Genomic DNA, 245,800 nt, shown 5'->3' on the forward strand with positions numbered 1-245,800 from the left:
TGCAATTCTGGGATGCATCAATAGGAGTATAGCATCTAGATCAAGGGAAGTAATAGTGCCACTGTATTCTGCTCTGGTCAGACCTCACCTGGAGTACTGTGTCCAGTTCTGGACACCACAGTTCAAGAAGGACACTGACAAACTGGAACGTGTCCAGAGGAGGGCAACCAAAATGGTCAAAGGCCTGGAAACGATGCCTTATGAGGAACGGCTAAGGGAGCTGGGCATGTTTAGCCTGAAGAAGAGGAGGTTAAGGGGTGATATGATAGCCATGTTCAAATATATAAAAGGATGTCACATAGAGGAGGGAGAAAGGTTGTTTTCTGCTGCTCCAGAGAAGCGGACACGGAGCAATGGATTCAAACTACAAGAAAGAAGATTCCACCTAAACATTAGGAAGACCTTCCTGACAGTAAGAGCTGTTTGACAGTGGAATTTGCTGCCAAGGAGTGTGGTGGAGTCTCCTTTTTTGGAGGTCTTTAAGCAGAGGCTTGACAACCATATGTCAGGAGTGCTCTGATGGTGTTTCCTGCTTGGCAGGGGGTTGGACTCGATGGCCCTTGTGGTCTCTTCCAACTCTATGATTCTATGATTCTATGATTCTTAGTTCACTCCTTCCATGGTGAAAGAAACAGGAGCATGTACAGGTGCAGGTGCTTCTAGATCATTGGGAGTTGAACTCTCCCAATTCATTTTTACAAAATGACAGTGAATATATAGTGAGTCGGGAAAATTATTACTAAGGCTTGACTTCCAGACCAGAAACCACAGGAAATATACCTGTTTCCAAGATTCACCACAAATCTGAAACAGTTTCATAAAGGAATGTGAACCACAAAATTTGGATGGTCTGCCAATTCCCATGGATTTGCAGTCCAAAAATCTAGGCTAAACTGCCTGTTAAGTTTCTTACAACCTTAAAAGGAATAGTGGGGTTGCGGGGGGGGGGGGGGCTGTGGCAATCCTAGTGATGTGGGGGTTCCTGTATTAATAGAAGTCAACATAGTGATGTTATATATTGCAACACTGCCAGCAAGCCTTGCAAATGTAGACTGGCATTTTTTATTTTTTATTTGTAATTTAAGTGGTAAAGAAGAGATTCCATCACTACAGAACTGTGACACAGACACTGGGGAGCAGGAATGGGTGAGAAATTCAATTTGGTTCACATTTAAAGTTGAACTTGCCTGAGTTGCACTTCCCAGAGCAATTGATTGACATCTGTCTGTCTTGGGAGAAAATAGAGAGCGAGCCTTTGGGGTGATGTCCAACTGATAGAAAGTTGCAACGCCTACTTGTGGCTGTAGAGACATGTTCTGTTGCAGGTGCGGCAGATGAAGGTGTCTGGTTCTGCTGCTGCAGATGTGCCATGGTGTGTATTTTCTCTTTGCTCCTCCCAGTGGTCATTCCTCATCTGGTCATCACTATGGATGCATGACCTTTCTGTCTCCAGGCACTCTGGTCATCTGCAAGGGATTCCCAGCCTTGTGCATTCCCTAAAGCAATACACAAACCAAAACACAGCCATTCTTCAAAAGGTGCACTTCTCCAAATGTTGCAGTGCCATTCTCCAGCCAAGTAAGGCATACAAAAATGTGCACACCAGAGTAGAGTGTGCATTAAAATGTATGCGTTTGTTAAAACAAAATACATTTTGTCAGAGGAAAGTACATGTAAAAATTGTGCACTCTGGGTAAAACGGCATGCCAAAATGTGTATATTTGCACTAAAATGCAGATGAATTTTCACGACCACTTCCTTTTTTAAAAAGTTGCAGACCGGTACTGGAAAAATGAGAAACTGAAATCAACTAATTTGCCCATCCCTAATAGGGAGTTTCCTCCCAGTAGAAATGACAGCAGGATTTGAACTGAAACAGGAGACTGCAATTCTGGGCAAGGTCTTGGTTTTGTCTTGGAAGGCATCTTTGTGAATCAGCAGAGCAGGCATTACTGAATATAAGCCAGCTGAATGTAGTTCCGGGAAGGCTGTAGAAATGCCAGTTTGAAGCCATCAAAGGAACTGCACTCGGCTAAATACAAGTGCAGCAGTTTAAGCAGCTCCTGGGTTGGCCTGCTTTGCACGTAAGTTCAGTATGTGGCAGCCACTTCACCACCACCGCACAGAGAACATCAGAAAGAATGCCAGCAAAGGATTAGCCTTTAACATCTTGATGATGGCAGAAGCTATGGGGGTGTGCACATGGGAGAGTGATCACCATGCAGAGGTGGAAATAAGCAGCAGCCACACTATGAGTGTGCCTGGAGAACTGCCTATGCAGCTTGCCAAATCCTGTGATTGATTTTGCAGAAACGCTGTCTGTAGACACTTTCAGCTGAAGCAGAGATCAGCAGAAAACACAGCCGCCCACCTCATCTTTGACAATTACCACTGAGCCATCCAGTCTACCTCTACTAAAAAAAAAAAAAAAAAGCCTTGTAGTATCTTTGTTGCTCTTATTCCATCTGTGAAACATTAGCATTTACCCACATCTCAAGTGTGATTTCAGGCTTCATTTGAAAAGAGAGTTTCGAAATTCTATATAATGGAAAAGAGTTTTTCTGTTATAATATCAAATAAAATATTTCTGCTTCTGTTCCATTTCCATAGATCAGGGGTGGAGAACCTGTGGCTCTCTAGACATTGTTGGATTCCCATTCGCATCAGACCCAGCCAACGTGGCCAATGGCCAGGGGTGATGGGAGCTGGAGTCCAAGAACATCACAGATTCTTCAACCCTGGCCTTCGGGTAACAACACTACTGCCATATATGCACTAACCTTATGCCAGCACTCTGTATCTGAGTACACCTGTTAACTTTGGCCACTGAACAATTATTACCCACTATAGGCATGTGCCATTTTCAATCATGAATATAGCAGTGGCCACATAAGCTTCTGCTGCTCTAGTCCCTTAGTAATTGTGTTAAATAACTACACATTAATTGTTGCTTCTAGAAAAAAAATAAAAGGAAAAGAATCTTAGATGCCAAGTTTGGGACAAGTACTCTTTGGTGAGAGAAGCCCAGCAGAGATGCATAAATATGCAGCAAAGTTAAGCATGAAAATATAGACTAAAACCTTCAAGATATGCCCTTTCAAGTGAGTTCCAAAACTGTCCCCTTTAAAAGTTCCTTCCAAAGTTTCCCCTACTCCGGCATAGGAAAATAACACAAGTCTGGTAAATTGAAAAATGATTTACTTACAAACTCTCCAAAGATCAGATTCATATGGTTTTCCGTACATCAGTCAGAAAAGTTGCACAGGCAGTAAAATATAGTTTAGCTACAAAGTGGTAAAAGTTCCTGAACTATTGGTATAGGAACACAAGAGAGGATTGTGAAAGCCATGTGGCTGAGCTGGAACAGTCAGCTCAGACCTCCTCACACACTGAATTCTCAGGTAGACAGGAGGCAACAAAGCCTTGATTACCTATTTCCTCCCAAGATAAGGGGAAGTGACATAGCTAAGTCTGGAAGGACAGCTTAGTCTGTGGTTTTAACCCCTTCATGCATTAATTAGACCTAAACATGTTGTTTCTAAAGGGACATGGGTGGCACTGTGGTCTAAACCACAGAGCCTAGGGCTTGCTGATCAGAAAGTTGGAGGTTCAAATCCCCACGACGGGGTGAACTCCCATTGTTCAGTCCCAGCTCCTGCCAACCTAGCAGTTCGAAAGCACATCAAAGTGCAAGTAGATAAATAGGTACCACTCTGGCGAGAAAGTAAACTGGTTCGCCAGAAGCTGCTTAGTCATGCTGGCCACATGACCCAGAAGCTGTCTGTGGACAAATGCCAGCTCCCTTGGCCAGTAAAGGGAGATGAGCACTGCAACCCCCGAGTCATCCGCAACTGGACTTAATGGTCAGGGGTCCCTTTACCTTTACCTTTTATGTTGGTTCTATAAGACTATGTATCCTACAGTAATTGGACCTGGTAACTATTTAAGTTCATAGGATCTATAGCATCCCATCTTGATGCCTGCTGTGATTCACTAAGATCCCGGTCAGCCTGGCAGAAGCTGCTTTGATTGCTGCCAGGGTTGGAAGCTCAAGGCAGCCTTAACCAAAGAGCCAGAGGTTATCAGAGATGCAATCCTACAACATCTCAAGGGCCACAGATTAGTCCACCTTACCACTTTAAAGTCACTTTACTGGGCACCTTACCACTTTAAAGTCACTTTACTGGGCAAGCCCATCCAAAGCATCTTAAAACATGTTTTTAATGTATATTGGCTGTCCATTTACAGCCCTTCAAGCAGAGAAGTCCTTTACAGAAGCACTCCTCTGTTTGAAGGGCTGTTGGGGCACCAATCTACTTGAAGGGCTATCCAGTATAGGCTGTCTTGTTTTAAAAGATGAAGGACCAGAAGGAGAGCAGGGAGTTTGAAGCTGCCCATCAACAGTTAGTAGCAGGAGACTAAGAAAGCACACTGGTCACCCAGCCACAGTCTTCCCAACCATCCATACCTATAAAGTTGCATATGTAAATGTTATGCAGATCTATGTTCTCCTTTGTCTTCTACTTTGGCAAATTGTAAGTGGTTATTCTGTTTGCACAGGATAGATAGAAATGCTCAAAAGGAAGAAATGCTTGTCCCCTAACAAATATAATGTTATATTCTGGAGCTATACTGCCATTTTTCCATACACAAATTAATCCATACAAACATTTTTAATGAAATGCTATGCTTTATCATGCAATATTCTAATAAAATGATGCATACGTCCTGGGGACCTTTATTTTGTACTGTGGGAAACACTGGCCTGCAAGCACTCCAGTTGGAGAACAGCCTTTACCAAAGATGTCATGGGCTTTGAAGACACTCGAACTCAGGACACAAGGGAGAAATGTGCTAAGAAGAAGGCACGCTTGGCAAATCCATACAGTAATCAGCTCCCACCTGGAAACCAATGTCCCCAATGTGGAAGGATGTGTGGATCCAGAATTGGCCTCCACAGTCACTTATGGACCGTTAAAACCGTGTTTATGGAAAACAATCTTACTCGGCTACAAGTGATCGCCAAAGAAGAATACATAAGCAGAAGCACAAAGTGACACCCCTTGGCAACTTTGGTGAAAGCATTCAAAATGCAAGACTAATAAGGGACTTGTTTCATATGAAATCCACAAACAGCTTCAGTTATCCTGACCATAATTATTATGTCAAAAAGGTACTCTGAGCAAGAAAGCAGACTAGTGGAGCAAACCATCTTAAACCCTCCTCCTCCATTCCTCTTTGAAATCAAAGCAAGTATTTGCTGCCCTCAAGTGGCCCCAAATTCATCCAGTGCCATAGAAACAGATGCACTGAATGATTGCTTCTTCCTTTCTACAAAGCATCAAATGCAAAATTTGAAGAAAACGCTCGTGGCACTGAATCATCGGGCTTCTGCGTGAGAAAAATACATTTGCCATGATCCTCAGGCCTGTACACACAATGAGTTGGTTTTCCTTTTCTTCCCAGAAAGTGCAAGCACTAGGCTGCCAAGATGCATTTTATTGTACAAAGAGACCTAATGGTGGTTTTCTGTTCTATTTGCTTGTTTATTTTATTTTTATTTATTCGATGGGATTTCTATAGCACTTAACTGTAAAAGCCTTTAAACAGTTTACTTGTACACACACACACACTGACGCCAGCAATTAACTGCTTTCATACATACTAAATAATTTTGGTTTTTAGAAGAGCTAACTCTGGGTCCTTTTTGTTGTGTTCCGAGTCATTCTGCATGGCTGTTTTCCTTTAGCTGCATTCCATTTCAGGACATGGCAGTCATAGAACAATCCTGGCCTTTGCCAAATAGCGTGTCAGCCCATGCTGAGGTGATTGGGTATGATATCCTTTGCACAGAGGATTCTGCTTTTGGCTTGCAGCACAAATCAAGGAACAGCCATACAACAAATAAAGGATCCAGTACATGCTCACAACCAGGCAAAGGCAAAAGCATGTTAACAAGGCTTTTCTTAATCTTCAGGCTTCTCAACACTTCCATTTGTCCTGTGATTCCTTCCATTTGTGCTGTGATTTCTAGCCACGGGTCTCCATCCGAGAGGTTCTTTTTTCGTCCCGCTGCTCTCCCTGGGAAAACCTGCTGTTTACTGCTGAATCAGAACAAAAATCAATCAGCAGAAAACCTGATTGGCATTTGTTCCAATTCAACAGAAAACAGTGGGTTTTCCTGGGGAGAGCAGGAATCTTTCTTTTTAAAATTTTTATAAATATTTTTTAATTGTGTTTTACAAAAACAAATTCAAAATCATAAAGCAAAAAAAACTTTTCCCATATCCACATATGAGATTCTCTGAATCTTGTGACTTCCCCCCATCCCCTGCATGGGTCCTTAACATAATTTTTCTAAAACAAGAGAAGAAGAAGTGGCAGAAGGAAAAGATGGTAATGCTAGCCACAGCAGTGAAGCAAGACTACCGCCCCTTAAATGGAGGAAGAGGGCGGGGAAGGAATCCACCACTGGGAAGGAATCAATGTGCAAATTGCAAGAAGGAGGGTCATTGGAAGCGGGAGTGTCCTGAACCCCTGAGGTTGGAAGAAGTACGCCCAGGCCCAGGCCCAGGCTCCGGCCCAAGAAACCAGGGACGGGGACGGGGAATGATCCGAGATGGAAGATATCAGAGACCTGGACAAGGACGGAGTAGGGACAATGTCATTGGACTGGCAGAGGAGGATTTTACCCAAGACTAGGAAAGACCGGACTCCATAAAGTTAGGCTTCCAGGAGCCCACGGTCACGATCCAATTAGGAAGCCATTTAATAGACTTTATGATTGATACTGGGGCTGAATACTCAGTACTCCCAGAACTATTGCAGAAAAAGGCATCCAAAAGTGTAGTCATTAAAAGTGCCACTGGTCAGTCAGCTAAGAGGTCTTTCCTCCAACCTTTGGAATGCCAGATTGGGGGACATCGTTTAACCCATCAGTTTTTGTATATACCTGAGTGTCCAATACCTCTCTTAGGTAGAGATATGCTGTCCAAATTGCAGGCCCAAATCACCTTCACTCCTCGAGGTCCAGAAATGAAACTGCCATCAAAGGCAGCAGGAATAATTTCCCTCTCAGTACCTAAGGAACAATCATGGCGCCTAATGTCAGCCCTGCAAGTCCAACCCACATTGGATACAGAGTTAAACAAGCTCCTCCGAACTCTACAGGTGCCACCAGGAGTATGGGCCGAAAATAGCCCACCAGGAATGGCCAAGAATATAGCTCCAATTGTAGTAACCTTAAAACCTATGGCTACCCCTGTATCTGTAAAGCAATATCCTTTACCCCGGCGAGCAGCAGAGGGCATCCAGAAACATTTGGACCGCCTATTAAAATATGGTCTGCTTAAGCCCTGCCAATCAGAATGGAACACACCCCTTTTGCCTGTTCGAAAACCTGGGACAGATGAATACAGGCCAGTGCAGGACTTGAGGCTCGTAAACCAGGCTATCGAGACCTTGCACCCAAATGTACCAAACCCATATACCCTGCTGAGTTTGATCCCACCAGAAGCAACATTTTTTACTGTATTGGACTTGAAAGATGCATTCTTCTGTTGCCGGCTGGCACCACAGAGCCAACCTATATTTGCCTTCCAGTGGGAAGACCCTTTGACAGGAACAAAAGGCCAGCTAACCTGGACGAGATTGCCCCAGGGATTCAAAAATTCCCCAACTTTATTTGGCACTGCCTTGGCGAAGGATCTAACAAGTTACCCCTCAATACCTGGAGAAAAGGTGGTTCTGCAATATGTAGATGACCTTATACTAGCAGCAAAGGATTTTGATACCTGTAAAGAAGGTACAGAGGAACTGCTCCACTTGCTCTGGGAAGCTGGCTACCGAGTTTCCCAGAAAAAGGCACAGTTATGTTTAGAAAAGGTCAAATATTTGGGCTTTGACATCTCATACCAACAACGAGCATTGAGGCCAGAGAGGAAAGAAGCTATTTGCCTTATCAAGGAACCTACCACAAGGAAACAACTCAGAGGATTCCTGGGAACAGCAGGGTTTTGTAGACTATGGATACCTGATTTCAGCAGTCTGGCCAAACCCTTACATGAAAGCACTCGAGGTGCAGAAAAGGACCCATTCGTATGGGGACCTGAGCAGCAACAAGCCTTTTTAGTTATCAAACAACGACTTATGGAGGCCCCAGCCCTTGGACTGCCTAATTCGGAAAAACCCTTTCAGCTGTATGTACATGAACAGAATGGGATTGCAGCGGCAGTCCTGACCCAGAGATTAGGAAGTTGGAACCGTCCAGTAGCTTATTTGTCAAAACAATTGGACTCAGTAGCAAAAGGATGGCCTCCATGCCTAAGGGCAGTAGCGGCCACTGCCAGCCTTGTCAAAGAAGCTGATAAATTTACCTTTGGCCAGACGATGTATGTGAATGTACCTCATGCTGTTCTGACACTCATGGAATATAAGGGTAGTTATTGGCTAACGAACCCAAGGATGGCTAGGTACCAAGGCCTATTGTGTGAAAATCCCAGGATTCATCTACGAGTAGTGAATATGCTCAATCCAGCGACTTTGCTGCCCCTACCAGAGGTAGATGATGAAGAATCACATGATTGTCTCCAAATAATGGATGAAGTTTATTCCAGTAGACCCGATCTGAAAGATGAACCATTGAAAAATCCAGATGTTGTATATTATACTGATGGTAGCAGTTACCTGCATGAAGGTGCCAGACGAGCAGGATATGCTGTGGTCACCAATGAGGAAGTTGTGGAAGCTGAAGCTTTGCCTGCTGGCACCTCGGCACAAAAAGCTGAACTTATAGGTTTAACTAGAGCTCTGCAATTGGCAGCCGGATGTAAGGCAAACATCTATACTGATTCTAAATATGCCTTCTTAACCCTGCATGCACATGGTGCTCTATGGAAAGAAAGAGGTCTAATAGGAGCCCACGGGAAAGCCTTGAAATATGGACCTGAAGTAGAAATCCTGTTAGAAGCAGTATGGGCTCCAGAACAGATTGCTGTAATGCACTGCAAAGGTCATGGACGAGGAAGGGATCCAATAACCAGAGGAAATCATGCTGCTGACAAAGCAGCTCGAGAGGCAGCCCAAAAGCCTGTGGGAGGATTTATAGCAGCCCTCATACCAGAGGTAGTTCCAGAAGAAGTTAAACCTCACTATACCCCAGAAGAGAGGAAGTGGGCTGAACAGGAAGGAGCAGTTGTGAAGGACGGTTGGATGATCCTGCCAGACAATAGGATTTATGTACCTCATCATCTAGCAGGCACAATTGTAAGAAATTATCATGAATCTACTCACCTTGGCGGTACTGCAACCAGAGAGAGTCTCAGTCGGAAGTTGTATATTATTAACCTATCACAATTAGCAACTTGCATTTCACAGAAATGTGTTCTTTGTGCTAAAAACAATCCCAGGCAGGGACCGGTACAACCTCCTGGAATCCAACATGTGGGATATGTCCCCATGGAAAGCCTAATTGTGGACTTCACAGAGCTGGTCCCTTCTAAGGGATTCAAGTATCTCCTTGTGTTTGTAGATACTCTTACCGGATGGGTTGAAGCTTTTCCCACCCGAACTGAAAAGGCACGAGAGGTAACTAAGAGACTCCTCACTGAATTGATCCCGAGGTTTGGATTACCTAGATGCATTGGAAGTGACAATGGGCCAGCGTTCATTGATCAAGTAGTACAAGAAGTATGTCGAGTCCTACAAGTGAAATGGAGACTGCATGCAGCCTATAGGCCTCAGAGTTCAGGGAAAACTGAAAGAATGAATCGGACTCTGAAAACCCAATTGGCAAAATTAACCCAGGAAACGGGATTGGGATGGGTAGATGTGTTACCCATAACACTGTTTCGTGTTCGGTGTGCACCCACAAAAAGACTTAAGTTGTCACCTTTTGAGCTCCTGTATGGGAGACCGCCCTCCTTTGTTCAGGATATTTCAGCTGATCTTAAACAAATAGGAGACCATGTGACACAGGGACAAGTGCAATCTCTCTCCCGTGTTTTTGTTTCTCTTAACAGGTGGGCCCTCGAGCGCACGCCGTGCAGCATTGCCGAGCCGATTCATCAGTTCCAGGCTGGCGATAACGTATGGGTGAAAGAGTGGAAACGTGATCCACTTGCACCTAAGTGGCGTGGACCTTACACCGTCTTGCTCTCTACTCCAACAGCGGTGAAGGTAGCTGAGGTGACCCCCTGGATTCATCACTCCCGTTTGAAGAAGTCCGAAGGCAGTTGGACGTGCAAAGGTGACCCCTCTAATCCTCTTAAACTGACTCTCTCCAAAAACCCCTGTATCTAGCCCTACCGGGAACGGGCTAGGTCACGGGCAACATTAGACGACCGGCCTGCTGCAGCCACAACCTGGAAGCTGGCTGACCTGCGCACGCCTGAAGCTTGAGGAGCATCTGAACCAGCGATTGTGAAAGGAAAGATTCTCTTATACAATTGATTGACTGCCCCACAATTAATTGACTGCCCACCCCCTTGTGGAACAATTATCAGAGATATTACTCATTGGGGATCCTCGGGATATATGTTTTGGTCTTGGTGGTTCCCCATTCCTGTCACTGGGGGAATTATATTGGGACTAATATTTATTTGCTATCACAATAAGGTAATCTTTTGTGGAAGGAATGCATATGCTAGACATCAACATGATTCTATTATTAATCCTGATCCCTTGGGAAGGGGAAGGGTCCTTGAATCTGGCCAAATTGACTAAATATGGATTCCACCATGACCACAATATGTGGGTAGGTTTAGCTGAAATGGTAGCCAATGTTGCAAATAGGACCAATTGCCTTGTTTGCTCTCTCGGGCCAGATGATTCAGAGGGAGGTATGCCCTTATTACCGATACCATTAGATGCCATTGGTATGGTAAGCGAAATACCACACCAAACAGAAGTACAGAATTTCCCCGGATGGAACTCAACTAAACCATTACGAGTTATACCTGTACAAGGGGAATTCTGTGTACATAGATCATCAGATGCAGCTGATTCTACCATGATAGGCTCTTCTCATTGTCACTATACTTGGGATAATATTAAGAATACCTGGGCACACGATACTACCTATCGAACTCGGGATGCCTTGCCCTGTGCACCTCCTTTTATTCATGCATGGAAAGTGGTATGGAACATAACTGTGACAGAAAAAGGCAATCTAACATACTGCACTGTGAACTCTCTACCTCTTTTGCTATTTCGCCTTCTGTACTCCACGTACCAAAGACCTCAGACACGATGGTTGTGGTGGATATGTGGAGAATGGGCATACAAGAAACTCCCCTCCAAATGGAGTGGGACTTGTTTCCTGGGATGGGTATTACCACCAATGTGGATTATGCCCACTAATTTGGCCAAGCGTACACGAAGAAACGCTGATATTTCTCATATAGCAGGAGGAAGTACCCAAAGTTGGAGCGGTACTGATGATTGGCCACCAGAGCGCATTATAGCCTATTATGATCCTGCCTCCTGGAATCCTGGTGAGCTCATACAAGGGGCCCGGGATCCTATTTATAATCTAAACAGAATAATTCGATTGCAAGCAGTAGTGGAACTTGTAACCAATGCAACGGCCAAGAGTTTGAGACTTATTGCACAACAGTTGGATGAAAGTAGAGCCGCCATTTTGCAGCTGAAAATGGGAATGGATTATGTACTTGCCAAGCAGGGAGGCCTATGTGGAGTCTTGAACTTGACAGGGAATGCCTGTTGCTTTAACATTTCAGATAATGGTGAGGCAATCCGTGTGTTGGCCACAAAGATGGAGAATATAGCACATGTCCCAGTACAAACATGGGAAGGATGGGATATGGGATGGCTCACCAATTGGTTACCTAATGTCACAGGACTCAAAGGGATACTATTGTCTTGCTTGTTTTTCTTGACAGTAGTGGTAATGGTTTTATGTATGATGCCATGTATCATTTCATGTTTTAGAAGTACAATTAGCAAGATGGTTTCAAATGAAACTCTACCTCATATCATGGCCCTATACAGAGCTTTACCTCAGGAATATGATGAAGGTCAAGCTATCAAGGACACTTGGGATGAAGGTCCTTGAGCTTGAAAGGGGGGAATGAGGCATCAGGCATAAGCCTGCATTTTATTAATGTTAGATCAGGACTTGTATATTAAAGAGGGCTTAGATTTTCAAAAGTAGATTTTCAAACGTTTCATGCCAGGCAAGAAGGCTAGCTGCTTAAGAAAACACTGGTAATGTTTTCTTAGACAAAGGGGCCTCTTTTGATTGATAGCAGAAAGCAATTCTCAAAGTCATAAAAGCTGAAATTACAGACTGAGTAATGACACTGACCCTACATGTTACAGAAGATAACAAAGGCAGAGATAAATATAATTAGGAATGGGCAAATAGTAAAATGATACCATGGGCCTCTCTTAAACCTTGAGCTGTATTTTCTAAGGCCAGAGGCAAATGGGGAGAAGCATCTAGCTGACACAGAAAGAGAGGCTTTTTTTGGGAAGTCTTTTTAAAGCTGTATCTTTCTTAAACTGAGAGAGTTTGAGGAAGAGCTAATGGGAAAAGCAGCTGGCTGGAGAAGGGGGGGATGTAAACTGAAGAGGTTTCTTCTGAAACTGTTTTAAACTGAGTTCTTTAAACTGAGTTCTTTTTTCTTTCTCTCTCTACTTTAAAAAGGCCTTATTCCTTTTAAGAGGCTATCTGTGTTGTGTATTAAATATATTGGCTTAAATGTAATTATGCAAAGGATTTAACAAATGCTAGAAGAGTTGTATTTATCCTGGAATTAAGTCAGCCAGCAGTTTAGCCCCCCTGCCAGACAGGAAGACGCCATCAAATGCTGTCCAGATATATTAGCTGTCAGACATTTGTTTAGAAACCTTCAAATGAAGGATATCTTTCAATGTTGATGTGAAACTCAAGATCCTTGAAGATAAAAATTTAAGATTAACCATTTGTTTTAGAAGGCAATAGGGCAGGGAGGGCAAGAGGTGAGCTGGTAATTAAGATTCCTTGTTGAGACACATGTAAGATATATTACTACTTATTTGTCATTTATAGATGTAACAATATATAGCTGTTTGTGTTCCATATAAGGACAGGAGGATGTGGGTGTATCTTTTAGGATTGGATATAGCAATCAGCCAATAGGAAATCCAACTAGGCTGATTGGACAGAGGCAGCCACAGGAGGAGCAAAGGGGGGCTGGATTAAGGGAATATAAGAGCTGGCCATAATGGCAGGAGCCAGGCCAGAGCTTGGTAACCATATACCACTGTGCCTCTCATTTATTTGTCTGACAAATAAATAATTATTTTAATTTCTCTATTGCTGCGTTGAATATTTCATTCCAGCTAAGCGTTAACCACAAGCAGGGTGCTACAGAATAACAGAAGGCTCGACCTTTGGTCTTCTGAAATTGTTGCAGAACTGTGATCAGAACGACTCTTTAATCATTCAGGAGAACAGTTTGCATAGAGAGATTGCCAGCCCCTCACCACATTCCTTTGGGCAGGTTGAAAGACATTTATTTTATTATACCAGCATGTGTTAATCTAACTCAGTTTTAAGATGCTGCTATTTATTATTTTATTGCCTTTATCATCAATAGATTTAGCTTGGTTTGTGAGCAGCTTTGAGTGCCCTGGTTGTAAAAGGATGGGGCACAATTTGTAGCAAGACAGGCAAACAAATAATTCACAAACCTTTCCATCAGTGTATACTGAGTCAAACCATTGGTCCAGCTAACCCAGGATGGCAATGGGTCTCCAGGTTTCAGGCAGAGGGCACTCCAGAGCCTACTCAGAGGTGTCAGAAATTGGGGAGGGGGGCTTTTGTGTGCCAATGAAATGCTCCTCCTCTTCGCTCTGTTTCTTGCCCAGAAGTTCCTTTCAGTGGTAACAATGTGAATGCAACTCCATGCAATGAGAGAGGTGATTCTCACCAAGAAGGAAAAACCAAACATTTATAATAGTGGATCCCAGTTATTATCCTTCATGCTGCTGACAAAATTGAGTGTTTTATCTCATAAAAACACCCACTGAAATGTGCTATTCTGTTTCTGAACATGTAGCAATTATCTGTTGCCAAAAGAACTGTTTTCTCTCCAATATACTTTGTTCTGTTTTCCAGTGCAGCAAGGAAAAAAACAGAGAGATGGAATTAAAAATGAAAAGACAGATTGTTCGACATAGTGTAAACTATAGTGTAAACTATAAGAGAAAATCCCAACTCCTTTTGTGAATCAGTAAAAGATCACTACTGTTCCTGATGTTGAATAATTAGGCTGCTTTCACCACTGAATAGTATCTTTTTAGAGTTGGGTGAGCAACATACTGTTTTTACTATTCCACCACATTGTAACATCCAAAATGTTTTGCATGTCCACACCAGGAGTGAGATGCTGCTCCTGACTCTTCTGCTAAGGACCAAACTATACCTAAGGACTGGTGAATCTGTCCGGATTGGTTCCTCTCACTTTCTCCTGCCCCACCCCAATCTTCAGTTCTCCTTATTTCTACATCTGTTCACATTTGTTTTTAAAATTTACCACTATTTCGGTGTGATGTTCTCCTAATACAGTGTTTCCCAACCACTGTTCCGTGGCACACTAGTGTGCCGCGAGATGTTGCCTGGTGTGCCGCGAGATGTTGCCTGGAGGGAGGCGGGCGAGTCAGGCGGCGAGAGGCGGGGCGGCGGCGGCGAGGAGAGGCCGCCCAGCGCGGGGCTCTCGCTGTCTGCCTGCCTGGCTGCCTGCGAGCTCGGCGGGCAGCGCCTCCGTCCGCAGCGCCCACCTCGCGGCTCTCATTCCCTGCCCCTGCCAAAGCTCACCCAGCCAAGCCGCGCTCTCCTTCCTGCCTCGCTTTGCTGCCTCCTCCCCCCCCACCCCCAAAGCTTCGAGGTTCCCCGGCAAGGGGGAGGGGGAAAAATTGAAACTTACACTTTCGTGCGTCCCTCCCGGCGTGACGCTGCGCGCTGACGTCACGGGGCTGTAATGGTGGTGTGCCTCGAGATTTTTTTCATCAAACAAGTGTGCCTTTGCCCAAAAAAGGTTGGGAAACACTGTCCTAATATACACAGGCCTGTGTGCAACTTGGGCCAACATACACATTTTGGAAAGGGGTTTTTCCTAATACAGTGGTACCTCGGGTTAAGAACTTAATTCGTTCCAGAGGTCCGTTCTAAACCTGAAACTGTTCTTAACCTGAAGCACCACTTTAGCTAATGGGGCCTCCTGCTACCGCTGTGCAGCCACAGCATGATTTCTGTTCTCATCCTGAAGCAAAGTTCTTAACCTGAGGTACTATTTCTGGGTTAGCGGAGTCTGTAACCTGAAGTGTCTGTAACCCGAGGTACCACTGTAGACATTTTTTGTGTGCTGTTTTCACTAATATATGCATTTTTATGCACACTTTAGTGTATAATTTCTGTATACATTATTTGGCTGGAGGACTGACTGCATTGCAAAAATGGGGAAAGTGCAAATTTTGAAAGATGGCTGAGAGTTGGTTTGTGTATTGTTTTGGAAAGTGAAAATTAGTTAACTTTGCCTTTAAATCCGAAGGGAATAAGCTTTCTCCCACATCCCAGAACTATACATGGTGAACGCTTTTTCTTTCACAGATTACCAGCACAAGGTCCACCTCCAGATCAGGACCCTGAAGATGGAATCCAACCTCTTCCTGCAGTTCCAGTCTAGATTATCCTCACTGAGCCTGAAATCACATTGTCTCAGGGCCAGAAGTCACAAGCATTGCACTATAGGAAAGACTAAAATTATGTATTTATTTTACATTTGCATCTATAGCTATAGAAGTATATGCAAACCTATGTGCTGTGTGTGTGTGTGTGTGTGTGTGTGTGTGTGTGTGTGTGTGTGTGTGTGATGCATTACTGGCTACCCCACCCGTGAGATGGGCTTTTCTCCCAAGCAAGATAAGAGAGAAGACATAATCCAGGCTAGTCTTTCAAACTGGTGCAACATCCATTGTGTGTCTTGAGAGCAACTCCAGTTTAATCTCAAAAAGCCAATAACATTGATGCAAGAAATCTTTATGGATTTAATAGTCTGGTCCAGCACCACTTTTAAATTTCCTTTCTCACGGTTGGTTTGACATACACTCCTCTCGCTGCAGCTCTTCCATGCTCTCCAAATTGATTACATCAGTATGAATAATGACAAAGGAACCAAGCACCAAGACATTGGCATGAGTTGTGTCGGGTAAAATACACGCAAGGAAGGGTTTGTGACAAGCGAAATGCTTCCAACATGCAACGCCTAGTAAATTGTTGTGTCAGTTAAAGTTTTAATGTTGTACTTCTCAACATTACATCCAGAATCCCCAATTCTCTGATTGCCTACAGAAGCTAGGTGCACCAGAAAGCCATTACGGGTACAATTAATGCTACAAAGGATACAGATTCCTCTGAAAGGAAAACATCTCCAGGGGCATTGCCATCTAAAATTCACACCAATTACAGCATATGTACAACCTGGGGGGCCGTGTACCAGGGAGTGATGGCGTTGAAGAAATGCTTTATTCTGAATTTGTTGCATCATTGGGGGGTTCAGTTAAGAGCCCTAGAGTAACAGCTGAGATTTTATTAGATCTCAACTCATATTCTCCATATTATAAAATTCTAACAACTAGTAAGCATCATTTTATTATTCCCTAATCAAAGCTGATAAGGAAAATAAAGTTGCAGCCATAGCCTCTTGAGGGTGCCATTCAGAATAGCAAAGATGGAGAGAGAAATGCTGCCCAAGGTGGGGTGCTGATCTCCCAAGAAAGCCACAGAGACCCCCTCCAGGGGTCAGCAAACCTTTTCAGCAGGGGGCCAGTCCACTGTCCCTCAGACCTTGTGGGGGGCCGGACTATATTTTTTGGGGGGAAATGAACGAATTCCTATGCCCCACAAATAACGCAGAGATGCGTTTTAAATAAAAAGACACATTCTACTCATGTAAAAACACGCTGATTCCTGGACCATCTGTGGGCCAGATTCAGAAGCTGATTGGGCCGGATCCGGCCTTAGTTTGCCTGTCCAGGCCCTAAACAGTACCCCAGTTCAGCAGCCTCAGCCTTTGTAGCTGGAGTCCGCAGTAGCAGAGGAAGGTGGGCAGAGGGGGTGGGGTGGGAAAAGACCTTCAAGGCAGGGGGTAGGTCTTCAAGGACTCACAGCCAATATATTCAACAGCAAGTATACATATGTCCAAATTAAGAAGGGACTGGCTTGGTCTTACCACAGCCTTATAATTACAGGCTTGTGGTGATGCAAAATCAGGCTTTTTCACTGGTAGCACCAGTGTTAGGTGTTGCACTCTCAGATGAAATATGAGAGGCAATCTGTATTGGTATTCCACTGGCTTTTGAAGATGTACCTGTTTATACAGTGGTACCTCAGCTTACAAATACCTCGGGTTACAAACACTTCAGGTTACAGACTCTGCTAACCCGGAAGTAGTGCATCGGGTTAAGAACTTTGCCCCAGGATGAGAACAGAAATTGTGCGCTGGTGGCACAGAGGCAGCAGGAGGCCCCATTAGCTAAAGTGGTACCTCGGGTTAAGAAGGGTTTCATGTTAAGAACGGACCTCCAGAATGAATTAAGTTCGTAACCAGAGGTACCACTGTATAGGAATTGCCTTGATCTATGGACTTGAGTCTGCTGTTTTAATCACTGTTATTTTAATTAGCTTTATAATGTTTTTTAATTGCAGGTGTTTCTACTTTAATGTATGTGTAATGGGTTTTATGTTTTGTAAGCTACTTGCAAGTCTAGTTTGGCATTAATATAATATAATATAATATAATATAATATAATATAATATAATATAATATAATATAATAATAATATTCTGGTGTTAGGTGGATAACAACAACAACAGTAGTGATCCTGATAAAGTTACCTGGGTGTGGAAAGAGTCAAGTGGAATATTGGGGCGTCTTAGGGTTCCATACAAAGAATCCAGCACAGAATGCCACTGAGCTGACCCATCAGCAGACAGGTCCATTTAGGCTCATCTTACAGAACCAGCGCTGCTGATCAAGACTCATACTCAGCAGTTGTGTAGGTAGACCCTTGGAAAGAATAGTAAGATGGATCTTATAAAGACATAAATCCCCACAGTTCTTTCTCATCCAGGAAACCAAACTCTGGAACTTCCCACCACTGAGTGGGTGGGGAGTGTGCTTAACACAATATGAAGGAACTGCGACAAAATGAAATGAGTCAGAGTCTGCAGGAGTTTGGCTGCCTTTTAATGGATTTTTAAAACCAGATTTAGGTAATTATGCCGATTCCGTTCTGGTAAGTTTGCTATTTGTGTTGACTTGTTCTTGGGGCTAGATGTTCCTGTTGCATGAGGGGGGTGGGAATTATAATTTTTTTTCAGAACCTGCCACTGTTGAAATTGCATATGTATCATTTTTCCTTTTTTATCTATATTGTTTCCCAAGCATGCTAGCTGGAGAGACTGTGGATATGTAGTTGCTTACTGCACTACTAAGGAAGTCCCAATAGGTCATGCACTTCAAACTCTGGTTTATGATTAACATAGATTGTTTAGATCAACCATAGTTAAAACTAACTGCAGTTCCTGGTATGAACAAAACAATAAACAGTGCTTAGTTTAGAAAGAGAAATGGATGCCTCCAATCTCCTCACTCATGTGCCAGAAGAGGGAAGGAAGAAGTACGCAAACTCAACGCTCTTGCATGTAACATTAAACTATGGTTTAGCCTGTTGCTCTGTGCCTCCCCAACCCCTTGTTAAGATTGCTCCAATATAATAGGACTTCCAACGAAGAGGAGAAAAGTATGGTCAAGATAGTGTGGGAATACGTCTTTCATTTTTACCTTTCAAATTCTAACAGTTCAAGATATTGGTGATACCTGAATGCAAGGAGGAAGAAATGGAATATCAGTGGATCACTGTCCCATTTGTTTTCAAAACTTGCAGGTGCCCTGTAAAAATATGTCTACATGTGGGTGAGTGCACACATGCATGTGAGTGGACATGCAAAAGAGAGATTGAGGATATACACAACAGGGATGAGGGACGTGTTGCTCTCCAGATATTGTCAGGCTGCAGTCCCCATCATTCTAGACCATTGATCATGTGGGTTGGGACTGATGAGAGTTGGAATCCAACAATATCTAGAGGGTCACCGGGTCCCACACCTAGTGTATAATGAACAAACTAATCATTCCCAGTTGCATTCATAAAATCATTACTTGGGAGAATACCTTCCTGGCCAAAACTCAAAAAAGAGCTCCATCAATCAATATAAAATTTCTACTCCTTAGAGAAAAGTAATTGGTGCATTGATCATTCAGTCATTCATTCATAACAAGCTTGGCTTGGCCAGAGCTTTGATTGTGGGACACCACGTTTGCAAAAGGCTCTGCTTGCTTTCTGTGGTTTCTGGGTTAAGAAAACATTGGCTGTCTAGACTGACACACTTTGCGTGAATAAGCCTGGTTTGCCCTTTCTGAACTACAATCAGCAGGAATACGCAGCTCTGCCCAGCATCCTAAGGGAGTACTTAATAAAGTCTGTAATAGGGTTTAACATTAAGTATTGTCATGTCTGGATCTGCATGAGATAATGTTTTGGCCATGGAGATGTCGTAATTTGCGCAAGCATATGATTCTTTTGTGGCTGTTGTTAAAACACTCAAGATTAGAGCTGTTAAACGTCTCAAGACGTTTGGTCATACAGTTGGAATTTGACAGGATACGAGAGAAGACATGCGTGAAACAACTGTGAAACATTGGGGGGTTTAAGAAAACAACAACATAGAACACAGTACTCAGTATACAACTGTTTAGGCACAAAAAACAAAGTGTAAAATGGAAAGACTGTTGTTGCAAATGGGAGAACTCCCACCCTGTAGGTGCAGCTTAACCAAAACTGTTATTCAACCCTCATAAACAAAACCATCTTCTTATGCTGTCCTGAAAGGGAAAGAATAACTACCGTATAGATTACTGGTGCTTTAGCACCATCTAGTGAAATGTTTATTCCTGTGCATGTGAAGCAGCACTGGCATTGAGAATGTTAGTGATGTGCACCAAGTGCACACTTCACTTCAAAGCCTTTTAAAGAGTTTTTTCTGGAAGGAACGGCCCATAAACCGGCCCAAATACCAGGAACAGGAGGTAGCAAAAGATGTGTCAAAGGAAGGAAGCCTTGCTCCAACAAACATTATTTTAAAAGGATGTGGGACCTTATTTCTCAGTAAAAAGTTGTGAACTTCAAATGCTCCTGCCACATATGAAGAAACTGAGAGGCTGTCAGGTGAAAAGTGACTGGGCTTTGCACCCAAACAAAGAAATGATTATGAGATCCTGGACTAGCTAGAGAGGGACTCACAATGAACACTTTCATTGATGAGGAACAGCAAGTGAACCACTTGTACCCAGAGTAAAATATTCCAAATTATTATTGTTTTCATTCTCCAAGATTTTCTTGAAAACAAAACTGAAGCAGACAGGAAAGAATGAAAATGTGTTTGTTTGTTTTCAAGAGAAGGTGGCTGAAAGAGATCCAGAATGAGGAGATATTTTTATTCCTCTCAACCATATAGCAATGCAATTGCAACCATGTCAGTTCGTAAGTAAGACCTACTGAGTAAGAACTTTATCACAGGTAAGTGTGTATAGGTTTGTAGCCTACAAAGCCGAGGGTTAGACCAACTAATCAAGGGGCAAAACCACACCTTCGTACTTCACTTCTGGGTGCCATTCTAGAAAATATCCTTCCCCTGAAGCAGAAGAATAATAATATTCCTCCTAAGTTATGAAACATTAAACAGGACATGGCTGTGGAAAAAAAAGTACAGCAGTGAAGTAGCAGTCCTTTAAATATTGTGGTTGCATCAAAGACTCACCAGGAAATATGGATTAGTATATTTCTAGAAATGACAAAAATAAAATCCTGTGACTCATTCACAACTTTTTTTTAATGGCTGATGAATCACTTTTACTGTGTATTTAGTGACTGCCTGGCTAGAAGCATATATGATGAAACATTCTCTTTCATTTAGGACATGGTCTGGCAACTGGAACCTGGCCCAGCTCTTCCGTCAAAGGTGGTCCTGAGCTCCCTCTTCTGTTGGAAAGCAAGCCAGCTTCCACTGGGCTGACTTGACCTGGATCTTGGTGAATCAGAGCAGGCATCAGACTGACCTGATGAGTCAGGACAGGGCCCCATGGAAACACTGAGCTGATGGCGTGACCAGGCCCAATTAATCAGCAGTTATGCAAGAGAGGCTTGTCCATTAAAGAAAATGGGCACTACCCCACCAACCTAAGTCTACCTCCACCAGCCCCCATCTGCCCTGCCCTTACCATCTGCCTTTGTGTGTTGTAACTTGTGTTGTGAACTGCTCTGAGACCTATGTGTACAGGGCAGTATACAAATTGCAATAACAACAACCAAGGGTCAAAATAATCAGGGGTGCTCATGTAGAGAGTGCTGGTCTAATGAAAGCAAAGGTTTGGCAGTATCATCAGTAGCTGCAGGGGGGAACCTCAGGCCTGGGGAACTGAATGTGGCCCCCCAGGCCTTTCTTTCCTTGGGACTCTCCCAAGGCCACAAGCACCATCAGGCCTGTTTCATACCCTCCTGACTGGAATGTGTCCTTGAACTCTAATGCGCCTTGCTTGCCTGGATGGGGGATAAAGAGGGATCTCTGAGGGCTCTTCCAGACTTGCTGTTGCCCTGCCGCTTCCTCTCAGAGCAAACGTCAATTGCTTTTTCTCTGGATTGACATTTGCTCTGATTTAGCGCTAAAGAGCAGGTTTGCCAGAGGAAAGTTATGGGGCAAAGACAAAACCACTCGGTCCTGTGACCTAGAAAGCATTAGAGAAGCGGAAAACCCCTTGGACCCATGCTTTCTCGGCACGGGACGAGTGCAAGTCTGGGTGAGTCCTGAGTGTGTACAGAAGACAGACGTCCTCAGAACCCCAAGTGGTGTCTTATTCTCAAGAGCCCTTTGTTTACTTAAAGAGTTTGGTTTCTCCCTTCTGTCACAGGGCACAGTTTGTTTGGTTTCACATACAGTGGTACCTCGGGTTAAGTACTTAATTCATTCTGGAGGTCCATTCTAAACCTGAAACTGTTCTTAACCTGAAGCACCACTTTAGCTAATGGGGCCTCCCGCTGCTGCCGCACCGCCAGAGCACGATTTCTGTTCTCATCCTGAAGCAAAGTTCTTAACCTGAAGCACTATTTCTGGGTTAGCAGAGTCTGTAACCTGAAGCGTATGTAACCTGAAGCATATGTAACCCAAGGTTCCACTGTACGTCTTATGCCCTATCTTTCTTCCTTTTTTTTTTTCTCCCCCTGCCCTTCCTGTTTCCCAGTCTACTGTCTATTGTTTACCTTTTCACCACTCTCTTCCTTTATACAGTTTCTTTTCCTGTCTCCCCTCATACGGTTTCCTCTCCTGCCTGCCTTTGCACCCCCTCCTTCTTACCAGCATGTCACATGGGTCAAGAGCCCCAAACTCTTCCGTCAGATTACTCTTCCCTTTTCCCCTCCTCGGCAGCACAAATCCTCTTTTTCCTCACTGCCGCCTCCTCCCTCTCATTCCCTCACATCTCGCCTCCTCTGGTTCCTTTACCTCTTCCGTGTTCCTCCTCTATCACTCCCATCCCCCTCCTCAGTCTTCCCCCTGCTGGCACCTGGTTCAGACAGGTCCTTGTGTGTCCTCCCAACGTGAGGCATTCCTGCCCACCACGCTACCCTATTGTACAAAGGTAAGAATTATATTTATTGCTCATGGTCCCAGAAGGGAATGCCGCCCTCAGGCTGAAGAAGGCTCCCCTCACCTGCCATAAGCAAAGGCCAAGGATGAGGAACCTAGATGTTCTCAGTCTACAACTCCCCCCCCCTCTCTCTCTCTCTCTCACACACACACACACTCTTCCCCATGCTAGCTAAGGCTCATGGGAGTCAGAGTCCAACAACATCTAGAGAGTCAGCAGGATCCTCATTCCTGAGGTAGGCTTTCCTGTTGCCTGCCATACTTGCCACTGTAGTCCTCTAATTAGCTGATTGTCTTTAAGAGCACTAACTATTGCTTTTTTAAAATAAAACAACAACAACATTGTTTTTCTATAGAATCCATCATGTGGTGACACAGACCAAACACAACATGTTTTAAGAAAATATGTGTAGAGTCCTCACAAAATCTACAAACTGCAATTATTTTATCTTAGTAGCTCAAGGAGCTCTTATAACAATCCGGAACTGTTGAACGTGTTTGAATTTAGGATGTATATGATTGACATACCTCAGAAATGGGTACCATCTTTCATAGAATATTCCAGGTTTCACATAACGTTTTACAACCAGGAGTGCCAGCTTGGCCCTGCAATCGTAGGTGCCCAGGGCCATGGGTGCCATGCAGTGTGGATGGCCCTGTCACCTAAATTTGTGTGTGCCCAGCCCCTTAATGGGAAATTTTGTGTGTGCTTGGGCACCCAGGGCCCCAGGGAGCTGGCACCTATGTTTGCAATCGTCATGTTACAAAACTTTGTCCATGAATAAATGGCCTCCCCAACTAACCCTTGATAGAAAAGTCTGCTATGCTTTTCCAGTGAGTTGTAACAGGTGGCACCAGAGTTTAAACTGCCCCTAGGCAGACTGTGGACTTACCACTTGCCCTTCTTTTCAAGCCTATCCCCTTTGTGCTGCTCCTCTCCCTCTAACCTCCCCCACCTACTTGCCATCATTTCATACAGGTGTCTTCCTCAGGTACACACAATTTGAGAGACACTCCACTACTTTGGAGCTAAAATGATATTCCCTGCTAAAAGGAGTGCAGGTGTTCAGTGGTGCAGCCAGCAAGGACATTCAAGGACATCCCAATGCACTCCCCTGTTCTTTACACTTCTGGGGGCACTCACCAGCTGAGTTCATTGTTAGAAGAAATACTCAAGAAGGGTGTCAAAAAAAGAGTAAAAACGAAGATTCATCAATTACCTGTAGAAATTTAAAAGCAGGCAATAAATACAAATACATCATATGAAACTGGGATTCAGATAATCCATGCATCAGCAGGGTTCCCCACCCCCATCCTGCACCCTGAGCAGAACATTCTACAAAAAAGAAGAAGCCAATTTCAAGGTGAAGGATGGATCAACCGAGTTCAGTCGTTCCAAACAACCTATACAATCTACTGTAAGTGCCATTTTTATAAGCACCTGCCCTATTGTGAGTGTTTCAAGGCTCCCTCCCTCCATTCCTTGGCTTAGAATTTGCCTTTATATGGCCTAGCAGTTGAATCACAAGCACGTCCCAGGTAAAATGCTTCTGCTCACTCCAAATGCCAATTGCTTCGATGGCTGCAGATTTCAAATAGGAGTGCCACACTGTTTCATCCATTCCCAATGAGTACTTTACATGTTGGCTAGGAAACCGCTTTGTAGCAAACATGGGACTGAACACAATTGCTTCGGATTACTCAGTCCCAAACTCCAGTGCCAGATAAAATACAGCATAATGATACAGCACTCCACTGGACTGATACATTACTCCACGCAGGTTGGCAGTAACTCAGATGAAGACTATAATCCGGCCACTGTAGTTTATTTCGGCCTGATTTACTTCTCCCGCTGAGTGGAAGTCCCACAAAATGCTGCAGAGAAACCTATCAAATCAAGGGCAGTGTTCTGTGCTCCCTGTACTTCATGGCTGGAAGAGAAGGGAGAGAAAAGGACAGTGAATATTAACAGAGAGTGCTGGATTCCAATTTCATTGATGCATTTGCAACCATGGCCAGAGAGATTCTCTGATCTGTGGCAATCTTGCCTTTATGGTGCAGTCCTATGCATGCTAACTCAGAAGTACATCTCACTGTCTTCACTGGGGCCAACTCCTTAGTAATTGTGTTAGGGACATCAGCCTTGGCGTCTAGTATTTGGTAGGCAGTTCTACTGTCAAAACTATAACATGTTCCGCTATTCTATGTGGCTAGCCAAAATGCACCTAAAACATACAAAGGAAGCTTCGGGTCTAAAAAACCATAAAATTAATTAATATTGTCATTTATGTTTATAAGAGATTATAAAAGTATATCCAGTGCTTTTTTTAAAAAAAAGTCCAGGAGTACTCTCATTTTCCTACGAATATTGAAATACTGCCCCTCAATGAGGCCAAACTTAGATTCACAAAATGTTTAGGGGTATGCGTACCCCTGCATCCCATCAGAAAAAAGCACTGAGTGTATCTATTAATCAATATGATAATTCTACACCCCATTGCCTACAGCCATTTCACAAAGAGCTTTTGGCAATCTTGACCAGTGGAGGTGAAGCTATTAACAGGCAAAGGAGTTGAGTGTCTTTGATGAGGAATTAAAGCTTCTTTCCCATCGACAGGTGAATATTGTCAGCTAGTTCATTCTTCATGCTAAGAAAAATTGAAAGCGAGCTTCACAGGCAGTGGGGCACCTAGTACATTTCAGCCTCTAGACTTGACGGTCTCACCTGCTCACACCTTTAGATAGCAATGGGTGTTTTACTTCGCTTACTTCAAAATGGTGCAATCCACCCCTGGTGCCTTTGGGAGGCTTGTGCTCATTCTTCTGAGTGGAGCCCCTAAGTCCTGTCAGCATCATTTTGTGCACGCAGGGCTGGAGAAACCTACAACTTCAGACACCCCGATATTATTATTATTATTATTAGTCACAAACGCCCTTACCTTTATTAGGGCGTGAGCTTCCGCACTGCGACACTAGGGGGCATGCGAACGTCACCCTTCCGCTTCTGTTTTTGCGGCCGTGGATTTCGATACAGAAAAGGGGTTGCCAAATACCTGCCTTGACTTGAGTGATCCTCTGGATTCTGGTGAAATGGAATGCACCGTCCCTTATGGACCTGATCTTATTTGTACAGGGTTCGCGGTACGTAATTGAAGCCGGGGAACGCCAACTGAAACAAGCTATATTCAGAGGCAGGTGAGGCGCCCGAAGAAGGTGCCATCTGATCTGCATACTTCTGAACGTACGGCGAGAGATTCGCCATCGACTTCACTGGGTACCAAGGGCATCCCAAGGGGGACTCACGGCAGGCTGTCCGGCCACTTGGGTGCAAATCGGCTGTGCCTTTCCCCTCGGGGAATCGGACAGCGCTACCGGGGGAGGTGCGAAAGAAGCTGTGCTATGACACGTGTGAAAGGCTCAAAACAGTGTGAATCAGTTGGAGGGGGCGACCCCGTGGCCTTCCAAGGTGCTGTCGAGGGCCAGCTCTCACCAGCCCCGGTGCGCGTGGCAAAAGGTAACGGTTGAGGGGAGGCGTGGCCCCGCAACAGCCACGAGGACCCCGCTCGTGAATGAGATCGGCAGTATTGAACCCAAAAGTTAGTTTGTCTCTAGAAACACGTGGTATAAAAGAGACGGTTGTTGTGCTAAGAACATGCAGGAGTTGTTGCACTGCAGCACCCCTGACCTGGCTGGCTAGGACTGAGTCCAACAGATGTTGCTCCCTGCTTTAAATGATGACCCTCCATTTATGTATTTATTTTGGAGGTCAACCGACAGCCCCGTCTTCAGCGTCTTCTCATCCAACATCAGTCCCACGGAGTTCTATGGGACTCAGAAGTCTATAGCCATGCACTGGATTGCCACATTGATCCGGAGTACGAAAGGGAGCGGAGCGTTGGCGCGAGCAAATTCTCTGGAAGGCGCGCGCGGCTCCTTCTCCATGTGGCTCCTGCGTTCTGGACAGGGGTGCCAACTTTAATAAAATGGGGGGAGGCAAGTAAGCCGCGCCCCACCTAATTGATCACATGACTTGGCACACGCACACTGTTTGAATGGCAATGCCCATCATGGGGGAGGGGGGACGGCCCCGTCAAATATTTTAGGGGGGGCGGGCAAGAGACCTAGGTGCTTTGGAGCTGGATCCTATGCCAGTTGATGAGAAATCCACGATTTCTTTTATACATATGTAACAACGATCAACATTATTGCTCCCGTAGTAAAACGCTGTTGGGTTTTCCTTTGCACCAGTTGATTCAGGGATCTCCTTGGGGAGCTCCTTGGGGAGCACAGCTTCCCTTCGGCTCTTCCATCCAGGGTCTTCATTCTCTGTCGGCCCGACGACCCGGACACGCCCTAAACGCTCCTGGCGAGGTCGGCGTCTGCTGCAGGGATGGCCGTGGTGCTGGACAGTGACTCCGGGGAAATGGGCAGCCTCTCGGAGGCAGGTGAGTGGAAGATCTCTTGGAGCAAACCCAGATCCACTCCTTTGCAGGAGCCCATAAAGCAGATGAGAGCGATGAAACCGACGGCCTGGTCACTATAAGGAAACCACGTGAACACATGGCGTTAAACCCAGACAAATGCTTCCTACACACCATGTGTTTACAAAACGTTTAGAGCACACACCACACCCAAATAAAAATAAGAATAATAAGGAGAACTGTAGTTTGTAAAGGGTGCTGGGAACTGTAGCACTGTAAGTATATATGTTCCCAGGATTATTATTGGGGAGGTGTGTGAATGTATGATGTCTACCTTAATTTGCACTTAGTTCCCACTGAAATCTGTGGGAATTGACCAGATGCCAGCCATGGGATATAAGATGGTACACCACCACTGCACCACCTACCAGCTGTGATGGTGCCCACTGAAACTAGGATTGGGCAGTGTGGCAGCAGGGACAAGGGATACACCAGTTTGGAAGCAGCTGCCACACACCTGTGCCTGGCACCAACAGCCACCCAGTTGGGAAGACGCATAACCTCCTTGCGTATGAATCAGAATGAATGCTCAATAAAGAGTGCACCTTGTATAACCTCCACATTTTAACCTACTATTTAAAACATAAATAAGATTATATATATATATATATAACTCCAGTCCTTCAAGTACATATGTCTGAAATGTTTCAAGCTGCACTGTTTCCCAGCCCTTTCAACTTTGCTGGAGCAGTCAGCATGAGCTGGGTAAGTCAGAAAGGTCACAGTTCCTATATTGCTCTGATGTCTGTCTGTCTGTCTGTCTGTTTGTCGGTCTCTCTCTCTCTCAGCTCCATCATCCAATGGAGGAAGTTTCCCTGATATCATTTCCATCAGTTCTGCGGAAGAAATGTCTCCTTCAAGAACCCTAAGGCCAAGCACAAGTAATGAAATTACAGTTCAATAAGAATTTAAAAGTTATGACCACGGAAACAGGTTATGGATCTGTAACAAAACTTGATGCTGCGAAGAACAACTCTAGAAAGAAGCTTTGCCTTTTGTCCCTCTGTTTTGGTACCTTAGTGCAGTGTTTCCCAAACGTTTTTGGGCAACGGCACACCTGCTTACCGGAAAAAAATCTCGCGGCACACCACCATTAAAGCCCCGCCCCGTGACGTCAGCGCGCAGCGTCACGCCGGGAGGGACGCACAAAAGTGAACGTTTTTTCCCTCCCCCTTGCCGGGGTGGGAGGAGGCAGCAGAGCGAGGGCAGCTGAGGCGGCGGCGGCAGCTGAGGCGGCGGCGGCTGCGATAGCGGGCGGAGGAGGAGCCGTCGCCGGGAGTTGCTGCTGCTGCTGTTGCTGCTGCTGCCTGGACATGCCGGCCTCCTCCTCCTCCGCTGTCTCGCGCTCCTCCCTTTTGCGCGCGCTGCCCCGCCGCTCGGCACCACCACCGCGGAGCCGCCCCGGCTCGACGCGGATCCTCGCCGCCGCCGCCTCTCGCCGCCGCCTCTCGCCCGCCTCCCTCCCACGGCACACCAGCCGGTGTCTCACGGCACACTAGTGTGCCGCGGAACACCGGTTGGGAAACACTGCCTTAGTGCAGCACTTCCAGAGTCCAAACTTGGCTGTGATTACTCATTTTCTTGTGGCATTCTGTGAACTTCATTTTTTTAAAAGATTATTTTAAAATCTTTTAGCTTCTTGTAAATTGTTATTTTCAAATGATAGCACCATGCTAGATCCTTTCAACAGTACAGAAGTGTTTCACTAGCAAAGTTGCCCCTTCCCCTTTCAACTAGTATCTCATAGACCTTATAATGTCTTTTTATGCATAATTTCCCCACCCACCTACTGCCACCACTTCTCCAGTGCAAGGAAGTCTTGCCAATATTCACTGCCCTGATTTTGACAGCTAAATTCAGTAGTCAGAGCTCTCCAGCAAGACATTCCCCATCTATACCCTGGGTACACTCTTATTTAGTGTGATGCATACACTGCTAAGAGTAGCCATGTCCAAAGTCCGGTCCAGAAAAGTTGTTTCCCTTCATTTGCAAGGAATCGTACAAAACAAAGTGGCAATAATAAAGAAAAGTTCCAGGGTGACAACAGAAAGCAAACTAAAAGTGTTTTTGCAGTTCATCAAAACTATCCAGCAATATCAAGTTATAGGAAAACTGGTGCTATTAACAGTAATCCTTCTAGTTGGTTAATTGGTTCGGCAACTTGACTGATGCTAATTATTTCTCCCAATGCACATGACATGTAATGCTAATTATTTCCCCCAAGAGTTAAATGATAACTAATCAGAGGCAGCTACAGTTGCAAATGGCAACAAAATATCTGTGAAAGGAAGAGGAGCAGGTTTGCTCAAGTGTGTTGCAGATAGAAATACTGTTTGTAATGAAGTGAGAGCAGTAGTTTACTTGCTCGAATTAACAAATAAGAAAGTTTTGAGAATTTAAATTCTAGATTAAAATTGATTACTTAATTGAGAAGGGGATTGTAACACAAACACTGGGGCCTAATTTGAATAGTAGAGTGCCTGGTATCTGGTGGGCAGACCAAAGCACTCGTCAGGAGAGCTATGAAATTCAGATGAGGGTCAGATGCCTTGTCAATCCCAGCAGGTATATAACAGGAAGACCCAGCCTGTGGCCTGCCCAGGCTGGCTGGGGCTGGTGGAAGTTGGAGTCCAACAACATCCAGAGGGCATCTGGGTCTCTGTCTCTAAATATAGTGTTTGTGTTTGCATGCAAACATATACATGCAGGTATTTATCATCATCATCATTATGTATTAAATTTATTAGTCACTGTTTTGCCAATGCAACCCAAAGCAATTTACAATAAATGCTTTTGCTGAAACATTTATTGCAGTTTTGCCACATTCAAAAATAGCCATCATGTACCTCATTCTGTCTCTCTGTCTTTCTCCCTACATATCCAGCTGTATCATTGGAGAACTATAGTTCTGGTGTAATTTCTATAAGTTCCATGGAGGAATCAAACACTCCCAAACCAAGGAGAGGTAATCTTGTTTTCAAGAGGCACTAAAAACAATGCTAGCTGAAGATTTGTGTGCCCCAGTATAGATTGTATCTGCTGCGGGAATGAACCCTTTACCTACCTGTTTGTTTCCAATTTGCAGTACAAAAACAAGTGAAACCATCTAATGTAGAGGAAGGGATTGTAGGGCGGGTTTATCTCATCTATCGCTGTTCTTCCTTTGAATGAAACTAAAAGCCTTTCTAATTAGCAAAAGATACGTAGAAGGAAAGTTTCAAAATACGGCAGAATAATAAAGAGAAAGGGGCAATGTACAGTGGTGCCTCGCAAGACGAAATTAATCCGTTCCGCGAGTCTCTTCGTCTAGCGGTTTTTTTGTCTTGCGAAGCAACCCTATTAGCGGATTAGCGCTATTAGCGGTTTAGCGGCTATTAAAGGCTTAGCGGCTATTAAAGGCTTAGCGGATTAGCGGCTAAAAGGCTATTAGCGGATTAGAAAAAGGGGGGGAGTGAAAAAAAATCGGAACACTCGCAAGACGTTTTCGTCTTGCAAAGCAAGCCCATAGGGAAAATCGTCTTGCGAAGCAGCTCAAAAACGGAAAACCCTTTCGTCTAGCGGGTTTTCCGTCTTGCAAGGCATTCGTCTTGCGGGGCACCACTGTATATAAAGAATTGTGTAGAAAAATAAGATACATTAGCTAATTTTTATTAAGTAGAATTGCTCTCTGAGTCTCAATGGAACCTTGTGCCCATTGATAATAACAGGACAGGAGGTAGGGAGACCAACAGAGGATGGAGCCATAGCCAATTGCAGGCAGAGTTTTGTCCCATCCTTCTTCCTGCTGAGGAGTTCAAGGTAGAGCAATACTAAGAAGGAGGAAGCTGGCAGCCAGTACCACCTCCTGGACAGGCAGAGCAGAGCCAGCTGGTGGCAGACAGAGGTTGGTGGGCCAGTGCTGCACCTGCCATAATGGACCAGCCTCCATTGGTGATCCTGAAACTTATACCCATTTACATGGGAGCAATGACATTGAATTTGCTGCTTACATCTTAATAAACTGTATAGGGTCACACTGTTTCAAAGCAAGTATAATTCACATCCCTGCCTGGTGCTGAGCTTATTTTTATTGTAATCTTAGAGACGACTTTCATGCCTGATACAAAAACAAAGTTTTGGCTCTTTCTGATGCTGTCTGTGCCACATGTGATGAATGTTGACTACAGCATGGAAGAGCAATCCAGTGCACGTTCTAGTCAGATTAGATTGTACATTTAACAATGCAAGCAAGCCTGAAAAGTACCCTGACTTTTTTCCTCCATAGAAAACATTGCATATGAAGTCAACTTCAAGGAGAGAAATATTGAAGGTACTTGTTGCAATTGTTACTGCTATAACTGTCTTTACTACAGATAGCTAATAGGAGGACTTCAGTGTTTAGTCAGCCAGTGAGATTAATTGGTATAAACCCCTTTGGTTGAGTGACAAGGTACTACCCAATTAATCAGGCTTACATGATAAAAACGCAGGATGTATGGATTGTTTAAATCCACATTTATTGGGATAGAAACTGTGTCTCTTTCATATACTTCTTCACAATTCATCCCAATCCCAGATTGTAGAACTGAGAAGAAATTCAGAATTCATAAACGATACTAGGCCTTTTTAGCCCTGTATCAATTGGGCGTATGGACACCTTGTATATAAATGCTTGATTATCCTTAAAAAAAACCCTGACGAACTGATTGAGAAAATGAGAAGAGAACAGGCATGGTCCTCCTAAGAAAAATATTCTTTCATAGGCAAAGAAAAGTAGCTTTCTTTGTGTGTAGGGATACCTTTCTTGAAATGTTTACTTATTGTTTGTTTGTTTATATGTCTTTTTTTCCAAGGGCAGCTTTTTTCCTCTTGCATTATCAGTGCAAATCAGCAATTATATTTCTAATTTTATTGGAATTTTAGTAGAAAATATAATTGTAATCATTCCTTATGTGTTTTATGTATTCATGTATTGTGTATTATTTGAATAGCAGAACTATTTTAAGAAATACAGGAAGCTCTGGGAATTGATGCCAAAAACACAGTGAAAGATGTTCATCTTTTGTGTTTGGTAGAAATCTGCATATGCTGTGGAAGCCTTGAGATTCGCACTCAGCACCCTTTGTTTCAAGGAGGAATGTGTGCTCCATGCACAGTGAGTAGCTGATTTGGGTCAGACATGCTACACTTCCTTTATCTAACAGGATAAAGGACAGGATCACACTTCAAAACGACCTTGACAGATTAGAGAACTGGGCAAAAACAAACAAGATGAATTTTAACAGGGAGAAATGTAAAGTATTGCACTTGGGCAAAAAAAATGAGAGGCACAAATACAAGATGGGGGACACCTGGCTTGAGAGCAGTACATGTGAAAAGGATCTAGGAGTCTTGGTTGACCACAAACTTGACATGAGCCAACAGTGTGACGCGGCAGCTAAAAAAGCCAATGCAATTCTGGGCTGCATCAATAGGAGTATAGCATCTAGATCAAGGGAAGTAATAGTGCCACTGTATTCTGCTCTGGTCAGACCTCACCTGGAGTACTGTGTCCAGTTCTGGGCACCACAGTTCAAGAAGGACACTGACAAACTGGAACGTGTCCAGAGGAGGGCAACCAAAATGGTCAAAGGCCTGGAAACGATGCCTTATGAGGAACGGCTAAGGGAGCTGGGCATGTTTAGCCTGGAGAAGAGGAGGTTAAGGGGTGATATGATAGCCATGTTCAAATATATAAAAGGATGTCACATAGAGGAGGGAGAAAGGTTGTTTTCTGCTGCTCCAGAGAAGCGGACACGGAGCAATGGAGCCAAACTACAAGAAAGAAGATTCCACCTAAACATTAGGAAGAACTTCCTGACAGTAAGAGCTGTTCGACAGTGGAATTTGCTGCCAAGGAGTGTGGTGGAGTCTCCTACTTTGGAGGTCTTTAAGCAGAGGCTTGACAACCATATGTCAGGAGTGCTCTGATGGTGTTTCCTGCTTGGCAGGGGGTTGGACTCGATGGCCCTTGTGGTCTCTTCCAACTCTAGGATTCTATGATTCTATGAACAGGCTGGGCAACTTTTCTTTAAAAAATAAAGGGGAAAAGAGGAATCAAGGAATTGCTGGAAAAGCCAGTGTTAGATTGTCCACCAAATTCTAAAGCAAAAATAAATGCATCTGTCCAAAAGATGCTGGCAGTCTCCAGTTCAACTCTCACTTTAGCCACAAACTCCCTTGGTGGCCTTAATTAAGATGTTTCCCCAACCTCAGATCCATCATCTGTTCTAGGGGAATAATGATGGCCGCCATCTTTAAAGGGTTGTTTTAAGAAGTACTGAGCTTGGAACAGTTGAAATGCTAAATCTCATTATTAACAACTAACTGCAGTTTTCTGCTGCTGCTGCTGTTTTAAAAGGAACATCTTTTGGAGAGATTCTTCCTGTGTGACAATGATGGGTACAAGACTGATTGTGCCATATGCTGCTGGAGCAAATCTCTCATAATGTGTGATGATCCAACCTGTAACAGGTAACTGACCTCCCAAACCACATTCAAGTTTACAGCAGCGCCTTTGGATATGGGAATTTGATCACACATACTTCCAGGGAAGTGAGGTTGGGGGCACAGCCTTACAAGCCAAAGTCAGTAGTTCAGTTGTGCCTCTCGCTTTCATATTTGTGGAGCCCCCTGCAACACCCCCAGGCTCTGTGTGCAGTGTGATCGAACCAGTTAAAGGTAAAGATAAAGCGACCCCTGACAATTAGGTCCAGTCGTGGCCAACTCTGGGGTTGTGGCGCTCATCTCGCTTTATTGGCTGAGGAAGCCACCGTATAGCTTCCAGATCATGTGGCCAGCATGACTAAGCCGCTTCTGGCGAACCAGAGCAGCACACAGAAACGCCTTTTACCTTCCTGCCAGAGCGGTACCTATTTATCTACTTGCACTTTGAGGTGCTTTCAAACTACTAGGTTGGCAGGAGCAGGGACCGAGCAATGGGAGCTCACCCCATCGCGGGGATTCGAACCGCCGACCTTCTGATCAGCAAGTCCTAGGCTCAGTGGTTTAACCCACAGCGCCATCCACGTCCCAGCATGATCGAACCAGTTACACTCCCCTAAATCCGCCTGGTGCTTGGGTTGGGTCCCTGTGGTGCTGTAAAGGAATGAGGTGTTCTGTGGGGCACAACTGCTCTATTCTAGGATGTGAATCATTGTGATGCAGGGATACAGAGTGGAGATAAGAGTATCATAGAGCAACTCATTTGAGTGTCCAGTTGCCCAGTTTCCTGTGCACCAACCCTCAGCTTCAAACTTCCATATCCTTTTAATCTAAGTCAGTTTTGTGTAAATCAGGTCCTTAGCCAGGGCTCACTCAGAAATTATGAGGAAAGGAAGTGCAAGTCACCCATACTTCTGCTTTTGCATTGCTGGTATAAAATCTAACATAGATGCTCACATGTTTTTCCTTGTAGTGAAATGTGTGAGCTCTCCCCACATCAAAAAACATGCAGCACTCCTATTTAGATGCCTCTCCCCCATCTGGATAATTTTCAGAACTCCAGCAAGAGCAAGTCCCTGTGTGAAACAGCAGCGAAATTTTTGGATGTATGACAAATATTTGAAATGTAAAATGTAAAAATGCCTTCAAATCATCTTTTGCTGTCTGTTTCAACAATGCAGGTGTTTTTGTGAAGAATGCATGGACAGCCTCGTGTGTTCAGGGTTCTCAGACGAGATAAAAAAGAAGTCTCCCTGGATATGTTTCCTGTGTGCACCACAGCGAGCATATGGTCTACTCAAGAGGAAGAGAAGATGGCGTGCAGAACTGAAGCGCTTCTACGATCAAGAGTCTGTAAGGGAAAGTTCTGTTGCCTTTTACAGATGTATACAGAAAAAGTCAAAGGGCTGCAGAACCTTGTATTAACTGGATCACTTTTCAGCAGCAGAGGTGGGCAACCTATGGACCGTCAGATGCTGTTGGACTACCAGTCTTATGGTCACTGACCATTGCCCATGCTGGCTGGGGGTCGGGGAAGCCACCTGAGGTGAAATGGGAAGTGCTGCCTCCTGCCGCCCCCGTCCCCCCCGTGCCCCACCTACCACCACTTCTGCCACCACTACACCCTGGGAAAATTGGCTGAAAAAGAACTAGCGTATTTTTCGCTCTACAAGACGCCCCAGACCACAAGACGCACCTAGTTTTTGGAGGAGGAAAACAAGAAAAAAAATATTCTGAATCTGAGAAGCCAGAACAGCAAGAGGGATCTCTGCGCAGTGAAAGCAGCAATCCCTCTTGCTGTTCTGGCTTCTGGGATAGCTGAGCAGCCTGCATTCGCTCCATAAGACGCACACACATTTCCCCTTACTTTTTAGGAGGGAAAAAGGGGGTCTTATAGAGCAAAAAATATGGTAACTTAAACTAGATGCTCCATTTCCAACAGGTGGCAGCAAAACTATTTCAGCTGACCTGAAACATTGCATGGTCATTTACTAAAATGACATTTTTAAAGGGGGTGGGGAGAGAGGACCCTGTTAATTGGAGGTTTATGCCAAGCAGCCTCAATCTCTGCTTTCCTTTTCACTAGTAGTGGTCATATGGAGAGGCAGAGCCACCCTCCCAACACCAGCATCACTGCGGCTTACCTGGAGAGGCCTGGGCTGGGGTGCCAGTGAGGCTGGAGCTGTGCAGTCGCACTAGAAGGAGTGCCAGATTGACTGGTGGGGTTCCTGCAAGTCCTACCACAAATCCCACCCCCACCCCCCTTGAGGCTTCAGCCTGTCCAAGTAAGAAGCAGCAGGGCAGCTCAGCTCTTCTGACTTGGTATTGCCAACACGGACTGGCAGCCATCAGGAGCCCTTCCCAGACCTATCTGAAGATGACGAGGTTTGAACATCAAACATTTGCCATATGATGCATGTGCTTTGGGGCCCTGACCTGTGGCCCTTCTCATAAGCCTTTAACGCCATCCTAGAGAAAAGAAAGTCAGAGGAAGGAATAAGAATCAGGAAAGCCACTGCCAGTGTGAGTAGCCAGTAGTGAATTGAACAGAGAGGCAGTTTGGCCTGCTGTAAGGCAGCTTTCTAGGGAAGTGTGTGGCAGAGGTTAGGGGTAGAGTCCTTGCTTAAGAAGAGAGCATTTATCCTTTGCCTGAAGGGAAAAGCAGTTGATACATGTTGTCCACTCATCAGCAATGTGGTCTCTCCCCAATGATAAATTTCTAATACCCTCCAAAGAGCTTCTCCCAAGGGATCTAGCAATGGGTAGTGGTGCCACATTTGCCTTTAGTTAGACACATTCTTGGAGAATATGGCTAAGTTCTTTCTCCACCGTATGCCTCCGAAGGCTAGTTGCTGGGAACTGCAAGTTGGGAGAGTGTGTTCTGTTCAGGTCCTGCTCAGGCTTCCCATAGGCACCTGCTTGGTCTCTCTGAGAACAGGAAGCTGGACTAGATGGGTCTTTGGCCTGATCCAGAAGGGTTCTTCTCATGTTCTTCTGTATCGCCAAGGAAGGCACGGTGGACATTTGCCCTGAGGATGGATCCATGAATCTCAAGGTCATATATGTTAGGAGAACCTCAATAGCTTATTATTTTGCAGGGATTTAACTGCTACGGGCCCCAAATGCAGGTACTGAGTAGTCAACATTATTTAAGCTGTGGAAATCGTATGGTGATTGTTTCTGCATTGCATGTTAACGTTGTTTTGCATTTCTTAGCCCTGGTGCTGCAGCTACCTGTGACTTAAATAGCACCTGCATCCCTGTTGCAACTTGATATAGATGTAGTAGAACCCTTGTATTTGTGAATGTGCTCACAGCAGCACATCATTCCATTATCGAAAGGCTCTGATATGATCAGAGTAGCATTTATATATTTCCCAGGCAGGTGGGATAGAAATAATTTATTACATTTTAAATATAATTAATAATTCATTGATTTATAGAGTGCTGTCAAAGCCTGTTGATACCCAGTTAATAAAAAGTCTTCATGTTAATACATGTAATAACTAAAATCACATACTATGTGTTCGACAAGTTTTGACAACAGCAACAACAACATCTTATGCAAACATGTATCTTTTTATCAATTGTGTTAGAGCCATCTGTGGATATATCAGCCTTTGCAGACATGGGATAAAAAACCAGTCCGTGTGCTCTCCCTTTTTGACAATATTACACAAGGTACGTAACTGAGAAATTAGGTTGTAACATGTTTATCCTTCCCCTGTATCAGAGGTGGGGAACCTTTCTAACCCAGAAGGCCAGATTATTATCTCCCCGAATTTCACGGGTAGGTGAAAGTTCCTATCTGTCAGTCATCTGATGTCACAGTGACCAGTCCCCCCCCCCCCAAGAGTCTGCAGAAGTCCCATTCAAAGCACTGCTAGCAGCACCTTGTTGGATCTCCAGAAGCTCAATTTAAGGAGCTGATTAAATGAAACTTCTGAAGATTTAACAAAGCATAGGACAAGGCAGAGCTTTGTCAGGGGCTGGTGAATATTTATTCAGAAGCATCTCTCAAAATGCTGTTTTGCCCAACCCTTTTAATGGGGCGACTGAAGAGCATCAGCTGATTGAGCAAGAGTTCTTTGAAAGGGGCTTCTGATATCTGTGGCTTGGCATAGTTGTTAGGGTAATTGGGAGCTTATCTAAAGATGGGGTGCTAAAAAAAAAAGTCATTGCTTTCTGAATGTTGCTTTTTAAAGTGGTCTTTGCTTATCTTCAAAATATTACATGGCAGTTTCTGTCCAAAAACAGCCTCAATCCAACTATACTTGGATAGCTTTAAAGTCTCTCCGTATCAGTGGGAGATAATGAAACATGTGCTTTAGCTCTTCCATTGAAACCAGTCCCATTTATTATAGAGGATTGTGAAAAACTTTTTAACATGTTTACCAACCTTCACTTATAAGTAAGGTTTACAAAACAAAAACCATGAAATTAAAGCACTGCTTACAAATTGGAGAAAAATGGGTGCCCCTTGCCAAGCGGAAGAGAAACAGCCAATTTGGGTGATCTTTATCTTAATCCTTCCTGACTAGCTCCTTGGGTGCCTTCCATACTAAGCAATTAATCAAGAATCTTTCATTTACTCACTAGCTGCTGCTGCGAAATCACTGCATTCCACTGTTTCCTGTCTTCCCACACCCACTCTTTTTGAGACCTAATTTGTAGCTGTTCTTTTTCCACTGAAAAGGCAATTTCATCACAAACTTTCTAGTATGGACTGGCAAAGCACTATTGAGAAACCTAATGGGGTTTAATCCTAATGTGGATTAAAAAGTTGGACCTGGTTTGAAAACCATCAGATATCCTGCAACTTCCCTTGCCCCACTACTTTTCAATAATGGTTTGCCAGTTCACATTTATTCCATTTATTTTAGCTTATTTATTTATTTGGAGCCAAAATAGAGATTCCTGCAACATTGTCCTAGGAAGGGGAACACATTGAGGAAGGGTGTCAAAGCCTCAGTGGTGGTAGAGCACGTGATGTACCTGCAGAAGATGCCAGGTTCAATCCCTAGGAGAGGCTCCTGTCTGAAACCTTGGAGAGCTACTGCTACTCAAATACTGAATTAGATGGACTAGTGGTCCACTGTGGTATAGGGCAGCTCCTTATGTTTCTAGCCACTATTGATTGCTTTTCTGCAATCTTCACACAATTAGCTGAGCAGCGAGCAAGTGCAACTGAGTTGAGTGAGGTTCTGTTTTGAGTAGACACCTGTTGAGCTGCACTGTCAGTCTGCACTATGTTGTTGTTTTTAGTCTCCCATCTTTTCTGTGCAAAATAAAATATAATACACCAAAGAAAGAAATGGTGGGATAGTGAAAGCACATTTGCAAGTGATCTCCCTCATTCCTAGAAACACTTGGGAATGTTGTGGCACTAAAGAAACATCCACATTTTAAAAAGAGTAGTGGGAACGGCAGTAATTTGAACCCCTTCCCAGAACAAGCCTGCTAGCAATCTGCTGTCTCTTAAAAATAGGAGAGGAATTTCTTTAATTCAGTACATCTCCCACTCTTCTCTAAATCCAGGGAAATGGCAGAGGGAATCTCCATAGTCTAGTCTAGGAGACACTGGGAAGAGAAGAGTGTGGAGAGAGGAGAAGGCAGCCACTGCAGGAAAGGTACAGAGAAGAAAGAAAGATGAGAAGGAAGCTCAAATCAGCACCCAGGAAAACCTATTCTCCCCGCCCCCACCCAAGGAGATTGAATGAAAAGCCTACATTAGGAATGAGAAGCCTGTAGCTCTCCAGATGTTGTGGCATAGCCAATGGTCAAGGGTGATGGGAATTCTAGCCCTGCAAAAGGCATGCCAGGGTCTACATTTAGGTTCCAAAGTCCAACACTGAGGGGCCAGAGCCATTTTGAATAACTTACATCCAGCACACAATAAAGCACTTATGAAGCATTGTCTGCAGACCTTCTGTGTCTCCTTTAGGGCACCTCATCAGTAAAACACAAATGTGTCGCGTTAATATTGGTATTCATCTAGGTCCTCATTTCTATTCTCCAGAGCTGAAAAGTTTGGGGTTTCTGGGGGAAAGCAAGGGCAATGGGACACTGAAGTATTTGGATGATGTCACCGACGTGACACGAATACATGTAAGTAAATGTCACTGAACTTTGTACTACTCATATTTCTAATTTTGTTAGATGGGTATATTATTTCTGCTCCTAATATATTTACTGGGATAAAATCAGATTTGCTTCCAGTCAAAGAATTACAAATTCTTTCAGTGTTTATTATGTTGAAGTCAAGGAAAGGACAGTCTTGCCCCTTTAACACTGGGCAATCTGAAAACTAGTCATAACTGGTTGATGCTGGTAATAACTGAAGAAAGAATAAGACAGGGCCAGCACAGGGAGGCAGTTACCCCAGGCAGCAGATCCACTTGTATGGAGTTCGCTATTCACTGCTGCGCCCCTTTGCCATGGCCATAGACCCCTCCATGTCTTCAGCCACACCCACAACCCTGTGGTTTTGCCCTCCCCACCACACCACACACCACACATGCTGCCATGCCACTACACTGCTGCTGCCTGCTCCTCTCTGGCCTCCTTTTTTGTGATAACAACATGTTATTACTTTAAAATGAAGTTGAAATTGGTAGTAAAAAAGATAGAAATAAGCAAAAAATCTGGAAAACTCTCTAATACAATAACTAAGATGCACAAATCTATAAACAGAACATATGCCACAGTAATATTTCCACAATGGATAAAGAACTATGCAATAATCTGGATCCAAAGAAATCCTCTTTACAGTGCATGAGTTATACTTATGTTTATTTAGAGCAGCACTTTAGATAGCTAAAATGCCAGTATATTATGTTCACCCTTCAGATTTTCTGGATAACTAGAATGCCAAACATGCTTCAGCTTGTTAGGCTTCTTCATTGGTCTATTCTTTTTAATATATACAGCATCCTTGATGCATGAATTCAGCTTATCACACGTAGTGTAGGTTAAATAAAATTAAACAGTCTGAGGAGCTGCCAAAGGGTTAAGCATCAAATAGCACTGTAAGGAATTTCTTCAAGAATAAGTTTATTACCATCAACTTCTTTGTTCAAACACTGCTGTTTAATCAGTGTGTAAAACTGATTCTTTTGTTTGTTTTGGATAAAAAACAGCCTACCAGAAATGCTGGAGAAGGAACAAGAAGCCATGGGTTTTGATTACATTGCGATGGTTAACCTGTGGCCCTCCATATGTTGTTATATTTCTGCTGTCACCATCCCTGACAATTGAGTATGCAGTTGGGGCTGATGGCAGTTGGACGGCAACAACATCTGGAGGGCTGTAGATTCACAACATCTGTTATAGATGGAGGGGAAACTGTCTATTTTTTATTTATTTCTTTGTCTACTTAACATTCTGTGAGTATTCTGCATGATAGGGTCATTTATCTTGTGAACTGCCCCGAGAGCTTTTGATGAAGGGCAGTATATAAAAATAATAGGTTCAGAAATTAAATTTAGTATTTCTAATACTTAGTGGAGCACGTCATAGTCAACCTGCATAACACCACTGTCGATTTAATAGTTTTGTCATTTGTCAGAATTTGGACTAATCAGAGTAGTTAGTAGCAATGTGGTTAAAGGTAAACTAGTTGGTAAGGTTAGGTTGGTTCTGTGGCTAGGAAGTGGTAGTAATCCTGATCCAAAACATGCCCATCAGAATGTCTATAAAGCAAACTGGTGCATTTCTGAAAGGAGGAGGAGGAGGAGGAGGAGAACAAGAACCCATGTGAAATTAAAAGATGAAAGATGGGATCCTGCATCCAAACTACTGTGATGGTTTTGTTTTGTTTATTAGATAGAAGAATGGGGTCCATTTGATTTTATATTTGGGTCTACGCCACCCATTGGAAACTCTTATCAACATCCCTCTGGTAAGAAAAGCAAACATGCATGAAACTGTAGCTCTTATTGTGTCTCTCTGACTCTGGTCAGTTCCAAGAGACGGACCATTTCTCTCTCCACTCTTCTCCAAAACAGGTTAAATACTGCAGCTTCAACATACAGTATTTACTTGGGAATAAGTTTCACTGATCTTGCTTCCTTATAAATATTTGTAGCTAAGCTGCACAATCTTAAGCATGATTACTCCAAAGTAGGCCACACTGTGATAATGGGACTCAGTCCCTGGTGATTGTGCACAGGATAGTGGTTGGGCAGCATGAGCCAGCCTAGGGTTCTGCAGTGTCAGCTAACAACATCCCAATGAGCTCCCAGTAACTCGTGGAAAGCAAAATGATGCAATATAGTAGGAACACTGATACAGGAAACGGGAGACACCAAGAGCCACGGCTAGAGCATGCTGTGACAGTGTTGCATCACACATCAGTCACGATCGCGGTCACGGACTACATTCCATATTAACATCAAATCAGACATGCATGGAAAGTACCTGCTATTTGGCGTGTGACGTAACCTCATCCTCTACTACCATCTTGCTCTCATCCACAGAGCACCACAAGGAAAAGCTGACAGTGACTTCTCCCTGGCCTTCCCCTCCAGCTGCAGTCTTGCCTCATGATTTTGTTCCACAGCTAGAGGCAGAACTTCCTATAGACAGATATTCAGATTCCCTAGCGGCCCAAATACAGACAGGTTATACAACAAAACTATTTCGCTGGAGTTTCCTCGGGCCAGTGGTTCAGAGGAAGTCTCTACTGACCTGCACTGAGCATAGGTTTCCCACTGACCTCTGCCCTAAAGGTAATGCTATACTGGGATATTAAAAAGGAGGTATAAGGGCTCAGACAGGGTCTTAGAGTCTTCCTGTCTGCTTCCCAAAGCTGGGCAAGCACTTGCCAAGCTTTGGGAAGGAGATAGGGCCCTGCCAAAGCCTCTTGCCTCCTCCTGAAAGCCAGCTTAAGCTGGTCTTGTGAAAACTAGACAGAGGGTGTAAAATGTTGGTCTCGTACCATATTACCTAGATACGCCCCTGGCTGGAGACCTTCTTTATACCTAAAGTGTCCAGTCCCTGTCAGCGGATGGATGGAGGGTGGATGCCTAAGAGAAAGGAAAGCACACCCCGCAGGCTTTTATATCTTGCTACCTACCCCACCTTGCAATCTATCTCTAAACATGAGACCTGTGCAGCCTCAGACTCCTGCTGTTATATTTGCATGTCTTTATAACATCTAATCTCTTCAGGAGTAGCCAGTTTGGCACCCACAAGCACCCATTTGCCTCCAGAGGCTTTCCCTGGTGCCCAGAGGTGGCTCTCTTCCCCCTTTCAGTCATTCTTTTCTTTAAAAAGGAAGCGGGTGGGCTGGAGCCCCTTAGAAAGGCGTTTTCAGAGACCATCTTTTTATAGCCTGTTTTCTCTTCTCCCTTCCCTTTAAAGCCTGGTATTTTTACCAATATTTTCGTATTCTTCAGTATGTGACACCCCCGGAAAGGATGTTTTTCTGGATGTTTGTGGATAACCTTGTGCTGGAGGAAGAAGACCGCGATACAGCTTCTCGATTCTTTCAGGTGAGTAGCAAAACAAAATGCCTTCAAGAGGTGAATGAAGAGATCACCACTCTCTTCACCACCCACTTGCAGACATTAATTTAATACAGATTTTCATTGGCTCAATTCGCAGTTTGAAACAACAGTTTTATTTTGTTTATGTAATTATTTGTTGCATTTCTATATCTCTTGGAGCATCTTACTTCAGTATTGTTCAATCTGTATTGGCTCCCAGATTTTGAATTCTGTATTATATTCTATTGGCATCAAATGCGAGATTTAGTTCTAGCTCTTGAGACATGTGTATGGTTTTGGTCCTTTTAAAGATGGAAGCTGTGATCAGATATAAGCAGCATGATGACACCATCCAGAATGCAGTACACATATGGAGTAATATCCCATCTGTTAACAGGTAACTGCTTTCTCAGATATCACAGAAGTTTCTGTGTGTGTTTGCTTGTGTTAAAGCCAAACCAGCTGCAGAGCATTTAAGATTTTGTTTTCTACATCTGGCGGGAAGGTAAACGGCGTTTCCGTGCGCTGCTCTGGTTCTCCAGAAGCAGCTTAGTCATGCTGGCCACATGACCTGGAAGCTGTACGCCGGCTCCCTCGGCCAATAAAGTGAGATGAGCACCGCAACCCCAGAGTTGGCCACAACTGGACCTAATGGTCAGGGGTCCCTTTACCTTTACCTTATGGCTTCCAACTCACTTTTACAATAGAATCATAGGACTGCAAAATTGGAAGGGGCCCTGAGGGTTATCTAGTCTAAACATTGAAGTACAGGAATCACAACTAGAGCATCTTTGACAGATGGCCATCCAAATTCTGCTTGAAAACCTCCAATGAAGGACATTCTACCACCTTCTGAGCGAGTCCATTCCACTGTTAAAAACTCTAACCATCAAGAGAGTTATTCCTAATGTTTAATTGAAATCTCCTTTTCTGTAACTTGAATCCATTGGTTTGGGTTCTACCCACTGGAGCAGCAGAAATCAACTTTGATCCATCTCCCATGTGACAGCTATTTAGATAACTTGTTAATATCACCAAGTTGTTATTGTTGATATAGTAATCAGAAACACAATATTCAAAAGCTGTAAATAAGCTTGGATGAAAGGAGACTGCAATGTGAAACCACTGAATTAAAATACATCAGGATTTCACTTGTGGATTGAACCCAAACCCAAATGAAGACAATTAATTTTTAGCACATTATATGTGTTAACTGGGTTACATAATTACATTTGCCACTTTTCTGCATTTCCCTCTGACCTCAAATTTTACAGCTTCTTCCCTCAAACCAGCCAAAAAACAACAACAACAACCCCATGTGATACTCAGGATAACACTTCATGCATCTGATGAGCCAGTAGACTGTAGTTCACAAAAAGTTATGGCATTATAAAGTTGCTAGCCTTTTAAGATGCCACAAGACTCAAAAGACTAATGCTGCTCGTCTGGAAATCGTTGTAACTTGTTCACCATCCTGTCTCAGTTTGTGTGGGTCTCAAGGCCTGTTGAAACTAGAAGGCAGCGAAAAAAGAGGAAGAAACTCAAGTTGCTTGAAGGAAAATACATTTGAGGCCTGACGTGTTTTGGAACAATACTTCCTTTGCGTCACTATAAATATATAAATAATACAAGCATTTATCTAGTAAAACCAAATAAAAATAGAACACCTAAAAACAAGGCAAGTCTTACATCTTCCGCATTACAGTATTGGTTCTCTAATTGTTCTCCATACTTAAGAGGTTATCTCATTTTTACCCCAAATCTGTACTGGTAGAATGGTTTAGGATGACACAGAAGTGTTCATCTGCTTGGTGCTATTTCTTCACTTCTCTCAGTTTAATATAGTTACACGCTCCCAAGCTAAGAGGAGTTGTCTCTCTTTTGGAGACTTCTTTCTTTTAACGCCCTCTTTCTTTTGGAGACTTCACAGACAGATGTACAACAGAACACAAACGGAGGCAAACATAGCAGCAGATCTGATACCCCGGATCAGATTGGGAATGTGATCCCAAACCCAACTGGGGCCTCATGCTGGTTTCTTGCCAAAAATGCCTCCCTCCCTCCGCTGCTATTTTCTCCGAAAGGGACTGTATGCAGTAAATAACACCTTCGGTGGCAAAGGACTGGTGGGGCATCATTATTTGCAAGAAATTGGTGCAGGGCTGCTCTCTACTTTGGATCTAGGCCCCAGAGCTACCTTTACTTCAAGAATAAAAGGTGCTAGTTTAAGGAAGCTTTTTTAAAACAAAACAAAACAACAACCAATATTATCATATTGCGTAGCTTGGGCCATGTGTTATAAAAAAAAGTGACATTTTTATTCCTTACAGGCCAGAAAGAGACTCAAATTGTACATGGGATGAACTAAATAAAATGCAATGGAGAAAAGGGATAATACTGGAATGGGGAAAAGGATGGGAAGTAATAATGGCACAGATTGAGTAAGGTGCTATTGAATAAAGGGGTACAAATTAATAAAATAGGTTTTTTTTGTTTTTGCCTTCCCCTTTGGCCCTTTCTCCTTTGCCTCTGGCCCTACCTCTTTGGTCCTCAGAATATTGGCCAGGTTACTATTTATTCCAGGTAAAGATTTGGCTGCTAAATTTCTCTATGCTGGGCTACTATTAAAGGCATCACAGTGACAGTAGCATTTGGTCCAGAGAGCTCGTCAATTTGAAGTGCACAGCTCCTTTTGAAGGAACCACATAGTGACATATATTTCAGGGGTATTGCAGAGATGAATCAGTTTGTGTCAATGACACTTCTAGAACATTTGAGCTACAAAAATGCTAACAAAGCATGAATAAGATTATTAAGCTGTTTGCAGACTGTGGCCAATGCGGGCATCTGAGAACAGGCTCTTGTGAAAGGAATCATTCACTGTTCCTCATTTCACAAGCTACTTATCTCTGCAATATTCTCCCCCATGGCTAGTTCAACAAGTCCATGGTTCATACATGCATGTACATCACTTGATATCTGAATACTCTTGATGAACTGATTCCATTGAAAAGTTGTGTTTTTAGATAGTGTGAAATATGCCATTTCACAGCTAACTTGTTTATACATGCAGCTGTCAAGTGGTGTGTTATTCATGCATGAACTAGACCTAAACTAAATCATGTCAAATCAAATGAACTGCATACTCTTTTATCTAGGTATCTAGGGATGGAAAGTTGTACCAGTTTCGGTTCTCACAATCTCCATGTCCCGTCCCCGTCCCCCCACCTTAAATTCAGTTCTCTACTTTTCTGCAGCAACATGCAGTTTACTCATTTTTAAAATCCTCATAAAAATTATTCCACATTTTAGTGTGAATTTCTCCAAATAAGCATGTTTGTAGTGCAGTTTTGGCTCATATACGTATTTTTGCAAGCAGTTTCTTCTAATATAGTGCATTTTACATGTTATTTTCACTAATATAATCATTTTTATACACACTTTTACCAATTCATTTTTGTAACCATTGGTTAGAGAACTGCATCACAAAATCTGAATATGTGCAAATGACAAAGGATGACTCTTTTTTGGTTCTAAACATTGTTTCAGAAAGTTCAACATTTGTTAGCTTCACCTTTAAATGTGAACTAAATCAAATTCTTTCCCCATCCCTAATTTGAAATTGAAGAATCATGTATTAGCTTTGGCTTCTGGCATGTGGGTTTAATTAGCTACTCATACAACTATTCTGGGGACGCAGGTGGTGCTGTGGTCTAAACCACTGAGCCTAGGGCTTGCCGATCAGAAGGTTGGCGGTTTGAATCCCAGTGACAGGGTGAGCTCTCGTTGCTCGGTCCCTGCTCCTGCCAACCTAGCAGTTTGAAAGCACGTCAAAGTACAAGTAGATAAATAGGTACCACTCCAGTGGGAAGCTAAACGGCATTTCCGTGCGCTGCTCTGGCTTTGCCAGAAGTGGCTTAGTCATGCTGGCCACATGACGCAGAAGCTGTATGCCGGCTCCCTTGGCCAGTAAAACGAAATGAGTGCTACAACCCCAGAGTCAGTCACGACTGGACCTAACGGTCAGGGGTACCTTTACCTTTACAACTATTCTATTCTGGTGAACATTATAATATATGAGAGAAGAATTGATACAATCCTGTAGATTAACTTCAGTGAGACCTGAAGATGATATCTGATGCAGCTGAAGGGATCCCCAAATGGGGGTGGGTTTTTTCTAATTTAATCCCAGAAGTATGATTCCTGGTCTGCTGCAGCAAAAATAAGAGTCGTAGGACACGTTAAAAGCAAACAAACACATTGTGTTATGTTACATTCTGTGTTATTTATATACTGCTTTGGAGCCCAAAGTGGTGAGCAGACCATCACGGCAAAAGAAAAATGCAACATTAAATAAATCAAAACAATAACAAAATCTACATTCATGAGCTGCATTCATGTTCTTACCACAGATGGAGCTACCTACCATGCCACCTTTCATGTAAAAGCTGGGTAAACTCTGGCCCAACATACCCTACCCACTCCAGTCTCTCACGTAGGAGCAAGCCCACCCACAAACAATTGCCTGATGGAAGTGGCCTTGCCCTCATCACAACCCATAGGAGAAAACCCAATGAGAACTTTCCCTTTTGGTCTCCTGCCTTTAGGAGCCACCCCACTGAGTGACCCACTGCCCCTAACAGCCTCCAAATAAATATGGTTCTCCCTGGAAACAGCTACAGCTCTAACTCTTGTTCTTAGGGTGGAGTAGCTGGCAAAAAACCAACAACCATCTGGCTCCTCAATAGATTGCTGTATTCCAGGTGCAGCAATAAGTAACCAAACAAACCCCTGTGTTGCAAAGAGAACATCAGCAATGTCTAGGCAACACGATGACTATGTACATACGCAATAGACAACCTTTATAGAATTCCTTCAAACCATAACAAGCACAAAATGAAATCTTCCGGATATTGACTACTGTTTCGTAAAATTCTTTGTCAGCGTGGTGGGAGGATATAGAATTGCTTTTACATTATTACATGAGCACTGTTCCACAGCATTTGATATTTTCATTTACATACATTCATTCGATATAAGATGGGTTTATGAAGCAATTCTATATCCTCCCACCATGCTGACAAAGAATTCTACGAAACAGTAGTCAATACCCAGAATCACTGTTCAGTGTTGGACATCATATTTGCTGAATATACAAAGCTTTACATCTTGTCTTTCATCGTACGAAGTCTGGTACCTCAATTCATTTAAAGATTTTTAGATACTTTGAGACTAAAGATTTCATCTTGCACTTGTTATGGTTTGAAGGATTTCTATAAAGATTGTCTATTGTGTATGTGCATGGTCATCGTGTTGCCCTAGACATTGCTGACATTCTCCAGCTGCAGCAGAAAAGAGCCAAGGAGGCTAAAGTTGATATCCACATCCCAGAGAGCAATAGTCCTGTTGCTGCTATTGCATTGTCTCTGAATGCATGGCAGTCCCCAAATAAAAGCAGACACTTTCACAGATTAGTCTCTAACTCACAAATCAGACTTTAATCTGTGAGAACGTTTCCCATAACTTTGAAAACCAAAGTTGTGCAAGAGGAAAGCAGCTCATGCAATTGAACTTCCTTGTCCCTTCCTTCCCCCTAAACCTCTCCTCAACAGCAGAGGCTCTGGTGCAGCTGCGGCTGTATTGGAGAAGTCACCTAAAATTAGATGAGGCATTGTCAGGAAACAATGTGGCAACCCTAATCAGTGCACAGCTAATAAGGGCACAGTGAGATGTTAGACCCTTTTATATAGGGAAAGGGAAAGGGATCAGGGTGTGGAAGCAGCATAATTTCCTGTATGGCCTGAAATGTAAATATAATGACAAGTTGTTTATTTCCTGTTAAGGGAACGAAAGAAGTCACGTCTTTTAACATTTTTACATGAATATTGTGGGGTGTTGTTTTTTATTCTCCAGCAAATATTCTGCATCTGCCTTGTACGTGGATTTGTCTCTGTTGGCAAAGAACATCCTTGAAACCAGAATCTTCTCTCAGCGTCCAGCCACTCTGATTAAGGACTTTTTTGTGCCCTTGAAGGAATATTTTAGGACATTTCCATAAGACATTCTTTGTACTGTAGGTCAGCCTATAAGCAGGGTTGCCATAATCATCTGTCCCTTTAATACTGCTTTGATATTAACAAGAAAGATTTTTATCTCAATGCAGAGAAATTTCATCTACTGATTTATTCATACCAAGCTGTTTTCAATGCAGAGGAGCCAGCCAAGCTGTTTTTCTTCTAATCAGTTGGCCATCATCCTGAAAAAATATTTTTGGATTGTTGATACAATTCCTATTCCAACTGCCTTCTGCAGGATTCTTTATTTTATTTTACCTGGGTTTGCATCATACATGTACACAAGCTCTAATTGTTATGCTATTTATTCATAATTTTAAAACTTTATAAACTGCCTTTTTGCCCTAACAAGGGCTCGCAAGGCAGGATACAAAAACAAAAACAAAAACAAAATGTAATACAATAATATAGTGTACATATTTATGCTGTACATATTTAAATAATATTTAAATGCTAGAAATTCATGAATGGTGAGGAATTATCACAATTAATGGCTGCAAAATGTTCCATCAGGAGAATGAAAAAATAAAATTTGCAGTGTTAAGAGAATCTTAAAAATTACTTGCTTTTGAGTATATTGTACTTGCTTATGCTTTCCGAAGGGTACTTTTAAAACAAATAAATGTTATTTTGTCATAAGAGAAATGCAATGTTAAATTTGATTTGTTCGCCCCCATTTAAGGAAACAATTTATAAAGTTCTTTATCTGAAATTCATATCACATGACAGTCTTGATCTTTTTTATGTCTGAACCCCAATGAACCCCTAGTGGCTTAAAATGCAGCAAAGCTAATAGGTTTTAAAAATAAAATTGGTCGGCTTACAAAGTAAAAATAGCTTGGAAGCTGGAGCTAACCCACCACCCATTGTCTATCTTGTTCACACATCACTAGCATTGCTTAAAAGAGTAAAATAAATTACACAGGAATCTCATTGGTACTGAAAAAACGGTTACTTCATATTCGCAAGGAGAGAGGAGGTTTCATGGCTGTCTCATGCAGGAGGAGAAAGGGAGGATGATGGAGGAAGGGGTGGAGGTTAGGTGTTAAGTGGAAAACCACAACAGTGTATTTTCCATGATGATCTGCTGGTCTCAAACTTGCCCTCTACTGACTGGAGTCCTACAAAGTTGTTTATACCCAACATTTCTGTCCACTGAGTTTTATGTTCCTGTACACAGCAGAGAGAAGGCAGGGATGTCTTCACCCAATGTGTATTGCCTGATTTGTTTCCCTGCGCATTCAGCTCCCCCCTTGCACTCCTATTCAATGCAGATGTCATCTGCACATGTGCAACAGCTGTCCCAAATGTACACACCTCAACTTACCAGTAACCACAGCTTATCTTTCCAAATCAGATGGAAGCTGATTTGAGGAGAAACACGGGAAATGGGGAAATTTCTCAAGGAGCTACAAGAGACCTGTGGATTGTGGTTAATGTAGTGTGTGTTCAGCTCAAACACCTGTGCTAGGGGCACACTGGAGCCACCATAAATGTTAATGTATACTACAGCTGTAGTGTCAGTTATTTGAATTAATAATTATATTCCAAAGCACAGTGCTGGGTTGAAAATGTGTATATCAAAACAGAGAGGTAATTAAAAAATGTATGTTTCTATAAAGGTTTCTGTTTACCAGAATTTTAATTTCCTGGAGGACCAAGCTGATCAACAACATCTTCATACCAGAATAATGTGTTCAGGGTTTTAATGTGCCACCACAGTAAGACACTGTGCATATTTTTGTAGCAGGGGGCAGGGGGCAGAAATCTGACCAGCACTGTCTGTCTATGTTTGGAGCAATTTCAAAACTTTTCAAAAAGTTATTTAAACTCTTTAATGTGTAAAATGATGGATACACATGCACTCATGCAGGTTGTTGGGTTTTTAAATTGTGAAATTTCCTTTGTAGGATAAAATTCAACTCAATTCTCCTACTGAAATCTGCCTAGATTCTAGATTATAAATCTATTCTGTACATTCCAGGGCTCTGAACAAAGGTTTCAGGGTTGGTGAGTCATTTTCACAGGTTTTTAAGTATTTTATTGAATGCTATCCCAGACAAAGGGAAGGCCTAAGGCAACTTTACCAGGAAACTGAGATATTAACAAGTTCAAGACTCTGACCAAGTATGTCTCAGGAGATCTACACTGTTCAAAAACTCATTCACAGATACCTTAGTCAAGTTAAAAGGAACTCAAGAGACATCATCCCACTCAAATCCAAATGCCAAAAATTTCTTCATGTTATCATTTAGTCATTCATATTGATATGTATAGAATTAGGGAATGCAACTGGAATGAAGACAATTATGGAATCTTGTTTTCCCCCTGCCTCAGTGATACCCCTCCCATCCTTTTGTACAATTATCCAGCTGCAAACCTTTAAATACCAGAACAAGAGCACAGCTATGGAAGCAGTAAGGGGGAAGAGTCTCCACAATAACTATTATATTACTCTTTTTGTTGCTGTTCCACCATAAATATAGTTGTGGTGAGATCAGAACTGAAGCCCCATTTGCTATCAGTGCATCATAAGAAAACGTCTAAAAAATAAAATAACATTCTTCACCCTGACATGGCCTGTTGGGAACAAATAAACATTGACACAAGCACTCTCTCTACTTCTGCCAATGTGGGAACAACTTACAAGAGCTAGGTAATTTGTTAACTCTGTATCTGTGTTTAGTGATGGATATGGGTCAATAAATTGAAGCTGAATCCTTTTTTTATATAAGATGTTTTAAAGCTTTTTCATAATAAGATAAAATAAACTAATCTAAATAAAAGCAAAAACAGAGAGAGATAAAACAGTGTCCTTTCTCAAAGGTAGTTCTTAACCCTTGTATAACTAACACAGCTTAAGCTTCAATCAATAAAATGAAGCTGAATCCTGATGAGACACAGGTATTGTTTTTCTCAAGTTCTCCAATCTGGGGATAGCTTGTTGTGGTATCATGATTAAAATGAATTGTGTTTCTCTTGTATGTAAGCATAATAATAATAATAATAATAATAATAATAATAATAATAATTTTGGCAATATGTAGCAAAAACCATTAAATAAACTGGCTTGCTTTGAGTACCTTCTTATCTGCAGTAATGGGGTACTTCTTAAAAAACTTTATATGATGAAACTTCTTTTGTTTATTTTAAGGGATCTAAGGTTCCTTATATATTTTTAGCAGGCCTTCTCACTCCAATGTTAATGGTTCTAATGCATTTAAAATTCAGGACTTCTTTACTTAAGATTCAATTTGGTTTCCCTCAAGGCTAGCCACTTGTTTATTAGGAAAGTCCCCATTTGATGTCTTTAGGGCTTAATTTTTGGGGGAAATCAAATCTAAGCAGCAGCTGCATAATCTGTGAACATGCCAAAAAGCCTGGCAGGGGTTGTTTTTGTTGCTTAGCCTGTTTATAAGTTAAAATGTGAAATTTAAACAACTGGTGAAAGCTGAGAACACTAAAGTAGGAATCTGCATTTCTTAAGGATGGCTCAGTTGGTTATACTGTGGTGCTGATAATGCCAAGGTTACAGGTTTGATCCCTATACGGGACAGCTGCATATTCAAGTTGGACTAGATGATCCTCAAGGTCCCTTCTAGGGACAACAGAAAGCCTAAACCTATTTTGTCATATGATGAGCCAATAGCAAAATAGCCACCTACATCCTCTGAATTCCATAGCTATGTTTCTGTTTTAACAAGGGCAACAGAAAGAAGAATAAGGACTTTTACTTATGTGTATTCTATATATTATGCTCAGGGTGTTTTAGAATGGAGGTTTTGAGATTTAGCAAACACAGTACAGCTGTGATATTAAGGGTACTAAACACAGACACTTCCTTTCCAGTTTCCTGTGTTTGTGCTATGACTGAAGTTTGAAGAAGTTGCTTTCGGGAAGTACCCTGTATATTGTAATAATGCCATTAAAAATATACAATTATATAAAATATACATAGTACAAGTGACATGTCTAATGGTGTGGGTTGTTAGTCCATATCTTATCTTCTAGAACCTAAATTCTCTTATAGCCTTTTGGGGAGAAATCCTGCTTATTTGAACTGTATTTTAATGAGTACTGCGAATGTATCCTGTCAGTTTGATAGGGGAAGTCTTCTGTCTTGTCAGGTGAAACTTTGTTTAACTGTCACAGGGGAATCTTAGCTGACAGCTGAGAAGCGGTAGGAGACAGAACTCTCAGTTTACAAAAGAAAGACTGTCTAGCTGGTAGTTGCAGGTGTAGAATTCCTAAGTTGATGAAATAGCTGAGTCTGGGCTAGAGAGGCCTGAAGAAGTGAATATACAGTACAGTGGTACCTCAGGTTACATACGCTTCAGGTTACATACGCTTCAGGTTACAGACTCCGCTAACCCAGAAATAGTACCTTGGGTTAAGAACTTTGCTTCAGGATGAGAACAGAAATCATGCTCCGGTGGCGCAGCAGCAGGAGGAGGCCCCATTAGCTAAAGTGGTGCTTCAGGTTAAGAACAGTTTCAGGTTAAGAACGGACCTCCGGAACAAATTAAGTACTTAACCTGAGGTACCACTGTATATGGCTAGTCTGTTGTGAGACAGTAACTGTTGGTTGGAGAGAGTCTGTGCTGGTTGGTGCTTTGTTTTCGTGGTGGACAGTGGGAAAAGGTTCAAAGAAGGAGGAAGAAGATCTGAGAGGAAGGCAGAGTGGCTTGCGGACCAAAGACTTTCTGGGGTTGCCAAATTACTTGGCTCAGGCTTAAGAAAGCCTAGAGAAGCAGTGGGAAGCAGTTTGGAACGGTAGGCAGGAAAGCCAGAGGAAGATTCCAGGACCAGCAGGACAGCAAAAACTGGCCTAACCTTCAGTAGGGATTGAAAAAGGCTTCAACAAGAGTCCTCAGTGAAATGTTGGCGAGGCTTAACTGGGGCAGAGTAAATACAACAGCAATCTAGAAAAATGCTTTTAATAAGGTTCCTCAAAGCTGCCTTGATTTTGTAAGAAGTGTAGTGTAACATAAGCTTTATTTCAGGAACAAGTTATAGTGTATATCTGTTTAAGGAGACAGTACTAAGCTATATTGCAATGGCTTTATACCACACCTACATCCCACAGTTTGCAGGGTTATTGTTAAGTTTAGGGTGTGAAGCATGTCAGTGATATTAAATGGTGGCAGTAGTAAGGACTGAGGAAAGCTGAAGTTGGGGTTTGTTAATAAAACAAGTAAGGAAATAACATCACCCCTTTCGCTTCACACTTTTAAGGTCATATTCTTTTAAATACTACAAAGTACATGTTTTAAAAAGAAGAAGAAAGGAACATACAGAATTACTGACTGAATTATCTGAGAGTGGGGGGAGATTCTGTTAAAACAATACACACCTCAACACCAAGTTTATTAGCTCTCTAATGTGAATTCCCCTTGTAACTGCACCATTCAGCTGTTGGTTTGAAATTCAGCTGTTGGTTTGAATTCCCCTTGTAACTGCACCATTCAGCTGTTGGTTTGAAAGCTTATTTGGGAGCATAATTTTCACCTACAGAAAGTAACTCACAATGTTCTTACTTTATTATGAGCTTTCTTTGTACAAAATGATCATGTACACACCCAGAGACACACTCCCAAAAGACCAATAAAGTTTTCTGTATTTTTTTATATGTTAGGGGTGAGTTGACGGAATCATTACAATGAGAAATCCAGGGATCAGTAGGTTCTATGGCTTATAGTTTAAAAATGATTTACTGGACTGATTTGAAACTTGATAGTGTAAGAGAGGCACATTTGTAGATGGCCTATGCTGAATTTGGGGCAGGAAAAAAAATAACTTATATGAATAAAACATTCTGCGAGTTACAGGTAGTATATATTTTTCTTTCATAGACCATGTCTGGATGATTTTTCTGGAAAGATTTATCTGATAGTACTGTTTTTTTGGGAAACAGGTTGTTGACATAGATTGAGGGAAATGTCTGGTGTGTGCTTGTGAAAAATGTTTGCAGTTTTGATTAAAAAGGCATTGTTGTGGCCAGTGTTAACCAATGGGAATTCATAAGGGTGTTGTGTACACATGCTCTATATGAACCTGCTGCAAGGGAAGGTTCAGTAGAGGTTTAACTGGACCCAGTGGCTGAGTTGTAGTCTTTCAGTTGGATGGAATGCCAACATCAGCAACTCCCTGCTCAGTGAGCAAAGGTGGCCAAGAGTTGGGGGAAGGCCAGAGAATGAAAATTAGAATCAGTCTCTTTGGCAACCACCATCTTCCCCACTGAAGGCATTTTTGCTAGTTTTTCAATATATCTATGATGTGTACTCAGCATGGTGTTGAGTGTTGGACTATGTCCTGAGAGGTCAGGGTTCAAATCTCCACAGCACCAGCCACTCCCTGCTAGTCTCAATCTTTAGCTCACAGCATTGCATATCCTTCAACATTTCTCCGATGAAAATAGGGACGTCCTAAGGAAAAGCAGGACATTCCAGGATCAAATCTGAAACCAGGGCAGCTTCTATAAATCTGGGACTGTCCCTGGAAAATAGGGACAATTAGAGGGTCTGGCATTGTTGTGATGATGGGGAAAGGGTCATATACAGTGGAACCTTGGTTCTTGAACAGCTTAGTTGACCAACAAATTGGTTCCCAAACACCGAAAACCTGGAAGTGTTCTGTTTTTGGAACGTTTTTGGAAGCTCCTGCAGCCACGCTTTGGTTTTTGAACAGTTTCAGGAGTCGAACGGATTAAGTTCGAGAACTAAGGTTCCACTGTACACCACCTTGAGCTCCTGGGAGGAAACGTGGGGTACAAATGTCATAATAAATAAAACAGTAATATGTTTCTACTCTCTCTTTTTTGAACGCATTTATTGAAAGGCTGGATAAAAATCCCTCACAATGCAACCCTGCATGTAAAGTAAAAGGTATGTCTGCTGATAACTGGGTCTGTAGATCCAGTTACAGATAGGTAGCCGTGTTGGTCTGCCATAGTCAAAATAAAAAAGTTCCTTCCAGTAGCACCTTAAAGACCAACTAAGTTAGTTCTTGGTATGAGCTTTCGTATCTGAAGAAGTGTGCATGCACACGAAAGCTCATACCAAGAACTAACTTAGTTGGTCTTTAAGGTGCTACTGAAAGGAACTTTTTTATTTTGGGTCTGTAGAGAATGAGATTCTTTAATATCAGCTTGACTGGGTTCAAGCCCCACGTTGGGCAAGAAGATTCCTCGTGCTCCCTTCCCAACCTTCAATTCTGCGGTCCCGGGTGTTCCTCTGAATACACGGAACTGACCCCTATCATGCAGATGGTAGCGAGCGCACCGAGGCCTCGAGGCAGAGCCAATGGCGCGCCCACAGTATAGGAAGGCGCGGCGTCACGGCACGTCACGCGCCGCCCGAGCGCCTATTTCAAGCGGGCGAGAGGGACGGAGGCGCCTCCGCCTGGGCGCCAGGCCTCGGGAATCCCCGCTTTCTTCCCTTCCTTTCCCTCCGCGGGAGGGAGAAGCCTCGGCGAGCTGCGGCGCGAGCTTTGCGGCCGGGAGTTTCCTCAAGGAAGTGGCTGCTCCGGAGAGCAGCGTGCCGCACCCCTCGGGAGGCGTGGGCGGCCAACCGCAGCGCGCCACCACCGGCTCTCCATTTGCGGCTGCAAGGTGTCTCCGCGGGGGAATTTCGGGGTCCGGAGATGGCGGCGCGAGGGGCGCCCCGCCGGCGGGTCTAGTTGCCCTCGCGCCCTTTGCAGCTGAGGCCGCCGCCGCCACTATGGTGCCGAAAAGGTGAGTGGAGTCTCCAAGCAAAGTCTCGCACTTCGCACGCTCCTTCTTGGAGCTTCTCTCTCAGCTAGTTGTTGCTTTGCTTGCAGGCCAGGTGGCATAAATTTGCTTGCATGCGATATTTAAAGAGAGGATAACGCTGAGGCGATTTCCTACACTTGGATGTTGCTCTATGCTGTATTCCGATCGCTGCTGCTGCTATTATTATTATTAAAATGTTGCTTGCATTGATATGCTTTTAACAGCAGTCAGGCACCTTTGCTGAAACTTAAGTATTACTAAATTGAATGGAAACAACCCTAGTGCAAGCTGGGGTGATCCAGGCTTTATTAATTAAATTGTTTTCGTCTCGAAGGGAGCCTAGGGTAGCAAACGCATCACGAGTAATGCAACCAAAAGTAAAGGCGTTTTAACATTGCTTTCTGGATATATGTATTGAATGGCTGCTAGTCAGGACAGGGAAATGAAGCTGATATGCTAGTAGACAGAACTCCTGATTTTTGACTACTTTGTAAGCCAGGCTTTTTTTGTGTGAGACTGGTCCCGCTCAATTCAGCTAAACAACTGAAAGACATAACACAAATGACTCATCTTTATTGATACTATGGCATTTTTGTAATATAGTTAGTTAGCTTGTGGGATTCTTCTTTGTAAGTTTTGAAAGGTGACAAATAGAAACGTCACAATTGAATTTGTGACTCAAAACACTCTGGCGGTGTTAGCCCAGTGTTGTGGAAGTGGTTAGTGAAACTAACCACAACATAAGCAAACCTGAATACCAAGAGAATGAGACAGGAATAAATAGAACATGAATTGAGTAAACAAACATTTTGAAACAAATTCTGATGGCTTTTATTTCTCATTGGTTGGAAACCAGCTGTTCCTGACCATTGTTTGTGAAAGAGCAGGTATACTTCCTGATTCAGAACCAGTGCTTCAAATAAATATAATGCAATCGTGTTAGAAACAATTGAATAATCTTGATTATCTTGGCAAAATAAGTGCTTAGGGTGGGGCTTTCTTGGCTAAATCTGCTTAACAGCACAACGTATGCTTCTGGACACATTAATTTTGCAACAGCATTGTCCCAGCATTACAATGCTGAAACAAATGCTTAGGATCACACACTAACAATAATCTATACTGCATTGTAGCTATGGCAGGGATGTTTATGATACTGACTGACTGATTAACTTGAGTTGGTGTGAACTGGTTGACTGTAGCTCCCAACACGACTAATTGTCTGTCAGGGATTGAGGTGTGTAACCACCAGGGAAAGGCACCCTGGATAGTTAGTTATTTTACTTATAAAAATATTTCTGTGCAACTATTTCATAAAATATATCAAAGTGGTAATTTTTAAAAAGAAAGATGAACATGAGACATCAATTAACCATTGTGGAATTAACCATTGCTTCCTGGGGGGGGGGGGAGCTGCACCGCTTTGCCAGCAGCCTTCCTCCCTTCCCTCTTCCTTTTGACAGCTCGGGGGAGGTTTCCCTCCCCCCAGGAAGCAGCCCGGGAGCGGGGGGGGCAACGGCGCACCGTCCGCCCATGACTCCCAAGCCTCCCCCAAGCTGTCAAAAACAAAGGTGTAAAAGGGGAAGGCCGTCGGCAAGGCGGTGCAGCTCCGCCCCTTCCCCCGACGGCTTGGGGTAGGCTTGGGGGTTGCGGGCAGGCGGCATGCCGAATGTCACCCCCCCAATAATTATACCCGGGGTGGACCACCCCCTTTCTCTGCCCCTGCTTCAAGAACAGCAAATTAATAAATATACCGTATTTTTCACTCTATAGGACACACTTTTCCCCCTTCAAAAATGAAGGGGAAATGTGTGTGCGTCCTATGGGGCGAAGACGCCATATCCCCGCGACCCTCTCCTGGCTGGAGAGGTGACGCGCGGCTATGGCAGGAACCTCCACAGCCCCGTGTCACCTCTCCAGCTGGGAGAGCGTGCGCGGGGGGCTAAAGCAGCCCCCCGCGACCCTCTCCCGGCTGGAGAGGTGACGCGCGGCTATGGCAGGAGCCTCTATAGCCGCGCGTCACCTCCAGCCGGGAGAGCACTCGTGGGGCTAAAGCAGCCCCCCACGACCCTCTCCCGGCTGGAGAGGTGACACGCGGCTATGGCAGGAGCCTCTATAGCCGCGCGTCACCTCTGCAGCCGGGAGAGTGCGCGCGGGGCTAAAGAAGCCATAGGCGGCATGCCAAATGTCACCCCCCTCTCCCCCCAATAATTATACCCGGGGTGGACCACCCCCTTTCTCTGCCCCTGCTTCAAGGACAGCAAATTAATAAATATACCATATTTTTCGCTCTATAGGACGCACTTTTTCCCCTTCAAAAATGAAGGGGAAATGTGTGTGCATCCTATGGAGCGAAGACGCCATAGCCCCGCGACCCTCTCCCGGCTGGAGAGGTGACGCGCGGCTATGGCAGGAACCTCTATAGCCGCGCGTCACCTCCAGCCAGGAGAGCACTCGCGCGGCTAAAGCAGCCCCCCGCGACCCTCTCCCGGCTGGAGAGGTGACGCGCGGCTATGGCAGGAGCCTCTATAGCCGCGCGTCACCTCTGCAGCCGGGAGAGCGCGCGCGGGGTAAAGAAGCCATAGCCCCACGACCCTCTCCTGGCTGGAGAGGTGACGCGTGGCTATGGCAGGAGCCTCTCCGCTGCGCCTTTCCGCTGCTCCCTGACCTGCTCTTTGGGGCTTCCCCCCGCCAGCCCCAAAGAGCAGGTCGAAAGGAACCTGAAGCCTGGAGTGCACACCGACCCCTCTCGCTCTCCAGGCTTCCAGGGTAGCCGCCTGAACGCACCTTAAACGGCACCTTGTTTTAGAGCGGCAAAGCAAGAGGGGGAAAGTTCTCCCCCTCTTTGTGCAGCGCCTCCTGCCGCTTCACTGAAGGGGCGCTGGGCAGAGAGGGGGAGAATTTTTTTTCTTGTTCTCCCCCCTCTAAAACAAAGTGCGTCCTATTGTCCGGTGCGTCCTATGGTGCGAAAAATACAGTAAATACAGTCACAAAAGCACAAACACACATGAGAGTTGGTGTAATGATTCAACTCATAGTCTGGACTGAAGTGAAAACATAGTCAGAACTGAAGAGAGCCACAATCTCCTGGCTTCAGGCCTTTCCCATAAGCAACACAGAGATAAAAATATTGACCTGCCTTCTTAGAATCATACAGTTGGAAGGGAAGTCAAAATGCTGCCTAGTTCAACCCCCAGGCACTAGCAAATGTGCCAAAAGAAAAAAAGCTTACAGAGGAGTCTTTCACCATCTAAGCAGCCTGTTCCACTGTCCCAACAGCTCATACCAACAGAGAATCCTTGTTGATGTTCATTTAGCATTCCCTTTCTTGTAACTTGAACCCTTTGGTTCTGGTCTTATCCTTTGAAGCAACATAAAACAAATTTCCAGCACAGTTATTGGGTTGTTGTGTACAAAAAGAAGAAATTCTGAAATATGGGAATACCTGTGAGGACTGCAGAGAAAAATTCTAAAGTTGCTACAGTCTTTGTATCAATATTTGTTGTTTAGTTGTGTCTTACAAATTCTGAATATGTATTTAGTAGTTTATAAAATTCTTGCCTCGTAATCTGTTTTTATTTTGTTTCAGCTTTGGATTTATGATGTTTCTTTGGGTTCAGACAGCTGGTAAGTTATGAATGCATTGTTTGCTATGCTCAAATATAAAGCAAACCTTTAAATATGCTGATAAGGTGGATGATCAATCCTGTCTTTACCCTAAAGTTCAGGGTGGACTGCAGAAATGCAAAGCCACTTTAAAATATACAGATGACTAAATTAACATTTCAGGTAATAATCATACTCTTAATACAATTCCCATAATGCTTTCTCTTACCTAGGAGAGCTGCCATGCTAGAATCTCCTGTTAATGTTTCCCCCTCAGATAGGTTCTGTGTCTTTAGTATGTGCACTGCTGGAAGATAATCAACATATGCATTGCCACATTTGCATGTTAGGAAGAGCTGTACCTGTTCAGTGCCTTGTGGCATGGAAGATGTGGCCATGGACTCTTGGAGAAGAGTCTGAGAAGACCCTGAGACTCAGTTAAGTTTCACTTGGACTCAGTTGCTGTGACATAGGTAGAAGGTAATCAACAAGAAATCAGTAATAATAAAGAGAGATGCCATGAGGGCTTTCCCTATTAGACCGAGGTCACCTTTCCATTAGAGTGTATAATATCAAGTGAACTCAAACTAGTGAATTAAATTACTCTCTTCAGTGGGAATGAAAAGAAATGTGGCCCCAGTAAAACTGGATTTTATGGAGACATTCGTAAAAAGCATATGTTTAATTTCCCATTTTGTCTTTATAGCTAACATATCAGTCACTGGCATAATAGGAAGTACTGTTGAACTGAGATGCGATGAGTTAAATGGCACGTTCATCTTAAATAACTTTCGAGTAACATGGCGAAAAGAAGGGGAAAGAGAGTGCTTTGTAGAAACCTATGATTCTGATGAAGATCTGACTTCATACCGTGAGGAAAACCAGTGTGCAGACTTCAGAGACAGGACTCGGTTTAATGAGGAACTGAAGGAGGGCAAGTTTACTCTGCAACTGTTAAGGATCAGTCCTAAAGATGAGTTCACATATACCTGTGTGGTACTGAAGAAGAATGAAGAAAGGCAATTTAAAGTACATAGAGAAGTAAAAACAAACCTCAAAGTGGCAGGTAAAGCAAATGTTTATAAACCATCAGTGATAAATTCCTGCTCTTTTGCCAAACTTTGTGTATGTCAGAGAATGGCATAGAAGAAAGGTGTGTTCAAGTGTGTTTCTGAGTTAACACAGGGCACGGAGGACCAATGGTGTTTTAAACAAGAAAATGTGCTTGGCACACCAGGGCCAATCCAGTCCATTGCCCTGTCCTTCTTTTTCTCCCACTGAGCAAGGGTCGTAGGAAACTGCCTTGGTCCATCCAGCTGAGTGTTGCCTACACTGACTGGCAGCAGCTCTCCAGGGTTTCAAATAGGAATCTCTCACAACCCTACCTTGGAGATGTCTAGGACCTTCTGCATGCTGCAAAGCAGATGCTCTACCGTGGAAGTAGGGCCTTTCCCCTGGCACTGCCGTGTCAGCACCCCTCCTGTTCATGGAGAGCTTTTTGCAGAGGAGAGCTGAAGGTGTGTAGACCGAAACCTCATTCACCCCAACAGCCCATGAGGTCACAGTCTACTACAATGCTGCTTCCAATAGTTCTGGTTCAACAGTAAGGCATCAACCTGGCAGTACAGTGGTACCTCGGGTTAAGTACTTAATTCGTTCCGGAGGTCCGTTCTTAACCTGAAACTGTTCTTAATCTGAAGCACCAATTTAGCTAATGGGGCATCCTGCTTCCGTTGCGCCGCCGGAGCACAATTTCTGTTCTCATCCCGAAGCAAAGATCTTAACCTGAAGCACTATATCTGGGTTAGCGGAGTCTGTAACCTGAAGCGTATGTAACCTGAGGTACCACTGTACAAGTTACTTATGTTTGCAAACAGGACCCTATTCCCACTGCATGTGTTAGTGTAATCCGAGGACTGAAAATCCTTCTCTCAACCTTTTATACTGACAACAGCTCCAGACTGTGTTAAGATATGTCTCCCTTACTTCCCCCCCCCAGCAAATTACAGCACACCAATTCTAACTCACACGCCATCTGGAGAAGAAACAACATTTAATTGCACTTCTAGACACGGATACCCACAACCAAAAGTTTATTGGGTAAATCATACTGACATCAGCCTCTTGAACTCAACTCAACAGTATACTAGAGAGCCTGACGGGACGATCAGTGTTTTCAGTACGTTAACAGTTAAAGCAGCTACTGCTATCAAGTTAGAGTGTACAATTGAGAATGAGCTACTGCACCAAAATCTAACTGCCACCAGTAAGTTGATGTTCTTCATTTTATCTCCTCTCAAATATTTTTCATGCACAGTGAAATATTTATAGCGAAGAACAAATTTGTCAAGTAAGCTAAAAAAACAACAACTACAGTGTAATTCATGTCCAGAACCCAAAAAACCTTGACTTTCTGATCATTTGTCAGCTAGAACAAAAGCCTTTGGCCTCTTAAATAGAGAGGAAAGCTTCAAATTTAAATTCAGATGCAATAAGAAATCATATAGGTTCCAGGGCAGGCTACTTAAAACCTTTAAATAAATTATTGGCAGGTTAGCTCATATCAGAAGGTGACATTTGGCCCACCTACTCCTGCTGCATCTTTGCTATTAAACAGACCTACCTTAAATCATAACTTTTGTTTCAATTCTGCTAGCTGGAATGCCGTTTTTAAAACTCAGCAGTTGTGAAGTCTGTTATCTGACTGACCTTTAGGGAAATGGGAGCTGGATGAAAGGCTATAACTCATCTGGGAGTGTATGTAACTTATTGACTTAGATATGCTTAAGGAAAGTCTCTGGGTTATGACCAAAGTTTTCCATCCTTTTACATGCAGTGTGCAAATTATTAGGATAAAAGTTCCTTTTGCTAAAAGGTGATTCTTAAGTTTCATTGTATTTTAGTAAAATCCAGTTTTTGTGCATGTGTTGTAAAGCATAAAAACACTTAAGATGTGCAGTTTATGTTGTTTGCAGACCTGTTCTGTCTGAGCCTTTTTAAAAAACCTCTCCTCCTTCTCCCCTTGGCGTTGTTTCTATTTAGTTGACACGAGCAGTCCTGAAAATAGCCCCTCGGTTGATAACAGCACAAGTAAGACAAAAGGTGTAGTTCTGGCTTCTGTTGCAGCTGTCTCAATAGTCATTCTACTTATTTTGTACATCGGGTGGAAGAAAAGGAGGACTTCTGTTCTAATGACTTACACTGGTAAGTGAACAGTACACCCAGTTTAACAAGCCCTAAGGAGTAGGAGTAGAGAAGCAGTGGTTCATCCCCAAGACTTCCAGAATGGTTAAACTAGCATTTCTGAGGCAGCAATACAGCTGATACTTTGTGTAGACAACCAGAGTAGCTTGTCATGTAGAGTATACATCTTCACCCAAGGGTGCTTCCTGGGGAAGCTCTTCCCATGATTACCAGTAAGGTTTGCCACACTCCACATTTCAAGTACACACCAGGTTTAGCAAGGCTGAAGTGGACCTGCTGTTGAGATCACTGGAAAGGTATGTAGCATTATCTCCTTGAGTGGAGGAAGACAGCTAGTTTCTAATGAAGCGGGACCTATTTTAAGATCTGTTAGCATGCACCCTAGGCCTCAAACCACTTTCCACTTTCACTCCCACCTACTCCATTTGCATGCCTGCTTGTGAAAACTGAAATGATGCTGTAGTGGCCCATCCTGCAGCCACAAACTTAGGAAAACAGGCATGTGAAAGGGGAAACTGAGGAGATTAAAAGAAAGACGTGTTGTGCTACACTTATTGTAGTCCATTCTTAAAATATGGGGATACTTCAGAGTCGGCCTTCTCAAAGGAAGCCTGCCACATCTTATTTGTTGTCTCCGTTCATCCTGGCTTGCTCTGGTTGCTAGAACATGTAGGTTTCCTTTTTACAAATAGCCCTTGCTACAATAGGAGCTGAAGAACAAAGTGCTAACTTTGGACAACCTGTGGACAACGTATGGCAAATCTCCCAAAAAAGAGGGCCAGTTGTGTAATATGCACTTATCATGAAAAGCTACTGGCTAGAAATGCCTTTAGGCTTCCTTCTGTAAACTTCGTTGCTGGTGTAGAGCAGAGGTTGGGGAAGCTAATGTCTTCCAGATGGTGATGGACTCCCATCAGCTCAAGCCAACGGGACCAGTGGTTAAGGATGTTGTAGTCCAACAGCCACTGGAGGGGCTCATGGCCCTCATCCCTGGGGTAGTCACTCTGCTTCTAACTCAGGATTCTACAAATGCATAATTCAGGATTCCCATTGGGTCAAAGACAATATGCTCCCCTCCCAAAAAGACTCTAGCCACACTTGCACTAAAGAGAACTAATAATGTCAATAAAGAGAGCCAATAATGTCACCATGGCCAAGTATTCTTGGCTCCCATGCCATTCTTATTGATGTTTATGGCTCAGCTGTATTTATTTGTTTCACTGGAAGAATGGCTTCTGCCTCCAAAACATCATCTGGGTCTACCATATGCTAATTGTTACTTAAAACAATGTTGTCATATCAAAGCAATCAGAACAACATTGGCCATAGCAGCTTACTCAAATAAGAAAACCACAAAATAAACGAAGTATAGAATCAGTCCCACATCTGCAGAGCATCTGATTAATCATAGATGCCTTCCAGGTCATATCCATCTGTAAATTCCTAAACTTGCTTGCCAACAAATGCTGGCAAGGGTAATGAGACACCCATTCATCATGTTGGGGTTTTTCATCTTGTGCACTTTCATGTAATCCTGGCTCAACAGACAGTTCCTTCTCTTGGTGTCAACTCAAATTAGACTAGCTGTCTCTCTGTAATTCCTATTTAAAATATGCCATTGAACTTCCTTCCCTTTGTGATGTCTTCAGTCCTTGTGTGCCATCTTGAAAGCAATTTCAATGGTCCTCATTCTATTTAGAATACACAACCACGTGTAATACAACTCAGTCCAAAAGTTCTACAGATCTTTTTTTTCCTATCAATTGGTGTTCATAAAAATAAAGAATCAAACAACACAGTAGTCAGTAGAAAATGGTTCACTTAGCCCAGTAGTGTTTTCCTGAAGAATGCATACGTATTTCGGACCCCTAAACTGAAATTTTGTACTGATAAGAACATAAATTTTAGCTTGATGCAGAGCTCTGAGCATCTTGTAGCTCCCTTTACAATATTTTTGACATAAGAACTGGGTTTGCTCATTTCTTTCTCTTGCAAATAAAAGTTGGTCAGTGCTGCAACTGGGCTATATCTAGCTAATGATTCCTCTTATAAGGATATTGTGGTCCCTTGGCTTCCCACATTTTGGGAGCTCCATTGCTCTGAACATTCAGAGTGCTTGGATGCTGTCATGTCCCAAAGGAAATAAATTTAGGCTGGGTCCTAACCAGAGCTATTTTCAGCCAGAACTCAGTTCCGGCACCTCTCAGGTGGACGCCCTTGCCATTATAAGAGAACAAGGGCATTCATGGTGCGTTCCGGCACCTTCTTTTCTTAAAAATAAAAAATAGTGCTGGTCCTAACAAACCAGACACCATTACTTTGATTTGTTAGCCCTTGTTGCTGTGACAGCTGTAGATGGGCAAGACAAGAGGCCTTGGGGGGGGGGGCGGAAATGGAAATTATCTGGCAGCACCAGGGTTTGATGTTTTAATCCTGTCCTGCTACATAACATTTCTGTAATCTGACCCATATAACATTTGTATATTCTGTTGTGTGTGTGTGTGTTTTTTTAAAGCTCCTGCTGAAATAGGAAACAGAAATTTTTGACTGCCAGAGTAATGTTGCCTGGAAACATTCCCACAGAGACTGATGGTTGTGAGTTATCTATCTGCAGCAGAGCATGGACTGGAGCAGAACACTTATGTACTGCCAGCAGCTTGCCATGTTTACCCTTCTACTGGTGAAAGGCAGAATGCTACCTGGCCCACGTCTGATAGATAAAGGCTATGCTATAAAGTTAGTCCACCAAAAGAAACCCAGAAGGGGCACACTTCTTGTGCACAGCTCAGAACTGATTCTGTGGGGGGAGTCAACATACACCTTTGAGCTTTCCAAGGACTGCTTCACTTGTTAATGACATTTTGGTACTGAAGAAATTCACGGAGGAGCATTTTGTCAATGGCCTAATGGAGCTTCTTTGTTCCACAGCAGCATATGCCAGTGACTAGAACTTTCATGCCTTGTTTTTCGGCTTCCTCGAAGCAAATGATTGGCCTCTTTTGGAAGTAGGCTGCCGGACTAGATGGTCCTGATCCAGCAAAGGTGGTCATCTTCTGAAGTGTGGCGGCACTTCTGAGCCCAGTCTTCCAGTGGTGGTATAGAACAGAAGATTGACATGGAATCAGTCCCCCAACATTAGACCAAGAGGTCTGGTTGTATAGAACAGACACACAAGGACAGCTGTCTTTTTGGGGGGTATATGCCATGGACACCACCTCCAGGTAGGTGGGCAGGTCTGTTAATCAGTTGGGAATATGATCCTCTACACCAGACATCACTTTGGGACCAAGTTAGGCCAGAGTTCTTATCTCAGTTTAATGGCTTCATCACAATCTGAACGTCAACATATGCGTCTTACCTACGTGGGAACCATATTAACTGCAAGCTCTGCCACTGTTGAAGGCGAAGCAATCTTGAGCAAAAAATGAAAAGGCCTTGGGCTAATTATGATTGCTTTTCCCTGTTAGATACTTCAGCCAGTTAACAGTCAGCCCAGTTGTGTAACAATAGCAAATGGAATGTTTCAAATGCTGGCATGTGAATGCATTACCATTTGCCAGAGCTTCTTCAAGAGCAGCTTTAGTGGATAGACATCTCATTTCAGTACAGCTGCAAAATCTAAACAAACCAAAAGCTGGGCTTCAGACATACAAGATTGCAAAGACAGGAACTTGTAAATTCTAGTTTTAATATTTCATCCCAAGTATTCTATGCATTTGCAGGGGAAGTGTCATGTGCATTTACAGGTTGAACATTGAAGGAGTACAGACAGCTCTGCTCTGTTCATGCTTCCTCGTGAACAGTGTATGCAGCAGAAGGAATGCAGGGCTCTGGATTTGTGCAAGTGTTCGTATGATTTACTGAGTTGTTGGCTTCATGTTGCCAGTGTGCTAAGTCTGAACTGGAAGATATGATGGCAAGGTAGGCATGTGGAGATAGCAGCACACAGCGAATGGTGATACATGCATTAATATGGGGTTTTGGCGTGCTAAATCAAAATCTGTTTAGCACCATGACATCTGTGTTGATTGGCATGATAAAGTAGACAAATCTTGGGGCACATACTTTAAACAATGTACTTTATCAATTCAGTCATCATAGACACTAGAAAAGCAGTGTAAATTACAGCCTTGATCAAACCAGAAGACTTGAATTGTTTATTAGAGAGCCAGTGGAATTCTATTGATGTTCTTGTTACAACTCAGTCCTAAATACTTGGGAAAGTATTCAATTATTTCCTAAGTAAGCATTGTTGAAAAACCTGCCTTAAAAGCACCATTCTGCATTTTTACTCTGCAAATATTGTGCAATAGATGAGCTGAAAATTCTTATGAAGCTAATACTTCACTTAGTTAATCTCACAGGGATATCATCTATTTGACTTTACAAAAATATATTTTTTTTCTTTGTTTATAAATTCTGCAATGTGAATGTGAAACTTTGGTCTGTTTCTTCCCAAACAAATCATGTCCTGGTTGTTTTGCTCTAGTGCACTGTGATAAAATGGGTTTTCACACTGTTCAACACATCGGTGGAAACTTCAAGTTTTACTTATCTCAATGCAGATAACTCATTTTCTCTCATCCCACCCATCACCTCCTATTCCCTCACTGACAAAAGTCGGATACTTCCACTGCTACCAGCAAAGGAAAAACAAATTGGAATTTTCCAGTTATAAACACTTGTGCCCTGCATGAAGCATTATCTTTCATTTCTTTAGAAGTTTACTGAAGACTGATCTTTTAGTGCAGGATCTACCTGATGTATATGAGTGGACCTTGTACACAGTATTTTTGCGTGGCATTTTAATTGTGTTTTTATCACATTGTTTCAGTGTTTGTATGTTTTATACTGTTGTACACTGCTTGGAGATCAAGCATGCACCTTCAATGTACTCTTTTTGGCGCCTACTCAAAACATTCTTCTTTAGACAATCCTACTCAGATCCTTAGAAAGTTGAGGTAACTTGAATCTGTTTTAGTATTTAAACTTTTGTATGTTTTGAAGTATGGCTGTGAATTTTTCTTGAACTTAATTGCTTTATCTCTTTGCAAGCTGCTTTGAGGCTTTTTACAATCGTCGTGTGTAAATTTTATTAAATAAATGAATACATATTTTTTGAAAATGTTTTTAAACCAATGTAAGCTCTGTTTTCCTTTGAACAAAGAGCCAGTTCCTAGATGATGATTAAATTTTATTATCCATCCTCCTACAGATGGTCTCAGGGTGGAATCCAACATTATACAGTGGTACCTCGGGTTAAGTACTTAATTCGTTCCGGAGGTCCGTTCTTAACCTGAAACTGTTCTTAACCTGAAGCACCACTTTAGCTAATAGGGCCTCCTCCTGCTGCTGCACCACCGGAGCATGATTTCTCTTCTCCTCCTGAAACAAAGTTCTTAACCTGAGGTAGTATTTCTGGGTTAGTGGAGTCTGTAATTTGAAGCGTATGTAACCTGAAGCGTATGTAACCCGAGGTACCACTGTATAGCAATATAAAATGCAGCATTAAAAACAGACTTAAAACACTACAATCACAACTAGCACAAGTTATGCAGGGTTTTGGATTTGCAGTTCCTCTGTGTTCAATTCTCCTACCCCCAGTTCATTAAAAACCCATCAAATGTTTAAATGAATTACACCTGGCAACCACCTCCACCCAATTGCAGCCTGTGCCATGGGTTACACCAGTGAAAACACAATATTTAAAAAGCAGTTTAGAACAACATAAAATTGCAGAAATAGGGTGGGTCCTAAAAAACAATAACTATAAAATGTCAAACTATAGAAGTCCTGCTTTTGCCCCCCAGGCAAACCAAGTGGCTATGTCAGGAGTGGGGAATTATTTTCCGCCTGAGGGCTTGTGGGAGTTGCATGCCTGTGGTGGGCTGTGCTAGAGGCCAGAGTAGATGGAGCAAATGGGTGTGACTTGATGCTCCATACAGCCAGCAAGCAGGAGGTTTCTACACACATATACCTTGACTCTATCCATATTTTTTCATTCAGCAAATGAAGGGGCCTGACCACAGTTCAAAGACACATTTCAAGAGAGCATGAGCAAGCCAGATAGAGGTTGCGGCCGTGGAAGAGAGTCCCCAGAGCTTGTCAGAGAGGACTAGAAGGTTCACGGGCAGAAAGTTTGATATTCCTGAGTTACTTGCATACCATGGTAAGTTGCATTTTAACCAATGATCATCTGTCTTCCCTTGATTTTATATTCTAATACAATCAGCCACTTCTTTTACTGTGTTCCACCCTTGGTGATCAGAGATTCACTGGACTTCAGGTATAGGAGGAGATTTTATAGCCACTTGCTCAGTTTATTTCCTAGTTAAATGACAAAGAACTATTCACATTTTGGATCTTTAAGTCAATGATCTCAGAACATCCACCCCCACCCCAATATCCCCTCAAATTGTAGGTTTATGGGCTTCCCATAAACATTTGGATCCCCACTTTGGGAATAGAATGAACCTTGGGCCTGATGTTGTGATCTTACCAGTATAGTTAAGGAAAGGTTTCTCAAAAGTGTTTATTTTAATATTATGTATCTCAAACTCTTTAAACACATTTCAGCTCCATTACTCTTAGGTGTCTGATGAATGCTAAACCTGGTACCAACCATTAGGTTTATAAACATTGGGGAACAAAGCAATATTAAGAAAGAGGAGGCTCTGTCCATATTTCCTTAACACATATATGGTACATTTGCATATGCTGTTGACTGGGCTGAAAAATTGTACTTAAAACTTTTTAGGCAGATCAGAAAGGGGCTGGTTTTATTTTCAAACAGTAGTCTCTTTTACAATCACCACTTGTCCTGTTTTCTTCATAGTTCATGTAAAGTTTAATGTTGAATTCAACTAAATTTGAAGGCAAGTTCACGCAATCCACTGAAGTTGCCGTACTTGAGGTTTTCTAAATGTCAATTCTTTCATCATGTGCTAATGAGTCTGCTCTCATTATTGCACATTTGTTTCACTCATGTCCAAGCCCACTTCTTCTTTTGTAGGTGACATGCTGACACAAGCAAAATAAGTACATTACATGATGGTTTCACACACAAATGCCAAGCTGTTGGTCCATTGCTTATCAGGTTTGCCCATTGATTCAGGCTATCACTTGCCTGAAACGTAATCCAGCATACACAGCAGATTCTTGAATCTAAAGTACACATCAATAACATGAGCAATGTGGATGTTGATTATAACAGAGTACAATTATGAGAGTCATTGTAGTCTTTGATAAACACCCTTGGAATGTTTTGTGAATAGTTGCCTCCCATTTTTCTTTCTTGATACTTCATCAAGCCTTAGCCAGTATGACTTTGCATATTATGCTTCACTTTGGAAATGTTTAGAGAAGAGAAGCTATAGTGAGGAATGAATGCTAGAAGTACTAGGTGGATTTTGCACTGGCAGTGCAATTGCCTGTCCTCATGCAGTGGATAAGGGGCATAGGTAAGCTTGCTGCAAGAAGGACAGGCTGTTAATGTTCTACCCCCTCTCTTTAAAAAACCGATCAGGATTGCACCTATGTGCAGGGATCACATAGCTCTGTTCCACTAGTCCTAGTTCTCATTTTCATAATATATATTTAAAGGTAGTGTGTTCTTGAATACATGCCTGTAACCACTGGATGAGGATGGATCAACCTGACTCAGTCCAGAGTTTAGAGGGGCCTGCTGAAAATTGGCAAACTCTTACAATGTGTTACTGTGTCAGACAGGCACTCGTAGTTTGGCCTGGCTTGGCTTGCACTGCATGTGAGTTCATAATTTCTTCAGATAGCAGTCTAAGAGGAGATAATTTGCCTCAATCTGGGAACTGTGTGAAACAAAGGTTCATACTTAAGAGCTAAAAAATTATCACATGGAGTGCAGTACTGAAAGATGTTCATCAAGTTTCCATTTACCCTCCTAGGAAAGTCCCACCATGTTTCCCTACTCCTACTCTTTTGGCCCTGGTCTAAGAAGATATGAAACTATATTGTGCTATGACTGATCCTCTTTTCTAAAACTGACAGTATGTTGAGAAAATTTGAAGTTGTTGCAAACTTTGGTTTCTGGAGGGTTAGCCATGTTAGTTTGTTATACTGAAAGCAACAGAGTCTCTTGGCACCTTAAAGACTAACAAATCTACTGTGGCCCAACCTTTCACGTGAAACATAATCAAATACAGTGGTACCTCGGGTTACAGATGCTTCAGGTTACAGACTCCGCTAACCCAGAAATAGTACCTTGGGTTAAGAACTTTGCTTCAGGATGAGAACAGAAATCACACTGTGGCTGCACAGCGGCAGCAGGAGGCCCCATTAGCCTAGCTAAAGTGGTGCTTCAGGTTAAGAACAGTTTCAGGTTAAGAACGGACCTCCGGAACGAATTAAGTTCTTAGCCCAAGGTACCACTATACACAAAAAAGTTAAATTAAATTCTGTCTTCTGCAGAATAATTTGCTATCAGATTTCTTAAATGCTAAAGTTAATAAATCAATGGGGCATTTCTTCCCTATTCTTTTAAAGAAAGATACCGTACCATTTGAGGTAGATGGTCTTATTTTTATGCAAAAGGGGAATCTTTGCAATAATGAGAAGGAAACTCCGAGGGGGAAGCCAAGGGAATTTGGAGTGGGGGGCCGAGAGAGGAACTGGTTTTACTCCTAAAAGCGTAAATGATACTAAGGAAGCGGAATTTGATTTCCCTTTGTAAAAGGGAACTATCATATTTCCTCAGCAGAGAGGATATCTGAGTTAAAAAAATTAGGTCATGAGATTCCAGGAGTAACCTATTATTAGCACATACATTTAACAAAAATGTTCTGAAAATTCCACTTGCAAGTTGCAACTTGGGGAGTCCTGGTGGTGCACCAGATGATATCCTTCATAGTTTAGAGTACCAGAAGCGTTTTCAATATAAAGACATTTTACAGCCCCCTCACCATCTTTTTTGCACAGACCCTAAATGGTTGATGGGTTGTAAAGTGTACAATTAAGCGTGCAGCTTCAGTTATTTGCAGGTACTAGTGGGCATCATTTTACCTGTCATATTTCTTAGGGGCCATAACTTTCCCACAGGTCCTAATGAGGAAACATCTTTAGTATTAGTATTTAACAGTACAACTTGCCCTTACAGCTATGCTCCCATGCACTGACTTTACAATATTTTAGCTGTTATGGGGAGATATTTGTGTTTAGTAGTGTAGTGTTCTGTGCACTTAACCTGAGGAAAAAAACATAACAGATTGAACATAGTGGGACTAATTTCCAAATAAGCATGCAGAGGAGTACACTGCTATTACCATAATGCAAGGATGGGGAGAACCTACTGTTTTTCAGATATTGTTAGACTCCCATCAGCCCCAGCCCCAAAAGGCCAATGATGGGAGTCCAACTTCATCTGGAAGGTCTCAACTCAGCCAACCCTGCAGTAACAGGGTTACATATTTAGCAATGATCTTTAAAGTTAGATCTAAAGTTGCCCAATTTATTCAATGGTGACTAGCTAGTCTTTTATGTATTGTATGTGTATGGATTAATGTATTTGGATGACTTTGTACGATTTTATTGTTTAAGCTTATGCCAATAAAGGCTAATAACAATAGCAACATAAAACTCTTGATTCGTTAAGAAGCTCTATAGTATTTTTGGCTTTTTGCCAATTCTAATCTACAGTGTTATTAGGTAGGAGTAGACTCTATTGTCATGTGGTTTGAGCTAATCAGTATGTGCTTTCAAAAATTAAGCAATTGTTGACAATGAATTACAGTAAGAAAAGGGCTTTGGCTTAGCCCACCACCACCATGTAGAACCTCGGTGACATAAGCTACTTACTTAACTATGTCCAGATAATATGGAATAAGATACATTTGACTACTTACTTGTGGTGACAGGTTGTCAAGACTCTTAAACAACATCTTCGCAGAGGCTACTTGACAGTGCATCCCAACAGGGCAGAGTAACCTAATTTCTGAGTAAGTAAGCACCAACCTTTGGTTTTGACTTTGTAGCTAAATATACTGTGAGTTTGGCGCAGTGGTGATTGCAGAAGAATTCTGAGTACATTTTGCTGCAGATAGTTTGGCTCATGAGAGGTTCAGTCACTGGTTTGCACACAGCCTTCAGACTCTCCAGGTACCTTCCCGATACCAAACTTTAATAATTTCAGGGCACTTACCACACACCCAATCATGTTATGTTACACTGAATGAGACCATGCCTATATCTGATTTCTCAAGGGATATACAGTGGAACCTTGGTTCCTGAACTTAATCCATTCCGAGAGTCTGTTCGATTCCCGAAACAGTTCGGGAACCAAGGAGTGGCTTCTGATTGGCTGCAGCAGCTTCCTGCAGCCAATCAGAAGCCGCGGAAGCAGTGCTGGGCGTTCAGCTTCCAAAGAACATTCAAAAACCGGAACAACTGCTTCTGGTTTTTGTTCATCCAGGAGCTGGAACATTCGGCTCCCAAGGCGTTTGGTTGCTGAGGTTCCACTGTAACTGGTTTGAGGAAAGAGAAATTGACCCCAGCAAGTTACATTTTTAAAAAATAAGAAAAGCTGTGTAAGCTGCTCAGCATCAGTGAGAATCATATATAACCAGAGTTGATTGCATTCATGTTCTTAAGATTCACAGAACCAGAGGAAGCTATTTATCCATGTAGCCCAGTATTGCCTGTTCTGACTGGCAACAGTTGCTCTGGGGTCTTAGGTTTTCCCCATCACCTGCTACCTGAGCCTTTTAAGTGGAAATGCCATGGGTGGAACTTTTCTGCCTAAGTAGCACATTGTACATGTATGTAATGGTGACTGAAAAGCCCGTTCTAACTAGGTCATGATGTAGCTGCTGCAGCCACCAACTATTTTCTAAGATGCATCACGTACGTGTATGTAAAAGGAGTTTAAACACGATATTCTACTTTGGAGATAGTGGTCTCCTTGATTTGGACTCTGTCCATATATACAGTGGCACAATGTGCAAGGTCTACCTGTTTACCAGCCAGTATCTGACTTTAAAGCATGGAAATCCCCAGAAAATTCCCTTAAGCCAGATTGCCAAAAGTTCCTCCATGCAATGCACATGGGCAAGTCCCATTCTGTAAAAATTTCCTTTCCAGACAAATTATAATCTCGTATATGGGAACAGTGCCAAGTTGTGGCATTGGCAGCTGAACTAGTGAAGAGTTTATCCACATAAAACCAATAAATTGGGCACTTTCACTTGATTGTGGATATTTAAGAAGTACAGGATCAGGTGCCACAGTGCAGGAAATTCCTCTATGCAGTGGGACTCTAGAAATCCATCCCTAGTCTAATAAGTATCATTTTCTTAGAATGGAGCTATTTGCACCATCTTGTGGATGTAATTGTCCACAACAAACCTGTTACGTGTGGACCTTCTTCATGTCTACCATATGCACATGACACACAACCTTGGTGGGCAACACTCCCTAGATACATGAAGGAACAGAGATGTTGCCCACACATATGTTTAATACGGAAGTGGGGGAATACAGTATACAAACGTAGAGCACATTTATGCAACAATGCGTGGAACTGCTTTGACGAGTGCTTGAACTGGATATTAACAAAGGAAAGTGAGCTCACTATTTCCTGTGACATGTTTAACTATTACCTAACAGACACAGCAACAAATATTGCTTGCTTCTTCTGTAGAGGAAAGATGCCGATTTGTTGAAAACACATAAAACCTGGGAGTCCTTTCCCAGCAGAGCTGCTGCTATCTTGAAATGACAGCTGGAACCTCTCCCAAATAGGAGGCTGGGACTTAACTTACTCATGAGTAAGGATAATGACCTGCCACAGAAAATAAGAGGGTGGAATGCTTATTTAATTGTGGTCAGGGCAGCATGTTTGAAATGGGAATATTAATCGTTAATGGAACTTTATGATCAGCAAACTGATCCCAGCGGTTGCTGAACTTGTGGGTGGAAATACAAGAAAGCTAAACAAATCAGAGAAATTTAAAACCATGATGTGACTGAAATCAGCTGGGAAAAGTTTCCTTCAAGGAGAAAAAAAAATTAAGGAAGTAGTACCACACCAGATACGATTGAGCGAGATGTTGGTTATGGCAGGGTAAAAACAAAATGTACAATAGGAGTCATCTTCTGTTTCCACAATAATCAGTCCAACTAATCATGAGACAAGATGATTTACAGCTAACGTACTTGTTAACTTCAGCTAGCCCTGATAAAATAAACCATGGATTCATTCCAACAAAATTGTGAGGACATTTATTTCCTTTATTTATTTTATATTATATAACTTAAAACAAATCCTTTTTATTTTGTGGTTTCTTCAGTAGTTTTCTCCCCCAGTTTCAGAATTCTTGATTACATGCTCTCAATGTTCAGGTATACATTTTCAGAAGGTAGGAATTTATTTGGAAACATATTTTATGCAATTAGAATAGTCTCTGAAAAGGCTTGATAAGCGATTGGAAAGATTTGGAGAGGTTATGATGTAATTGCTTTTATTATTCCATTATCAATTCAGATTTGTTAAACAGTGACCATCTCCAGAATTAGTTGTCAGATACACTGTATGACGATGTGAAGACTGTTGCTGAAATACGGAGGGGATGCATGATTCAACCGGCCTGAGCTGCTTCGTGCTGAAAATTACACACGCCATTCCAATACAATCGTAAGCATTCTTAGAGGCAACTCCTGTGCTAGGTCGGCGTTATAAGGACCATACTTCCTAAAGTTATTGTCACTGATATTATGGGTATCCACTTCATTTGCCTGTAAGCTTCAATACATTTTTTACCATGGCTCCAATGCCATCATAAATGTGATGCAATTCTGTTTCACACATAAAGGCTGGGGTAGTTACAACCTTGTGGTTTGTGTCCACATGGGCCTCATAGAAGACAGTTAAGGAAAACACAGGGACTAAGCCAAGTGACAGAATAAACAGGAATATGCCTTTCTGCCTCACAAACCTTTATATAATTATACATAATGACAGCCACCTAAATGTTAGGTGCCTGTCAAGAAACTAACCACACCGTTAGCAAACACCTAAAGTCAAGGAAGCAATCTCTCAACCTTGTGTGTCACTCTGACCCCACTTAATAACTTGGTAGCTAAGATGGGAGTCCTGCATGCCGTTTGGGAATCCCTGAGCTTATGATCAACTTCTGCATGGAATTCAACCACAAAGTGGCACTTTCTTATCACTTTTATGTGACTACTCATTTTGTTATTCATGTCTTGAAAAACATAGATGCAGCCATGCAAAATGTGATGACTAAAAAACAATGTTTTATCATAGTTAAAATTCAAATTTACTTCGTTAGCATTGCGTGACTTTGCATAACTTCAGGATGAATGACAGAATGATTAAAGGGACAGCAGACTCAGCTCTTTACTGTAAACTTGGTGGCTTCATTCAGGAACAAACCTGGGTGAGCCATGTGGTACAGTCACAAGGAGATCAGAAACTGCTTACTTTTTAACTAATCACATTATGTCTGACTAGTGTTAATATTAACTAGCCCCGTCCCCAAAGTCACATGGCTCTTCCTGCCTCCTTCACATTAGGTCATAACTTTCCAAGTGGGATGCGTGCTCCATGCATGGATAGCATAGTTATTTAGAACCCTGACAGCTTCCAAAATGTTCCTTGTAGCTGTGCCAGGGAACAGTGTATGAGCCTGAGGGTCACTTATTTAACACTAAACCATAATTTAGTATTACATTGGAATGAGGCCAGTTACATTGCTAGAAAGCTTTTCCTGGGTTTACAAATTTGTTTCGGGAAATAAATAAATAAAATCAAAAGGCTAACACTGTAACTGAGAATGTGATCTAACATATGTTCAGGAACTATATAGAACAGTGCTGGGCAACTTGTGGATCTCAAGATACTGTTGGGACTCCAAACAGCACCAGCTGGCACAGCCAGTAGTCTGGGATGATGGGAATTATAGACCAGGACATCTGGTATTCACATTTAAAACAGTCTCTTATGTTAGAATTTAGATAAAAAGTTTAATGGTTTTCCTAAAGCAAATGTTATCCTACTTCTGAATTGAACATACTAAGGCTGAAGTCCTAACCCTATTTCCTGGGATTAAGCCCCACTAAATTAATTAAGGCTTACTTCTGAGCAGACATGATTAGTATTGTGCTAGATCATAACTAATTATCAGGGTTTTAGAAAGCCAAGGAAGATGGACATGCAGTTTATCAGCTAATCCAAATATATCACAGAATGCTTTCCCGAAAGCTCTTCAATACTGTACAAAAATGTACATCTCTGATGTCTTATCACACTTAACCTCCTAAACCCATATACACTTAAGGAGAAAGAAAACCCTGTTATTGGTTTCAGTGCAACTTGCTTCCAAACATGTGGCTCTTTGGGAGTAGCAGGGTGTGTGGGGAGGGGAGAGGAAGAAACACTTAAATTCAGCCTTCATCCAGCAAAAAAGGATATTGTTACTTCTTTAATATGGTGTTTTCCACCCAGTGCTTTAATGGCCCCAGCAGTTCCAGCGTAAGGCCACTTACCACCTTCTTCTTCTTCATGTCCCACAGTGACTTCAGTACCAGGAAGAACCTTTGCAGCCAAAACGGGTGAAATGCAGCACAGACTGAAAAAAAAGGTGGACAGAAAACCTTCACTTAGGTTCCTCCATTGAGGATTTACTGTATTTACACCTCCCTGTTCCTTTGCTTATAAAGATTTGGCACACCCTCAAAAATAAAAAAGTTACTAAACTGAGTAAAAGCCTTATTAACCATTACACAGCAATGGAAATTTCAGTCCAACAGAACCAGGAAAAGAAGGCAAGGGTGGAAAGTAATCTCAACAAAATCCTAAAAGGAATAAGGTAACTTTAGACTTCTAAAATGCAGCTTTTTTTTTTTGCTTTTTTTTAAAAGTAACAGCCCTTGGGAGAGGCAAAATAGTCCAGGGACAGGATTGCTGAACATTTTCACCTCTCAAAATTATGCCTTCTCCCGCTGTTTCCTCACACACAGCTGATAATGGGGAGGACACTCTTGAGTGGAAAAACACCCAGAGGAGAAAGTGTTAGGCAGTTCCATCCCATGACGCTTTTCTGTTCCTTGTGGCAGCTGCCCAAAATGCTTCTCCATAAGAAAAGGAAAGAAAACACACACACACAGAAATCATTAGAAATTCTATGCTGGCTGTTCCTGTTCTGTAAGAGAGGTGGAAGATAAAATCTGGGTGCTGGGAAAGCTCATAGGGGGCCTTAAACAGGAAAAGTTGTGGGCTGTTAGCAGGACAAAAAACAGAAGCAAAAGTGACAAGGAGTGTGAAAGATCAGAAACACAGTTTGAAGAAGGTCTGGAGGCAGAAGGAAGGAGGACAGGGAGGCAGGAAGAAGGTGAGAACAGGGACCTCAAACAAAAGTGTGTTGCTACAATGTCTGAAGGAAAGAAGAGGTAGAGAGACACTGGACTGGGGAGCATTGGTGTGCTGTACAGGTACAGAAACTAGCACACCTTTTGAGCCGTGTCCTGCTTGTGAGATTTCCAAATGCTGCCACTGTAGGAAATGGGATGCCCGGCCCATCAGGGCTCCTCTTTCGGCTGATCAACTGAATAGGCCCTGCCCAACTTGTGATCCATTAGGCCGAAAGCAGCTAACCATCACCTACTGTGTGGACTGCCAATGCTTGACAACCTCGTTGTGCCAGGCAGCCAAAACATTTGTGGCTGGTGGGCTGAAGGCAGGTCGGTAGTGTTCCATACAATATGAACAAATGCTCCCATCTTATAACTTACACACCCAATGGGTTTCCCAGCTTTGTTGAAATCCTTTAGCACACGTTCAACTTCTCCATTCACTTTACAGTCTTTTCCATCCACTGCAAACGTAGACCTTAACACAAGAATGAAAGACCCATAAATTGTAATTTTACATTTCCAGAGGTACACCACGCTTAAAATAAGTAAAAGGCCCTTCCCTGTCTCTTGAAATACAATTTAAACTACTCAAAGAAAGAAAGCAATCCCCACTGCCTTTCAACTTCTGCCCTAGCTCACTGGTAGAACATCATAGTCACAAGCAGAAAGCCGCAGGTGCAATCCCCAGCATCTCTAGATAAGGCTAGGAATATCTCCATTCTTAAATTCTGGAGGTCTGCTACGAGTCAGTGTGGACAATGCTCTGACTCAATATAAGGCAGCCTCCAAGATTCTACCCTTAAACCCCACCTAAAAAATAGGGCTGTGAGGCAGGAATTATTTATTCATAAAAGCAATTAATATCCTCTGCCTTATTGCAATACAGAAGCCAAGACACTCCTCTGCTTCAATACTGAGGAAAGAGGGCAATAAATATGGCCACTCCCTCCTCAGGAACACTAGATACAAGCTATATTTTTTGGTAACTGTTTTAGTGTTGGTGTAAACCAGAGGTGGCTAACCTATGGCCCCTGGAGTGCTATTCAACTCCAGCTCCTATCAGCCCCAGCCAGCATGGTCAATAGTGAGGTATGATGGGAGCTGTAGTCCAGCAATATCGGGGGGGGGGGGGAGGAGACAAAGGTTTGCCACCTTGGTATACATGCACAGCCATCATATGAAGGTTGTTTAAATCACCTGTCCTGCCGATCCATTTGCGTGCCGTGACTCTCAGAGCTGACTGGGCAATTAAGTAAACACAAACTTCTTTCTATGGGTGTACATAATGGCCCACCACAGAGCAGTTTGAAATTTGGTTCTCAGATTTGTGCTGGTCAATTTCTTTGGCAGATGAGCAGCTGGATAACAGCCAAGAGAAGGAAGCACTCCTTCCTTCAGATTTTATGTAGTTCCCTCCCTGGTTGCTCCTCTGAGTCTTTTATAATCATTTTGCTCCAAGGTTCCAATCATAGTCACAGAGCAAGTGGCAAAGTTTTTGAATACAGCTATCCTTATTGGACCTCTTTAAGATTGCCTGATAGTTTAGTATTTTAAGTCTGCGTTTTTCATCTGTATCAACATGTATTTTTATTAATTTTATCAAGTGTAATTTTCAATTGTTAAAAAATATTTTAATAGTCTATTGACTGCTAGTAAAGAAAGCCACCCCCACTCAGTGGGTGAGTTTATATACGTGGGGGGGGGGGAGTTGAATTGCTTAAATGCAAAACAGATGCAAAGATAAAGCACTAACAAAAATTCCCAAGGCAAAAGTTATACAAGGCATCAGTACTGTTTCTGTAATACATGAGAACCATTCTAGCACCGATGCTGCCAAGCCAGCTTGAAAACATATTCCTCTCAAGCAGCAATAATGCAATAAAGCTTCCTTGTTTATTTTCTTATTCCATTAGTGATCCACAGACTCAGCCTTAAAAGACCTCTTTAAAATATTTCGACTCCCCCCAAGGGAAAACAGGCATGCAAATAAGTAACAGATTGCTTCAGTCTTCAACAACTGCCTGCAGCTGCAATCCTTCATGCAATTCCACTGATTTCAGTGGCCCTTAAACATAAATTGCAGCATGCCAAGAAAACACCACCAGGAAGAATAATTATTACTTCTTAATAATTATTGTACTTATACCATACTGTATACGTTGTACGTTTAACATAGTTATCTGAGTGGCTCACAAATATAAAATGGCACATTAAAATAGTTTATAATTTTATCTTTAATAGTTTCAGCATCAAGATTTCCATACAATGTGGCATAAAACGTAAGGCATTTTTAAAAATAAAACTTTTGATTCTGTTTTTCAACATTAGACTGGGGCTTGATTTGGCTGTAAAAATGGTATATGTATTTTTCTGGGGCATCAACAAACACACAACAATGAAAATATTTGTCCTTATGAAACAAGAAGCCTGAACGAACGCATCTGGAAAATTGTATTTCTTAATGAACTATAACTTTCCTACAGCATCTCTTAAGAGTGGCTAATTATCTGGAATTTAACAATTGCAATAGCGTATAAATTCAGAACTCACAGATTTTTGGCCGCGCCGAAGCCTCCAGGAAATATCACAGCATCATGATCCTTTGCAGTAAGTTTAGCCAAATCTGCAATTTTACCACGAGCGATCCTTGCCGATTCTGCTAAGACATTTCTTAAAGCAAAGTGGTATAAAGTGAAGAGCAGAAGTTGACTACATAGACATAAAAGGAGCACTGCTATTAAAGGACCCCAGGAAGTAACAGCCTGAGATTGATAATTTAAAGTTACTGGACTTATTGGTAAAGTATTTAATAAAGTACAGTTATACTCAAATGGTTTGAGGGCAATATACAGAACTGTGATCCGAATACTGGGAACACTATTTACATATAACTCTGGGTGGGAGAGACAATCTAGAAAACTGAGGTTTAGATGAGACCAATTCAAATAGTGAGGGTAGCCAGCTTCCCACAGAGTATCCATAGATGTATGTGTATATGTGTGCACTGGATAAATATAAATCTAGATATATTCATGTAGCTTGTCTTAAAATATGTTCTTACCTTGATTCACCCTCAGCTGGCTGTCCTTTGCTATGATCGATAACATGCATCTGAGAAATATCTGGGGCATACATCTGAACACTGGCTCCTTCACGGCTCAAATGGACCAATATCCTACAAAATACATAGATATAGAAGATGAAGTAGCAAAATAAGCACAACATTAAACTGAAATTTACTTCATATCTTGGTAGAAACTATGGGGGGGGGGATAGGGTATGACGCTCCAAAATACTCAAGGAGAAGCTATCTAACAAAGAAATACTGCCTACATAATTGGACTGTTTATCAATCAATTCAACTGTTGATCATTTGGAGACCCAATGATTACACAAATACACTTACGCTGAGGCTTCATGGATTTCAGTACCATCATAAACACCACATCCTGATAAGACCTGCAAAAAGAAAATCAGCCTAGTGATTTCAACATCACATTTATTTTCCCAGTTCACATACACAGAGGCAACAGTAGTTTCTTGTCCAACTCAGTTCATTATTTCCAGAGTGACTCTGTTCGTATGCTTTCCTTACTGCAGCATAAACTTTCATGGATGAAGCGTTACTCTTGAAGGTCCCACATAAGAACACTTTGTTTCTATAGACTGTCTAAACTCCCAGGGAACAATAGTAAATTGTATTAAGATTCCCTTCTCCAAACCTCTTTCCCCCCCTCAAAGTCAGTCACCGACTAGGGCACAGAGGTTTTGTTAACGCTCAACTGTCTGCAACGTTCTCCAAATTCCCCCATAGGTGCCAAATGCTTCACTCGGGACCCTTACATGAAACCATAACAGAAGTCTGAACTGTTACTCTCCACTCCACTTTTCACTGCAGCTGTAGTAAGTCTTTATGAGCCTGGATATGGTTTTTATGAGCCTGGATATTGTTATATATTTCAGCATGAACACGGAATGGAAGGGCGCGTGCGCTATAAAATATAACTACCGTATAAACAAGTGTATCTGAAGAAGTGTGCATGCACACGAAAGCTCATACCAAGAACTAACTTAGTTGGTCTTTAAGGTGCTACTGGAAGGAATTTTTTTATTTTGACTATGGCAGACCAACACGGCTACCTATCTACTACGTATAAACAAAGAAAGCCAATACTATACAGTACTGATCTGCGGCCGCAATTCTCGACACTACTGAACCCAGCGAAACTTGCTTCTGAGCTGTAATAATTTGACGTGTAGGGGATTGAGCAGATTTACGATAAGAGCCAAAGAAAGGCAGCAGAAAGGAAGAGAAACCAAACGAGGTATCTGTTTGGGGGCAATGCCAGCATTCCTGAAGGGCGCGAGTGAAGGGCTGCAGTTCTCGGAGCTGCAGCTCGACCCCGACCAACTGCCTCCCTTCCAAGGACGCCAACTTTCCACTCCGCCATCTCTTTTTTCCTTGGCGGCCTTTCCCCCGTGCAAGGCAGGAGGAGGCAGTGCAGCACGTGCAGCTTTGCCCAGGGCTGCAGCTGCCGCTCAACCTGCTGCATTTCTGCCTGTGTGCCGCACAGCCGCCGAGGGGGTGGCAGGGAAAGGTGGTAGTAATTTTCCACGAAGCTCTCTCGCCTGTGGAGGAGCAGAAGCAGCGGCCGCCGCCCCTTAGGGCGCAACGGGAAAGAAGGCGCTCATCCGCTCACGCTCGGCTGGCAGCCGGACTCACCACAGCGACTCTGGCCCCGCGGAGACGCTGCGCCGAGCAATGAAACCCCGCGGCCGGGAGCCCCCTCAGCACCCGGAGCCACGAGAGGGGCGGCCTACAACCCGCTAACCTGGCGGCCAACATCCCCGCACTACCTCGCTTCGAAGGGAACGAGCCGCGGAACGAATGGGGAGGGAGTTATATACACGGCCACACCGGAGCGCTTAGCCCGCTGCACGGGCGTCAATGCGAGCGCGGCATGGGCCCGGGAGGAGCGCAACAGCGCCACCCTCCGGCAAGGAGGCCTGTCGCGCCGCTGACGTTAGAGGGATGAGCTCGCAAGGAGGGTCTGACTGAGTAGGTCACTGGGCGAACCGGCTCGGGCTGGCAGGCGCGGCCGGCGCTCTGTGTCGGCCAACCAGGCTCAGGCAACGGAGGGGGCGGCACTTTTATACAGTTTAGTTTCCTCATAAATTCCTCATCGTATTTTGCTTTTCTATTTTGAACGCATTTCCCCAAAGCTCCAACTTATAAAAAGAACTTGCATACACTCAAACAACGTTGCAAAAGAGCGGGTGGCTTGACAACTCTATCAACTGGACATGCCCAAGCATCAACAAGGCCTGGAGGAATCTGGGCGACAAAATTTGCAAAGGAACCATGTTTGCAAAACTATTTTACAACAATGTAGTAAAATCAACCACTAAAATGCTGGGTTTTGATTCAGGCATTGAAAAACATTTCCCTTTAAACCAAATGGCCCCCTTCTGTTAAGGGAGAGGAGGAGTGTGGAAAGATCTGCCCCCCCCCAAAAAAAAAGGGGGGAAAGGTGGGTATCACATAGTAATCTAAGAAAAATACATTTCAGCAGTGTCTTTCTTGGGAGCAAACAGCCTCAATGGGTACAGGAAACTCAACACCTAATAACTCATTTGTTCTTTCATTCAACTGAAGTCCAATTCATATGACCCTTTTAAATGTTGAGATGTGAACAACCGCTCACTAAATCTACACCCATCAGTTGGCATTGTTGCTGCATCCTATAGTCAAGGTTAAAGATGTGGTATAAGACCTGTCATAGTGGAATAACTGCACCATCACTTCTCCCAGTTCACCAATCTCACCTGTTTTCAAGCACGATTCCAAGTGCTGGTGCTGACATTTAACGTGCTATATGGCTTAGGATCCAAGTAGCTAAAGAAACAACTTTGGCCACAATAACCTGCCCAGGAGAAAGGTCTGAAAAACCTACTGAAGTTAAAATATGCAGCTATTTCTATCTGCCGTTTGGTATGACTGTTCTTACTGTATTTTTTCTTTGGAAAAAAAATGGAATTGTTTCGTGAATGATGGCATAGAGATCAATAAAAATAAAATTCCACACTCCCTACACCTAGCTAAAATCCTAGCAATCAACTAATAACACCAAAATACCATTTGGAAATAACATTGTTCACTTTATCCTGTGATACACGATTCACATTCAGGCTACAACAGCTGAGCATTTGCTGTTGTTTAACGTAGGAGACCACATTATTACATACAACACTTTTCCACATTTGAGTCACAGTAATTTTCTAGTACTTCATAAAAGTAACTGCATGCCTTAATGCACTCCAGACAACCTGTAAAGCTATGAACATGCCTTTATTACTTGACCATATTCTCATATTGATATCTGTGAATACATCATGGATTATGAATAGTTGGAATCACTTGTGTATGGCCTGTTTCTAGAAATTGTCAACCAGAGTTATTTGGGACATACAATGAGCTACTTTGTAAGAAAGAATATTTGCCTAGATATTCATTCAGTTGATCTCAGATCCCACCAGTCCTAGTATTTGTCTTTCCCCCATAAACAACTAATAGTTGGATTTTATATCAATGAAATTGTGCTAAAGGTCATTGGACCCTTTGCAATATGACTGCAGCACTTTTACACGTTTACCCTAAAGCCAAGAAAAAAGCCAAGGCTGGGATCCACCCCCACTCACATTCCAATACTTCCATGAATGCCAGAAGTCTATTTTTTCTTTCAGTGGCACCCCATGTATTCTTGCAGGGTGCCACTCTGAATGACTTCCCAATCCAGAAAGGGCTGTCAATGGAAGGAGAGAGCTTCAAAGTTCCTGTGCAGAAACAGAAGTCAACTGGTGGCAGATGGATCCTGCCCCTCCTCCCAGGCATCTAAAATGTTTGATGACATTGTCTTGCTTAAAATTTAGAAGTATCAAGAATTTACATGCTAGTCTAGAAACAGAGGACAAAAAGGAATAGCCTGCTTACTCCCAATCATGTTGCTGCATCACCTGTACAAAATATGCCTCTATGAGGGCTGCTCAGTTCTCAGTGAATACCACTGTTTAAATTACATGTATGAAAAAGCATTCTCAAAAGTTCATGGAAGTGCAGGCAATTCTTCCATGACAGAGTCATTATTGGAGTCTTCCAAATCTTCATTTTCAGACACTTCTGCTGTACGTTTCACACCCCTCTGTTGTGAAATGGCCATAATATATTTCATGTTATAACAGTTCCAGTCACAACTGTAGAGACAAAGACCATTGGGGGGGATTAGGTAGATTCAAAGCAGTGCATGCAAGAGCTTTCCTATGTTTATAAAAAGTAGCCAATAATCAGACCACTATCAGCAACATACTACTTGCATTGGTTCAAACATGCCACACTCATAGCTTAATTTCTCAAGGCAAACCTGAGAATGGCTCCAATGAAAAGTATTATGTTTGAGGCAATATGAAAGTTATGTCTGTGGATTTTAACTGAGGATGCTTCATTGGCACACGCAACTAATTAACCACGATCTTTCTTACTAGCTGCTTCTGCAAGTAAACTCCATGTTGCAAGATGCTCTAAGGCTGAAATGACAAACAGATCTAACATACATGGTGACTCTCTAGCCTGCCAGACTTTCCCCAAGCCCTTTCCTCACCCCAGCTTTCTCCATGCTCTTCTGCTGATCAGTGCAGCCCAGTGAGGAAGGCCCATTTTTCATCCCCACAAAGACACACCAGAAGGGTGGAATTAAGACAATGGGAAAGAAGACCTCTTCCTGAACTAATTGGAGCAGGTTAGCTATTGGGGGCTGTTTGTATGTCTGGTATGTACTGTGTGTTTGTGCGTGTGTGAATGGGGAATGCATGTGTGCATTCAAGGATGGAGTACAGGACTGTCCCTACTAACCAGTAGTATGCAGCCCCCAACTACCTACCCCGCCCCTGAAGGAATTCGGTGTTGGGAATGGGAGGGGTCCTTAAGGCAACAGGAAGAGGTCAGTGAGTGAATGGCAAGGAACTTGACAGAACAAAATCACACAAAGCTAGAAGATCCCAGGTAAAATTATCCCCAATACAATGTGGGATGTTAGGTGGAAGGAAGGGGAAAGGGAATTTTCATTAAGAAATTCTCAATAGTCTAGTCAGAGTCATCTCTTTCTACTGGGAAGAGAAATTATTTGAAAGAGAATGCAACTGAACAAAATACGTACAGTTTGGAAACGTCTTCAAAGTGACGCTGAATGCTCTTCTGAAGGAACTGAATGGTGGGTAGCAGTTTCTCTGACCTGCAAAAGCACACAAAAAACTTAACTCTTGGTTTGTAAAAATCATTCTGTACATTTTAAGAATAAAAAGGGCTAAATTCAAAGAACTGAGACAGCTGTGAATGGTGACTTGCAATGAAACAACTACTACTTGCAGAAGTGGTAAATTATCTCTCTCTCTCACACATACACAATATTGCTACAATTTAAGGTTCTGTCCACTGTGGCAGCTACCTGGCAATTAGGAATGAAATTTTCAGTCCAATCACCTTAAAGGGAAAAAATTGGTACAAATACCAATTTTGCTAATTCAAATTCACATTCGAAAGAATGATATTTAATTTTCTAAAGCTAAGCAGATCTGGGCCCAACCAGTTCTGACGGGAAACCATTCCAAATTTCTTGGATATGGGCAGGATACCAGTATGTCTTATTCTCTCTCTTCCCACACCCTTATCCCCAAGGCCACTAACCTTGTTTTTAACTTGCATCCATGTAACATAAGCAACTTCTGAGTCCAGATTAGATAGAATTCCAAATGACGAGATGTCTCAAAGGAAGAGGCTAAAAATTCTAGCATTTTTTCTATATACACTTCTGGAAGCACTGAGGAGATTACTTCAACTGCGGTTTAAAAAATAGTAAGTTATTAGTTTAAATCACATGTGCAAAATCTTAAGCTAAAAAACCCCAGTATATTCTATATGATTCATCACTAAGTTTTCCAGTTCCAAGTTGTTGTTTTTTTAATTAAAAAAAAGATATCTCCAGGCAAAGGAAATCCAAATCAATAAGCTGCCATATTGCACGATGCTATTCTTTCCCTATTTCCCCCTCTTCTAGATTCAGGTAGGTAGCCGTGTTGGTCTGACGCAGTCAAAATATATATATATATATATAAATTTAAAAATTGTCCAGTAGCACCCTACGAGACTAAGAACAAACTTAGTTGGTCTCTAAGGTGCTACTGCACGCACACACACACACACACACACACACACACACACTATATATATATATATATATGTAGGTTTTGGTGTCTTCGGGTGTCTTCCCGTGTAAGAGTTGGGGTGTCTAGGCGACGTTTCGACGAGGTCTCACTCGTCATCTTCAGGCTGGTGCTTTCGGCTTCTTGTTACTAGAACAGAGCAGGATCTCAGTGTTTGAGTTCCTATAAATACTGTTGAGGGGGTGTGGTGTATAGCCTCCAACGTTCTGGGCAGAGAGGAAGTTCCTAGGAACTTCCTCTCTGCCCAGAACGTTGGAGGCTATACACCACACCCCCTCAACAGTATTTATAGGAACTCAAACACTGAGATCCTGCTCTGTTCTAGTAACAAGAAGCCGAAAGCACCAGCCTGAAGATGACGAGTGAGACCTCGTCGAAACGTCGCCTAGACACCCCAACTCTTACACGGGAAGACACCCGAAGACACCAAAACCTACATTCCTGTACCCGTGAAAATCTACGAAAGCAAATATATATATATATATATATATATATATATATATATATATATATATATATATATTCTCTCCCCCTCTTTCTGTTCCTCTAATGGTCACTACTTGCATTCTTGCACATATGTCAAGCACCTGAGATCATTTGGGACTTCATATACTTTCCCTTCTCCCTAGTATATAGGCAAACCAAGTATTGGAGACGTCTTAGAACCTCAGGAAATTTAGCTTTCTGCAACCACCACATTAGACTGGCAACAGAATTCCAGCTTACTTTCATTGTATGGAACAGTTTCTAGGACCTCCTGAATCAGTTTCTTCTCATTCAGTCGAAAAGACATGACAATCGCCTTGGTGTACTCCTTCTGAACCAGTACTTTACGAATACTGCTAGGGGTGATGTCAATTTCTAGGTCGTATGGATCAAAGACCAGACTAGAGTCCAAAGAATAGATAAGAAGACCTTCTGTGGTTGTTGCTGCCCAGCTTCGTCCTACAAGAGAAATATTGCTTGTGCTAGTTAAAATTGTTCGTGTCTGAAAGGAGGAATATTGGAAAATTATATTACAGACAGCTTTTATAAACCATGATCTTGAAGAATAAATCTACATGTACAAACAACTTTGTTCTTAAACTGTACTGGCTGGCATAAAACATGTACTTTCCACTAGTCAAATCCAAGTGCAAATAAGTGACAAATATCTAGTAATTATGATTAGTTATGCTGTTCTAGGGGTGAACTAAGACAGCCATCTCATTCCAAAGCAAGTAATGGTGGGAACTGTAGTTTAATTCAATTCCCAGTTCCTTTAACAAACTACAGCTTCCATGACACTTTGGGGGAAGCCCTGTGCTTTAAATGTGTGGTGGGACTCTACCCTGCCCCTGTCACTGCAGATCCTTGTTTCTTCAAGTTTCCTTCACTACTCCTTCCTGCTGCAAATGAAAGGCAGAGGTCTGATTGGTTGCCTCTCAATGCTGATGGCAAGAGATGGATGCACAAAACAGCATATGAGGAGTGTTAGGGAAAACACTCAAGGCAGAGGCATAGCATGGGGAGGGCCAGGGGGGCATGATTTTGAGGGAGCACAAGCACACAGGGATCCCCACATGTTTCATATGGGCATCAGTTTTGTGTGGATACCTATTTAGACATTTGGAAGGCTTCTTAATGTATGTTTAATTTAAAATTTACTTACTAATGGTGGTCTATCTTTAGTATTATTTGTATATGCCAGTTATCATTATCCCTCTTTCTCTTCTTTTATTTCCTCTTTTTCCTTGTTCTTCTCATTAAATTCGCAAACAAAAAAAATATTAATAGCAATTTTTAAAAAGACAGCCCCTTCCATTTCTTTTAAACCACCACAACCTGATCCTAAAAGCAGCAGCACACCATTGCCAGCTCCCTTCTAAAAGCACCCACCGGTAGGAGAGAAGCGGAGGCTCGTCACTCTTATTTCTGGTTTAAAGGATCGAGAACTCATGTCACCTGAAACAAAGTAAAAGACAAATTCAATTAACTTCTTGAGTTAAATATTAACTTTGCATGTATCAACCATGAGAATCCATGTTCATTCCATTTAGTTAGCCATCAGTACAATATTCCTAAAAAAGGTTTAAAACTGTTTGCCAGAGTAAAATGTTTAAACAGCATAGTAAAAACTACATTTTCAGCTCTATCCAACACTGAAAGCTTCAGACAACATGTGAAGCTGCATGCAATGGAACTTCCTCTCCCGTACCCCACCAGTCCCGCCGACACACTCAAAATAAGTTTTTGGAGGGTAGCTTTTGCTGATGTACCAGAAAAAGAGAGGCAATGAAAGTCCTGTTGCACAAGTGGAACTCTGCTTGGGCAGTGTTGGATACAACCCATTTCCTTCCCTATCATCACTGTCACTGAACAGTACAGATTGTTGCAGTAGTATCTAGGAATCTGCCTAGCCTTCTGATTGCAACGTTGGATGGGGCTGATGGGAGCGAAAGCAGATTAAGACAGGTAAACTGCAAGAGAACACAGGAGAGAGGCAACAGGGACAACTTCACAAAACAGGGATGGATGTGAAAATGCTGGTGGCGACCACAGTGCTGGAGGAACTGAATCACTGCCCTAGAACCATCACAGAATGTAAAACTGATGGCTGCATTGACCTCAGCATTTTGAAATCTTAAATTCCAAGTGCCCATTCTCACACAATGGGTTTCACTCTTCAGGAGATGTCAAAAGAAGACAAAGTGCTATTAGCTGGACTCCCAGCTTAAAAAAAAAGGTTTGACCACCGCTTTAGGAAGTAAAAGTGAGAAAGCATAAACAAAAGGCTTGCTTTGCATGTTCTCACCCTTTCCATTCCTCCCCGACTCAGCAAGGGAGCTTCCTAGCTCACAGAGTACCTGGCACACATGAAACAGCAGATAAGCTGAAAATTGTGAAATGGAAACAGATACCTCTTTTAACTCCCGGAAGAGGGATTGCAACATTATCATCATCCCCAGTTCCTTCATCTATTAATGCCATGCTACCAAATTCAGTCATTTTCCTGCGATCCAAGTACTCCTGTAAAATTGAAAAACAGCAACAACACTGAAAAGCTTATATTCTTCAGGTAGAAGGCATGTGAATTCAGGTAAACTATTTGGAATTTCTATAATGTTTCAGAATATTTAAAGGGCTACAGCATTTGCTCAATCTCTATCCCTCCAAATCTAAGATGTGCCCATGCTTTCTGGATAAAAGTCAAGCACTAGAAAGACAACATTGATTCATACCAGAAATAGATTGGAATGTCATAACAAAATACTTTGGAGCACAGATTTGCATCACTTGGTCCAAAGACTGAATTCATTGACGGATTACAACTCAGGTTGCCACAGGGAAGCAGAAGCACAAACATACTTCTGTTTAATAGTGTCATATACATCATACCCAAACATACACAACAAATGGGGGGGGGGGGGAATCAATCACTAACCTCCATTGCATCCAAAGACAAGTTGCAAGATATTTCAAATTTCTTAATGAGCATCTGTTCCTTGACATGATAAATGCAAACAAACTTTGACTGCCCTCCTGCTAGAATACACTGCCCATCAGCTGAGTAACATAGAGTAGTAAAAGATCTGGGGAGGAAAACAAAGACATGTTAGATTTATGTTATAAGTCAATCCCTTCCACCAAGAGAGATATTCTGGTTATGCTGCAGATAGATGTCTGTTGTGCTAAGAAATGAGGTCCTCATTTCTCTGTTAGGATATTTCCGTTCCACCTTAAAAGGGAGCAGGCTTTGTGAGTCTCAGAGTCTGTGCATTTCCTGTTCACAGGATGTTTATGTTTTTCTGTTGCTTTCGTTTCTCTCGGTGCCTGAAACACTGAAGCAGGCAGTCATGTTTTTCTCTGTTCTGACTAACGCAGAATAAACTTATAAATAATGCTCTCCTGCGTGCATCTTTGCTGTGCGTTATCTGCTGATAAGAGCGTGCATCAGCCCTGGAATGTGGCAAGCTATTTCTGGAGCTCGTGTCGCTAATTGCTGATACTGCGTGTCTACGGGAGATCGATGGACGTCCAGAGGCGACGTGGGGCCAAGATGGACTTTGTCTCCCTGGCAGTATCCCAACATTCTCTACCCAACCATTCCAACCATAGACATCTTAAAATCATTTCTTCATGAACTAAAGAGACTCAACACATAATAGAAAAGGTCAGGATTGAAATAAACAATGTTGTGACAGCCTGAATACCATGGGGTTATTAATTATAGTAGAGCCTTCTATTTTATTAGTGGGAGATTAAAAAAGAGAAAATACTCATATCGCCTGACATGTTCATCACTGTTTAAAAACCTACCTGCAATAAGTTCTTTCTTTGCAAAAATTATCTGAATAAGTTATCTGAATACAGTCCTTCAAAACATATGCCTGCCATTCTCTTACTGCCTTTGCCTGCTAACATGGTAAGAGGGGTGCTGAATGAGCTCTAACAAACTGCAAGGATACCTTTCACACAGCAACAAGTAAAACCTAAGACTCTGACTACAAGTCTGACTACAAGCTCATAGTTGATGGGAGCATTAAGTCAGATGACCACATCTTAAGAAGTTATCAAAACCAGATACTAATACAATCACATATGCACACTTTTATCTGCAGTAAGGAGACACCTTTAATTTACAAAACGTCAATAGGACGCACAAGAGAGCTTTCAAAGGCAGCCAGCAATGCACAAGCTTCCTACTTCTCTATTAAAACTAGTCTAATAAAACTCAAGTTCACCAGATACACAGGTAGTTAATTCCAACAACTATATTAAGTATCCCTAATTCAAAGGAAGAGAGCTAGTCCTTCTTAGAATAGGGTCACAAATGGGTTAGATGACACCAGAGATCCCTCCCAACCCTGTGATCAAATAGTCAACCTACTTATGTAACAAGCAAATAGAAAGAGAACCTATCCAGTTGGCGCTGACACAAAACCCCACACATACATGATAAAAAACAATATAAGTTTCACCACTACCCCTGCTCTCCCCTTCTCTCCATCCCTGACCTTATACTGTACTCAACACTAATGCCCCATAACAAATGTAACTGATCTGTAGAAAAGGCTTTACAACCTGAAAAAAGAGACAAGGCATGTACTTCTGTAAACCAAGAAAAAAAATTTTTTTTTTTTTAAAAAAGGCTACCTACTTCCCCTTAGCAGATTGTTTGGCAGTTATTTTGTCCAGCTCTTTTCTGCCCATCTGAAGGTCATGTCGTCCTACAATTGATCCAGTCTGCACAGCATTTTCATGGTCCCAGAAAGTGATCTGTCCATCCAAGGAAGCAACTGCAAGTTCATTGCCATCCGGACGAAAAGCAACAGCGAGCACTGAAAAAGGTAAGGGAGCAAAACCAAAAGCCACGCCTTCCTGTATGTACATTTCGGCCACATTGCCCTCAGTTGTTAAAAAACACACACAGATAAACTCAATGAAACCAGATTCAGAACTTCCAAAAATCACACATGAACACACACACTCAACACATAACATATCCATCGTCACAAAGACTATATATAATGCTGTGCTGTATAAAGTCGTGCTGAAACATAACCATTTATCCTGGCATTTTTTTCATTTCTGAACCTTTTGCAGTTTACATTTAAAAGCAGGTACTGCTAACACCTGCTGTACTGGGTTGGTTGGTTTTTAATGCAAATGTATTTGTATTGCCAAGCTTTTATGCAATGACTGCATTTACTCATTTTAATATGAATCTTATAATGCTTGCTCATTGACTGTTTCTCATCTGATCCTTCAGCTTGTTATTATAGTATTTATTGCAGTTTATGGTGCACTGCATGTTTTGCAACCTGCCCTGGGACTGGGCAACAAAGAAGGGAGAGACAGAAATGCTTCAAGTAAATACAAGTAAACACAGATGTACTTCCTGACAAATTAAGTTCCAGTTGTGAGGAAAAAGCTGCATTATATGCAAGCTTTCTTCCCAGAACCTAGGACCAACTGAAGCTTTAACCAGCCACCCAACATCACATGGAGAACATAGCTGCCTGCAGTCGCACAAGAGGTTTCCATGGGACTCACCATCCGAGTTCAGTGCCAGTGTTTCCTTGGTCCTCCAGCTATCCAGCATATCCCACAACCTGACTGTCTTATCCCAAGAGGCACTTGCTAGGACACACTTGACGGGATTAAAACACAGGCTACTGATGGGGCCTTCATGACCAGCTAAGACCTAATGGAGAAAAGCCATGTATATGTTGGTTTACACAGGATCTTACACAGGGAAAACAATAATCCACAGATGGAACTCTATGCATACAAAATGCAAAAGTTGCACATTAGAGATTTCATTACTGGGTTGCAATTCTCAACATTTAAAGTTACTATAGTATATGACTTTTGGGCCACATTTAAAATCAGCAAAGCACATGACCAGATCCTTCTAATGCACCATCAAATCAGTGCAAGGATCCAGGATCACAAGCGCTAGGACTTTCAATACAGCAACACTAGAACAATCACTGTATCGCCATCACAGCTGTGGATCAGCAATGCAAGACACGACTATTTGGCAACAGATATCATTGCCAGATTCAGCACGGCAGCACACACGGAACAGCTAACATACAGGGGATACATCCTTATATTGAATTATCATAATGGGAGTGAAAATGATAGGCAGACCTCTCCACTTGCTCTACAAAGGATTCTGTTGAAACTATGAAGACACAGGGAACACCAAGTGGGCAGAGCTGTGCCGATCAATAGGGTTTGATGTTAGAAGCTGAATTTATATGCAAAAACTGAACATTAGCTAGTAAGATAAATTAAAGATGTGCCTATTTTTAATCATGCTCAACTCACTCAAGTTCAATGATTGTTTTCAATCCTGCAAATATATACGGTCTCTGCTCTAAGGATGGAGTCAGCCTCAATTAAAAGCAGTTTCAAAAGGAATTGAGATAACCAGAACAAAATGTCTCTTACATCTAAGAGTCGCCCACTCTGCACTGACCACACAAATACTTCAAAGGAGTCCTGAGAACCAGCTGAAACAATCTCGCCACTGGAGTCCACAGCCAAGCAAGAGAACTGAGTTGGTCGTGGGGAAGTGAAGGTGCGGAAATTGCGGTACCTGTTTAAAACATGCAGGAATGTGATTTAAGGAAGAGCTTTGGTGCCTGTATACTATTCTAGGTAAAAGTTCCTCAGTGATATCACAAAAAGTGATGGAATATCCCAAGTGATGGAATATTTATACAACCAAAGCCTAGGCTTCTCCCCAATGGAGAAGGCTAGGCTTTGGTTGTTTCTGAAACTGGGTGCAATTTTTCTATTGGATACTTTCAAATTATGAAATGCTCACATGACACAATGGCACAAGAGGAGTGTACCACATCTAACCAAACAACATTCTAGATATTAATTAGAAATATTCCCTCTAAATTCTCTGGTTTTCCACTCCAAGCTCAGGGAAGAGAGAATTTTGCTAGGGGGGTAAAAGAATAATTTACCTGTGCAAATCAAAAGCTCGAACTGTCCCATCTAGGGAAGCACTCAGAATGACATATCCTGAAGCACTAAATGTTACGGCAGATATACTGCTTGTATGTTCTGTAAAGGTTACAAAACAGAAACCACTGCTGGTGTTCCACACCTTCACCTGAAAATAAAACAGAAAATGCTCCAGTAAGATTCAGAAATATTCCTTTTCTGGGACTGACACAGTATTGAGATTCAAGTCTCTGAAAGAACATTCCAGTACACCACACTTAGCAGAGCTAAACTTCCAGGGAAGTTAAGCAAGTCATTCAAAATCACACATGCAGAAGCCCAAGGACATGAATTTATCATTTTGTCATCAGCCGGAAACATCACTGACAACATGATCTGGCTAGACATTACGAGTCGCTACAGCCAACCAAGAACGTGGTCAACTTCCATGTTACACAGCTTTGCTTCTGCTCCAAATATACACTAATGTCTTTTTTCTAAAAAATAATGCAAGCATCAGCCATAGCAAACAAGAGTGACAACATATCCAAAATAAATTAAGGTTCCTAGCTCCTAGGAACTTTAAGAGCTCCTTTCTTAGTATCTTTATTGCATATGTCCAGAAATTGCAGATTTTAGAGAGTTACAAACTCCATGTTCAATAACATGCGGCAGACTTACTTTCCCATCATCTCCGCCAGTGACTAAGTACTGTCCATCTGGAGAATATGCAAGAGAAACCATGCTGTTGAAATGGCCTTGCTGCTTCAGCACATAGGACTCGCTCTGCCATTCCCAAACCAGAAGCTGCCCCAGACCTATAAGGATAATGACAAGTAGTTCAGACTCAAATACAACTATTCAATCTATACATTTTCCTGCAGCACCAATACATAGAATACACCAACAAACACAAAGCTAAGTCTGTAAATTGCAGTTAATGAGATCAGAAATCTGGTGGGTGAAAGAACTGCACCAATCAAGACTGACCAAACTGGATTAGCATTTCACCGCTCTCAGGGTTCTACTGGATTCTTATTTTTTACACAAACTTGTGCTTGTCCATATTCACAAGGACAATGTGATGCATGAACTGGCAATGCAACACACATTGCCATGACCAAGCCTTATGAGGAATGGTTGAGGGAGCTGGGTATGTTTAGCCTGGAAAAGAGGAGATATGATAGCCACCTGCAAATATCTAAAAGGCTGCCACATGGAAGATGGAGGAAGCTTGTTTTCTCCTGCTCTAGAGGCTAGGGCCCAAACCAATGTATTCAAGTAACAAGGAGATTCTGACTCAACCTGCTATTGTTCGTGATTTCATAACCCAGCTTGATAAAGAAATGGGTCCAACCTCCCTAATTTTGCCTGGATGTGATAACTTTCCAAAGTCTCTAAAGGAGCAATCATATGCACAAGAAGCTGACGCAAAGCAAGCTGGTGTAGGTTAAGAGAGCATGAAGTGAAACCTGATCCAAACACTGTCCAGCAGTGGGGCTGCTGCTCTGCCTGAGCATAGCAAGCCTTTCAAGGTGTATTCTACGGCAGGTCATGCAACCAAACTGAATGGGCTCAGGATCCAGCCTAAGTCGGAGAGAGGGCGCTGGTCCTGCCCCAGCCATGACCTTTCCTGGGAGCTTACACCAGCTTGGCTTACCAGCTTCACCTCACCTGGCTGAACCTTGACTAAGCAAAGATAAGCAAGTTATGCTACGGCGTCTTCAACAGTGTCAGCATTGGGGACTTCTTAACACCAGCAGAGCTGAAAATTTAAGCTTCTCATCCCAGCAGCCCCCAATTTATATCTAAAGGAATTTCCACAGATGAAGTGTGTCAAAGGGTTCTCTCAACATAACTGATTGTATAAACAGGCCCTCATTCAACTCTGTGTCTTATAGTTACGCACCTGCACACCCAAAAGCAATCCAGTCACCAGTACTGTTGACAGAAATAGATGCGATCCTTTGGTCCGAAATGCTAAGTAGCAAAAAGAAAGAAAGAAACTGCTTAGAGCGAAGCATTTGGGTGCCCATGCTAAAATTTCAGACCCATATAAAATAATGCATTATTAAGTCACAAGAACCTGTAGATGAAGAAAGGACACTAATACCAGTATCACTCTGTCCAAGCTTATAAAGCAGAAATTGCTTTTAAAGAAAAAAAAAGATTTGTTCTTTCTCTAGAATTACATTTCTGTACAATAAGCAATATCCATACTTACCTTAAAGAATGGATGAGATTGAATTCTGGAAGTTCATGGAGGTGAAAAATTCCAGACGCAAAGCCAGTGACTAGTAGGTGAATTTTCTTGTGGTAAGCTGCAGCTGTCAAGGTGTTAAAATCACCTTCTTTGTTGAAAAAGTATCTGAGAAAACAATTGAAATATACTACTGACATGCGTTTAATGCAGGGCATATTTACCACTCAATTAATTTCATAATACACCAGCAAAAGACCAACGGTACTCTGACATTTTGGAAATGAAGTAAAAACAAGTAAAGAAGGGTAGCAATCTCTTAAAAATCCAAGCAATGTCCAACCCGCCACTTAAAAAAAAATGCTATAAAAAAAGTCAAAGGAAGAAACAATGTTGTGGTTAACACTGGATACCACCAGCAGTAGCTTCCACCTGCCCATGCACTGTCAGGCACAGTGGGGACTCGGCAGCAGAGCAATGCCTGCCCCCACCCCCTGGTTAACCAATGAATCAGGGGATAGAATTGCTCGGTATGGCATTTTTCTGTTCCACCTCTAACATGTCCACTTCAGATCCTGCCACATTGACAGGGGAAGTCTGAGCCTGTTTCTTATTAACTGGATGCTTGTTAAGACAGTGTTGTCCACCGCAAGGGAAAGTCTAAGTGCTTTCAGTTGAACATGCTTGGAGATTGTGGTGTGGGAGATCTTCACACTTTAGAAGGTTAGAATGCCATAATCCTAATCAAGAGTCATGCCTGCAGCACATTCATAGTGTGACAATGAGACAGTCTAATGGAACTGTTTTGTTTTCATATACACTGGCTTTGACTACATGACCAAGCTCCTGGTTGCAACATATTCCTCCTTTTCTCTCTGGAAGATCACTTACTTGGCAGCACATGAGTATTTTACTCTCTTTCCCTTCTCTTTTTTCTTATGTGTGCTGGCTTTCCCATGGACCTCTTTGCCCTTCTGTTCTTCCACCAACTCTTCATCTAGGCCTTCTGCCAATTCTGCCTCGTCTTCAGTTTGATCTTTTGGGGGTCGAACTTTCAAACCATCTAGTTCTGTATCACACTGCCAGACACACAAAGCCCCATCTCTGCTGACAGTGTACAACTGGAACACCAAAACATAACGGTTAACATCATTGCACAACTGAAATGAGCCTTAAGCAGATGAGCTAAACAAACATGTGATGTCACTATGCTCAACTGAGAGTCGAAAGGATACTTAGCTCAAAAGACTGCAATTCTCTAAGAATAAAATGTTCTCTCATGAAACTGTAAAACAGAATCTTGTAAACTACTTGACTTACAAGGGAAAAAATGACCACAGTTCAGCGAAAAAGCATCTCCCTTGCAACATAGTCATGCAGATCCCCAATTTAATCCCTCATGTCTCCAGATAAGAGCTGTGAAAATCTCCTGCCTAAAAGCCTGGAAACTCACTACCAGTCAGTATAGACAAGACTGAGCCTGATAGATTAATAGCTAGATTCAGTATGAGCCAGCTTCCTGTGTACCTAATTACAAAGACATTATCTTTCAATTTGAACTTATTTGAGAGAAAGCAAGCTTGGATGTGAGATGTCTAATAAACTGAATTTTTAGACCAAATATAAAGCCTTGTTGAGATCCTACTTTATTGTTATCTTACGTTTATTGTACACTTTTGAGCTCCGCTGTATACATACATTCTAAATATATACATTAATTAACTGCCAATGTCCAAAATCCGTAACAGGCCCCTTCTGGACTTAGATATATGGGAACATAATATATCTGAGGTGCTGATTGCTGGCTTATTTCTGGGCACCCAGGACATCAGTTCTGGGCACTTTTTTTAAAGAACTGCCACTGCCCCCCAGATAAGCAATCTGTAGAAGACCCCTACAGTATGTAAACACCTTGAGGAAAGTAGACTATATACAGCCTTTCATTGACTTGTGCCATATAATTATCCAAAAGCAAAGTACACTAACCATAAAAACCAATGCAATATATATAGAAGAGGTACATACATCTAGACTGTTTCCTTCAAAAAAACAGGCAACAATTGCATCCTTATGACCTCCCAATGCATAATAAATCAGATTGGCCCAGCGCTCTGCTCCAAACACCCACGTTGACATATCTTTGCTTCCTACTGCAAAACATCTAGAATAAAAGAATCGTGGTTAGAACATCTCAAAAACTACATCATAGTGGATATGTCAACAAGCAGTTTATACTGCTCAACTCTCTATTGAGAGTGAGAGGCTTTGCAAAGATAGCAAGGAATGAAGAGACAGATTTGGATCCAAAGGTTCACTGCCACTGGAAGGAAATCATGGGATTCCAAACCACAGTTCCCAGTTCCCGCCATCTGAGTGGATAGTCTCTCCAGTTTAAACTGGGAAAAGGCATTCGGTCAATCCCTTACTGCTATTGGCCAAAGTGTGTACATGTGGATGTACAAAACAGAGGTAATTGAAATAGATCAGTGGATGCTTAATGATATTAGAAACCGATTTAAGTAAACTTTTATAGACAGTGAATTCGGAGAAATACATTATATTTATTTGAAAGAGGAGAAAATTAAGGAATCGTTTTTTATATATTTCAAAAATCATTTTTTAAGGAATGGAATTATTGTATGGAACGATGGAAATGATTGCATTACAAATCTTAAGTTGGATTCAGAGATCCATGAGAGGATTTCTGTTCAATAAATGGGATGTTTCCAGGTCTAATTCACAGAAGAGTGGGGAAGGCAATTTTCACTGGTCCTTCTCTTCTACAATACTCTGCACATATACACCCCATCTACTCTGGAGGGTTGGGGAACCTCTGGAACAGTGCAAGAAGTGACAGCAGAGAGCTGTAGGAGGAACAGATTTAAAAAAGTGTGTCCCTCTTTCTATTCAGGGAAACTTGGGCTTGACTGCAGCACCTTCTGTGTAGAGAAAGAATCGTTCCATTTGCAGACAGGTTCTGCTGGACCCAACCCTCTATGTTTACTTTAATAAAAATTGTTTATTAACTCAGGAGGTAACAAAATCTCTATTAACGAATGAAAAATGTGGACAATGGAGAATCCTGAAACAATAACCTGAACTTTTAGCATTACTGTTACGGGAATTTATGAGGTGAGGCACTGCCTAAATACACTCTCCTAAAAAAGAGCAATGCAAGATTTTCTTTTCTTTTCTTTTCTTTTTGCAATGCAAGATTTTCAAAATTATCAGCAGATACAATCAACCCAAGTCGCATTGGCTTTCAATGTATTTGCTCATTTTCTATGTTGCCTTGGTAAACTGCATATATTAAAACTTACTTAGAATCATCTGTCCAATCAATGCATGTTGTTTCGTCATATGCACCATAGTAAGTTGTGTCAAGGACAAACGCATTAAATTCTCGCTTTTTTCCTGGGGCATGGTACATCAGAGCAACGTTCTCCTTTGTGACCACAAATTTCCTGTTTAACATAATATGAAAAATGAACTTAACATACATAATTATTCAGCAGAGAAATAAAAATGAACAAGATAACACCAAGCGCATGTATTCAGATAATGCAGTAGAACTGTGCAAGTTCCCAAGGTTTATACATCTACACACATACATAAACATAAGTGAAAGTCTGTATTTACAGCTAGATAGTTATTTGTAATTATTTTGTCACCAGACACTTTTGTACAAGAAGCATATTGATTTTGGGTGTATAAAGGTAATCCAGTAAAAAGGGTCACGTTTCCTACTGTGTCTATTACTTCCCAACTCCTATGATAAGCAAAATTCATTTCAACAACTGGTACTACTATCACTTATACATACAAAAAAAAGAAATAAGCACAAAACCAGGAAGTTTCTCTTACTTTCCATTTGGGGAAAAACAGACACTGTGTACAGGTTTCTGAAAATGGAACTGATGGATCACAGATTTACTGATCAAGCTGACAAGTAAGGCAGCTCCCTCTGTTGGAAAAAGAACAAATAGATTGAGCATCATTTATATTCAGCCCGATTTCAAACTCAAATTTCTAAATGAAATAAAAGAGTCATGTTATTCAAGGGACTATAATAAAAGCAACATTTTTTGCCTTGATTGTAGAACAAAATATATAAAAGATAGTTATACTTAAAATGAATCTAACCGTAACTTATATTTCTGTTAAAAATTTGTGATTCTGATTGAATTCTTTTTTATTATGTTAAAAATCTAAAATACCTTCATCAACTAATATAGCAAGATTTCCATCTGGAGAGAGTCCCACACATGTGACATTGTACTGGGTTGCCAGTGGTAATGTTTCAGACTTGTTACTGGAAGAGAAGAGGGTGAAAGAATCAATAAAACGTCCAAACAGTGACAGAACAGTATGCAAAATGCTAATCTGTTATACACCTCTGCCAGATTTCCTTTATGTCATCCCACATGTATGAAGGAGAGTGGGAAATAGCTACATCCTTCCCAGTGTGAATGCAGTGTACTATTCATTAGCGCATTTTATAACTTTGATAATGGAGCACATTCTTTCACTATAGTGGAACAACAGAAGAGCCCCAGAAACAGACCCAAGTAGCCCTTTTTAACAGTCTGTGTTGTATGCAGAGGCTCAGTACCTCTAGTGATCATCTACTCTTTGAGAAACTCATTTATAAAGACAATGAAAGAAGATGCATACTTTTTCAAATCAAAGACGGTAATTCTGTTTCCCACAGGACTAATCAGAGAGTTCCCATCTGGAGTGAAATTCAGGTTTCCATGTCGGTAGACTGTACCCAGCAAGTTGGAGAACTGAAAAGAGAGAGAAGTGAAGTGAATGCAGACTTAACTAGTAGTTGGTCTCTAAGGTGCTACTGGACAATTTTTTTTATATAAATACCTATGAAGTTTCAACTAGACAGCATCTTAAAAAGCAGAGACATCACCTTGCCAACAAAGGTCCATATAGTTAAAGCCATGGTTTTCCCAGTAGTGATGTATGGAAGTGAGAGCTGGACCATAAAGAAGGCTGATCGCTGAAGAATTGATGCTTTTGAATTATGGTGCTGGAGGAGACTCTTGAAAGTCCCATGGACTGCAAGAAGAATCAAACCTCTCCATTCTTCAGGAAATCAGCCCTGAGTGCTCACTGAAAGGACAGATCCTGAAGCTGAGGCTGCAATACTTTGGCTACCTCATGAGAAGAGAAGACTCCCTGGAAAAGACCCTGATGCTGGGAAAGATCGAGGGCACAAGGAGAAGGGGACGATGAGCACAGGGAGGATGAGCACAGATGCGTCTATCTGTCAAGTGGGAGGAAAAAACGGGAGTTTGCAAGGAAAACAGGCAGCTAGGGGATAGAAAAGGTGGTGCAAATGGAAGTCAACATTAATGTTCAATTTCAACGATTTGTGGCATGCTAAGTACCAGAGTCAGCTAGTTAAGCAACACATAAAGATAGCAAATTTTGTGTGCATTTGCCAGATTATGAGCAAATGCGGATAGTCGGCAGTGGCGGAGGTCGGCAGGACAGTTCCTGGTTTCCCAGAGGATTACAGCTCGTGTGGAGGGGCTGGACACGCTACTCGAGCAATGTGGCAAAATAACGATTAAAAGGAGTAACAGGAAGGAAAAAGGAGGACAGGATCACATACCCTCCAACAATTCTCCAGTGAAAACAGGGACATCCTAAGGGAAAGTGGGCCATTCCGAGGTCAAATCAGAAACCTCATCTAAATCAGGGACGATGGAAGGTCTGGGATCAAGCGGCCGCCCAGAGGCTGGGCCCTCAAGAAACGGGCAGCGACGGGCTCCTCTTGCCAGACCAGGGGCTGCCCAAGCTCCGAGACCCCCGGCCAGAAAGGACGAAGCCCCCCGCCCTGCAAGCGAACCTTGTAAGCGAACTTCATCCCCGCGCAGATTCCGGCACTCGGTCGGCGAACACATGGGCAGCACGAGTCGGGCGGAAGAGCCTCTTCGTTTTGCTTCCGGGTTCAGAACATTTCCAGGGCGACCGATCTGCTCTTTCTTTCTCTCTCTTTCTGCCGGCTCCTGTTGCGTCACTCTGACAGGGAACCGGAAGCTCCCGGGGACTCGCACTCCGCGTTCCGAGCAACATTCCTCCCCTCCGCTGCCGCCCCAACCCGCGTATAATTTGGGCCCGTGGGGAGCAGCGAGGTGCAGCTCATTTAAAGGCTGCTTTCTTGAGCACTCTTTCTCGAGAGCATGCCTCGAGTCGTTATTTATTATGATTATTTTTATAAAAAAATACGTTCTTTCCATACAAGCAGAAGGGTGCTTGTTTCCTTACGCTTTTATAGCAGCAGGGCAGCGGAAGCAAAACCTTCGTTATGGCTGCAAGCTGTAAAAAGTGAGCTTAAAATGCAAAAGCGCACACGTGGCCAGGTTTACTGTTTTCCATCAGGATTGGCACGCGGTCTTTTGCTTTTATTTCAACGTGTCAGGAATGTAGCAGCTGTGCGGTGTCATTTTGTGGCTCACAACTTAATGCACGTGGTCATCCGAAGGGCATAAACTACTAAATCCGATGTCTAAAATTATCCAGCTGCCCCACTGGCGAGAGAGCCCAGATTTTGACTGCGGTTGTTTGAGCCAGACTAAGACATCTTGCTGGCTGAGGCCGAGCAGCAAATAGCACTTTCTCACCCGCAAGCACGACATCTACTACTGGCGAAGTTATTTTGGCATCTGAAACCTTGCCCTTTCCGAAACCTCACGGAGAACCTCAGCTTCCCTGTCAGTAAAAATACAAGTTTTTAAAAACAATAATAAAAAACCTATCAAATTTCTACCTTTCCGTGACATTCAAAATAAGCTGCTTTACTCTTGCCTATTAGTAAAGCCCGGAGAGGATAGCATCGCACAGTCATTGCATGGGCACCACAGCCTAATACACCCTCTTCCATAAAGAGATGATGTGCTCACATTTTAGCCCTTTTCAATAATACCAATATAGAAGTTGGTCCTGTGCAGAGTGTTGAAATGACTGATACCTACATACATGTTATTTGTATGCCGCCTTTCCATAGCTAAAACCATGCTCAAGGTGGCTTAACATTTTAAAAATGTACACAGTATAACAAAAATAGTAATAAAGAATAAATAAGACACATCAAAAAGTACACAACTAAAGAGAACAGTTTACACATTAAATCATAAATCTAAAAATATACAAAAAAATTGTAACACAAACAACCCCCCGCCCCTGCCTAAATAATACCCCAACCCAATAATGATGAGCTGTGTATCAGATGGAAAACTTTTGTGGATTTCTTGAGAATGGAATCTCAATCCTGGATCAAGTACTGTTTTTAAAAGGGTGCTCTTGGCACAGGTCAGAGGTAGCTAGCAAGATTTAGTTTATGAATTCCAGATTCCTACCACAGTCTGCTTTTCAATATGAACTAGATCAACCACCTTTATACTGTCACTTTTATTTGTAGTGTACAACTAATTTTATCCAAAGTTAAAATGTAAAACTGGAAGAAAAATTATCTTTAAAGTAAATTAGTCCCCAAATGCTTATTTGGGTTAAAAGTGAATCCCAGGTAAGAAAAGGTTGAAGACTTCTATTTTAAAGAAACTTTCACACCAGTGTGAACTCTACTCCCCTCCCTGCACATTCCACTCTGCAGTTTTTCCAACAGTAACCATTCACAGTAGGTGGTGCTTCTGGAGAAAATCATTCCTAGATCTGGGAGCTGAAGATCCATGTCCAGAGAAACCATTCTGATGTACAATACTTCAACAAGCAGGCATTTAGCAGGTGGCTTTCTCCAAAAAGCATTGCCTTTTGAACCAGGATGTGGTAGTGCTGCTTTGGTTTGTCACCCAGTTCACAAAAGAGACTCATCATACTGCAAGAGTCAACATCATTTAAAGTAGTTGCCAGAATAAGCTGGTGCCAAGTTTCATCTGTAGTGACTCCTTAAACTAGGAACGACAATGTTTGCTTCCCAAAGCTCTGATACATACATAAATGCTACCCCAAATATACCAAGAAACATCAGGAGAACGTGAGAAGATAAAACTTCCTGGTAGGATTAAAAAAACACAGTGAAGCTAAAGTAGCTGCATGTGATAAGCCTTGTGCACCACCATATAATTATCTTAAGGTATATTAGTACTCTTGTGGCTCAGCCTGGTCCTGCAAAATCAATTAACTGAGAGCCAACAGATGCTACTAATAGAAAAGCTGCCTGAAAATAACTGATCAGCTCAGCTTAGAGCCACTTAATACCTAGAAATCTCAAACCAAGGAACATATAAAGGAAAGCTGAATGTCAGAACTGTAAGCAACTTTTGTTTAAAATATTCAAGATTTTTATTCATTTTCCTACTGGTTGGCTTTTCTCGGGGATTTTATTGACAGTTTATTCCCTAAGTTTCATGGCACCATTAAAATAAGAAACAAGACTGGGTAATTGTGTTTCTGAATATCCTTTCCCTACAGTTTGCTTTTCTATGTTTAAATCCTCTGTGGAGTATAACAGTCTTACAGAACTACAAGTAGGAAGTGTCACAAATGTCATTGTTGAACTTTAATTTCCATAGTAGGAGTTAATTTTTCCAGTCACAAATAAACCTGTGAAATTCACAAAAATTATACTCCTTTAACCCATTTGATAGTATTTACAAGCTTGACAGATATCTATAAATAGCATAATCCTTAATTTTTCAGATACACATATTGCAAATTGATTATTTACATCTTTACCCAGAAACCAAGCCCCTCTCCATATACACATGTAGTCTCCTGAAGTAGTGATTAGACTATGGTTCTGCTGCATTTTAGTGAAGTCCACCATTTCAACGTAAGCATAAAAATGTTACAGTGCTCTAAATCCAAACCAGAGAAAACACATCAACACTAACTGCTAATAAAATCATTTCTTGTGAAAGACCCAAAATCAAGGTATCAAGTTGTTCACCACATTCGAAATGTACTTTTAACATTCAAGCTGTTGTTCACAAGTATTCAATGTAGAAGGGCCATAACAAGTTTAAATACATTTTATCATTTAGATGTGAACATATTAATATTGTGTAGTCTCATTAATTCTTATAACTGAAAGAAGGTACAGAGGCAATTCTGTTGAAAAACGTTTAAGGGGTTGCATACATTTTTCCCTAACTTAATTAAAGTAAATTAAACACAAAGAGACAGTCAGCCAACCTCCCACTGTAACTTCAAGAAAAGAAGTGTGCAAATACAAGTGTATGTTTCTATTTCCAAAAAGAAAACTCAACTTACTTTAACTTTCAAAGCCAAGTGACTGGCAAATTCATGAGAAACACAGGGCTTGCTTTTTGCTCCCTCTAAAAATAAAACCTCATTTGCTCTTAAGACATGAGAAAAGTAAATCAAGAATTAATAGATACATACAGTGTTGGAACACACATACCACACTTTTTCAGAATTCAAATTTGGTTTGCTACTGCCTCCTGCCTCAAAGATATTAAAAACCTATAGAAAGAACCAAGAATTATCAGTGTTCCTACAAAGCTTGTTCATACAATGAAGGCTGTTCCCCAAGAGGCTGCATATGTTGCAAGAAGAGAATTATTGTGTAAGCCAGTAACAGGAGTGAACAGCAGCTAGGATTGTAGCCACAAGTTTTAAGGAAATGTGGTATGTACAAAAATACACAGTTTGAGAGCTGGAAAAAGTTATATGCACTAGACTTATTTACAAGCTTTGATTTTCACACCAATAAAAACACATTTATTTCGTCCTTGATTCCGGGAGCAAATTATACACAGACATTATATCAGTTAAGTTTAGTTTAGATTTTTTTTTAAATAATCATTTGTACAATAAATTTACAACTGAAAGTAATCAGTTGGAATGGTGTAACTGCAGTTTGCTGGACCAGAAGAGGTTCAATAGTAGGACCTTAAATTTCCTCATAAGCAGACTGGAAAAGCAGTCAAGTAATCCTTGGTTTTATTTGCTTCTTCTCAGATTACTTTAGAATAAGGTGCAAATATATATATATATAGTTATATGGTTCTGTAGTCAATAATAAGTTAACAGTAGTTGGGACAGGAGAAACAAATAAACTTTGGTTTTAAAAATATCAAGTGAAATATTGAATAAAAGCTATATAGTGAGACTCAATATAGTAACCTTAAATAATTTAAATATCAAACTTGGGGGAAAGCTTGTTCAGTGAAACTTTACTTCCAACTTAACCACTTATGTGCCACTTCATTACTTGCTTCCTGGTGTGTGTGTGTTTCCCCAGTGAGCGTAAGTAATGGCTCTCTATATGGTACTCATTCAAGAGTTTGAGTGGGCTAATAAGTTTCATATGTATCCTAAGGCACAAAAGAAGTTAAGTCCTCAAGAAAATATATACACATATTTAAAATCCTGTTCATAGCTGTAGGATTAAGAATTACTATACAGAAATTTGGATAGCTATCCTGGTCCAGGAAACCAAACAGTTGTGTGACTAGAAAGGCACACACGTCAGTCATTAACAGCTACACTGCAAGGCTTATTGTATGTCAACCTGAAATTTTCTTTGAACAGAAATTTAATTACTCCCCCCGGAAAAAATAGCAGTTCTGGAAGCTGCCGAAAATAAAGAGAAAACTGCAGTAAGTATCCTTTATTTCACCAGGAGAGAGAGAGAGAGAGAGAGAGAGAGAGAGAGAGAGAGAGAGAAACCCCAAAATTCATTTTACACAAACACCCTAAAATAGCAATATAAACTAGCTGACACAAGCATCACTGTACATTTAAATTGATACAATTGTCTGATGCTTCCAGGGCCAGTAAGTGTTGAGTTGCCATAGGCCTCGTTAGCGTTAGAATGTTTCAAATGAAGAACAATCAGGTTATGATCCCTTAAAGTGCATTCATTTTCAAGTCTCATGTGCATGTCCATGCACATGTACAGAGAGCTGTCATGTGACATTGACCTCCAGAATGTGATCATCCTTGCTGGGAATGACAAGGATTTGCATGCCAGAGCTGGAGTTGAAGACCTGTCCGGGTGAAAACGATTGCAGCCGAGGCATTGGTAAACCTTTGTGTTCTGCACTGGCTGCTGAATGTATGCTGCCTCTGCTCTTTATGCTGCTGCTGTCAGCTTGATCATCCATATTCTTGTCCACAGAGAGATTATCGTTTTCAATCCAACTATCTGTTTAAAAAACAGAAATGCAAAACTTTATTCCATGTGCATCTACAGTATGAACTAGAATCAATTTAGGATTCATCACCTAGAAGGAATCAGAAGTCACTGCATGACTTGTTATTTACAGAAACACTTTTAGAAATCTGTGCTAAAAAGACTGAAGAGAGCCCAAGGCTCATGCCATCAGCTCCTGAAAAAACTGCCATTGGCCTGAGAGTGCTCACTCGGGGCACTCCCTTTTCCACCTCTCCACAGGCTACAGACTTGGGTGCCCAGAAGGGGAAGCAAAAAAGGCCAGGCCAGGGAGTCCATTCCATCAACTCCTGGAAGGACAAAAGGTCTGAAACAATTCTGCTGTTATATCTTCTGTACCTCGTTTTTGTTTTAGTGATTTACTGAGTGCCCTGGCATAAGGGCGGCATATAAATGCAGCAAATAAAGCATTGCAGCAAATGGGGAAGCCCTAGCACATATAGATTTCTGTGCACTTACTGGAACTCCCACAAGAGCAAGAAACTGTTAAATCATACTTCAAGTATCTGCCAGTCCCGCACATAAGAGCGCTGAAGGCATTCCAAGGCAATGATTGTGTGTCATGCCATGCCATCAAGCTACAGGAGAAATGGGACTGCAAACGTTCTCTATCAGCAGCCGTCCCATCAGACGATGGGGGCAGACAGAAAAAAAAGGGGTGGAAGTCCACAGCCTTTCCACTGACTGCTGAAAAACCAGCAATATGTGACTCCTGTTTCCCATTCCAGCTGGTCATGAGAACTATCATTAAGTGTTAGTGCCTGTTTTCCTCATCTCTCCCAATACCTTTTCTTTTTGAATTGTGTCTTTTCAAATATAAGCCTGATACTATCTCATTACTGATATTCTGCAAGCCACCCTGGGAGACCCTTCTTGCTGAAAATCAGGATGAACGTGTCTTTCCAACTTTTTCAGCTGAAAAATTCTAGCGCATTTTAAAGATTCACGCAAGCACCTAAGCAAACTGTTCAAGATTATCCATGTTTCAGGCCTTGAAATGAAGTGTTGAAAAGAATGCATCCTTACCTGCATCGAGCTGCATAGAGTGAGCAGAGTAGTGCGGGAGGTATTTAAATAGCCTAACATCAGGAAAAGGGAGGTATCCTGCAAAGAGTGGCATGACTTCCATGTGCACTTTGTGGGTTGCCCGAACTGCAATTGGCATAGATATTACCCCTGAGCTCTTCCCACAGACTGCCCAGTTACTACTATTGTCTACAACTGAAACAAAAGAGAAAACACTATCAAAAGGAAATAGTTACTGAGACCCATTTTTCATTTTGAATACTGTATAAGCCACACTTATGAGGGAACTATAAAAAATGTCTTATGCAGTCCTTTTACAAGCGTCATGAGATAGGGATGCCATACGAACAAAATGATTTGAAGAAGATACATACACATATTTAAAATCCTGTTGATAGCTGTAAGATTAAGAATTACTATAGATTTAATTCAAGATAACTGGAGGGGTGTAAATTCTTTGGATATCAGAGCTACATACACTTTTGGGTGACCTGAGTGACTAAACCACACAAAATGCAGTCCAATTAGTATGCCTACCTTCATACATTAGCTTTGTTGTGCAGTAACCATCAGATTCTGTCAATGCTTCGTCTTTGTCCACATCCAGGAGGTCTGAAAGGCGGGTGATCGACACCTCCAGTGAGCACAACGAGCCTGTTTTACAATATTCTGCCCCCAATGGGGGGGAAATCTCAGCTTTCACATTATATAATGTCTGGCAGGAGCACAATGATATTCATGGTCATTATATACACAAGGTTAAACATTTCCACAATTAAACTGATTAGGAAAGATAATCTATCAGTAAAAGGAGATTGGCAGAGGAGGAGAAAGTCTGTCTTCTACTTTTCCATAAAAAATAGGACCAAGCCACAAAAGCTAGGGCAAAAGCCTGAAAATCAACTCTGTATCGTAAACACAAACAAGCCCAAAACGTATTGATGCTAAACAAGTACCAAACATTACATTCGACATGTGGTGGCTTCCTAAAACATCATAAGGTGGCAACTCCGCCACACGGAGGTTGTAACATCTAGAATGGCTTGTCCCATGGGGCACTGCTGTCATGCGGAAATCTCTATGACACCACTAGCCACTATCAGAAATTCCAGCAAGGGCCCAGAAATGCCACAGGGTTGTGACAATCCACAGATAATCCGCTCTAGGCACTGCAGGAGCAGTAAGAGCTACTTGCCAAGCAATGATCGAGTGGTCTCAATGTGGCAAGTGCCTGGCACAAACCAACCCTTCGAGTCTTCCAGAATTACAACATGGAATTTTAAATTTTTACTCCTGTAAACCATTTTGAGATTGTGTGATAATGGCAAGCAGTAAATGAATACTGTTAAATAAATAAACATTTGAAAGCCCCACCCCCACCCCCCAATCTTTTAATGTGGATTCCTTGAATCTGCCTGCTTCCACTCTGGAAAATCTCAAACCTATCTGATCTAGCTACCAGCGTGGCAAAAACTTACAAAAAAGTTTTCCAGCTGGAATTCGTAAGTGTACGGCTTCAGAGACAGTGAGTGCTCTTCAGAAGGTGCTGAACAAAAGTTCACTGAAAACTGGCATTGCAAAGATGAGGGAAGTTCTTTTGTCCACTTCAGTTCCCATACAAAGAATACTGCTTGCTTAGTGTAGATATGCTGAAAGAGAGAGTTATGAATTTGTCAATAGTCACTCTGGTGTTAGCTAACAAAGAACAGAATATACATACTTTAAAAAAATAAAAACATTTCAACAGGGGTGGACAGTGTATTCGTCAACAGCACTGCATGCAGCATCCCCTTCCCTCAAGGCTGAATAGTTTGCTCAGAACCCTGGATCCCTCACATTGGTTTTACTTAAAATAAATGTCTAGCTCTTGTGGTTAGCTATGACAGCTAACTACACACAAAGCAAAACTGTGTCTGTTTCAGCCCTCTTGGCTGATGCTGGGAGAAAGCAAACCACGAGGCTTGGCTTAGTGTTACATCCAAACCCGAGACTGTGCTTTGCTTTGCTCCCAAATCATTATGTGTGGCCAACATTTGTTCTTGGATTATTGATTGCGGATTGCTGGAACCAAACAAACCACGATCCATGGTTCTGACATATTGCTAAGTCACAGGCTGTGATTTGCTTTCTCCCAGCATGAGCTGGAAGGAGCAAAGAGGAGGGAAGCAGACATAATTTGGGTTGTGAACAGCAAAACTGGGGTTTATGCTGTGAGAATTCTGTGCATGAGTCTCCCTCCACCAATATGGCTGCAACCAACTGCTATTTCGTTTTCCTCTTGCAGAACTATCTCCAGCAATTGCTATTCCACAATTTTTTTTGTGTGTAGGACTTGAAACCTGACTCCATTTTCTTTTCTCCTTTTTCTTTGGAATGGTGTTGAATATGACAAACCCCAGCTAACCAATAATGGAAGAGAAAGTTTCTAACTCCTTCTCCTGGCCGTGCAAGAGCAAAATATGGGAGCAAAGTAGCATGCCAGCTAGGGAGGAAGCTAGGTTCATTTATGGTTTCCTAACAGTTTAGTGTGGCATTCAAACACAGTCAATGAGTTCCAATTAGCTGAGGTTCATAATGCTTTTTCTATACACTTCTGGGGTCGGGGGGGGGGACAGATGTGAGAAACAGATGTGATGTTTGTATATTCATAACGTGTATGTATTATTGTTGAATTATCTTAATAATAAAAATTTATGTATAAAAAAAGCAAGAAAGAAAGCCTACCTGTTCCGCTTTGGAGTTTAGCGGATCAAGACTTAAATCTGTGCAGATGCCAGAACTTTTAAGACTACTGTCAGATAACTTAAAAGAGATATCTGACATGTTCTGCACGCAAACCTGTATGTATTTCCTAAAAAAAAGGAAAACATATTTTTTAACATTGCAAAGAGCCTACTTTGTTATGTATTGTATTGTTAGATCTATCTATCTATCTATCTATCTATCTATCTATCTATCTATCTATCTGCTAAAGGCTGAAATAATAGAGAAAAAGAGCTCTACATATTCATAGCACTGTTTAATCATGCTAAAATTACATTTAAATTAAACAAACCACTATATTCAAAGTCTAGATTATGTTTTTATGTTAGTTTCCCATTGGAAAAAGTGAAATTAAAAAATACTCTACCATATCACTATGTATTTGTACTCTCAAGTAAGCAGGTATGGCATTGATTTATGAAGCACAAAAGGAGGGAGAAAACAGGCCAGGTGTTCAAAAATCCTTGCCCATTCTTATTGTTATAAACTGTAGCTGTAATAAGACATATCTTTATGATGAATTAAGAGAGAGACCTTGAGAAAGTTACCTTTTGCCTGCTGATAACAAGGAATGTTTGGCTGTAAAGGGTATACTGAATGTAAGTGCAATAATGGTGGAGTAAATTGACCATGGACAATCAATGGTTACCTGCAGGCAAGACAGAATAAAGTTATTCAGGTTATTATTGAAATTTTAATTTTTCTAATTTCAAATAGTTGCAATATTTCTTAAGAAGTGTACCCTTTATTGGGAGGGGAAATAAGAACATAAAGCAAAATCAAAGTATTTTTATACATTATTATTTTCTTGTATTTCTACAGTCACTGCACACCAGGCACATTTAATTTGCTTTAGAGCAAGGTAGCAAAAACAGGAATGAAGTTACAAAGAATCACCTTCTTTTCAGGAGGTGCTGTTTTGTGTATTTCAAGAACAAAAACTGTGGTTAAAATGTTGTGTTTTGTGGTGTAGCTTTTGTTCAGAGAGGAAAATATCTTTACATTTTACAATATTTTACTGCACAGCTTTCTTTTGTGGTCCCAAAGAACACAGCATTCCTCTAATATTCTGGGAGTAATAAATCAATTTACCGTCTCAAAGGAAGTAACTACTTTAACAGGGCTATAAAGTATTACATTATTCACGCCAACTTACTTTTTGGTCAATTGTAGCCATACGATTGCAAGACATCTCCTCTTTGCTTTTTTTCTGAAGCTCTTTGCTAACCAGGTTCTCATTCTCCAGCACACTTACTGAGGTTGATGGTAAATACAAGACTTCGAGTTCAAAGGCGATCACGTGATAAGCAGGAGCCACTGGTAAGCTGATGCTTGTGATTTTCTCAGACGACTGGATCATTAGAGATGCTTCCGATGCCTTTTCTACAATTGCATAAAATATCAATTAAACTATAATTAAGAATAATCCCTTCGCTCCAAACACATGGCATTCCTCAAAATAAAGTGTGGCATTGCTTCTAAACCAACAAACCACACTGGGTTTTACAGTGTAACTTTTGGGGACTCTCAGTAGGGATGAAGAAAAAAAGGAAACTGCACAAGTCATGGTTTATCTTATACAGTTAACACAAATCATGGCTTGATATTTGTCTGAATTAACCCACTAGGTAACTTTTTGCAGGTGTTATAACATATTCATCTAATGCTCTTTCTTTGAGACAAGCATGATCTCAAGACTTTGGCCACTGTACCAAAGTCATTATGAACCCAGAGACTTACATGGACAGCACACAACAGTTTGTTTAATGGCTTTTCTTAAGCAGTTCTCTATAGCAGCATCCGCAACATGGTGCTCTTCAGATGTTTTGGACTACAAGTCCTATCATATGTAGCCATTAGGCCATGCTGGCTGAAGATGATAGGAGCTGCAGTTCAGGAACATTCAGAAGACCAAAGGTTTCCCAGTCCTGCACCACAAGAACTCCACTTGAGTTGGATATATGCCAGAATATTTGAAGTACTTTACCTATTTGGAAGCTCTCATAACAAATTCCCTTTCTTAAACACTGATGTTTACGCCATGGAACAGAAAGCTACTAATAAAGAAGTGCTTAGAATGGTTTTGATGCACACTTCTGAATCATGGCTATGACTGTGAACAAAAAATTAGTTAGCAGGGAGGGTGCTGAGATAGAGAAAGTTAATTTATATGGTAACCCTTGGGATAACAACTCTGCTCGGAATTGATAAAAAATTAAACTGCTTCCAAATATATTTTTCCTGCCATATGTTTTTAGACTGTTGTGCAGAGAATCAGAGATCTAAAACATCAGAAGCAGCTACTCTACATGCTACATTGTACCAGGTTTCTTGAGGCTGTGATCAACAAAAGCTTAAACCTATTATAGTAAAACAGATTTAAGAAGTAAATATAAAACTGGAGGCTAAGCTCTTACACCTACAATTACCACGCAGCTCCTATGGCATTTCTATATCCTGGCTGCAGGAAGCCCTCTTTCATCAAAACACTAATATTAGTATAATAATACTGAAACGACATACCCTTTGTGTTTGAGTAAATCACAGCTTTACTCTCTGGATGGTACAAAATTGGCATGGCATCAGCATTACTGAGCTGGAGTGCATCTCCATTCTTTATGGTATAATGGCCAGTAGTCACTGTAAATTTTACCTTCTGAGGAATCCCAGCCAAAAGGCTGTCTGGAAAAAAAATGAAGTAGTGGTGAAGAGAAACAATTAATTCTGCTGTCTCAGAACAACCACAATGGCTACATATGGATGATTAAATCTTGGTTTATACACCGATTGCTCCTGCTTTGCCCTTCCCTTTGTGCAAGCAAAGGAAATGTGTGCTAGCCATTATGTCCAAACTGAGAATCTGTGGTTGGTAGCTAGCCAGAAAGCCAAAATATGAAACTATGGTTGAAACTTGGCTTCCAGATCTTGGCTTGGGTCCATGTGTCCTGTTTACATGCATAGATAGATAGATAGATAGATAGATAGATAGACAGAGAAAATCTGCAGTGTTATAATGAAAGAAAAATAATAATGTCCTTGCAACAAGGCCTGGGAGCCACCTTCTCTCTCTAACATTCTACAGCTGCTTGGAGCAGCTAGTAACTAAACCACAGTATGCTCAGTTGTGCTGTTGGACCCATGCATATGTTGGTTTGTAAATTGTGGACCAACCCACAAATCGGTATGCTGAACTGTGTATGGCTCTGAGGGGCAGGGGGAAAGGGTAACTTCACTCCCAGAGGAAACAGGAATCCTCCAGCATCCCTCCTTTTTTGCATATTAATGATCAAAATAATTATGTGAAATGCAAACTTCACTTCCTCTAAGTAGGGAAAACCCTACACAGAATTTTCAAGTTGGTGGATTCAGCTGTGGAACAAGTTCCGCAACAAGAGCCTTCACAGCTAAGGCAGTATTTCAGCATCTTCCTTGACTGAGAAGCTCTTCTAAGTAAATGAGAAGTTCAATAGTTTCCTGCATTGGAAACAGCCAAAACAAACTCCCCAAAACTGACTGAGGAAAGTCAGGCAAGACAAGGCACGCGTTCCACAATTTTTCACAACCTAGAATGTACTCAGATATTGCAACAGATATTGTAGGAAGTTACTAGGCAAGAACAGTGGCTCCAGCAGCAAAATCAATTAAAAGTTTCCCTTGGCCTCATTAAGTTAAACTATGTAATGTACATTTATTTCCAAAGCACCAGGTGCATGAATGTCTAATTACTCAAGATTTATCTAGCTGTTCTGCAAGGTTACGAGCAAACCGTTTCCAATGGCAGCTAGCTGACAAACTTTATCAAAAAGCTATCTAGGACTGCCCTTCAATAAAACTATCAAGGCAGTGCAAAAACACATTACACTGAAATTAGATAGTGTATTTCAAAATGTTAAGCATTTGTATATTTGACACTTGTTGCAAGCTAGTTACTGAGAATTTAGTCCTCCAAATTAGTTCATAAGTTGCAGAACATATTTCAAACTGGAAAGTAGCTAATTTAGACACGTAGCAAGAGAAATTAACATGCATAGTTTCAAGCAAATTTTACCTACCAGTACATGGCTCGACTTTTAGCTGTGGCTCCTGAGAGTAAACATCATACTGCACTATTGGGTAAATATGAGGAAGGGCAAACTGCATTTTGCCCACTGAAATGCATAACTGCCTGAGCGTGTATGTTCCAGGATCCTTGCCCTATGAGAAAATAAAAAACAATATTCTTTGGGGATCTCAAAGAACAGGTGATCTGACAGAACATTTCAAATTTCTGTAAATCACCTGGAGACATATGCAGAAGCCAGAATAACAACAACAACAATAATAATTTGTATACAGGAAAAAATATCATTAACATCTTTTCAACACCAGGTAAAGACTTTACTTTTGCTGGGCCTTAAACAGGTCTGCTTTGAGTTAGTTATGATACATGGATTTTCTTGGGCATATGTGTGTTGCTTTTCAAATTGTATCAAAATTCTCATTGGTTACTATTACCTCTGTACTTAATTCTTTTATTTATTTATTTTTTTTTTTAAAAAAAAATTTATACTGTGAGTACCTTGAGTCCCCCGGAGACAATTTTCACTAGGAAATATTGAATAAATGGTAATTACTATATTCTTAATATAAACACATACTCATGCAAAACAGGCTACATTGCAATAATAAAAGTTTAGGGCTGCATAGTTGTATGAGCATGTGGCTGTTGGTATATCCAGATTTTGTATGTATAGAACGGCAAGTGTCCGAATAGCTTGAGGTGTGTTGTTATTAAGTTAATGTCTCCCTTACACTTATAATTGACTGCACCACACATGGACTCTTGCATAATAAACACACAGTCTTAAAATAGCAGGCTGAAAATCAAACTGGGGTATGTGTGAGAGAAAGAAACCATGTAACTTCAAGGTTATTCAACTGTAGTTTTATTTTTCTACTAGCACCCATTTATACAAAATGGGAGAGGGTTGATTATTTAATAACTTCAAAAATATTGAAGTGTGGTTTATTTAAGGATTCTGGGTAAGCAGTCTGCTTTGTGGCACAAATTCATATATGTATTTTATTTTATTTTACATCAAAGGTGACATAACTTCTAAAGCAACAATTGTTCTCAGCTATGCTGTTAAGTGATGTTTGCTTGTGGTATTTTCAGAACATCAGCCAACATTTGTGTTTACGGTTGCTGTAGAGCACTCTGCAGAAATACCACTTAAAATGTGTTCATGAACTTTGTGGTAATATATTAATACAGAACTCATTTATTTGCAATTCCTGTCTGCAGCCAGAAGGTGGCTAGCCTGTAATTGAATGGTACTACTGTTCAAATTACTGAAAGGTGTACCACTTGACCTACTACTGCCAAAGGCTATATACATTTTGTCCCTTGGCCAAAAACTTTGGCTTGCTAGCACTGGCCTCTGATACGCGCAGTACATTTAGTCAATCTCGCTTGCAGAGAAGTTCTGAAACAGAAGAAGGGAACAACAAAGGCCTGCACTTTGCGCTCCACAATGCTTGAAGAAAGGTTTCTGATACATCGTGGACATTGCTTGAGGATAGCGGAGCAGAGATTTCAGCTAATGGCACTCTTTCAAAATGAAGTTGCGTGAGCTCACAATAAAGCTAAAGAAGCACAATGCTTAAGCATTTCAAACCAGTCTAGTCTATTATGGGAGGCATCTACCCACTTTTAATCCAACTCCAATTGCTTTGCCATTGTTGCCTACTCTGCTTTGAGCATGAACGGCAGTGGCTTCAGGGCAACCAAGTATACTCCACTACACTGGCTGGGGAAAGCACATGTAGGCCATACATAGCCTAGTCTTTTTTTTTTTTATTTTATTTTTGACGTTAAATATTTTTTATTATGATCCAACATCTAAAAAACACATATACCTTATTAATAAAAACAAAACAAAGAAAAATAAACAGATACAAAACAGATACAAAAATCAATATACATTCATTTATATTGTTTGACTTCACCACCACCACAACGTGACCTCTATCTGAACCATATGTATCGCAGTGTCTTTATTAACCCGCTTATTCTACTTCACGATTTTTATATTATACCTATTGTGATTTTGATGTTTCCTGACATTGTCTCTATGTATGAAAAAAAAATTTTCCAGTCATCAATAAATTTAATATTTTTCTGTTGCCTTATCTTCTGAGTCATTATTGCCAAATCAATGTATTCAATTAACTTAGTTTGCCAGTCCTTGATTGTAGGTATGCTGGGTTTTTTCCAATTCTGCGCTAGCAGTATCCTAGCGGCTACTGTCGCGTATTGAAATAGGGTTTGATCATTTTTATTAATCTCATTTCCCACCATTCCCAGGAGGAACGCCTCAGGTTTTTTTGGAAAGGTGTACTTTAGGATCTTTTTTAGTTCATCATAGACAGCTCCCCAGAATTTCTTTACTTCCTCACAGGACCACCACATGTGAAGGAAGTCTCCCTCTTTCTTTTTACATTTCCAACAGGTCTTGTCTCCGGTTTTATACATTTTAGCTAATTTTGTTGGGGTGATGTACCATCGGTACATCATCTTTTCCATGTTTTCTCGGAGACCGACACATGCTGAAAACTTCATATCCCTATTCCATAATTTTTTCCATTTTTCATAATCTAGGGGGTGTCCTAGGTCAATGGCCCACTTAATCATGACCTCCTTGATTTCCTCATCCTTTGTGTCCCAATCTAATAGTTGGTTATACATTTTGGTTAGGATTTTGGACTTCCCTTCTATTATTTCTAATTGGAATTTGGACTTGTTCTTACTCATTCCGGCTTTTTTATGCTCGTTCCATAAAGAGTTAATTTGATGGAAATGTATCCACCCCAATAGTTTGTCTTTTAACTCCTCATAAGGTCTAATCTCCCATCCTTTCTCAGATCTTTTCAAGAGCTCGGCATATGTCCACCTTTTACCTTCCATATTTAATTTTTTAATTGCTAGGATATCAATGGGTGACAGCCACAATGGGGTGTCTCTTTCTATCAAGTTCTTACATCTGTTCCATACCTCTAGCAACGCCCCTCTTATAATGTGATTAGAAAAACTTTTATGCACTCTCCCCTTATCATGCCAAAGGTACGCGTGCCACCCAAACCTAGCATTAAAACCTTCCAAATCCAACAAGTCGGTGTTTTCCAAAACTATCCACTCCTTAACCCAGCAAAGACACGAAGCCTCATAATATAGTTGTAAATTGGGAACCCCAAAACCGCCTCTATCTCTTCTGTCAGTGAGCAACTTATATTTAATTCTGGCCCTTTTACCCTGCCAGATGAATCTGGAAAGGGTCCTCTGCCAGTCTTTAAACATTGTTGTGCCCCTGATTACTGGGATATTTTGGAATAGGAATATCATTTTTGGGAGAATGTTCATCTTAATGGCGGCCATTCTCCCCTCCCACGAGAGGTGTAATCTGCTCCAGCTATCTAGGTCTCTTTTACATTCTTTCCAAATTCTATTGTAATTATCCTCCACTAGGTTTATGTTTTTAGTTGAGACCCAGATACCCAAATATTTAACCTTTTTTGATGTCTTTATTCCTGATTCCAACTCAATTTTGCTTTTCGATTGTTCGTCTAAGTTCTTTACCAACATTTTTGTTTTTGTTTTGTTTAGTCTAAACCCAGATAGTCTCCCAAATTCCTCCATTAAGCCCATAACTATGTTTATCCTTTCTAGGGGTTCTTCTATTGATATTACTAAGTCATCAGCGTAAGCCTTTACTTTGTATTCTTTTTTACCTATTTTGATCCCTCTTACTTCCGGTGTTCCTCTGATCTTATTTAGTATAACCTCCAAAACCAAGATGAATAGCAGGGGTGATAATGGGCATCCTTGCCTTGTACCTTTTGTAATCGTGAATGAGTCTGTTAGGTTACTATTGATGATAAGTTTCGCTCTCTGGTTAGAATATATCGCTCTAATACCTTCTAGGAATGGCCCTCTTATTCCTGCCCTCTATTTTAGACAAATTGGCTAATATACAGCAAGTGACCGACAAAAAGTGAGCGATCCACTACTCTTTCCTACTAAAAAGCATGTACCTATGAAATTCAAGACACTGCAGTAATGAAACATTTGAACAGGCCCCTGATATTATTAATTTATTAAAATATTTGCACGCCACTATGTCATTTAAAAATATATATCAAAGTGGTTTACAGCACTGAAACAAAACTGTGTAATAAAAACCACACAAAACAGTTAAAAACAGACATCAATTAACCATTGTGGAAGGATGTATTCATAACCGCCTGCATAGTCCTGGTGGGACAGAAAAAATTTCAGCAGGTCTTTCAAAGATGGCACAGAAGGTGCCTGCTGAATCTCTATCAGCAGAATATTCCACAGGACTAGGCTCATGACACTAAAGACTTGAATTCTTGTTGCAGTCTAATGAGCCTCACCAACTTGAGGAATGGCCAACATTCCTACAGATGATCTCAGTGATGGAGCTGGGATATAAAGGTTCAGGTGATCCCTGGACCTAACTTGTTCAGGGCTTTGTAGATTATGATGACAACTTTGAACCAGGCTCAGTAGCAGATGGGCAGCCAGTGGAATGGTTTTAACAACCATATAACATGTTCTCCACCAGAAGCTCCCATCAGAAGTTGGGCTACTGCATTCTGCACCAACTGGAACTTCTGAACCAGACCCAAGGCCAGTCATCACATGGTACCCATTACAGTAATCCAGCCTTGAGGTCAGCAATGCATGGATTACAATGGTCAGGCTATCTCTGTACAGTACAGTGGTACCTCGGGTTACATATGCTTCAGGTTACACACGCTTCAGGTTACAGACTCCGCTAACCCAGAAATATTACCTCAGGTTAAGAACTTTGCTTCAGGATGAGAACAGAAATCGTGTGGCAGTAGCGCAGCAGCAGCAGGAGGCCCCATTAGCTAAAGTGGTGCTTTAGGTTAAGAACAATTTCAGGTTAAGAACAGATCTCCAGAAAGAATTAAGTTCTTAACCCGAGGCACCACTGTATTGACCGTAGCTGGCAAACCGGACAAAGCTAAAGCGCAGGGTTTTTTGTGCTATTAAAAGTTTTAAAGGTACAAACTATTGTATGATCAAGAGACCGCTTATCACTTTAAACATCTTGCAAATTAATTCTCAGCAAGCTTGACTAAAACCATTTTCTGCACACTGTTTTGACAATGAGCACGGTAGATTGAATGTTAATTCCAGCTAAGCAGCTCAAAGTTTTTAAACTTTAGAGAAGTGACAAGAACTGAAAATAATGTGTTAAAAGATATTTGGCTCAGAGTAATCCTGATTTTCTACAGATACATGTCACAGAACCAGCCAGACATCCTGGCACAGCTAGAAGCCTTTCTTCTAAATAAGTCAAGACCAGCCAGGCGTGAGAGGGGCTAAAAGCAAGAAGGAGCAGAGTGGCAAATTTCAGGCAAGGGAGCAATACCAGGTTACCGCTTGCCTTCCGTAAGAACATACCTGGGTTCTGAAAGTTATGTTATTGACCCCTGGTTCCAGTATTAAGTTGCTACATTTTAAAACGTGGGCACCATCCTCCAGAGTTAGCCCCGTGGGTATTTCCAGAGAAGAGCTGCTCTCCTGCCTTCGCAACAGCATGTGCACATTTTTGCAGATGATGCCTGTTGTGTTCAAGGAATTATCCGAAGGGCTCCTTTCATACATCTCATACAACTCCAACATCGGCAAGCTACTTCTTGACAGAGAGAGACCCACAACCTCATTTGGAAAGCTGATAATACCATTGGAAGTCTTGTGTTTTGTGAGCCACTCAGCTGTCTTCCGGTAGCTATTTTTTTCAATGCTGAAATGGATATTAATAGCGATCTGATCCACTTTCACCGCGATGGGCATCTGATTTGCCAACGTCAGTTCAATAGAGAGTGTTCCACCCACATGGACCACCGCATTAGGAGGGTCAAAATGCAGATTCTTCAGCTGTGCAAAGGAATGCATGGACAGTATAACTTTCTGATCTGCAAACAAATATAAAATAAGATACATGTGAAACTCTATTGACCGTATGAGTGTAATCAAAGCAAAGATACCATTCAGCTAATACCTAGTAACTCTAAGGAAGAGAAAAAATCTTGGTTTGTGAATCTCAGCACAACCTTAGGGGCACAGATTCATAAGCCTCAATGTATCTCCAGACTCAGAGTGGAACGTTCTGCAATCATGGAATAATAGCATTGCAGACTTGGAAGGGAACCCCAAGAGTCACCTAGTCCAACCCCCTGCAATGCAGGGATAATACAAGTCTTTGGGCTCATCAAAAGTACTCTTTGAATTCCAGCTGTACTATATATATTGTGTTGTAACACACTAAGTTATACTCGGAATAAATACACTGAAATTAATAGACTTAAGTTGGCCATGTCCATGAACTTCAATGGATCTACTCTGACTATCACTAATGCTGGATACAGCCAATCACTCTTGCTTAATTGTGTCAAAAAGACCAAATTCTGCAACCTAAACCCATTTAGACAATATATTCTGCATAATATGCTATCTATATGCTTTGCATAATTTATTCTAATTGGCCTAATCCTGGGGAGAGACAAATAACTATGTAGAGTACTATGTAAACCCCATCTCCGAACTACTAGAAATCTAATTCAGCCACCCTCTCAGCTTCATTTTTAACACACTTTCAAGTACATCTTCCCTACCATATGGGTTAGAAACTTGTGCAATAAAAATGAAAGCTGAGATTTTCAGGAAACTAAACTCTGCAACCTAATTCTGCAACTGTTACGAGCTCTGTATAATCACACAATACCTAAAGCCACAGCATCCTTTTAGTAAATTTCTGAAGCTATTAACTGAATAAAATAGTAGGCAGAAGAGGGCAGAAGCATGTAATAAAATGAAGGAACTAAAAAAAAATTAAAAATGGAATCACATATACAGTGGTACCCCGCAAGACGAATGGGTTTTCTGTTTTGGAGGCGCTTCGCAAGACGAATTTCCCTATGGGCTTGCATCGCAAGACGAAAGCCCATAGAGAAATGCTGGCGGTCGGGAGCAAAGACTTTCGCCCACAGCCGGCCTTCAGAAGAGGACCTCTTCTGAAGGCCAGCGGGGGGCAAAAGTCTTTGCTCCCCCCCCCCGCCTGCCTTCCCCCCGCCTGCCCCGGCGATCTTAAAATGCTGGCGGGCGGGAGCGAAGCGTTCGCTGCCGACCCCCAGCATTTTAAAATCTCCCCGTGTCCCGGGGAGATCTTAAAATGCTGGGGGTCGGGAGCGAAGCGTTCGCTGCCGACCCCCAGCATTTTAAAATCTCCCCGTGTCCCGGGGAGATCTTAAAATGCTGGGGGTCGGGAGCGAAGCGCTGCCGACCCCCAGCATTTTAAAATCTCCCCCTGTCCCGGGGAGATTTTAAAATGCTGGGGGTCGGGAGCGTTCGCTGCCGACCCCCAGCATTTTAAAACGCTGTTCCGAAGCGGGGGGCGGGAACATCTGCCCCAGCCGCCCCACTTCGGAACGCTGTTCCGAAGTGGGGAGGGGGGGCGGGAACAGCTGCCCCAGCCGCCCCACTTCGGAACGCTGTTCCGAAGTGGGGAGGGGGGGCGGGAACAGCTGCCCCAGCCGCCCCAATTCGGAACGCTGTTCCGAAGTGGGGAGGGGGAGCGGGAACAGCTGCCCCATCCGCCCCACTTCGGAACGCTGTTCCGAAGTGGGGAGGGGGGCGGGAACAGCTGCCCCATCCGCCCCACTTCGGAACGCTGTTCCGAAGTGGGGAGGGGGGGCGGGAACAGCTGCCCCAGCCGCCCCACTCGGAACGCTGTTCCGAAGTGGGGAGGGGGGGAGGGAACAGCTGCCCCAGCCGCCCCACTTCGGAACGCTGTTCCGAAGGGGGGAGGGGGGGAGGGAACAGCTGCCCCATCCGCCCCACTTCGGAACGCTGTTCCGAAGGGGGGAGGGGGGGCGGGAACAGCTGCCCCATCCGCCCCACTTCGGAACGCTGTTCCGAAGGGGGGAGGGGGGGCGGGAACAGCTGCCCCATCCGCCCCACTTCGGAACGCTGTTCCGAAGGGGGGAGGGGGGGCGGGAACAGCTGCCCCATCCGCCCCACTTCGGAACGCTGTTCCGAAGTGGGGAGGGGGGCGGGAACAGCTGCCCCATCCGCCCCACTTCGGAACGCTGTTCCGAAGGGGGGAGGGGGGGAGGGAACAGCTGCCCCATCCGCCCCACTTCGGAACGCTGTTCCGAAGGGGGGAGGGGGGGCGGGAACAGCTGCCCCATCCGCCCCACTTCGGAACGCTGTTCCGAAGGGGGGCGGGGGGGCGGGAACAGCTGCCCCATCCGCCCCACTTCGGAAAGCTGTTCCGAAGTGGGGAGGGGGGGCGGGGACACCTGGCCCAGCCGCCCCACTTCGGAAAGCTGTTCCGAAGTGGGGAGGGGGGGCGGGGACACCTGGCCCAGCCACCCCACTTCGGAAAGCTGTTCCGAAGTGGGGCGGGGGGCGGGAACACCTTCTGAAGGCGGGCAGCGGGCGAAAGTCTTTGTCCCCCCTGCCTGCCTTCCCAGGGGCTTTTAAATCGCCCCGGACAGCGGAGAAGTCCTCCGCTGTCCGGGGCGATTTTAAAATGCCGCCCGCCAGCATTTTAAGATCGCCCCGGACAGCGGAGAAGTCCTCCGCTGTCCCAGGGTTTTTTAAAATGCTGGGGGTGGGAAGAAAAGCCCTTGTCCCCCCCCCCCAGCCTTCAGAAGAGGTCCGGGGACAGACTGTCCCTGGACCTGGTCTGAAGGCGGTTTCCCTAGGAACGCATTAATTGATTTTCAATGCATTCCTATGGGAAACCGTGCATCGCAAGACGAAAAAACCGCAAGACGAAGAGACTTGCGGAACGAATTAATTTCGTCTTGCGAGGCACCACTGTACAAAATTATTCCTTCAAAAAGGAGAAAGTTGAAATCTTACAAGATGATGAAACTAATCTTGCTTTAAAAGCCATTCAAAACCAAAAGCCACTGGCTCAGGTGTGGTGAATCTTTCTCAGACTGAGGGCCACATTCCCTTCAGGGCAATACTCTGGGTAGTGCCCATGGTGGGTAAAGACAGAGGCAAAAGAGCACAGAGCAACAAATATAATTTGTACAATAGGCTAGTTTTATACTTTCACACACCATGCTAGCCTCCGGCAAGGCAAGGCAAGGGGCACCATCACAGATCGAATACATATTCCAGCCAGGGAAAAACAAAACCTCAAGGAGGATCCAAGTTAGGTCTGGTGATCTGGGCAGAGTCCTGACAGCCAGATAAAGAGGCCTAAGGTTCCCCACTCTGCCCTAACTTCTTAAGAAAGATAGCCTAGCTGAAGTTTCACAATAAGTGTCTCTTGAAAGTCTTACCTTCACCTTCTGAGGGCTGTTTGGCAAAATTTAGTATTTCTTGGCAATAGTGTTTGCGCTCTTCTTCTGTTAAGTGATCATCAGCAGCTAAAAGACTGCTTGTTTGAAGATAGCTGGCATGAAGTTAAGGAAGTGTGGAGAAAGGAGTATACATACACACACAAATAATATGCCACCTTGATGCAACGACAAATACTTCATTCATGTTAAAGTTTGTTTTTTTTAAAAAAAATCACAATCTCCGTACCTAATTCTACATTTAAAAACAAACCTGCTTAGTAATTATTTAATAGTAGTAATTATATCAACGATGAAATCACATCCCCTCTGCCAACTGGAACTTATGAGTGTTTACTTAAAACTGGGAGGCTCATAAGGATTCCTCAAACTGTGAGGGAACTGTGACCAGTTTGGCTGCCCTTTCCTGAACTCTACAATATCCTTCTTGACTTGAGGTGAAGCAACCAGAATTATTCCTAACATGGAATTTGTATTTTTAGCCACTGGTACACACTGGGTCAACACTTTCTCCAAGCTACCAACCACGATCCCAAGTTCTCTTCCCTGGTGAGTCACTGCCAGTTCTGATCCTATTAGCATATATGTGACATTAGCGGTGTAATTTAACATAGCGCTAAGTGGGTTATGTGCAAGCAGAACAAAGATTGCTCACGCAATAGGATTTCCTCCCCTCTAAACCTTATGGAAGTTCACCTAACTCTCCAGAGCAGATTTAGGGAGTGGAGGGAGAGAAAACTGGCTGCGTCAGTGGACCACTTCCAAGGTAGTTACTATCAAGTAGTATATAAGTATTAAGAAATAAATAATAAATAAAAGCGATGCCAGGACCTTTATGGCGGTTATGTGCAAAGCCCAGCAGCTCCAACAGCTAACCTCTGATGAAAAATTGAAACATTGATTATTGGTGCAATCCTTGGGTGACAGTACTGTGCACCTTCTGCTGTACTACCCACCCTCCCCAACAACATAGGTACCTAAGACATACCCTTTGCTTTGAAGGATACTTTTCCACTTGTCCCAGGTGTTTCTGGCATTCTGCTAGCTGCTTCCGTGTATGCGTAATAAGCAATGCCCATCCCTCCGCAAGGTAGGTTTTCAATGCTCCTTGAAGGTAGACTTCAGCCTTTTGAGGACTCTTCTTCTTCCTTGGGAAATGTCACAGACAGGGAGAGGGATAGTAGTTTACAATTTTTTTTTAATGGAAACCTTTCATCCGCTACAAACATGAACTATAGATTAGGTAACTAATCACTGTACTCTTTTCGGCACCTGCTGAAAACATTCTTGCTTAGACAAGCCTACCCAGATGCTTAGAAAGCCAAGGTGATTTTAATCAATTTTAGTATTTAAACTTTTATATGTTTTAAAGTATGGCTGTGAATTTTTCTCGATTTTATTTTATCTTTTTGCAAACAGCATTGATTTTATTTTTTTTACAATCAAAAGGCATGTAAATTTTATGCTGTAATAATGATAAATATATAGTAATAAAATAACTAATACCCTATTCAATATGCTTAGCATTCATTGTACTGGAATGGATTGTTAGAATACCTTGAAAGCTTTTAAGCTCATAGAGTCCTTGATAATATTAAGCTGTGTGCATATCTTGATAGAACTACAGAGCATTTACCCTTTCCTTGTCTTAGATTCCATATCACTGTACACACACATAAAGGAATGGTGGTTAGGGATCTAATTATTAGGATAGCTAATACAATTTTGAGCACATATTTTTGATGTTGCAGCATAGAGAAGCTAACTGGTAAACCTAGCCATTTATTTATTTTTTGTTTCCAATTATTTTTCAGAACATGTGCCTAAAACGTCTCTTAATTTCTAAGTGCATAATTTATTATTTATTTTATTAAATATATTTTCAGCCTGCTCTTTATCCGAAGATCTCAGAGTGATTTATATCTCCATTAAAACCACAGTCAATAAAGCAAGCAGATAAAAGTCCATAAAATCAACATCAAACCCCAGAGATGGTTCTCATTGTAGAGAATGACTAAAATCACTGAAAGGCTCAGGCAAACAGGAAATGTTTTCACTTGGCACAAAAATGTTAACAAGGTCAGTGCCAATCACACTTTGAGGGAGAAGGCATTCCACCATCCAGGAACCACCAATGATGAGGCCGAATCACCTATCACCACATAATGCATCCCTCCTAATAGAGATGGGCCTCCCCTCCAGATCAAAGAGCCTGGGCAAGCTGGTAACAGGAGAAGCAATCCTTCACATACTTGGATCCCAAGTCATTTATGACTTTAAATTCAGCCTGGAAAAATATAGCCAGCCACTGAAGATCTTTTTGGGTTGGTTTTAATGCAATTCCCCAAGGCTATCCCAGGCAATACTCTGGCAGCTGCATTCTGGCACTAATTGGAGTTTCTGGATCATCTGCATAGGCAGCCCCATGTAAACTGTGTTACAGTAGTTCAGATAGTAGGTTAGCTGAGCAGGAGTCACTGCAGTTGAGTTACCTCTATGTGGAAACAGATGTAGCTGGCAAGATACATGGAGTGGGAAAGGGTACTTCAAAACACATAATCCATCTCTGTTTCCTGTGACAGTGTTGAATCAAAGAATACTTCCAACTATATACCTGCTCCTTCAAAGGGAATGCAACCCTATCCAAATCAGGGAACCTATCTAGTGCCTGCCCACACAGCTTCTGTCTTCAAGATGGAGTCTTACTATAGTGGCCCGCATCCAGCCTGCTGCTGCTGCTGCTGTTTATTGCCCACCCTTCCCCCTACAGTCTCCAGACACCAGCCCAATACCTTCCAGTCTCACCTTATTCCAGCAAGAAGTACTGCTGGATTTGTCAACAGCCTACACTGCTGACACCTTGCTTCCCTGATGTCCTCACCCAGCAGCTTCATATAGATACAGAAGAGCATGAGGGCAAAATGGAACCCTACAGGACCCCACAGCAGGCATGCCAAGTGGGACCTGTACATAGGAGTGTAATAACTGTAACAACGTTTCAGAGACAATCCAGGAGGACACCACGATTAAGGGTATGAAAAGCTGAGAAATCAAGGAGAATCAACAAGGATGCACTGCCACAGTCCCTCTCCCTTTCAGATTAAAAGTTTTGTTCCTTAAAAGGAAACCATTGAAAGTTTTCCTTACATATAAAATTCTGCCAGATCCTTTCCAACAAGCTTTGCTGAGCGAGATCTTCCAATGTTTTTGTACATTTCAATAGTGGCATGGGAAAGATCCTACATAAAAGAAAAGAAAAGACAAGGGGCTTTAGGACAAGCTATCTTACAAAAGTTCTTTGTTCCAAAACCTTATGTTTAATATATTCAGAAGCATATATCCTATGGATTGAGCACAAAGATCTTTTCCAAAGTTCCTTTGGTTTGTTTTTGTTTTTGCACTGTTGTAAGTTGTTGATTACTTATTGAAACTTTAGAAGAAATCTGGCAAATATTTTAAAAAGCTAATTACACATACAAGAATTCCACCATTGTATTTATATACTGACTTTATAGTCACTCAGCATCAAAATATGCAGGGCAAGAGACTATGTAAAAAGCTATATAAACAAACATTTAACCAACCTCCATATATTCAAATATGTTATGCTCGTTATCTTCATCAGCTATGTATTTTTGAAAGTCTATCTGTTTGTTCTCTATAGGTTTGGACACCTATTGAGATATCACCATTAAACTCGCCACAAGGGTTCCCAAGGTGGGATGGTGGTTTTGGGTACTGGCTGCCATTTTGAATCAAGACTTCAAATATTCCTCCCGACACTGATTATGATTCTATACTATTTCTTACAACTAGTACACCCCTAGGAATAGTATTCTGCTGCAAATATTGACGGAAGACTACACCCAATATATTATACAATCAATAATATTTTGTCCTCTTATTTAGAGTCTACATGCAGAATATATATGGCATACTTACTAAGTAGTGATTTTCAAAAGCTTCTACAGATGATAAGGCCTCTTTCAGTTTCTTATAAGGAGATTGTGCTGTATTGGCTTCAAAAATAAAATAGGGCAGATGTAAGACTTCCATTTTCAAAAGGCAACTAAAGTTAATACAGGAAAACACCACACTGCATTTTATCCTGTGTTATATTTAAAAGAACCAAGATATTAATATTAGGAGTCTGGGGTTTTCTATTTATGATTCAAGCTCAAATGTGGGCTTTGATTTGCTCTTATTTCAGCACATCTAGCTGATATATCAAATATTCTGTCAGTGCAAAAAATTAGTTCAGTTGGTTAGAGCATGGTGCTGAGAACACCAAGATTGCAAGTTCAATCCCTATATGGGATAGCTCCCTATTTCTGCATTGCAGGGGATTGGACTAGATGATCCTCAGGGTCCCTTCCAACTCTACAATAGTATTATTTATGTTAACAGGAACACAGTTCTACTCCTTCTTTTCAAAGGAAATGGTGATCTTTTAAATTTTCACTGTACAGCAAGACTAAAAGTGTCATTTAAAAAACAAGCAGCGGCTACACACAGTTATCCGAAGAGATATATTAGTACATCAAACACATAACGAGAAACGCAAATTACCAGCATCATTATGTTATTTGACTACAGAGTTACAAACTTCCTGTCCACCACTCCAGTAAGTATAGCATAAAAGAATTTCAGTGGTATTCAAAAATGGTCCAGCTACATGCATTGTGGAGAAGATTAATCCCTTTTCAGTATGAACATTTCAGTAACAAACTGTCTCTGAACATGGATAACTTTGGCAAATACTGACGCAAACAATAGTTGTCCATCAAAAGCATGACTGACATCAAGAGAACTTACTGGGCCTTCACATAGTTTCATAAAACATTTTCTGTAAATACCTGTTTCAGGGCGTTCAGCTCCAAGTCCCGCTAGAAGATCAACTGTTCGATTAAGATCTTCTGAGTTGGGCCCATTTTCTGACACAAGTCCACATAGGTAACCCAGGGACTTCAACTGCAGAAATATAAAGTTCTGTCATTGTACTCCATGACAAGAGAAATATGAAAACACTGGCTACATTTTTAACTCCCAAGTCACACAAAGAGTCTTGCAGCACCTCACAAATTTATTTTGACAATCATGACGCCTCAATAACTGCTAAGTTTCTGTCTTTCCAGCGAATAACATCTATATTTCCAGAAAATAAATGTGAGCGACTGATAAGAGTGGTATACCAGATGAAAGAAACCGTCCTAAACCTGACAGATTCATTTCAAACAATGTTATAAGTCACATGTATGCATCGCCGCCCCAACACATCCAAAATCTTACAGGGCATCTGCAACAGAACTACCTTACTGAGTTAGTCTATTAGCTCTGCATTCTTTCCGAAACAGTAACCAACCAAATGCTTCACAGTATTTGTATAATCTGCATAATCATGTAAAATCCCATTCCCCTGTTTGCAACCGGTCATATACCAACATGGAGTTTATCACATGAAGGATCCAACTGCATCGTGTACATATAGGTCCTACACACATTGGACTGCAGACATGTACACCCCTATGCAAATACAATTGTCCAGTGTACGATGTGGAGAATAGACTGCAATGCTGAACAGGTGGGCTAATCCCCTCACCCAATGTACCCATGAAAAACTACATTTGTATGCACATGCCAGGGTCTTTGGGGACGGGGGGGCGGAGAGATTGTCAGCTAGACTGATGCAAGAAGTACAAAAGTTCATTATCTGGGAATGTAGCTAGCCAAATGTATCCTGGTACAGTGTTTGGTTAAGAAGAAAAATGAGTGCACTGCGCTTACAAACATTTGTCTGATCCGTTAGAAGCAGAACTTCAGTATCATATTGGCTTATCTCTCATTAAACAAAAGTTGTACTGATTGTGACTATGAAACTTTTCCACTGACAGTTTGGCAACATGCATCACTCCCTTTGCTTACCTTTTCAGTGGCGTAACTCCATAAGCCGACTGTGTGGGAGACATTGGCATCAATCTGAGACCGATCACAGCAACCTTCTATTCTCTGCAAAACCTCCAAGCAGCTCAAGAAGACCCAACAGTCCAAAGCGCCAGGAGGAACAGAGACCTAAAGATAAGAACAACAAAGACACCGTTCAGACGCAACGTATATTCTTATAAGGCAAAAAAAGTATAGATTAGTACTAATGGCTTTTAAGGGGGGTGCGTGCAATACAAAGCTAGGTCTTGAGGACAATCTATCATCTCCTGCCAGACACCACAAACTTCCACACAAACTAGCTAGTCGCTTTCCAAAGGAGGCTCAGGTTTTTGCCACCCTAAACGACCCTTAAGCTCAGGGTTGGGAAGACTTCAGGTTTGCGGGATTTACTCTGGGTTTGTCTTTTTATTAGAACCCCAAGACCCAACAAAAAGAAGTCAGGTGCAAAATAGTGTCAGGAGGGAATGTAAAACTATGAACAGACACCTAGCTGGGATCAGGAATTTGTTTTTAGTAACAGAATTGAGCTCACAATCCTTTCACACACAAAAACTACTCCTGGTTCCCACCTCCACCAACATTTCTCATCATAACAGACTTTAAATTTAAATAAAATAATAATAATAATAATAATAATAATAATAATAATAATAATCATCATCATCATCATCATCTTTTGGTTACAGCTATTGTTAAACAACCAGGAGTGTGAAGCCTTGCTGACATACTTCAAATCACCCAGAAATCTACCCGCAGACCCCAATCTCTCTTTTGCCCACCCTTGTTTTTGGTTACCCTATAATCCAGAGCAAAACAAGGAGCTAGGGAGGGAATTTAAGCATTAAATCACTTGACGGATTAATTTACAAAAACTTACTTCAAGGAGCTTTAGCTCTTGCACACAGTTGTGGAGAAGTTCTAGCGCTCGCTGAGATACCTCCCATGGTCTCTGGAGAAAGATCAGCAATGTGCACTGGCGAGAAAAGAGGTAACTGCGCAGGTCTAACAGAGTGGCTTCCTGGTTCTGAATCAGTTCTCTTTTCTCCATGTCTATTGGCTTACGAAGAACCAGCCCGTTCCAGCTTCGCACCGGTTGGCAGAAAAAAGTCAGCCAGTTTGCGCCATCTATGCAAAACACACACAGTGAGAGGTAACGACACCTGGCACATTGAAGCAATGTGAATTAAGCTACACACATCCATATTAAAGTTTTCTGTTGAATACACTTTTTATTACGGGGAAATAAAAAGTTTACACAATCAAGTGGATTATTTGTCACCCTTGAATTGCTCGAATTTAATTTTGCAAAGCATAAGTCATCAGATCTCTTCAAGGAAATGCTCAATTACACTTGATTTAACTACTTACCACCAGCTCCAAAGTTGACAACATACTGGGAGAACAGGGCATCCAGCTCATCATATTGCACAAGGGCATCCTCAAATTGCTGCAGCATTTCAAAGACAAAGGCCAATTCTTCCTTTTAATATATAAAGAAAAATGTATGTTAATACTTAGGGTGCAACAAAATGGAAGCAACAAAACTGTAGCAACAAAAAATGTACAGTACTTAGTATCTCCCCCGCCCCCCACCCCGGCAAAAATAACCGAAGACTACTCTTAGGAAATCAAGGGCCAATTTTTAAGAAAAGTCTTCACTCTTGAAAATGTGTTAATCTTGGTGGTACAAAGTGGGTACTGGTTTGTATCTTTAGATCCCTTTCCTATAAACTCTGCGCAAGATAACTAAATTGACTCATGCAAGAAAAATGAAGCACTGAAACAAAAACTTTTGCTTGTGATTTTAGCTCTACGCAGTTTAAAGGAAACAGTTTAATGCAAACACATTGTTTGATGCAAGCAGTACAAGACTAGTTTTAAAAAGGTTTATTTTTCCATAGACTGCTTTACTATACCTGGACCATAAAATATTCACAAAAACTCCATCCTGGCTCTGTCCTCTTCTCCCTCAAAGTTCTCATGTCATCCTCAAATTTGCCAAGATTTTTGGTAAAAGACATGAGAAGCAGGGTCCTGAGTTTTGTCAAGAAGGCATTCCAGGACTCCTGAGAGCGGGAAGAGTCTTTCAAGGGGTCAGATAGCACTACACACCTGTAAGGAGGAAACAATCATAAAATCGTATAATCATACGAGTTGGAAGGGACCCCAAGGATCATCTAGTCCAACCCCCTGCAAGACAGGAATATGCAGCTGTCGTTTATGGGGGATCGAACCTGCGACCTTGGTGTTATCAGCACCATGCTCAAACCAACTGAGCTAGTTTAATTAATATTGTGGTCAAGAATGGACAAATCAAATGGGATACTAGACTTGCTAGGAGGTTACTTTCTTTTTAGCAAGAATAACAGGAAAAGGGTTTTATCACTTCACACCACCAGAGTCTCAAAGTGTTTTAAAATAATACAAAAAAAAATCAATAAAACAAAACAAATGTAAAAGATTAAAAAGTGCTCCTCCTAAGACAAAGTGGAGGGGCCAACAAGCGACACCCCATCTGTAGGGGAGAACCACCCAGTTTCAAGGTTTCAGTGTTGAAGGTTTTCATAAGCAAAAACCCAAGACAGATCACTTGCACTGAGGTGTTATAAAGTAAGGAAGTAAAGAAAAAGGACACAGAGCGCTTAGAAGAGGTTTGGTCAAAAGGAACTCCTCAGAGGTATCTAAATAATATTCGCATGCGGCATGGTGTGTGTGTATGTGTGTGTACACAACCTCTGTCCTCCTTCCAAAAATATCCCGATATTAGTAAAATAGGCCAGCCTGTTATCCAGGGTATCCAACTTTCCATTCTGATTAAGCCAATAAGAGAGCAGGCAGCAAAGGAGCAGTGCCGCCTAAGGACACAACTTTAGCAATGGAGAGTGGAAATACGAGCTGCTTTGGTGCATCATTATTTCCTATCTAACTGCAAAAGTGTGAGGAGAAAGACAAGGCTGAGAAAATGGCGAGACCCAAGCAAACCTGGCCTCTATTGGCAGCTCAAAAGGGGCCCTGTTAATATTAGCAATCCCACCCTGACCTGCATAGTAGCATTAGGACAAAAATAAATTTGAACAGTGCTGTATTGACATGCCCCATGGTGCAAGGATGTTCACTTGAACAACAGGACTTACCCTCCCACCTTCCCATGCACCATCCCTAAATCTGCTCTGGAGGGTTGGGAGAGCGCCAGAACAGGAATCACTGCACTGGCCGAATGTTCTCCTTAGCACTATATTGGATTCCACCCCCTGCTTCCCACCAAAAGGCAGAACCCTCTTGAATGGACATTTCTTGCTGGCCCTGCTTTCTTCCAGAGGAGGAATCACAGAATTCAAGTCTAACGCCCTGCAATGCAGCAAACTTTTGCCCCATGTGGGGCTCAAACCCATGACCCTGAGGTTCTTTAAGAGTCTCATGCTCTGCCAGCTGAGCTAGACTTAAATCTTTGCCACTTTGCTCTGTTCCTGGCTGAACAAGAATGTGAATTTTCATTTGGAAAGTTTTATGAAAGTGGTCAAACTGGAAGAAAGCCAATAGACTTATTTTTTGTTTCAAAATATTCTGAAATATTTTCTTTCACCAGCCTATTTTGCAACACTCACCAGTTACAAAACCCTGTGGTTTCTTCCTATCAAATGATTTCTAAGCATGGACTCCATGGAACTTCAACTTTGCGACCAATGACTTACACCCTAAGAAACTATGTGATTTGTTAGAGAGTGACAACAAGAGCTATTTCCACTGCAGGTTAAGTGTATGTTTTAAAGGTAAGGTAAAGGGACCCCTGACCATTAGATCCAGTTGCGGACGACTCTGTGCTTGCGGTGCTCATCTCGCTCTATAGGCCAAGGGAGCCGGCGTTTGTCCGCAGACAGCTTCCAGGTCATGTGGCCAGCATAACTGTATGTTTTATCCAAGTGCTAATTGGTCTGAGTTTTAAAGACAGGCTAGAGTACAAATGTACATATATAAATATAAAAGTGAGCTGCCTCTGCCTTATTTCCACCAATTCCCCACTTCCTCTTGTCCTACATGTCAGGCCTTTCCTGAGTGCCCCCTCAGGGAGCACTGAGGCTGCAGTAGAATAGTAGAAGCCATTTTGGCATATAAACAACATAGGAATGAATGGATGAAGGAAGGAACAAACAAACAACAGTGCAGGGAACTGTTTTGAGCGTTCTTGTGCAACTGCAGCACTGAATAATGCCTAGTATGGAATCCTCTCAACTAATGTGGTATGTCCAGGTTTCTAATAAGCCCTTGTATACATATTCACACACTATATCATTCTATAGCATGTGTTCCAAGTTACAAAATAAGTACAAACTAAAGGACTACTTCACATGTATTAGAATCATTCTTAAAATAAGCAATTTTAAATCAGAGGTGTGGAACCTGTGGAGAGCCCAACGTTGCTTGATTACAATTTCAATCATCCCCAGCCACTTACTGAGGCTGACAGGAGTTGGAGCCCATGAATACCTGAATAAGTATCAGATCACTTGTAGAACAAGGTTATCTTTTAGCCTCTCATAACTTACTAGGAAAAATTGGTTTGTTGATAAATACTAGATGATATCATTTAGAAGAGACTCAAGAGTAATAACAAATAGTCTTTCTAAGAGCTGCCAAAAAGACACAAAATTTAAGCCATGTTTGACAGTATAACAATCTTAGTTATCTAGGATCCAAATTGTTTTTATAAGCATGCTGACAAGCACTAGACTTCTATGATGTTGGCAACATGCAAACATAATATCTGAAGCAGTCCCCCAGCATCTCTAATGGCAGGAATAGATCGAGCTCTGAAGGTTCTCTTTCCCAGTACTTTTGGATATAACAAGGGTCCAACCTTACATTGCTAAGATACGTTGTGGATTCCAACTCTCACCAGCCCCAAATAGTACACCCAATGGTCAGAATGATGGGAGCTGCAGTCCTGCAACATGAAGAGGGCCCAAGATGCCCCACCCTTTTCTCAGATGAAAGACCATCAAAGGTTGTCCAGCTACAAATACAATAAATTAAAATTCTTAAGCTCCAGAATTACTAACCTGTCACTCTGCTTGTTACAGAAGTCATTTCTTATTTTATCTACTATAGATGTTCGGGGAAGGATGTTTGTTTTGTTTTTTTTCTTGGCATCACACTCTACCACTACAATTAACCAATCCATAGAGCTGTGAACTTTCAGAACATTCTGCCACTTGGTGATGTCATCTTTTACTGTAGCTTTGTACACTTCTGTGTCCTAAGGATATAAGAGATTAAACACAACATCAGGTTTACTGAAACATACTTGAAATGCTTTTTCCTGGAATGCCAGGGGGTGGGGAGTTCTAAAACTATCAAACTGAATTTGGAGGGGGATGGGACTCTAGTATTTTCACTTGACAGATCTCTCTGTAAAAGATTCTTCAACAGTTTACTTTAAATACACACTGTTAATGCTAGTTTTGCTAACTAGATGAGGCATAATTCTAGTTGGCACAGAGTTCCCCTTGCCCATGAGTTTAATAAGTTCACCCACAAACTATAAGATAATGCAAAGCTAACTACAAATTACCTAGCTGTTAGTTCATGTTTTAAAACACACACCCGTACTTACACAGCATTCTGTCCAATATATATGGAGAAAGGGAAATGTCAGAAGAGCTTTGTTCCCTTCTTTAGGTAGTAGCTCTTCTTTAAATTGTACAAAATTAGATTCCAGATGAATCATCTTAGGAGCACGCCCATAAGATCTGAATAGTATATAGAACACAGATATTACTACACACAGAGCAAAGCTGAGAAAAAGAAAGCATGTAGGGCAAATATATTGGTTATGGTAATATGGCAATACTAAGTTCAGAAATCCAGATGCAGTAGTACAGTGTATTTTAAAATTGTGTAAACTTATCTTCTCTTACAAAAAGCAAATCTGAACTTACGGAAGTTTTTAATGGAAGACATTCCATTTTTTGTTTACCATGAATCTTATGAACAGTTAGAATAGGTGAATCCCTCATTTTCAAGTGATTTCTATTTACATTCTTCTATTATCTTAACACATATTCTATTCTGAAACAGGAATTATGTTTGCAGCATCTACCCAAAACTTTTAGCCAGAATACTTATACTTTTAAGACAACGGGACAGAACAAAGTAAAAGGTGTAACAATTAATTGCGAGCTACTTCACAGCTCTGAAAACTTGCAATGTTTACTCCTTGTAAGTTTCTAAACTCATCTCAAGTCTTGTCAAGAGACTGCTAGAGTGCATCACTGCACTGATTCCTTGCCCAGTGCATATAATGAAGAAAAGTGGAACTACCTTCTCCATTCCATGGGCTCTCTTGGGAGTTGCTGAGAAAGGGTTGGATACAGAGAACTGAAGAGATTCTGATCACCAGCACCTGAGAAGCAAAAATATAGAATTCTGAATATTATTCTGACTATTATCCATTTAAGTTCCAATTATTAGACATTTTTTGATAATATGCCTTAGCTATTGGCAGGTGTTGAACAAGAATCTAAAGGCAAGGGGTTGTATTTAACATAGTTCTAAGGTGAATGTTCCATCAGTGTAAGGATTTCTCCTTGCGTAATAGAACATTATCCCCTTCTTCTCTCACTGCGCCCCCGTAAATCTGTTCTGGGGTGTCTCCCAACACCTCAGAGCAGATTTGGGGATGGCATTGAGGGCACGGGGAATCCCACTGTGCCAATGCTGATTCCTGCAACACCGGAACTAAGATCACATAGAAGAAACATCTCGAAATTGGATAGGTCACTTCCTAGCTCAGAGAATGGTTCTTACTAGTCAGTTACCCATATCTATGATCTATAATGTCTTTGTCCACCTGTTCCAAGCACTCCATTCTATCTCTCTCTTCCACCAGGTTGTAAGGGTTTGCCTCCTCTCAGCACTCCTTAAAACTGAGTTTTTGTGGAGATGTTCAGGGGCTCTTTTACCCCTTAGGATTTTTTCCCTGCATAATTTTTGTACTTGTGTGTAACTCTGAATTATTCCAAGCCTGTACTTCTCTCTTGCACGTAGATGGTGTGATTTTGTCTACAAAAGCCTGAACACAGGAAGATTCAGTATTAATATATGAAGTAAAATCATAATCAGTTGATAACTGATATTTAATTGGCTGCACTAAAGGTTTTCTAAATCCTACCATGCCTATCATTTCAGAACATGCTAAATTTTGGCACAGGAAAAAATTACTGCGGCTTTGAGCTCTAATGGCACAATTTTAATGTTTTTATTATTTAAAATAACTGGGAAAAGTAATGGTAGAAAATGATCAGCTCTGTAATTTTTCAGTAGAAACTGTCCTTCCAACTACATTTTGCAGAGTACTTAAAACTGTAATAGCTTTTAAAACTTTGATTTGGAGGAAATGGATGCTGAATAGGAAAACTGTTTCTCATACCACATCATTTATGCTCTCCTTTTCCATCAGACTATGAGTCCTATGAAAATAAAATGCATGCGCAATAATCATCTCACTACTTCTTCAAATAAGTTTCTGTCAGGAGCAGCAATGTTCAGCTTACTATCATCTTTGCAATTATCAAGTAAGAGCCATTGCCAACATGTTAGAGATTCTCCAAATCAGTATACTTCAGACTCTCTGCCAATAAAAGATTCACGTTATGCCAGAATAATATTCTGCTCTGGCAATCCCTTGGATTTTTAAGAGCCCAGTCCCTTGGATTTTAAAGAGACTAGTCATTGTCCTTCTGCAAACAGTCGAGAATGCTGGGGCAGTCCTGCCACCAGGCCTTTTAAATCAGCTCCTGCACAGGGTGTTTTAAATTTCTTTTAGCTCTTAATTGTTTTACTCTCTGCTACCTGGGTTTTCAGCTACATCATATTTTATTGTTTTCGTTATTAATTTTTAATTTGGCTTATTCCCCGAAGTAAACTGCCCCAAGAATTCTGTTATAAGTATGCCTATAAATAGCGAACAATAATGAAGTCAGCTATTACAATAGTGCTCCAATACTGTAGTCTTTTCACAGGTAGGGGAGGGAAGGAGTAAAATACAGGGTTATGACGAGAAAGCAAGGAAGAAAGCACAGAGTGGCTGTGTATCAGTTAAAGGGCAGATAGGATTACAAAGTTATTTTGCAAGGCTGGCAGATTAGGCTTTGGGAACAGAGGTTCATTAATGCTAAGTAAGGATTAACATAAAAGTTGTGGCCTTCCTGTAATAGTGGGAATGTGCACAAAGAGATATCTGAGTGATCAGTGGGATGTTCTAAACAAGGCAACCACAAAGCTGGAAAAGCAGGCAGTGGCACTTAGCATTTTGTCGGAAAAGAAGTGTAGCAATGTCGCCTAAAGTGGGTTTGCAAACATCCTCTGTGTGAAACAAACCTCCAAAATTATGCATATAGAATAAGCTACATAATTTATTCTACTGGCAGAGGCCAAGAAGGAGCTATGGGCTGGAAGGTTACAACTACACAACTTGGAGAACTAACTGCACAAACAGTTTTACACTAAATCCAGATGCCGTAGCAAAGAACACCAAGATGGAAAGCTTAAGAAAGACTGAACATCAGGTGCTACATTTTCTACTAAAAGTCCCATGACAAAAACACAAGTCAAAGATTGACACTTTGCCACCACCTTTTGTTTACTTTCATTTTTTTCAGCTAAAATAATCCCCAAGTCATCTTGTAATAAATTAATGCATCTCAAATTTTCAAATAATGCACAATTTCCAATTTGGGCTTTCTTGCCAGCTATTTGCAGATATGGATGAAACTGTCAACTAAGGCTTTAAAATTATGCCCCGACAATTTCTATGGGAGTCTTTAAAAACATATCATTTAAAAAACATTACTAAAAAGCATTAGACATATTCCCCAAGTGCATGGGGGACTTTTCCATAGAGTAATAAACTGCTGCATGTTCCCAATATGGGTTTGGAGGTCACCATGTGACACTTGAGGTCTTATGCAATCAAAGCTAGTTCCCTTTTGCTGTGAAGCAGCAAAGTGCTGGTATACAACCTATCAGTGTAACACACGTATGTGAGTGGTTCCTTACTGGAACACATTACCTCAGGCTTCTCAACATTTCCCTTAGACCCAGTTGCTATGGCCATCACCACTTACTGACAGGAGAGGATGTGCCTGATTAGTTTCTTATTCTTGCTTTGAGATGGTATCACTCCACCAACCCCGCCCCTCCTAAACCCACAGCAAACTTTGGCAAATGCCAGTTCTCTAGCTGGGCCCACCATCATTATTCCTACTACCATCAACATAGCTCAGTTCAGTAGTAGAGGGTACCGGAAGAGGTGCATGGTATAAACACATTCACTAGCATTCCCATCTGAATTACACTCATTGAAAGCAGTGTTCGAAATCAGCCCGATACCAGGTGCATTTTGCACCTGGCTTTCAACCACTTTAAACCAAGTGAAGATGCCTAGGGACTGTTTTCACACATTAATAACCTATCCTGTAGAATTCTATCAGTTATATTTTATCTGTACAATCAGAATGAATTTCTAAAACTCTTTTTCTGAGCAGCCTGAGCAGCAGTAGTCAGCATTAAGAAAAAAGGTAGGAATAGGCCAATATATATGTGGACTGTTCCTGGATAAGTGACTTTTCTCCTTTAAGTTCTCAAAATTCTTAACCTAGCTCAAGGTTGCCATCTGAACTAACCCGATGTTAAACTGATAATCAATCATAGTCAGTAAATCATTTGAAGAATACAACTTTATAGAGATATCTTGCCGAGAAATGGCAACTAGACATTCCGTTTTGGCAACTGTAACTGTTGTTTAACCATTTTGGTGCCTAGCTTATATATCCAAGTTTCTAACACTGGTATGCACAACAGGAGCAAAGAACCCTATGGTGTAGCTGCCTGGCTATTGCAGGGCTGATATGGACAGAGCAATACAAATCTAGGAATCAACACTCAGCTGCTGCTGCTGCTTCCCCACCTTAATTCCTTCTCCCTCCTTATTTTCAGACATCATGATATATTGCTGTATTGCTATAGCTATATTGCTATATAGCTGGTGATATATCATGATGTTGAAATCCTGATATTGCCAAGCCCTGGTGAGAATCAAAATGCTGGCAAGATGGTCTGATCCAGCAGGACTCTTAAAGCTGTTATGATACATCAAGTGTACTTTGCTCACGGTGCATACACTGGGAATCGGCTATAAATGTCAAGAAAACAGACATTTGCCCTACATTTTGATATGAGGACAGGACAATAACGAAACACACAAATTACCGTTCTGCAAACAGAAAGGTTTATTGCAGAAAGGAATGCAATCCAATGGATGCTCCCCATGGAGGAAAGGGAGGCAATTTTCTCCAATTCCCCCTATCAATCCCCCACATTATCTGACATACAGGGGATCCCCAAATCTACAGAGCAGATTTTCAGGGGGCAAGGAGAAGGAGGAATCAGCAAAAAAATCAGCTCCCCGCCTGCTTCCTCTAGGAGTAGGTTCCTGTGAGCAAATTACATTCACAGGAACTCTGGATGCGGGCCACTATGTGTTAGTCACCGGAGGAGGAGGGGAAGAGATTTCAGCAGTCAAATATATTTACATTTGCAATAGAACAGAAACAAGTAATAATATATAGCAGAGTAGACAACTCCAGATGTTGCTGAACTCCCACCTATCAGCCATAGGCTGCACAGCCAATGGTCAGCGATAATGGAAGCTGGAGTCCATCAGCATCTGGAGGGTACCACACTGTGCTAGCCGTCTTGTTATAGTTCAACCAGCAAGCCCAGGAAGCTCTCACCCTAGCAGGGAGCGCTGCAATTGCTGCCGCCACCAACATGCCACACATGCACTTCTTTGTTGTGTCTCAGGACTCAGGTGTGCATGGGTTTGCAAGGCCTTCAACACAGCAGGTTTGAAACAGGTACATAGATTAGAAGTTTTGTGGTGATGTGGTAGCTAGGTCATATGTTATTTGAAATTTGGTCATAATCAGGCTTGAGGATCAAGTCCCTAGCCTGTACAACCATGGCACAGGGGCATTCATTAGTTTTGCTGCCCCAGAACTCTCCAAAACGTAAGCATCATACGTAATCCTTCTGAACACACCAGGCTTTAGTGACCAGATTAAATTAGTACAGTATTTGATAGCCCTATACTGATATTTTAAATGTGTACTATTTTTGTATTTGGTTCTAATGGGGTTTTATTTTATTCTGCTGCTTTTTGTGTTATATGACTGATTTTACCACTGCTTTTTATGAAAACTGTGTTGCTGTTTCATCTTAATGCTCTGTTAAGAAAAATGTTAGTCTGCAGACTAGCTTTAGGTTTCTTGTACTATTTTTATGGTAAGTTTGTGCTACTAGTGTTTTCAATGATAAGATTAGATTTTCTTAAACTAACTGTATTGTTTCAGGGCTGCAAGTTGCTTTAGATGCTCTTTACGAATGAATACATAAAACAGTACTGTCTGACCAAAATACCTGAAACAGAACTGGCTAGAAGTCTAAAAAAGATTTAACATTACTTTTAGGTATTTTCTCTTTATTTGAAAGCATTAAAGGAGGACATACATCATCAATTTCATTCTTGCACATTTATAAAACTGATCACTGAGCAAGTGATTGTGAAGGCAATGTTGCAACACTACATGCAAAATATCTACGTACTTAGAATAATAAAAAGGGCACAAAAACTAGTTTACAGAAGAACAGACAGAAGAACTCCAAATGCAAAAATAAAAAATAAAAGCACTCAGTATCTATTACATTCCTAGGAATAGCTATTTTCTGTTGATTTCAACTATGTATTGACATTATTGGTAAAGGTAAAGGTAAAGGTAAAGGGACCCCTGACCATTAGGTCCAGTCGTGACTGACTCTGGGGTTGTGGCGCTCATCTCGCTTTATTGGCCGAGGGAGCCGGCGTACAGCTTCCGGGTCATGTGGCCAGCATGACTAAGCCACTTCTGGCGAGCCAGAGCAGCGCACGGAAATGCCGTTTGCCTTCCTGCCAGAGCGGTACCTATTTATCTACTTGCACTTTGACGTGCTTTCGAACTGCTAGGTTGGCAGGAGCAGGGGCCAAGCAACGGAAGCTCACTCTGTCGCGGGGATTCGAACTGCCGACCTTCTAATCGGCAAGTCCTAGGCGCTGTGGTTTAACCTACAGTGCCACACGCGTCCCTGACATTATTGGTAGCAACAGATAAAAATAGAATTTTTAGCATTCCCCTGAAGAATTTCACAGCTCAACCTAAGAAGTTTACAACAACTTGGTATTTCACCTTTTCTGAACAGTCTGCAGAAGTGCAGCACACAGAGGAGAAGCATTCCTCCACAATCTCTTCTTATCACCCCTGTATACTTGAGTGTTCTATATTTGGCACTTTATTTGTGCAATGTGAAAATCTCAAATGGGAATGTTGGTTTATAGAGGCCGTTTCAATTTCAATGTTAAGTCTATGGTTCCTGGACCGACCTTCTCTCATATAGTAGCTTAACAGCTAATTGTTGTCCCACATCAGATTAATAAGAGAAATGTATGTTTTCAGTTTCTAGGGACAAGATGTCTAACTGGAGGCAACGGAGAAAAATCTTACACCAAACACGTGGGATACTCACGGGTATTCTTGCACCAAATACATTTCTCATAAGAAGAGCTCCTGAAAAGGTGGCACACAGTAAGCCTGCAACTTATGCACATTTAACTTGTGTGCATTCAGCTCTATGTGCTTGGAAGAATTAAAAGAATTAAAACGGGGGTTGGATGGGAGTGGGTATCTGGGGGGGGGGGGGAGAGACTTTGGCAATTATACCTGCCACTACATCCAATGTGTTTCGACTATATACAGTTTTGGCTTTAATAATAATAATATTTTTTTAGGCATGAATCCCAGAATATAACCCACACTGTGTAAGTTGAGGCTTACTGCATTGACACTGTAAAATAAATAGACTACCAGTAGTGTCATCTGTTATGCAGGGGCAAGCCAGGATATGTGCCTAGCAGCCGCTCTCCTGCCTCCTCCTGCTTATTGTAACTGGTCCTTTAAGAACAAATGATCTTATAATAAGTGTGATGTGTGATGAAGAAGCAGCACCCCTACATAATAGGAGTGCTGGATGTTCTTCCTCCAGTATTCTGCACTGCTGGCATGTTCTGCAAGCAGTGCTCTGCTTCTGTTCATGGTATACTATCATTGCATGTGGCTTCTGTCTTTAAATATAAAATTTACCTATTTAGTATCAGCTTTACTCCACTGGTGTAGTGAAGGCTGAGGATTGAAATTTTCAATTTAAAAATCCAGAGGACTCTAGGAGAAGCTAGGAACTGCCTATGGGATAACTTGTTCACAATATAGCAAGAGGCTTCTAGCATGAGGCCCACCATTGTTTAAAGGTTTTTATGAATGAACCAAGCATACAGTTTCATTCTATTCACATCCCCAAGCAAAGCAAATTCCAAAGAAGCAGTCTGTTCCTTTTGGATGATTACTGGAAACTTACATCTGTACAATTCAATTTATGTACATGGGAACAACTGAGCAGGTATTACAAGGCTGGAGAAGCAAGAAAAACAGCAGGAAATACTTGCCTCTGAGCTGCCACACCCTAAATCCCCCGAACTGCTTTTGCCAACCAGTGATCTCTTTTCAGCCTTTCAACTGGATCCAAAACTCAAAATGTCTGAGTTTTCAGATTTACTGCTCCACACAAGCTCACATTCAGTTGGCAAGTCAGTTTCATAGTCTTTTTACACTGCGAAAGTGGGCATGTGAACTTACCAAGCCAATGTTACGTGCTGACAATTAACTTTCATGGAAAGTCGTCAAATCATGCCAAATGTAAAGGAACAATCTGAACAACAGAACAGCATGGATCATCATCCCATTAACATTTAACCAAGCATTCCATTCCAGAGGGAATGTGCAAAATTATTGGATTCTTGTTCATGTCTGCCAAAGATTCCATGAGTTGCCATGCCCATCTCTTGGAGCAGCTGAGGTGGTTGACTATTGCTGCTAAGCTCTGTAAGTTATTTCAATTCTGTATTGTTTTATTCAATGTATTGCTATATACCTTTATGTCGTTAGTCACCCTGTGCTCCTGATTGGAGGAGGATCATGATACAAAAACAGCATAATAAATTATAAATTAAGAAAGATGCATTTAAAAAAATATTCTGTTTTACTAGCAGGCAATAAACTGACACACAGAAAATAACTCAGATAAATTTTCTCATAGGACACAACAAAGTTAATAAGACAAATCCAGCAGACACAGCATGGCTGTAACAGAATCAACATCCTGGGGTGCTCAAAAAGAATCCACTCTATGAGTTTATGTAATCAGAAATCAATGTTTTCGTGTCTGTAATTTTCCAACATCTAATATCTAAACAGGCCCACTAGGACAAATCTCTGCCTTTGCCGGCTTGCACAACTTGCTGAAAATCTGAGTTTTAAACTTTTGAACAGTACGCTAAGAGTAGATTCTAAGATTTTCTTCCAAGGGAGTGTTTTTGGAAAGACTCTCATGAGCAAACCCACAGGGAAGTAAAAGGCCACATAGATTTTTCCAGCAAAGACTCACATGCAAGAAACAGCATTCCAGAAGCACTCCCAGTGAGAAAACATTACACTAGGTTCACACCAAACTGAAGAATTCAAATAGGCTAATGTTGAGCTCGTACAATTTAGCATCTAGGAATTTGAAATATTTCTTCTGAATGTGTACTCAAAAATTACTACTATAGTGGGTGGTAAATGAGCGTACCTACATTTAAAGCCAGCATTGTGCCTCTTTGTTTGGTCCTAACTTTCATTCATTCAAAGCTGCCACATTTTAAGTTTCAGCTGCAGCTCTTCCAGTTCAGATACAGGACAGTGTTTGGTAGAACTGTTCATGACCCCATTGCTATCGTATAACCCCTTGACTGGAATTTCAACAGGGTTTCATTTATTTCTACTTTACCTTCAGTGCTAATCTGAGCTCGTACAATAAATTAACTTTCTGGACACCAATGGTTCAACTATTTAGTGAATGGCAAACAGCTTTGAACATAAAATTAAGAGATGAACCAATGGCGCAAAACCCCAAACAGAACTAAAGTTTCTTCTCCTGGCTCTACTTAGTACATGCAACTCCCACTTTGTGTGTGTTCAAGGCACGTGCGACTGCTGATGTGCACACCGTTTTCAGTCCTGGGAGTGGGCAGAGGCGAAACGTACATGCACTATAACCCAGAATGCAGCATCCATGAAAACAAGGATGCAATAATCTGATTGCTTGTGTCCTCACTCCCCTTTTTTTTTCTTTTTACGTTACAGTATATAAGGTTGCGCATCTTCAAGCACAGACTATACAGTGGTACCTCGGGTTAAGTACTTAATTCGTTCCGGAGGTCCGTACTTACCGTATTTTTCGCCCTATAGGACGCACCGGCCCATAGGACGCACCAAGTTTTTTGGGGGGGAAATCAAGGAAAAAAAATTTATTTCCCCCCCAGGTTTGCGCAGCCATCCCCAAGCTAGAAGAGAGAGACAGAGCGCTCCATCTCCCTCTTCTGCCTTCAGGGACAGCATCTCTAGCCTCCGTGGGGCAGCGGCTTGCCCCGCTGTCCCCCAGCTTATGGGGCTGGCGATGGGTAGAAGCAAGCTTGCTTCTCCCCCCCCCCAGCCTCCAGATCAGGTCCGGGAATAGCGGGGTGGCGGCGCTCCGCCTCCCCGCTATCCCCCGAGCTTGTGGGGCTGGCGGGGGGGGAGAAGCAAGCTTGCTCCCCCCCAGCCTTCAGATCAGGTCAGGGAATAGCGGGGTGGCGGCGCTGCGCCTCCCTGCTATCCCCCGAGCTTATGGGCTGCAGGCTGCTGTCTGCAAGCCTTGCGACCCCGCAGGACCTCGCGCAGGGATCCGGGGGGTGGCACGGAGCTGCAGGAAGCCCTGGAGCGCAGGCAGCTCCGCGCCACCCTCCGGAGCTCCGCGCAGCTTCGCGCCGGGATCGGGAGGGTGGCGCGGAGCTGTAAGAAGCCCTGGAGCACAGGCAGCTCCGTGCCACCCTCCGGAGCCCCGCGCAGCTTCGCGCCGGGATCGGGAGGGTGGCGCGGAGGTGCCTGTGCTCCAGGGCTTCTTGCAGCTCCGCGCCACCCTCTGGAGCCCCGCGCAGCTCCGCGCCGGGATCGGGAGGGTGGCGCGGAGCTGCAAGAAGCCCTGGAGCACAGGCAGCTCCCCGCCACCCTCCGGAGCTCCGCGCAGCTTCGCGCCGGGATCGGGAGGGTGGCGCGGAGCTGCAAGAAGCCCTGGAGCGCAGGCAGCTCCGCGCCGCCCTCCGGAGCCCCGCGCAGCTTCCCGCCGGGATCGGGAGGGTGGCGCGGAGCTGCAAGAAGCCCTGGAGCGCAGGCAGCTCCGCGCCACCCTCCAGAGCCCCGCGCAGCTTCGCGCCGGGATCGGGAGGGTGGCGCGGAGCTGCAAGAAGCCCTGGAGCGCAGGCAGCTCCGCGCCGCCCTCCGGAGCCCCGCGCAGCTTCGCGCCGGGATCGGGAGGGTGGCGCGGAGCTGCAAGAAGCCCTGGAGCGCAGGCAGCTCCGCGCCGCCCTCCGGAGCCCCGCGCAGCTTCGCGCCGGGATCGGGAGGGTGGCGCGGAGCTGCAAGAAGCCCTGGAGCGCAGGCAGCTCCGCGCCGCCCTCCAGAGCCCTGCGCAGCTTCGCGCCGGGATCGGGAGGGTGGCGCGGAGCTGCAAGAAGCCCTGGAGCGCAGGCAGCTCCCCGCCACCCTCCGGAGCTCCGCGCAGCTTCGCGCCGGGATCGGGAGGGTGGCGCGGAGCTGCAAGAAGCCCTGGAGCGCAGGCAGCTCCCCGCCACCCTCCGGAGCTCCGCGCAGCTTTGCGCCGGTATCCGGAGGGTGGCGCGGAGCTGCAAGAAGCCCGGGAAAGCCTGCATTCGCCCCATAGGACGCACACACATTTCCCCTTCATTTTTGGAGGGGGAAAAGTGCGTCCTATAGGGCGAAAAATACGGTAACCTGAAACTGTTCTTAACCTGAAGCACCACTTTAGCTAATGGTGCCTCCTGCTGCCACCACGCCGCCGGGGCACGATTTCTGTTCTCATCCTGAAGCAAAGTTCTTAACCCGAGGTACTATTTCTGCGTTAGTGGAGTCTGTAACCTGAAGCGTATGTAACCCGAGGTACCACTGTATTGTTGTTTAACCTTAAGTTTAATAACGGAATACATTCCTTCAGTTACCAGCTGGAATACAGCACACATGTCACTCTCTAGTGGCTTTCAAGCATTTTTGCTTGAGGTAACATTTTCCATGCCAAAAAGTCTGCCAGACTGCCACACAACCCCTACACCAGGACAGCAGTCTCCTAGTGCAAGGGAAGAATTCCTGGCAAGGGCACTCGACAATTCTCTCCAAACTTCAGAGAACATGAGCTTCCAAGGAACACAATATCTTATGGGACCAAACATGACCCAGTCCTCACTGAAATTTAATACACACACCTGAATGACTTACAACTCATAAACCTACAACAGAAGTAAACTGGGGGGAAAACTAGACTTGGACCCAGGGAAAACATACATCAGCCAACCTGTGGAGTTGACTGAACACTTTTGTAATTTCAAATTACCTACAACAACCCCAGAAAATATTTGCATTCCTATTTAGTTATATTTCCACCTTCTCATATTGTTTTTTATTCCATTTGTGCATAAACATGAGTTAAAGTTGTATTCCACTTCTCAGTACGTTTCATTCTCAGAAACTAACTGCATTCAGACACAATGCTGGCCACTGTTAACAAATTAACTAATTCACACAGCTCAAGCATTTCTCCTTTCCTTGAAGAGAGAAACAAATCACAGAATGGCTGGCTTAGTGTTTTGTCCAAACCAACACTTGTGGTTTATTTCTCTTGATCTGAAGCCAATGTTTGTTCTTAGCTTCCCAATTGTGGTTTATTTGAGAGAAACAAACCACAAGTGCTGGTTGAGACTGGGCTGGTCACTGTGTGGTTTGTTCCCCCTCTTAACTAAGGGTGGAGCAAGGTAGCACCAACATGCTGCCACCACACACACACAATCTAATCTGCCTAACTTCGACTAGTGTCAGCCTGTCAAATTTATTTGCTAAAAACTATACAAAAACACAAACTATACTCATGCATGTTTTAGCACAGGTGGCTTTGCCTTACATGCAAATGAAACCACTGACTCTTGACTATGAATGTTCACAGTCACCAATACTTATTTTCTTTTTTATTGCAAAATTAACATAGTTGCTCTTCTGGAATTTGTCGCTGTACACACTGTATTTGGAATTCACAATAACTAAACTGTTATCATTCAGAATTCACCAGAACATGCTACACTGTAGCAAACATATTTACAGAGTTCAGCATGCAACAGAAAAACATTAACTCCACTTACACAGCCAAACTAATGTTCTGATGGATCTAAACGGTTTTTGGTTACCAATTTTAGAACTTTTCAAATAATAAAATGCTACAAAGGCAGAACTTCTTTCTCTGAAAAATTATATCCAAGGTGTTTGGTTTTATCAAACTAGCCGAAAGAGAACTGCAGTATTTCCAACTTACATTTCTCAGTTTAAACAATGGGATAGCATGGACACAATCTAGAGCAGTGTTTCCCAACCTTTTTTGGGCAAAGGCACACTTGTTTGATGAAAAAAATCTCGAGGCACACCACCATTACAGCCCCGTGATGTCAGCGCGCAGCGTCACGCCGGGAGGGACGCACGAAAGTGTAAGTTTCAATTTTTTCCCTCCCCCTTGCCGGGGAACCTCCAAGCTTTGGGGGTGGGGGGGGAGGAGGCAGCAAAGCGAGGCAGGAAGGAGAGCGCGGCTTGGCTGGGTGAGCTTTGGCAGGGGCAGGGAATGAGAGCCGCGAGGCGGGCGCTGCGGACGGAGGCGCTGCCCGCCGAGCTCGCAGGCAGCCAGGCAGGCAGACGGCGAGAGCCCCGCGCTGGGAGGCCTCTCCTCGCCGCCGCCGCCCCGCCTCTCGCCGCCCAACTCGCCCGCCTCCCTCCAGGCAACATCTCGCGGCACACTAGTGTGCTGCGGAACAGTGGTTGGGAAACACTGATCTAGAGCATGATATTAAAACAAGACAAATTTAGTTTAGCTCTTGCCGTAGGTACTCAGGAAAAAATATCACAGCATTGCACTTCCAACATGTAATTGTAATTCAGACAGATTACTTATAGTGAGAAACTTCACAAACCAAATAATTTTAATATTCTCAACAGATTAACAGTGCAACCTAGTCCTTGAGTTATACTGCCTACATGACAATGGAATTAATATGAAATCTCTTGTGCTGGCATTACTCCAAGTTACACCACCACTGTGAAGTTGTGATAGCATAATGACATTCTGTGTTAGAAACTCAGTTATATAAGCTAGGTGGCAAATGGCACCTTGAACCTAGGTTATGGTCGCCACAACAGAATGTCTATTTGCCAGAGGGTTGGATGACCCTCGTGGTCTCTTCCAACGCTACAATTCTATGATCTACACTACATTGCTTGACTGTAGCTTGCTCTTACAAACAATTCACTTGTTCAAGTATGCAAGAAGGAGAAACACACACAGTGGAAATGGAAATGATATTACCTACAGACTAAGGCAGAAGTTTTTAAACTATGGTTTGTGAGTTCCATTTGGGTGGTCTGTGGAAAGTCAGCAGCACATTCAAATATATCTGTAGTCAGCCCTGCACTTACTTTCCTTGATGTGATTACGGAGGACTGTGTACGAACCAGCTGGCTTGATAGAGATGTCCGTTGCCAACCTGGCATCTAGATATCTCCATGTAGTCTCAATTGAACCCACTCCATGCCTGGCAAACTTCGAACACTGGTGACATTACAATACTGTTAAGTCAGCACAGTATAACAGTAAAGATGAAGACATACTGGAGGAGGATCAGAGTAGTGGCCGGTTTAATCCTGAAGCTCAGGCACTGTTCCTGCATCCTCGTCTAGCATAGTTAGACCTACAAAGCTAGTATAAATAAAAACATTCTCACTGGAGTGAATGGAGAGCCACATTATACTATCCTCTCTCTCACAATGAGAGTACTGTATAGGATACTCGTGGAATGGTCTATAGCCACAAGCAATAAATATTTAAATGCTAGAGTAAACAAAGGTGTACATCCCAACCTATTAAGATGAGTGGCACGGGCTATGACTATGGATTTCAGAACTGTTAGCATACAAGAGGCTAAGGGAAACTTGGTGATGGGAACAGTGGTGTAATGACACTATACAAAGAAAGTACTTTAGACAAAATAACAAACAGCCAAGGCTGACACCCAAGCATCCAGGAAAGAGCAAATAGATAACACTTATGATCTCAGACCTCTTACAGTTACTCCACTTCAGAACAAAAACACTCACCAAAAACTCCAAGATGCAACTAGAACTCCAATGCAAAGCATGCTCACAGGTAAGAAACAGACTGCCAAAACCCTAGCCATAGTCCTTCAGTTCCCATAGTCACCCCAAGGAATGCAGAGAATTCCTATAGCCACAGATCACCTACTAATCCCCTTGCAATATGGAAAAATTGGGGTATACTAGCTGAAGAATCCCTGTCCTGTCTTAATCAACACAGCTCTGGCTCTCATTTGCATCTGCTGGTCCCAGGGGAGCAGTATAAGGTGTCTGGAAGTGTGATGGATGAGAGCAAGCTGCGATTAGACAGAGGAACTGTGGGAATATAAATCTTCTGATCTAGGTGAAGTACAGGCAACTCCCCATTTGAACAGGAGATGCGTTCCAAGTCAATGCACAAGTCAGCCGTTGCGTTTAAGTCTGTTCTGCCCCCGCCCCATTCTGGGGTCAAAAGCAGCACACGCGTCAGCAGTCTCATGCAAAATGGTCATTGCCTAAACATAACTAATCATGGATGGTATTGCACTCCTCCTGAAGGCCAAACATACAGCTTGGGAGCTCCTCTCAAATTCTATATTATCTATGGCAGTGCAGGTTGCATTGTTCCTAGGACAGCCTTTACTAGTTTCGTCTGATTTGGCAGTTGCAGCTCTTCTACTAAAGTGGTTATTCCCTTTAAAGCCCAAATGGTTTGAGACCAGATTGTTTGAAGGACTACATATACAACCTCTAAAACTGGCCACAGAGCCCTTTATTGCAGACCCCCAGTCAAGATTAAACTTCACTGCTGTGAAACGCCACCTCATGGAATGAACCAACCCCTATTTGCCAGCTTCTTCAGCCTCTTTTAAATGGGCCATAAATACCTTTTTTATTTCAGTCTGCCTTCCATTGTTGATGTCGGTCTGAAGTTTTAAAACTGTTACTGCTCGGTGTTTTACTTTTGCTGACAGGTTCAAAGTTCACATCCAACCTTCCCCCTTCAGTCTTATCTGAATATAATAATTATGGCAATTTGGAAAGATGAAAACTCTGGATGGAGTTATATTTGAGTGCCCCTCTCTTGCCAGCAATTGACTTTCTTATAAAATGAATCATAATCTCTGGTGCCAAGAGTTAAAACATGATGAGATTTGAGAAGTATCCTGCTGGTCCAGGAAGTTACCCAAGTTCTGAAGCTGCGTTCATGTAAAAAGTAGTTATAGCACAATCCTGTGATCACTTAATTGGGAGTAAGCCCTATTATACTCAATGTTCAATTAAAATCTCAAATTAAATGAGATGTATGAAAAACATTTTCAGAACCAAAGAACAAAGTGGTTAATACTTACTTCACAGAAAGCAGTGAAGTCCGATTTTCAATGTAATCGTATGCATGTTTACTCAGAAGTCCCAGTGACTTCAACAGAGCTTACATCTACAGAAGTGTGCATAAGATTGCAGCCTCCAACTATCAGTTTTACTATCATTAGTATACACCAGAAATGTGAAAAAAGCAACCTTTTTAAAAGTGCTAAAATATATATTTATTAAAAGGTGATCTGCAATACAGTGGAGTGTAGATTAGCAAGTATCTGACAGAAACATAGATGTTGAACCTTATATCCATACTCAAGAAAACAATGCTTGCATGACAACATAAGAAATTACAACTGACAGTTGAATCCACAATCCATATAAATTTAAGAATAATCTGAGAGCTGGTGAAGTGAGCAGGGACATCCCTAAGATTACATGTTTCTAAGCCATAAATTTCCCAGTTGGCATAAGGCACATGCATATAAAGACACACAATCTTCAATATGGGCACAATAATATCCTTACTTACCTTTCAGGGTCATTGCACAAAATGTTGAAATAGCACATATGTAGTGTTTTGAACACCCTAGAATGTTTTATAAATGCTGATTTTATATATGCAAATTTATTTTGTACATTTACACACATATATACAGTGGTACCTCAGGTTACATACACTTCAGGTTACATACGCTTCAGGTTACAGACTCGGCTAACCCAGAAATAGTACCTCTGGTTAAGAACTTTGCTTCAGGATGAGAACAGAAATCACGCTCCGGCGGCAGCGCAACAGCAGGAGGCCCCATTAGCTAAAGTGGTGCTTCAGGTTAAGAACAGTTTCAGGTTAAGAACGGACCTCCAGAACGAATTAAGTACTTAACCCGAGGTACCACTGTAATGCTAATATATCTATAATAAATAACTAGATTGCTCTCTGCTAATAATTATATATTTATGTCAACTTCAACTGAACTAAAAAGGTAACGGGACCCCTGACCATTAGGTCCAGTCGTGACCGACTCTGGGGTTGATCACCTTTAATCTACTTTTCCCATAACAATCTGGTTCGACTCTTGAGTTAGATAATCTGGGGTTTGTATTCAACTAAGTTATGTTCAGAGTAGAACCACTGAAATTATTTAACATGACTAAGTTAGGCCATTCATTTCAGTGGGGTTACTCTGAATAAACTTAGCTGAAGCCCCCCTGTAGATGTTAACTGTTCAGTTGTTTTATGGAATTATTGTTTTTTTTAAAGGGGGAAAAACACCACTATGTTTTTAGTGGGACGCGGGTGGCGCCGTGGGTAAAAGCCTCAGCGCCTAGGGCTTGCCGATCGAAAGGTCGGCGGTTCGAATCCCCGCAGTGGGGTGCGCTCCCGTTGTTCGGTCCCAGCGCCTGCCAACCTAGCAGTTCGAAAGCACCCCCGGGTGCAAGTAGATAAATAGGGACCCCTTACTAGTGGGAAGGTAAACGGCGTTCCGTGTGCAGCTCTGGCTCGCCAGGTGCAGCTTGTCATGCTGGCCACGTGACCCGGAAGTGTCTCCGGACAGCGGTGGCCCCCGGCCTCTTGAGTGAGATGGGCGCACAACCCTAGAGTCTGTCAAGACTGGCCCGTACGGGCAGGGGTACCTTTACCTTTACCTTAATTTTTTTAGTACTGCAAAACATCTGGGTTAAGAGAGACATCACAGTACTAAAAAAAAACTTCTGCATGATCTTAAACACATCTACCAGAAAGTCAGTCACTTACTGGCCCATACCCAAATAGATCAGTACTCCTCCCAATACACCCTGCACACATTATCACTACTCTTCTTATTTAACATAAGCAATATACAACTTAACTGCATATACCCTCAAACACATCATGTGAAGGAGAATAATGCTATCTTCTCTCTATATTTGCAAAACTGAGGCTGAAGAACTGTGGCTTGATCAAAGGCCGCATCACATGTCCACACAGCCATGCTTTCATTGTTGTTTACTCTGATGCATGTCCCCAAAGACACAAGCCTATTAACATCTCCTTACAACAATTTGATTTTGGGTTTTGTTTTTAAAATCAGGCTGGAAGGAAACAGCAGAAATTTTCTTTAACATACAATTTACATTGTTTATAGTATTTATTGCTACTTCTTTAACTATGCCACAGAGCAACCTAGTTAATTAGACACTTTAGACAGCTTCAAGCATTTCGCAGGGCCCCACCTAATTCATTAGGAGAGCAAGGACAATTAAGCCACTGGCTAATATGTAACAGAAGACTATATACGAAATGTTTGTAGCTCCGAGCTCTCCACACCAAACAACTAAGACACACTACTTGAACCTGAGGTTTGAAAACCCAGCTTAGTCACAGACACAGCAACTTGGGTTGACTCCCCTTTTTCTCTCCTTACATTTGGGAGAATGGGGAGGGGAGAACCACCACCCAGTGCAAGGTGTGAAAGAAGCATAAAAATGCACGAGGGGTACCTGCACATCCATCCTGTCAACAGTCTGCACATACATTAAAACATGTGCAAACACAGCACATCCCAGACCATTTCGGGGATGCGAGGGGGAGCCCTGTCTCTTGGCTATGCAGTCCACATACGCTAAAGCTTCCCGTGGCCAGCAGGACCCTTGGGTGCTCGAAGGTCTTCCAGACACACGTGCAATCGCCGCACATCTCAGAACACATGGGGGAAGGTGGAGTGGGGGGTTTTTTTTGGTGGGGGGTAATGGATTTCCCTCTCCCTACTGCCGGCGTTTGCAGGAGGTCTTGCAGAAGCGGAGTTAAGAGAAAGGGCCCGCCAGAGGCGAACCCCACCGAGCCCAGCAGGAAAGCATCAGTCCTCCCTCCCGGGGGTTTCGCTGTGGGGGGCGGCCCCCCGCCCACCTTCCCCTCCTCGACTCCCGGGTCACTCACAGGTGACGATGGGCTTGTTCTCCATGGTGTAGATGACCGGCGGCGCCTCCACCTCCTCGTCGTCCTCCGCCAACACGCCTTCGCCGGCTGCTGCTGCTGCTGCTGCTTCTGCTGCTGCCGCCGCCGCCGCCGGGGCGGGTTCCATGGGCGGGCAGGGCGCTCAGCCCCGGCTCCGGCTCCCCCGCCCGCGCCGCGCCATGGACCCGCCGCCGCTACCGCCACACCTTCCCCTTCCTGGCGCGCCCTCTCCCGCTGCTGCTGCTCTTCCTCCTCGCCGCCGCCTCAAAAAGGGGGGGCGCCCTCCTTCTGCCCCTCCCCCCTCCCAAACCCCCAACTGGGCCCCCCCTCGCGCGCAGCCCCCACGGATGGAAGGCAAGTGCCAGGCTCATCCGCTTCCTGTATCGCCGGGACCCAGCATGACCGCTTCCGGCGGAGGAAGGAGCGGGGCGTTAAAGGGGAGGCTCGAGGTGGCGCGGCTGGCCTCCGAGAGGAATCGGAAGCTTTAAAGGGGAGGACAGAACGAGGCGGAAGGAAGGAAGTGGCGGGTCGTGGGAGAAGCAGGCAGCGCTCTGAAGAGGGGCGGCGGGGGGGAGCGAGCAGGGCTGTCCCGAGAAGAAAAAGTTGCCACTGTGCGGGTCATTCTCCCCAGTTAATATAAATGTGAACATAGGGCGTAGTGGCACAACAATAAAAGAAAATATTAAAACATCATCATCATCATTATTGTTGTTATTATATTTCATCGCCATGACCATTTACTTAGATTTAACTGTTCTTGTAATATCACACAAAACAAAGTTGCATGTACGTCATTTTTTACTGCTTTGTTGCTGCCGCCTTGCACATCTCTTCTTGACCTTCCAGATCCAGAAGACGGGGCCAGGCTCCTCCCTCCATCGACCTGTCAGCTGGCATCAGCCTGCAGCAAAGGGAGAAAGAGAAGGGATGCAGAGCCACTCAATTTGTGCTCCTAAAAGGCTATGAACTTCAGGTGCCTCCTGTCCTGGAGCTATTCTGTCCCAACTGGTCTTTTGAACTTGTAACTAAGAACATTAGCCAGCGTCCATGTATTTTCTCTTTCCACCCCGGTCCATTTTGCTTTTGTGCCATGCCCTTCTAGGTGAAGCTCAAGGGCAGGGACTGCCTCTTCTTTAGTGATTTGTAAGCTGTTCTGGGAGCCTCGTTTGAAGAACAGGATTAAAATTAAAATTCAGAACCTGCAATTTATAGTACATATTAGTTCATTCATATGGTCAAGAGGAACGTGTCTTCTGGCTCAGGTGCATACTCTTAAGTGTTTGGGACAAAAAATGTTCCCCTGTATTCATTCATCGGCTGCAGTTCATAGAATTGTAGAATCCTATGCAATGCAGGAATCTCAGTTAAAGGATCCGTGACAGATGGCCATCCAGCCACTGCTTTAAAACCTTGAAGGAGAGTGTCCACCACCTTCTGAGGGAGTTAAAGGGTTGCATGTGAGTTATCCAAAGATCCATTTGACTGCTTCACTGAGTTCAACATATATGATTACAGTAAGGTTACCAGATTTTTTTCAGTGAATCTGGGGACACTTTTCAACTTCAATGGACTGATTTGTAAATCCAGGGACTGTCCCCGAGAAACAGGGACATCTGGTAACCTTAGATTACAGCTGAGATCTAAAGATAGAGTGCTTGGATTTAAGTAAGTTCCAGCATCCATGCTGCAATCCTATGCACCTGGAATTACCTGGAAAAAAGGTCCATTGAATTTTCACAGAAGTAAATACTGTATATATGTGTAGGATGAGACTGCATGGGCGATTATATTCAAGCACTCTGATCCAGTTGTTTTGCAGAGCAAACTAAAGGCTACTGTTCTTTAAAAACTTATCCTCCTGTAGCTGCTGAACTAAACAAGATACTTTCAGAGTTTGTGTAAATATGCTGTTGATTGCTGCCCAATTTAGCAAGTAGCATGGCAGTGCTTACGACTTGTAAGATCATAGCTCTGCTTAGTGTATGTTACCACTTCAAATAATCCTATTGGAGCTGTGCCTGATTAATTCAGAGCTGCTTCTATAAGAGGCATTTGAGAGTGTCTCTAGCAAACACGAGTAAATCAAAACAGAATAAACACTACAGTTTCATTTTACTTCAAAGCACTAAGCAGAATTACAAATATAATTTTATCACTTTACACGCTGAAAGCAATTTTTCAGTTACAGGACAGTTTGTGAATGGACAATTGGGAAGGTAGTCTATATGTTACATTTATAGTGTTATATAAATAATGACTCACTATGCAATTTCATTTACTGCTTTGTGTATGTAAACAATATTTGCTTACATTGTGCATCATTCTTATTATGCTAGCACATATATCTTAATAAATATATTTGCTTGAAGTTTATTGACCATAAGGTAAAACATTCCATTATGCAAAATGAGAATTCAAATAGAATACTTAGAATCATTCAGATGTAGGGACAGAAAGATCAAAGGGTATCTACCACCAGCAAGATTTAAGCATAGCACATGGTCATCAGTCCAAGAAATAGCAACTAAATGCACCAATTTATAGCATCTTTTATAAGTTACAACAGCAAATAAAGACTAGACCAAGGCCTTTTTAGCACTGGCCCTGACCTGGTGGAACGCTCTGTCGCAGGAGACCAAGACCCTGTGGGATTTGACATCTTTCCACAGGACCTGCAAGATGGAGCTGTTCCACCAGGCCTTTGGTCTGGACTCAGTCTGACCTCCCCTCTTTCTTCTTTTTTCGATGGAACCCCTTATATGGGGTCCTGCATATAAATTTTCCCTCGGCCCTTTTGCTGGCCCATGTAGGACCAGCAGGGATAGCTGGCCCTGATGAATATTTGATGTTTCCTTCCCTTAAGGTCTTGATTTATGGGCCGCCAGTAAAACGAGGCTGCATCTTAAGCTGTATTTTATGCTGTATTTTAATTAATTTGTGATTTTGGTTTTTTTTTAGCTGTATTTTAAATTTGGTGTTAGCCACCCTGAGCCCAGTCTTGGCTGGGGAGGGCGGGGTATAAATAAAAATAACATAAAAATAAAATTTGTTATTATTATTATTATTATTAGGGTTACATATTGCACTTTGACTGCATAACAAGTATCAAACCTTAACAAAGTCTAGGAATTCATTAAGGGCTCTAAGAGAACGAACACATCTGAGCCATTACATAATGGGTAGTTGAATAAATAATGTTCAATATTCTCTATCTAGCTTTTGTATATTTTAAAGCAGGGTTGTAATTTTTCTTGATTTTACTGTTTTATCTTTTGTAAATTGCTTTGAGGGTGGGTGGGTGTTTTTACAATCAAAAGGTGTATAAATTTCATGAAATAATTAAAATAAACATCCTATTATGCTCAGAGGAGAGTGTGATGAGAGAGGGGGGAAATATTGCATAGTCTGGAAGAGCTTATAAATAATTTTTTTTTGGCATGGTGAACTGTAAGGCAACAAGGCCACCTAGAAAACATTAGAACTCATTTAGATGTTACACTGCAATAACTTCTCCAAAAGTTAAGTCAATCTCTTCTAGATAATCATGTCAAATATGCTGAGACGTTTATAGGACAAGCATAATATACAAAATAGCCTTTTCATTTATTGCCCCTGTTGAAAACATTGGCCTGTTTAGGCAACCTGGTGTCAAGCATATGACTTGGATGGCATAAGTAGCATATTGTGGAAAGAGACTTTAATAAAATGGAAAGCTAACTTGGGCATGAAGCAGTGCAGCAGTGTCACAAGGAAAGCACAAGAGTGTTCTTAAGAACTAATTCTGGGTAACTTCCAAAGAGGTCAAATCAGCTTCACTTCATGTTTCAGCATCATATCAAATATGAGCAACTACCTCCCCCACACAAAGGTCTTAAATTGTTTCTCAAAGAAGAAATGTAATTTGGGGGAGTGCTAGTTCCTGGGAACTTGGTGGACGCTGATAAAACCATCGATAAGGGTTTTAAGCAAGAGCATGCAAGACCTGGTATAAAAGGAAGTGTATACACCCTCCACAAGTAAGTATGCAGGTAAAAATTGTTTTTAAAAAGCTGAAAAGTAAACAGAATATTGTTATAGGATGGGGGGAAGTCTGGATGTGCTCTGAGTGTGTCTACAGTGCTCTCTGTGGCACTTGCTTCCTCCATCTCTTGCTTGTTCTTCTCCCATTATTGAGGCTTCTGTTCCTTCTGTCTGCTACCCGTTTGCAGACTCCTAAATAGTCAAAGTCTCTTCCTTCTCCACAATTGACTTCCAATCTTTATGCCTTCCAGCTGCCCTTGATCTCCTTAGCCACCCCATCTGAGTACTCTGCAACTGAGCTTCTGGGTCATTCTGAACCATTTGTAGAGGCTGAACAGGCAAAGCTCTCACCTTCTTATGTGTGAATTTAAGAGTCTTCATAAGCTCACATCGGAGGTCACCATTTCCCCCTTCAAGGCTCCCCATAATCTGATGGCATGACCTATTCAGTCTCTGGTTCTGCAGCTCCATTTGCTGCTCAATAATGCTTCTGCTGTTCAAGACTGCTTTTAAGCTACTCCATCATCTGCATTTGCTGCTCTGCTTGCTGCTGTATCTTCAGTTCAATGCTTTTAAGCTGCTGGAACATCAAGTTGATCTGTTCCAGGAGTGTTGCTGTTTCTCTCACCTTAGCTCAGGCACAGCTTGCTCACAGTTCCTGTTCCAAGAAACACAATCCTACTTCTAACGTCAGTATTACACGTACCTCAGTCTCTGAGCAGTGGGAGACTTCAGAGGTTGTCGGCCGGGGGCGTCCCACCCATGAGGCCGGGGCTATTCCACCCATGAGGTGAATTGAGGTAGCCACCTTGGCTGGTGGAAGCCCAAGAGGTGCCCCCTCATGGGTGCCTTGCCTGCCCCGCCGCCGCTACCACCACTGGTGGAGAAGTGGTGCCAGAAACAGAAACGGCTCATTGAAATCTTATGAAATCTCACCAAGACTGCATGAGATTTCAGTGAACTCTTGAGAGAACTTGCTGGGTTCTCTTGAGAGAACTTGCTGCACAACCAAATAAGGGAGGCCGTGGAGACACTGAAGTGTGGCATGTTTCTGTTTCACCTTAAGCGGTAAAATGGAACAGGACATGCCGCCCTGGTGCCAGCGCACCATAGGTTGGGTTTCCTTAGAATGAAGGTGACTTGATGGAAGACAAAAGACGAACTGGTTAAATCAGCTATGATACATTGGGTGAGAGATATAGGGCATAATATAGGTAAAGGTAAAGGGACCCCTGACCATTAGGTCCAGTCGTGGCCGACTCTGGGGTTGCGGTGCTCATCTCGCTTTATTGGTTGAGGGAGCCGGCGTACAGCTTCCGGGTTTGTGGCCAGCATGACTAGGCCACTTCTGGCGAGCCAGAGCAGCGCACGGAAATGCCGTTTACCTTCCCACCAGAGCGGTACCTATTTATCTACTTGCACTTTGACGTGCTTTCAAACTGCTAGGTGGGCAGGAACAGGGACCGAGCAACCGGAGCTCACCGCGTCGCAGGGATTCGAACCACAGACCTTCTGATCGGCAAGTCCTAGGCTCTGTGGTTTAACCCACAACACCACCCAGGGCCTAATATAGAATTGAGTAAATGAGAGAAATTGTGGGGTAGGCAGGAAGATCTGCCCCTTCTTCTGGAATCACCACTAGCTAGTAGTTTCTATGGCAACACACCTGTACTTGGGAAACCCTTTAACCATGCAGAGATGCTTAAAAGACTTTGCTAAGGCATTAACCCAGGAAACATCCTGGTTTGACCACTTCAGCAGTTCCTTCTACAGTCAGGGGTAGTGTCAAAGCCTGAGCTTGTAGACCAGGCTCCAAATCCCCACTTAGCCATGACGCCAGAGGCGGAAGAAGGGGGTGGTGGAAGCAGGCTCCCCACGTGTCACCACTGAGGAGGGGTGACAAAATGGCGGGCGGTACTCACCATGGGGCCTGCAGCGTGCCCGAGCCACACGTGTCTTCTGGGAGTGACGCACTGGCTTGGGCGCCCGCAGGCTCTGCACTCCCCAAATGGCCCACCCGCTGCCCCCCCCCTCAGCTGTAGGAGGCAGGCAGACTCCACCCCAGGCATGTCGCCCCAGGCACCTGATCGGCTTGCTCCGCTGTTGCATGAAGCTCCATGGTGACCTTGGTTCAGTCACCAGTTCTGAGTTTAGCCTACCTCACGTGGTTGTTGGGGTGAGGGTTGGCAAACTACTTAGGAAGGAAAATTGAACGGAGCAGGTCAAGGGCGTGGCTAACAGATTGGGACAGTAAACAGGAGGCCCTGCATGCACTGTAACATTTTATTACAGGTCCCTCCTTATGTAAGCATATATTATCAGTTTGTGAGGAAAGGAGGCAAACTTTAGGAGAACAGTATGGATGGGAAGACATGATTCTGCTGTGTTTTTAGATATTAAAATGCTGCCAAGTAGCATTTTAGTTTGAGCTTGTTTATTGATCTTGCAATGAGAACGACCCAGGCCTTCATAATAAATTATGAATAAAATCATTATGCAAAACAAATACAATCTCATCTTTTAAATAATAATTCTACCCTCAGAAAGCTGAGCGGATATGTTGCTGCAGCTTTCAGATAAAAAGGGGAAAGAAGAGGAGCACTCTATGTGGAAAATACCTAAAAAGCACAATCTGTTAAACACAAAATCTGTTTCCTCTCACTTTGCCTCAGCTGAATTAAGATCAGAGAAGGTTGCTATGACTAAAAATCATATATCCCTATGAGCATTTGTTCTGTTTCTTATTCTGCTCAGGGTTCCTGTGGTCTATTTGCTGGGCTGCTGTAACTGTCTTCTGCTTGCCAAGCTCTTTGTGGTCTGTGAGAAGTCGACAGTGAAGAAGAAAAATTAAAGCCACACATGCAAACCTTGTGGTCTTAAACACTCTGAGCTGAACAGTGTCCTCTTCTGTTTCTGTATCAGGGCTGATTTTACCATTCCCTGGGACAAACTGTGATGTCAACAAAGGTTTCTATAGGCAAATTGGGAGACCAGTCTGTAGCAGTATGCAGCTTCAGCAATTGGAAATAAAGATGCGATTGAGGTGGCTGTTGATATTGCACCCTGAAAGACTCCATAATTAAAAGGTTTCCTTCTACCTCTCATTACTGTAGCGATAACTGATGCAGTGCTTTCACAGGTAACATAGGAATATGGGAAGCTACCTTAAAACAAGTCAGATCACTGGTCTGTCTAGCTCAGTATTGTCTACATTGGCCTGGTTCATACATAACACTAAACCATGGTTTATTACACAATGGTTTATTAAACTGTGCCTTAGCATCATGTGTGAAGCCAGCTCAGCAGCTTAGCTACAATTATTAACATTCAAGGCTGAACAACCAATGGTCTTAGCAATCTGTCTCACACGAAGAGGCCTCAGTTTGCCCCAATCGACCCTCACTCTGCGGCTTTGGAGCAACATTAACACCTTTCACCACCACTCTTCAACTCATCCAGGCTCTCAACCTGAGCAGCACGAATTGTTGCCCACAAGCATCCACAGAAATGGATCTACCACACCTTTTCCACAGCAGCAAAAGAGCAAAAGAAAGGAAGAGAAAGAAGGTAGCAGCAATAAGCTGCACCTGGTGTTTCTCTCCACTTCCTGGTCCCCCTGACAAAACTCATGGGTCTCAACATCAGCAGGGCAGTGAGGGACTGATTGGCAGGCAGATTTGTTGGCTTCTCCCATCTCTCTATTACTTAGCTGCCAATGCAAACACCCTCTTGTACCAATACATAGCTGTATATGTGATACAGGAGCATGAGGGATAAGAGCTTCCATTTGTATCAAGCACCTGATGCCTACATACTGCTTTTGGACACTCAGGCAGGGAGTCCTGAGGGCAGGGTTAGCATCAGAGGTTGAGGCCACTCCCCCATCCATGTACTTAGTGTGCACATAGAGAAAACTTCAGAGCAAGGGTTCGGTTTCCTTGTCCCCTGTGGGATCTACACGGTGTACTGAAGATATAAATAGTTCACAATTTATTTATTTTATTTTTTAAAAAGTTCTACTAATCCTATGCATGACCCAAAACTAGGGATGTGAAGCCTACATCCTTCCAGATGTCCTACTACAACTCCCCTAATCCCTAGCCATTGTCCATGCTGGCTGGATCTGATGGGAGTTGTGGTACAGCAACACCCAGTGGAATTTGCTGCCAAGGAGTGTGGTGGAGTCTCCTTCTTTGGAGGTCTTTAAGCAGAGGCTTGACAACCATATGTCAGGAGTGCTCTGATTGTGTTTCCTGCTTGGCAGGGGGTTGGACTCGATGGCCCTTGTTGTCTATACCAACTCTATGATTCTATGATTCTATACCTAGCAACCCACAAACTTCCCATCTCCAGGCAGTGCAACTGTCCCTTTTAAATAAGGGCATCCCAGATTTACAGAAACCACCCTGGCCTTCAAATCCCAATCCTGAATGTCTCATTTTGGATCCCGTGCTCTGGCTGAAAGATGGAACTCCTCTTCTTCCTCCTTCCGGCAGCTGTGCTAGCTTCCAGAAATGAAGCATTGCTTCCAGAAGTACGTCGGCTGGAAAGCAGAGTACTGCGGCCCCTGAAGCGGCTGAGGAGGTGGTGAGCGAAGGTGTGTAAGGGGCCCTCAGTGGGGTGGGGGTGGGGAGTGGTGAGCTCTGAGGGAGGGAGCTGATAGCCAAGAAGGGGCGGGGCCTGGGTGAGGGGGCATGGCCTCCATCAAGGTCATGTACTGATTTGTCTCGCTAGGATGTTGGAGGGTATGCCATCTCTGGCATTTAAAATAACACCTGTGGTCCACAATCAGGAGGAGCTGCAACATATCAAAGAGAGAGGCATCTTAAAAGCCATGAAATACAGAAAGCTTTTAACTGAGGCATCATAAGCTAAGTAGCACTGTGCTGTTAGTCCATCACCGAGGAGCCTATAACAGGGAAAAGCCTGTCCTGGCTGTACACCTGCTGTTAACGTTCCTGAGGAAGGAGGGCCTACACAGAAGCATTGCTCTCCTCAAATGGAGCCCAATGCTGTGTTTAACAGCAAAAATAAGCATGTCACATTATGACTGGGCACCCCTGCCCTTACAAAGAAATGTTCTCTGTGTGTAGAGAGTTGGGGGTTGAATGTGTAAAGAGGAAGTGGCATTCTGTTTTCCTACCTAAACTTTCTACCTGGGCACCAACAGCTGCTTAGAACTCCCTATGTAACAACTAGCAGTAGATCAGCAGGTGATTTTGCATAGTTTGTTATCGCCATCTATTGGTCTAGGCATGCAATGGCCTCTGAAGTTTAGATTATGGCAGTGGAAGGGGAGGGGGAGGAGAAGCCTTTTAAAAACAACAACAAAATTGTAAAACATTTCCTGCATACCCTAAAAGGTTCAAGTGCAGTCCAGAATAGTGTGTACATGGCAGTCACCCAAACCAGGCAGAAGCAGCACCTCACATAAGTGGAGCTCCGTTTGTTCAAGTTGCCTCTTCTTGATTTGGAAAGATTTCCTTCCACTTTCTGCCATTCCCCATGTCACCAGCCCTGCTATTCAGGACTCCCCCAGAGGCTTGGGAGTGGGGAGAGACAGGAGAGACTTGTGGTGTGAGAAGGTCTTCCACTCCTGTACCTTTGCTTCTTTCCTGGTGCATAGATCTGCTCTATGGGAGACAGTCGAGTTACCCATTCCGGATGGAGTTGCACTCTCTTTGAATGAGCAAGTGGGGGTAGATACATATTTGACATCAGAGGTCCAGGTGCCCCCTGTGGCTAGGAGGGCCTTTTATCAGCTTCACCTGGTTGGCAAGCCGGAGAGATAGTCCTTCCATTGCAGTTCTTGTTTTGGTAATAGCAAGGCTGGGTTTCTGCAATGTAGGGCTGCTCTTGGTTTTGGCTTTGAAGCGTCAGCTGGTGCAGAGTGTGGTGACCAGGCTGCTGGTGAAGGCAGCGGGCTAGCAATATGTGACACCATTCTTAAAATATCTGCATTTGCTGTCCGTCTACTACTAAGCCAGGTTCAAGGTCCTTGTATTAATCTACAAAGCCCTGAGCAACTTTGGTCCAAGCTTGATCACAGAGATCAACTGCTGAAGCCTTGTTGGCCATTCCGCAAGCTGGCAAGGCTTGTTTGACAACAAGAAGAAACTAAGCCTTTAATGTCATTGGCCCAGTCCTGTGGAAGACACTGCCAGTAGCAGACTGTGCTAATTTTTAAATGCCTGCTGAAAACCTTTCTATTCCATCAAGCTTATGCAGGCGATTAAGAATACAGTACATCTCTCCATAAGTTAGCCGATTTCTGATCTTAACATTTTTATATTGTTTCCATTGCATTTTTGTCTGTAAAAGAAAGAGAACTCTGTTGCGTATGTCAGGTTTCGTGCTGTTGCGATTAGAAAAAATGTCTTCTCTGAGACCATTAAATCTGGAAGAGACGGCTGACATTTGTGAAGACGACAATGGACCTTATCATTGCAAAGTGAGCATGAGTGCATCTAAGAAGACAACTAGATGACTAATGTAAATTGTTTTCTGGGGGTGTGCATGGGTTTGACGATGGATCTTGTCTCCATGCAGGTTTTTTAAAATGATGTTTCCAAGTTTCTGTGTGCTTTGAGATGCAATTCAGGTTCCCAGGTGCACTATATAAAATAAAGCTCTGCATTCCCCAATCACTCTTATCGGTAACTCAAAAAGAGTTTTAACTCCCCATCCCCCCCCTTTTTGCAAAAGATTATCAAATTTGCAGGCATCAGGTGGATTAAGCCTACTAAATTGCAGGTTCAAGGGAATGATAAAAGGGTCTTGCAAATAAAAGGGACAGCAATATCCTTATAGGCCACCTTCAACAATCCATTTTAATTTCATACTTTCAAGAGTGGGGTTCTTTTTCCTATTTTAAAATGATATATGGGCAAGTGTTGTGTATTCTTGCTTGTACTTAAAAGAAAACACACTCGCAGCTTTGCACTGGTCAGTTTAGCTTTCCCAGTGCTTGTTTGTGTTGGGAGAGTATGACATCCAACTTGCAATGCAGAGCTGTGGAGGATTTTTGTTTTCAAGCAGGCAGGGGACAATTGATTAAAAAACAAAGTACTATTTTTATGTTGTTAAATGAAACTTTAAACTTTTTTAAAAAAAACCTCTACTGCTCTGCTCCAACCACAATAATCCAGAGCTCCTCTAGCGCTCTGTAGGCAGAATTGAGAAAGCCTCACTTCTTGCCAAGCCCACAGACCTGGAGTAGAGAGAAGTGAGAGGTGAGAGACATGGAAAACATAGATATATACTGTATAGAACAGAATACAGAAAAACAGAGTGGCAGTGCAACAAGGAGCTTTGTGGAGTCTTGATTAGACTCATGGTGCTTTGTTGACATCACAGTTTGTCCCAGGGAATGGTAAAATCAGCCCTGATACAGAGCAGTTGCAAATCCCTAATACTTACCCTCATATATTCTTGTTGTTTAGTGTAGAATAGTGGTAAAGAGGCTGAGCTATGAAACAGAAATTATCTAATCTTGGCCTCTGCTATGAACTCACCAAATGGCCTTCATCTCATCAGCATGTTTCAGCTCTAGCCCCTTGGATGTACGATATAGACACGATGATAAAATTGATCCAATTTTACAAGGAAGTTGTAAGGATTACAGAGTGTGTTCCAAGGCGGCAATCCTATGCACACTTACCATGCAGTAAGTCCCACTGAACTCAATGGGTCTTACTTCTGAATAGACATGCCTAGGATTGCACTGTAAAAATGCTAAGGAGTACGAGGTGCATATTTTTTTCCTGCTTGCCCCCCATTACTTATGAGGGCTTCCTTTAACAAGGGTGGGATTACAAAGGGAAGAAAGGAAAGTAAAAATCCAGTGAATGCGATCAAACAATAACGTAACAGGAACTGCTGCAGCTTTCTGTTCTCATTAGTTACTTCCAGTGAGAATTGCAGATCTTGAACAAATGTGATTTATTGAAATTACATTCTTTGGAATTTAAAGCACGGTTGTCATTTGACGAATACAAATTTAAAATAAAAACATTGATAATGTAGTTTTGGCAGCTGCTGAAAATTGCACAACAAACATTATTGAAAAGATCTTATACCAACATAAGGCTTATGCTTCAAAACACGATGTGGAAAATGTTTCCTCTTTGCGTCAGCAAGTACTGCAGTAAGAGAGAGAGAGCACTTTGTCCTGGAAACATTGAGACCATGCCCAATTTCTCTAATATCTGCTGGGATTCTCAAAACCTAGGGTGAGCTAGGTTTGATCCAGCAAGGCACTTCTTATATTCTGAAGCAAGAGTGCACACTCGGGATTGCAGGTTACTTGTGGCTCGTCTGTTTCAAATAATGGCATGTCCTCTTGCTGTAACAAATTATTAGGGGGTCATGGGAATCCTAGTAAGCAGATCCCTCAAGACTGAAGTCAGCCCAAGTCCTGTTGTAAGGTGCTGGGCAATGGGACACCCAGCTTTCTAGTTGTTAAGTAATGGGGTGAAGGTGAATCATTAGTTCTTACCGCATCAAATTGACATTGGCTCTGTGGCTCTGCAAGTGTAGCTAGACTACATCTCCCATCAACCCCAACTATTGCCCATGCTGGCTGTGGCTGATGGGGGTTGCAGGTGTTCTCCAAGGCTTTGGACATTGCTTCTTCCTACACCATTCCCCTTCTTTACCTACAGGTGTCTGGCGATCACGTTCTACCCTTTGCCTACCTTACAGAACAGGGTGCAATAGAGGAGCTAGTCAGAACAGCACATCCTGGGTATGAGAGAAGACAGGTGTGATTCTTTCCCACAGAGCAACTTTTGTGTCTTCAGTACCATTGAGTTCAAAGGGGCTTACTCCCAAGTTAAGTGGATCTAGGACTGCAGTCCTAATTGCGCAGTACAGCTCTAATTGCTTATTTAAATGATTTGTTTAAAAATGTACCGGTTTGTTCTTAGTACCATCAAAAGAAATAAAAGGTCAATAAAAGAACGAGAAAATTGTAACGTGTCAGTTATCGCTTTCCTATCAGATACACCCCTACTTGCAAGCTGGTTTCTAAAACTCTACGACAAAAGGAAAGGGAAATAGGGGAAGGGAGAGTTGAAAGGCTACGGGAAGATTTAGATATGTTTTAAAGGATGAGAAAGAACCTCAGGATTCAATTCTAGAATTTGGCTGCAGCCAGTGTAAAGAGCCCAGGGAGTCAAAGTGTAGTAAGGCTAGAGTCTTGGCCTAGGACTGGAGAAAACTGAGTTCTAATCCCTCTGCCTCCATGAAGCTCATTAGGGTCACACCCACAATACAGTCAAAGCACTATTATACTATTTTAATAGTCTTAGCTTTCCCCAAAGCATTCTGGGAACTGAAGTTTGTTAAGGGTGCTGAGAATTGCAGGGAGACCCTTATTCTCCTCCCAGAGTGGTTTAACAATCTGTCCAGGGAACTCTGAGAATTGTAGCTCTGCGAGGAGAATAGAGACCCGCTGACAACTCAGAACCCTTAAACTACAGTTTCTGGGATTCTTTGCAGGAAGCCACGGCTGTTAAAAGTGGTATAAAAAAGGTAAAGGGCCCCCTGACCATTAGGTCCAGTCGTGGCCGACTCTGGGGTTGTGGCACTCATCTCACTTTATTGGCCAAGGGAGCAGGCGTACAGCTTCCGGGTCATGTGGCCAGCATGACTAAACCGCTTCTGGCGAACCAGAGCAGTGCACAGAAAAGCAGTTTACCTTCCTGCCGGAGCAGTACAGTGGTGCCTCGCAAGACGAAATTAATTTGTTCCGCGAGTTTTGTCGTCTTGCGATTTTTTTCGTCTTGCGAAACACAGTGTCGGGAAAGTTTTGGAAAAGCTTCAAAAATCACCAAAGTCTTTAAAAACCTCAAAAAAGGCTACCACACCGCGTTCTATGAGTTGCTCCTCAAAGTCAAGTCACAACCGTATTAAATGTGTTAAGAAAAAGGAAACAAACTTGCAAGACATTTCCGTCTTGCGAAGCAGCTCAAAAAACAAAAAACCCTTTCGTCTAGCGAGTTTTTTTGTCTTGCGAGGCATTCGTCTTGTGAGGTACCACTGTACCTATTTATCTACTTGCACTTTGACGTGCTTTCAAACTGCTAGGTTGGCAGGAGCAGGGACCAAGCAACAGGAGCTCACCCCATCCCAGGGATTCAAACCGCCGACCTTCTGATCAGCAAGTCCTAGGCTCTGTGGTTTAACCTACAGCACCACCCAGTGGTATAGTCGTGCTTTAAACATATGGTGTGGATGTGGCTTAGGTAACCTTGAGCCAGTTACTGTCAGCTTAAATCTCTGCACTGGGGAGAAGCAGTGTTTGTTGCCCTGAGCTCCTTCAGTGAAGAGTGGGATAAAAACGAAATAATTAAAACAAACGGAAAGGAGAAAAGGAAGCGATTCTAGATTTAGGAAGACTGGCAACAATAAATGAATAAGGGGATGGTGAGAAGCAAAGAAGAGCGGGTGGAAGAAGAGTATGGGAAGCTTTATGTTTAAGAAGCAAAAGCTTTAATGCTTGAAACAAGAGAAAGAGAGCAAAATGGAAGGGGAAAGAAGAGGAAACCAGAGGCTGAAGAGACTACAGGAGCAGCAGCATGAGGAATGGAAACAGGATACAAATCAGAGGAAGACCAACAAAAGGGCACGATAAAGCACACACAGTGATGGAACAAACCATGCCTTTTGGCCACCACCGTGTGGGCTACCGGAAAACTATTTGGCAAGATCAAATCCAAAATGTTGTATTCTTGCTGCTCAGTACATTTTTTGGTGGGGCAATTTTACCTCTTAGCTTGGGAGCTAATAGCAGCTAGGAAGCAGATTGGACTGAATGCCAACACCAGACTAGGAAGCAGTCCTGATCTGCCACAAAATCCCACTGGCTGCAGGCTGGCATCTATGTAAATTGGAAGTATCATGAAAATGGAGCAAATGCCGATGTTCTGTCGTTGAAAACAAAACAGGAGTTGGCAAGAAACGTAATGCGCCCTACGCGTTCTGGGCTACTGCTCTTCTTCCAGAGCAATTTCAGGCAAGATACAATTAAATCAGACAAGCTAATTACTCCAGTCCCATGGATTTCAAGGGGAACTAACTTAGCCTGGAGCCAATGCAACTTATAGCTAAGGCCCATTAAAACCAACACAATTTTGGAGCACCTAATGGCAGAATGGCTTGCAGCAAACGGCACAGATCCAAACAACTGTGTGGGTAGTTTGGTATGGTCCCTGGTGGAAGAATAAGGTTAAATGTGTTTCTTGATGAGCAGGAGCCCCTTTCCCTCAATGCTGTGTTGCAAGACTCCCGCTGGCTTTTTATTCTTAATAATAATAATAATAATAATAATAATAATAATAATAATAGTATTTATTACCTGCCCTTTGCCAGCAGGTCCCAGGGTGGGTCCTGAAAGCACACATCTCAGGTGTCAAAGGTAAAGGAAGAGGCGCAATATGGCATTGTGTCGGCTGCGGAAAATGAAAAACAAACCAACCTCACGGGGCCTGCTCAAGTTCTTGAATGTATCTCAAGCATGTCTTTGGATGCCAGCCTATGCATTTAAAAGTTACATTTTAATCCAAGACATCAAAACACAAATGGAGTGCTGACAATGGAAGGAAAGGGGAAACGGCTGCCACATTCTAATAATGATTAAAATTGAATAATGAAGAAAGACCAAAAGAAAAAGAAAAAGAAAAAGTTCATGATATATTTTGTTTATTATTGCTCTCAAAGGGCTTGGTAGTCAAATATACAAGCTATGTTCTATTAAACCAGAAGAAAATAGTGTAAGGTATAAAATCTATGCTCACTGTTCCAACCCAAACCGCTTGATATTCTTAATGAGACACACTTACTGCTGTTTCCAGTAATACTCTCTCACACGTACTCTGCATATTTATATAAAAAACTATTTGAAGAGACGAACCAAAATTTCAAGCCAAAAAGATGAGCTGCCATGTACTAGATTGTGCCATGTTGTACACTTCAGTTTTCAAAACGGATATGTCTTTCTAAAACTGCAAACAAATTAATGTATACTTTGCTATGTCTTCAAAAACAAGATATGATCAAAATGTCATGATATGAAAACAAAACAGAAGGAAAACATCTGCTTTTTCTCTCCATAATGTACATGCAGTACTCCCAATACCTTTTAGCAGGAGCCATTTGCACTAAGTGGAGGCTGGACACCTATTTTAACAGATCTGTACACTCTTTGCTTCCTTGCAACATTTCTTCCTGCACGACCCCCGCCTGCCCCCCCCCACTTAATTCTGTTACAGTGTCTGGCCTTATCTATCAATACAGAACTCCTTGCTCACAAGTAATGCACAGCCAGAGGACTTTCCCACTTTGTTTTTGTTATTTAGTGCATTTAAAATATATTCAACATCTTCTTCAGAAAGCAATTATACAGCATCTGTTAAACGGAGGAAAGAAAAAAACCTTTCCAACAAGGAAGTGTTATTTACCAAGTACTTTTAAAAAACACAATCCTGCCTGTTCAGTCCTCTGGTTGGATAACAGAGAGGAAAGCTCTCTGCTTAGCTGTCTGTTTAAAAACAAAACAAAAAGCAGAATATATTTACTAAGTAAAAAATAGTCATGGCTGGATTCTCCCCAAGAAGCACAGGTTCAACTTCCAATGAAGTTAATAAGTTGTCTGCCCTTACAGTCAGGGTAGATTTTATCCCCTTTCAGGAAGCGTAGCTTACCGATTCCGGGACTGACAGTACAATGTTATGCTAGGGGAAAGCAAAATTCATGGATACTGTGGGCTGTGACTTAAGAAGAATGAAGATCTTTTTCTGCAATAGTAGTTCCCTCACTGAAGAGGCAAGCAACCACTTTATTTGAAAAACGGCTTGTCTCTGCAGAAATAGGAACCGATAGCGCAGTGTTCTAGCTGCATGGACCATTCTCTTGCATGCCATTTTCTACATGTTTGGATGTTGGTTGTTTTGATCATGGCTCCATAGGACAATTCCAAAAACCTTTCACGTAGAAATCCCTAAGCAAACATTCATCAGCATGAGAAAGCTAAGATAAGCCGTTTCCACAAAGAATATTTCCAAACTTCAGAGTGGCAAGTTGCACATAAAAGTATTCTCAAAACAAGCTCCTGCAAGTGAGGAATAAGAATAATTAAAAAATGCTAACATTTGGAAAGTAAGATGTCACACATTTACCCCTGGCTATGAGAGGATGTGTGTGTTACTATCACATCATAAGGAGCAGTAGGGGCCCAATTCTGCTTTGAATCCCATTTATAAAGCTTAATTCCAATTGTTTTTGTTTGTTTTTTGGGTGCGGATCTGATTGCAAAATTTGGTCCCAGCACTGGAAGATGATATATACCACTGCCATATACTTTCAAATATTTCTGTGATGCAGAAATCAATTTGCAAAGCCCTATTGAAGGCAGCTGCACACAAAACAGTATCTGAAGGGAGACTTTGTGACTAGTCATTCACCTACAACATTCGTTATATGGAGTAAACCTAGAGATGCTGTGCCAGTCAAAACATGGTTGGCTTGAAGGCTGTGTCAAGCAAACAAATAGCTTTCCACAAGGAAGCAACCTCAATGCATTGTGACTGAGGGCAGCCACCACATCACAAACCTTTCTATTTAGCTCTTATATGTCTTTTTTGGAGCCAGAGATTGTTGAAACCAAACCGGTAGCTCTTAATGTGCAGCAGAAAATCCTCAATAAGTCTGAACCTTTTAAAAAAGCTTCATTGATGGCTGGATGACCTGGCAATATCCCGTGATAATGTAGGCAAACTGACATTCCAGCCCTAAACACATTTGCCTGGAAGAAATTTTGACCTGAAATCAGTAGTGTTTCCTTCCAAGTAAGTGTGCTGAAGGCTTCAGAGGTACAGTACCAGCCCTGTGTTATCTACTACAATTAGTAGCTTTTTGAATACAATTTCTTTCCAGGTTCCTCTGTTGTTTTATGCTGTTTTTCACCACAAGCCATACAGGAGATTCTGAGAACAGACTTTCTTTTTTTTTTGCAGTGGGGTAGAACTGCCAAGATGAAATGACTGAGCAGGCATAGTCATACTGGTAACAATTTCAGGGTCATCATATAAGCTTTTTGTTTTGTTTTTTTAAAGAAAGAAATAGCAAATCTATGTAGGAAACTGAGCTAAGCACATCCCTGTTTCAGCTGGGAGTGCATGAGGGGTAAGGAATGTGTTTGTCGAGTAGGGAAGCCTGGAACCGCATTAATTCTAGTGCCTTGTTCAAAGTATGTGCTTATCAATCAGGTACTGCTGCCATTGGAACGCCACGGGTGTACAGAAATGAATAAATATTAACCTAAAAATAAAACATCTGCAAATAAAACATCTGCAAGGATGAAGTAGCTTTTCCAAACTGCTTCCTCCTTGAGGAGCAGCTGTTAGTCAACTGGAGATTGTGTTTTGCTGCAATTCATGCTGCCTTGCTTGTTTGTTTTTTTTAAAAAAGATGCCATGAATAAGAAAATATTAGTTTTAGCAAGAAGAAACATTCAGTAGCTCCTCTTGCGAGCAAGTGTTGTACTCTTGAAAGACAAACCAGTTTATCTGAAGATGCATGTAGCTACACCCATTAGTTCCCCCTCCCACCCACAAGAAAGCCAAAAATAAAACAAAATATTAGCCCAGATATTTTTTTCTCCCCAAACTTATGAACACAGGGATCCTTGGGCAGGTAAGTAGTCAACTATTTCCTCTTCCTCTTGAATCTTCCAATTTCTTCAGTCTTGGCTCAAGTATTAGTAGTTATCAGTTAATAAGAAAAAAAAGATAAGTTTTCTAAGTGTCTTTCTTTCAATGAAGTTAATTTGATACCATAGTCTTGTTATATGTTTGGAACTGTATCTGTGAAGTTATTCCTTTTTCTTGAATTCTTGGTTGCCGTAGCTGGAGCCTTTTTCTATTTCTGTTACGCCGATCAGTCTGCGAACTCCAAATGAAGCTTTAAAACAGAAAGGAAAGAGAGATGACTGAGTTACGCCGCTCCTTGTCCATTAATGATCTGTTATATACTGAAAAGTAAACTATAGAGAAGGTAGCAAAATGTGCGCATATGCATAATGTCTGTGTACACCCATGCACATTGGGCTCTGTGTGTGTGTGTGTGTATGTGTATGTGTGTATATATATGTGTGTGTTGTGCTGATTCATTCTATACCACCACCCCCAAATTCCTAGCTGTTAGAAAGAGGAAGGACCAACTCAGCGTGCTAAAGCCCCACCTACTAGAAATCCCACTCCGCACTACCATACCCAATCCCATAAACTCCACTTCTGAGTTTTCACTCGTTTTAAAGTTATCTACAAACAGCCAATAGGAACCAAAAAGGGACAGTGAAACTACGGCCAGGGATAGGGAAGAAATTTTATTCAGTTTGTATTTAAAGGTGAATCAAATTAATTTGCAATAACCAAAATAATATACAAACTGAACGTCAGACATCTTTCTAAATTTGCAATGCCGTTTTCTACCCAAGTAATGTGAACAAAAATGCACACGCTAAGGTAAACTGTGCATATGAATACCGTATTTTTCGCCCCATAAGACGCACTTTTTCCCCTCCAAAAATGAAGGGGAAATCGGGGTGTGTCTTATGGGGCGAATGCCTGCAAGCCTCGCGCGCCCGGCAGGAGGTCCCACCGGGTGCGCGAGGCTTGGGGCGGCAGCCTGTCGCCCGAAGCACAGGGAGCCCTCGGGAGGGCTTCCCCTGCTTCGGGCGAGTGTCTGCAAGCCTCGCGCACCCGGCAGGAGGTCCCACCGGGTGCGCGAGGCTTGGGGCGGCAGCCCCGCGGCTCTCCCAGGGCTAGCGGACGGCTTGCGCGCACCCAGAAGCTTGGGGCGCGCTGAGCTCAGCACGCCCCAAGCTCCTGGTGTAGCGCAGTGCACCTGGGGGGGAAATAAATTTTTTTTCCTTTATTTCCCCCCCCAAAATCTAGGTGCGTCTTATGGGCCGGTGCGTCTTATGGGGCGAAAAATACGGTACATATATTTGTGAAAACAACATACATAAATGTACCATATTATGGGAAATTTAAATATTAAGGAAAATAAAATGGATGTGTTGGCGAAATTGCATAGTATGATATGTATATTAGGAGAAAACTGCACTCCATTTGCAGATTTTATTTTTTGAAATTGCAAACAGATGTGAAAATGCGGAGAACTTAACTTTAAGGTTGGAAAGATGAGAGACAGAGAGAAACCAAAATTGGTACCCATTTCTACCGGTGGCTTACCAGAAGTTGTTGGACTATAATTTCCATCATTCCCATTGGCCATGATGGCTGGGGACTGATGGGCAAGGGAGTGCAACATCATCTGCAGTGCTGCAGGCCCCACAGGCCCTGGGCTGGAATGAAAGCCAAGCCCCTTAGGACCCTGAATTTTGCATCATTAAATGCTACATCTGCACAGAACACCACTGCAGAGATCAAGCATCTGATGAGGACTCAAAAGAATAAAAGGCAAGAGCAGGTACAACAATTAAACTAATTTTTAAAATATATTTAACAATCCATTCAAACTGTGTGTGTAGCATTGTTTTTGTTTATTACTATGTTATGCACTTTTTTGTTTTGCAACAACAACAACAACAACAACAACAACAGAATTGCAGCCTAAAACAGCACAGGCTTTAGTACAAGGAGAAAACTATATATATAGCTGTCTATGTGATGAAAGGGCTAATGTATTAGGTTTGTCTGGATGGTCTTGGGGAAGTAGCTGTTGCTCAGCCTAAACTTATCATAGGGCTACTGTAAAAAGAAAATGAAGTGTATATTGCAACCTATCCTGAGCTCTTGATTGGGAAAAGATAATCAAAATACAGTCGTACCTTGGAACTCAAACGCATCGGCTCCCAAACAAATCAGAAGTGAGTGTTCCGGTTTTCTAACAATTTTCAGAAGCCGAACATCCGGAGCTGCTTCCACGGCTTCTGATTGGCTGCAGGATGCTCCTGCAGCTAATCGGAAGCCGCGCCTTGGTTTTTGAATGTTTCCGGCAGTTGAACAGACGGAACACATTCTGTTCGAGAACCAAGGTACGACTGGACAAGATTCTGAGTACACTTCTCAAAGTGGTAATTATTAGGTCTAACAACCGCTGTGTTTCAGTACAGATAGATGAATGCAGTTCTTATTTGTCTTAACACAATCTTCCTTCCCCACCTCACTGCAAGTCAGTTAACAAGCTGAGAAAATGACCGTGGGGCCTGGCTGTATCACAGGATACAGATGTACACATTCAGCTCAGCGTTTATTACCTGCTCCAACAAAGCCCATGAATGAAAGAATCAAGAGAGGAGATCCGCTTGCAAAAATGCCAAAACCAAATTTGAAGAGAGGAGACAGGACAATGGTGGCCCAGAACAGAAAGTTGAGGAGAGTCCATGGTCTTCTGCGAGGTTTGATTTGCTCTCCAGGAAACGTACCCTCTTGATTATACTTCTCTTGTAAAGCATCCTTGAAGAGAGAAAGAAAAACCTTTCTAATTTGGGGACACACAGGGGTGCATTCATATCATTCAATGCCTGTACATTTTAATATGGTCACAGAGGCAGGTCTCTGTGACCCAGTACTCGTTGCTGCAGGAGCAATCTGTATTTTCTGTTCCATCATGATTATTTAAAAAGCAAAAACACCTTTTAAGTGAAACTAGGCTCTGCTACTCTATTGCCAACCAAATCCTTTCTATATTCATTGTGCCTTCTTCTGAATGCCATCACTGTCTGGATAGGAGATGGTGCTCCCTGATGGTTAAATGGCAGGATATGGTAAGAAAACAAAATATAAATAAAATACAGTCTCCCAGGAAGCTGAAAGGTGTGTCAATGTAGCATGTACATTATTCATGTAACTTAGTCACGAAGTGTTAACCTGAAACTACTGTTAGTCCCATCAAGTGTTATGGCTACTGCTTAAACAAAACACAACTTGTCCTTAGAAGTATGTGGCAATGGATGAACCCAAGTTATTCTCAGGCAGCCCCGAGAATTCAGGGCCCCATTCACACAATCAATTGCAGAAAGTTAGAAGGTAGTAAACTTAGGCTGCATTTGCATGTAACCCAAAACCTTGGTTTTAGGACTGCATGAGCCCATACAAGCCCCAGGCTCATGTGCTTACAGTACCAAGCCCTTACATAAAAGTTGCTGTTACCGTGTAAAACCATCTTCAGTTTCAAGCTTATTATTCCCCTAAGGCAGGGGTCTGCAACCTTTAAGACAAAAAGATCCACTTGGACCCGTTTCCGAAGAAAAAAAAACTGGGAGCCGCAAAACTCGTCATTATAAAAATAACTTTTTTGTCACTTTTTATTATTTCTTTGTTTGACCCCTCAGAATTACTCCTCCTCATAGAAATAAACGTTAAATTAACAAGTTACCTTTTGTGTGTATGTGTTCTTCACTCCCCTTCAAAACAGTGACCAGCGTACATGCCCCCTTTCAATGCAGTGACCAGCATACATGCCGCTTACAATGGAGCGGGCGGGTGGGCAGGAAGGTGACGTCGGGGCGGTGCATGACTAACACATGCACCGCCCCCATGCGACGTCACAGCCAGTACAGCGCCCGCCACAGTGGGGAGTGTCGGGGCGCACAATGAGCCTCCTCCCCTCACTAGTATCCGCCCCGGAGCCGCGGCAAAGGTGTAAAAGAGCCGCATGCGGCTCCGGAGCCGCGGGTTGCAGACCCCTGCCCTAAGGGGAGCTGCATCAAGTGAGCTGTAACTGTATCAGGTTACCTTTTATTTTTCCCACTGATTTAACTGCTATATACAATACGTATAGTCTCCAACTATTCCATTTCCACTGACAAGGGCAGCGTAAAGAAGCAAATAAGAATGCACAGCGCTGCTGGTGAAGCATAGCTTGCAGATCAGATTAGCACAGAACCCTCAAACCCTTTATCTGGTGGGGGTGAGGATCCGACTTGGGCAGATTCTAAAACACTTAAGAAATCAGCCCCATTGATTTCAGTGGGATTTTTATTTCTATGCTGCCTTAGGGGTGAATGTGAAAAATGAAGGAAAACAGGCCACCCAACCCAATGGAACTTTTATTAGCAGAAGTTACAGTTTTCTCTTGAATTAGTATTCTCTCTCATACAATGAAGTATCATCTTTAGAACAAATCAGATTCCTGATGCTTTGTTCAGTGTTAGTATATCCATTCCCCCCATTTTTTTGCTACTGTGAAACCCCATTGCTCAGTAAAATTCACATGATATAGAAAAGACAGGATTGGGGCCCCATTTGTGGAGGAAGCAACATATCACATCACCATGGTCTAACTGAGAGTATATACATTCAGCTTTGCACACTTTATCTTGAGATACGAATGTGGACAAATGTCAAAGCACTTTCCCCATGGTAGAAAACATGTTTATGTTAAAAGAATCATAGGAGATCTTCCACGAAGGATCTTCCATATTACATCTAGTTGCTCCCTTACAGATATAGCAATGCTGTCTTCTTTGAGAATTCATTCACTTAGCATATTATTCCATAAGATCTTAAAGGCAGGACAAGTGATTTACCTTTTCTTGGTAAAGTTTATGGAGCCACTTTGCTGCTTCCTTTTCGTCCAAAGGGATATCTTCTAGTGGAAACCTCCTGGATTTTTTGTTTTTTAAAAAAAGGTTCAATAAAGAGCATTTAATAAAGAATGAGCATCACAATTACAACTTCTATGCTACTTATACTGAGTGTTCTGCTGTAGATGAACACAAGTTAAAGTGAAAACCCTGTATTGTCACACTCGTACCATGAATTTGCCACTAGGGGGTGCCCACAGCCAGAATACAAAGGTTGCACAGTGGAACACTTCTTGCTTTGTACAAAAATGGATGGGTGAGTTTATTGAGAAGTGCTATATATTTTTTAAAAAAATAATGGCATGATTCTCTTTCTTTCACCCAAATGAAGGCTACAGGCCAATGGTGACCAAAGCTTGGGTCAGATAACCACAGGAGCTTGAAGAAGTTTGTGAAGAAATTCCCATTGTCCTTCTACTCTAAGTAGTGACAAAGGTTAAAATGACAATAGAGATTCTGTTGAGGAACCACACAGACTGTGACTCTTTGGAACTTGGCTGTCCTTGTTATAGCTCTATAACAAATAATGCTGTTTTAGTTTGTTGGCTTGAGGAAGCTGGGAACATAAGACACAACTTGTCTGTTGAGCTGAGTGTTGTCGGCTATGACTGGCAGAATCCAAGGGTCTTTCTGAGCACCTACTCTGGAGCAGGATCTAACCAGGGAACCTTTGGGTGCAAGTGGAACAGACTCCCACAAGAGGTGGTGGACTCTCCTTCCTTGGAGGTTTTTAAGTAGACAGTCATCTGTCTGATTGAGATTCTTGCACCACAGGGGATTGGACTAGATGATCCCCGGAGTCCCTTCCAACTCTAAAAAAGGTAAAGGTAAAGGACCCCTGACAGTTAAGTCCAGTTGCGAATGACCCTGGGGTTGCGGCGCTCATCTCACTTTACTGGCCGAGGGAGCCAACGTTTGTCCGCAGACAGTTTTTCCGGGTCATGTGGCCAGCATGACTAAGCCACTTATGGCCAAACCAGAGCAGTGCACGGAAACGCCGTTTACCTTCCCAATAGAGCAGTACCTATTAATCTACTTGCACTTTTTTTTGGCGTGCTTTTGAACTGTGAGGTTGGCAGGAGCTGGGACAGAGCAACGGGAGCTCACCCAGACGCGGGGATCTGAACCACCAACCTTCCGATCGGCAAGCCCAAGAGGCTCAGTGGTTTAGATCACAGCGCCACCCACTTCCCCTCTTCTAACTCTACAAATCTAAAAAATCATGTGCTCTCCCGTTGAACTATAACCCCTCGCCCAAAAGCACGTCTTTCAGAACACAGCACCGGTGTGAGTTAAAATGCTTGCTTTTTAAAAAAAAAATATGGTGGGAGAGGCAAGTAATGGCAGCCACTGCCATGTCATTCCATGAGCTGTACAAGGGGCAATGTCTGGAGATGGTTCAGTAATTTTTGTGAAAGGTGAGCTGTGGACCACTTTGGAGATCCCCAAAAGCCCCATAATCCTTCAGGGCTTTCTGTTTGACAGCCCTGAACTAGATAATTCTTCTTTTCCTAGGGCCATAAAAAGCAAAGACTGTGGCAAGCCTGATGACATGTATATCTGTGGGGCACCAAAGAGATGACAAAGCCTCCTTCATCACCATTCACAAGGGTAGAAATGACTTGCTTCAGATACACCTGAAGCGGATCCAGTCAGAAAGCATTCCTGGCAAGTCTTTTACTGAACAAAACAAAAACAGAGGAGATGGGCCATCCATTCATATGGCTGAACAGCAGGCCTAGCCGAAAAAGCATAGGCAACTGGATCTCAGAACTTCAAGCCAGACTGGACTCAGCTATCTAAAAGACACGAATGACTGTACTATGCAGTTCACCAATCTTTAAGAGAGGGCAGTAGGAATTTATGGAGTTTTACATAATGTACTTTCCCACGACCACATGGGTTTGTCAAACCAAATATGGAAGATGCTGAAATGGCAGGCAGAGCCAAGCATTACTTTTACAGAATTCGTAGTCGTGCTGGATGCATGCAACAGCCTTCGTCTTCTAATATTAATGGCGGGAAAGAGGTTCTTCCATACTAAGCCTGAACAGCTGAAGTATCCCAAATCCATGCGGTGAAAGAACATGGGGAAAAGGAGGCAGACTTACCACCATATTTGGACACTGTGACAATTCTGAAATACGTGCCATGCTCTCAAATACATGCCATGCTCACCTGACACACATATCAGCTTTGTATTTCTTCCCATAAAGGATTCCTAATAAGGAGGGGTTCTTGTTTCCTCTGAAGTTTAACGTTACATCGTACACAGCTGAAACTGTGGAAAATAAGAATAGGTCACCATTATTTTAGCCTCTAGAATCCAACTTATTTAATTGTTATAACAAGGCATACAAACAGAGTTCCAAATAATGAGGTGAGGCTCCTGAGACTGGAAGCACATCATTCTCCCAAGTACAATGCTCCACTGGCCGGACAACGTCAACACAAAACTGTGCTGCAATTCCAACAGCATTTAAATGGGTTAGGACCAGCCACGTTCATTGCATTGAGTAGGACTTGAATAAGCATCTTACTGCTTTCTCAAAATTCCCAAAGTGTCTCACTTTTTTACTGCTACTGAACATGTCTCTGGTTCATGCACTCCCCATGCCCCTCTCCTCCTTTGGCACATGAGTGAAGAGAAGTTCAGAAGCAGTGTTTGTTTCATCTGAATTACGACAAATGGTAATTAGCTCAAATCATGGTTTATCAAACAAGCTAAGATCAAACTGCGGTTTCTGATACTCGCTTTCTGTGGTGTGTGTGTGTGGGGACATGATAAAGCTAAACGCAATGGTTGTTGTTGTTTAGTCGTATCCGACTCTTCGTGACCCCATGGACCAGAGCACGCCAGGCACTCCTGTCTTCCACTGCCTCCCGCAGTTTGGTCAAACTCATGATGGTAGCTTCGAGAACACTGTCCAACCATCTCGTCCTCTGTCATCCCCTTCTCCTTGTGCCCTCAATCTTTCCCAACATCAGGGTCTTTTCCAGGGAGTCTTCTCTTCTCATGTGGCCAAAGTATTGGAGCCTCAGCTTCACGATCTGTCCTTCCAGTGAGCACTCAGGGCTAATTTCCTTAAGAATGGATGCATTTGATCTTCTTGCAGTCCATGGGACTCTCAAGAGTCTCCTCCAGCACCATAATTCAAAAGCATCAATTCTTCGGCGCAATGGTTAGTGAACGCTTTTGATCTCTTCCTTGTAGTTAAGCCAGAGGAGGGGACAGGGAGCAGGTTCATGCATTTAATGCTAAACAGTGGTTTAACATGACATCTGAAGCAAGTTACCCTGTTTGTATAAAACACAACAGCAAACTATGGTTTGCTGCAAAAACCGAAATAATGGAGAGAACCAGATTGCTTGAGCATACAGGGAAGAAAAAGAGACGAGGGAGCTCATGAGTCAGAACCTCCTTTATGTAACACTAAGTTGTGGTTTGGTGATTAAATCTGAACTCAGCTTTAGTGTTAAGCTAATGGATGTGAATCTTAGTCATGTTGCAGCCAACAGAAGTGAAGAACCCTGAGATTATATATACATGAAGACGGGTATCTATCTGTGACTCACAGAAACACAAGGGAAATTACTTCACATATAGAAAGAAAAAATTAACATTAATATTAGGTATCTTCACCTCTCAGAATCTCACAAGCATGCTGAAATGTGTGTTAAAATATTTCCCATCTAGCAGAAAAGGGAAATTAATCCAAGCCAGTGTTTTGCTCAAGGCAGTTCTTCATCCAGATTCAACTCTGCTGTCTTTCCTAGATTCGAGTGGCTCTTATGGATTAAACACAATCCAGAGGAAAGTACATGTAAATAAGTGCTGCTGAATCAATAGTATTTAAGCACTTAAGTGGAAGCTAGACACTCTTTTATTTCCTCAGGTTTTAAATCACATTTATACTTCTCTGGGTTGTGCTGAGTGGAGGTGGGGGATAATTTCAATTTGCAAAGGGAAGTGCCATAATCTTTTATCAACAGTCTTTAAAAAACACTGTCACACTTTTAGAACACCTGGGTAGATTGGGAAGGGAGAGGAATGTGGATGAGGAATGGCATAAATGTGATAAACCTTCCACCAGTAAGTAGGGAAGGGGACATTGTGACTTTTTATGTCTTCCGAACCTCCCCAGAGGGACGCAGGTGGCGCTGTGGGTAAAAGCCTCAGCGCCTAGGGCTTGCCGATCGAAAGGTCGGCGGTTCGAATCCCTGCGGCAGGGTGCGCTCCCGTTGTTCGGTCCCAGCGCCTGCCAACCTAGCAGTTCGAAAGCACTCCCAGGTGCAAGTAGATAAATAGGGACCGCTTACTAGCGGGAAGGTAAACGGCGTTTCCGTGTGCGGCTCTGGCTCGCCAGAGCAGCGGTGTCACGCTGGCCACGTGACCTGGAAGTGTCTCCGGACAGCGCTGGCCCCCGGCCTCTTGAGTGAGATTGGTGCACAACCCTAGAGTCTGTCAAGACTGGCCCGTACAGGCAGGGGTACCTTTACCTTTTTTAACCTCCCCAGATTCTGCAGAACAGTTTTGATGCTGTTGTCTGGAAAGACATAGCAAAACTTGTAACCCACAATTGTATTTGGCCAGCCATCTGTCCTATTTAACAGCCTTGTCTGTGTGGCATAACACGAACTTACACCTCACATGCACGCTGGGAGCGTTAATTAGTCAATGTTTGCACACCACTTTAGAAATGTGAAGTGCTAAGTAGCAATATTAATTTCTCTGAATTCAAAGGGGAACTAATTAACGTATTAAGAACTAATTACGAAATAAAATCCAGCGGTCTAAAACGTCAACATTAAAGTCAATACTGATTTTCCACTGAAGAAAACAATAATAATCTGGGGACCAACAGCAATGAATGCGCTCAAGAATCACATCCACAAACACTGCAAGGAAGGCCAAGGAAATAGATACCTGTTCCCCTGAGACACTGGACGGCTGTTGTGAAACCTTTGGTTCTGGGCAACAGGTGATATTTGAGCTTAGGCAATCCTTTGGATTCTGCCACTTCCATACTGATACGATGCTTGGTCTCTGTAAAACGAGTTCCTTCACAGTACAAAAGAAACTAATGGAACAGAACAAGAGGGGAGGGGTGGAAGAAACATCCAAGTGTTACTTCTCAAATAAAGAAATCATATGGAGAGTTTGCTGGGGACCAGTATCTGGATTCATAAACTTTTGCATCAGTGGAAAGATTGCATGACACCAAGGACCCAGAAACAAAAGAAGAGCTCTGTTGGGTCAAGCCAAAGGCCCATCTAAGCCCAGCAGCCTGTTCTCATAGTAGCCAACCATATGCCTAGGGACAACAGCACTCTGCCTACCTGCGGTTCCAAGCAACTGGGTAGTCAAAGGGATACAGCCTCCACCTATGGGGGCAGAACACAGCCATGGTGCCTAGTGGCCACTGATAAACCCTCTCCCTCAATCATTTCAGGAGGCTGCCACTGAAGGGAGAAGAATCCTCAGGCACCATTGCTTTTACCAATCATTCCTCTCCAGAACTCCCCTCAGCTTCTAAAATCTCTCTCACCTTCAGTACCATGCCAGTCCCAGAGCTGGCAACAGGTACACGAGGAGACTTACCAGTATGGTTAGAGCATGGACCTCAGAACCAGAGCACCACCACATCTTTCATGGGGAGATTTTCAATGCCACACTCCTCCCTGCTGCAACACTTTATCCCCCTCCTCTCCAGAGAGCTTTAACCAGCACTAGACTGCCTCCCATGACTATTTGCTTGCTGGCGTATTCTGTTGAAGGAGACCCTGACCCAGACCCAGAACTCATTTAGAATGAGAACATGCCCATACCTCAGATTTCCTCACATGCTCAAAGCATCCTCTTTAGGGTCATTTCATCACTTAGTTTTCCAATAAAGATATTAAAAACTGTATTTTTTCAGGGGGAGATTCCCAACATGTAAATTTGGAGCACATCAGACCATTTGTGCATTGCGTGTTAGTATTCAGCATATTAATGCTATATCCAAATACAGTGATGTTGCAGGGTCACTTCTGCAAAATCTGTACCTCATACTAAAAAAATGGGAGACATTCAACATAGCACTAAGGAGATTGTTCTGTCAGCTCAAGCATTGCTGATTGCCTGATGGAATGATCTCCCCCCCTTGTACTATTTTGGGGATTTTTCTGACTTCTGCTCCCCACCAAGCCAATTTAGGGGGTTCAAGGGAGGAGAATGGAAGGCTAACTGGGCCAGTTAGTTGAATCCGGCCCATACTTTTGTACCACATACAAACATGCCTGCCAATTTCAAGTTGGAATTCATTGAATAAGCTGCACACATGAAGGGTTTAAACCAAAGACAGCTGAAGAACCTACCTGAGGTGAGACATTGAAGGCTATATACTATTAGACATGAATCCACATACAGATTTGTATATAAAATCTTAATATGGCCACACCCACACACCCACACCCACCATGAAGGAAGACCACACCTTTCACCATCTTGTTCAAAGTGCCAAGGACAGGCCTTGAAAAACTTAACTTACCCACATATACTCTGGATAATCGGACAATCGTTTTAGACCTTCGACAACTTTATCTCTGTCTTCTTCCCATTTCCTTTTGCAGAAAACAATCTCCAGGAAGTACCATGTCCAGCCAATTAGGGGCACGTACAACAGCTCTTTCTTAGCAAGAACTTTTGAACTCTGAAAGGAACACCACAAGATAGTATCCATTTGTTTGTTTACAACACATCATTTACAAATAGTGCCATTTCCAAAACTGTTCTGAAGCGGCCTAGTAAGGTGATGTTGTTTTTTTGTTTCCTGGAAATTACTAGTCACATCATCATCATCATCATCATCATCATCATCATCATCATCATCATCATTACATGTATATCCTACCTCCAAGGAGCTCTAAAAAACATGGCTTTCTCCCCATTTTATCCTCACAACAACCCTATGTGGTAGGGTGGGTTCTGTGTGTTTGTATGTTTGTGTGTGTAAAAGTGGAGGAGGAGGAGAGATTGGTCCAAGGTCAATTGGGCTGAATTGGGAATGTGAATCTTTGTCTCACCTGTCTCAAGTCTGAAATGCTCAATTCTACTTTTAGATTGGATTCCTGTCTCATTACATATGCTAATCATCTGCACACTATCCCTTGCTTTTCCTGTAGCACTTGCTTTTTCCTGCAGTCATTAACAGTCATCAACAGGTTTACCATACCCATTGAGTCAATCACCCATCTCCTACTACCCTCCTGAGAAAAACCCCACCCTACCCTCCCACTATATATAAGGGTCTGGTGACTTCTGTTTCAGTGTATCTGAAGAAGTGTGCACACGAAAGCGTATACCAAGAACAAACTTAGTTGGTCTCTAAGGTGCTACTGGAGAATTTTTTTATACATTTCGACTGCGTCAGACCAACATGGCTACCTACCTGAATCTAATTTTGCTGTTAGTGGGAAGGAAATTTATCCGGTGTGACCATTTAAACACCCACCCCAGGTGCCTCCCTTTCCCAAGGTGAAAAATAAACCTGACCATACCCCTCAAATTAAAAGATATACAAGGCTACAAGTTCGATGCACTCACCCCCAAGACGCCAAATCGCTCTGTCATGGTCCAGCCACACAGAAAGTCTATTTCAAAGTTGTGGTTCAGGATAATGATGACATGCTCTTTTCCAAACTTATCGACTGTAGCCTGGTCTGAGAACAAAGTGCATTCTGTACCAGACCACCATTCCAGCAACATCACTAATTCTAGGTCACAGGAGGAAACAAAGAAAGTAGATTAGGCCTTAATGTTTTAAACCACTGTATATGGCAGACTATTATTTCCAACCTTTTTAGCTCTGTTAAATGTGCAGTTACATACTATCTATACAGGGCAGAAGCAAACAGTTTTCAGAGGTTTTGTTTTGAACACCCTAGTTTCTTACTGGTGACAATTTTCTTTATTTAAAAGCTCCACTTTCAGTCTTAAAAGATATGAATTTCAGGGCTGCGAGAGCACTTTTAAATCAAATTGGCCAAAGTTTACAATACAGTTTCCAATGCCGAACAAGTCAACCAGTCTGATCAAGAGGAAGATCACCAACCATTGTTTCAAAAGCTGTTACGATTACCCAACCACATTATCCAATTTTGGTAATTTTTGCTGGGATACAAACATAACTCTGCCATTTAATTAACTATATAATTAAGTAACTGGGAGTGGTGCACAGGACGGTTCATTCCTTTCCTCCACTCACTCTCTCCCTCCTTCCTGCAACATACATTTTCCCTGCAGGGCCTAACCACAGTGAACCCAGTAATATTAACTGCAGCTAAAGGTAAACAGGTGTGTTGAACCAGAGGCGAACTGTTCCAGAAGCCATCTTGGTAGTCAATATAACCCCACTATTAATTGGTAGCTGTTGTAGCAATGAGCTCGTATATGTTGATATCCACTTGATTTGCTGTAGACTAACTGGCTTGCTTTGATGCTGCCCTTATCTGTGGGCAGCTTGGAGTGCTGGGCTGAGAGTTCAGAAAGGGAACTACAGTGGTGCCCTGCAAGACGAATGCCTCGCAAGACGGAAAACTCGCTAGATGAAAGAGTTTTCCATTTTGGAGGTGCTTCGCAAAACGAATCTTCTATGGGCTTGCTTTGCAAGACGAAAATGTCTTGCGAGTTCCTGCGGGTTTTTTTTCCTTTCCCCCCTTTTTCTAAGCCGCTAAGCCGCTTATCAGCTGATCCGATAAGACGATAAGCCGCTAAAAGCCGCTAATAGCGCTAATCTGCTAATCCGTCAATGGGCTTGCTTCGCAAGACGAAAAAACCGCTAGACGAAGAGAATCACAGAACGGATTCTTTCCATCTTGCGAGGCACCACTGTACCTGTAAGATTTGGAAATTTGCCACCTAGGCCCTCCCTCATCAGGATCAGAAACAGAGCGTATGTTCCCAATGGCCTACTTTGCTTGTAACGCTTAGTCAAACTATAGTGTGCAAGTACACAGAGCAAAAAACCACAACTGCTTTGCTCCTTGCCCAATTCTGCTGCTGTGCTACCCAGTGATAAGCCATGTCTTGTGCTAAACAAGCCATGAGCTATAACCATAGCCTTTTTTCTTGGTTTGTTTTGTGCAAGACATGGCTTAGCTCTGGGTAGCGTGGCAGCAGAAGGACTGAGGGAGGAGCAAAGCAGTTGCTATTCCTGCTCTGTGGCTCCATGGTTTGCATGCATTCTCAGTCACTGTGTGCTCCCTTCCAGTCTCAATGCCTATTTGATCCCGTAATGATGATGAGTAAGCAGTCAGCAGCATTGCCTCAGCACCAGCCCAAGGCCCTGTTCAGATGGCAGCTTACTGCAGCAGAACTTGTTTAAAACCTGCATCACTCATAAAAGACTCTGGTGTTTTAAAAAGGGAAGTGGCCGCATTTTGTTCTGCACAGGTTTACAAGCACTGGTGCATTTCTGTTACTGTCTGAATTTTTTAAAAAATTATAACCCATCATACAACTGCAGGCAGATAACAACTGACTATGTTGTTCCTTCCCCGCAATGTAGCCCAATGAATAAAGGAACCCAAGATCCCACCAGACCATTTGGAATCTCTGTCTGTGTTCACACATTACAGTAAACCATAGTTAATGGTCTACAAGGAATACAGAGATCACTCCTACTTCACTTCTCTCCTAGTGTGAGCAACCAACTATGACTCCTGGCTTAGTGTTCTGCCCAGGGAGAGGGCTGTGGTTCATCTGGAGTGAAACAAATCTACAATCTCATTCGGATGTAACACTAAACTAGTGATGGTGGTTTGTTGTTTCTATTCTTGCTAGAGGAAGAGCACTTTCATTACGGTTTACATTGCTATGCAAACACAGCCACTATTTGCTTTTCTTAAGATGGGAACCCTCTGTTAATACTGGACAGCCTGAAGAGGAACTTTTAGACTCCAGGAGTATTTCCCTATCTTTTCTGACAGTTCTTGCCAACAGCTTGAGGGAGAAGCAAAAGGAACAGAGAATTGGTTCTGAAAAAATGTTTGTAGCCTGAAGTACTGACTTCACTAGTGTTGGGAAAATCCCAAGATCCTTTTGCTTTTCCTGAGCTTTTACAGCTCCAATATTGACATCTTAGAAACTGAATTAAAATTTTTTACTTGTTAAGCCTTGTACAGAAATATCCCACCCCAATAAATCTGACAGTGGTTCCTGATGTATTTTTCCAGCGGTGCATTTTATTCTTGTGTGATTTAAAAGTAGGGAAAAACTGGAAGTCAGAGAAGTACATAACAATATACTTTACAGAAGGAATGGGGGACCTCCCCCACCCCAATATTTCTGAATTACAACTCCAATCATCCCTGGCTACTGGCTATGCTTGTTGAGGCTCATGGGAGTTGTGGTTCAGCAACATCTGAGGGAGGGAAGTTCGCTGGAGGTGAGGAGTGAGACAGAGACAGAGAGTGATGCTGGTAGGTTCAGCCTTAAGTATCACAACTTATATACAGTACTGCCCTGTGATCTTTGGCTAAAGGGTGGTATACTAATTTAATTAACAGACAAACAAACTTTAAATATATTTTAACACATGTATATTTTAACAACTTTAGCTTTGTGTTAATCAGCTGGTCACCAAGTTAATAACCCCCCCCCCCGGCACCTGTGGAACGCCCTCCCATCAGATGTCAAGAAAATAAACAATTATCTGACTTTTAGAAGACATCTGAAGGCAGTCCTGTTTAGGGAGGTTTTTAATGTTTGATGTTTTATCGCTTTTTATTATTAATAATAATAATCTGTTGGGAGCTGCCCAGAGTGACTGAAGAAACCCAGCCCAGATGGGCGGGGTATAAATATATTATTATTATTATTGTTATTATTAGTCTGAAAACTTGAAGAGTGGAACATCACTTAGCCTTAAAATGAAAAGAATGTCATGGCATTTAAAAAAAAATGATTATGCAAAAAAACAAAACAACCAAAAACAGCAGAGGGGAGGGACTCAATGTAGAAGCTGCAATGTACAAAAATCTTGCAAACAGTAAACTATCCATTTAGACTTGGATGGAGCTATTGTTGCTAGGAGAGTAAAAACTGAACATGCTGAGCCCCCCCCCTTTTTTCCCCTTAAGTCATCTGGAGGTAGCTAGAATGAATAAGGCTGGAATATAGATTGCCTTCATGAATTAAATATGCAGCAAAGTGTTTTCTCTTTGCAGGAAGTCAGACGAAACATCCGTGCTGCTCTACAACAGGAAAGAAGCTTTTTCAGAGAAGTGCAGCACTGATCGTTTTAGTTAAGAGTGGCACAGCAAGAGCTTCAAATCTCTGAAGGGAGCCAGTCTGTGAATGACTTTCACATGGCTGGCATCCCATGGTGAGGAAAAGGTTTATGGTTCTAAAATTACCTCATCAAATAGTTATACTGGGGTTTGTTTGTTTTTTAAAGTGCACAATGTATATGAAGCCTTTTTTAAAATAAATAAATAAATAAATAAATAAATAAATAAAGTTAAATTAAGATATCCTTGAAGAGCAATCTGGAAAGGGGGATCTAGTCTAAAGAGGTCAGTTTATTCTGCACTATGTACGCAATGATCATGAGGGACCACCATCAACAGAGACTTGTGTCTCTTTCCACATCACACTAAATGCCATGCTTGGTGGTTTCACATACTCAGTTGCGAGTCCTCAAGAGACGTGTTATAGTGAGGGTTGTGTGAATCAGCCTGCTTAAAAAGCATAGATTGAGCTCCAAAATGCATGGGTGCTTCTGCTGGTATACACAGGGGGAAAGGGCAGCTTTTCACTACAAACACAAATTTACTTTTCACAGCAAATTCTGCATTGGGGAAAAGAGAGGTGTGGGGAGTTGCAGCATTTTTAAATCCACTGACTTCACATCCTCTAAAGCAGGGTCAAGAAACTTGTGGTCCCTGCAGGTGCTGTTGGAGTTCATCTCCCATCAGCCCCAACCAGTGTGGTCAAAGATGATGGGGGTTGTAGTTCAACAAAATCAGGATGAACACAGATTAAGAGTCCTGATTAAGAGCCTGAGAAAGAATGCTAAGAACGCAGCAGTCATCACGGTCAGTCTAGTCTCAGGGGTGGAATCGGTGTAAGACCTGGATTTTAACTGGCTACTTAAATACTAGAAACGTTCTATTGAGTCTTTGCTTTACAGCTGCAAGGCAGCTAAATAAAAACCTAGTTACTTCCACCCTCCAGGTACCAAACAGTTACCTATGAATACAGGAAAATCCTCTATATCTCACACAGCCAGCCAGCTAAACAGGTTTGGGAGATGACCTGTATACTCAGCTGCATTACAGTGAAACAGAATGTCTTGTCTAGCTCTACCTAACTATGATGGTTCAAAGCTCTCCAAGAAGCTATTGTTCTCAAGATTTTTAAACCGAAGATGCCATAGATTGAATCTGTTGCCTTGATACAAAAACAAGCTCTATCATTAGCAGGGTGTCGTACCAATGTCCCTTCTGAAACAAGCCCAAACGGCCAGCTTTTGGCATTGAAGTTTTGTCAACTCCCAACCACCTGCCTGTTATCTATTCCCCTGTCTCACTAAAGAGGTCACCTAATGAACCTGAATTGCCATGTCCTTCCAGCCTTGCACACACCCACCCAGTGTCAGCTGTCAATCTGCAAGATCCACCCTGAATGGGAGCTGCACCTGGAATTGTATATTTGTAGAGATAGCCTTGTCATAGTAATATTCAGAGTTCTCAGAGTAAGTGAAAGAAACAAAGGGAAAGGAAAGCAGGGGAAATGACTGTTCAGCAAAAAGCTACCATTTCTTCATGGATAAAGATAACAACGTGAGCAGTCTGAATTTAAGAACTGTTAGTGATATTAGTGCAGTGCTAGCCAACACAGGGCCCTCCAATTGCTGTTGGACTACAACACCCATCATTCCTGACCATTGGCCAGGCTGCCTGAGGCTGATGGGAGTTGGGAGTCCAACAAGATCTGGTGGGCTATCCCTGTATTAGTAGATCATGCTGTTCATAAAACTCCTTGAGTGAAAGCATTTGGGTACAATAGAAGCCCATTTAATGCTTAAAATGATTTCATCTTTATTTCCAAGTACCCTCTTATAAACATGAAGACAGGAAAAAAGTAAAAAAATAAAAAGCACCCTTCCCCAGCCTGTTCCTGCCAGGTTGGTGGAAATGCTACTTTGGCATTTTTCAAAATAAGGACCCGAAGAGGAGAGCTTCTAGGCGACGTCAAAAAATGTCGCAAGCGATCTCAGTAATGAACTTGCTCCTGGAATAACCTAGTCAAAAAAAATAGCATTTTAGCAGCAGTTCACTATGAGCCAGTTCAACAGGATTGTTTGCAGCGTCTGTTTTCCACCTTAACAATTTTTCAGAGGAAAAACTGTCCCTTAGAGCACTTTAAACTTTAAAAGATTTAAGAACAGTTAAATATTTAAGGTACACAAGACTATTTTGTGTGTGTTTGCTTTAAAAAACAAACAACTGAGATGGCTCTCCCTCTAGAATTTCTGTCATACCTCAGGCTCTCTGAATAACCAATGCAATGTGACTACAATGGAAGACGTTTAAAAAAACTTTTGCCCCAAGTTACAAACTTGGGAAGCACTGCAGTGAATACTAGAGTAGACAAGGTTGGTAGGGAGTAAGAAAACAGGCATTTGTGCAGGAATTTTGAAAGTAAAAGACGGTCTAAAGGACTGGGAAATGAGACAAATGAACAAAAACAGGCACTAGAAAAGAATGAGAAAACATAAAATATACATATGGGGGGAAGGTAGGAAAGCTGTAAGCTGGGGAAAAATGAAGAGTGAAAAGAGGAACAAGGCAACAGGATATTTCATATCTCCTCCACTGGCAACAGAGGGTGTGTATGAGAGTTAGGCTTGTTGGGACTAAAGCAATGCCACAGGAGGAAGGAACAATGACCAACCACTTGTGGATATCTGCTGTATGGAAGGATGAAGGGCCTATCCTAGCTATGCATGCAAGTGGTTTTTCTGGAGGGCTGAGAGGGAAGAAGCAGGGCTGGAACAGGCCCCCTCCAGAGAGCTGTTTTTGTGTGTGTGGCTATATTCTGCACAACATGCCATTCCTGCATGTTGTGCTTCAGAGAGTTCTCACCTCAGGCCCTGCTTTTAGGTGCAAGGCCATGGGGAAAAGGGGGAAATATGGTACATGCAGAGAAGTCCACCGTGCAAGAACAAATCCCAGCACCTAGCAGCTGCAACTATAGATCAGTGTTTCACCATCTGCACCCACGACCATTGTTCCCCACTGCTCCTAAGGAGGCCTACCCGCTATAGTTTGAAGAAACTACATTCCTAGTTGGCACATAGAAATCAGAGCATACTCACGGCTCCACAATGAGTAGGAAAGGCGGCAGTTCACTCTTCGATAAAACTGCTTGTTTATAGGCCAGAGGATTAGCGTGCATAGCTGGATGAAGTTAATGATGAACCCACTCACAACGAAGACGAACCCAATCAGGAGGTGAACTATAAACTGGGTCTTCAGAAACGCAATTAAGCCCATGATAACCACTTAGTAGCGCTTGCAAGGTCCTTCACTCAGAATTACCGTCCTACAGAAAAAGAATGAAAGAAACAGCTTGCTTAGCAAACAAAACATTCCTAATCTAGAAGGGGAGGGGAATGCTGATATTTCCTCCCTGCCAAGTAGCAGCTGGGGAATCATAAATGGCATGTTCACCCCCAGGCCACTTTCATCCAGGTCAAGAGTTGGTTAGCATTATATTGCAGGTCATGTTGGGAAAATGGAAACCATTCAGCTCTTGCACACCTGCAATTCCAACACAGCTTGATTTTCCAAAAGCTCCAGAATCTGGTGCCACAATATACCGTATATGATGGTTTTGCATGGGCATGAACAGCAAAACAGAACCGTCTTGCTTTTACGCGTAAACAATGGTTTTAAAACAACCTTTAAAATGTAAGACAGCCTCCTCACTTTCTGAATACATAAGACTTGCAAATCATCAGGGGAGTTGGATGGGGAATATTGAGCCTTTTCCTATTCACTAAAGTCAAAAGGTCACCTCCCTCTACAAAAAAAAAGTGTGGGGAAAAGATAAGGGAAATGAATATCTGGAAATGGTGGACCATGGGCCAAATGCATACTTGTGAGAGTGCTTTCTGTCCCAACAGTTGCCAGCCATAGAAAAAGCAGATGTGAAAGAAACATTGGCTGTGGTGGCGAGATCTGTTGCTTTGGCCCTTACCCACTCTCAAAATACCCTTTTTGCAAAGCTGAATGGGGCAAAATACTCTCAAATAGCATAGATGCTTCAGATTCTCACTAATTTCAGAACTATCTGTAATCTGATAACATTCTCCACCAAAGTAAGCCAAATTCTGCATCAAGAAAAACCGGATCCTTTGAAAGTTTGCATGCTTCATATGGATCCAGATTCCAGGAGCATCTCTATCATTAAAGTAAGAGGAATCTGCTTAAAATGTGAAAAAACACCAATCATAAAAAAAGAAAAATCAAGATAATTTGTCCTATTGCTATTAAATTTGGTATGCAAAATCCCTCAGGTATGGGGTACCAGCACTCCAAATTTCAAGTAAACTGGATTAAATAAACAGCTCACTTACATCAGTTTAAGAGTGCCCACCACGTCAGCCACATATTTCTCATAGCTGGTTCTCATGATACGGGGGAGACTTAAATTCGTCTGTATGGAGCAGTAGATTTATATATATTAAAAAGAAAGAAAAAAGTGGAGTGTGCGGTGCCAAGATGTACCTTTTGTTTAGTTTTTGAAAATCTGCTGTGTTTGGTAGGCCCCATGTTTTCCAGATTCTGCATTGTTCAATGACTTAAATTTAGTTTATGGCTGCTGGGTAGCACCTGCCACTAGGGGGTGCAAGGAGAATTGGTACATTTGTAGTTGTCGGAAAAGAATTATAGTTTGATGTGAACAAATCTACTCTGCTGGGCACGCCAGGTCAGGTAAAAAAATGTGCCACTGCACCCACTCTCGAAATTCGTAGAAAAGAACGGGGGGAGGGGGGGTCAGGGAAAGCAAGTTTTGTTTTGAGCGGAAATGTAGGGAGAATGGAAAATGGGAGAGGAAGCAAAAGTTATGCTAAAAGACCAATGTTGTGTGAGAAGGCTGAATAGGAATTAGCTGGGTGTTAGTGGGGGAAGGGGAGATGTGCTTGCATAGGGCTTCTGGGAAGGAGACAGTACTTAATTAAAAAGCAATACACACAAGCTCAATTCTGACAAATAATGTTTAGAGAGCTTGGCGCCTTAACCTGCCACAGCCGTCCTGGTCTAATGTAATCCATCACTTGCAGCCTTATGTGGTACAGCCCTTGTACACCATGAAGGCTGTCATTTGTTGTACAGACACACATCGTGTGCTCACCCTCAATGGAGTCTCCACGTGCCTACACTATGTTTTTGCCTTCCAACCTTAATCCTTTCCCTCTTCAGGCCAGGAGAAAAACCAAAGCTGGAGACAGGCACAAGGGCACCCTACTTTATCTCAGCTTTGGGTCTTCTCAGGCTGCTTGGTCGCCCACAACTCTCACCATGTTGCCATCCAGATAAGATTAGTGGCTGAGCTCTCTCTGGATAGGAATTAACCAAACTCTGAAGAGGCATAGCCCAACAGCCAGGCCCTGAAACGTATTTTTCACTCCCTTAAAATCCTGGTGCTAAGTGTTCCTTCAGGGAAAATGACAGTTTCCTTATTAAAAAGGCAAAATGATTCCAACTCCTACACATCAGTTGCTCCCTTCCGATTGCAAGAATGCATCTCCTTGATTTTCACACCACGGAAAAGCTGAGTGGGCTTTGATTCATTCCAGAGTCAGACCGTGGAGGTGGCGAGAAAGAGTGAGATGAGACAAGCCCAAGGCTTCCAAAGCAGAGGTGGCAAAGGCCTGGACCTCAAGGTAAGTTAACTGAAAGAAGTTTGAAGACAGAAAGCGTCCCTCTTTTCCTGCTCCGCTGCGGCCCTCTAACTGGGAGTGCTCAGGATCCCCTTCTGAACTACTTGAAATGGGGCTCAAGGGGCTGGTGGAGAAGAAACATTCATTCATGGTGCTGTGACCCAAGAGTCCTGCAATGATCACAACACGGAGTAAATAAGCTGTAGAGTACCTGGCTGCTGGAGATTAAGGGACCACTGAGCCTAAGCATGACAGTATCACACATGACAACCAGACAGAACCTTCATGGACGCTCCTGTGAGCCCCAGAGCCCACATCAAGACCTCACCACTCCAGGTGGTAGGTAGTAGGCTATAAATCACAGGAGTGGCTGTCTTCAGATCAGGGTGTTGGCCCCTTAAGAATGCTCTACCATGCGAGTAGAGGATTAAAGGGGCTCAATTTGCTTTCAGCCTCTGTTGGGCACAGAACACTCTGTGGTTCTGCAGTTTCTGCCCTGCCTTGTTGTCTTGCCCCATGGGCTCCATCCCAGCCCAGGACGGGATATCCGTGAGTACTTTACGATCCAAGCCAAATCTTCTGTGATTTCCACCTACCCCAGAACCCTAATCCCCATGCCAAATCCTCTTATTATTTAGAAGCCCCCTCCAACATTCTAGAGAAAGCACAAGTAGCTGCAGGGAGGATGGGATAGGCAACATTCCACTCTGAACTTCTTTAAGTTTGCTTATCATAGGATCCAAACCAGTTTGTCCCCATTTGAGCTACTTTCATTCAGATGGCAATGAAATAAATTCCCGTATTTTTCGCTCGATAAGACGCACCCGACCATAACACGCATGTAATTTTTAGAGGAGGAAAACAAGAAAAAAAATATTCTAAACGAAACAGTGGATGTATGATTTTTGTGGTTCATGCTGTGGCCACAGACATGTGATCTGACGGTGAGTTTGGGGTAGCCCAATGCAAAAATCCTGAGGATCCATGTGGATCCATGTTTGTAACCATGTTTTTGCATCACTGCAGCCCCAGGCAACAGTGGGTGCGTGATTTTTTTTGGTGCAAACTGTAGCCATGGACATGCTATGTGATCTGATGGTGAATTTGGGGTGGCCCAGTGCAAAAATCCTGAGGATCCATGTGGATCTGTGCTTTTGAACAACGTTTTAAGTGGGGAGGGAAGGAAAAGCACTCAAGGGACAAGGAGCACGTGTGGAGCAGGCTCTACTTCTCTCCCTCCTCCCCCCCCCCCTCTTTGCGAGCTGAAAAACTTTGCTGGAGGGACAGAGAGCCTGCTTGCTTTAAAGGAGCCTACCGGACAGGAGCCGCTTACACAAGTGGCTCCTTTAAAGCAAGCAGGTTCTGCTTCTCTCCCTCCTCCCCGCCCCGCCCCACCCCCCGCCCTTAGCGAGCTGAAAAGCAAAGCGGGAGGAGAGAGATACAGAGAGCCTGCTTGCTTTTTGCTTTAAAGGAGCCAACCGGACAGGAGCCGCTTACACTCGTGTAAGCGGCTCCTCTCCCACTTTGCTCCTTTAAAGCAAGCAGGCTCTGCTTCTCTCCCTCCCCCCCCCCCTTAGCGAGCTGAAAATCTTTCCTGCTATTTCTAGCAAAGCGGGAGAAGAGTCGCTGAGTGGGGACGAGAGAGATACAGAGAGCCTGCTTGCTTTAAAGGAGCCAACCGTACAGGAGCTGCTTACACTCGTGTAAGCGGCTCCCCTCCCCTCCCGCTTTGCTCCTTTAAAGAAGCAGGCACTCTGTCCCTCTCTCCTCCCCATTCAGCGGCTCTTCTCCCGCTGGAAACCACGGAGGAGGGAAGCATTCGCTCCGTAACACGCACAGACATTTCCCCTTACTTTCTAGGAGGAAAAAAACGCGTGTTATGGAGCGAAAACTACGGTATATCAGATAGGTAGATAGGCAGATAGACAGTGTACAGGCATCCCCCTACTTACACGTGATCAACTCTCATATGCGTTTTGCCAAGAAATAGTTAAATAAATTCAAACCTGGAAATGACAGGAGAGAGTTGGAGAGTCCTTGTGGCTCGTGAGCAGGCCTTCCCTGGAGCCCAAAGAGGACATCAGTGAGGGCGGGGGAAGCCCCAAAGAGAGCAGAGGTGCGGTGGGCTTTGTTTAGGCTGCTCAGCTTCCCCACCTAACAGCTGGTGTGCAGGGTATCACAGCAGCTGATATTTACTTGCGCATATTCCAGCCTCCTGCCAGCCCCAGAGCTTCAATTTTGGTTGCATTTTGGGATACAGTATTTTTTATATTGATTGGCGAGAGAGCAGCAAAGAGGTTGTTTAGAGGCTTTGTAGAGGGTACACCCCATTTTATGCAATTTCACTTATGTGCTCGGGGGACCGGAACTAACCCCTGCATAAGTGGGGGGGGGGTGCCTGTATATAAATTTTCATTACATAATGTAAGCATCCTTTTGCTCTCCACATCACCTGCATAATTTCAACCTTTGTCTGTAACCCTAAACACACTTATTAGGGATCATGGTGGAATTTACTTCCAAGTAAGCATGCCAAGTATTGTGCTGTTTTTTTTCCAACTAGCAGGAAATTATCTCTTGATGATGATCAAGCAGTCCTGGCACTTAGCATGGAAATTATCACTTTTCAACAGACACGACTGCTCCCTTCGGATATGCTATTTAAAGTCCAGAAGCAAGAAGCAAAAAGCAACTGGGTAAGAAGAAGGCACAGTTGCCCACACATGTGGGTAAATTACACTGCAAAAAACAAGCCAGCTAACTTGACAGAAGGCTCTGTGAACAAGACACAACAGCAATCTAGCATAATTAGTTACTTCCTCACACCATTACACATTTATAATTCCCAAACAATGTATTTGATATTTCTGAAATGAATACTGCTCTGTCGTGCTGCCATTCTTTCACAGGGCAGAGGATGAATTGGCCGCTAGCTTAGAAAGAAATATTCTTGTTAATGTCAATAATGTTCAGATCAAATCATGGAGGAAGTCTAATAGGTTAAGTTCTTGAATCCATATATTAAGCTGTAATTTCTGGGCACTGATTTTTCCATTTCAGCATATAGACATCACGACAAGTACTCAAGGTAGCCTTACCCTTCCAACTCTATAATTCTATGAATGATCCACCAAGAATGAACTAATATCAACCTCACTGTTGACCAAACAACTGGCCATTTACATAGATTCTCCAAGTATTTCTGGCTTGAAGAGCTGACAACACAGAGTACATGCTGACATAAAAAGGGACAAAAAAGCACATTTCGTAAAGCAGGCATCACAATGACATCAGGCGTAAAGCACTTTGAAGTCCTGATGTCAAGACTTCAAATCACCTTGCAAGGCACTGCTAAAACCAAGTTCAGAGTCAGTGGCTATATACCAACAACTCACTCACCTAAGGAAACTGGTACACTTGGAGTGCTTCCTCTATCAAGTAATATGTGTTTTTAATGGAAAAATCATACTACTATTGTTAGTTTTCACAGTTCTAAAGAAGCCCTTTGGAATGGGCAGGAAATAATAATACTTGAGAATATCCTATTTCCTTTCTTGTAGGAAGGAAAGTGGTTCAAAGTACTGTACATACACTAAGGGGATGTGGGGAGGGGCAGCTTTTAAAGAAAAAGCATTACATTTGCCTTGACTTAATCCAATGGGAATAGATAAAACTAACCTAATGAAGTACAGTACAAAGAGAAGGCAGATATAGTTCTGGATTAAGAAGCAACAGTGGATTGAGAAAAGTTAATTTTACTAAAGCATGTGTGATTTAAAATAAATACAAAAGTAATAATGAGTTTCATTCTGGGATACCAATTACAGTAACAAAAGATGGTTCTGCTCTATAAATCACAAGCTTCATAATGTGATGAACCCAATATTAAATTTCAGTCTGAGGATCCTCTGAACTAATGTTTGTGAAGAGATCAAACTGGAACAGGATTCAAGGCATTTTTGATGTGATCAAATGCACAGTAAGCCCACCACTATTAAATTTCTATACAGCAGCTCTAATGTTTATGCTTTGACATCTTGGTTAGATATGTCAGGATCTCCCTATTCTGCTTCAAACTTGGTCCTATTTAGTGGCTTAATTTTGCTTACAATTTCCAAAACTGAACACACACATAGATAGTGCAACAAATCTGAAATTCTAGAAAATTATATCACAGAACTCCACTTAATTCAGTGGAACCTACCAGGTAAGTGAATGCAAGTATTAGTGACCTAATATCCATTTTATATTCTATTCAGTGGTTTAAAGAAAAAAAATTAGGCAAAAAAGAACCAGACAGTCAAAATGAGCCAATCCCAACTTTGCCAACTGACGTGTTTCTTTGGAGCATGCTTTTATCCATGACCATTGAAGACATCCTTTTGTATGTTGCTTAAAGCAGGAACGTTTGTGGTAAGGAAAGCTAACTGTACAAATCGCATAGCTGTCTTTTAAATTATACCACTGCTATTTAAATTTATTTTTAAAATCTGTTTAAAATCTGGAAATATGTTTCCAGGACGGTTTACCTTCACAGGTATCTTATTAGGCAGCCATTCAACAACAATGCCCTCATTTCTAACACTAAAACTGATTTACCCAGAAAGCTGAGAATTTAAAAGAAACTGCCAAGGAAAATGTCAACGCAGCTGACAAATTACCCCTTTTTTGCCACAAATATATTTCTCATTTTTTCCATATTATTTATTTCCTCTTTAAAATCACCATCTCCCTGTGATCTTCAGATGAAGAGCGGTGTAGAAATTTAATAAATAACAACAATAATAATCCTCTGCTTTTCTTCTTTAAATTGCATCTTCAAAGGGATTCACATGTTTGACCTTGGTCTACTATTTAGAAATGGCACTCCACATTACAATTTCCACCTAACTTGACTTTTCCCCTGTTCAAACCAGCATGCAGGCAATTTAGACCATGCCAAATTTTATTCTGAGCTGCCGTTCTCCATATACATACAGTAAGATCTAAGATGGGACACTGCTCTCCCATTTCAATGCTATTGCATCAATTAACAGTGGTGTACCCAAATATGTCCAGCTCAAACAATAAGCCGATTAGCTGAATGGGACTGAACTGCAACAATCAAAACCAAGCAACCCAACTGTGTGTGCCTAGCTGGAAAGCTGAAGACAAAGCCAAACTGCACGGGGTCAGGAGGGGCAGGGAAAGAGTCCTCGAAGACAAATATGAACATAAGAAGAGCCTGCTGGGTCAAGCCAAATGGCCCATCTAATCAAGCATCCTGTTTTCACAGTGGCCACCTAGATGCCTACAGGACACCTGCAAGCAGGACCAGAGCAAAACACTACTCTCCCCTCCTGCAGATTCCAGCAACAAGACAATGCAGAAGACAGGACATAAAATGACAATGCAGTTAACGCCACGCATTCTGAACGGTGCCTATTTTGTTCCATATGCTGTGAAAGAGTTGCAAACACGGATAGGAAACAATATATATGTTTGTTTGTTTGTTTGTTTGTTAAATTCTATTTATGAATTGCTTGATATAAAACATCTCAAAGTGATTTAACAATAGAGGTGGGTCTCATCTTATGCTGATTTTACAGGAAATGGTTTTTCAGAAAATTTGAAATTAAAAAGGGGCCGGAGAGCAGAGGGAAACCCCGAAAGGGCTGTCCGAGATCTAGTGGAAGCCCGCACGTGACTTTCCAAAAGCCTGGAAAGTGAGGCTGAGAAGGAGCTTAAAAAGCTGTTTCCACATAGTGCTTTCATGCCATGGAAAGAGCTGGAAAGGCCACATGAGACTCTGAGGGAAGCTCCCATGAGTTCATGAGACAACCCCACAGGGGGCTTTTAAAGCTTGCAGGCCCATCCAGAGGCCTCATGTTACCTTCCCAGAGCCTGGAAAGCATGGATTAAAAAGCTCTCCACTTTGTGTGTGGGACAAGGCCCATTCAGCGCCAGCTTCAGACAGGTAGGGATGGTCATGCAGGGCCATTATAGGGGTTGTTCTGGCTTGTGCAATTTTTCTTACATGCATGTTAGCTGCAAACATAACCCTTTTATATGATGAGATCTACCTGCACAAATACAGACTGCGTCAGTTAAGCACAACTTTATGTTCCAGTGTGAGTGAGGCCTCATATGCTTCTGAAGTTAACAAAAAGAATCCACAAGACGAACTTGCTGGATCAGATCAGCTGTCCATCGAGTCCAGCATCCTGTTCTCCCAGTAGCCCATCTGCAAGGGAGGATCTGAGCACAGCAGCATCCTCTCCTGCTGTGGTTTCCAGAAAATGGTATTCAGATGCATACTGCCTCTGTCTGTGTAGACAGAGCAGTCATCATGGCATGTAGCCACTGAATTAATCTTATCCTTATTTGAAGCCATCGTCTTTTAAAGCCATACCTTCCATAGTTTAACTATGTGCCATATGAAGAAGTACTTCTATCTGTTCTGAATCCTGCAATACTCCCCTTCATTGGATGAGTTCTGGTGTTATAAGAGAGGGAGAAAAACTTCCTTCTAGCCACTTTCCCTACGCCATGCATAATTTTTCAAACTCCTATCATGTAGCCTCTCCCTCGCTTTTTCTCTTATCTAACAAACCCCAAACGCTACAACCTTTCCTGAAACCTTGATCGTTGAGGTTGCCCTTTCCTGAACCTTTCCAACTCTACAAAATCCTTTTCTGCACAAAGTATTCAAAATGATTAATTGATTTCAGTGGGACCTAAAGTCAACCAACTAGACTGGATCCAACTCAAAATGACAATACAGCAAATACCAACAGCTGTAGAAATTCACCAAATGGAGGGAAAATTAGACCTTAAGGTAGGATGGTTGGTGGGGTTGTTGTTTTTCACAATAGTGGGTGCCCCTACAGGAAAAACACTTCTCTCCTCCCTAATCTTGGCTCACAATAGGAAGGTATACAGAAAATTGCAGAGGATGGGGAAGAATGCAAGGGAGAGTCACTCCCTATGATACACAGATCTAAGCTATTTAAAATTTTAAAGATTAATCACTAGAACTGAAGTGAATAGGAAGCCCATGCAGATGAGCAAAAATGGGCATATTAAATTCTCTGTACTTTGCACACTGACCTCTATTGTACACTCCCTGTTGATCAAGCTATGCCTATTGTGCCAGAAAGTTTAGCATTCCTGGCAACTAACTACAGTAATCAAATTTCAACCAGGCTGTTGCTCTCTGCATTTCATCTACATATGAAATGGACCCTGCTAACAAATGCATATCAAACAATTGCTTATTGTTGGCTCAGACACACCTGTGGAGTTTGGCCTCACACAAGGTTAGAAACCTTTCCCTACTTTGAAGGGAGCATCTGACTGGCCATGGATTTGGGTGTCTGTTGGCTGAGGAGATCTCTTCCACCTGAGGCAAAAGCTAGATTTTGCTCTTTAAGACACCTTTTTGGTAAAGGATGCAATTTTTAGTAGCCCACGTTTTATACTTTGCTCTGCAATTTTAGAACTGCAGTCCTAAAACACACAACGGAACAAGTCCCACTGCCAAAAATACACATTGATAGAATTACACTGTAACAATCCAAATTAGGATAAAAATACTAGTAAGAATTCTATCTTATGTGTCTGAATTTAGGTTTCCCCTTCCCTACCCCTCAAACAAGTATTGCATTCCCATTTGTTCCAGTCTGTTCAGAAGCTGTGGTGCTCACAAAATCTTCTTCTTGTAAACACAGAAGAAAGTGGCCAGGTGCAAAAGAGGAGACAGCTCCTGTACCCCCAAATAGTTGTGTAGAAAAGATAATGTCAGAAAGCCAGCTCAACTTAAATAAGATACACACTGTGCCTGGTCAGTTTTCCTTCCAACTGTCATATGCCTCAGTCTAAGTAGCAGGCAATGTGGTACCCTGCAGACTTTGTTGGACTCCAACTCCCATCAACCACCACTCAGCATAACCGACAGACAAGGGTGATGGAAGTTGTAACCCAGCAATGTCTGGAGGACACCAAATTGGTTTCCCCTCCCCTAAGGGATGAAATAGTGGTATTTTCCCAGTGTTCATTGCCAATAAAAATATTGTTAGCCTACTCCTGTACATGTTTAAAAAGCCACCCCAGGGAGATTCTGAAAGCAGTGCAGTTCAAAAGTATAAGTTGTGTGTAAGTAAGGCTCACTGCAGCCAAGAATCTAAGGTTTCTTGGCAGCTGGGCTGCCCTATATGGACCAAACCAGTGTCTGTGTGTGTGTGTGTGTGTGTGTGTGTTTTAAGCCAAGGCACAGCATCATTCTAGTTCAAAGCATTCAAGCTCCCGCCAAATCTATTAAGAGAACAGTCCTCAGCAGTACGTTGCACTGTCTTCTGTGGTAACCTACAACTGCATTTGGGGCTATCAATATCCCAACTGAATGAGCAAGTTGCTCATTTATTTAGCATCTCCATCTGTCCTGACTGTAAAGAGATACAGAAATCTGTGCTTCACATAACCACAAATGGCTACTCAAGACAATACTTTTTTAAAAAAAAATGGACAGTGATCATAAGAGATTTTATAAATGTTATATTTGAATGGTTTGATGGGCAATAAATCTTATGTGGGGCTTCACTCCAGAGAAAGCCAGGTGTTTGATTTCCCCCCCCCCCAATTCGGGGCATCTCTGCTCAGAATTAAGTCACACTAGATGCCTTCAGACATCATCATAAACCATCATGGTTTATGATGATGGGAATAAGCCCAGCCTTTTTCTGGCTTTTTCTAGCCTTTTTCTTGCCGATCGCATGGTCGGCGGTTCGAATCCCTGCGGCGGGGTGCGCTCCCGTCTTTCGGTCCCAGCGCCTGCCAACCTAGCAGTTCAAAAGCACCTCCGGGTGCAAGTAGATAAATAGGGACCGCTTACCAGCGGGAAGGTAAACGGCGTTCCTTGTGCTGCGCTGGCTCGCCAGATGCAGCTTGTCACGCTGGCCACATGACCCAGAAGTGTCTGCGGACAGTGCTGGCTCCCAGCCTCTAGAGTGAGATGAGCGCACAACCCTAGAGTCTAGCAAGACTGGCCCGTACGGGCAGGGATACCTTTACCTTTACCTTTTCTGGCACAGGCAGGAAAAGCCTAGAACCTTCAGTTCGTAAGTATTTGTTTAAACACAGCTTGTCATGATAACTGAACCCAACAAACTGTGGTTAACCTTGGCAAGTATTTGAATCAAATCAACTTCAAACTGTGGTTTATGAAGAAAGTTTCTCGGTAAAAGAGTTAAGAATAATCACAGTTTAAGATTCAAATGTAATGTTAAACTTGTAGTTAGCTGAAAATTGGATCTGAAACCTTCCAATCTCCTCTTAACAGCCATACCAGAGGAGAGGGGTGGAATGCATGAGCTTGCAGAAAGGTTAGGCTTGTCTCCCAACATGATAAGCCATGGTTTATTATTCCAGCTGAATGCAACCATTATATTTAACGAGGCTTACTTCCAGGTAAGTGTGCATACAATCTCAGGCTGCATTCAGAAGGGAATTTATTTCATCTTCCAGGCAATTCCTTACTTATTAATTTCTGAATTTTATATTATATTTCCTCAAGATTTAAAAGCTGCTTCTGGAAGTCTAGTGGAAGTTTAGCAGTAATTTCTGTGTTAGTTTGTTTGCAACCCTACTAACTCAGAAAAATCATGGGAGTCTTGCACTGTACGGTAATTTCACATGGTGAAATTTGGGGTTGTATTCTGGCATACAGTACTTTCCCACCATTTAAAATTTAGCACGGCAAGGCAATATATCCATCAAAAAGCCACAATTCCATAACGCAATAGGAACTGCAGTGTAAAAGTGATGTTAGAAATCAGAACAAAAGTGCTAGCATTATCACCAGTAAAACTAATAAAATAAAGGCCCTCCAGTAGTGCAATGGGGATTTCCCCCCTCCTCATCCCATGCACCCCCAGTGTGCCCCCAAGTGGCTCTGGGGAGGTCAGAAGAACCCCCAGAACAGCATGTGAAGGAAGGAAAGGGGGATTGTGCTAGCTGTAGAGGTAAAATGCTTGTGCTGATGGAACGATTGCTATGCCATTACGTTGAATTCCTCTGTGTGCATGTGTATACACAATAATTCTCTAATTATATTTTCACATTTCATCAAATTCTGACTTTAGTACTCTTATCAACCTCAGACCCTTTGGAAGGAACAAGCTGTAAATACAATCAGGATTTTAACTGTTAAGTGACAGGTCAAAAGGCTATCATTGGCAATAACAAATTCTTAAACACTTCTATTCAAGAGTATTCACACGGTGCAGGAACTCAGAGGTCAAATCTGGCCAAGCCCTCATTTCTCCAAGTCCAGTAAAAAATGTGCACAAATTATACTCCTTGGCCCAAAGAATATATAAGCCAAGAGGTTATAAACTCAATTACTCTGTGTAGAACTACAAAGGCTTTTCAGCTTGAGGGGGAGGCAACTACTGTATATAAATGATTTTTATTTTTATTATTACAAAGGAGAGTCAAACAAAATTTGATAAAGTGGGAGAAACAAGGCAAGTGTTTGACTGGATACACATAGTGTACAAGTGACAGAGTATATAAAGTATATAAAGGTTAGCAAGCAACACATAGGATAACCATTTGATCCAATCAAACTGTGCTCCTCTTTAAGAGTTCTTAAAATATTCCAAGCATGCAAACTAGAAATACAAGCATAGATAAAATGGGAATAGTCAAGGGTCTTAACCTAAAACTAACCAATGCATGCTCTCTATGAATTGTCCTTATACAAAATGCAAACAACTAATCACTTTATAATATTTCCATATGATGCTCTGCAGCCCCCCCCAACTCCTTCCCCATTTCTTCCAACTGCAATCTGAAAATGCAGTAATTCTCAGTCTATAAAGCAGTGATGGCCAAACTTGGCCCACCAGCTGTTTTGGGACTACAACTCCCATCATCCCTAGCTAACAGGACCAGTGGTCAGGGATGATGGGAATTGTAGTCCCAATACAGCTGGTGGGCCAAGTTTGGCCATCACTGCTATAAAGGAATGGGTTTGGCAGGTGGGAAAACACTTGCAAAATGGCAAATAATAAATTGCTGTCTATAACACAGCACAGAAAGCAAACCAACTGCTGAAAAAGGTTTAATTTAGTTATCCTCCGATGCTCTGCACAATCTCAATGGAAGGTTAGGTCATGTACCATTTCTTGGAATTGTTCCCATTTGTAACTGATCAATGCGAACAAGACTAATCTAGTTGTCAACTACTTGGCTAGTCCTAGAGGCGTTTCAGCATGTTCCAAGCTGACAGGACATCATCAACTTCCTGAATCGGATCCTTATTGTAACTAGAACCTCTGCAGGTGTGAAGAGTGTCAGTTCCGATTTGTGACCTTTTCTGTGTCCCTTGTGGGTCTCAAGATTCTGCAGAGCAAAAGCTCTGCTAGATTCCTCACGGCATCTTCCTAGTGTCCATTACTCACAGATGACCACAGGTAATCATAGAACTGTAGAGTTGCAAGGGACCACAAGGATCATCTAGTTTAACCCCCCAGCAATGCATGAATCTTTTTGCCCAACATGGGGCTCAAACCTATGACCCTGAGATTAAAAGTCTCATGCTGTACAGACTGAGCTATCAAGCTATCAGCTCATTGACCAGGCCGCATGAAGCAGATGGGATATGGAGTCCAACAGCATTTGGAGGGCTACAGTTTTCTCCAGCCCTGTAATATATAGCCCAAACCTGGCTGTTGCTATCTGACCAGAAGAATACCACAGTACCTTTCCTCATTTCTAGAAAACAACCCAACCCAGCTTCTGCCCTGTGCTTCATAATCCATTCCCTAAAAATGTGTTCATTTATTTGTGGTATTTACACCCCACTCTCCAAATGACTTTCCCAAGACAGCTTGCAATGAAATATCAGAACCACACAGATACGTACAAATAATAAAATGTCAGAGAAAAGTTAAGCAGCAGATAAAACGCAACATAGTATCAATAATTAAAAATAATGCCGTGTTTTTAATTGGGGACGGGGAAGTTATAGCCTTCCAGATGTTGCTGGACTACAGCTTCCATCATCCAGGCGCACTGGGCACCTTGGCTGCAGCTGATGAGAACTGCAGTCCAATCACACCTGGAGGGCCACAGGTTTCCCATCCCTGTTTCAAAGGACTAAGAGAATAGAAATATATTTTGCCCAGAACTGCAAAAGTAAGCAACAGGCAAGACCCAGTATAGGGCTTATTTCCTAACTGCAGCACCAACACCATCAAGACTCTTTCTGCATCCAAGCAGCAAGTGCATGGGGAGGCTCACACGTATAACATTGCCTTTGTCATTTTTTTGAGAAACTGTGAGATCCATAGTTTTACCTAACATAATCTCAGTTATCTGAGAGAGTTGTTTCCTATAGTTAAGCAGGCTGCTTTGACCTCAATGAGAGCAAGAGACCACTGGCAGAGTAACAGCAAAACCAGGTTAATCTCCCAATATGCAAAGCTGGTAGTCAGCAATCTCTGGTGTCATCTGATCAGTTCATCCTGACTGAAAAGAGCCGAGAGCTACATGGGCAGAAAATCTCAAGTATGTTTAAAAAGGAACACACACGCTCAAGCATTCCTGTAGAAACTGGGTTATCAGGGTTTCGGACTGAAACACTACCAAAGCTGGTGGCTACAAAAAGAGCAGCTTTTGTTGGATTGCCCGGTCATTAGTGGTGACATAAAAAAAACTTGGCCAACAGCATTGCATGTTTCTCTTGAATCTAAACATTGAGAATCAAAGAGTACTTACAAAACCTAAATTAAACTGAAGGCTCCTGTCTCCATGTTCTGAGGTATATAATGCTTGAAATAATTAGAGGTATCCACTTAAGCTACACTCACAGAAGACACATGGATATCAATGAGCTGCATCCGATGCTATCCATGGGTAGGCAAACTAAGGCCCGGGGGGCTGGATCCGGCCCAATTGCTTTCTAAATCCAGCCCGTGGACGGTCTGGGAATCAGCATGTTTTGACATGAGTAGAATGTGTGCTTTTATTTAAAAGGAATCTCTGGGTTATCTGTGGGGCATAGGAATTCGTTCATTATTATTTTTTCAAAATATAGTCCGGCTCCCCCACAAGGTCTGAGGGACAGTGGACCGGCCCCCTGCTGAAAAAGTTTGCTGACCCCTGATGATATCCATAGGTGACTGGAAGAGCTTCTGATCATGCAGTGGGCCTTTGCCTTTCTTTCTTCCCTTCTGTGGCCTCCCAGACATTGTCCGTATGTTGGGGGACCCTCCAGAACAGATTTGGGAGGAGGGTATGGAGGGGCACAGAAAATCCTGTTGCATGAGTGGAAATTTACTTGCCCATCCTTGGATCATGCCTCATGGAAATAGATTATTTAAGTCCATGCTTTCACTGGGTTTCCTCTGATTATGGCTAACATCAGATATCACCCAATGTCTCAACTACAACTTAAAATTGTTTTAATTTGATTAAACTTACGGGCAACTGAACATTTTCCATTTTTTGTTTTAAGTAAAGCCTAAAAGTATAATACGATGCCCTACTTTCAGTATTTTTCAATATACTGTTTGTCCTAGGTCACTAAATATGGAAATTCACATTCTCACATTCCCTGAAGACAAAGTCTAAGGGCACAGTTTGGGTGGAACTGTACACCTACAAGCTTCAGGAGAACAAAAGTATTCCCATTCCTACTGGATTGCCATTTTATCAGTTTCTCTACACCCACAATATGCACTGGAATAGTTTCTCTCGCTACAACATCAATAACTTTGGTTAGATACAGAAGGAGCCCTACAGAGAAGAATAAAAACAATCCAAATTCCTTCATCTCTATAAAACATCCTAAGGCAGATATTACAGTTCACCTGTGTAGCTAGTAGTAAACAAAAAGACTCAAGGCCAGTGTGGATATAAGAATCTGTAAATAGCAATAGGAGGCTAAAAAGCCAGACCTCTTCTATGATATTTTAGAACCTATCATCCTCCATTTCATCACAAAAGATTTCTCAAAACACCTGAGCTCCACAAATAGTAAGTACCACTGTGAAGAAGGGGATGATCGATCTAAAGTTACAAGCTACTGTACTAAAAACCACATTTGATACAAGCAAAGTTCTCAAAAAGACATGTGATCCCAGCCTTATGAAGTGGGAAAGAAACCCACAGAACTTGTTGCGTAATTTGCTACTTACCAGTACAGGTAATAGGCTAAAGCCAGGGCAACCAGTGTCGCACAAACTCCAGCTAACAAACATATTCCCGACTGGTTTGCCAACATCTTTCAAATTCACTTTTGCTTCCACAAAACAAGTAAGTGGTGGCGGGGGATGGGGGGGAAAGCCACGGGAAAAACAGGAAGATGACAGTCCCTTGCTTGAAGAACAAATCAGTCTTGACAAGAAGGAAGGATTATGATGACAAAAGCACACTGTGGTAAATCGGGAAACATTGCTGTTACTTAAAAGCTGCTTCCTCGGCAACAAGAGACGGGCTGGTATCTTCTCCTCTTGTCACAGAGGCATCTTGTTAAACCACCCAAGTTCTTAAAGCTCCAGCACCATAAGAAATTAATGTAACACAGGCATAGGTGAATAAAATTGTAAATACCTTGCAATAAATGATAGTGTCAGTGTTGACATACTGAGTCTTTGCCCTAATCCAATAATCGCCTTAAGGCCAATTGCCATGCACAAGAATATATCACACTGTATGGTGGGGAGGAATGGCAGAGGACTGGAAAAAAATACATACATACATACATACATACATACATACATATCCCAGACATATTTTTTTAAGTGAAATCTACTATTTCAAAATAAAGTAACAGAAATCTTGAAAGCTGTAGTTCTTTCAATATAAAATGCTATACACACACAGAATTATTATTAGTATTATCATAAAGTGAAAGAGGGCATAAGAAAAAGCAGAAGGGCTTTGAAAAGAAAAAAGAGGGAGGAATAACTCTTAAGTCCTATAAACTGGTGAACCATAATCCTACTTGAGCTTCTTGGATAAACCACAGGATAAGCTAAGAACAAAGAAGGATAATATTCTATTATGTTAAAGAACAGTACAGTTGGGATGGGAGTCAAAGAAAATCTATTATTTGCCTAGTGCCTTATTAATTATTTGTCTCTGGTCAAACTATGGTCAGATATTCCATGAGCCCAAGGTGTCTTTATGTAAGTGGTAGCCCATATTTTTAAATTGCATCAGGGATTTGTCTTGTAGAGAAGACTGGATGGAGCAAGGGTTCGCTGTTCCCCAGCCCAGAAAAGATGAGGTTGCATGCAGACATAGAGTCATTCAGGACCACACACAGTCTGCCCTACTGTAAACATATAAGTATCTTAAAACAGGATTTTTTTTCATCTTCTGCAGTAGTTATGCACATATTATTGGTTAAGACTGCAATCCTTTATCCACTTATGTAGAAGTAAGCTCCATTGAATTGGGGATGTGTGGCAATTCCAAAACAACATATGTTTACGATGCAGACATATGGGTAGGGAAGGAAAAAGGTGCCCCAGCAGCTCAAAACCTAGGCCAAACCATGGTTAAGACATTAATGCTGCATTTACAGGATTCTGGCTGAAACAGAACTGATTACTTTTTCAGCAGCATGGCGCTAGCCAACAGATCAGCTAGTAAGCAACCTGACTGGTTGACACGATTGGGGAAAATACCAGAAAATACTCAAGAGTTTCCTCAAATACAAAAGCATGAACACAACATGTTTTGGTTTGAAAATGATTCAACACTTGTAAGCTATCTGCCAAAGAAAGAAAAGAATTGTTATTCTCTTTTCTTCAACATATAAAGACACAGTAATTTCAAATAACAAATTGAAGCCTGTGATCATTCTATTTTTTTTATAATGAGACTAAAGGTGGTGCAGACATCTGTGACCAGATATTTGCCACATATACTTTCAAAATACATGATCAACCGCAGTCAGTGTTAGTTGTTTTCAAACATAGTAGGCATTGCCTGTTAAAATGCCTACATTGTTCAGAATCTGAACACTGGAGTGGACATCCCAGAAGACAACCCTGGGTCTAAAGTTCATCAAGCCCTGGACTCAGTCAATAAATGTACTGTAATGAGTTTCCTAAGGACATTGGGGAAATTTTACATCTCTAAGAAGTCTAAAATCACAGTACTGTACGTTTAATAGTGATTCTGTAATACCAAACCTTTGGATATCAGAAGGTGAAAGGAGTTAAAATAAAAAGCTGCTATTGGTATAGATTGGCTTCTGTATCACATATACTTTTTTAAAAGTACATCAATACTGTATTAACTATATTGTGTTGCCAATTCTAAATAATAATTTGACTTCACAGTATTGAAACTAAGCAGAATTCTTTACTCTTCTGGTAGGGTATGGGGGAAGGAAGGAAGGAAGGAAGGAAGGAAGGAAGGAAGGAAGGAAGGAAGGAAGGAAGGAAGGAAGGAAGGAAATGAAGAGCTGTTACTATAACTGAGAATATAAACTGTGCAATCAGGAATGTGTCCAAGAAATGGCATTTTCTAGTCTATTTAGCAAAACTTCCAGTATGTAAATGATGTCAAACTGCGATTCAAGAAATGAAGTACCAGAAGTGTATGCATTTCTGGATATGCACCTCAAACTGGGCCTGTTTCCCTCATCTAGAAGAGAACAGCAACCATCAGATCAACAAGTTAACATTTAAATCTGTAAAAGGAGCAAAATGGGTCCCTGGGAAGTTTTCTGCATTTACACAAATCTTCCGGACAATATCCGTATGAGCACGTCATTGAATTTCTGCTTCAGCAATTTTCATAATCTCCATTGCATACTTCAGGTTGCCAAAAATGCCACAGATATGATGTTGAGCTCTCAGCTGATACCTTTGCATTGCCCATAAAAACAGAGTTGCCATGACCTCTTTCAGGCGCAGAAGGTAGCTCCATATGCTGTGCCTTGCAAGAAACCTTTTCTACCTAAAAACATACCTGTGAAGAGGGGAGCTCTCTAGTCTGCTCTTGAACAACAAATGTTTCTCCCTCCCCAGAGCCTCCTTCATAGAACTAAATTGTGCATGGTCTATAAAAGACCATTATTCAAACCTATCCATATTCAAAATATTTCTCTGAGATATATTATGCTAACTGGAAGGAACTAGAAGTACTATCCCATCAAGATACCGTAAATAAAATATAAAACTATCTAGTGACAGAAAACACGTCTTGCTCTGTGACTTTGCCCCCCCCCCCAACGATGCTATAGCCTGAAAATGCTCCTCATGAAACTGAATGTTGCCCAGCAGGTAACAAATTAATAAATTAACAAATTACGGAGGAAGTGGAGTGTTACCATCGCAGGAGCGAAAACTCCTGTCTTGAGTTTTCACCAGTCAATAGCTAAAAGAAAAAAATGACCTCTTGACTAAGAAAGGCTGTGCTATGGAAACAATAAAAGGTATCTTCCTTTTTTCCTTGATTAAAATCTTTGTTGAAAAGGCTATAGGAGTGTGAGTACTCTGTCATATGCCATGGTGGGCACTTTTATAAAATGCCCAATCTTATTAGTGGCATCAGAGAAACAGGTCATGAATTAGGATATTATGCATGTTTAAGCACTAGGCATTTCTGACACCAGGGGCGCAGGTGGCACTGTGGTCTAAACCATCGAACCTCTTGGGCTTGCCTATCAGAAGGTCAGCAGTTCAAATCTGCGCAATGGGGTGAGCTCCCATTGCTCTGTCCCAGCTTCGAAAGCATACCAGTGCAATTAGACAAATAGGTACCTCTATGGCGGGAAGGTAAACGGTGTTTCTGTGTGCTCTGGTCTCCGTCATGGCATTCCGTTACGCCAGAAGCGATTTAGTCATGCTGGCCACATGACCCAGAAAGCTGTCTGTAGGCAAGCGCCAGCTCCCTCAGCCTATTTCTGACAATGAGGATTATTATTCTTGTAAAGACATGGATCACACACTGTTTATCAGCAGCTAGACTGGAGATCTTTAAGTACTGGAAAAATACGGAACCACTACCTATTTCTTAATGGCAACAAAGAACAAGGAGACACTTGCTCTCATGCACAGAAATTTCATGTACTTGGTGGTGCACTAAAGAATGAGAAAAATACCCAAAATGAAATCAAACACAATAGCAAACCTCAAAAGAATAAGCAATAAACTAGAATAGGTAATATTTAGGAAATGTGAAACTCGAATACATACAAGCACTTAAGAACCCATAAAATGCACTTTTATAACTACAAATGTCTTTTTTTTAAGGACAGCGTTTATAAGCCACTCCAAAATAAATATATATGAAATGCAAAAAAAGCAAACCCCTGAAGGCCCTCTAGGCAAATCGTTATGAGTAACTTCCTTCATAGCGCATATTCATGTATAACTAATACCCATACATGTTTCAACCATTCCCATCTTCCTCACTGGTTTACTGTAGTTTAAATAGTCCCAATTTCCGTATTACACATGGGAGAAATGTTACCATGCCTTTCAAGCCAATTTCCTCAGTCTCACACCACATTGTGAAATAAAGGGATCCAGAACATTATCTAATGACTCTGTGTATGACACATGTACTACTTTGCTTTTTATTCTTCATCATCCTACCACCTCCTTTCTGTAGCTTCCTGCTTGACAAAGAGTTCTAAAGTTTGTAACTACTTTGTAATATTTTAGTTGGTACCCAACTGGATTTTGGATGTGGTTCTTCTTCTTCTTTTTCTTTACTTATGAATCAATATGACTAAAGTCCTAAAAAAACACCCAGTTCACAACAAGAAGTTCCAAAAGATGTGAACTTCTTACATTGGTTACGTATGATTAGAAGAACACAGTGAATCCAGATAAGATTAAAATGTATAATGTTTGTAAGGATTACACCTTCCTCCCAGCCTTCCTCTCACTGAAAGCTCTTTCTTCGGGCAATAACCCATAAAGTCACACAACAATAATGGAAGAAAAAAATGGAAACAAAGAATTTCTATTTCCTTAATTCTGTAACAACCCACAAAAGATTGCTCTGTAGCTCTCTGGGAACGAAGTTTCTTTGACAGTACTGTATTTCTCAACAACAGTTTTCTCTGACTAAAGTACTGTGTTAGACTACCATTCAGACCAAATTCTTGCTTTAACACATAATCTTATTAGTGAGCAGAAATTTCTCACACAGTAGAAGGGATATAGTGAAAAGGCACCTTTGGACCTTTGAGTGACTAGGCGCTATGGTACAGATCAGCTGACATGAGAGTTAACAAAACAGCACAGGTCTGATTTGTGAGGAAACATGCTTAGGATTGCGGCCTTAGTAATTTGAATGCTAAATTGAAGAGACTGTTTTGGACTGTTAGCAAGGCAAGTAAGCATAATGCTGATGACGAAGACTAATTATTCAAGTTCAGGATTTAACTGTTTCATAGTTTAATTCTACAATCTACAGGAAAATCTAGGTACTAGCTTTGGTGTAAACGGAAAGAAAAAAACATCTCAATGTTTTCTTTCAGTGCACTGGACTTCCATTTAGCCAGCCTTTTGATTTCATTAAATGTTGTAAAAGATTTCAATGGTGTGTGTGTGTGTGTTTTCCAGCAGGGGGTGTTCTACAGTTACAGTCCTGGTTCTCTAAATGCAATTTTAATTCAAAAGCACTGACTGCTTTGAATTCTCCTGAACCATGTGCCTTTTCTACATATTATTTAGGGAAATAACTTTATAAACACTAAGTTTGGGCCAGCCAAGAAAAAAAAATTCTAAGAACAGAGATGAAACGATTTATCTTCTACCAGAAAAAACAGACTTTTTGTCTCCAGTTGTAAACTTCAAGCAGTAACAACAATAGAGAAGTACTACCACTGTTGCATTTTTAACATGATGACCTCCTTTACCACAATACTTTAATGCAGGTTTTATTTATTCAAAATAAAATCAGAAATATGAACCACAGTGCTGCAATTATCACAACTTGCAGGCCATTTTCATTAATACCATATTTTAAAATTGTTGTAACCCACCTGGGACCTTACAGTGAAGCACAGGTAAGAAATATAATAAACACAGCAAATGACAAATTGTAGATGACTACCACAGGCCTCTACTCTCCAGTGTTTTCGTCCTTTATCAGGCCTGGCTCACTCACCATTATTTGCAAATCAAGGAGGCAGGTGAGATAATTTGAACTTCTATTTATCTTGCTTTCTGGTTTCTGATCCTTGAATGTTTTGCCAAGACATTTTCATGAAATAACAAATCCTAACAGCTTAAAACCACTGTTATAAAACAACAGCAACTGTGATTCATGGAAGATGCAGAGAGAATATTTGGAGGTTACATACTGACAAATCTTGCTGCAAGAATCCTATACAGCGGACGCTCAGGTTGTGAACGTGAGCCGTGCGGGAGGAACATTCGCAACCCGCAGTGCCGGGTCTGCGCGAGCGCGGGTCGCGATTTGGCGCTTCTGCACATGCGCTGAAACCTGGAAGTAACCCATTCTGGTACTTCCGGGTTCGGTACGGTGCGCAATCCGAAATCGCACAACCTGAAGCGTCTGTAACCCGAGGTATGACTGTATAGTGCTTTGTAATAGAGAAGTGGAAGTAAGCATTGGGGTTTACAACAAGACACACCATGGATGCTTTGAAGGAAATACCTAGTAGACTGAAATTGCCACAACTTGTTAAGAAAACATTCACTTATTATTCATAAATTGTATGTTATACAATTTCTAAAATATGATGAGAAACTAGTTTCCTGCACATTTCCTCCTCAAGCTATTTTTGAACTGTTCCCCCCTCAAACTGGGCTACGAAAATGAAAATGAAATTGGTGGTGCATATGTGGCCTGTGGAGCCAGTGCAGAGAGAATCATTTTGGGGAGAAAGGTTTAAGCAAATCCCCCCCCCAAAGAATATATCCCCCCAACAACTGCATGTGGTTCCATCCTTCCCTGAATGAAACATCAGCTTTTACCTGACATGCTTCAATCACATCCATTTATATACCAAATCAGATAGCATAAGAAGTTTCAAAATACAACCATTTTGCAAGAAAAACAGGATTTTAACAAAAATGACAAAGAACAAATCTGATGAGTACAGCATTAATGTCTAAATGCCTGATGGGAGAAACAAAGTCCAGGGTAAGAAAAAAGCGGACAACTTAAATGCACAAAGACCACCCAAATGGCCCAAAGGATCCAGTATTTTGCCTATGCAGTAGACTTAAAGGAAAAGGAGGCAACTTGGAGGTGAAGAAAATTAACTGTTTACAGAAGCATTCTCCTCCTTCTGCCTTTCTCATTCGCACTGTGATCTTATGTAAAGGGACCCCTGACCGTTAAGTCCAGTTGCGGACAACTCTGGGGTTGCGGCGCTCATCTCGCTTTACTGGCCGAGGGAGCTGCCGTTTGTCTGCAGACAGCTTCTGGGTCATGTGGCCAGCATGACTAAGCTGCTTCTGGCGAAACCAGAGCAGTGCACGGTTTACCTTCCCGCCGGAGCAGTACCTATTTATCTACTTGCACTTTGATGTGCTTTCAAACTGCTAGGTTGGCAGGAGCTGGGACCGAGCAATGGGATCTCACCCCGTTGCGGGGATTCGAACCGCCGACCTTCCAATCAGCAAGCCCTAGGCTCAGTGGTTTAGACCACAGCACCACCCACGTTTACCTAAGTGACCTTTATTTACCATTAGCCACACTTCCATAACTTTATAACCAGGACAAGCAAGAGAGACATTTCCCAGTCTCTCAGTGAAAGTTTATGTGCAGAGAGTGTTCTATTCAGAATAATTGTAAGCATAGGACCAGGTGGAAGAGGATATTCTGAGTGAATTACTCCAGGGTTGTGTGGCCGCAGATCAAGATGCATCAACAGTTTCTTACCACAATATTTATTTTTATAATAGTCCTCTTGAGACCCACTTGAGGTTGTGTTTTCCCTGTGTTAATTAGTTGAAAGCCCACATGGGAAACAAATAATACCTCTGAGGTTACAGAACAGCTTTACTGTATTTAAAAAAAAACAAAAAACTCAGCAGAGACACAGGGTATACCCTCTTCTGCTTAAACCAATTTTATCTAAAATATTACTTGTGTAAAGCATAAATGACCCATCATCATTCCCATCATCACCAGTTACATGGGATCATCCGTAGCAATGGCCTAGTATTCTGCTTTCAAGCCTCTTGGTTCCCAATGCAGTCTGCACTTAAATCAGGTTGTTTATTTCTTGATGTTTCTTCAACAACAAAATATGTTTTACTCAAGTAACCTTTTAAAAGCTGCCTGATCTTCCCATAAGTCACTTTTTCCATGATCTGCAACAAATAATTGTCTTGAATCTGAATAAAATATGTAATTACAAGCAGAGAAAGGCTAATAATAAATTGGAATTTAAAGAAATGGAGAGAGATGTTTTGAATGATAGGGGGCTCAAAATCATATGGAAAATTATCCTTGTGAGCTTCATCACATTGAACTTTGCACAGCACGTGCCTCATTTACTCATTTACTTTTGGCCTGAGTTCTTGGTGTGCTTTTTTTCTTGGTATATTTAATAACAAGAACTCCAACTTATTTAATGTCATTTACTCAAATGGCACAGGTATCGCAAGGAAACTGAAGCAAAGTGTTGGCTATATCTATAGCTCAAAAGAGTATGCATTTGCAGATGAATGGCTCAATATCTTTAATGCACTCAACAGGGATACCTGCTGCTAAAGGACCACAAATTGGCCAAAAAAAAATCTAGGAAGAGAAAGTGTAATGTTATGAGTAGAGAAGTAGGAAAATTTTAAATTTCCTTTCATTATTATAATTTGTATCAAACTGTACATAATCTTATGGTTGTAGGAATACATATAACACTCAAACTCAGGGACAGCCAATGAAGCTGAATGTTGTAATATTCAGGACAGACAAAAGAAAGTTATTCTTCACACAGTGCAAAATCAAAGTATAATTATATCAAGTAACTTCACTGATTATATGCAAGTATTAATATATTTTGCATTAAGTAACTATTCATTTCTTCTATTTTCTTATTGCGTTCTTTTTGTCATTGCAACATTTGCACTGAAAGTAAAATTAGGGCCTCCCTAATTTTAGGGAGTGTGGTCTACACACAGAAGAGGCTGTTTTTTAACAACAACAACAGCACCAGCAACAACAATTAAGTTTTGCCTTCTTTGTGTTTGAAACTTTCATCAATATTTTCCTTACATTTTTTATGAGTGTTAAAATAATATTTGATTATCTGGTGCTTAACATCTATTGGAAGCTGAGTGAACAAGAACATTCGGTACAGCTAGACATTCCATAACAGAGACACATCTACAAGAGCCTTTCTTTACAACCTAAGGAAGTATTCTATCCAAACAGACTGAAATTCAAGCAGCCAAAGCCAGGCGAACTTTGAATCCTCTCTTGAGCTGCTTAACAGCAGCAGCAGCAAAACTATGATGAAGAATGAACTCAAAACAAGAGCTTGCAGATTTATAGCTGAGTTTAAGAATTGTTAAATTTCAATTATTTCTCTTTAGTCAGCAAACAGACTACACCAAAGCACCATTCCTCATAATTATTTACTAATGAAAAGCAATCCATTAAATTTCATGAGCTACACAGAGGCTTTGCAGGTGCTGCATATTATATTAATCTTCGCTCCTTTGAATCACGGGTAAGATAATATTTTAAAACTTCTTTTTCTCTCACACAATATCCCCTATGTGATGTGTGAACTCCATTACTGTGAGCATAATTTAGCAGATGGTGCACTGATATCCTGCACTGTTTAACTTCTGTAACTCTGTCACACTATGAATGGAATCACACTTTCAAGAATGCCAATAATAAACTGGGGATGAATTACAATACTGTACTTGATTGTGAAGCTCTCATACACCCAGTTCAAGACTTTAGCCCCAAACCAGCCATTTGGGAACAGTTAGACATAAAAGTGGAACCCTGCTAATAATAAGCCTGCTGCTAATATCACAGCCTGTTTACGGGTGAAGAGATTAGCTTGGACTAATCTCAAGGTATGTATGCCTTTGTATTCTGAAGAGGTTTTAGTTACCTCTTGTGCAGTATTCCCCCCACCCCCACCCCCAAAAAAAAAGAAAGTTGGCAATGAGAAAGAAATATTTTTTTCAGAAACCTATGGAATTCAGTTGTCCATACAAGCATTTTATTTATTTATTGTGGAGATCATGGCCAGCATGGCAATAACCGGCCAACCAGAAGTGTTATAACAGGATGCTGGACTAGATGGGCATTTGGTCTGATCCAGCAGGGTTATTCTTAGATTCTTATGAAATGTGGTGCAAGGGGCTAAAAGGGGAAGGAAAATCATCAAAAATATTGTTTCACCCACTGGTGGGATTGTCTGCAGGATCTCGGTCCCACCCATCTGCAGAAGCCTACTTAGAAATCAAGCCAATGACTAAATAACCAACAGCAAATAAAAAAACCTGATAGTGCGTAAGAGGTAACTAAAAACTTTTCAGAAAACAAAGGCATACAGTAGGCCTAGCAGAACTTCTAGAGCACAAACTAAGTGGAGCAAGTTTAGCAATGTCAATGGGAATGCCTGCAGTGTTCGTATCGGAAACAATATTCCTAAAGATAATCCAAGTTATTTAGAGCTTTAGGGATCCAAACCAGCATCTCCATGTACACCTTTAGGGAATTGTGATTATATAGGAGGAGATCTGCAGACACCTCTTGGTACAATAAACAAATACATCTGAAATAATTACTGGAACAAGATTAATGAATGCGCAGCAGCAATACTTAATGGGAATTTTAATTTCACTACAAAGCAAACAGTTAAGTTTCAAGAGACTAGGAAAAGCACAGCTTTTTATCCTACTCATGCGTCACGACTATATTCCCAAAGTACATGTTTAATCAAACTGAAGCTATTGCATTCTTGAGACTAGCACACAGCAAGTGTTGCTACTAAAATGGTGTTAACTCTGGAAATCAAAACAAAAAGAGTACATCAGTTCTAGAACTCTGTTCGCTTCAGTGTTGGGAACAATATTACACTGTTGTGCATATTAGAGAATAACATGGGGTGGAATTCAAGCTCTGAGTCATTAAAAAAAAATCAGTTTGTGCAAGCTTATCAGATGCAACAATTGCCACTCTTTGTTGTGGGGGTTCTCCTGAATGTCCCAGAGGGGGGAGGAGAGCAAGGAAAGCTCTGTTCACATACAAATGTCCACAAAAGGTCTGGAGGGTGGTAACACAGGAATGGACCTTTTCTGCAGTGGCTCCCTGTTTGTGGAACCTTCTCCCCAGGGGTACTTGCCTGGCACCATAATTATATATCTATAGTCACCAGGCAAAACCTTTCTTTTATAAACAGGTCTATGGCCTTATACCATCTGTGGCCTTTTAGAAGTGGCTGATATGCTTTTAATGTAATTAAATAAAGAAACAAACAAATCCAATAAATAATGATTAATAAAGAAAAGTTGGGTGAATCCCAACTGTATTCATTTTATTCCCAGCAATCTTCTCTCTCCCTCTCCCATTTTTTATTTAAACTTATTTTGGGTGGTGACATGACTGTTGACTCTTTTGTAAGGTTCATCACTAATTTCAATCAATCCACACCCAGAAGCTCTCTCTCATTTTTATTTTTTTAATTTTGGGTGGTGACATGACTGTTGGCTCTTTTGCAATTTTTATTACTAATTTCAGTCAACCTACACCAAAAAGCCTAGATCCATATTCCCATGAGAAAAGCTCTTAATTGGCACACAAGAAAAACTTCTTTTGTAACTGTTTCCGTGAGCAGTTTGCAGTATGGTGTGGGCATCAAAGAAGCGTTATAAACACCGTCATGATAAGATGTTAGCCCAGCATGTGGTGATGAAAGAGTCAACTTTTACATAGATTCCATCATATGAAACAGCAACTGCAGAACTTCATCATGCTGAAGGGAAAGCAGTCTTGTCAAGTAGCTTCATGTTGCACATGAACTGCCAACCTAGCAGTTCGAAAGCACGCCAGTGAAAGTAGATAAAAAGGTACTGCTGTGGTGAGAAGGTACACAGTGTTTCCATGCGCTCTGGTTTCTGTCACGGTGTTCCACTGCACCAGAAGCAATTAAGTCAGGCTTAACACAGTGATGAGTTGGATATGTAACGGATGTGGCAATTTTTTATATCGGACATAAATACCAGCACCCTGAAGCTACGCAAACAGCTATTTGACAGCCACTGGAACTCCTTCAGTAACGGTATACTGTAATCTGATTGCAGTATTTCACCCCAGTGAGCTGTTGAACCACCACATTTCCACTAGCTGCAGATTCTGCATCAGCCTCAAGGGCAGTCCCACATAGAGCATGTTAAAGTAATCCAATCTGGAAGTTACTGGGGGCGGCTGTATCAATATTCTTACACATCTTAATATTCAATAGCACAAAAAAGCCCTTCACCATGGTCACTTGCTCTATCCCTTGGAGAAGAAACCCAAGGCATTCACAAATTCATTGGATTCTACTAGCCTCTGGGGGTGGACCATCCAAATTGTACTCAACAGAAAGCTATTTATTTATTGCCTGCTCTTCACCCTAAGGTCCCAGGGCAGACAATATTAAAAACAGTTTAAAAATTACAGATATGTACTCTCTAAAGAATCATGAACAGAAGTAGCTGCTGCTGAAAATACAGCATTGCATGTTGCTGCTCAACTTAAAACCAGAAAAATATAAACTATGGGGTGCTCAGTGACAATTTTATGCCTGTGTGGGTCAGCATTTCTATTTTTGTCATGTTATCTTTCTTCAATTGTGCTAGACTTCTTGCAACCAGACTTCCACCCGCATCTCCACCCTGTGGACAGCTTTCTTCTTAATATGTTCAAGGACTGCAGCAGCTGGAGCACAATTCTGCAGCTTGCAAATTTCATCAACTTTGCTCCACTCTGTAGCCTCAACAAGCTCAAGAGACGGAAGTGTTGCCTGCAACTGCCTTGTGAGATGTTACCGCATTTCAGAATCATGTTTAAACTTCCCCCCTTTTTTGACTGTTAGAATAGATGCCTGGGAACGTCAACGTCCACCAGTAGGAAGGGAACTCTGACACTGCTGCCAGACTACACTGCTAACATTATGACTGACACAGCAGTGCTTTGGTAAAGAAACAGGACCCTGGTCTGTATTAATCTGTTGCCATTGTTCCCAACCTCAGTGCAGTACAGTGGTACCTCAGATTATGAATTTAATTCGTTCCGGAAGTGCGTTCTTAACCCAAAGTGTTCTTAACCCGAGACGCGCATTCCCTACATAGGCTCCCACAGCCCCTGAAGCAGATTGCATTCGTATACTCAGAACACCTACTTCCGGGTTTGTGGAGTTCATAACCTGAAGCGTTCGTAAGAAGGACTGTTCGTAACCTGAGGTACCACTGTAAAGCAAGAAAGAGGAAGAACTGAAGTAAAAGGAGGGGGAATTAAGTGGGATTAGAGGCAGAAAATGGGGAATGATTAAGCAGCAGCAGCAGGACAAAAAACATTAAGCTGAAAGGTGGGGAGAGAAGAGGGGAAAGAGCTGGGAAGAAAGAAGCTTTGGGGAAATAGATTCCTTACCTTTGCTAGGGATGCACGGTGAGGTTCTGGGCAAGTCAGAGCTCCTTGAAATATAGGTGAAACCTACAGAGCTCAAGATGCAGTACAGATAATACAATTACGTGTCCCGGTAGGCTTGCCTAAATAAAAAAGTCTTTTTGCAGGCATTCAGAGCATAGGTGGTACTGTACTAAAAGGTAAGATCCCTCCCAAGGGCGGAACCAATATTAGATGGCATTTGTATAAGCTTCATATACATTGAAAAACACATTGAATTTGTCTCATAATAAACAGGCCAGTGGAGATCCCTGAGCAAGGATGCAATATGCTGACAGGGTCTCGCTCCTGCTCCAATGGTGTTGCAGCGCTGGAATCCTATTGAAGCTCAAAAGCAGGGTGTGAAAGCAATGTCCATCCATGCTGTTTGCAACTACCATCTGGTACTCAGAACTTGTCTAACTTCAAGTCTACTCCAAATATAGCCTAGTTGGATACAGCTGTTGTATGAAACTTGAAATAATACCTCTTCTTCAACCTAGTCTCTAGCCAGTCTCTGTTTTCCGTACTCCTACCGAATGGAGCCCAAAACTCTCTACATCGGGCACTCCCCTTAAAGGCACACAAGTGTTTTCATTAATTTCTATATCACAACCTTATGTAAGATGTGCACACAAAGAGCTTATTTTTCAGCATGAAAATAGAATCCAGACTTGCAGAGGACAGCTGAGTGATGCAAATAACGTTTCTCAGGCAATAAGCATTCATAATTTACATTATGCCAACAGTGAAGCAACTTTCAAATGTCACACCTTCTCCTATATAATTCTGGACATTAAAAACTGACATACTGCTATGCTGAGCAATATAATAAAGTGTGAGAAACTCTACCTTGCCACTGCTATTATACAGGGATCAGGTGAAGGCAGGTACTGAGGTCTATGCAACTGAAATGAGATATTGAGTTACTGTGGGTGTTGCAGTACAAGAGTGTAAAATGTATGAAACCAAACTACTACCTGTTAGTTTCTACATTGTTTTCATATAGTCTACTAAAAGTTTGCAGGATTCATATAATCTGTAAACTAAAGTAAACCAAGACTCAACTCAGTAGCCAGATGCAGTTAAGCATATGTACATTTAAGCTAACATGAGCAACAGGTTCCTGGTAGACCTGATGAATCATAAGTATAGGCTATCACAGAAACTTATTTTCTATTTTTTTAAAAAAGGCGGTGCAAGCCTCATCATAAGGAAATGCTTCATCCTTGAAGGAAAGGGACAAGTGCCACAGATGCAAAAAGAAAAGCAGATCCCACCAGAAGTCTCTAGGGCATAACATAGTGCGAATCATCATGAATTTGTTTCTTTACTTGCTTGTTCTATTTGTCAGTTGCTCAATAACAATCCGTCTTCAAACCAGCCTTCCTTAAGGTGGTGCCCTCCAAATGTCGTTGGACAACAACTCCCATCATCCCATGGTGGCTGCAACTGATGGGAGCTGATGTTGAACATCTGGAGGGTATCACAATGGGGAAGGCTCCTTTGGGTGATGCTTCAGAATGATTAAAAAATGTTTAAAGCTCATTAAAAACATATAAATAAAGTTCTATACAGGAGCAGCAGCACTATTTATTTATTAAATCAGAGAGGTCTAAAAGGTTTCATCAACACTTTCGTATTTTGATTGTATTGTGTACTGATTAATTCCCCTGAGTCTGACAGCTTTTCTTGTTGTTCCATGGCTGGTGCCTTGGGAAAATTCGATCTTGCCCGCTGAATCAAAGTTCAGCTAAGCAAAGTGTCCCTTCGGATTTTTCACACATCTGATAGAATTCGATTTGGTGGGCAGGATTGAATTTTCGCAAGGCACAACCACAGAACAAGGAGAAAAACTCTCTGACCTAGGGGAATTAACTGGTATGAAATGCAATCAAAATATGGGTCAAGCAAAAAGGTGCATGAACCTTAAATATCAGAAGCCACAGTACAAGGCCTAACAAGTTTCATAGAGTAAATCAGCCACATTGAAACGCAGCATAATACTAGGGAATAAAAACACGATTTAAAAGGCCTGTGAAAATAAATGTGACTTTGCCTGTTACCAAATAAGAAAATATATTGTGGGAGGTATGAATATAGTGCCTAAACTTGCCACAATGCTTCAGAGATATCATTTTTGTTATCTTTACAACAACCCTGTAAAAGAAGGGAAGGCTGAGGCAGAGAGACAGTGACTTGCCTAAAGCCACCTGGAAGCTGAAATGACAATTGAATAGAGGGCCCATCAACCTGCTCTCATAGCAACTATGCTGCTTTGCAGATGAAGAAACTAGTCTTTTGCCATACACACATGTAACTGCTCACCACAGGCATGCCTCTCTTGTGAAATCAGAATTTGATCTGTCGTAAATATAGATAAAAAATTTCCCAGGCAAGCACCTGCTTGATTCTATGTTTCCCTGAAACTCCAAAGTTTGACTGTTGTAACACTGGCAATAAAAGTATTGTGCAAAGAGGCTTCAGACAAGGGAAAGTGTGTGTGCAAGTGTGTACAAGCCATGCCAGCTTTTCCCTCACTTATTCAGAACTGCTCAACCCACAGACCTTTTCCTCAAGCAAGATTCATTTCCCTCCTCTCCCCTCTCATCTCATTTTACACATATGTCTTTCACTTTCAATGGTTTTTTAAAGGGTGCAGATATTCTAAAAGAAATGTACAGTTGCATTTAAAATGAAATTTTGTGCCTCCTTGGTACAGATGCTTTCTGGGTTTGTTGTCTCTCAACCAAGGCTAGTATATTCTTGGAACAGAACAGAATAGGATTTTCTTTGGAATGTTTTTTTCACAAGTCCCAAATCCTCCACTTAGTGCTCAAGTTAATTATTTTCTCTATAATTAAACTGAAAAGAAAAAGGAACCCTGACACCTCTGCAAAGGACAATTAGAACAAGAGCAACAGCAGCCAGAAAATTAGGAGTAAAGAAATCCATTTATTCCTCCTCCCATAATATTCTGCAGAATCTCATTTTATGCACTGCTGAAGTGGAACTCTTTCACCTCCAGCAGAGAGTCACTGGCCCAGTTCACATGTAATGCTAAACCATGGTTTGCCCTATGTGCACAAGCTGTAATGAGCCGAAGCGAAGCCTTGGGATCGTGCACTCCCTGCTCCCATGTGGCCAGGAGAAGGACTTTCCTAAGTTTTGTTTTTACTTTCCACTCATCTTGGTTTATCATGTTATATGAACCAGAGATATTAGTTTAAGACAAACCCTGGTTAGCTGAAAAGGCTAACTGTATAACCCAATGTATGAAGTGGGTTGTTCTAACCCACAATCTCTAGTGCATGCATAAGGACAATCAAAGTTTGGTGAAAAGTGAAAGGAAACTCTGGTGAAGCCTTCCTCCCAGCCACACAGGAAAGGAGAGGGTAGAGCTCCAGATCCCAAGGTTTGCATCAGCTTCTTCCTGCTCATGCACAAAGTACTAAACCACATTTTAGCACAGTGTGTAAACATGGCCACTGCAGAATTCATCTCATTCACATTCCTACTTTTACCACACAGGCATACCATAACTGCGAAACACTGCCCAGGGAGGGGGGGGGAGTGACCCTAATCTCATATAGATACGTAGTTAAATTTTATGGAAAGTAACAAATCCCCAGCAAATGTGTCACACTTAACACTCTTAGTACTTCCATAAGTAAATAAAGAATATGCACTGGATTACGGCTATCCCCTGAGCTTCTGAGCATCTTAATATATATGTTTTACATTGCTATTTTCACATTACTCCTCAAACAAAAGGTTTACATTTTTATTTGAAAAGCCACTTTGTGTTCTATGAAACTCAGCTTTAAGCATTCAAAGGCAAGGGCCAATCAGAGGATTTCTTCCAGCTTTTCCCCAGCATATTTTGGCACAAAAACATCTGAGACTTTTTCTTTTCCTTCCCAGCAATATTTTTCTTAAAGAGGTTGTTATAAATATCCCTGTAAATTTGGCAAACAATTATTCAGTATTCGTCTTCTAAATATGTACATAAATTTGTGGAAGTAGAATGCTTTGCTACCAACTCTAATATTTGATCTTACCAGCCATTTAACTGCCTATGAAAGGACTAATCTTAAAGGGTGCGCCCACATTTTACCAGCAGAAAGACCTCAAAATTTTGGTCATGGCTACAGTATTGAACATGTACTGATGGAGAAAAATACCCAGCAGGTACCCCAGCTGGTTCTGGGGAGATATGGGGTCAAGCAATGACACACTTGCATCGCCAAATAAATGGCCGTGCTCAACCTACATGGCAAAACACAACCACAGATGTCAATTTACACATTTGAGATAACATATTTCATTGATTCATAGGTTTTTTAAACCACCCCAAAGACTTGGTTGGTGGATGGTCATCAAAATGTCACCAATGAATAAATGAACTGCTTCTCCTTTGTCCGCCGAAAATTATCACTGCTAAATAGTATGCTTCCTTTGTGAAAGCCACATTTACATTGCAATTCGAACTCCCTATCCACTACTGCATTGCTTTAACCCACTGCAACTACCAGTCATGTCACAGTGGTGTCTCTGGTGCCCTTGTTGTTTGCTTCCCCTGCCCTCCATCTTGCATGAATGAGACCTACTGACTACTGGCTCATAGGCAGCTCTGCCAGAAAAAAGTCTGTGGGCTCTTCTAACTTGTACGTTGTGTGGGGAAAGTTCTGCAACACCATTCTGGCATTCCACTCCTTGCTATGTGATGCTTGCTGCCTTCCACACATGGCTAAAGTAGAGGTTTCATTAGCAAGCATTATTGTGATTCTGTTCTTGTGCTTTTGACTTCACTGCTTGGGGAGAGTGTACGTTTCTCGGCAACATTGCGTTAGCGCAGTGCTGGCAGATCAGCCGCCCAGAATAGCAAGACCATCGGATCAGCCTCTTGGAAGAACTTTGGCTAACTTAATGGCAGGTACTAAATTATGAATCTGGAGAAGAGGAGAAAGCGATTTAAAAGATTGATATAGAAAGCACGCTGTTGCCGTCATCACCTCATATACTAAATGTAAGTTCTGAAATGGAAAAAAATAAAGAATAAGAGTTAATTGCAGCATTGGAAGAAACCATCCCCAAACTACTTGGAAGATTTATAAAAGCATGTATACAAGCAACTGCTGTCATTAATATGGTTAGATTATGCATGCTATAAGCGAGACCGCAGCAAAATGTTGTAGAACGGAGTGCGCCTATTCAGGGTTCCTTGCAGCCATACCCATTTCCATGATACTCCCTTCCACACCTCCTGGTCCCATCCCTGCTAGCAATAATCAGTCTGCATCGCAGGCTCACTAGGTGGTAGCTGTTTCCCCCTGAGGATTTCTTGTACATTTCAAACCTGACATTTCCCTCAAAGCTGCTGATACCCTCATCATGTCTGTGAATGGCAATGTTTTAGCTACATAGGGCCCATGCTTGGAGAACAGATTTCCTATTAGTATCTAGGGTTGATCCAATTCTGTATATTTGAAGTAAATAAAGAAAATGGAAACAATGCCAGGAAAAAGAAATTAAGAATGGGGGGGGGGACACACACTTGATCCAGTCCTTACAACCTGCTGGGGATAACGGCAGCAAATATTAGAAGGCCAGCAATATGAGGAAACATCCGTTTAATCAACAGAAATATATTACTGGCTAAGGGATTACATGGGGGGGGGGATGGACAAAAGCAGTAAGTTTCAGTGACTAATTCTGATCAAACTATTTCTATTTAAGTCAATGATTACCAAACTCCCCTCCCCCCAAAAAATAAATCAGGGCAAACTTAAAAAAAAGGGGGGGGGGAGAAATCAGATTTAACATTTTTAAAATCACCTGGTTAAGAATAAGTTTGAATACAGATATGTAAAACCTACCTATATTTATAGGTTGCTTTGAAATGACTTAATGACGACCTAGAAAACACACTAAGTTAAAGGTTCCAGGCTACACCTTGTTGAAGTTAAGCCAGCCGGGGTGTGATCATTGCCTGGATGGGTGGTCATCTAAGATCCACGTGTAGACCACCTTGGGTTTTTTAAAAACTGCTTTTCTGCAAATAAGGAATCATGGGGAAAGAATCTGTTTTTCAGATCAAGCATCATCAATATGACACAATACGTAACCATCCATTTTATTTTCTGGTGTGAATGTTGTTGTTTACGTAGCCAAAAAGGAACAACCTGTGTATAAAAGGGATCAACAGAAGCATTATTTTTTTAAAAAAAGAACAACTGGATTTTTCTTGGAGTAGAGGGGAAGAAACACAACAAGTAATTCTTAAACCCCAGTAATGAGCCCTGTCAACCTTGCTGTTATTTTACATGTGAATAGTCCAAGTCAGTTTTCTTTAATTACTGAAGGCAATTCCTAGGCTGCTCAGAAATGCCCTTCTGAACAGCGTATATCCCTTCCTTCTATCCAAGCAGCCCCATAAGAGAACCACAGGTTGTAGGTTCAATTCCGGTATGGGACAACTGTATATTCCTGCATTGCAGGGGACTGGACTAGATGATTCTCAAGATCCCTTCCAACTCTATAACTCTATGATTCTACTGTTCCTGGAACCACATTCCAGGTAGATGAAGGGCACAGAGCAAGAGCCAGAGATGTAGATTGTTAGCATAAGGTCAAACATTGCAGATCGGTCAACACACACTCCTGGGCCAAACTAAGCCTCTTAACAGAATGATGTACATGATGTACGTGCACGCTCTCTCTCACACACATACACAAACACACATACACAGCCAACCTCAAGGTGAAAGAAGGGTGTTTATCTCCAAATAATGAGGCTCCAGTCACCCCACTCACCCCTGCTCCCTTCTCGAAAGCGGCTCTCAAAAAAAAAAAAAAAGCCTAGTTGCAGGCCAGTATTGTATTTTGCATTTGAAAATGACTGTGATGTTTGGTGGAAAGAAGTGTAAACAAAAGACAAAAACTCCACAATCATCATTCTCGGTGTAGATAAGTAAGTAACGCAATGGGGATGCACACAGCAGGTGCTGTATTGTACTGATGCAAGCTGGCAGACCTTCTCTGTGAAAGACTAGAGGAAAGAATGACACCATCACAGGCCCTAGACAACCATGACAAGGGTATCCCTGGCAACGACACAAGCCAGTAGCATTACCTCAAGTTAAGACTAAAGATTCTTTGGGACCCACCCCGCAAACAAACCGTTATTGACTTTCTTTCTAAACATCCACACAGTCTGCAACATTTCTCTCTCCACCGCCACCCCAGAGAACACATGCTTTCCACCGCTTCCATAAACTAGTTAGCATCTAAGGCTAACATTTTTAGGGTTTTAACTCTGGCAGATAGATTGCTTTGTGACTTTAGCTGGTCTTATTGCTACGTTTGTTCTGATGATTTATGGCTGTTTCACGAAGTTTCATAGAATCTGTAGCTTGAACCCTGCCATGGGAATCCATCACAATGAAGGGTGAGTTATAAACGTTCTCAATAAAATAAACAAATGAATAAGTCTGCTGGTGGGTGTTTGTTTTCAAGTATCAATTTAACACTTGTAGGAGAGAGGATGGAAGAAATATATGGTGACTTTTTGGGATGGGGAGGGGGGTTAAAACACCACTCCAAAATATGCTGGTATTGCAAGAGCTCTTATGCTGCTTGGCAAGGACATGTAATCAAATTGAGTTGGCAGGGCTGGTGCAGGACAATGGATCACTCAAGTGTTGCATATATATTATAAAGCGAGAGGTATTGACCTGCATCACTGCACCTTGTGATCTGGTTGTAATATTCCATCCTGCCTCACTGTTGTTCGGTAACGGAACCTTTTTTCCCCTGCATGGAGGTCTCAGCGTTCTTTATCCAGTGGCTTTTGTAATTGGTAAATAATGTATTCTGGAAGATTCATGAAGAAACGAAATGCGAAATCAGGAGGATGGGAACAAAATGAGAATGAATTGGCTCTGCTTGTCACTGGTTCTGGCTCCACCTGCTGCTACCTTCCCTGCCTTTTGCCCTATTTGTCTCAATGGGCATCAGCCACCAGCGCTCATTGCACTGTTAGGAGGTTGAATGAAGAGCAAAAAAAAATAAAAAAAAATCCTTCACATCACCAAAGTCTTGATTCCTTCAGAGGGTAGAATCCAATTGCTGCCCTAGCACTTTAAGAAGGGCTTCTGATCCAACAACTGCCTGGGAAGGAGGAGGTGATTTCTGCCTATACCACTCCCCCTCCACCCGCTAAAGCCTTCCACACCACCTGCCCCCTTGTTCTGAAAGGTTTTCCCATCTCTCTGGAGCCAATTTTCAAAGGCTGCTGAGACAGCGGGGGGGGGGGGGAGCAGGGCAGGGAATCAGCAGAAATTACCTCCCCTCTTATTTTGTTTGTGGAGGCATCCACTGGATCTGAACTCTTCCCATAAACTTAAGAACACCAACAGGATTCCACCCATATTCTGCAGCGTGAAATTGACTGAGATCCACTCTCACAAGCATTTCCAGTGAGGGAAATGCCTTGCAAAGGGACAGATTTACAGATATCCAATAAATTGCTACCAACGAAAAGCTCAAATTATTAGCATATCAAGCAACCCTGACAGTCTACCCCTATTGATAAATGGCACCATTCAAACTTAAATAAAATGATTCGCTAGCCAAACATGTGACAGAAATGTTGGTTTTCTTTATCACACTTTTTTACCTCTACCAGGCAATGAGATTTAAAATGCTACACTTGATTAATCAGTAGAAACTACTCAGGCTCTTTTCAAGCATGAATTTAATGCTCACAAAAGCAAAAGATTAGGTCTGACTGGAGCCAGGACTGCCAGGATATTGCAGGTATTCTGCAAATAAAGCTTTAGTCCTTTTACCCTTCTAGCGCCAGAACAAAACAGGGTCTATCAACAGCAATTCTTCAGTGAACTTTAGGAGATTTGCGACACAATCTTGGACATGTCTACTTGGAAGTGAGGTTCCACTTAATTCAACAAGGCATACTCTCAGGAAACCGCGTAAAACAGTAACAATCCTATACACATTACCGTATTTTTCGCACCATAGGATGCAGTTTTCCGTCTTAAAAACTAAGGAGGAAAGTCTGTGCGTCCTATGGAGCGAATGCGGGGGGGGGGGGGGCAGGCAGGAAAAGCCCCCAAGAGCCACACACAAGCTTCGTGCGGCTCTTGCGGGCTTTTCCCCAGGAGGGAGAAGGGACTGACGCGGCCAGTCAGTCCCTTCTCCCTCGTCTAGAAAAACCTTGCACAATCTCTCCAGCTGGGGGGAGGCTGCGCAAGGCTAAAGAGGAAGCCAGGGCAGCGAACGCGATCCATCCCACTCACTGCCCGGGCTTCCTCTTTAGCCTTGCGCACCTCTCCAGCCACGGGAGGAAGCCAGGGCAGCGAGCGCGATCCATCCTGCTCGCTGCCCGGGCTTCCTCTTTAGCCTTGCGCGCCTCTCCAGCCGCGGGAGGCTGAGCAAGGATAAAGAGGAAGCCAGGGCAGCGAGCGCGATCCAAAAGCCTCCAGTGGTGGAGACCCCCAACACCTTCCGAGGTCATAGAATTGCAGGGTTGAAAGGGAACCCCAGGAGTCATCTAGTCCAGCCCCGGTGGACAGCGGGCACGATCAATCCTGTTGCGCAAGGTTAAAGATACTGCTCAAGGCTAAAGAGGAAGCCAAGGCAGTGAGCGAGATGGATCGCGCTCGCTGCCTTGTCTTCTTCTTTAGCTGCGCTGGAGAGGTTAAGCTCCTGGCTGGAGAGGTTGCACGGCTATGGATCCCGCTCGCTGTCTTGGCTTCTTTGCTCTTGGGGGCTGGGGGGGGGGGAACCCAGGCTTCACCGGCAGCCCCGAGAAGCTCTGGGAGAAGCGGACAGGCTGCGTGCAGCCTGTCCCTTGCTCTTTGGGGCTGGGAGGGGGAATAATATTTTTTCCCTTGATTTCCCCCTCTAAAAACTAGGTGCGTCCTGTGGTCCAGTGCGTCCAATAGAGCGAAAAATACGGTAATCTAGAAGCAAGTCTCACTGAATTTTGAATAGACATGGAAACCAAGGAATAACTAAGTAGACTATGGGGAGGCGGAAGAGAGAGTATGAACATGTGTCTCCTTTGGAATGGTGTGTCTGATAAATTATAAATAGAAAAGTGGTACAAAACCAATATAGAATACAATAATCAGTGCCGCCAAGTAAATCCTCCAATTCAAATTTCACTCAAACCTACAGAAATTGCACCAAAGGGGGAATCTGATGGATTGAGCCCCACAGCCAGTGGCGTAGCGTGGGGGGTGCCAGGTGTGCCGACCGCACCGGGCGCAACATCTGGGGGGGGGCGAGAGTCCAGAGGGAAGGGACAAGTTCCTTCCTCCGCCGGGCTCCCCGCCGCCACCGCCAGCCTTGCGCCCTAGCGCGCGCGCCCCCCGCCGTCGCTGTGGCTGCGCTCCACTCACTGCTCGCAGGAGGAGCAGCCGCTGCAGCAGCGCCGACGCCGCCACCGACGCCTGGCCGGGCACGGGCAGCCTCTGCACCCTGCCGCCGCCGCCATCCCCTCGGCCCAGCCACAGGCGGCGGCTGCTTCTGCCTCCATCCTCCTCCGGGCAAGCAGCGTTGTTTGCGCAGCAGCGCCAGCGGAAACTCGCAGGTTAGGGGTTGGGGGGCGCAAATTACTTGCCTTGCCCCGGGTTAGGGGGCGCAAATTACTTGCGTTGCCCCGGGTGCTGACAACTCACGCTACGCCGCTGCCCACAGCAACTTAGTTTTCCCACCTAACTTCATCTGAGGTGGCTTGCAATGACATCATGACAACATTAAAAGGAATACCGTAATAAAGATACAAATTATACTACCTCATATTATAAAGAACAGTGATCGCAGCAATTATTTGGTTTGATTTGGAATGGATTTGGTTCAGATTTTATTATTTAGTTTGAATTGTATGTGTCATTACCACCTTAAAAGCAACAGAGGCCAGCTGAATATTTTTTTTGCCCCAATTAATTGGGAAGCATCTTCTTAATCAAGTGTTTTAGTAAATTAATATGATTGGCATATATACTGTACTTTTCCATGTATAAGATGAGGCGTTATTTTACTAGAAATTTATATTAAAAATAGGGGTTCGTCTTATACACGGATAGTGCATAGGGGTGACATGGGACTGGTTGCTGCCACGAACTGGAGATTGTCAGTGGCTATTTGGGGTGTTATTTGTGGCTGCGGCAAGGGCTGGTTTTGATTGGCTACTGCTGCGGTAATAGGGCAGGCAATGGGCGGCTTAAAAAGCTCAACAACTCTGGGCCACCCCCCAAAAGAAGCTCAACAACTCTGGGCAATCCTCCCCCAAAAAAGCTCAATAACTCTGGGCTGTTTCGATTGCAAGCAGAAAGTTCAACTTTATGAGCTACTGAGATTTTATTAGTTATATTCTCACCTCCAAATTTGTCTGTAGGCCATTTGAAAATCACAAGACAGAATCCAGTCTGCCAATTATCAAAGTAATTATCTGGGAACTCCTCCTTGTCTTACCTTAGGTATTCATACACCTATGGAAAGCATGAGTCAATAACCGTATTTCAAAATGGGTAATCACAGATGTGAAATAAGATTCCTTGTGATGCATCATACAAAATTTCATCATAGCAACAGAGACAGGCAACCTCAAAATGCATTTCCAACTCCTTTCCCCCCACTTTTACAGTCTACATGCCTAACCATTTCTGTTAAGTGCTCCATTTAAGTTATTGGTATGCAACTTGTGTACATATCTGCACACACAGGGTTTGCACTCTACCAACTCTAATACTTTCCTATTGCTCCCTCAGTAAAATATGCGGAGAATCATGCACATTTGCCATTCTATCCCATGGATAGCCTGTATATTTTTCAGATTAAAAAGTTCCTAGCTGCCACCCACACATTTTCACCCATCAGCTCAAAGATTATTATTAATGTCTATAAAGGCAGGAATAAGGGTGGGGTATAAATAAATAACCACAAGGAGTGCAATCCAGGCAAAAAATAAATTCCTTCTATTTCAAAGGAGGAGAATTAAAGTACGTGCTAGTTCCCTCAGCAAAATCAAAAGGACACTGAACTTCTGGTTTATTGCACCCTACAATGTTTAAATTCCAGAGATTCAAACTGGATTGTAAAAAATCAGTAAATCCACTATCAACATGCACAACAAACCACTTAGGCCAGGCTTCCTCAACCTCAGCCCTCCAGATGTTTTGAGACTACAATTCCCATCATCCCTGACCACTGGTCCTGCTACTGGATCACTGACCACTGGATCATGGGAGTTGTAGGCCAAAAACATCTGGAGGGCCAAGGTTGAGGAAGCCTGGCCTAAATTAAAATCTATATTATGTCCCATATCTATTGCCCAGTGTATCATAGAGGCATAGAGGCTCTGACAAGCTCGTCTTTTGTTTCCCAATCTAATAACAGATTGTACATTTTAGACAAAAGCTTTTCTTTGTTTTGTAGAAGTTCTTTTTCAAATTGTGAGCTGTGGTCCGAAAAACCATTTTTCCTGTCTATTTTAATCATTTCATGTAACTGGTGATATTGTAACCAACCCATAACATGGCTCCTTACATTTTCCACTGATTTCAGTTTAGGTTCCCCCTCTGTAAAATGCAGCAATTCCCTGTAAAAAAGAGAGAGAGAGAGAAAGCCCTGTTCTCATCTTGCCTGCCTGGATAGCAGGGCCTCTTCCGCTAGACTTTAAGGCATGTGATGGCTCTTTCAGTACCAAAAGCGACATCTATCATCTAAAGGAAAAGTAATAACCTCCAATACTTTAAAGAAACAATAGGGACAGTTATTCTACAAATAGCCAAGGGTCCATTAGCAAAGCAGTTACTGTTAAACCTACTTCATCACAATCCTGCTCTCCCCAACACATCCTTCTGAGCACTGGCCACCCTCTCTCCGGCTCCTCCTGATGCCAGTGTCTGATCTGATGATCTGTTCTGATGTCACAGAGGAGTTTTACAGGCAGGAGTGTCACAGACTCACTTTGCCATTGGTTTAGCTCTAATTTCACAGAAAAAGACCAGGGAGCTGGGTCATTAAGCAGGACTTCGGAAAACTTAAAAATGTGTATCAAACACTCCTTAAGCAACTTTTCCTAAATGTAACCACTTCATCCTTGTACACACGCTGTGGGCTTTTAAGAATCAATGCCTCGCAGAAGTTGCAGAACAGTCAAGTGGTTTTGGAGACCATGAAAATAACCATCATGTCCTATAACAAGACACAAATAATCACATTTTCCTATGTATCTAGCATATCAAGGTCTACAATATCGAAGTTTTTCGAATATGGTACATTCTTGGCTAGCTGCGGCACTGAATTCTACAGTAAGATTTGACAACATTATATACCACCTAAATAGAAAATGTCGAGAATGTTCCTGTAATAGGTAGAAATTAAAAACCTATCAACTATTCCTAAGAGCAGAGGTAAATATGTACATCAATTATTCAAGAGTTATGATATATTGCTAAATGATAACTATTAAGGCAGTGTCACCCAATGCTTATTAAAAGTTGGTTGCATTTTGGTATTGTGCACTAGGGACATTGTCCAAAGCTCTGCAGCTCATGAAAAACAAAAGCATTGGAATCTAAGTGATAATGAAATGAAATAATAAAAAAAGAAACATTAATGCATTATATATACATGAAAGCATATATATGAGTATATGTCCATAAAACAGAAAATTATAAAATGCAAGCTGTAGCTACTGGAAGAAATTTTTTTTATTTTGACTATGGCAGACCAACACGGCTACCTATCTACTACTAGACTAGAACAGTGAGATTTCATATGGAAGATCAAACTTGGAGAGCTTTTTTTGTAGAGTCACATACCTGCTAGGAGGAAAAACTAAATTCTGCTAGAAGAAAAACTAATTGGGGTGTAAGACTTTCAAATTTAATTTGTGTGGCTTTATGACCATAAAACTTGTCTCCCCTCCATATTATTCTCACGAGAAATCTCTTTTCCGGAAACTGTGGCGATAATCATGGAAGAAAGAAAGTGAGCAGGGGGCTGTTAACCCAAAAGTGAGGTTCATTTGTTAAATTAGAACAAATGGAACACAAATTCTACCAAACATTATTAACAAGGAAGGGCAAGAATACAGACGGTCACCCACACTTGTCCAAGTACCCTGAACTGCACCCACGGAAACTCATCCAATGGCATCTGACCAGACTGCTCTGTAGACACCCCAAGAGACTGACCTACCATGACAGTAGAGTCTGCATCTCTATGGATACAAGTGATTTTATCCTAAAAATGTCTAGCAAATAGACAACAGGCTATTGAGAGCTCTGCCTTTCTTTGGGCCAGGATATAAACCACCACACCACACTACACTCCACATTGCTCTGCTGCACACCAAGTCAAGGACTAACTTGCAGCACAGAAATTACCCTTCTTTGCTGACTTCACTGCCACAGAGTAGGCTAGATAATCCACACATATCTGTGTTCAGTTGTATTCATTTGGAGTCTTTATCCGGTTGCATTCTAGCAGTCTTCCAGCCTGCTTCATCAGCCTCCGCTCCAGGGTATGCCACTTTCGCTTCAACATGGTTTTGTCACAAGTGTCTAGCACAAAAGCCAGATAATGGTGGAATTGGCACTACCACAGATGCCACATAATACCCGTTCTTGCTGCGGCAGACAGCACCATTTTTGCATGTTCTTTTTTTGTTAACACAGAGTGGGATTCAACCACGTTGTTGTTGCACAGAACAAGGTCTGCTCACACAACAGGACTCCCCCCGTACTCCCTAAATCTGCTTTGGAGGGTTGAGAGAAAACCCATAGCAGGTTTAGGGTGTGCATGGAGTAAGAATTGCGTGGGGGAAGTCTCATTGCGCAAGTGGACCTCACAGAATTCCACCCACAGCAACTATGTAGATGGTTGCATGGAGAATGACAACTACTGGGTGTGTTTTTAGCGTTTCTCATTTTCTGGTTGCGACAGAAGTTTAAAAGCTCCACTAAATTAATAATGCATCAAACAGAGGGTTTGACTCTACCTTATCAGTGGTAACAGTCTACCTAAAACAAAGATAGTCAGTGTTATGCCATCCAAATGTTTAAGAATACAACTCCCATCAGCCCCAGTCACTATGACTAATAACCAGGGATAATGGGAGTTGTAGTCCAAAAAATCAGGGATGAAGAATCTTATGCTCTCCAACTCCCATCAGCCACAGCCAACAAGGCCAATGGTCAGGGATTGTGGGAAATGTAGTTCAACAACTTATGGAAGGCCACAAATTTCCCTATGTCAGGTCCTCTATGTAGTTGATCTGCCATATTCAAAGGAAGAGGAACGTGGATAGATAAGAGACAAATAGATGATAGATAGGTTGTGTGTATATATAGATACATAGATATATACACACACACATACACTTACCAATTAGGCTAAACTTACATGAGAGCTTTATATTCAGACTTGCTTCAGAAGCAATATTTTTCTCTATACAAATAAGGACATATTTAAAGCAGTGAGAGAATTTATTCTGTTACACTCCATAGATCCCATGGTTACATATTACTATTATACCACACATCTGCACCCAATGTTTGGTTTAAAAAACAACAACTCACTGTGACTTGCCACAATAATTCAGATACCTAGTTCATCTCAGGGTAATCTGGTCAGCAGTATGGGCTCACAGACGAGATATCTGGTGTGTGCTGCAGCAACTATCTAATCTACATACAGTGGAAAACTCACATTTCACTTTACATGCTGTAACATTTTACCTATGAAGCCACAGAGCCTTCTCTGTGGTGACACCCCCACCCCCGGGTGGAATGCCCCTCCCAGGCAGGCTCACCTTGCACCAACTTTGCCAACCTTCTGCCATCAGGCAAATATGTTTTGATTCTCCAGGGCATTTTATCAGTGCTAACTGTCTTGCTTTCAGTGTTCATCCTTACGTGGGTGGGATGGTTATTTTATTTTTAAGTATGGTGGTATTTTTTGTAGATGAACACTTTTAACACATTTATTTCATTTTAATTGCGTTTTATTGTATTGCAAATCACTTTGGGGTTCCGTCTGTGAAACACAAATTGATTAAATCTAATCTGATCAGAGAGAACAATGTTCTCATACTAAAAGTAGAATGGCAAGTACTCATACCTTAATTTTAAGGCCCTTGCCCTTTAACAGACCAGTGTCTACTGATTCATTTAAAAGCACAGACTGAGCAAAATTAATAGCAAAAACCTCTTAATTCTCTCAAAACTCTCAGGGACAAGATATCTGAGTAGGACGGGCCCTCAGGAAGCATCTCTTGCATCTCAAACACATGAAATCGAGACAGTCTGGCGGAAAGGATATAGTCTTTTCCAGTTTCTGTCACTAAGAATTCCGACTGAATTGTTAATTGCCTGTTAACAATTCCTATACAGTACAATCCCAGCCCACAAATATAAAGGCTAAAGAGAAAGTAATGAGTCTAAAAAGAGTTCACCCCACGATATGGAAGCCCCTCCTTTTCTTGCAACACCACAGATATCCAAGCAAAGCGGCAACGTACAAGCCCAGAAAGCATACCTCCAATTTCACAATCCTTCGGAGAAGCAGATGGGGGCCTGAAGCACAACCGTAGGGAAGGGTGTGTGTAAAGAGACAAGGGCTGCTTCAGCATCGCAAGGCTAACGCCTGGTGTGTTTTTAAAAAAAACCCGAAGAGAAACTCAGCCAAAAAGTAAAAAACACACACATACACACTGAAGAAATCCGGCAGACATAGCTCTCCCCTCACTACCACAGCACGGAAGCAATTAGGGGAACGGAGGAAATTAAGGGAGGAGGGGACGCTACTACCCGTACCATCCAGCGGTCTGAAGGCAGCGGCTCGCACAATGCAGAGGGGCGAGGGCGAGGGGGGAAAGGAGACTATTCCATTAAGGTTCCCCGGGGGAGGGAACGGGGTGCAGGAAGAAGTTGGCAGCCGGAGAACGAGGCTTGCGAGGGGGAGGGAGGCGCCCGAGGAAGGACTGCAGCAAGGAGAGGGCTGCGTGGAGGGGCTGGGAAGGAATAAAGGAGGAAGGCGGGGAGAGGGGGGGCGGGCAAGCAGGCTGAGCCCAGCGGAACCACCTGCGAAGAAGGGCAAGCCGGGGCCGGCGCTGTGCCAGGGGAGAAAGGGTCTCTCCTCATGGGAAAGGGAGGAAAGAAACCCGATCTGCCGGCAGCTGCACGAACCCGCCTGCACCACCCGATCCCTTGCCGGAGCAGCACAAACCTGCAGCTGCAGCAGCAGCAGCCGACGCCGTCTCGCCTCCTTCCTCCTTTCCTTGCCCCGCGGCTGCCCTGGCCCAGCTCCGACCCAAGAGCCGCGGCCACCTCCGCCGCCGCCTTCCCCCGAGGAGGAGGAGGAGCACCGCCGCCACCTCTTTCCCTCAGCGCCGGCTACCGCAATTGGGGCCGCCGCCTCTGGTACTGCGGCGGCGCTTCGGAGGGCTGCTCCGAGGAGGAGGCGGGCGGGAAGCCTGGGGTCGCGGCGGCGCCGGGCTCCGGTGCGGAGAGCCGAGGGCATGGAGTGCGGCAGACCCAGCTGCCTCTGTGTGTGTGTGTGTGTGTGTGTGTGTGTGTGTGTGTGTGAGAGAGAGAGAGAGAGAGAGAGAGATGTGGGGTGTGTGTGTGCGGTTGTGTGCTCCCAGCAGCCGCTACTTCCTGTGCAGCGACAGTTCAGTTCCTCCCGGGCCACCGGGGGCAGGAGAGTTGGGTTGGAAGCGAGAGGAGGAGGTGGAGGAGGGCGCCGCCGCTGCAGAGGACGCCTTGGCTCCTAGGCAGCCGGGTTCCTGCATTTGCAAGCTCGCCTGCAAGGGAACCCGCGCTTGCATCAAGGCCGGTCCTCCCGGGCGGCGGGAGGCATTGTTCCCTGACGACGACGCCTCCTCTCCATCCCTCCCCACTTTCCAGACGCGCACGCCTATCCAGAAGTACCGCGGAGCTGGAGAGCCGTGGCCTCCGCAGTTCTAGCCCGAGTCCCGTTCACTGGGGTGGGGCGAGGAGGAGGAGGAGGAACAACGCCCGCAGGCCGCTCCATCTCGCCGCGGCAGCGGACCCTCCTCCGCCTGCTTCTTCTCAGGCTTATGGGGGGCAAAGAATGGTGGGGAGAGAGAGGCAAGAGTCGCGTCACGGATGCAAGATTTCATCCTCGGACGTCGTAGGCTGTTTCAAATGACTTCCACGCTGCAACCCGCGCGCCCCAGCAGTTGCCATCATCCCGTAATGCAGATTCAACTCCCAACGACCTTAAGTGTTTGTGTGCAAGAGGGTTCCCCCCACCGAGGATGAAGCGTCCTAAATGGGCATTATCGCATGCAGTTTAAAATAGGCCCTTCAGTCGTTCAAAACGGACTTGTGGAGTGGCGCTTCGGTGTTGCCACGCTTAGCCTCCGCATGTTCACTACTGCCATTTGAACAGGAGCACACACTGAGTGGGACACGCCTGCAGTGGGGGTAGCATTTGGTGGTGACCCACAGAGCTTGTATGGGGCTGGTGTGTTGGGAGCCCTGCTCCTGCACCCTATAGGGCCCGTGCATGTGTGTGTGTGCAAAGCTGGGGGCCACAGACAGTAATTGTTGGAAACATGAACTACATGTGAGAATTCACTCCTGCCCTGGGCATTTCCTTTTTCTTACATTGGGATAAGGGAATAAGGAACAGATTGTGCTTCTCCCGAGTACCTCTTCCATTTCCCAACTCCCTTGTGGCAAAACTTTCGTTGGCTGATGTTTTAATGTATTTTTAATCTTTGCTGGAAGCTGCTCAGAGTGGCTGGGGAAACCTAGCCAGGTGTGCGGGGTATAAATAATAAATTTTTATTATTATTATTATTTCTGCTTCCTGGGGCTTAGTCTTAACAGGTCTTCTGACTGGCCTGTTGCTGCAAGGCCTCATGGAGTTGTAGGCCTATATCCTTCATTACGTTTATCAGATACACAAACTTAACGTTCCATCCTCAGCTACAAGGCCCTCTGTTGGGCTGGTATAACTAGTCAAAGGGACATTTTCAGCATATGCTGCACGCTTCCTTGGCTGTAGCTCCTAATAATAATAATAATTATTATTTTATTATTTATATGCCACCCATCTGACTGGGTTGCCTCAGTGAGCCTTCCCTTCTTCAGCCTTCTTCCCTTGTGCTTTTTTAAAACGTTGAAAATTATAATTGCTCCAAAATATTGAGTGGTAATAACCACATTACAACACCATTGTTACCTTATCATGGCAATGGTGTCTACCTGCCAGAACTGAGTTTCGGTTGAGAAAAAGCCCGGTGCTGACCTTTAAAGCCCTAAAAGGCCTGAGCCCTGTATACCTGAAGGAGTGTTTTCACCCCCATTGTTCAGCTGGGACACAGATCCAGCTCCAAGGGCATTCTGATGGTTTCCTCATTGTGAGGTTACAGGCAACCAGGCAGAGGACCTTCTCAGTAGTGGTCCCTGTCCTGTGGAATGCCCTCCCATCAGATGTAAATAAACAACTACAGTGGTGCCTACCTCAGGTTACATACGCTTCAGGTTACTTACGCTTCAGGTTACAGACTCTGCTAACCCAGGATATAGTACCTCGGGTTAAGAACTTTGCTTCAGGATGAGAACAGAAATTGCGTGGCGGCGGTGCAGCAACAGCAGGAGGCCCATTAGCTAAAGTGGTGCTTCAGGTTAAGAACAGTTTCAGCTTAAGAACAGACCTCCAGAACGAATTAAGTTCTTAACCCGAGGCACCACTGTATCTGACTTTTAGAAGACACCTGAAGCCAGCGCTGTATAGGAAAGTTTTTAATGTTTGGTGTTCTACTGTGTTTGATGCTTTAATTTGTTGTAAGTCTCTCAGAGTGGCTGGGGCAACCCAGTCAGATGGGTGGCATATAGTATAATTTATTGTTATTGTTATTGTTATTATTTGTGTGCTGCTCCAAAGGATCAAACATGTAGGATGCATAGAGACCTCCTGTATACCTCAAATGATGCTCAGGAGTTTACTCCAGATAACACTTCATCGTTAATTTAGTTAAATTAGGATTCTGTTGAAATCAATAGGGTAAGTTAGGATAACAGCATAAGTCCCATTGATCTCACCTTTTATCTGGGTCTAAACCACTAACATTTTGGAGGTTAGTCACAGAGCGTGCAGGATAGGTATTACCATCGGCCAGGTTGATATGGGAGGCTGCTATATTCAGAAGTAAGCCCCATTCAGTGGTTTTATTCCCAAAGCAGCGTGCAAGTAAGTGCAACTTTCATAGATTGATTTGTGTTATGAGGCAATATATATTGAAGAACAGCATGTGCAGTCCTTAAGGGGGAAGAAAGTGTGTTGTAGGAGATTGCATTTAACTTGTGAGAAGCCATCAAAATTAAAGTAGGATTCCAGCAGATAATGCTTCTATTCTCATTTTTCTGGGTGAGAAAGAAATAATTCTTTCTTACTGCTGTCAGATCAGCGCTGTTAATCTCATATCACTTC

General features: G+C 42.5%; 6 protein-coding genes and 3 long non-coding RNA genes across 18 annotated transcripts; 4 read left to right on the top strand and 5 right to left on the bottom strand.

The window, feature by feature from the left end:
• The first annotated feature begins 26,914 nt into the window (after positions 1–26,914).
• Positions 26,915–49,898, top strand: DNMT3L (DNA methyltransferase 3 like). Of its 4 annotated transcripts, XM_081197217.1 has the most exons (13): positions 26,915–27,210; positions 28,035–28,127; positions 30,131–30,211; positions 31,511–31,555; positions 32,301–32,380; positions 33,626–33,738; positions 34,890–35,061; positions 37,305–37,389; positions 39,728–39,816; positions 41,533–41,608; positions 43,072–43,202; positions 43,508–43,593; positions 49,110–49,898. In XM_081197217.1, the coding sequence occupies exons 1-13, from the start codon at positions 27,156–27,158 to the stop codon at positions 49,252–49,254; spliced, it is 1,251 nt and encodes a 416-aa protein (XP_081053343.1). In that variant the 5' UTR covers positions 26,915–27,155; the 3' UTR covers positions 49,255–49,898. The 4 variants fall into 4 exon arrangements, with proteins under 4 accessions (XP_081053343.1, XP_081053344.1, XP_081053345.1 ...); XM_081197218.1 differs by lacking the exon at positions 31,511–31,555; XM_081197219.1 differs by lacking the exon at positions 43,508–43,593 and having other exon boundaries at positions 49,110–49,272.
• A 6,654-nt stretch (positions 49,899–56,552) lies between these two features.
• ICOSLG (inducible T cell costimulator ligand) lies at positions 56,553–78,732 on the top strand. The gene is made up of 10 exons (XM_081197212.1): positions 56,553–57,002; positions 60,610–60,647; positions 61,333–61,692; positions 62,626–62,892; positions 63,669–63,830; positions 66,346–68,911; positions 69,837–69,999; positions 73,718–73,798; positions 76,342–76,491; positions 78,393–78,732. Exons 1-6 carry the CDS (start codon positions 56,572–56,574, stop codon positions 66,375–66,377), a joined length of 1,290 nt encoding a protein of 429 aa, XP_081053338.1. The 5' UTR covers positions 56,553–56,571; the 3' UTR covers positions 66,378–68,911; positions 69,837–69,999; positions 73,718–73,798; positions 76,342–76,491; positions 78,393–78,732.
• GATD3 (glutamine amidotransferase class 1 domain containing 3) lies at positions 75,298–83,807 on the bottom strand. Its single transcript, XM_081197229.1, is given in 8 exon segments — positions 75,298–76,713; positions 78,292–78,448; positions 79,615–79,707; positions 81,783–81,902; positions 82,294–82,407; positions 82,639–82,691; positions 83,383–83,571; positions 83,573–83,807. Coding segments are annotated over 8 exon segments (1,068 nt in total). The 5' UTR covers positions 83,786–83,807; the 3' UTR covers positions 75,298–76,584.
• A 1,755-nt stretch (positions 83,808–85,562) lies between these two features.
• Positions 85,563–104,179, bottom strand: PWP2 (PWP2 small subunit processome component). Its single transcript, XM_081197170.1, has 21 exons — positions 104,021–104,179; positions 102,829–102,941; positions 102,372–102,466; positions 102,019–102,118; positions 101,475–101,618; positions 100,180–100,315; positions 99,046–99,275; positions 98,179–98,322; positions 97,864–97,934; positions 96,636–96,772; positions 95,975–96,123; positions 95,448–95,595; positions 94,542–94,692; positions 93,646–93,826; positions 91,930–92,077; positions 91,406–91,514; positions 90,384–90,449; positions 89,232–89,450; positions 87,970–88,120; positions 87,443–87,517; positions 85,563–86,483 (listed from the first exon to the last, which is right to left on the bottom strand). The coding sequence occupies exons 1-21, from the start codon at positions 104,036–104,038 to the stop codon at positions 86,336–86,338; spliced, it is 2,733 nt and encodes a 910-aa protein (XP_081053296.1). The 5' UTR covers positions 104,039–104,179; the 3' UTR covers positions 85,563–86,335.
• Positions 104,180–106,675: 2,496 nt separating this feature from the next.
• On the bottom strand, positions 106,676–157,291 carry TRAPPC10 (trafficking protein particle complex subunit 10). Its single transcript, XM_081197156.1, has 23 exons — positions 157,100–157,291; positions 138,791–138,872; positions 138,084–138,219; positions 137,530–137,726; positions 134,389–134,584; positions 133,841–133,952; positions 133,350–133,597; positions 132,452–132,598; positions 131,386–131,500; positions 130,472–130,548; positions 129,677–129,768; positions 127,537–127,677; positions 126,512–126,624; positions 122,613–123,127; positions 117,172–117,313; positions 115,643–115,801; positions 114,276–114,502; positions 113,668–113,768; positions 113,081–113,207; positions 111,835–112,005; positions 110,894–111,071; positions 110,357–110,551; positions 106,676–109,303 (listed from the first exon to the last, which is right to left on the bottom strand). The coding sequence occupies exons 1-23, from the start codon at positions 157,242–157,244 to the stop codon at positions 109,065–109,067; spliced, it is 3,855 nt and encodes a 1,284-aa protein (XP_081053282.1). The 5' UTR covers positions 157,245–157,291; the 3' UTR covers positions 106,676–109,064.
• Positions 157,292–157,849: 558 nt separating this feature from the next.
• Positions 157,850–163,514, bottom strand: LOC308588693. Its single transcript, XR_014008882.1, has 3 exons — positions 163,060–163,514; positions 161,489–161,795; positions 157,850–158,018 (listed from the first exon to the last, which is right to left on the bottom strand). It is a non-coding gene; the product is annotated as an uncharacterized lncRNA (long non-coding RNA).
• LOC308588689 lies at positions 160,329–170,108 on the top strand. The gene is made up of 3 exons (XR_014008877.1): positions 160,329–161,133; positions 165,634–165,734; positions 169,801–170,108. It is a non-coding gene; the product is annotated as an uncharacterized lncRNA (long non-coding RNA).
• Positions 170,109–172,823: 2,715 nt separating this feature from the next.
• On the bottom strand, positions 172,824–243,207 carry AGPAT3 (1-acylglycerol-3-phosphate O-acyltransferase 3). Of its 6 annotated transcripts, none has more exons than XM_081197225.1 (10): positions 238,155–238,232; positions 233,049–233,173; positions 195,119–195,345; positions 188,341–188,510; positions 187,286–187,447; positions 185,680–185,833; positions 182,931–183,033; positions 180,696–180,771; positions 178,422–178,620; positions 172,824–176,098 (listed from the first exon to the last, which is right to left on the bottom strand). In XM_081197225.1, exons 3-10 carry the CDS (start codon positions 195,294–195,296, stop codon positions 176,010–176,012), a joined length of 1,131 nt encoding a protein of 376 aa, XP_081053351.1. In that variant the 5' UTR covers positions 195,297–195,345; positions 233,049–233,173; positions 238,155–238,232; the 3' UTR covers positions 172,824–176,009. The 6 variants fall into 6 exon arrangements, with proteins under 6 accessions (XP_081053351.1, XP_081053349.1, XP_081053350.1 ...); XM_081197223.1 differs by having other exon boundaries at positions 233,035–233,173; XM_081197224.1 differs by lacking the exons at positions 233,049–233,173; positions 238,155–238,232 and adding an exon at positions 242,564–243,207.
• On the top strand, positions 196,654–203,126 carry LOC308588692. 2 transcript variants are annotated; one of them, XR_014008880.1, is made up of 3 exons: positions 196,654–197,692; positions 200,256–200,385; positions 202,965–203,126. It is a non-coding gene; the product is annotated as an uncharacterized lncRNA (long non-coding RNA). The 2 variants fall into 2 exon arrangements; XR_014008881.1 differs by lacking the exon at positions 196,654–197,692 and having other exon boundaries at positions 199,612–200,385.
• Positions 243,208–245,800: the final 2,593 nt, after the last annotated feature.

The sequence above is a fragment of the Podarcis bocagei genome (assembly GCF_964188305.1).
Source record: "Podarcis bocagei genome assembly, chromosome: 6".
Classification (NCBI taxonomy): domain Eukaryota; kingdom Metazoa; phylum Chordata; class Lepidosauria; order Squamata; family Lacertidae; genus Podarcis; species Podarcis bocagei.

Excerpts from the sequence above, each read along its gene's own strand:
- TRAPPC10 (XM_081197156.1), bottom strand. The coding sequence starts at position 157,244 with ATGGAACCCGCCCCGGCGGCGGCGGCGGCAGCAGCAGAAGCAGCAGCA. Across the intron at positions 129,769-130,471 it reads CTTTTGAAAATCACTACTTA|GATCTTTCCCATGCCACTAT; the intron begins GTAAGTATGCCA and ends TCTTTTATGTAG. Across the intron at positions 117,314-122,612 it reads ACATAACTTTCAGAACCCAG|GGCAAGGATCCTGGAACATA; the intron begins GTATGTTCTTAC and ends ATTTTCTCATAG.
- AGPAT3 (XM_081197224.1), bottom strand. The coding sequence starts at position 195,296 with ATGGGCTTAATTGCGTTTCTGAAGACCCAGTTTATAGTTCACCTCCTG. Across the intron at positions 183,034-185,679 it reads CCAGTGTCTCAGGGGAACAG|TTTCAGCTGTGTACGATGTA; the intron begins GTATCTATTTCC and ends TATTTTCCACAG. Across the intron at positions 180,772-182,930 it reads AAAGCTGATATGTGTGTCAG|GAGGTTTCCACTAGAAGATA; the intron begins GTGAGCATGGCA and ends CAAAAAATCCAG.
- ICOSLG (XM_081197212.1), top strand. The coding sequence starts at position 56,572 with ATGGCGCGCCCACAGTATAGGAAGGCGCGGCGTCACGGCACGTCACGC. Across the intron at positions 61,693-62,625 it reads AACAAACCTCAAAGTGGCAG|CAAATTACAGCACACCAATT; the intron begins GTAAAGCAAATG and ends TCCCCCCCCCAG. Across the intron at positions 63,831-66,345 it reads TGTTCTAATGACTTACACTG|CTCCTGCTGAAATAGGAAAC; the intron begins GTAAGTGAACAG and ends GTTTTTTTAAAG.
- PWP2 (XM_081197170.1), bottom strand. Across the intron at positions 100,316-101,474 it reads GATTGGACAGATGATTCTAA|ATGTTTTGCAGTAGGAAGCA; the intron begins GTAAGTTTTAAT and ends CTTTTATTCTAG. Across the intron at positions 86,484-87,442 it reads TTTGAAGACGTTTCCAAACT|TTGTGACTGGAACTGTTATA; the intron begins GTACGTATTTTG and ends TTGTCTCTACAG.
- DNMT3L (XM_081197217.1), top strand. The coding sequence starts at position 27,156 with ATGGCCGTGGTGCTGGACAGTGACTCCGGGGAAATGGGCAGCCTCTCG. Across the intron at positions 43,203-43,507 it reads CAGCTTCTCGATTCTTTCAG|ATGGAAGCTGTGATCAGATA; the intron begins GTGAGTAGCAAA and ends GTCCTTTTAAAG. Across the intron at positions 43,594-49,109 it reads AATATCCCATCTGTTAACAG|CAAATATTCTGCATCTGCCT; the intron begins GTAACTGCTTTC and ends TTTATTCTCCAG.